Source organism: Odontesthes bonariensis, chromosome 21 (assembly GCF_027942865.1).
Source record: "Odontesthes bonariensis isolate fOdoBon6 chromosome 21, fOdoBon6.hap1, whole genome shotgun sequence".
Lineage (NCBI taxonomy): Eukaryota > Metazoa > Chordata > Actinopteri > Atheriniformes > Atherinopsidae > Odontesthes > Odontesthes bonariensis.
In genome coordinates this window covers 29,364,663-29,591,511 of record NC_134526.1, presented here as the reverse complement: position 1 = coordinate 29,591,511, position 226,849 = coordinate 29,364,663, and the positions used below count along the sequence as shown (strand labels likewise).

At 40.2% G+C, this 226,849-nt stretch overlaps 2 protein-coding genes across 4 annotated transcripts; both read left to right on the top strand.

Annotated features, from left to right (window-relative positions):
- The first annotated feature begins 22,034 nt into the window (after positions 1 to 22,034).
- LOC142371735 (cytosolic phospholipase A2 gamma-like) lies at positions 22,035 to 33,975 on the top strand. 2 transcript variants are annotated; one of them, XM_075454464.1, is made up of 14 exons: positions 22,035 to 22,146; positions 23,896 to 24,006; positions 24,869 to 25,011; positions 25,972 to 26,158; positions 27,454 to 27,559; positions 27,648 to 27,788; positions 29,161 to 29,226; positions 29,324 to 29,464; positions 29,666 to 29,812; positions 29,906 to 29,989; positions 30,471 to 30,625; positions 31,266 to 31,437; positions 32,179 to 32,347; positions 32,655 to 33,713. In XM_075454464.1, exons 1-14 carry the CDS (start codon positions 22,120 to 22,122, stop codon positions 32,734 to 32,736), a joined length of 1,731 nt encoding a protein of 576 aa, XP_075310579.1. In that variant the 5' UTR covers positions 22,035 to 22,119; the 3' UTR covers positions 32,737 to 33,713. The 2 variants fall into 2 exon arrangements, with proteins under 2 accessions (XP_075310579.1, XP_075310580.1); XM_075454465.1 differs by lacking the exon at positions 32,655 to 33,713 and adding an exon at positions 33,721 to 33,975 and having other exon boundaries at positions 22,039 to 22,146.
- An 8,310-nt stretch (positions 33,976 to 42,285) lies between these two features.
- On the top strand, positions 42,286 to 210,480 carry LOC142371101 (carbonic anhydrase-related protein 10-like). 2 transcript variants are annotated; one of them, XM_075453707.1, is made up of 9 exons: positions 42,286 to 42,697; positions 45,691 to 45,765; positions 134,533 to 134,675; positions 187,831 to 188,016; positions 190,561 to 190,656; positions 191,217 to 191,289; positions 194,773 to 194,927; positions 197,681 to 197,855; positions 207,372 to 210,480. In XM_075453707.1, exons 1-9 carry the CDS (start codon positions 42,637 to 42,639, stop codon positions 207,392 to 207,394), a joined length of 987 nt encoding a protein of 328 aa, XP_075309822.1. In that variant the 5' UTR covers positions 42,286 to 42,636; the 3' UTR covers positions 207,395 to 210,480. The 2 variants fall into 2 exon arrangements, with proteins under 2 accessions (XP_075309822.1, XP_075309821.1); XM_075453706.1 differs by having other exon boundaries at positions 45,688 to 45,765.
- Positions 210,481 to 226,849: the final 16,369 nt, after the last annotated feature.

The following is a 226,849-nucleotide window of genomic DNA, read 5'->3' as shown; positions in this document are numbered from 1 at the left end:
TGGTGTTGCTGGCATTTTCAATTCTGATTAGCAATAGAAAAACTATTAAATGGTAATAAATTCAAAGGTGAAACCTGCAGTAGTAAGATTCACCAAATTCAAGTATTGCATTAATCATTTCTGAATCTGTTCATCTGAATGTGATGATAATGCTGGCAAACAACACCAATTACCAAAATAATCCAAGTTAATAATGGCCTAACCTAACCTTGTAATTCTGATGCCTAAGCCTAATCGCCTACCCTGGCTGAAAGCACAAGCAAGTGCTCCCTGCACTTCGTGTAAACATTATGGATCATGTGAGTCAGTTAGACTTTTTGCCCTGCTGGATTATACAGATTATACTTTCTATAGATATAGTTTTGTAAATCCTATCCTTCATAATGAAGAAAAGTGTGTCAGTTGGTTAAAGTAGTTCCGTTGTCCTGCTGTTTGTGTGAACTTACTGAGCTTTTTTCTCTTCCTCTTCAGGTTTCTCCTACTTCTGTCTTATCATAGCACTCCACTGGAGGATGTATAGCACTTGAGGATGGGCTGTTATAGAATTTGCTGTTAATATCATTTTTCTGAGTCTTGGGGAACATTCAACGCTGTCGGTGAGTTTGTTATTCAGAGAAAACCATCGAGTGTTGAGTGTACCCTAAGACTTGGTGAAGATAGTGATGGTGTGGCACACTGCAATGTGATGACCTGCTGTGAATGTGCAGTAGTGTACATTTTAGTTATGCTATCTCAAATATAGTTTCTAATGAATTATCTTAAAATGATAAATTCCATCTCATGAAAAAAGCAAAGAATGAATAAAAAGATGAATACCACATATTGCACTTACAAAGCAAGTCCATACACAGTGATACTGCTGTCTTCACAGTACACCAGACTAGCTTCCTCCTCACATATGTTTCCTTGCTGGGAAAAAGCAATGAATGGATAGGTCCCCCAGTGCAGGATTCCGGCTCACATTCATCGCTGTCGGTGGGTTGGTGATCCCGTTAGCTCGCCGGTCGATGAATGTCAACCGTGTCCATGAATAGCTGCCTTTCCTGAACCTTGATCGTCTATATGAGCACTTTGCATGTGCACAGTTGATGTTTTGGTTACATCCTTTTATAAAAAAAGATACCCTGTCAGTTGCTGTAGGTCAAAAAAAAGATTTTGGAACCTAAGATTGAGTCATCCGCCTGATTTGGTGAGTCGAAACAAATGCACCAATTGGGTTCTTTAAAATAACCAATACAGGGACACAGTGGAGGAGGAAAAGGACAAAAATATGATAAAAGAACACAGGGATTGAAGATGAGATGAGACATCATGGATCCAAGCTGTGAACGTCTGTGAGAATCTGTGGAAATGAAGCCTGCAGGCTGTGCAACGAACTGGGTGAAGTTAAAGCTATAATGTGTAATATTTCACGGACAATGAATGTCTCCATGTCGCTCCGCCATTTTAAAACTACGGGATTTGTAGAAGGACATGTCATCAGCTTCGCATTTTCCGTTTCCAATGTGGAATTTCCGTTTCCAATGTGGAATTTCCGTTTCCAATGTGGAAACGGAAAATGCGAAGCTGATGACATGTCCTTCTACAAATCCCGTAGTTTTAAAATGGCGGAGCGACATGGAGACATTCATTGGAGTGTAACACTCTTATGTACATTCGTATGCTGAATATAAAGAATATAAGAACACTGCACTTTTGTGATGGAGGTAATTAATAACGATTGAGGTAATACTTGTGAATGATAAGACTCAAATTTGTTAATAGACAACGTGAAATATTACACATTATGGCTTTAATGCAGTCATACATGCTCCACAGAAAGCCAGACTTTACCAAGAATATAAAAAAATCCATCATTGTGGATCTGTGGGGATGGCCAAAAGACGGTCTGAGAAATAAATGAATTATTGTGTTAGTCCGTTCAACTTTTATAATACATGTGAACATGTTAGTCTGACCAAAACAATAAGAAATCAAACTTCTCAAAACCAGACTAACACACCCAGAAAATGCAGTTGGGGATCAAATCATCCTGCATGTATATCCTCAACTTGGTTCATATGGGCCCAAGCATCCCTCAAATGATCCAGAGTTTCATCCTATTACATGTTTTTGTAAAAACAGAAAGTTTTTATTGTGTATGTTGATAAGGCTGAAATCTCAATAAAGGTGCTCTCCCTCGCAATAATTTTTCTTTCTGTTTTTTTTTCAGACAGATAGGCATGTCAGAAATTGTGACTCAAAATCAGCCCATTAAGTCTAAGTGTCAATCCACGGCTACTGAAGCATTCCCAGACTGTTGCTTTGCTTGAATAAAATCCCAACTTTATAACATTTCTGCAACATTTGACAAAATCCCCATTCAAGTAACTTAAAGACAACTTCTGCATTTAGTTCAGCCATACTTACAAATAGGGTGATCCTCCACACTGAAAGTTAGAATAGGCAGAAGAACTTTCTCTTAAATAGTCCACAGCGTCGCTGAGTTGGACATCCTTCAGTCAATAACTCAGTTCTGTTTCCATACATGTAAACTGGGACTAGGACAGTGCTCTAACCAAATTTTCAAGTCGAGCTATAACTATAGCTCAATGCAGCTGAGCATGTAACCATGCTGACTAACTGGACCTTATGGTTTATCAAGGTAATGTAAAGGGAACATAACGTATGCATGTGAACCAACATGTTCAAGTCTGAGTGGGTTAAGTCACTGTTAATGTCATGCAGTTTATGTAAATCTTTCTGTCATGACATGTCGATCATTGATTGATCTTGTCTGAAGCCCTAGCACCTACATAGAATCCCCTCATTTGTTGGGAACTTGAACCCTGTCACCATCACAGTGTAAACTGGCAATTTGCAGTAATTTGCTTAATGGCTCAGAAGGGGAAACTCGACAAGGCTAGTGTCATTGTGGATCTTACAGATACACAGACAGACGGCGAGATACACAATACCATGTAATGGGCCTGGGTCAGGTTTAGGCTTGCGTTTCGTCCTGTTAGAGACAGATGGTGGGTACTTTTTCACTTTTGGCCCCCAAAACCTCTCCATGTGAAAAAAGGTCACTGGCATGTTGGTTATCTCCAGGAAATCTATAACTAATGACTTCACTTAGACAGGAAAGACACACAGAGATAAAGACAAAGAAAAGTTCTGTGAGGGAGAAAATGCTACGTGGAGAGGAGAGTTGGTGAAAAAGAGAAAAAAACATGTCAGGGACCGATCTCTGAGTACTGAATGGTGCTGCAGGTGAGAAAACATCTAACATCTAACATCTAATTCTGTTACCAGTGATTTGAAGGTACGATTAAACAAATCCACTGAAACACTTTTACCTGTCTGTGATGATTCTTCTGCTTTGCACTGGCTTTTAAAGATGGCTTCTTAATGTTAGTGATGAGGACAAAATCCACAGTGGTCACTCCTTCCACTTACTGTTGCCCAATATAAGGCAAGGCAAGGCAAGTTTGTTTGTAGAGCACAATTCGTACACAAGGCAATTCAAAGTGCAATATCAGGGTTCAGTCGTCTCACTTAGACTTATTGATTGCTATTGATTTTTCTTATGTCTGTCTTAAAAAAATGATATGAAAGGTCACGGAAAAGTTAAGTGTTCCTCTTTAAGCAAGGACTTAAATCATTTTCATAACTTTTATAGGGGAACCCTTCAGTGGTAGGTTCAAAACTGAGCTAGTTTTGGGCTATGTTCAAGAGTGCCATTGCTAAAGTTTGCACCCGATAATCTTATTGTTGTTGTTTCTTCTGTCTGTGTATATCCTTGTGTGAAGCAAGTTTCCTTCCTGTCACCTCATAATCTATGTGAAATAAAATGTCATTTATTCTCAAGATCAAATGATTATTTAAAATTTGGTTTGAAAATAAAACATGTAACAGTTTTATTCAATGAGTACAAACTCAGTTGTAACGTCACAACAGAAATAACAGACGGAAGACACAGTTCAAAATGTGTTAAGCACAGACGGGCCTCTAGTGTTTCATTTATGTTACTACAACCAAATGACAGGTCTGTAACTGAGCAAAACTTCAGTGTAACATTCTTATGTGTGATTAGAAATACAAAATCTATCATGTTTTGATGTCAAACTCAGTTGAAGACGAAAGAGATAGCAGGAAAAGAATAGCAGGAGGGAAATTAAGAGGAAGAAGACGAAAAAAGGGAGGGATATATAGGACAATTCAATTCAATTCAAATTCAAAAATACTTTATTTATCCCAGAGGGAAATTAAATGTTGATGTAGCTCAATTAAATCAAGGAGTTATTATAGATGCTGATGGCTGTGGGCAGGAAAGATTTCCTGTAGCGGTCCGTTTTGCATCCAAACTGAAGAAGCCTTTGACTGAAGAGATTCTGTTTTCCGATAACAGTCTCATGGAGAGGATGTTCAGGGTTGTCCATAATTCTCTTGATTTTATGCAAAATCCTTCTTTGCATTATTGTCTCCAGAGGTTCCACAGTCGTCCCCAGAACAGAACCAGCCTTCTTTATCAGGTTGTTGAGTCTTTTTAGGTCCCTGGTTCTGATGCTGCTGCCCCAACAGATGACGCAAGAGGAAATGAAGCTCTCAACAACAGACTTGTAGAAGATCTGCAACATCTTGTTGCAAACCTTGAAGGACCTTAGCTTCCTCAAGAAGTACAGTCTGCTCTGTCCTTTCTTGTAGATTGCTTCACTGTTGTGTCTCCAGTCCAGTCTGTTGTCCACATGAACACCAAGGTATTTATATTCCTCAACCACCTCCACTTCTTCTCCCATGATGGAAACAGGGAGAAGGAGAATAGGTAGGAAGAGAGAGGATAAGGAAAGAGAGGAACAGGAGATGATGAGTATATTGAAGGAGGGAGGCTGAAAGGAGAATGTAAAATGAAGTAAATTCAGAAATATGAAAGTGAGTGTAAGAGGGACGGAGGGAGAAATTCATTCATAAATTCCCCTTTTTTCATGAATAAAAAAATAATCTACGCACACACTCATCATTTCATCCAAATGTCCATCAGTGCACTCATATATTTGTGCTGACACCAGACTGAATGTTGTGGGGAGCAGCCTTTTTTAAAATTCAGTTTTTACTTGCTTTTCATGTTAGATGCATTACATTCCAACATAAACCCAAGCTTCCCAGGCTGCATGGAAGATGAAAAACTCCTCCTGACTAAAGGAATGTCTCATCATTGTAATAAATGGCGGTAAGGTTATTTTATTTGATGTCAGACAGTAATTTGTTGATTACTTTTTTAATTAATTGATTAAGAGTCTCTTGGCCCAGGAAGAGACCCCATCACAATGTTTCCTTTGTCCAAACCTCTGACTGAACAAAAGTGATGAAAGAATTGCAGTAAGTTCACACATTTTAAAATGTGCTTCTTTCAAATGTTGGTATTCTTTATATAAAAAATGCCTTAAAGGAATATCAATAACGTTTCTAAGATTTTCAGTTATTCTTTTATGTAATATTAAATATTTAACAATTTGTTCAATATTTCATGAGCTCCATTCAAATTTATGTATTGAAAAGTTTTGAAAAGTAACTGAACCTGTCAGATAAATGAAGAGAACTAAATAGTTCTATGCTTTTCTATGAAATATAGCTGAGTTGCAAGAATTATACTAGAGCACAGGCATTTCAGTTTTTATACTTTGGTGTTGAACTCTAGTGAAAGTATGTATTTATGTTCTTTTATGCTCTTTTTTGTCGATTTCTTGTACCTAATCTTTGACCCTTGATCTTGCTTATTTGAGTTTACAGTTTTAAGTTTATTACTTTGCTTCAACTACTGCACCAACTACCACAGATTAGTATGTGGATTTTAGGCATCAAACTCCCAAAAAGAGCTGGGTTTGTCAAAATACCTGTATTTATGACCTTAAGAACTATAGACAAGATGTCAAAGTTAAAAAAAAGGTGTTCAACACTTAAGTAATCATGCAGCCAGTTTCTTCTTTTGACGCGTTAACATGTTATACCTAAGTTAAAAGAAAAATACTAAATAAACCAAAGCAACTAACCTGCTGAAGTGAGAAATTGTATATACATCACACATGAACCCAGGTGGCTGCCACTCCTTAAATCCCAGTAGGCAAATAAACAGGAAACTGGCTGTAAAGCCAAGGGATTATCAAATGTAAATTTAAAAAAAGAGGTCAAAACGATCATGTTATCTGCAAAACTACACCTAAAAATTCTGCCCTTTGCCTGGAGGTCCTGACGCACCTCGCACAAGCTACCAGGAGGGGCACGGTGGACTGATGAAGGACACTGCCAAGCAATACTGGCTAATATCACTTTCAAAAGTAACTAATTAGGTTACAAGATTTCCAATATTATAAAATTGTCATGTTACTTTCTGTGAAAAGTAAGTCCTTAGATTACATTTGCGTTACCAAATATAAAACAAAAAACCTTACAATGCGTTGCTGACTTTGATTAGAAAGTAAGCCAACATTTACCTTGGAATGTATTTATCTCAATATTTACTGTAATCTGTTTTCAGGTGTATAATCTGAAGCTCCTCAGGCAAATAACAGGGACGACAGATGCAATATGTTCCTTACAGCACGTTATTAACAATTACAGATTTGAATTTCCTAATCACTGATCTCAGAGAAAGATGGCGAAAGTTGATGGAGAAAGTTGATGGAGAAAGATGATGGAGAAAGTTGATGGAGAAAGATGATGGAGAAAGTTGTTGGAGAAAGTTGTTGGTTGTTCTTGCTTCAGGGCGTAGTACCAGTCAAATTACCAGATGTGTGGAGATGTGCTTGGTCTGCACGTATTTCTTCAAATCTGAGGTAGAAGACACAACAGAACATTTATATTAGAAAAGAAACACTTGCTAAAAAAAACAGTATCCTATTGGGTGAAATATCTATTCATGGTCGGAATAATCAATAATTCGATAATTCAATAATCGGAAGAAGGCAGGCACTTGTTCAGTTGTATTAGGAAAAAAAACTTCTGTCAGGGTGCCCTGATCTGAAGAGTGCAGACCCTATTGCAGAGTGGCAAGTTTTCAGTCCCAGGTACAGCTAAACATGCTTCATGGGAATGGAGATTTCACCCACCCCCGGATAACGACATTTTCACTCAGTGTGACTAATAAGCGATTACTTTAATTTCAATACAAAAAGTCATCTGAGACACTAATGCATCACTTTGTAATGTATGTCATCCCACACTGCCCACTCTGAAGTACCCACCAGTATCCTTGTGAGGGTAAAGAATTGGTTCAGTTGTCCATGACCAGGATGAAAACCACATTGTCCCTCCAAAATCCAGGTTTTCTGAACTGTGGTTTGGAGAATGACTGCAAAGAAGAGTTAGAGCACCATCACTGACCAGAAGGAGCAGGGAACCATCCTCTGTAGATAGTATGATATTCTGAGACACAGGTCTTCGTGGTCTGATCCCTAGTTGCTAAAACTGCCTGTGGGAACATAAAGCGTCACCTCTTTTTGAATGTGGTGGGGTGGATGTATTAAGAGGTTAAAAGAAACAAAGCACAAATACTTTCTCAGTGTACTTAAGTAGAAGTTTAATTAATCTGTATTCTCTTTATTATCTATTTGTTTATACTGCATTTTTCACCTTTATCTGCCACATTTGATCACAAATATCAGTATTTCCTGTTTTCTACGTTTGCAAAAAGAGGGTCATAAAACATTTTTTTCCAGTTTACATGGAAGCAACAGTGATCTGAAGAAAGCAAATGCACAAAGCAAATGTAACAGCATGTAATGAGGTAAATAAGTAAGCTGGAGACAAGAATTCAGTTTGTGTAATGAGAAGAGCCAGTAACCGGCAACATGGACAACAAGATGGAGCAGATTGAGAGCAGCGAGTTCTGCCTCATCCATGTCCCTGTTTAAATGAGATGTTTGATGTTATTAGTGTGAGAACAGTTCATGGTGAATGTGTTGTTTTAGTGTGTATCATTTGACTATGATAATGTTAGTCATGTTTGAAGTGAGAAAGATTTGATATAATATCCTTAAAATTACAGAGGCATCCCGAGGATCACCTAGCTTTGTTGTGATGTTGTCACGAGTTTGCATTTTTTCCTCACAGTTTATTATTTTCATAGAAAAAGCAAACACACAAAGAAACAACAATAGTAATTATGATGTCAGGGAACAGGAAAAGGAATTTGTTTAGCAAATACGTGCTTTGTCTGGCAGTGAGACATGGAGGTATTTGAATGTCGGCATGTATCTGAACACAACATTCAAAACAGTTTTTTGGTCTGTAGTAGATTTACACAAGTAAGTTTAACAGCACCTAAACATCAGAGAAAAGTTATTTATGTAAAAGATAAAAATATACAACATTATTCAGCTGAGGCTAAACTAAAAGCATTCAGATAAACTATACTGATAAATAGAGGAGTTCTAGTCTGTTGGTGAAAATATTTATGGATGATTCTTGTCTAAAGGAAGAGGAAAGAAGACACTATGGACTTCAACCAGGACACTTTATTATGGGCAAGCAGCTTGGGTTGATACTTAGCAGATATATGATCTGTCATCAGTTCTTGTCCAACATTTCATGCCAAAAACGTACTAAACATCAGGTGCAGTAAGCTGTCACGATGATGACCTGAATGGTTATAGTCTGAATATAACTGCTTTTGCTGATCTCGGCACCTCACTGCTAACTTTGCTGCAGAAAGAGTTTCCCTTATATGTTCTGGCCCACTGCCTGATATAGTAACACCGGGATTCTCCAGCTGTCTCTCTGTACTGAAACATAGAACTTACACCTGGACAAGATGACTTTCTAATAACTGGCTAATAAAACCTAAGCCTAAACAGCACCAAACCTCAAATAAAAAGGCTATTTACATGATAGTGCCCAGTCACTGAAAACTTCCAAGGTTGGAGGTGTAATGTGTAGAATGCAAAAAAATCCGCAGGAGTTCCTCATATGGAAAGATAAAGCTAAACAGAAAAGAGGCAGTGGTGAGTCTGCAATAGTCCTGGTGCTGCGTGACCTGAGGTGGGCTGTTACCCTTGTAAACAGCTAATTGTTTACTACCAAGCTCATCATAGATTCCAAAAGGCGATTGTGTAATAATGTTGTGGTCACTGACTTTGTGCATGTAACAAATCAGTAGTACCTGCAGTAGTTATTTTCATGCAGATTTGAGGGTGTGTGAAGCATTCAGCTAAACTATAAACAGCTAAGGAGAATTCTGTGACATCAGTGTAGCTGTTGATGATCAGTAAATACCTCCGTTTATTCAATTCAATTCAATTCAATTCATTTTTATTTATATAGCGCCAAATACCTTATATGTTGTCTTATTTTTCTGCACGTGTCATGTAGAAACTAATCACCATGTGTCTGTGCAAGATCTGCATATATTTCAAAAGGGTCTTTGATTTGGTGACATAATAATACAGGAAATGCCATGACACAGTGTAAGGCCTTCAGTTGTTATCCGAGGACAAAAGACAAGATGCAAAGCAGAACTTAGAGGAGGCAGAAAGCAACAGAGACAGAGAGGCAGGTTGGTGACTTGCAACTTAGTGAATCATAAAGGCGGTTGTTCACTCTGCATATCCAGATATGTTTGGTGCAGTGCTGTGATTGGTCAGTGGAATCTTTTTATTGAGTGCACCAACAGGGAAGCATCATTACCTGAAGCAGAGCCTCAAAACTGTCTTCCATGCTGCTGTGGCCCGAGGTGAGTACTCATGTGTTCAGCTCTAGGAACACTGAAAAAAGTTTTAGGACAACAATTTCTAAAATATATTAACCTGCAAAACATATAATGTCTGAAATTAATATTCCTATCAAATTTTATCCAAAGCATGAAGCAAATGATCTGCAACTGAACTTGACTGGCCTGCATAGAGTCCTGACCTCTGATAGAACACCTTTGGGATGAATTAGACTGGAGATTGTGAGCCAGGCCTTCTCATCCAAAGATGAGAAAGATTCCATTAATCTTCTCTCTGATATAAACAATTTTACTGGTAAAGAAGCTGATGAAATCATCACTGCTGAGAGTTAAACATGTCTTAACAGAGCTTGGACTCTTTGTCAGCCTGGCTACAGTACTGAAAGAAACCTGGGATTGTTCTTATCCTCTTCTATCAATAATAAGTTCTAGCTTTACGAAGGGCTTTCTTATATCTTATTAGATTAGATCTTTCCAGACTAATTGAGACTATTCCAAAGAGTAAACTTATCTCCAATTCAAAAGGACCCATCTATATCTTGAAAGTAAAAAAAAAGAAAACAAACAAACAAATAAATGTTGTGGAGAGATGTGAGCATTAGCCTACTTTTTATTGTGAATAAGCTTGTGTCTTATTAATTTATCAAGTTATTGCCAGATAGTTTTTTGTTGAGCTTTCCCAGTGCAGGGCGGGTTACAGACTGAACAGACCTGATGGCAGGATTTTTAATCATGAGGCACTCAATTCTGACAGGAATATCATCATTCATATTTTTTTTATTCTATCAAATTTTGACCAACTTTTTGTTATTGAATACAGTCTTTCACATATTTTTCCCTTGATGTCTGTGCTGGAGCCTCTTGGTCTGCCTTTGTAACTTCTTCTAAATGATTTTTGCTAATATCAGCTTTGCTGTTTTGTTTTTTTTCTAGCTTCATGATCTGTTTGGTATCTGCTGTCATCAAGATCATGCAGCAATGACAGGCTGATAGCTAACCTTTCACTTATTTTGATAAATAATGACATGTTTATCAGGCAACGACACAGTGGAACGGTTTAAAACAGAATAAAAGAGAAATAGCTTTGTTATATTATTTTGCTAATTTAATCAGAAGACACCTTTTAAAGGAGCAGTGTGTATGAACATTTCTGTTTTCCTGTCCTGTTGCAGTGTGGAGAAATGTAAATCATTATAATGCACTTGTTGCTGTGTCACCCTGTTAATAACTACGACTACTAATAATAAAGCATTTTCGCAGCTGTGTGAAAAGCAAATAAGTTAAATCATCTGCAGGTAACATTTCCATCTGAAAATGTGTTAACTGTCTCTGAAAAAAATGTTGAATAAGAATATGGATGTGACTGCAGGTATATGGAAGAAAAACATGATGAGGAACATCTGCATCTTTGTCTTCCTGCTGCTCGTCCTTCCTACTGTCTGTGGGCAGCAACCAGGCCTCAAAAATGTAAAGTTTACCAGGATTGATCAAGAACTGACCTGGAAAGAATCGAAAGTTACGTATGTAACTACGGTTCTATGAATCCTGGATGACCGCCAGAGGCGGTGCTTTCAAGCACTGGATGATACATCTTGCGCATGCGCAGGTCGAGTGTTAATACCAACAACGTCACTCGTGACCCCCTGCTGACCCCGGAGAGCCTATATACTTCCGACAACATCAGCAGGTCAGTCCTTACAGAATCTTCTCGCTAGTATACGAGGATTCTGAGTGACAGAACGCTCTGGCGGTCATCCAGGATTCATAGAACCGTAGTTACATACGTAACTTTCGTTCTATTTCATCCTTACTGACCGCCAGAGGCGGTGCTTTCAAGCACTGGATGACTAATACCAGAAGAGTCACGAGGAATCCGGCACTTACTCACTTTATTGAGAGGAAGCAGCAGAGTCGGGCAGCAGGACCACAGCCAACGGGTTGGGAGTGGCAACATTCACCCGATAGAACCTGGAGAAGGTACTCGGTGACGCCCATGACGCTGCCTCACAGATGTCTTCCAGGGGAACGCCCCGTAGGGCTGCCCATGAGGTCGAGACAGCTCTGGTGGAGTGGCAGCTCACCCCAGCTGGCTGGGGGCGCCCACTTCCCTCATATGCCTGGGTGATGGCGTCCACCACCCAGTGAGACAGTCGCTGTTTAGAGAGCGCACAGCCTCTCCGAGGGCCACCGTAGCAGAGGAAGAGCTGGTCCGACTGCCTGATACCGGCAGTCGTGGCCACGTAGGCTCTCAGAGCCCGCACAGGGCACAGTAGGCGTAACCTGTCCTCCCCCTCCGGGGGAACAAACTGTGCCAGGTGGATAGGTCTGTTAGATGAAGACAGCACCTTCGGGAGAAAAGCGGGGTTCGGCCATAGGGAAACCCCTGAGCCATCCGAGTTCCACCTCATGCAGGAGTCGCTCACCGACAGAGCATGCAGCTCCCCGACGCGCTTCGCTGACGCGATAGCGAGTAGAAAGGCGGTCTTAGCGGAGACCCACCTCAGCCCTGCCTGAGCAAGGGGTTCAAAGGGAGACGCGCACAGGGCGCCGAGCACCAGGTGCAGATCCCATGGCGGGGTGCGCCGCACTCGTGGGGGGCGCAGCCGCCGCGCACCTTTCAGGAAAAGGGACACCAACCTGTGGCTTCCCACCGTGCCGTTATCCACTCGAGCATGCCGAGAGGAAATGGCCGCCACATACACCCTCAGGGTAGCGGGGGACCGGCCGTCATCCAGGAGTGACTGGAGGAACTCCAGAATCCTAGGGACAGGACAGTGCACAGGGTCCTCACCCCTGTCCAAGCACCATGTAGTGAACAGCCGCCACCTCTGTTCATAAAGCGCCCGGGTAGAAGGCGCCCTCGCGTTTAGGATGGTATGGCATACCTCGCCAGAGCACTCAGTCAGCATCGGGTCGGGCCCTGCAGTGGCCAGACCCACAGCTGCAGGCGGGACGGGTCGGGATGCCAGATCCGACCCTGCCACTGAGACAGGAGATCCCTCCTGTCGGGGAGGCGCCATGGGGAACCCCTGCAGAGCCTGTGCAGCAGTGGAAACCACGTCCTCCCTGGCCAAAGGGGGGCTACCAACAGCAGCCTGTGGCCCTGCTGGAGGACCCTCTGTAGCGTAGGGACTATCAGAGGGATCGGCGGGAAAGCATAGTCGTGGGCCAGAGCATCCTGTCCCAGGGGACTGCTCTCCTCTGTCAGGGAGAACCAGAGGGGGCAATGGGTCGACTCTTCTGAGGCAAAGAGGTCCACGTTTGCTCTGCCGAAGGTGGCCCAGATATTGAGCACCACCTCCGGATGGAGCTGCCAATCCCCCGGCGGAGGCTTGCCACGGGAGAGCAAGTCCGCCGTCTGGTTGCGCTCCCCGGGCAAATACATTGCCTTTAGGCTGGCTAAGCGTGGTGCTGCCCACAGCAGGAGGTCCCGGGATGCCTGCAGCAGCAGTGCAGACCTGGTGCCACCTTGGTGGTTTATGTGGGAGACGGCCGAAACATTGTCCGACCGCACGAGTACATGTCGGCCCCTCAAGAAAGGGAGGAAAGCCTGCAACGCTCTGTGTACAGCCCGCAGCTCTAGTGCGTTGATGTGCTGTGAGCGGTCCCGCGCCGGCCACAGCCCCTGAGCCGTCCGGTTCTGCCACACGGCGCCCCACCCCGAGAGGGAGGCGTCCGTCGTGACTGCCTCGCGACGGGATGCAATGGAGCCCATGGGCATGCCCTGGAGGAGAAACGAACGCTTCCTCCACGGGGCCAGAGCAAGAAGGCAACGGTGGGACACCGCAAGCCTCCTGTGCCGGTGTCTCCTGGCGTCCAGGTGAAAGCTGTGCAACCACCTCTGGAGGGGACGCAGCGACAGCAATCCTAAGGGGACCACAGCAGCCGCAGCTGTCAGTTTCCCCAGGACGCGTAAGAACTCCACGTAGTGGAACCGCCTGCCTTCCCGAAACGGGAGGAGGTGGCGGAGGATGTCGTTCACCCGCCGTGGCGACGGGCAGGCCATCATGGTGACCGCATCGAGGGTCACCCCAAGAAAAACTGTGCTCTGTGATGGGACCAGGCCACTCTTTGTAAAATTCACCCTGAGGCCCAAACGGGCCACATGGGAAAGAAGACACGTCGTGTCGAGGGCCACCTGAGACTGGGACGGCACACAGACGAGCCAGTCGTCCAGATACGGCAAGATCTTCATGCCCCGCGACTGTAGGTGCGAGAGGGCTGCCGTCACACACCTGGTGAACACCCGTGGGGAGAGGGAGAGACCAAACGGGAGCACCCTGAACTGGAAATGACGCCCCTGAAAGGCGAATCGCAGAAACTGCCGATGGTGTGGCGCCACAGGAACGTGAAAGTAGGCATCCTCCAGGTCTATGGAGGTAAACCACTCCCCTCTGGAGACCGTACGCAGAACCTCTGCAGTGGTCAACATATGGAACCTCAAGACCTTCAGGAACCTGCTGAGGATAGGTCGAAATCCGCCATCTTTCTTTGCTACCAGAAAGTAAGTCGAGTAGAACCCCCCGGGGTGCAACAGGGGGTCTACCGGTTCGATGGCACCCTTGCCCAGGAGGACGAACAGCCCCTGGGCGAGGGCTCGGGCTTTCGCCGGGTCGCGGATGACAGTCATCCTGACTCGGCCATGGGTCGGGGGCCGACGTCGGAACTGAAGTTTGTACCCGTGGGTCAAGGTGGAAAGAACCCACGGGTCCCTGGTGGAAGCAGCCCAGTAGCTGAGCTGCTGCTGGGAAAAAAGGCCGACAGTCGGCCCCGTGGCCTCAGCGTCGGGCCCCCCGACCTCTAGGGGCTCCAGGGGCACGACGGGCAGTACGTGAGACCTGAGGTTGCCCAGGGGGCAGTCGCTCAGGCGCCCGAAAGGACTGTGCCTGCCGCTGAGCAGGCTGTGGGCGTGAGTACTGGGGCCGAGGGAGGCCCCTGGCCCGTGAGTGGGTGCCGCGCTGCGAGGCAGCTGGACGGCCCCTAGGGTCGCCAGGCGGCGGAGCGCTTCTGTGAAGCTCAGACAGCTGCTGTCGGGTCTTCCCAGCTTGGACCGTGCGCTCGAGGGCTTCCAGAGCCGCGGAGCCAAACAGCTCCCCCGGTTCCACCGGAACACTGCGGAGGGTTCTTCTGCAGGCCTCAGAGTGAGGGGACTGCGCCAACCAAACCTGGCGGCGAGCCTGAACGAGAGTTGCCATTACCCGTCCCAACTCCCTGGACATCAGTGCAAAGGCCTGTAGAGAGGCGTCAGTAACACTGTGGACAGAAGAGTCCAGTTCGGTCTCCTGCAGGGATGATGACAGGGCGAGCAGCAGGTGGGACATGGAATTACCCATGCGAGCCATGCGTGCTGCCGCCTCATAGGCCTTCGACAGCAAATCATCCGTAACCCGGCACTGGGGGCGAGGACACCTCGCCTCCCGTCTCAGAGCCTCATCGGGTGACACGATCAGGGCGGCTATAGTGGGCTCAACCGCTGGCATGCGGTCCAGGCCGAACTTGGATGCGTCCTGCATGGCTGCCAGGGTCCGAGCATCAGCTGTCGGACGGGCAGGGGCCCTAGGGTCCCTCCAGAACGTCTGTAATTCCCTCAGATACTCTTCTGATGGAGGTACAGTTAGTTCAGCGGGGGTTGAGGAGCGCCTGAAAAAGGCACTGGCCGAAGCTGGCTGAGCCTGCGGCACGTCCAGCTGCAGCCTGGCTAGAGCCGTACGAATGGCGGCTCCCACAGAGCCTTCCTCACTGCCACCCGCAGAGCTACGGGCTGAAGAAAGGGAGCCCGCTGCAGAGGGACGGGAGGCTTCGTCTCCCAGGAGCACGTCCGAAGCGTAGTCCTGAAACGTAGTAGCTGAAGCTGCTATGGAAAACGCATCCTCCTCCGGACCGAAGGAGGCCGTTGGAGGAACAAGGGCACCTGGTTGGGTTGCTCCAGCCCCAGGCTGGAGAGCCAGGAGGAGGGACTTCATGCTGTCAAGCTCCGCTGTCAGCTGATCCACTCTAGAAGTAAGCCCGGACCCCTTGGCCCTCTTCCCGGAGGTGGGGCCTGCAGTCTCAGCAGGCCGACGCCGTGGTCGGCTAGACCGAGACGGGGCCAGCCGCTGGTCAGGGGTCAACTGGGGAGACAAGGGAGGGCCCAACAGGCGCTCTACCTCGGCCAGCCTTGCAGCCCTGACAGCATGAGGCAAGATGCCACAATTCATGCAGGACTCGTCTGAGAGACCCTGCCTCAGATGTCCGAGGCCAAGGCACGAAGGACACAGATCATGGCCATCCTCAAGCTGTAGAGGAGCCATACAGGCCGAGCAGGAGTGGTTGTGATCCATGTCGGGACCACCTCTAGCTCTAATATATAAATATATATATAAATATATATATATATACACACACACATATATTTGCCGATAGTACGTATGTACTAATTCTTATTTATATATTTCTTCTTTTTTTTTTTTTTTTTCAGAAGAAAATTCTTTACTTATAGATGAATGCTGGGAGCGGGAGCCGCAAACGGTGCCTTCACCGACAATCAACTATAGGCCACCTGTTCTGGGAGCGGGGGGCGCACACGCCGCCGTACACCAGGAGAGGGGCAATTGTATATTTAAACACTTATCTATAGGCGGATGCCGGGAGCGGGAGCCGCAAACGGTGCCTTCACCGACAACCACTATAGGCCGCCTGTGCTGGGAGCGGGGGGCGCACACGCCGCCTTACACCAGGAGAGGGGCTATTGCTGTATTTATACACCGTCTATAGGTGGATGCCGGGAGCGGGAGCCGCAAACGGTGCCTTCGCCGACAACCACTATAGGCCGCCTGTGCTGGGAGCGGGGGGCGCACACGCCGCCTTACACCAGGAGAGGGGCTAGTGCAAGTTCTATTAGCTATAGGTGGATGCCGGGAGCGGGAGCCGCAAACGGAGCCTTCACCGACAACCACTATAGGCCACCTGTGCTGGGAGCGGGGGGCGCAAACGCCGCCTTACACCAGGAGAGGGGCAGAACAATAGCAGCAACAAAATCAAAGAACCGGCACAACCGAGTTGGCCGCTTAACATAAGTAGGTTACAGATGCCGGGAGAGGGCTAGCAATGTAGCTTCACCGACAATGCAACTATAAACAGACTGTTACTCACGTGCAGCGCACAGCACCGGGAGAAGGAGCGAGCATGCTACCTAGACCGGCGCTTGTAACAGCTGGTCAGTAAACTTCATCAGCCGAGGGAAAAAAAGGTTACATACCTCTCGGCAGTTCGCCGCGGTCTCTGAAGGGCGAGCAGCTCGCAGCCTCGACGGGACTTCGCGAGACCACCAGCAGCGAACGATGAAGTAGAATTGGTTTTAGAATTCGTCTCATATGCAGACGCAGTACTTACCTTGCGCAGCGAGAAGATGAAAAAGGACTGACCTGCTGATGTTGCCGGAAGTATATAGGCTCTCCGGGGTCAGCAGGGGGTCACGAGTGACGTTGTTGGTATTAACACTCGACCTGCGCATGCGCAAGATGTATCATCCAGTGCTTGAAAGCACCGCCTCTGGCGGTCAGTAAGGATGAAATAGAACACAGTCTTTCTGCAGGGAGAACTACACTGACCTGGCCACTATCAGAAAGAGAACCAGGCTTTAGAAGGGGATAAGGGATGGATTGGATTGTACCAAGAGAATCAGGCTTTACAAAATGATTTTTGGGGATGGTTTGGATTGTACCAAGAGGATCAGTAAAGTCCATGGAAATGGTCCAGAGGAGACGAGATGGCAAACTACGCCAACTGGGGAGCTGATAGTAAGCAGTACTAACTGAGTTGATCATGCGAAAGATCTCAAACGTTTAGTTCATGAACTTCCAAATTGTCTTGTTGATTCCTTCTATTTCATTTTTATCTGTTTTAGTTAAGAAGGTGGGACTTCTTTTATATTGTTTTGATTTTAATGTTTGGAAACCGAAGACCCTTCGATAATTCCAGTTTAGTCCAGCCTGGTTTATTTGCTCTTAATTTGTCAAGTGGCTCTAAAGGTTATTTACCACCTCTATGGTAGTGTATGTGCTGAATATATAATTTGCCTATCCAGCAACAAAACATCTTGAAAAAAAAGAGATAGTTGAACCTTTGCCACTGTGCACATTTGAACAAATACCTGTGTGGTTATTTCACAATGTTAAATGAACCTTTCCTTCCATTTGGAGGAAGCAAGGAACAAAAGTGCAAAGGACAAAAAGAAGTATTTCAATAACATCAATATAGTATGACAAACCTTGTTATATGTGTGGTGGCAGTGATGGTACAGGTAAAATTATGAGTTCTAAGTTCTTGAGAATCTTATCTGAGCATCCATGTCTGTACTCTGCTCCTATTTCTTACAGAACCAAAGCACAGTGACAGTCAAAACTGTGCCCGGAAAGGCCCTTATGGTAAATGGCATGATTTTGATTGTCAGTCAAAACATAAATTCATCTGCTCTGATGAGATGCTGATTCTGATGAAGGAGAATAAGACATGGGAGGAGGCGTTAGAACAGTGCAGGTCTCTGGGGAGAGAGAACAGCTACGACCTGGCCACCCTGATCACTGCAGATGACCACGACTACGCACGAGAAAGAGCACAACAGGCTACCACTGATGAGGTGGGACACTTTTCTACACTGTGTTGGTGTTGTTGAGAAACTCATCCCATATGGTTTATATGGATCTCTTCTAAAATGTTGGTAGGTGTGGACGGGCCTGCGCTTCCTGGGTGATGAATGGTTCTGGGTGGGTGGAGAACAGGTGCAGTACCAGGCTATTCCAAGCTGCCCGGCCTTTAGGTGTGGCGTCCTGGAGAAGAACAGCAACACCTCCTTTGGGATCAGAGACTGCAGTGAGAGAAGGAACTTCTTCTGTTACAAGAGGCCTGAAAGCGTGTAACTAAGTACATTTAGTTGAATACTGAACTTAAGTTCAACTTTGTATCTGACTTCTATATTATTATCTACTTGTTAAAAAGATCTGACACTGTCTAGAATGTGAATAAAAACAGTGTGACGATTTGCAGATTATTCAAAATAATACCATATCAAATTTTGAAAGTGAGAATTGCACCACATCTTCTATCGAACACATCGAGAGTTCAGAGACTGAGAAGCAAAGAAAAACTTTGGATCCTTGCTAGATACAAGATTGGAGTTGTTAAATGGTTCAGAGCCTCCTTTATCATAAAGCATGTAAAATAGGCTACTTCTCTGAAACCCAATCAACTTTAATCAATTTATCATTTCCCCCTTTTTTTTGTAGCATTACACAACTTTTTGAAATGAAATTTGTGAAAACGTAGTAATTTCTTAGTTTCTACATTTGTGGTTTTTCAACTATCTTCAATCAAGCATAGTATTTATGTTTTCTATGTTTATTTACATTTCACACAGTCAGTGGGGTTACATGGCACTGAAAGGATCCCACCTGGAAAATACTGTCATTTTTTAATGCACCATTGAGTCACAGCCAACCTAAAAGTGTACGAATGGCATTGGATAAGTGATTAAACAGGATTAAAAATGTACTAAATAATGAATACATGGGTGGAGCTTGTTAGTCTTGTTTGAACAGTAAAGACTGTGACTCCAGTCAGTGTGCTCCAGCCGTCTATTACTCTATGATAGTTACTGTTAGACTGGTTCTTTTTTAATCAAGACAGGACATGCAGGCAATAATAAGTAGACTCTTAACAATTGGTGGATAAGGTTATTAGAAAAAATCAGTCATATTCATTATCAGTTTCAATTTTTTTCTTCTATTGTACCAAGACAAAGTGACGACATTACAGTTGTCAATTATCAAACCACAACACGCTACATTGAATTTTCCATTTTGAAGAACCAAATTATAAAAAGGTCCAGTTGGCTTCAAGTTAAGCACTTAGGATCACCATGACCTGGATGGCAAAGAATCCACAGAAAAACAAAGCCAAAGTAGGTGAACTGTGATGGTTGGAAAACTCTGATCACAGTCACACCCTGATGCTAAAAGTGTGAAATTATATAGGATATTATGAATTGAATATTAATTTTGTATTGGAATATATGTAATTAATTAATGTGAAAAAGACATGTAAGATCAGACATGTAAGACATACATTTATAGATTTGTAACTCTGTAGTGTGACCTAGTAATATGAATTTTGGTGTCATAATTTTAACACAGTGAATATAAACATGTTCAGGTGACATAATGTAGCTTCTAGAATAAAAAAAGCTTACTTTTATACTGTATTTAGTTCAAGTTTTGTCAGCTGTGCTGCAATCATCACTCTCTCTAAAGCATTCACATATTATTTCATATCATAACATCAGAACAGCTATTCACAACATGACAAAATGATTCTTCATAGATCATTTGGCTCCACAAAGTAAGTTACCATAATTGCAGATTTTATGTTATGGTGATAATCCAAAACATGGTTTCTTCCTTTCAGCGTTATTAACTAAATTGTCAGTAAACCTGCTTTCTAGAATACACTCTAGTTGATTAATTAACTGTGTTATTAATGTTTGTCACTGGAAGGAAACGAAGTAAATACTCTGATGACAAGATGTAACATAGATAAACTTGCACAATACAACAGGCTCTTGAATAAACTTGATAAAGACAAACATGTTGTTCTAATCTTATGACCTGATATGAGTCTTTGTAAATCACTGCAAAACAGCTGTCACGTCCTCTTTCATGTTCCAGGATAAGATTGGCATTGCTTAATACTTTCTTATTGACAATAAATCCTATAAAACGATCAACACCAACATGTTTGTCCTGCCTGAGGTTGAAAGTGTAACGAGCAGGCTTGGAGACTCAAGTGCAGAGATCAAACACAATTTAATAATGTCATACACAGGGAGGCAATCCGCAGGGCAAAATACAGGCAGGGGTAGGCAGAGGCAGAGTCAAAAACAGTCCAAGGCAAACCACTGGCAGAGGTAACAAACTGGGCAAGGCAAGAGCAGGGTCAAAAAACACTTGAAAAAAGTCAAATACGGGCATACATACACTTTGAGAACGCTAGAGCGCTTGAAACACAGGAACCTAGACAATCTGGCAAGGTAGGTCTGGAAAGCTAGGAGTATAAATGGTACTGAGACAATGATTACTGATGGCCACCAGGTGTGGCTGAGACTGGTGGGAAACTTAACAGGAAGTGAAATAAGGATGACACAGTGGTTAACAAAATAAAACAGGAAATGAATTGAGTCCAGAAAATGTCTATAATCTGTGAGAATTCATTCTGAGAATGTAAATCTTTAAAAGTGAGTCATAAACAACTTAACTTACATGAAAGGTTCAGAAATCTCTCTAATTTTTAGCAAACATCCTCCATACAGGTGAAAATTTGTTGAGTGACCTCTTTCACCCACAGAATCATTGATGGTCACATAAGATTAAGATTAAGATCTGATTTATTGGTCATGCATACACACAAAATTTGTCCTCTGCTTCTAACCCATCCAGGTTGGCATCTGTTGACACGCACATGGTCACACACTCAGAGACAGATGGAGCCCGGGGAGCATGGGGTACGGTGCCTTGCTCAAGGGCACCTTGGCTGTGACAAGGAGGTGGACTGACACCCCTCCAGCTATCAATGTTTTTTTTTTTTAAGTGGCGAGAGTGAGAATCGAACCACCAACCTTCCAGTTATTGGACGACTGACTCTAACCACTGAGCCACTGCCGCCCAATGACAAGATAGTTACCTGTAAATGTTTTATTATGAAAATACAATATAAAGAAAGAGAACAAAAACAGAAAGGATGAATAATATGTGATTGCGACTATATAATGTTGAAACATTCACAACTTTTTCAAACATGATTTGATAAAATGCTATGCCTATTCAATGGTGGCACACCTCATGGATTTCTTTTCTTGTTTTTCCGTGGGACAGCCTGCTACTTGACAGCCAAATGATTCAGATGCACACACAACACATGGGCACAAATGCCCCCGAGAAGCCAATCACCTTTTCTGCATTTTGTTCCTCTGTTTGCTGTCTCCTTTATTTCCTGTCCTTCTCTATCTCTTCAAAACAGCATAAAACGTTTTTTTTTTTTAAATTCTCAAACATATTTTTTGAAGAGTATTCATGTTCTTGGCCTGTTTTGAATTAGACATCTGATTCACATTGGAAAATTCTTCTCTCAGTAGCCAACATATGGTAGAAATCAGCAGGCATGTGTGTGTGTGTGTGTGTGTTTGTGTTTAGCTATATTTGACTTTTTGCGGGTCTTCTTAGCTGACCAATGTAACTACACAGAGGCAGGCAGAACTTTTGGAATTGCACTTGATGATGTTGATAGGCCCTAACATGCAGGCAAAAACAAGAAAAGCAGGTTTTGCATGTGCAGCAACTTGTCTTTGGCTTGCTACTTTTGGAGTTTTAGTCCAAGCAGAGGGCAACATGGAGGAGAATGCAACTGCTTCTGAGGTGAGACTTTTGGAAAAGACATAGAGTGCCTGTTTGGAGCATGCTGTTTACAGTGGTGGAGGTTGTTTTTCTTCTCTTAATTTTAGTCAACCTCTATTTTTCAGGAAATAAAAACTTTTCACATGTAAAAACTCTTTTCGATGAGTATCCTGGCCAAGACACTCGTTTGCAGGTTAGAGTTACTTGGAGTTCACATTCAAATTTCTAGTGCTGTTTTAGAAATTGTACTGCAGTATGTGTATTCGAGTAACAGTTGGGTCCCAGCCCAAGAACAAAAACTACTCTAAAGTCTGTTAAGCACCTCTGTATATTTCTGTAATGTCCCCAACTACAGCATAGTGAATGTGCTCAGACTAGGATAGTTTATCTTTTTGTATTGTTTTGGCTCTCAGTATTATCACTGATGCTTGATTGATGGATACTAATTATGTTCTTGGCATGTTTAATAGCTTGCTGCCAAGCATTACATTTTAATCCAAGTGTATATTTTCTAGTACAGTTCACAAGGGTTTGTACATGTATTTTTGATTTAGCATTGTAAAATATTTTTTCATATTTTGTCTATATTTCTATATTCTTTTTTCTTTTGATGTAAAAATCATACATTTTGGTTTCACAAAATGTGTCATATGAGTAAAATTACTTTTGTCAAATATGTCACTAAAAACATGTGCCAGTCAGCTAACTCTATTGGCATAAGATTTGCTTTGCTGCTGTACAGGATTCCTCCTAAATCATTTGTAGATGCTAGTAATAACAGGTCACGTGGTGGTGGGCCACAATAGACTTATAACAGAAAATTAATAATACGCAATACCAGAGAAGCACTACAATAAATGCAGTTCAAAGATCATTTACACTACAAGCTGCATTTAGCTATTCATGCACACTCATACAACACACCTAAAACTATAGAGTTTTGGAGGTTATACAGTGCATTTGCACACTCGAATGCCAATAAACTGTTCAGAGGAGTCAGAGTTTTGCCCAAGAACACACTAACATGTGGACGGGTGAAGCCGCTCCTCACCCTGGGGAGTTCAAAGTGACTGTAAAATGCGTTAAAGCCTAAGTTGTCTTTGGGGCTAAGCGCTCTCATACATGACACACACTACACTGCAACGCTTTCCATATTAATGCTGTTGCTGAGGTCTGCCTTTTTTTTTATCTCCTGGTGTCTCCACTTTGTGTTTTTCATGAGAAAATTCAGTCTTACTTCAGCAACATTGTATTCTACTTTGCCGCATGTCAAAGAGGCAGTTTTTTTTTCTCTGGATAAAGCTCTTTATATATGTCTTTTTATACCTATACCCAGCAGCATATAAAGTAATTTAACAAGTACCACCTTTAACAGATGCCCTCTTTAGTTGATCCACAAAGCAATGGCTCCATAAAAATAAACCAGCAGTGAATACATGATATTGTTCCAAAATGGGCGAACTGGGACTTTTATTTTAGGGAGTTCCATCTTTAATGAAATTATTTTCGTTGGGTTTCATCATTTGAAATGTAGCTTGTGATTTCAAAGGCACTTGTAAAACATCCTGTTTTACAATTTTATTCTGCTTACACTTTATGCTTTTAATTAATTGCTGTATGTGTGAAGAAACAAAGGCTTCTACAGTGTGTTACTATAATGTGGAGAAAGTAATGTACATCAAATGATTTTTACCTCATGATTTAATGACCCAGTCTGAACATTCACCTGTAGGATGAAATTAATGCTCTTCTTCTCTGGAATCTTTTCAGAAACCCATTCGTCAGTCTGCATCTCTGTGTGCTGGTGAACAAAAGTATGTTAACGAGAGAAAACAAGTTGTTCTCCAAGCACTCAACAGTCTGAAAATCAACTGTTCTGCGGTAAGAAAGAAATGCTTGCACTTATTACTCATTGTTTTTTCTTTCTCCAAAGGAAACACTAATGCTAGTGTTCTTCATGACTTAAAGGGATAGTTCGCCTCTTTTGACATGAAGCTGTATGACATCCCATATTAGCAATATCATTTATGAACATTTCTTACCCCCTGCTACGTCCTGTGAGCCGAGTTCCAGCCTCGTTTTGGCGTTGACGAAGGTAGTCCGGCTAGTTGGCTGGGGCTAAACAAATAAAGCGTCTTGCTTCTCAAAACAATATGCGTTCAAAAGAGTAATACATTTGCATCACAAAATCTTTAGCCAGAAAAAGTCAGACCTCACAATCGCTTGGCGCTATTTTTGCCTCCCTTCATATCAATGCGGTCAGCCACCTAGCGATAGCCAGGTGAGCGATTGAAATGTTTGTTGGTGTTTGTTGTCCCCTCTTTGTTGTCTTCTCAAACCCCAGCTGGTCGAGGCGGATGGCCACCCTTCCTGAGTCTGGTTCTGCCAGAGGTTTCTTCCTGTTAGAAAGGAGTCGTTCCTCTCCAGTCGCCTCAGGCACGCTCAGGACGGGAGATTGGACTGAAGACAAGTTTCAGTGCAATCTGTTGACTTCCTTAGCTAGGAAATTGTTTTTGAATTGGCTTTGCATGTATAAATTGGACTAATTTTTAATTTAATCAATTGGATTATGATTACAATGAATTGAACTCCAATTGGCTTGAATTGGACTGTTTTATTGAAGTGCCTTGAGATGACATTTGTTGTAATTTGGCGCTATATAAATAACACTGAAACTAAACTGAAACTTAGAAAACATAATCAGTTCAATTAAATTGGTCAATTCTGATATTTGTCCATCTAGGATTCAGTTCCCCACATCGCCATGTTGGCTTCTGGGGGAGGTCAGAGGGCAGCTGTGGGTCTGGTGGGTTCCCTTTATCAGATGGAAAAGGAAGGTCTGCTGGATACACTGCTCTATGTGGGAGGAGTCTCTGGGTCTACATGGTAACTGTAATTATACTGTCACCCAATATGAACAAATTTGTGCTTGAATGACCGCAAAACATATTAGGAAGCCAAAACATTGTAAAAGAAACAGCTCAAGTGGCCATTACCTTTTAAATCTTTTGATAAGTCAAAACCTTAATATTTCATTATCTTGAGTTAGATCAAATATTAAAACAAGGCAACAATAAGTCTAAAGTCATTCAATCAACTTTGCTTTCTTGAAGCCTGTAAATTCTTAGGTAGATTCATTTAAATTCCAATTCATTTCCAGCTGTTTTATTTTTTTTTTTACCCACTATTTTTTCATTTCATGGTTTGACAATTTTAGTTTCCCAGGCCATGACTCAGGAGTGGATTATCAATCATTCTGTGCATGCGGAGAAGTAGTTTTACCTGGTTTTCTAGCTTCCTAAACATTAGAAACTTTGCTTATACTGCTACTGTCTATAATACTATGATTTTAATAATGTTTAACATCTTGAAGGCAGATTTATATTAAAAAATATACACAAAAGTCATTAAAAAAAAAGCATTCAGTTCATAGATTAATTCATCTTTCTCTTTTTGTAATTTGGCTCTACTGAATGGGAGGGTCGCTTTTCAAAAAGTTTTTTTATTCTTATATCTCCTCTACTCTGCTAGATTTTTTTTTGTGGTTGTTTGCTTACCTTAGCATAGTGGTAGTGGTAGGGGCTTTGCAGTCATTTAAATGTACTCCTGTGGGCTCTAACACCTTTTTCTAGTTTTGACTTTTTTATTATTATTGTGTATTGAGTTTTCATCTTTTTGAACATCTGTTTCAACATTATAAATCAGAATTATGTAATTGATTAATAATTTGATAAATTTTTGGTTAGTGTCATTTTATACTGAACTTTTATTATAAACTCCACTTCAGTCCATGATAAAGTTTCCTGGCCTATGTGTACTTGTCTATCTTTCTCTCCTCTATAATAGGTCCATGGCCTCCTTGTACAGTGACCCTGAATGGAGGTCCAACATTGAAGGAGCCGTCTCCAGGCTATCAGGTCCTGGGGTTGAGCTGGAGCAGGCTCTGCAGTGGTTGGGTGAGAGGGCAAAAGAGGAGCACTTTTCTCTCACTGATGTGTGGGGGGTTTTGACCTCTGCTGGGATCATGAAACAGGTAGCAGCAACATGTACACACTTGAAGTCTATGTAAATTGAAGCAAGCAGAGCTAACATAATCTTTCTTTATAATTAGGGCTGGGCAACGATTAAAACTTTTAATCTAATTAATCACATGATTCCCTGATTAATCGCAATTAATCGCATTTGTACGCAAAATCCAAAAATGAATTCAAAAGTAGTGTATAGCTTTTAGCATTTATTTTTTATTTTAAATGAGCTGCCATATGAATGAAGGTGCCATAACATTTGTTGTGCAAACACACTTTTAACATCAGCATTTTTATGTAGTTTTTATGTAGAAGCCTCGCTCCACTGTCTGTTTCCTTGAATGACTTGCTGCTATCAGTTGTATGTTTGGCCTTTAAGTGATATTTTAGATTGGAACTACTACGGTGAGAAGACAATTCAACTTGGCAGTGTTTACAGATGACTTTGGTTCTGTTGACTCCGCCATCTGGAAGAACTTTAAAATGAAAATGGCCGAGTAAAAGTTCCGTACCCTTCTCCATGTTTGGTGGATCCGCCGATTACTTTCTTTTCCAGTTCCGCAGCAGACGGCAACAGACTTTTACAAAATAAAAGCCTGTGAGCAACAGACTTTTAAAATAATAAAAAAAAATGATAAAACAGGGGTGGTTGTTGTGGAGAAAAGGAGTCGAATCCGCGTTGGTCAGCCTCTCATGGGGAAGTTTATTTGAACAAACCGTCACAGAAACATGTGCGTACAGAATGTCCGGAAGTTCCCTCTGACCTCAATTTGTGACAAACTTTTATACCGCCCTGCCTCATACAATGCGTACGTGGCTCAAGCCCCAATCTTTCTCAGGCGCCTGGCTTTTGCCATTATCGTAAACAAGCTCATTCTAACCTTCAACAATATTCATATGAACCGAACAACAAAGCACACGATGTAATTAGGCCATGTCATGACATTTCTCTCCCATATGGTCTGTGGCATAGTGTGTACAGCAGGCGCCCCATGTACAAGAGGCTATAGTCCTCGCTGCAGCGGGCCCTGGTTTGAGTCCCATATCGGACAGCCCTGTGCTGCGTGTTGTTTCCCCTCTCTCTGCTTCCTGTCTCTCTGAACTTTCCCATCCATTAAAGGCACAAAAGCCCCCCAAATTTATTTATCTATTTATTTTTTTAAATAAAAAAAAATAATAAAAAAATAAAACCTGCGTTAATGCGCGATAAAATATTTATCGGCGTTAAATAATTAACGAGTTAACGCGATAATAACGAGTTAACTCGCCAAGCCCTATTTATAATCATCTTTTATTTCAACAGATGGACCTACGCCGTCTTTCAGATGAAGCCAGCAGGAATGCGACCAACCCTTACCCCATCTATTGTGCCATAGAGAAGCGCTGCTTCTCAGATGGGCCCGTAGAAGGTACACACTATCATATGCACATGTTAATATTTATACCCAAAGTGAGTTATTACTTGTTTTGGTGTATAAAATGTCTCTTATCTCTTAGGGAAATGGTTTGAGGTGAGCCCTCATGAAGCAGGATTCACAGAGTTGGGTCTCTTTGTTGAAACATCTCTTTTGGGCAGCGAATTCCAAAGTGGAGAGCTGCTGGAGGAGAAGCCAGAGATGGACATGGTCAAACTGCAGGGTGTGTGTATGCAAGCTTTGCAGTATATTTCTAGAAAAAGCAGAGTAGTGAGCTTTGATGTACAATAAGCAAGATGAGAGAGCCGTGGCTGGAATTAGTAGAGGATCTTATTCTAAAATAAGTTAAAGAAATATTCATGAGGTCTTTTCAATGAAAATAAATTACACGCTGAAAAAAACGCATAGGAAAAAACTACAGAACTGATGCAGTGGTAGGTAAGATACAAAGATACAAACAAATCTAATCATAAAGCGGCAACAATAAGTTCATTTTTTTGTTTACAGGTTAATAATTCTGAAGGAATGCATTTCAACTGCCTGGAAGTTTGCAGGCCACTGAACCTAATGGAAAAATCTGACACTTTTTAACTCCTTGTTTTGGCTTTTGGGCTTGTAAATGTATCTCTTGTCCACCGTGTTTCCAACTGCAGAAAACTGCTACATCTGAATAATGATACCTCAGTTTGGACATTAAATACCACCTGGCTAGTATCAAACAGCAGAAATATAAAGCTAGCGCGTAAGCTTGTGAACACAGGAGCTGTTTTTCCATCTAACTATCAAAAACATTTGAACTTTTAAAATACTGCTTCATAGAAAAAACATATTTAGGGTCACTTAATGGTATCTAAGAATCAAGAAAGAAGTAAAAAATTGGAAGGCATTAGCCTCTTATGCTTGAAGCGGTCAAATACTACACCCACTGCTCAATAGGCGTACATGCAAAAAGTCCTGCAAATGTCTGTCTCAAAAGAAAATTTGTGTTTCTAGCTAAAGAAAAAACGTATAGGGCAAAAATTATATTGTGTGAAAATTCTTTGAATTTATGATCATCAATTTGTGGAAGACTTGCATATGTCCACACGAGTGGACACATCAGTTACTTATGAAATAAATAAATATAATAAATGTCTAAAAGATAAAAGGTTATTAGAAATATAAAACATGAAAAGGAAACATACTGCGTACTACTATATTTTCTAATAATTAATCCACAAAAGTGTAAACAACCTTTTACACAAGGCTAAATCATCCTTGAGTAAGTGTAAGAACATTTTGTTTTTGCCATCAACCTTTTAAAAGGGCATAAAAATTGTTGGGAAAACAACAAGCGTGGCATATAGCAGCTCAAAAACCACAAACAAAAAAATACATATGTAAAATTCTACTTAAAATCTCTCAACTGGGTTTCAAACATGGATGCACCACCCTGCTACCTCATCCAAAATACATGTATGTTATGTCATTGTAGCTGGTGTGTTTCCAATGTAGGATGGAGCGTAGCGTATGACTGCATCTTAAAATAACACTGATAACGCGACTAGATAGTTGGTCATTGATGAATATCAACCCTGATTTTTTTCATCGTGCAGGTGTTTTAGGCTGTGCACTGGCTTATGAGGAGACGATCAGAGAGTTCATTCCTCCCTGGCTGAATGGTAATCACATTATTTAACATTAACTAGCAGTCATATCTACTAAATGTGTATGGGATTTGTTTTATCTCAAAGCACTTACTTTATACAAATGTTTCAGTGCCTGGATACATGGATGATTCTACTCAAGAATACCTGCGTGTATACAATGCCCTTGATAAATTAATAGCTCTGACCAGAAGCACTGTTAAGGATCCCATTTCTCTGTCTGACTTTGAGAAGCTGCAAAAAATGCTCAAAGGTAATGGAATGCATTTAAATTCTTTGTTTTTGGTGACTGAAAGGCTAAAACATAAGCTTGCTTCTGGTGATACTTAAAGAAGAATGTACCCAACGTTTTAGCTTTCAACCCATTTGAACATTTCTTTGGTTTGTAATGTAATGAAAATTCACCAAATTTCTGACTGACTCCATTGTGCCCATTTATTTTGATCTTTTCCAGACAGGGTAAATGACAACAAGTCTGCATTGCTAGAGTTTAAGACACCAGAAGAGAGAAAAAGTATATTCCAACAGTGGAGCAAAGAGCTGCTGGTGGCAGTTGACACTTGGAGTCAAAATCTGGAAAATGGAACTTTCAAAACGCATGGTCAGTGTTTTCTGAAGCTGTTTGACAGCCAAATTTGGCAGCATTGTTGAAGATGAGGCACAATTAATTTCCTTTCTCTGTGCTTTCCCCCAGTTTCTCTCCTTACAAAGCAAATCATTCCCCTTATAATAAAATGGGAGTGGGGAACAACCAACAACTTCCTCTACCAATATCAAGGTGCGAAAGCGGATCTCTACAGGAAAAAAATATATATATTTTTTCTTTTTTTTTCTTTCTTTCTTTAAAACAGTTGGTGTAATTTGGTGTTTTAAATGATGCATGTAAACTTAAATTTGTTGTTCGGATTGACAATTGTAAATATGAAGCTGGTGGTCGTTGCCCCTTAGCTTAGCAGAAAGACCCAGCTAAGCTCTGTCAAGTGGCAACAAAATAAAGGAGCCCCAATTCCATTTCTCCTCAGCTTACCTCACTGTTGTCTCTAGTCATAACAGGCAGCTGTGTTATGTGAAATCATGATGAAAACCCTCCATACATTACCTGCTTAGCAGCAAACTGTACACTTAGCAGTCAGCTGGTAGACATAGTACACACGAAGAGAAGAGACTTATGTAAGAAATAGCTGTAAATGTTGATCATACATGGTGATTACATCAAAGAGAAAAAAACACCTGATTTAAAACATTTCTTTTGCCCACAGATTCATCTGTTCCAACTTGCCTCCGCTCCGAACAAAGATTTCATCTGGTAGATGCCGGGCTGCTAATCAATGTAGCTTACCCTTCATTTCTGGGAAACAAAAGAGACATTGACCTCATCATTGCACCAGAGTACAGCGCTGGGGACATGTTTGAGGTACTGTAAGATGGTAGCTTCTACATATGAACCCTGGATAACTGGTCATTCTTTTCTAAAACAAAAAGCATAAGAGGTCCACAAGAGAATGTGCATGTAAGCATCAATAGAATATTAGAAAATTAAAAATCAATTGCCTGTCATTAAAAAGTCAACTGGAAAGAGAGTAACTATCAAGGTACGTTAAACATTATTAAGCTGTAGTTATAGCTAGATAAAATCTAAAAATGACAGTTCCCTCAGCTATAGCACAATAAGGTTTCCTATTTACTGGTTAGCAGTTCTGGTTCTGGTTCTAGTTCTGGTCAGCAGTAAAATATTCAAATAATATGCGCTTTCTTGTTTGAATTCAACTTGTTTGAACTGAATATTTTCCACACATCCTCACACTCACCATAAAAGATTCAAAAGTCTCTCTCTAGAGTCAGTTTTTGGTTTGTACCATTTGAGCTTCTGTAGTACCATGATAGTGGTATATGGTGGAGGGGTGGAGTAGGAGACCTGCAGTGTATTTGGATATAAGGTGCTCATTCTGAAATTATTAAAACACAGCAATCCTTTTTTATTTTTTATGAAAATGTACTGAATTCATGTACATTCAGCTTGTCCCTGCCTCTGTTCACCTCTGCTCAATAAATAGACTCTGACTCTTGCAAGAGACTACGCAGCTGATGTGAAGAAGCCTTTCCCAGAGATAGATGACAAAATCCTAGAGGAAAGAGACTGGCCGAAAGATTGCTACGTGTTTGAGGGAAAAGAGAAGGAGCCGACAATCATCTTCATGCCGCTCTTCAACAGACAGAACTGCAAAGGTCTGTTCTTATGTGCTCATTTACAATACAAATCAAAAGTTTTGACACTATTCCAGATGGATTGAGTAAAGCTGATAATTATCTTCTTAGGGTCTTGCTGGCAGCAAGTAAAAAGGCCATCACAAAATGTTGGCTCCAGAAAAATGCCACCACTACAGATACTTTTGTTGATATTGTAAAACAACTGCATGTCCTAGTGCAAATGACTTACTCAATCCGACTCCAAAAAGATCTAGGTGAAAAATGATGGCAGAAATGGCATGCTTATTTGGCCAATGAGTGAGACTGTTTTAATGTGTTGTGTACGATATTCTGTCTTTCGAAAATACTGACCACCCCCGGACCTTGAGTGTGTAATTGTTCATTGTTTTGTACTATAAATAAAGAGTTAAAAAAAAAAAAAAGGTTTTGACACAACAAGAAAAAAAGAACAATATCTAATCTAGTCAAGAGTACAAATGAGGTATTACAGATCCTGGATTTGCTAAAAACAATCCAATATGTTGAGCCACTGTGCCACCCAAAACCTGTTTGTGCCTGTTTTTCACATTTTACTCAGGTTTAGTCATGGTTCGTGGTGTAGTAAGTGCTCAACATGTTATCTGATAGCTATTTTGTTGCATAGATGGTCTGTGGCCTACAGAATATACAGTTGTCTTTATGAATATGCTGCAAAGTGATGCTTTGTTTGAAAAGTAGCGGGAATGGATAATTACTAAAGGATTGTCATTAAATGTATAGATGCAGAGGAGTTCAAAGCAAAGATGGAGGAGTTCTCGACCTTCCAACGTCCCTTCAGCCAGGAGAAGATTGACTTTGTGTTGGCGACGGCAAAAGCTAACATGAAGAACAACAGGGAGACTGTGATTAGAGAAATAAACAAGGCTGCTCTCCGCAGACAGAACAAGAGGTAGGGAAGGGTCTGAGTGGGATGGGTTGTACCGTGATGCACAGAAGACAGATAAACCAATGGGAGAACTTCTCACAGAGCTGTCAATGTAGGTTAAAACTGAATGTCACACTTTTACTACAGAGAGTTTACTACATCTGTAAATCAGATTGATAGATTTAAAACATGTTCAGAAGTAGGAGCTTATATAATGTCTGTGTGCTGGTGTCACACCGCGGTGAGGTTAAGTTGGGTTTTTGTCTCGTTTCATGTATTGTTTCGTCATTTCCTGTTTTATTTTGAAAGATTAACTTCCCTCTCGTTTCAGGTCACTTGCCCTTCCTTTCGTGCTCCAGTCTGATTGTCCTATGAATGAATCCACCTGTTTCCCATTACCCCGGTGTGCTTAAGAGTCTGCGTCTCCCCCTGTCTTGTGCCAGTGTGTTGTATCTGTCCGTATGAAGTGCATCATCCTCGCCTTTGGGCGGCAGTGGTTAGAGTCAGTCATCCAATAACCGGAAGGTTGGTGGTTCAATTCCCACTCTGGCCACTCAAAAACATTGGTGGAACTGATAGCTGGAGGGGTGTCAGTCCACCTCCTTGTCACGGCTGAGGTGCCCTTGAGCGAGGCACCGTACCCCATGCTCCCCGGGCGCTGAATGGCTGCCCACTGCTCCAGGTTGGCATCTGTCTCTGAGTGTGTGACCCTGTGCATGTGTGTGTCAACAGGTGCCAACCTGGATGGGTTAAAAGCGGAGGACAAATTTCGTGTGTATGCATGACAATAAATCTGATCTTAATCTTAATCTTTTTGCCAAGCCTAATATCCAAGCCCTGTTTCCAAGTTTACCAAGTGGTATTTATCCTCGAAAGAGTGTTTTTTGTTTCCCCTAGTGAATTTTGATAAATTAGAACCTGTAAGAGTTACAGTGTTAGTTTTGTTTATAGCCTTCTTGTTTTCCCTCCTAGTTGGAGTGGTTTTTGTTTGTAAATTTATCATAGTGTATTTCCTCCGATTTTTAGGAGAGGCTTTTTGTTTTTTCCTCCGCAGCAGGAGTGATCCTTAGTTAATCTTAAAGTTTCATGGTCCTTTGTTTTTTCCTCCGTTAGAGGAGTGATTTTGAGTTTGATAATTTATATAGATATACTTTTCCATTTTGGAAAAGTATATTATTAGAATAATATTTCATAGCCTGTTTAGCTTCTCTGAAGAGGAACTTGTTGATTCTGCTGCCCTAATAAAGCATTGGAATTACATCTCCTGCATCTGCGTCCTCCGTTCTCTAAGTGTGACAGCTGGTGTGTGAGGCTAAGAGGGTGATGTTGTAGGTAATGGATAAAAAAAACTGATATAAAAAATCTAACATGTCTTCTTCTCAATCTATACTTTTTAGGAGGTGTGATGTGCCAGGCGCCTTTGAATCTTGTCTTTTTGGATTGTTGTGAACTAAAATCTGTAGTGTCATATTGATTTCAAGGCAAACACTTATCTTGTCTTACATTATATTGCTTTTGGGGAAGACATGTAAAACCCAGCAAAGAATTACTTCTATTCAGCCATGCTTCATTATGCAGGCACAATCATATCTTTTAAAGTTAAGCTGAGCTTGTATTGGGACTTACATGATGAATAAATGTGTTATACCGCATGTCTTGATTTGGTTTTATTGTGCTCTGCTACTCAGCCACACATCTGAGGTGACCTTTATTTTCATGATTTGGGTAAACAATCTGAACCCATTTGAATGTAAATCTTATTAAAGCAACGCTGTAACATTTTATGGACATGAACATTGTAGTTCATGAGGTAAAGAGTAACTGCAAGATGAGGTAAAGATTACATCAATATAATATATTGTTTACTTTAATATGATGTATTATTTACTTTGTATTAGTCAAATTAAGTCAATAGAACATTTTAGTTTGACATGAAAATTATTAGACTAATGGTCAAAAAAAGAGCAGAGTTTTCTGTATTCAACATGGGCAAATCTGAGCAAATCTGAACGCCTGAGTGTTCTGGGTTTCTTCAAAAAACAAGCTGCAGTTCTACATGTTTTGAAGGCAGAGATTGTGTGAGAGCTGGTTTAAGCATATACTGCATGACATCGAGCACCGTACTCATTAGGATTATTGACAACCCTGCACTGTAAGCACAACCTTTTGAACCATCAATCCTTCCATCGTGATCTGTCAAAAGTCTGAGACAGCAGTTCATTGAAAACTTTGATCTGTCTCTCCAGTCAACTGAAATACTTTTTTCTTGCTGCTTTCAATGCAGTAAGTCAAAATTATTCTGGATACTTAGACATGTTTACGGAGTTCAGGTCACGAAATAGAGCTTTTATGGGGGACTTTGGAACCCTGAGGCCAACAATCTGACAGCCTGCTCATACCCAATAGTACTGTACAGGCATGTGTGGGCAGAGCCAGAAAGTATGTAAATAGTTGTCAGTAGGGCCTGGACAGTGTGAACATGGATTGTTTAGTGCAAACCCCATACAGGGATGTTTGGGAGTTGCTAAGGATATAATTCAAATAACCTTAAATTGGGTTTCCTGAGTTTAAGCTATTCTTTGCTAAGTCTAGCAGTTTGTCATCACTATCACGTCCATGGACTCATCTGTTAAGTGTCATGTTTTAGGTGTTCAGTTCTTGTTCATGTTTAGTTTTTCAGTCTTGCCATTGGTTTTCCCCTTCACTCTGTTAATTAGTTAATTCCCCTCACCTGTCTGTCATTATCTCCAGTCACACCCAGCCCTCTATTTAGTCTCTTGTCTCCCCTGTCTGTTGGTTTGGATCTTTGTGTGTGTTTGACCGGCCCTGCATGCCATGCCACAACCTGTTCAGTCCTGAGATAAGTATTTATTTGTTCCATTGTTATTTTTGCCTGAATTAAATCACCTTTTCTTCTGAAGTCCGCATTCGTGTCCTTCCCTGAACCGCACCCTGACAATCACCCAAGTTTTTTCCAGACTGTGTCATGGTACGAGAGTGGTATGTTATTAAATTAAAATGGTTATTGATTTATCTAAGGATAATAATACTTTATCTCCCCCTTGAGCTGTCACCTTACCGTGGTGGGGGGGTTTGCGTGCCCCAATGAGTCTGGGAGCTATGTTGTCTGGGGCTTTAAGCCCCTGGTAGGGTCACCCATGGCAAACAGATCCTAGATGAGGGACCAGACAAAGAACAGCTCACAAAACCCCTATGATGAGAAAGAAAATTGAACACCGTGTTCCTTCGCCCGGACGCGCGTCACCGGGGCCTCCCCCTGGAGCCAGGCCCAGGGGTGGGGCCCGCCGGCGAGCGCCTGGTGGCCGGGTCTGTGCCCGTGGGGCTCGGTCGGGCACAGCCCGAAGAAACGACACGGGTCCCCCTTCCGACAGGCTCACCACCCGTGGGAGGGGCCATGGGGGTCGGGTGCAGTGTGAGCTGGGCAGCAGCCGAAGGCGGGGACCTTGGCGGTCTGATCCTCGGCTACTGAAGCTGGCTCTTGGGACGTGGAACGTCACCTCTCTGCTGGGGAAGGAGCCTGAGCTGGTGCGCGAGGTTGAGCGATTCCGGCTAGATATAGTCGGACTCACCTCGACGCACGGCTTGGGCTCCGGAACCAGCCTCCTCGAGAGGGGTTGGACTCTCTTCCACTCTGGAGTTGCCCGCGGTGAGAGGCGTAAAGCAGGTGTAGGCATACTTATTGCCCCCCGGCTGTGCGCCTGTACATTGGGGTTCACACCGGTAGACGAGAGGGTAGCCTCCCTCCGCCTTAGGGTGGGGGGACGGGTCCTGACTGTTGTTTGTGCTTATGCACCGAACGGCAGTTCAGAGTACCCACCCTTTTTGGAGTCCCTGGAGGAGGCACTGGAGAGTGCTCCTCCGGGAGACTCCCTCGTCCTGCTGGGGGACTTCAATGCTCACGTGGGCAATGACAGTGAGACCTGGAGGGGCGTGATTGGGAGGAACGGCCCCCCCGATCTGAATCAGAGTGGTGCTTTGTTGTTGGACTTCTGTGCTCGTCACGGACTGTCCATAACGAACACCATGTTCAGGCATAAGGGTGTCCATATGTGCACTTGGCACCAGGACACCCTAGGCCGCAGCTCGATGATCGACTTTGGAGTCGTATCGTCGGACTTGCGGCCGTATGTCCTGGACACTCGGGTGAAGAGAGGGGCGGAGCTGTCAACTGATCACCACCTGGTGGTGAGTTGGCTCTGCTGGTGGGGGAGGAAGCCGGTCAGACCTGGCAGGCCCAAACGTATTGTGAGGGTCTGTTGGGAACGGCTGGCGGAATCCCCTGTAAGGAGGAGTTTCAACTCCCACCTCCGGCAGAGCTTCAACCATGTCCCGGGGGAGGTGGGGGACATTGAGCCCGAATGGGCCATGTTCCGTGCCTCCATTGTTGAGGCGGCCGACCGGAGCTGTGGCCGTAAGGTGGTCGGTGCCTGTCGTGGCGGCAATCCCCGAACCCGCTGGTGGACCCCAGTGGTGAGGGAAGCCGTCAAGCTGAAGAAGGAGTCCTATCGGGCCTTTTTGGCCAGTGGGACTCTGGAAGCAGGTGATGGGTACCGACAGGCTAAGCGGAACGCAGCCTCGGCGGTTGCTGAGGCAAAAACTCGGGCTTGGGAGGAGTTTGGGGAGGCCATGGAGAACGACTTCCGGACGGCCTCGAGGAGATTCTGGTCCACCATCCGGCGGCTCAGGGGGGGGAAGCGGTGCACCGTCAACACCGTGTATGGTGAGGGCGGGGCTCTGCTGACTTCAACTAGGGACGTCGTGAGTCGGTGGGGGGAATACTTCGAGGGCCTCCTCAATCCTACCGACACGCCTTCTGATGAGGAAGCAGAGTTGGGGGGCTCGGACTTGGGGCCTCCCATTTCTGGGGCTGAGGTTGCCGAGGTGGTCAAAAAACTCCTCGGTGGCAAGGCCCCAGGGGCGGATGAGGTCCGTCCTGAGTTCCTCAAGGCTCTGGATGTTGTGGGGCTGTCTTGGTTGACACGCCTCTGCAGCATCGCGTGGACATCGGGGGCAGTGCCTCTGGACTGGCAGATCGGGGTGGTGGTCCCCCTCTTTAAAAAGGGGGACCGGAGGGTGTGTTCCAACTATAGGGGGATCACACTCCTCAGCCTCCCTGGTAAGGTCTATTCGGGGGTACTGGAGAGGAGGATCCGCCGGATAGTCGAATCTCGGATTCAGGAGGTGCAGTGTGGTTTTCGTCCTGGCCGTGGAACAGTGGACCAGCTCTATACCCTCCGCAGGATCCTGGAGGGAGCATGGGAGTTCGCCCAACCGGTCTACATGTGTTTTGTGGACTTGGAGAAGGCGTTCGACCGTGTCCCTCGGGGACTCTTGTGGGGGGTGCTCCGGGAGTATGGAGTGCCGGACTCCTTGATATGGGCTGTTCGGTCTCTGTATGACCGGTGTCAGAGTTTGGTCCGCATTGCCGGCAGTAAGTCGGACATGTTTCCTGTGAGGGTTGGACTCCGTCAGGGCTGCCCTTTGTCACCGATTCTGTTCATAATTTTTATGGACAGAATTTCTAGGCGCAGCCAGGGCGTTGAGGGGGTCCGGTTTGGCGACCTCAGAATCGGGTCTCTGCTTTTTGCGGACGATTTGGTTCTGTTGGCGTCGTCAGACCGTGACCTTCAGCTCTCACTGGAGCGGTTCGCAGCCGAGTGTGAAGCGGCTGGGATGACCATCAGCACCTCCTAATATGAGACCATGGTCTTCGGCCGGAAAAGGGTGGAATGCTCTCTCCGGGTCGGGAACGAGATCCTTCCCCAAGTGGAGGAGTTCAAGTATCTCGGGGTCTTGTTCACGAGTGAGGGACGAATGGAACAGGAGATTGACAGGCGGATCGGTGCGGCGTCTGCAGTGATGCGGGCTCTGCACCGGCCCGTCGTGGTGAAGAAGGAGCTGAGCCAGAAGGCGAAGCTCTCGATTTACCGGTCAATCTATGTTCCTATCCTCACCTATGGTCACGAGCTGTGGGTAGTGACCGAAAAAACGAGATCGCGAATACAAGCGGCCGAAATGAGTTTCCTCCGCAGGGTGTCTGGGCTCTCCCTTAGAGATAGGGTGAGAAGCTCTGTCATCCGGGAGGGGCTCGGAGTAGAACCGCTGCTCCTCCGCATCGAAAGGAGTCAGATGAGGTGGCTCGGGCATCTGGTTAGGATGCCTCCTGGACGCCTCCCCGGTGAGGTGGTCCGGGCCCGTCCCACTGGGAGGAGGCCCCGGGGAAGACCCAGGACACGTTGGAGAGACTATGTCTCTCGGCTGGCCTGGGAACGCCTCGGGGTCCCCCCAGAAGAGCTGGAGGAAGTGGCCGGGGACAGGGACGTCTGGGTCTCTTTGCTCAAGCTGCTGCCCCCGCGACCCAATCCCCGGACCAGCGGAAGATAATGGATGGATGGATGGATGGATGGATGGATGGATGGATGGATAATAATACTTTATAATTTTGTCACAATAACTTATTTAACTTTACGTGGGTAAAAGAAATTGGCATTATTGGGCATTTGGTGATTTGACTCTCTTACGTAATCATGTTCAAAGCAAATTTACTGCTTACGAGTACATTCATTTTGTGTTGCTTCAGTCATAATTCCACACATTAAATTCATATTAAGCCTTCTGAGGTAGTTTGAAAATTAAAGATTGGATCTCACAGTTTTTTGGTTAAAAATATGTGTTTAACAGATTACACTTTTCTAGAGTATCATAAACAAAGAGTAAGTCACAATTTAGTGTTAAATTTAGCCAGCCAGTTTGATGTCTGTTAGTTCTTTCAAGTGTCTGTAGTTATATAAATAATCTGTAGTTTTTTCACAGCAGCCTGGTGTCATTTGAAAATGACATAATGAAGGTAAACATAGTGGACAGTCATGCATGGCCATGTGGTGCTGCTTCTCAAATCAGATGCATCAGAAATGTTTTCACGTGTTGCTTTCAGATGGCCAAAGGAAAACCTTTTCATACAGAATTAAGAATTAAGTTAAAAAAAATTGGTGCTGCTCTGTCTGGTCTCAAAATATATCAGTCTATGTTAATAATAAGTGGCTTCATGTTGCCTGATTGGGGAGAAAAAAAAAGTAAATTCTTGCAATTTTAACTTGGCTTTAAAAACAAAAAATCAACATGATGCAGAAACGGTACAGGTTCATCTGCCTTATTGGGCAGGTTGCAAATACAACCTCAATGTAAAAAAATATGAGCTTCTTTGGAATTTGATAGTAGCAACATGTCTCTGAAAAGTTGGGACAGAGACATATTTAACACTGTAACATTCCCTCTTCTTTTAACAACAGTCTGCAAATGTCTAGGAACTGAGGAGACCAATTGCTGGACCTTTGGGTGAGGAATGTTGTCCCATTCTTGTATGATATAGGATTCTAGTTGCTCAATAGTATTGAGTCTTTTTTTTTTTTGAGTGTTTATTTCATGATGCATCAAATATTTTCAGTTGCAGAGAAGTTTTGACTGCAGGCAGGTCAGTCCAGCAGTTGCACTCTATGAAGCCATGCTTTTTAGTATTAGATGCAGTATGTGGCTCAGCAGTATAGCATTTTCCTTATAAGCACGGGTGCAGGTAAACCGGGGTTCATGGGGTGGAAGGTCATGCGGTTTTTATCGCTCACTCAGCTGGCTTCCTTTATTTTTCCAGCGGCATCACAAAGTCACATTATTACTTATTTTTGCGTCAGTATTATCTGGTAACTTTTATTGTTTTGGATCATTAAATGGGAACATCACCCAAACGTGGCAAAAACGTATGGACACTGGTTTGTCAAAAACAGTCTCCAACACCCATGCACGGGTGACGACAGGAGGACAGAATAGTCGCTATAGGCGCTAATGCAGCTTAATACCATCAGAGATGCAGACTTTTAAACTGAGAACTAATTAAAAAGCTGGATGGTCCCTCTCCTCTTTAGTCCAGAAAGCGCTGTGTCCATGATTTCCAAAAAGAATTAAAATTTTTGTGTCATCTGACCACAGAACAGTTGTCCATTTAGCCTCAGTCGATTTTAAATGAGCTTTGGCTCAGAGGGATCATGGCGTTTCTGGATCCTGTTCACATGTTCATGGCTTCCTCTTTGCATAACAGAGCATTTGTTGATGGCACGATAAACTGTGTTAACAGACAGTTATTTCTGGGAATGTTCCTGAACCCAAGCTGGGATTGCAATGACAGGATCCTACCTTTTTTTTTTTAATGCACCGACTCCTGAGCATCCAGTGATCATCGAATATGGCTTTTCGGCTGTATCCTAAGCAGGCAGAAACGTCTTTTATACTATACTAGTTCCTCATGAACATGAAATGATTTAACTAAAGCTAAAATATTTTTCTTAATTTGTAAGTCCTAGAGGACAAAAGCATTACAAGTATTTGTAAATTTAGACACAGCACTTGCTTAGAATTATAGGGAAAAATGGTGGTCTGGTTTAAGAGGATAAAAATCCACAGTGAGTGGAGTATTGAAACACAACATGTTTGCATGTTCCGTAAATCCAGGTACTGTTGTTTCCTGAACCAAGCACGCAACCCAGAGTCATGTGCTGTTGTCCACAGAACTTTCAACCAGACAGGAAGACAAACCCCTGTTTTAGAAATTTTGCTTGAATTATTTTATTATTTGTATACAGAGCTGGCCCATAACTCAAGGAAGAAGCTTCTATGTCAGGCAGTTTAGCTTGCAGTTTGGAAAGAACAACCCCTGGAGGAGCTGTAGCCTATGGGATTACTGAGCAAATGAGCAATCACCAAACTCAATGTAACCAAGCCCACGTGATAAGCAACCCACACTAAAATAAGTGTCAGTTTAGTTTCACTGAAGTACATTTTTCATGAATTAACAAAGATTTTTTTTTTTTTTTTTTTTTTTAAATTTATGAACCAGCTAAATAAATAAATAAACAATTAGTACAAAAACAGAGAGTGAAATACTGTTAAGTTTGAAAAATAGTTTTGAACTTGCTGTTACCCAAAGAGAATATGTACAGACCCGGAAGAAAAAGGTGGCAGTTTTTATTTTCGTTAACTTCAGAACTCCAAATGTCTTACTTGTGATGTCTCCAGTATTTTTTCAGAGTCGAAAATAAAATGTGTGTGGACTAAGACTGGCTATACCGCTTAGCATTCGATTGACCAGTTAATGCTAAAGGCATTTAGCTTATCTAGACTGTTGCTTGTTTTTAAATTCATTTAAAATATTTTATTTGTTTCTCTTTATATTCTTTTATGTATTTTAATGCTTCTTCCAGTCCCTGCTGCAATGCTTTTATTTTATGTAAAGCACTTTGAATTGTTTGTACATGAAATGTGCTATATAAATAAATTTGATTTGATAATGATAACTCAATCAAAATTTTACTCTTTCTTGCCGTACCATGTTACACCATGTCATACGGTTTGAATGGAGTAACCCAAAGCAGACACAAGAGGTCGTGCCTCCTCCATATGAGAAATTTAGAAATAGTTTATTTAGGTCAGTGTAGCCAAACAATTGCCATGGCCGTCGTCATGCAACCCGCTGCATCCACAGTGGGTTGCTGTTAGATCATGTCATCCTCTTTCGGGGAAGAAAATGAGTAGGTGATTTCTCTGTTGTACCAGAGTAACGCAGACGAGCTGTTCTTTCATGTTGAATTTTGAGGTTTAAATAAACTGAGTAGTTTTAGTTAAGGTAAACATGTATGGTTAAGTTTTCCTTGTTCAGATTTTGACTTTATTTCACTCTTACGCACTTTGGTTTACCAAAAAAGTATCAACCTCATCTAGTTTTTCCCTTGCTAGACTTTTATGTATCTTGATCTTAAAAAACAAAACATTTTGTTGCATTCTCCTTTGGACTGCAAACAGAGCCCAGGCATCACATCTTCGCATCTTGAACATTATGTGTCTGTCAGTCTGTTCGCTCCCTGTGCGCTTTGCGTCGACAGTTCCCTCCACCGCAGTCGAGCGCAGCGCCACAGACACCCAACCACTCCTAAGAAAAGAACATGAATCATGAGCGGATAACACCCAGCTGACATTTTCTAAGCGTAGATGTAATAAGAGAAAGATTTATTACAAACATTTGTAAGAAACAAAATGTTGCCTGGGCAACAAACCGGCAAGTGAGGACGGTGCTGTGGACGGTGCTACGGATCTCTTCTGTGAGGGTTCCAACCATCTCGGCGTTCCACAGAAGGATAGACACGGTGATACCGAGAAGAAAAGGAGGGAAAATGCTCAAAGTTTGGTCGTGTAGTCTACAAGTGCGAGCCCACAACAGCTGCAGAAAATGAGCAGGACTTAAACGAAGAATGCATGTCTTTTGGGATTTATCAGTGATTTTGCAAACATATATTATCTGCACTTCGTCAGGTAAGGAGGCAAACTCCCATCCCTCACACATTACATAAAAAAAACCTGTAAAAATTGGATGCTTTTTCGGATAAAATCTATGGAAATGATCACTTAAGACGCTTAACAGATAGAGACACTAAGCTTTAAAAGAATGACTGATAGTGTAATATAAATCGGGTAAATCATCTCTCCTTCATTTCTATTTGATCAGGCTTTTTACAGACATACTGTGATGTCACATCAGTCAAACTGATAATACTTAACGCTGAAACAACTGACTACATGCAGAACTAACACATCACAACCCAGCACTTTGATAATCCTCATACACATAGGCTACATATGCGTAAGAGCATTTTACACTATATGTAGTGTGCCACCCGATGCTTATACACTAGTTAATAAATAACACTGTTGGTGTGTCAAAGCCCTCATACAGCACGGTCTTTTTAAAGAGGTAACCCACCATTAAGCCAAGATATCCACAACAGGATGAGTCAAGACTTCCTACTCATCACCACTCAAGCTTCCAACTGCAGTGTGGACTGCTGATTTTCACATTTTCACACCGATTTGCACATTAGAAAAGTAACTATGTCTTTGTCTGTTATGGTGAGTGTATTTGAGACAGCCTACTGTCACTCATGTGGTTGATTTTTATATATATATATATATAAAAAGATCTTAAACTCAGATACTTAGCTCTCCTTTCCTATAAGGCGGGAATTTAAAAAAAGGAAGGTTAAAAAACAGCATTAGGAGCCTGACTTTTTTTAAAGGAAGTTCCAAAGATTCGGCCTATAATGCAACTAAATACCATTTGTCATTTGACCTTTTCTCATCTGTACATAATCAGAATAAATGTACATAAACGGACATACAGCATTTTCTCAAAGCTGAGTGGTTCTCCTCTTGAGAGTTAAACATTCCTTATGTGGTTAAGTATTATTTATCAATTATTGTAACAAATGTTAGGGTAAAAAAAAAAGAATAAACATGTTTGGAATTTGTCATTTTACAACAGACTTCCAACAGTATGTCACTTACTGTGGCATGAGGTACATGTGTATTGTGGCATGTGTTGCTGCCTGTCACAGTTGGAACTATTCCCTGACAAAGAGAAAACAATTTTAGCCATTATACCTTTGCACAAATATTCAGCTAGTTGTCTGCGAGTCATATCACTGACTGGTTCAGGAGCTAATCAAGTTTCTGTCATTGTCAAATTCGATTTGTTCCCTGACGTGCACATGGATAATTGCACACAACTGTTCTTACAACACTAAGTTTATGTAGCTGTCAAAAATCGTAATCTATTGAATATTGTCCTCAAACCCAAATTTCTCTTTTCTTCATGGATGCAAACATTTTCATAGTATTTTACAAAACTTGGATTAATTTCACCTAATGACTAGGAATCTTAAATCCATGGAAATCATCGTAATTTTGTTTATGGGTGTAACTGATCTTTAATTTACTTTTCTATTTGTCTTAATTGTTTTCCTAGTTATATTTTTGTAGGTGTAAAGTAATTCTTGCTGGATCATGTATAGCAGTGAATGAATTTCCACATATTCTAACCACTTCACAAGCAATAGGAGGTTGTCTACAAAGTGTTCAAAATGATCAGCAGACACTTGAATTTGCAGTGAGACTCCATCCAGAACATATTAACATTTTTGCATCGCATTACAAGAAAGCATTGTTTGGTTGCATTTAAGCTGTTTCAGTTTTTATTTATATATCTTTAGCGTACATTTAATTTAGCTTGGAACAGACATGGCATGTAATATTGCTCCTGTTTGTCTCTGAAAGCAGTAATAAACACAATTTACAAGACCTTCTATTTCTTAGCATGTTACATTGCAATTAGGGCTGCATGATATAAGGAAAACTTGTGATGTACAATACTTTGAAAATTGAAACGATGATGAACATTTCAATATATACTTAAACATATGATGCTAATATTGGGGCTGCATTTCACTTCTTTATAAGTGCATGCTGGTTGTTTATAGAATATGGATGAAAGCAAAAACTTCCTGTTAGTGAAATTCAACACTTGTTTTTTCCTATTTTAAGTCAAAGTGGGATTCCAGACAGGGAGTCCCTTCTGCATGTATTATCATCCACTAGACTATAGTAGAACTCTGTACATGATCCAAAGTTTCATTTTTTCTTTTAAATATATATTTATTTTTGTAAAAACAGAAAAGCTGCAGTTTAGCCAAATTCCCAAGAAAGCTGCTCTCATTCCCATATTTTTCTGTTTTCTTTTGTGCAATAGCTAAATATCAGAAATACGTACGGCCAATTAAAGCTTTTCTAGAGTGTCTTTCTTCTCTAATAAAATCCTGATAAAATTCTCCGGTGTCTTCTAACAACTTAAAGACAACATCTGTGAAGTGAATTTGGCTACACTTACATGTACAATGATTCTCCATTGAAAAAAACTAGAAGCAGCATAATTTTTAGACACACTCCATGGTGTAGCATGCAGTGTAGCACATACACAACACTGTAACACATAATATTAATAACTCATTTCCACTCCTGATCATGTTTTCTGGGAAAGGACAGCGGTCCAATTAAAGAGCCAATTTCCGCTTTAATCATAGCCCAAGTGAACTGTGCATCCTGTAACCATACGAGAGGTTTCTTGTCTGATTCCTTTAAAAATCCAATTTAATGATGGATTTGACATAATAAAATGTTGACCAGTATTTCTTTTTGAATGCGCTTCAATTCAATATTTCTCTTATCACTTCTTTCAGATTTCTTATTTTTGTCAGTTTTTTTTTCCCTTTAGCACAAGTTTCTTGTGTTTACCTTGAAGGAGATTTCTTATTTTTGTCAGTGTATTTAAATAAGAGCTTGAATATCAAAGACAATTCTACACACTTTCAGGGAACATGTCAAAAATAAATAAAAGCCAGTGTTTCATTTACTAATCAACTGCTCTCTCTCTCGCGCTTCTGATCTTTTTCTCTTTTTTTTGTGTCTCTCAGCAGCTCAGCCTATTACATCAAAGCTTGATGAGGGTTGGTGGGCATACAAGGATGTTGTCCAGGGAAGCTTTGTTCCAGGTAACAGACCAGCACTTATCTCATACAAAACAGTCTGAATGCTGTTTGCAATGCATAGATTCATATAAAGTGGATTACTGTTGTCGAGTTTGTATTGTTTTGGGATTTCTTTTTGGCTCATTTTTATAGTTTTGTAAAAAGCGTAAAATTCCTTTGAGGTGTTTATGCCTTTTCTGAAAAAGAGTTAAGCCATAAAGCCAGATGGATACAGCTTTCACAAACGAGTTCTGCTGTAGCAAACATGTTATACTCACAGGAACGATCAGCCTTTCTTTTTCTAGAAGATAAACAAGTTAATGCTAGCTGATATAAAATAATTCAAATTTGCCTAGTTTAAACAAACGAAAGACCTGTCTTCATTTTCCTTACCTGTATGGCCTTGATTACTACTTCTGAATGTGCTGTCTTTCTTGAAGTTTTGTTTCTGGCCATCGACAACCAGAAACAACTTTTTTTTCACAGCCAAATGCAATGTAGGCCTCTGACACCTGCTCACAGTCTAGTGTACGTTTTCCATAAAGGTTCATTTCAAATATTTGCTTTAAATTAAGTTGACAGTAGGATTTTGTGCATATAAACTCAATGTGGTGCTGGCCTGCAAAAGAGCTTGCAATTAATAAGGTAATCAAAACCTGGGATGGCAGTGATGCTAACTAGGTAGCATTAGCTTGTGAACAGTAACAGCTTGTGAAAAGCTCTTAACCACAACATAGAGCTGTAATAACATTGAATATACAGTCTGTAATCAAGAAATAAGGAGTGCAGTGGTCATTATTCTCATTTTATTATTGTAAAACTATACATCAGGCTTGGGAAATATTTTTCCTAAGGCTAAAAAGCACTAGCCTAACTAGCATGCTATCATCAACAACCAGTGAACACTCGTCCTGGCACCTCATGCTCTCTGCTGCGTGTGTGTCCTTCTGAATGAACTGTTGAGTAGACATTGTGTGTAGCCATTGGAGGGAAATTACTTTATTAATGAGTTTGAAGGTGATGTAGATGAGGGACAGATCCGTTCAACATTACACTTTTACTGTGACATGATAGCCTATGAAATTAACTTCAGTCAAGGTAACAGATTTGTTTAAACACTGCAATGGAGCCTTGTGCCTGTGGCTTTTGAAAAAATGACTTTAAAATCAACTGGTTTTGATTTAAAGATGGACTTTCGTACAAGTTCAAGAGCCATTTTTTTAAATGAAAAGCTTCCCGTTGTAGAAATACATTTTTTTGACATTTCCAAATGAAGTTGTGCATGTGTTTGATCAGAAGGATGACAAACTACGAGATGCAAAAAGCAAGTCCACATAGTATTTCTTTTATGGTTAATTTTAGGTCAAATCTAGAGTTAGGCAAGTAGTTGTTAAAGTAAGTCCTCCAGAAATGAATATATGGCAGTTTAAAGTTTGTGTTCATATTAATTAGGTCCTGTGGGGATTTTATCCTGACTGCACACTAACCAGTGGGGACTGGTGTCATTGCGGGGACAAAAAATGAGATCTTCAGAGATACAGGCTACGTTAAGGTAAAGGCTAGAATTACTCTTAGTTGGTAATAGAGCAAGGCATTCAATATTTATTCTAAAGTTTAAGGATGGTTGCAAGGGAACAAATTAGATCAATGAGATTTGGGAATGAGGTAGCAACACAGGAGGCTGTGAGTGTGTATATGTTTTTGAGCACAAGGGCCTTCTGGGAAATTTGACTGTGAGTATGCTTGTCACATTAGTGAGAGGTGCTTGACTTTGACTGTAGTTTTTCATCCCCCCCATCTACTCTCACACTGCACCTTTCTCCAAAGTTTGTGCTTTGCCAGCATACGAGAAATGCCTGCTTCAAGCTGTTTTTTTCAGTGGGAATACAGTCAGCAAAAAAACAAAAAAAGAAAACATTGGGTGGCATTTAAAACTCAGGTCACTGTCATCTGGTGCTCATATTTGTTGTAATCCCCCTCTTGGTCACATGAGATGCAGGCTACTGGCTGCGATAAAAGTACAAAGCTGTGGGGGATTTCTTTTAGGAGCTAAATGGTGAGATCGGAGTCTGCCTCAGCAGAAACAGAAATTGCTATCTATCAGAGTGAGATTACTGTGAGATGGGCCTCTACAGTTTGTGATGATCACAAATGACTGCAACTTCCATTACACTTTGTTGTAACCACTAAGGTTCTTAGGATGATAGATGAGAACAGGCAGAAAGGAAGGAATCTGGTAGTGCCGTTTTGGTCCGCCCGAGAGTCTATGACAGTGTAAAAAATAAAACTAATTATAACACAACTACCCAATGTACAGTATGTACAACAGATGGCACATAACAATAGACTCTTTGGCAGGAAAAAATGGCAGCAGGCATTTCTAGGAGTCTGCACTTTTTTTCACAGATTGATTAGACCTGAAATGCATAACCTGCCAAAATTTAAACCATCTTTTTCTGCATTTTCTTGATACAGACTAGTTAAGAAATAATGTGGAAATTTGACAGAAATATATTGTTCCATTTGATGAATGTTTTTCTTTATCTCATTGCCATATAGCTATAGTTGCATCACTGGGCAAATTAGATTTTGTGGAATTTTAAAAAGTAATGATCCGATGTCTCAATTACTCAATGCTTCAACTGAAAATATTAATGTGAAAATGTTAAATTAAATTAAGGGTAAGGCTATTTGCACCCCTGGTACAATTAGCACTGTATGCTGATTGTACCCTGGTGCAAATAGAAGTGAATGCTATTCGTACCCCGGTGCACTCAGCAATGTGTTCTATTGATACCCCGTCTGGTGCAATTAGAAGTGTATGCTATTTGTACCCCGGTGCAATTAGAAGTGTATGCACCGGGGTAACTTCAAATAGTTTAGCCTCTCCAAAACCGGCGCCAAAATGCCTCTGACCAGGGCTCTACGCTAACTTTTTTTCCAGGAGCACTCGTGCACCTAAATTAAAAAAAAATGCCTCTCTTCCTCTACACTTATTTGATCTTGATCGCGAAAATGGAAACATTTCTCAAAACATGGACTTTCTATCCAAACGTGAGGTGATCAATAAAGGGATACCAATGCCGGAGGTCAAAGGTATATGCTTCAAGCAACAGGGCATAAGATATCTCGATCTACTACTCGCATTCAAATTGAACCCAAGGATGATTATGAAAAAATAAACTGAAATGGTAGCTAAAGTTTTGTTTCATGGTTGCTTTGGTTATATAGCTAATAATCATAACTTTAAGCTTCACGAAAAATGGGAGAGGTGATTTAGTATGAAATGATAGCTAGTTGAACCACTGTCTCCCGTATGGAGGATTACGTCGCTATCCATTAGGCCAGAGATGTCCTCAGCTAAGAGTTAAGATAGACATCTATATTTCAATTTAAAAAGATATTAGTGCTATCAGAATTCTTCGCTTTCTGATGAAGAAAAAACGAATGTCCGCAATGGCCTTTGTACTCACGAGCAAGGGGTTTTTGGTGGTAATTCACGGGGTGTGAAGAATCACAGATCTGTAAAGAACCTTCTTTATAGATCAGTGGTGTGAATAGTGTAAGGCTATTGTACCAGGGGTGCTAATAGACATTCAGAATAATATATGCTATTTATAGCAAAGTGTGCTATTTACACACTGGTGCACTAGCTAATTGTTGCAATCAAAACTTCTGTTTGAGAACTGAATTATTTTTCAAATTGCGCGCCTTCTCTGCAGAGACGTTGGTATGCGCACTATCACTTCCAAAATGCATCGGGCAAGAATCAAACCCAGGACTCCTGCATCTTTACCCAAATCGCTTACCACTACGCTAGTTGATCCTATAACATATCTGTGGTGTGCAGGTAAGTTTATAGTTAATATGGCTGAACGTCATGATCGCGAAATTTCTAAAAACTAACAAACTGACGGTTGTAATGTGTTCACTGAACATCGATTATGAAAATAAAACACAATGTTTCCATCTAGTTTTTAATTGGAACAGATATTAGTAACGAAACCTAGCAGTATTCTTCACTTTCTGATGACGAAAAAACGGATGTCCGCCATGTTTTTTTGTGCAAGCCAGCAGCTTTTATTTTGGTGTTACGTCACGGGGTGTGAATAGCTCAGCTGTGTGGCCAAGGCTATTTGTACCAGGGGTGCAAATAGACACTCCGTTAAAGGGTCCGTTAAATTAATTCTATATTGTCTAAATGTTTGATAAATTATTTTTTTTTATATGTTTTGTTTACCTGTCTTATTGTAGTAGGTTGGTTAACAACTTAGTTCGAAACACTTAGATAGACATGAATAAAAAAAAAAACTTGTTTTTAATTAGACACAGAGAACTTGCACATACAAATACTTGTATTTGCTTGTATGTGCTGCATTGCATTCAATCCAAAGTCAATATACTCATTTTTGTGGTTACTTTGAAAGAAATCTTCATCACACTTAGTCTTGTCAATTAGATTAAGGGGAAAAGTATTATATGAAACCCATCCATCCATCCATCCATTTTCTATACCCACTTAATCCAACTGTCGGGTTGCGAGGGGGCTGGAGCCTATGCCGGCGGTCATTGGGCGAGAGGCGGGGTACACCCTGGACAGGTCGCCAGTCCATCACAGGGCCACACAGAGGCAAACAACCACACACAGGCTCACACTCACTCCTAGGGACAATTTAGAGACACAAATTAGCCTAACGTGCCTGCTTTTGTTTATAAAACCCTAAAGGGAAATTATTATTTCTGATGAACTCATTCATCATGAACTCGGTGCAATCTACAATCTACTCTGTCCCTTCTTTTAGACAGCCTCAGTGTTGCATGTCTACTTCAGTCCATTGTCCAAGTGAACAGCTAGGTATCCGTCGTTCTCCACCATCTCCACCTGTTTACCCAGATTGAGAATGGTGTTTGAAATATTCTTGAGAATAAATAGCCACGTATCGATTTAACATGTGCTAAAGACATTCATCAAGTTTTGTTTTCCTCAAAAATAAAAAAAAGATGAGCTCCGGCCATTTATCTGCCTGCCCCTCTGTCTTTCTTTACAGCAGGCTGTAAGGGCCGTCAGGTTCATGTTTTAGTTGTACAGCTCTATGTATATTTGAGCTCATCTGTGTCTGTTTGTCTCCCTGTCTCTTTTCATCTTCTCCCTCCCCTTGCCTTTATTCTCTCTCATCTCCTCTGACCTTTTTTCTTTCTCCTCCATTCTAGTTTTCCCCCAATATTTGTGGCTTGTCTACTTTTTTTGCTCCTTCCATTTTCTCCCCATTTTCCCCTAGCCATCTTGTCATTTCATCCCCAGTCTCTCATCCACCTCCACTCTCTTTGTTATCCATCTTTTCCCCTTTCCATCTCTCAGTTCCTTCCAGCTTACTCTGTATTCCGGCCGGGTGATATTGCTATCATTCAGTTGAATTCGTTCTCCCTGTGAGGCTCTCTTGGAGCCTCAGAGGAAATCTGGTCTGTGCACTGTGGTCAGACATGCCCGATGCAGCCGCTTTCTCAATAAGCATTCAACTGAAAGACTGGCAGCCAAGTTAAATTTTGTAAATCATGCCAACCTAAAACGTTAGCAACAGAAAATCTTATCTCTAGGGTGCGGAGCTTGGAGAGTAAGGTTTTCTGAAATCTAAGGTTTATAGTTACAGATATAAGGAAGAAATGTAGAAAAGACTGAAGATTTGTGACATCGGCACTGATAAAATGTAAGAATAACAGAAATAATCTGTAGTGGGAAGAAAAATGTTCAACCTTTTTTTTTAATCATTTATTAGGCAACTGATAAAGCATGGAATTCATCAGCAATTATGCATAGACATATTTGTCAACATTTTTTCAACCACAACATTAATGTTTATCACTTTGAAAATTTTACTGCAAACAATTGTCTGTTTACACAGACAACAAAGACAGGGGGATCAGAGTTTTTATCCAATCTTCCAACTTTTAAGAGCTGCTAGGTGCTCTGGCTTCCAGCTATAACTATCATGTGTTCCTATTTATTTACTTGTTTATCTATCATTCAAACAGTATACCTCTGTGACTAGAGAGAATGTTGGGAGTGCTAAAGTGTACCACCCCCCCTAAAAAAAGAACTGAGATAAAAGAGGCCAATTAAAGCTGTCCAGGATTCACAAAATATTGATATGAGCATCTACATCTCTGTTTTTATTACATCTCTGTTAATTGTGAGAAATTCCCACAAATTAGCAAAACCTTAGCCACAACGTCACAGGCATTCAGCTTTTGTCACAAATCCCTTGGTGTGCTTCCTTTAGCAATTTTTCAGGTGCTACTAATAAAGTCACTGCAGAACTGGGAAACCTGTTTCTTCATAGTCACTTGACGCTCTCTCCATGATTTTGACCCCCATCTTAAAATACAAAAAAACATGGTAACAGCTTGGTGTGAAAGACTAATTCCATCTTGCCTAAATGTCATTATATCTCTATGTGCTGCTACACTTGATCTTTTTTTTCTATGTGATGTGGGTCCGGGCAGTCTGGAAAAACAGAATTTCATTTGGCGCATTTCCACTAGCTCGACACGGCTCGATACGGCTCGGCATGGTTGTGTTTCCATTACAACCGAGTATCACTTCGTGCCTCCTCGACGTGGGCGGGGTCGTCGTAACACGGCTGCGCAAAACCTCCGTGACGTAATTTACACGGCGCCGAGCAACGTACAAATCCGGAAGACCAGAACAACCAAGGAGTGGATTTCCTCTGCGAAGCCATCTCGTAGCAGTACAAACTGAAGCAGTAAAATTTGGAGTCTTGTCTTGAGTCTTGTATTTATTTACATTCTAGTCGGTCGTCGCGCGGTTATGGCGCTTCCAGTGACGACACTCATAGGCCAATCAGTGGAAGGCAGTCGGCTGACGTCACGTTTTAGTAGCGCTTCGGCTCGCTTGGAACCAGGGCTGAGGTGATACCAAAAGTGTACCCGGTTGCAGGTACTGCGTGCTAGTGGAAACACGCCATTAGTGTTACACTCTTGTTCAGACTGTCATTTATAAATATCTGCATGACAGATAACACTGTTTAACATAAAGGTTTCAGTGGATGATGTTATGATGTTCACTGCTAACTTTACAGAGCCTTTTTCCTCTTTGATGACATGATAGACATTTTGGTCCTTTAGGAAAAATTTTCACATCAGCTGGATGGATGTCATAAGGACATCTTTTGTCCTGTCTGTGTGTTTTTCTAACAGAATTTCAGTGCCATGTTGATTTTTCAATGCCTCTACTTCTGAAAGCGCCTCTGCGAAGGCACCTGAACTCATGTCTTTGTCACTCAAAAAAAGGGAAGAACAATCGCAATCTGCTTTTTCTTTTAAAAACTCAGTTTTGTTTCCTTGGCTTGCAGTCTTTGGAACAAACTGCCCTGTAACGATGCTTCAAATGTGATTGTTTTTTTGGCTGCAGACTGCTGAGATTGGAGTCTGTTTTCCTTTCAAAGTTTGAGTTTCTCTCCTTTCTTGGAGCGGTGCAGCAGACTGAATAAACTGTCCAACTGCCATAATCCAACACACCAGTTGGCTGCCCATCATTGTTGGAGATAGCATTGTGTGGGTTGCCTCTGTACCAACCTCTTAAGAGCAGTGTACCAAACGTTAGTCTATATTTGTCTCAGCCATGCTGCATGTGGGAGCAAAATTTTAAGTTATGAATAATAATGAATCTTTTCTTAAATAAATGTCAGATTAATTAATGAGAGTGCTGTGTTTCTACTGCCAACTCAGCAGTCCCTCTCTTCCTTTCTTCCTCTGTCTGGCTTAAATGTGTCTTCCAGAGCCAAATTATTGGCTTCTCATTTCTTTTTTTCTCATCAGAAGCTAAATAAAGCAAATAAAAGAGTTTTGTGAGATCTTGAGGAAGTTTGGATCATGTAAGGTTGTTAGTTTTGTGTGCACTGAGGAGCTGAAAGGAAGGAGAGCAGGAAAAAGTGTCAGGCTTGGGTTTTGTGAGAAAGAAAAGAAGTGAGAGCTCAAGGGAGCTGCCCTTTCCTCCTGATAGATCTTTACACTCACTCGAACTGTGTGGCTCTTTGTGTGTGTTCACGATTGGCTTTAAAGTGTGAAGGGGGGTATAGGGAAAAGGAGGAGACGGAGCGCTCAGGGGGTTGAGTCAGTCTGCCTCTCAGCTTTGGCCAGTAGCTACAGCCAGAAGGCGATTAGACTCAATAATGAGTACATGAGACAGGAAATATTGAATGCATCTTCTAATCATCTTGCAGTTTGGGTTACAGTCAGGTATTTTATGGTACTGAAATCTTAATATAATATATCAAGGCTGGGTGTTTAAACTTCTGGAATCTTAAGACTGGATTCGTTACAGCCCTTTTTAAGGGAAGGAAGCAGGACTTTTAAGGGCTGTCATTTGATGTCTGGATTGATGTAACAACAACATGGCCAATTTGTAAGACTGTGGGAGACTGTAGCAGTGCTTTATGCATTCAACTATTCAATGTAGTAGAACTTGATATGAGGCTTAACATGAATCCACCACCAACCAGTGCCTCACCAGCGCTGAGTGTGTAAATAACTTCTGTAGATTAAGTCTTCTGTTTGTTCAGCAGATATGAGTATAGGCATTGTTGGTCCTTGGCATCCAGGGCTGCTGCCCCAATTGTTTTCTGAAGAGCTCCAGATCTCAAGACAGAAAAAATATTTAAAAATAGTCTATCCTGTATTAGACTCTCATAAATAATGATATGAATATAATATGTTTGCTTAAAAAGTCAAGCAGAGTATGTTTTGGTTTCTTCAGCCTACTTCATAAAAGCAGCATCTGTTGCACATCATAGGCTGTCTATACATTGGGACAGAGGGACAGAGTGAGAGTGTGTTCACTGAGGTGGTAACTGTTGGCATCGGATGATAGCTTGGCTGTGTTGAGGACATTAAAAGAAGGTTTCTAAGGCAAGAAGATGCAGGTGAGGCTGGAGGAGTTAGAGGGGAAGTTGTTCCAGTTTCAGTTTCTGTATTAGCAGGTTGGTGCTGCTTCATCTGTAAGCTCAGGTTGGTGAAGAAGAGGAATCTCAATCTCGCTCAGCGGTTCGGAAACTTTAAAAAAAAAAAAGAAGGAAATGTAGATAAATAAATGAGGTGAAATGACTTACAATACATTAATAACCTACAATTGTTAAACAGCTGATTATGAGTAGTGTGTGATCTAAAAGCATAAGTGGAGCAACGAGAGCAGAAATCACCATCACTAAAACTTATTTTAAAATACACTTTCGATTTGTGTTTAGGTACTTAAAGTCTGAAAACTGATGGAATAAATTAATAGATAGCATGTTATTTTAGGATCCAGCCTAATGATCGGACCAGAAATCCGAAACTGGGTTAGATTTTGGTTGCTTTATCATTGCAGCCTTTTTTTGAGCAGGACCAGAGAGGAGGAGCAGAGGAGATGAAGAATGTAACAGACAGATGGATACCATGAGCTTGACAGGGGAAGAAGATGGATAAGACAACGCCAACAGTTTGTCATAATTCAAAAGCAACCCTTGATGCACAACAAAAGAAAGAACATCTGAGACATGAGTTGGTAAATTTAAGAAAACTAAAAATCATTAGCAGTTATATGTTAAGTTGCACTAAGCTGCACTTAACATATAACAAATTTCTTTTCAGAGTTTTACTCCTGCTGCTGACAATAAAAATGATAACAGTTGAGACAAAACTCACATTGTTCTCATGTTGTTTTGGTTTCATGTTGTGAAGGCCAGCTAATGCGAATGACTGCTACAATTCATGTACAGTTTACTCTACATATTGAAAATCATGCATTCTCAAGATTTCTGGGCAGGGCTGAGTGCCAAATGTTTCAAGATCTTAACAATATTGCAGTGCTGTGAACAAACAGAATCTTTTATGAAGCCCTTCAAAGAAAAAAAACATTTATGCTCGAAGTGGGTGAAATAACGTTTTAGACAGTCTTCATATCAAATAGTGGTGTTCAGGCTAAGCAGGCTGTTGCTATGATAAAACTTTGTTTGGAAACATTGATAAGTTCTTCCTCTTTTTCTCAGGACCAGACTCCAGACAGCAGATTCTGGCATTTTTAGCTGCAGACATCACTTGCCTGTTAGCACAGGTGATCATGACTAATGTAAATTCTATGTAAACAGCTCATAGAACAGGCTGCTGCATGACAGAGGGCAGTCTGGTTAAAACGATGCAATATCTTTTAGGGGGGGTCGGTGGTGTAGTGGGTTAAGCAGACGGCCCATGTACAGAAGCTACAGTCCTCACTGTAGCTGGCCGCGGTTCGAGTCCCGCATCGGACAGCCCTTTGCTGCATGTCTTTCCCCCTCTCTCTGCCCCCTGCTTCCTGTCTCTCTTCAACTGTCCTGTCAATTAAAGGCATAAAACTAAAAAAAAACCCCAATGCAATATTTTTGTTTGATAAATCAGTTACTTAGTTAGATTAGGCAAACTGAGCCATAGATTCTTGAAGTGACTTGCTGTGTCAAAGCACATAACAGATGACTCATTAGTCATCAAACAAGCATAGCTAGCAGTCAAACTTAAAATTGGTTGTCTTGTGTAATCTAATATTTAAGTATCTTTCAATTTCAGTAAATTTGCTCAATTACTTGTTTTGTACTGTGATCAAAAGCTACTTTACACGAGTATCACCAATTTGGCTAAAAGTAATAATTTCCTCATGAACATTTTTTTGGCAGTTTATAAGCAAACGATTAATTAATACATTTTTCATACCTGCTCCATCCAAATCAGGGTCGCAGGGGTGGGGGGGCCTGCAGTCTATCCCAGTTTCCTTTGGTACACCCTGGACAGGTGTACATCCATGCAGGCTCACACTCTATCCAATTAACCTACCATGCATATATTTGAACTGTAAAGGAAGCCAAAGTACCTGGAGAGAACCAATGCATTGATGTGGAGAACATACAAATTGCACAAAGAAAGGCCCCAGCTGAGTGTTTGCTGTGAAAAAGGTCAGAGGTCCGTTTCACGAAGCAGGTTTAGTGAAAACTGAGTTTATTAACTCTAAAATGAGGGAAACTCTGAGTTTTCCGTTTCACAAAGAGAGGTAACTCAAACCAGAGAAAGAGGGGTAACTCTAGCCTGTTTCACAAAGAGAGGTAAGTTAAGCTCTTGGTCAGTTACCGTAGTAACAGACTCTCTGAACCTAACCTGGTTGGGACCAGGTTTTACTCAATGAACCTCGAGGTGCAGCATTATTGCGCAGATGATTAAATATTCGTCTGGAGATGGTTATCAGATCATAGATGTTTTAGCATTTCCAGACAATTATCTTTTTGAGCGGCACCATCAGAATTTTGTTGGGACAAAAAGAAAAAAAGACATAAAAGACAAATAAATATTTGTATGAATAGGCTTAAAAAAGATATCTATAGGCCTATTATATTTTATAAAGGCACTTGTGCCTTGGGGGGTGGACTCAGAGGATGAACTCCCTCCAGGGATTCCCTCAGCCACTGGCCTTCCAATATCCTGGCTTAAGGCCAGCTCATCTGCCTCCGTTAGATGTGGCGGTGCTGGGCCACCACCCGTTTAACGGGCATCTGTCTTCTTTCTGTTGGCTGAGTAGAAGTCTGTGTTAGTTTAAATAGGCTTAATTATTGAACAGAACATGATATCGATGAGAAGACATTTATGTCTGTGAAAACAGCATTATGTTGGGGATAAAACAACTGCACAGTGAAATAGCCACTTAATATTTACTTTACAGTGTAAAACATGATCAAAATGAGGTACCTCCATGCCGAGGTCTCACCTGTTTGAACAATGTTTTTATATTTCATCTTATACTGGTGCCAAGTGCGCTTCTCCCCCACGGGATTTCACCTAAATGAAATAAATGAATGGGCTACCATTCAAGCAGTTTCCCTGTAATATTATTGTGATTCCAAAGGACTATATTTAAACTTACGCTTTTGTAGCTGCAGCAGTGTTCCACTTCTTTCTAAAAACATGTTGAAACTCGCCGTATGAGCGCATTAAGATTTCCAATTCGAGGTTGGTGAAAAATGTTGCCCTCCATTTCCCCGTTGCCATGGTGACTCGTCGAATCGGGGCTCCATTGATGCTGGCTTTTTAAAGTTGTGGTGCACGCGCTAAACTCAAGGTGAAACTACTCAGAGCTGACTAAACTCACTCAAATCAGTGTTTCTGGAAACAAATACTCAGAGTTTATCACATAGTAGATCAACTCAGAGTTCAGGAATAAACTCAGAGTTTGTTGAACCTGCTTTGTGAAACGGACCCCAGGCCTTTGGCTTCCTCAGTTTGTCATGTGATCTTCCTCTTGCAGGCCATAGATGCTCATCAAGACTCTCCCAGTTGTAGGAAGGTGATTATGCTACCTGGGAGGAGGTACTTCCTTACAGTACAGGAGCAAAAGTTTGTGTGCAGCAAAAACTAGATCGTATGAGAACCAGTAACGTGTCTGATGTGGTACTTTGCTTATTAGGGTGCTGTGCACTGCTATGTGTCCTATGATGGCATAAACAAAAACTGAATTTCAGTGTGTCTTCCAGCTGTCCTTGATGCTTGGTGATGTTGCAGAGCCCATTGGATATAAAGGAAAAGACAGAAGGTGCAAAGCTTAGAGAGACGGTATCATCTTCAGATTGTTTATGGAAGAGAAAATAACTTATTCATATGTCACACCTCCTGTGTGGGGGCGCAAGGCTGAATAGATCGTATGTAATCACATTGTTTATTGTGTGTGTGTGTGTGTGTGTGTGCAAGAAAGAGAGAAGGAGATAGAAAGGGGTTATTTCGGTTTCTGTGTGTTTTGGGTGTAATATCACAGCTCAGGGTTGTTATTTGGGATACTGTAAGTAGGACACCAAGTGAGCGAGCCTATGCCTTGCTCTCTTGCTCCATCTTTTCTTTCTCCTCCACACACACACACGCACACACACACACACACACACACACATACACTGCTCTTATCCATCTATTTTTCTCTTTGTCAATGTCATGCGTTTTCCCTATTTCTGCCTATACCCTTCTTATTCTGGCTTTATAAAAAGTCGGTGCCTCTCATGTTCTCTCTCTCCCTCTCTCTCTCTCTCTCTCTCTCTCTCACACACACACACACACACAAGCGCATGCACACATGATGCAGAGACTCTCAGGGCCACAAGAGAGGAAAAAAAGAGTAAGAAATGAGAAGTAGTGAGATCAAGAGGGAAGAGGAGGAGGAGGAAACTACATTCCTCCCACGCAGCAGAGGAGATATGAGCAATTTTAGAAGGGACTAAAGGACAGAGGAACATTAAGAATGGAGGAACAGAGCAAAAAAAAATTACAAGAATTATGATTAAATTATGATATTTAATTTCACAAATCTGGTATCATCAAATCTCCATGTTCTCTATGAATGCCTGATGGCTACCTGCTATATTTCTTGCAACTGCTCACTGTAGTAACGACTTCAGAACTAGCAGTGATTATGGCACTGTTTGTTCTTATTTAGCCGGGCCGCTGCAGGCTGCTTTGATGGATGAGCACAAGCTTTGGCAGACAATGTATTTGCCATAGTTCAATATAGTTTCGCGAATAGTCAAATAGTTTTGCGATACAGGCTTACCAGCTATGGCGTATTTGTGTATACATTTCCTTTATAATATGCAACTGTGAAGATCTCCACTGCCATTGGTAAATGCTTCCTATTTTTTCTTTCGGTCATAGAAGTCAATTTCACAGCACAAATTAACTGCACTTAACAGCTCTTTGGAGATCCACTTTTCAGAAGGTTGTTGACCAATTGTTTACTCCACTGTGATTGACAGCTTTCCTCCATCCCCCAAAAATTCAACCAGAGATGTGAAGTGTATATAAAGTAATATGGGTTATAGCTATATAACTGCAAATAAGTATGTGCATTTGTAGTTATTTCTTCAGAAAACGTAGATACACATTTGTGGATGGTAAAATATTTGTTGATCACGGTGCACTTTGGTGGGTTACAATTAAGAGTGCAATAAAAACTTCAAATAGAAAATCAGCCAATGTTTAAAATGATTTGAATGATAATTTTGCTTCATCAAAAATCTGCACAACAAGATACATCACTCTCTCTTTACATATGATTCTAAGCCTGTTGTTGGTTGTCTTTCTGTTAGATGTGCCTTCTTCCATAATGACTAAATGCTGTACAGGATGGAAATGTTATTTCTACAATAATTTGCCATCATAGCAACAATGAAATAGAATAAGTCTAAAGCAAAATGAAGGAGCTGATATGTTGCATCTAAAAGTGTAAAACAATGCAATCACTGAGCTGAGCAATCAGTTTATATAACAGTGATGTCATGTTCTTGGCTACCATGGCCATTTTTTTGGTCATTTCTTTTTCAATAGAAAATCACACTTAATGCCTCCACCATGTTTCAATAAATTTAGCTTGGAAATTATTATAAAAGTTGTTGACAAATACAAACAAACAAATTGCTGAACTTCCCCTGGCAGAAGAGCAAAATAAGCTCTGAAACTGCACAGACATCATTGTGAGGTTGTCGGAGTCCTTGAAGGCAGAAAAAAGCTGAAATTTTTCAGCATTAGACACTTGTGGGACTCATTTCAGTCAACGAGCACAAGTATCTAAAGGAGGACTAATGCAATAATGGTCTCATTACTCCTCTCTGAAATCGCCCTTTTGGTGCCAGCTCAAAGAAAATTTCCTGTCACCGATTTCAGATGCTGGAAGGGGAACCCTGGGCCAGCTGGTGGCTTGGGGCATCCACAAGAGAACAGAATTTGAATCATGCTCCAATGCTCACAAAGCAAGTCAAAGACCACTGTGGACATTTGTTTGCTGCTGCTTTATACTGCACAGTAGGTGTGAGGTGCTGTGACATCTGGCAGCCACAAAAGCTTCTATTGTTTACTTTGTATGTCCTTTATTTATTTTCAAAAAACACTCTGATCATTTACTATTACACTACCACAGAACTGGGAAAGTCACAAGAGAGAGCTTTAGAAAAGTCATGATTTAAGCAACACAGGCTGAGATGTTGACACCGAGATCCCGTGGCCAAGCTCCAAAAGGCCTGTATCCTTCATTGAGTTAATTACAGTGTTGTTGTTTAACTTGTTAAAGCTCCCTTATTTTGCCACATTTGTCACAGGCTGAGAAGTACTGCCTGAGGCTCCTCAAATTAAAGTTAATTAGTAAAATCAGTTGAGTGCCCCTTGAATATTTTGAGCTCACAACAGCTATTTTTCTGCTTTGTTATTGGCATTTTAACCTCCCAACAGATATTGATCACAGTCAAAATGCAAAAACCACTTTGATGGGAGACTGTATAATGGTAGCATCACAAACAGCAGTGATGTCACTTTGTTTTTCAGAGCAGAGAAGCAACCTGCACTCAGACAGTCAGCCTTATTCTGACACAAGGTGCTTGTGAATGTGTTTGATGTATTTTAACTGCTCGACGGCTCACTTCTTATCAGTACTTCCATATTGATAGCAGTGTACCTTGGAAATAGTTAGTTTTTTGTACAGTGTGTGTGCATGGATGGGTTGCCCTTAAAGGCACTCGTGTGATTACCAGGCACCTATTTGAATTTGTGTTTTTCATTGATATTGTGGTCAGTTCTGAAATTCTTTAACTTGAAGAAATATGCAGTTATCCTGTAAACTGTACATTTCAATTGCCAGTTATGTTTGATTCAGTTTAGCAGCTCCCCTGCACAGATGAAGTCATGATGCAGTCATGTCTGATACGTGTGAGGTCACCGGTAGAATAACACACTCATTATTCCAAGTTTGAGTTCTTGCTGCAGTTGTTTTCCACACTCTGCAGGCTGTTAGTATGACATGCGCTGCAGCTTCTCTTTCTCTCAGCACCAACACAGCAGGACAGGATACGCTCAACTTCACTCCCTCTTCTCTATGTTCTACTCTGAGATTGTTACTCATGTCAGTCCCATCATAAACATCGGCAGGTGGGACCAGAAATCTCTTAGACAAGGAGGTGTAAATATGCATTTTATATGCAAAACATACAATAAATGATTAAACTTAACTCTACAAAGCCTCCAAAAGTATCGCAAATCTTAACTCTTTAATGTTGCGCTCTTCTGTTTGGCAGAGCATATTTCAGAAACTTTATTGTATCTTATAGATACATTTTTGGAAGTAAACCTGCTACTGCTCGCTTTGGATATGAAATGATGAAAGTGAGTATATGTCATGCTATTACTTTTTCAAGTTTTGACAGTTTTACCACTAAGTTACATCTCAACCATTTGTTAAGAAACATTGATGCTCATATTGCTCCAAGGAAATGGGAAAAATGCAAAGAAAAATTTTTCCATTTTTTTTTCTCAGATAATAAGTAAAACAATGGTGTGGGAAGTTGCATCTGACAGAACCCCCCTAAAATTTACTTGAATCAAGGTTAAAGGAACCTTAAAAAAAAAAATCAGATTTGAATAGAGGTGAGAGATGGACAGATTTGTAATCTATGATTTGTAAAAATCGACCTTGTTACTTTACCTTCTTTAATCCCTAAAGCAATAAAAAAGATGGCAAAATCTATAGTATTAGCATTATTCTGAATTAATATCTGAGTCATGAGTATAATATCACACAATGCAAATATATTAAATTTAAGAGACAACAAACATGGAGTTTTGGGTTTGTATTAAGCCCAATTCGCACGGGATAAGTATTACCTATGGACCCCCCGTAATTTGGAATAATTGCGGAGAATGTCTGAGTTCTTAGTCCTGTGCGAATGCGCCATGTCCGTGATTTGTGGGGTAATAATTCCGCCGCGAATTACCTACTGTATTTCGGCGAAACACAGACGTCCTGTGGTAATTTAAGTCCCGTCTGAACGCACACCTGTGTGTTCAACCTATGTGTACAACCAGGTACAACGGGGCAAAACAGGAAGTTACGACAATTACGGAATATCCGCTCATGATGTCTGTGATTTCAGTAAATTACAGACTTTTGCTTGTCCCGTCCGAATGCGCCACAAAAAATTACAGAGGTGCGGGGGTAGTTGCGAATTACCAGTGATCCATAGGTAATACTTATCCCGTGCGAATTGGGCTTTAGAGATGCATAAATATATTGCCTAACATCGTATTGACTGATTGTTGCTAATATTTATCTGGTATGTCCTGGCTGTGTTACATTTACTTTGTTTTGAAACTGACAGAATGATTTTACTCAAAAACGCTGTTTGTGTTGAAGCGCCTCCTGGATTCAGTATGGACTTGTTTCAGGTGCTTTTGGGATGGCATATTCATAAACTTAATTATAAAAAACCCCACAAAATTTTCCATGGCAAAGTCGTATTTGACCAGTAAAAACTTTGTTGTGTCCTCATGAGGGACTCAAATGGAGTTAACGGAGTCCTTTCTAGTGGACTTCCAACAATTGGAATCCTCCTCCTGTAATGGAATTTTCCAACTATAGCAACCTTCATATTAATGTTAAATTTAAGTCAAATACATTTATTTTTAATTGTATTTAAAGAAAAAATAACTGGAAAATGTATCTTCAGGAAAATAAGTGACAAAAACAATCTGCATTGGACATTGAGCAAATTTTTGTTTTTTTAACATTGAACCAGAAATTCACAATTCGTGTATCCCTAGTTTGGATTAAGCATACATTCAAATTAAAAGTTAAACACAAGCATTTCATAAAACATGAAAGATTGTCACCAGCCTATGATAGAATTATGAATATAGAATTAAATTATTTGATTAAAAACTATACTTCATACTTAATACAGTGAGAAGTAGACGAAAAGGTCTGTGTATACAATAAGTAAGCTGCTCCCTGCAGTTTAAAGACCATTATTATTATATAGAATCTGAATATTTGACTTTGTATTTTATGTGTACTTCACAGTTATTTTCAATTGTGTCACATCAGTGCTCCCCTTAAAAAACACCCTTGTGTGTAATCACGTCCCCATAATACATTGTGTAAAAACAGCCATTAACTCAGGGATGAATCTCAGATGTATAGTAAAAAAAAAAAACATTTGTTACATTAACTACCATTTAGCATAGGGTCATAGTCTTGGTTTTGTTTAATAAAATATGTTGAGGCACATACTGAATAAAATCAGAGAAAGAGAAAGGGGAAATCATTCAGCTGTATATCAAGCAATTCATGCATTCAGTCGTGTTAATGCAAATTGGCCATTTAATACTGGCTGTTTATAAACCCAAGACTTAAAGGTGCTCTTTGTAAAAAAAAAAAAAAAAAGTTTAAAATGTCTAAAATTCAACTAAAGCTATCAATGTAATTGGAAAAAGCAATATTTATGATTTTGTTGATGAAAAAAAGAGAAAAAAAACATGTTCTATGCAGCTGATACATCTGATACATTCATTTTCAATACCCGCTTAATCCAATTTAGGGTAGAATGGGGGCTGCCATTGAATGAGAGGCAGGGTGCACCCTGATCAGGGTGCCAGTCCATCACAGAGCCAGCACAGAGACAAACAACCATGCATGCTTATACACTGTAAACCCGGAAATTGTTTTCAATTAAACGTTTTAGTGTTCATTACTTATTCTATTATGTTTTGTAAAAATCTATGTAATTACTAAATCAAATTAGTTCTTTGGATTAGAAATGTGAAAATATACACTGCAATGATCATGTTAAGCAGAGATTACATATAAAGTTACGTTCTGTGAGGGAGGGGCGGAGCCTATTTGAAGTTCAACTGAGAGTCAAGACCCGTCCTGTGTGAGAGCGTGACCAGCTCGATTTTTGGAGAAAACTGAATTGTGTATTTAAAAATAAACTGTGGATGTTTTAAAGTAGTTTTAACGACACTAAGTAGACGGAAGAGTGTATAAAGCAATTATTAAGATCGGTCTGGTTGTTAAACGTTTGCTAAAGGTTAGCTTAGGACTGCACCAGTCTTAATTCATTATTGCTGCAGTGAATTATTTGTGTTAATTTTTATTTGTTAATTTCAATGTTTTCTGAAATAAAATAACTTGAACAATTTAAAAGTATTTTTTAATTTCTTCCTTCCCATACAAATTTCTTTTTAAACAATATATTGTGGCGTGCTTTGGGTGTGTTGCCGCATTGCATTATGGGTGCTCTCTGTTCCCCGTTTATGTGCTGTATTTAGTGCTGTGGTAGAGTTTGTATGTGTTTTATGTTTATGTTCTGTACGCAGTGACGGTGTAGTACAAGGTTTTTGTTCGTGTTGCATTTTAACTAAATCTGCACCATAACTGAAAGTGGTGAGATAGAAAGTTACCACCACTTGTTCGAATACATGTGGGTTGGTTGAAATTCACTATTGTTCCTGTGAATTGTCTGTCAAGATAAAAGTGCTTACTGCAGGAGGATGTCTGGACTAAGCCTTTTCTTGCCTCCACCTCTACCATTACTACAATGGTATATACACACTCTAAATCAAAACAGTATAAGTCATTAATTAAAATTTGAAGACAATACATTACTTATATCAACAAATGATGTTAAGTAATGCTTTTACATATATTTATGTGCATTTGACCTAAAATGGTTGGCTAGACCTCAGAAAAGAGATAAGTTATGTGAACTAATGGTTTTGAGTAAAGGTTACTAATGTAAACTTGAATATGTCTAAGTTATCTATGCCAATACAACTTAAAAGGTTTAGTTTCATGTTTTGTAAAAACTTAAACGGGATAAGGCAACGGGTTTCCACGCGATTTTCTAGTAAACTCAACTAGTTCGGGTTAAGAGTGTATGCACAATTCAATATAACCAATCAAACTAGCGTGTTTTGGAGTGTGGGAGGAAGCCAGAGTACCCGGAAATTACCCACTCTAGCCAGAGAGAACTTGCAAACTCCACAGAGCAAGGCCCCAGCTGGGATTCAAACCAGAAACATGGTTGCTGTGTGGTAACAGCACTATCTATCACACCACCATGCAGCCCGCAGCTGAGACATTCAACTGAGAAAACCGAGGGGTGGACCAGACTTTCCTGTGTCTTGTTAGCCCTGGAGCCAACAGAAGAAGAAGAAAGGGCAGAAGCTGGCAGCAGAACACTAACAAACTGCCAACTATCAGAGAACAGAGATGACTAATAGTGATAGTGACAGTAATTACAACGATAGCAGAAGTTCTGGCAAGCTTTTGATTAGCTTCGTCATCGGTTTCTCTACAAAGAAACCAGAGGTCCGTTTCACGTAGCAGGTTTAGTGAAAACTCTGAGTAGTTTAACCCTGAAATGAGGGAAACCCTGAGTTTTCCGTTTCACAAAGGGAGGTAACTCAACCCTGAGAAAGAGGGGTAACTCTAGCCTGTTTCACAAAGAGAGGTAACTTAACCTCACGGTCAGTTACCGGAGTAACAGACTCTCTGAACCTAACCTGGTCGGGACCAGGTTTTATTCAAGAAACCTTGAGTTTCTTTCTGTCTCCGCCCTCTTTCAGCCACACACGCCATTTGATTTCCTCATTCATTCAGTCAGTAGAGCGAGTTCTTCTACTTCTATAAGTCCATTAGATACAGTAGGAGGCGACTTTTTCCACCAACATGTCCTTTAGACAACGATCCCGTGGATGAAGGTGCAGCATTACTGCGCAGAGAATTAAATATTCGTCAGAGATGGTTATCAGACTGCGCATAGATTTTTGCATTGACAGACAATTATCTTTTTGAGTGGCACCATCAGAATGTGTTGGGACAAAAGAAAAAAAAGACATAAAAGACAAATAAATATTTGTATGAATAGGCTTAAAAAAGACATATATAGGCCTATTATATTTTATAAAGGCACTCGTGTCTTGGGGGTGGATTCCCTCCGGGGATTCCCTCAGCCACTGCCCCCCCTTCTTTCTGTTGGCTCAGTAGAAGTCTGTGTTAGTTTAAATAGGCTTAATTATTTAACAGAACATGATATAGATGATGACTCTAAATTGTCCTTAGGAGTGAGTGTGAGTGTGTATGGTTGTTTGTCTCGTTTGTCTCTGTGTGGCCCTGTGATGGATTGGCGGCCTGTCCAGGGTGTACCCCGCCTCTTGCCCATTGACCGCTGGGATAGGCTCCAGCCCCCCCGCGACCCGACTGACGGATTCAGCGGTGTATAGATAATGGATGGATGGATGGTATAGATGAGAAGACATAGTTTATGTGTGTGAGAACAGCATTATGTTGGGAATAAAATAACTGCACAGTCAAATAGCCACTTAATATTTATTTTACAGTGTAAAACATGATCAAAATGAGCCTCCATGCCGAGGTCTCACCTGTTTGAACAATGTTTTTATATTTCATCTTAAACTGCTGTCAAGTGAGCTTCTCCCCCGCGGGATTGCACCTAAATGAAATAAATGAATGGGCTACCATTCAAGCAGTTTCCCTGTAATATTATTGTGATTGCAAAGGACTATATTTAAATGTACACTTTTACTGCTGCAGCGGTGTTGCACTTATTTCTAAAAACGTATTGAAACTCGCCGTATGAGCGCATTAAGATTTCCAATTCGAGGTTGGTGAAAAACGTAGCCCCTCCTCTTCCCCGTTGCCAAGGTGACTCGTCGAATCGGGGCTCCATTGATGCTGGCTTTTTAAAGTTGTGGTGCACGCGCTAAACTCAAGCAGAACTTACTCAGAGTTGATTAACCTCACTCAAATCAGCGTTTCTGGAACCGAAAACTCAGAGTTTTCTATCTCAGAGTAGATCAACTCAGAGATCAGGAATAGACTCAGAGTTGGTTGAACGTGCTACGTGAAACGGACCCCAGGTTCAGCAGCAAAGATACAAAACGACAGAAAAAGGGCCAAAACAAGAATTTAAATTGGTGTTGCTTTTCTACATTAGAGACACCTTTTGTGCCATAATGGACTGAAATCTGATGCAGGACTTTCAACTTTTCGTCTAGACTGGTTAATAAGAAGTTTGCATTGTTAACACTGTGAATGCAGTTTATGCTTTAGGTATTATCTTATTCCCCTGACTCCGCAATGTCCATTTGTTGCTGAGCTACCTCTGCTTGGTGTGTCAGTTACCCAAGAGGAACAGTAGTGGGTTAAAAAGACATTTTGTATTGTCTGATAAAACACAACCCTATATGGGTACAAGGACTTTAGTGTTGATATGTTTGATAATTGTTCTTTTGCTAAAAAACTGAGTGGACTGAGGGATTTGAGTGCCTTGGAGGAGAGGGTGGCTGGCCTGATCGGAGCTACGTCTTTTTTCCTTGAATAACAGAATGCTTACCAAAAGTCAGAATCGCTGAATAAGTTCCTCTCTCCTCCTGAGCGCTCTTGGCTGTGCAGGCTGGTGGTAGGGATCTCTGGGTACGGGGTCCTCTGGATGTACATCTGGAAATGGCACTCCATTTTTTTGGGTAATGTATGGAGAACCCCGCATGCAATGATAATATTGCATACCTTTTCGGACGTATATAGAAGGGTTCCCCCCGCAGCCGAGAGACAGATCCACCTGCCCTTTAGGAGCCCTAACCTCTCCACAGTGGCACGCGTGCGCGTATGCGCAGTGTTAAAGCGCCTCTCCTGTTCGGTGTGAGGGTGCGCGGTTGAATAATGAGCCATAACTCTTCCAATTACGGAGTTGTACTTGTTTAATTTATTTAATTTGCGTTTATGTTTATATTTATGTTGAAGTCAAATAAAACATGGGCCTTCTTTGAAGTGATAAGTCTGTAATTTTAACCTAGAGATTTGTTGCGACTCATGAGGCACGCACTAGTAACGCTGCTGTTTATGTATGCTATTGCAGTCACCGCAAGTCAAAATGGAAAAGTGCGTACACGACTTCAGACCTGTCGTGGCGATTTCATCTTTCCTGCGCTCACGATGGATTTGATAAATGCCAACCTTTGCGCAGAAAAGAACGTACACACGGCCTACGCATGTTTTTCGTCTTACACAAGTTTGATAAATGAGGGCCATTGTGTGTATTTAGCATTTTTTGAGATTTCAATTCGATCCAATTCAATTAAGTTTTAGCGCCAAATCAAAACAAAAGTCATCTCGGAGCACAAAAATACAATCCAATAGCCCCGGATAACAACAACACGGCAGCTATGAACTTACAGTGCAATAGTACGCGTTCATTCATTCATTGGTTTTAAAGTATTGGTGAAATAAAGACAGATAATGCCTTATTTAGATGCTGTATTGTCAATGACCTGTTCACTCCAGTTATATGGATATACGTGGATCTTGTGTGATCTAAATATCTTCTGAACGACGTTGACTTTCACCAAACTGTTATCGGTGAGTAGATGAACGTATTTTATGCCAGAAATAAGGTCCAGGTTTAAAAAAAACAAACTTTCCCTTTAAAGCGGCACAATGCAACTTTTTCATGGTCATAAAATTGCTTGGCAATCATCAGATTGCTTGGCTGACCCGTTCAGATGAAAACGGTGACATTTCCATCTCCATCTGGTGGCCCTAGACCGAAACAGCGCTTGCAACTTTGCCTGTGGCGCCGCGTGCTTTGTTTACCTCTGGAAGTCTCGCGACACACGAGAGCCGAGAACTACTGCTTCACGGCAGGTCGTAAAGGGCTCTGAGCCGAGCCAGGTAGCCTGATAAGACACACCCCCTCTCCATTAGCTGTCGACGGCTCTCCAACTCTCTGCCAGTGTCTTGAAAAATAAACCGTAAATTGCCTCTGGTGGGTTTACGACAGTCTGGCTAGACTGTCGCCTTATTTTCTACGGAGCTCCCCCTACAGCTTTGGGGTGTGTATTGCATGGTAAACAAACCCCGTATTACTGAAAGTTGCATAGCGCCGCTTTAATGTATGTTTAAAAAGCTGTCTCATTTGGAGCTATATCATAAAGTCTGTTTGGTATAAGATTTGATGGTTGATAAATCTTGGCAAACTATAAAACAGCAATATTTCCAGCACACATGACAGATCCTGCATGTGGGTCACACTTTCTCTGAATCTTCAAATATAACCTTAGTCTTAATGTCACGGCATGAGAAACAGAAAGACGGAGAAGGTGCAGGTGAGATAAACAAGTGACAAGAACACAAAGAAAGAGACGATAAAGGTGTAAGAGAGAAATGACCCCCTTTCACACACAGCCCCCTGCACGTAAAGATACAGAGAGAGACTAAGTCTTCTGCAGCAGATGGCTAAATCACATATCGTCATGATGGGAGGTTGAAAACCTGGAACATCATCATTTGTCTGAGCCCTAGCACCAGTACATCAGACAGGCTGTATCAAAAGCACTATGCCAGTTTATGACATGTTTTATTCTAAGCCAAGACACGCATTGATTGCATATGGCTTGCGTTTCATCCTCGTGTTTCATCCTTACAGCATCCTCGAGCTTGAGCCCACTGAATGCTGGGATCATTTTCAGCCTCTCTTCAAAACAGTGTAAATTGGTTTAGAAGACAGTTTTTCAGGTTTGATGTTGGGAGCATACATGTATAAAGTACTAGTGATTCAGACTTGAGTAGAAGTACAATTACTCTATCAAAAAAGTGACTTGAGTAGAAGTAGAAGTGCTCTTTAAGCACCGTACTTAAGTGGAAGTACTAAAGTATTAAACATGTTTTGTACTTTAGTATTGCAAGTAGTTTATTTTTAAAATTACTACTCAAGTACTGAAAGTAAAAGTATTGTGTAATGTAGTTATTAAAGAAATCAGTCGAAAGTTTGAAAATCAAATTGTTTATATTATTCAAAATGTTTGGCTGTAACAGCAGTACAGCGGAATGTACAAGAGCACCATATAACATTGAAGGCCAATATTTCTTAATCTCTCGGGAGGCATAGTAGGCACTTCATTTTGTATGAATTGTCTTTCACTCCGGCGAATGAAAACAGAGACTGTAAAGGCGGTAGCATGGTTGCCGCGTCTGTCACGGCGGTGTCGCACCGTGACGTCAAAATGACGTATCAGGCCTGGCGCTTCCCTTGAAAAGACGGCGCAGCGCGTTGTCGTGCACCAGTTGATTTTTGTTACTTGGCGGCGCCGAGCACAACGAACCGGATGGACTGTTGTGAGACCAGGCTCAGTGAGGAGGTGCGTTTGTACAGACAGCTGTACGAAACTGCAGTGAAACAGCACAGGGAGCACGTAAACTCCCAAAACTGGTGAACAGAGATGGGCAGAACTTTGGGGAAAGAGGGAGAGTTCTGTAAGAATGTGTGGAAGAAGCTACGGGACAGATACGTGAAGGCAAAGAAGAGGGCAGAGACTCTGTTGATGTCGGGGGCTTCAAACCTTCACCTCTTTTAACTGAATTAAAAAATTAAAATGATCCGAAAACTGCAGCAGTATCATTAATTACAGTATTCCTGCTCTTGACAGCGGCATTGTTTTCTTCTCCACTTTCATGGTTGTAGAGTAAAGGTAACCTTCACGTAGCAGCGCCACCTCTGTGACGGAGAAAATTGCAACTACTGGCGCGCAACAACTTGCGCCACTATATAGGGTCCTATGGCGGGCACGAACTCGTGACGTCATCAACACCGCTCGCGCGAGCGGTCGCGGCAACCATGCTAGAGCCTTAAGTAGGGCCAGGTGTTTCTGGTTCTTCCATCTTTGGTTCAAACAAAGCACTTTCTCTCGACGTAGGCAGGCAGCAGAGCGAAAGAAGCTGAGCAGAGAGCAGCACGAGCGGTCTTCTCACCCTTCAGTTTGCACACATTAGATGTACGTCATGTATAACTTCGCACCACAGTAAAATTGGATGCAACGGTTGTTATAGCAACCATAAACTCTGAACGGGACGTAAGACTTGAACTAGAGTGACTGTGGGGTTTGGAATGATTCCTAACATGTTTATAATAACGAGTAACGATGCAGGACATAAAAAATGTATCGGAGTTAAAGTACTAAACTCATTGAAAATATGTACTGAATATAAAAGTGGAAGTAGGAGAAAAAAATAATACTCCAGTAGAGTACAGATACAGCATTTTAGTACTTAAGTAGAGTAGTGAAGTAGTTCTACTTCGTTACTATACATCTCTGGTTGGGAGTCAGTGGGAAACAGCAATGTTTTGGTTTAGGTCAGGGGTACTCAAATAGAAATGATGAGGAGCCACAAATTTATTAGGACCGTGTATGATAATGTATCATAACAATATAACATAACGTATGTATAACATTTATAACATATTTTATAACATAACATTTCCTTTTTATTCAAAACAAAAATATTACCTAAAATAAAAATATAATTTGCATTTGGGCATAAATTAAAATTAATAACTAAATAATACCAAGCATAACCGTTCAAGATCCAAAACAAATAGTCTTCAGGCAGCCCATGTCTTGTGCTTTGTTTAACAAACAAATTGCAACGCTGTGTCAAGAACTATTTCACTTTTCTCAGCTTAATGTGAGAAATGGCCTCTTGTGTCATTGGCCAATGTTTGGAACCTTGGCTGAAATGGTGTGATGGCCAGGCAGACATCTACCAGAGCAGGCACAGCTTGTCACCTGTAATTTGATTAGTTATAAATTAAATATGTGTTACATTCGACAAGCCATTTTACATTCATACATTTCTTTCCTTTCTCGCCAACTGTTGAAGCTGTCAGCATTGTTGCATGTTTGCTGAGGGAGGGAGGAAATCACTTCCTCCTATTCTCCATCCTATTTAATAGATCCAACCATTCAGTTACAAACATATAAGCTTCTGAGGTGCTCAGAGGCTCCCTGACTCACGGTTAACTGCTGCATGCTTAGTCCGGAGCAGGCTCTTATATGTTAATGGCGAAACTGAGATTGACAAAACAGCTGGTATCCCTTGTAAATTCTCTCAACCACCTCAACCCATTTAAGACTAGCTGAGAGCAGATGTTCTCTGGTTTTGGTGATGGCATATTGCACATGGCATACTTCCACAAATCAGTGAATTGAACAGCAGCTGACGTTTCATTGGACATGCTCAATTCAAAAGGCTCTGGATCTATTCATTTCTTAGTGGTAAGATTGGCCCCAAGGTCAACAGAACTGATACTGCTGCAGCTTTTTCCCTTTAAAATCTGTCTGTATCACTCTCAATCTATGGTTGAAATAACCAGCAAGTTATTTCAAGTGCACTATTAACCTTTGTCGCAGAAATTGACAATTGTAGACAGTTGTTTTTCACCCTTGAATAATAACGAATTCAACTGACTTGTTTCTTAGCAGTGTCACCATGATTGGGAACCCTTTTAATTTTTAAATATTTCTTCATGAATATGACCTAAAGCTAAGCTCAGATCGACTATCAAAATTCACCCATTTTGATAGTCGGCGGTCCAAAACCTTGGTCAATGCCAAAGGTTTGACCAGATTTTCTAATGATGTCATGGGTTCACAGAGTCAGTCTCAAACTTCTCAAATTCTCAAAAGTAATAGGGTCTGTCTTGAATATATGCAAAGTCATGTCAAAGTTATGACTGTTATAATCACAGGAGTATATTTTTCACCTCTTAAGGCTAAAACCTATTAACCACATTGGATACATAACATTAATGGCTGTATCAGTGTGTTAAAGCAACTACATATAGTCATTCAGACATTGGTCACATTTATATTAATGTTCCTAAAGGCCTCATTCAGATATGCATTTAACAATGATGGAGAGAACCACTGTTTGTGTGGGATACTTGCTTTTCACATGAGAAAAAAAATGTACAGTACATCAAGGAAGTTAAAAGGTCAATATACTTACAGTTTTTCTAAAAACATGTAACATTGCCATAGCATTTCATATAGGCATCTAAAGTGCACTGTGACAAAACATACTGGCAGTGGATGGAATCCATTTTAAGCATAGCTTTTCAATATGTTCATGTTTTGAGCATACTGTAATAGAACATTTAAACATTAGCAGAGGGCTGCAGAACATTTATGGCTTATGATGGGATATAGTGTTAAAGTTGTTTTTCATATGACACTACTTCCTCATCCTTATTTAGCAAATGTGGACCTATGAATATGCTATTCTGGTCCTGACCAAATATCCGCCCACCAGCAGTTGACACCAATATTCTATATCTCTACTGAGCAATGACCAATCCTAATGTTGCAGTAATTCATCCATATAGTTGTCAGGTTTGGGTGGGGTGGTAGGACACTGATGCGGACTCAGAGATGTGAAAAGCAAACAGGGTTTTATTTCACAAAAACAAAGTTCAAACAAAAGGCGCGGCTGAGCCGGATGACAAAAAACCTAAACTGTGGAATAAATACTTAAGATAAAACAAAACAAAACAAAAGACTTGACGTAACATGAAAAAAACACTTAACTTTTGACGTGGGGTCGTGGCATGGCATGAGGGATATTGACGGGTAGGATCTGGCAAACACAATGAGGAAACCTGGAAACTAAATACTGACTGAGTGATAGATGAGTGAGTGCAGCTGAGGGGAAAAACAGGTGAAGTTAATGAAGGTGATGGCAAAGCAACAGAAAACATGGCTAAACTAAATACCGGACCTGGACTAGAATACTAAGGCATGAGGGAAAACTAAAACATGGCAAAACTAAATTTGAGCTTGAAAACTAAAGACATGACAGAAAACTAAAGCATGGTAAAACTAAGAACTAAACAGGAACTAAAAACCAAGACGTGATAAACTTAAAAAGCTGATAAAACTAAAAACTAAACAGGAACTAAAAACATGGCAAAAAACCCATGGACATGACAATAGTAATATATATGTATTATGACTTTATATGTATTATGACTGTATGTTCAGTAAAGCCCAGTTAAAAAAAATTAATTAATTACTAATCTCTTTAAACCATAAAATGAGTCTCAAAAAAGCAGAGGGAATAATATAAGCAATAATGTGGAAGCATCATAATGGTCATTTATTCACTTTCTCCACATTCAACAATCCAGGTGCTGCTTGCTCAAGGAGCTGGGCTAAAGGCTGATTTATGGTCGCCTACGGAGAGCCCTCTCCATCAACGGAGACACTCCCGGAGACGCTCTCTGTTGCTTGCGTGCGTCGGCCAAAATTTCTATCTATCCGTCGAGGCAACGGAGACCGCAAGGGTTGTGATTGGTTGGCTAACAACATCATTTCCGGAATCACTTTTCCGGTTTAGCGCCTTCCTCTCAGAGCAACAACACAGCCATTTCTGAAAGAGTTTACTGTGTGCCGGTCAACATTTGGTCAAAATTATTTGCATTTCAAAATCAATAAGCTCCAACTCCAACAACAGTCTTTCTCTCTCGGTCGCCATCGTTCACTGTGAGGAGTCAAACGGAGCCGGAAGGTAAACAATCAATCAACGACTTTCACGATAGACGTCGCAAGATTGGGTCGTTTAACGTAGCCTACTGATCAGGAAGTGAACTGCCTTTCGTATCCGACAGCCCGACGGGGAACTTCAAAAGGACGGAGAGCCTCTCCGTGACTATGGAGAAGCATACTGAGGCCTTAAGTCATAATTGCTAGTTAGCCTGGCACTTCCAAAGGTAGTCCAATTCAGGAATTAGCAGCACACAGCAAAAGCAAAGTCAATCAAGAAGCTGTGGCATTTGGTGAGCTGACTAGAAGCTCATGTGCAATGGAAGCTGCTAGCTCTGAGAGCGGTCAATGAGCTTCCTATTGAGGCTTCGCTCTGCTAGCTCCCGGGCTAGTCCAGCCATATTTAGCCCAGTGGACCCAGAGGTTGTAGCTTCTGTTACTAGCTTCTATACAACCAAGATCAAGCAAGGAAGCTTCCCACTTGCTTCAACAGTTTGCCAATGGAAGAGTGATTCATGGTCCTTGACACTTCATCTAGGAAAATGAAAATTTGGGAGGAGCTTAGGCACCAGGTGGCACCGGGCTCAGCCCAAAGAGGCCACATGATGCAACTTCCACTTGGGCTCTTCACCTCGGACGAGGAGGAAATTTGAGGTCTGTCCGTGTACATTTCTGGCTTTGCAAACTGGCTTTTTGGAAATGGAAGATCGCTGTTGGTTGGGAAAGAGCTTTAGCTGGTGTATTAGGAGGAGTGGAACCAATTAGATAAAGTTGGGCTCACCTCCACAAAAAGCAACTCTGGAACCAAACTCTTAGAGATGGGATGGATTAGCTCGTACTCCAGAGTTGCTCCGGAAGAGAATTGTTGGGGGGATGTGGGGAAATGGGAAGAGTGCTCTATTGTGATTAGGGATGGGTCTTTGGCTCAAGCAAAGTTTAAGTATCGTGGTATCTTATAAATTAGTGATGCTAGGATTGAGTGAGAGGTGGAGAGATGGATTAAGGGTTCATCAGCAGTAATTGCAGAAGTCTGTTTTTGTAAAGAGGGAGCTGAGGTGTATGGACCCACAGGCAAAATGGAGGAACAGGCCTTACTGAGTTCATTTGAGTACACAGCTATGTAAGTTCATCAAGTGCATAATTGTTGCGCGCGCCTCCGCGCGCCTTCGCGCGTCTCCGTGCAAGGCACTGAGATACACTGGAAAATAAACACTTAACATGACCAAATAAGGTAGATTTGATAGGAGACATCCTTAAAGTCAGACCATATCTCTTGGCTTTACGCCTGAACAAGTGGCCTTGAATAGTCTTTAAAACATAGGGACTTTCTCTCCAAGAGCAGAGGGTTTTTCCATTTTGACACAGACTCTCCCAGAATATGCATTTTCTGTAATTGAAATGGACCTGACGATAGAAATAAAGATTTCTTTTGTTCGACTAAGGCCGTGTCATCAGCCTTCTTCATCACTCATTTTCTACACCGGCTTGAGGCGACCTTCTCTCAAATATACTACAGAGCCAAAAGGTGTAGCTTTTGATTTACGGGTCAATCTTCATTCCAACCCTCCCTTATGGAAGAGAATTGGGTGAGGAGCTCGAGAACCTGGTGGGAACTTGGAGTTGAGATGCGGCTCTTCCTAATCGTAAGTCAGCTGTGGTGGTTCAGCCAACTGATAAGGATGCCTCCTTGTTGTCTCCTTTTGGAGTTTTTTTGGGCATGGCCAACTGGAAAGAAACCCAGAGGGAGACCCAGAGCGCACATGAGGGATTCTATATGCCCTCTGAAAATTTATGAAATAAATAATTCAAAGGACTATCTTTAATTTATTAAATGACCTTTAACCCTAGATGTCTGACGTATATTTTTGTAACACCATCGCTAACGTTGGGTGTATTTTACCCAATATGAGATATTTCACAAAAAAATACTTCTCATCAGAATATATTAAAACACAACAATACATGGCAAATTGAAGTACTCCTCTTATATTTACAGCTATACAACACTTCAAACAAAAAAGGTAAAATGGGGGACCCTATAAAAAGGCTCTTAAAGATTCACTGACAAGATTCATAAAAAAAGAACTTGTTTTTTGGTCCACCCATTCTTGGGTCATGTGCATTGCATGGGTGAAAATCACCCATCGTTAGTGTCCAAGGGTTAAAAGTGCATTGATAAATTGAAGTACCACATTCCCAACTTTATTCTATCTCAAAAAGAGCAGAGTTATAAACCTAGCTCATTTCCCAATTACAATTATGTCTCCTTTTTCGAGTGAATGGCAAGTGGCAAAGAATATTTGGCCCAAATATCTGCAGTTTTCTTATGGTCCACATGTGGCACTGAATGACAATGTTGAGTCGGGTCAACATTCAGGTCAACAGTCAGGTGGCAGCTTAAACTCTGCCACATATACACTAGACACGGTCCAAATTAGCATTTTCTTTGGGCATTTGAGTCACAATTAGCCCATGCAACACATGCTGTTGTTAGGTCCAGCTCATGACCTTTGGGCTTTGTTGGCTCACATAACACCTGCCAATGCCATAAAGGCCCAATTCTGCTGTCTGCTATCTGAGGAGCAGCACAGATAGTTTGCCACACAGAAGCTGACGTAAATGTGACTAAACTATGCATATGTAAATACAAAAGTTGCTATATTTCAAAAGACTTTACGAGAAAAAAATGTGATTTTCTGTTGATAAAAAAAAGCTTTATCTCTGTGTAATCATGTTAGATGAAAAAGCCTGAATCACAGCACTACTGTTACTTTAACTTGTGTTGTCATTTTGTTGTATAATTTTCTGAGAATAAAATCAGGATTTTCATACTTGTCCCTGTGCCTAATGAACACAGAGAGTGGGAGAGAAGCAAACAAATGTCATAAATGGCAAATAATGTCCTAAATATGTATGATCTCCTCTTGACATAGGGCTGGGCGATATGGGAAAAAGTCTTATCACGGTATATATATTTTTTTATATCAGTTGATATCGATATATATCACGATATAAAACAAATCACTATTTTGTGAATTTTAAATGTTCCCTGTTACTCTTAATTGAGATTTGAAGATATCAGAAGGTTCATTTTTAATTAAATATTTATTTTCTGTCAAAGTTGAACGTGACATGTGACACTATACAACTGTTTCAGATAAATACAGAACAGGTATTTTAAATTAAAATCCTATATCTGACCAGTCAACTGTTTGCTCTCTAACAGCGGTTGTCTCTTGCTGTTCGGGATCCTTCACACACGTAGTAAACTCACTAGGTTACTTGTATAAGAAACACACAGGAAACATGTTGTTCTGAAGTCACTGCACTCGCTCACTTGCCTCAGTGAGAAGGTGCCACTCTCTTTATTAAAAACTGACCGGGAACACAACTACGACGCATGCGTGTGAAGATTATCTATACTGACAGACACTGCACTCTAACACAGACATCCCAAGTTCCAAAAACTCATTTCAGGGAGATGCTTATCGAACCCCCCCCCCCTCCCGCGCCTATTTAATTTTGGGGGTCTCTAATTTTGCCTATTTATCAACATATTAAATTGGGGATTTTTTAAAAGGCTTAGACAGGCTGGATATAGATAGTTAGATACTGTAGCTGGCTAGTTAGATACAGGCCTACACAATTTAGTAACTAAATGTGTTTGATACTTTAAATAAGTCTTTGATACGTTTTGCTTTATTTTATAACATTTTATAACATATATAGCATTTAACCTACAGAAATAAAATGCAGATGATGGCGCGTTCACCTACCTCCACATGTTTTACAGTCATTAAGTCCGCCGTGGGCAATACTGAAGTCACTATTGCATACTGTGCACCTCGCCACGGTGTCATCATTCTTCACCTTCTCTACACATGGGTATACTTTAGTATATTCTGCTGTAAAATGAGTCTTATATTTTCGTTTTTTACTCGAGGATTCACCCTCTGCCATTTGGCAGGATGCACAGTTTTGAGTGGTAACTTAGGTGACTGTCAGAGAGTAAATCGAAGCCCTCCCACACTGAACATTATTGGCTTATTTTGCTGACTAAACCAATCAGCGCGCCCTCTGACAAGCAGTCGCCCTGAGCAGAGCATCGCTTTGGACAGATACGCACAGGTTTCACACCTGTCCCCACACCCCTCTCTCTCGTGCCTGCGCAGTCGAAACGCGCATGGTGCACGAGTTATTGTGTTTCCTGCACGCTCTCACTCGCATTGAAAAAAAAAAAAAAAAGAAAACTCCCTCGAATAGTCTAAAATCCGGGATATTTTATCCGACTCGCGGGCATCCGTGATTAACTATCAATATCAGGGAGACTCCCGGAGCTTCCGGGAGACTTGGGATGTCTGCTAACATCAACTAATCAAAAAAAGTTTGCATTCTCCGTGCTCAAACGGGTGGCACTGCTTCAGGTGATGAAAAAGATTAGTGGTATTCCCTGTCTTTGTCGGAACATATGTTCGACATAATTTGCCGCCTGCCCTTTGGCATTACTTAAAGCAATACAATGTAACTTCTCAAAAAGCCCACTATGGAGCTCCCCCTACAGGCTTGGAGGTAATGTACGGTTATACTGTCGTAAATACAACACCCTTTCGCTTTCACGTTTCACGTTTGTTGACGAACCGGCGAGGAGTCAGAAGGTGCAAGCTATGTCGATCGAGAAGGTAAGAGTAATCAAATGTACCTGGGAGCGTGAGAGGGGTCTATTTGTTTTTGCGGTAGGTGTGCCAGAAAGCAAGTCGAAGTACTTCCGCTCAGCTCCCGGGCCGCTCCCGGGCCGGTCCAGCAAAGTTACATAGCGCAGTTTTTCCAACTCAGACCCCCAAAGGGCATAGGAGACAGGCCAATCGTAATATTACAACTCATTCTAGCCGCACAATTTTTTTCAAGCTGTTATTTTAAGGTAGAAATGTTACATAGTATTGCTTTAACACTTTGAACAAGTGCACCACCATTTGTCGGTCACCCTGTGTCAGAGATGTATAGTAACGAAGTAGAACTACTTCACTACTCTACTTAAGTACTAAAATGCTGTATCTGTACTCTACTGGAGTATTATTTTTTTCTCCTACTTCCACTTTTACTTCAGTACATATTTTCAATGAGTTTAGTACTTTTACTCCGATACATTTTTTATGTGCTGCATCGTTACTCATTATTATAAACGCACACACACACATAAAAACGTACACTCATTCATGCACAAACACACCCACACGCATACAAACATACATATAAAAACACACACAGAGAGACACACAAGCATGCACACAGTTTAAGAAGGGGAAAACTTGTAGAGAAAAAAAAGCACAAGCAGGGAAGAGAGGGGAGGGATGCTTTAAATGGAGAGGGGACATGCTTGATCTGTTTGTTCACAAAAAGTTAAGCCCAGTGTTTTCAGGTGTTCTAATCACTTTTTGTTCTTACATGACATTTGTATTTGTATGTGGCCTACTGGCATTGAGATTTTTTTAACAAGTTGAAAGAAAATGACAAGGATGAAAAGAAAATGTGTAATGTGTGAAGTGATGGGAGATGCTTTAAAGGGGGAAGGGACATACTTGCCAATACATATTTTTTTGTTCAAAAGAGTTAAGCTCAATGTTTTAAGGTGCTCTTGTACATTCCGCTGTACTGCTGTAACAGCCAAACATTTTGAATAATATAAACAATTTGATTTTCAAACTTTCGACTGATTTCTTTAATAACTACATTACACAATACTTTTACTTTTACTTTCAGTACTTGAGTAGTAATTTTAAAAATAAACTACTTGCAATACTTAAGTACAAAACATGTTTAATACTTTAGTACTTCTACTTAAGTACGGTGCTTAAAGAGCACTTCTACTTCTACTCAAGTCACTTTTTTGATAGAGTACTTGTACTTCTACTCAAGTCTGAATCGCTAGTACTTTATACATGTATGATACTGGCTATAGAATACTAACCTGTTGGTGGTGAAAGAAGAAAAAAAGATTTTGTAGCCATCAATGCTTGTTCATCACTGAATGTGGCCCAAAATAACCAAGTGAGAGCTCATCCTTATTTCCATGCCTCATGCTTGAAACATGAGATATCACAGATCTGCAAAAATTTGCTTTTACACACACACAAACTAAATGTTATCTTGTGATCAGCTTATTGAATGTGTGCACTTTGCGATCAAATACACAATTTAAACCGTGTCTAATTGAGTTGAGAGTTTTGAGAAAAAACTCATACCACTTCCTCTAATGTTAATTTAGCAGCAGAGTCATGAGTTCAAGTCTAATTAGGTTAGACATTATCTCCTTTTTCTAACAATTTTATCTCCATCCATAAATCTGCAAACCTCCAAACATATAAAGCAATAGAAAAGATAATCAGATATCAAACTTTTAAGATAGAAGCAATATGAACTAATTATGCATCCAGATTAACTGTTTCAAGCCAAATAAAAGATCAGAGTGCTGGGGGATTGTTTATAAAACATTCCTCTTTGTCAATCATGGGCTTACATCAGCCTGGCTGATAGGAAAAAGTTTCATTTGGATTATATTCAATCAATCTTTATTTATATAGCGCATTTCATACCACAGGCAACTCAATGTGCAACTCCTGTATTTATCAAATACAGGAGCTTCTCTCTAGTTTAAATGTTTCAAACTTTCAAACATTTGGATTTTTTTCCCCCACAGATCTTGATGTCTACTATATGTATAATCCATGTAGTAAATGTTTTAAAATGTTACTACGAGCCAGTGAGCTCAAATCTGCCTTCACATGTGTCTGAAATGTATAGAAATGTGTCCATGTCCATGAAAACTTCAAATGTAATAAATAAGATATTTTAGAGCAATTTTCTAGGCCAGCAGCCAATTACAAATCAAAAAGAAACTTATTAATGACACAGGTACACTCCATTAAATAATTGTCATGGGCATACTATTATTTCTCATCAATTTTGTATTTGTTCTGGATAGCCTTAAGGCTTTTTCATGGGTTATAGTATAGTTGAATTAATAGATTATGACTTTTTCATTTAATTTTCAAAAATGTTATCATTGGTATCACTACACAGTTTATATGAAGCTGAGGCAAATTTCCAGTTATTTTAGGGGAAATGAACAATTAGCCTAGCCCTGCATAAAAGTATCACTATTTTTTTAGCAGCACTTCTAAGAGCGCTTTCACGCCTGAAAGTCTACAGCAAAGTCCTAAGCAAGGTTCAGTTGGGTCAGGAAACAACTGTACATGACATACCTGCATCCTGTTGCCAACAACTACCTGATATGAATCTCCTTAAACTTGACAATGATTTAGAGACAGGTGTATATGTATGTTGGCATAGCCTTTCACTGTCATTATGCCATTACTGTTAGCAGCACCAAGTTCAAAACTAATACGTAAGGCTAATTTGAATTGGCCAAATTGATTTATTTACTTTTTTTTTCCCATTGTCTGCATATGGTTGAGGCCAAAGTCTGGCAAGAAACAATTTTTCTTATATAGTCAATTTAATCTTGCATTTTTTCTTGTGCATAGGCGCAAGTGTTGGTGAGTGTGTCCTTCACCAGACCTCTTTGATCATCTAATCTAACAAGCTTTATTGATTCAAAGAAACCTTGATTTAGTGAGAGAGAACTAGATTCGCCAACAGTGGAACACAAAAGGACAGGACAAATAAAGACAATAGACAGAAAAACAGACAATGTCAGCTGTGTGTGCAAGGTGTACTGTGGTGCGCATAGATGATTGTGTTGAAGTTTATGTTGTGGTCTGTAAGTAACCCCCTTATCCACAGAAAAATAAAGCCTTCCAACAGCCAGATATAAAGCAGTGATGTTGATCTTCAACACTTACTCAGCATCAACCAGTGACCACAGCCAGTGACAGGCTGGATCACAGCTGGTGCTGGTGTGTTGGGCCAGTGCCATGCACCTCCACCAGTGCTCTGGATTGCCCCCCAGTCCCAGCAGGAACCATGCAGCCCAGCTAGACTTTGCCAGCAATAGAGCCAGTGAGGGCATGAGCCCCCCCAACCCCAGGGGCAACAGGAAAAAGGACCAGCCCAGAATCCAGGAAAGACGCCGACCAGGACACCCTGAGTAAACCAGCGCCCCAGCGAGTAGGTATGGAGGGTAGGGGGAGGGTAGCACCCCGATCCCCACACCTGCATCGTAACCCCGCCCAGGGCAGGTGCACGCCTCCTACATCCGGGACGCAGGGCAAAGGGGGCGCGCCCAACCCGCAGGGAGAGCCCAGGAGCAGCACGACACAGGCCCCCCAGTCAGGAGCGGGCCACCAACCACCGTGGGGATCCAGTTGATAAACATCCTGGCGGGGCTTGGTGGAAAAGACAGCACCGCACCGGTCCCATGGGACATCTCCCACCAAGGGGCCACAAAGCCCCCCACCCTCGAGAAAGCACCTCCTACCCTAACGTGCTATGGTGTTTGCCCTATGTGTAATATCTCTAAAGTTGGTGAGGTGCATTAAAAGAGGAGTGACGTGAATCCACATTGGAGAGACACAGAGACAGGTAGAGCCCCCCCAGCCTCGCCCCCTGGAACCAGGGAAGGCACCCCAAGCCCATCGAGAGGTAGCGACCCCGAGGGGAGGCAAGGTAGCACCCAGGCCCACCCAACGCCCACAGCCACAACGCCAGACAAGATACACAGTAGCAGTGTTGTATAAAGTACTGAAATCTCACACTCAAGTAAAAGTATAGGTACCCCTCCAAAATATGACTTTGGTAAAAGTCCAAGTCACTGACTGAAATGTTACTTGAGGTAAAGTCTTAAAGTTTCCGAATCGTCTTGTACTTAAGTATGAGAATTACTGTAAAAATAGATGTACTTAAGTAATGTAATGAAAAGTATAAGTAAAAAGTAAACAAGGCAAATGCAGTTTGAATGACATTTTTTATATTTTGGTAAACTTTGAAGGTCAAATACACTTAAAATCTACACACAACCAAGTGCAGGCAAAATTTAGACCAGGTTTAGACAGAAAATACAAACTTTGTGAACCTTTAAGTTTTTCTTCTTCAAGTAAGGTCAGTGCTGAAAATGAGGCGTATATTACACCATTAAGAAAAAAATGAAACAAATTGAATTGAATTGAATTGAATTGAATTGTTTATTGATCCACATCAGCTATCACATCCACAGACGAGCACTGTTCTACCTGTGGTCAAGTTTACAAATTGCATTGTCCTTTTTATAAACATGCATTAAGCAGCATACAACACTTTAAGTCATTTTTAGACATTAACATGCATTTATACAGCATACAACACAAAAAACAAAAACATAAAAATAAAATAAAATAAAATAAAAATAGAAGAGGAGATAAAGATCATAACTTGATATAAGTTGGTTATATTCAGTTCCGATCAACTTATAGCCACAGTACCCTTATGTACCTTGAGATCCACGTAGCCTCTTTTAAAAGAGGAATAAAAACAAAAGAACAATCATGTAACACCTTGTGTAAATAAGTACAATTTCAATTTGATTTTAAAGGCCATCTTACTTGTTTCATTTACCAAAAAATGTGGTAAAGAATTCCATGCTACCATTGCTCTGTAATGCAGTGTTCTCTGTCCAGCCCGTGTTCTATAAGCAGGCAACAAAAATCTCCTCTCTAATGACTGCCGTGTAGAGTATTCATGTCTATCACAGGAAAACATTAAACTATTAAATAAATTAACAGGATTCTTTGTTGTTATTATGTTTCTCACAATATTAACGAGAGAGTAGTGTAACCTACTTTTAACTGGTAACCAATTTAATTTATTCAGCATCTCACATACTCTAGTTCTGTATGAGCAGTTCAGCACTATACGAGCAGCTTTGTTTTGAGCTACCTGTAGCCTATTAAGATTGTTTTCAGATGTATTGGACCATGCGACTGTGCAGTAATCCAGCTGAGATAGGACTAAGGCTTGCATTAATTGTTTAACCAAGCCTCCTGGTAAATATGGCCTACAATATCTAATTGCAGCCATCCCTCTACCCATTTTCTTAACCATTTCATCTACCTGGCTTGTCCAGGACAATCGACTGTCAATCAGCACACCAAGTAGCTTTACTTCTGTGACCTGTGCTATTTCTTTGTCATCTAGTTTTAATTTCAATTTTGGCTCTACTCTCCCTCCCCGTTTAGAGCATAATACTATGCATTTTGTTTTTTCTATATTAAGAACCAATTTATTTAAATTAACCCATTTTTTAATCAGTATAAGCTCTTCATTTAGAATCTTTTCAAGATCTATTGATGTTAATGCTGCCGAATGAATGGTTGAGTCATCTGCATACATTGCAATGGAGGCATGGTTTAAAATTAAAGGTAAATCATTTGTAAATATTGAAAATAAAAGTGGCCCGAAGCAACTCCCTTGTGGGACTCCACAGTTCATAACCCTCATTTCTGAAAAACCGCCATTAAAGTATACACAGTATTTCCTATTTGTGAGGTAACTATTGATCCAGGCAACAGAACCCCTATCGAAACCATAACAGTGTAGTTTATTCACTAATAAACTGTGATCAAGAATATCAAAAGCAGCACTGAAATCTAATAAAACAGAACCAACTAACTTACCTGCATCTATTTCTTTTAACCATTCAGTTTGAAACCCCTTTTGTAAACCTTTCTAAAAAATAAATAAAATAACTCAGTACAGAAAATGCGGCCAACATCACCAAGAAAAAAAGCTGTTACGATTACTGTACTTCACAAGCTATAGGAGGTGCACACACAACCGCTCATTATACAAAAGAAAAAAAGAATTGGGAGGGAACTGCAGCTTATCTGGCATCTGAAGAGGAAGACCTTTTTTGTAAAACTACCTTAAAACCTAAAAAAGGGGAGTTTCTGTAAGGTAGAATTTCCACGTCTTTGGGCAGGCATAACATGCATGGGGTCAAAACACTGTTGCGTTTTTTTCTCTCTCTCTCTCTTTTTTTTGTAACGAGTAACTAAACCGAACAATGAAAATGTATTGGAGTAAAAGTATGCAATTCAGTTCGGAAATATAGTGAAGTAAAAGTGAAAGTTGTCAAAAAATTTTAAACTCGAGGAGAGTACAAAGTATTCCAAAATATACTTAAGTACAGTAGTGAAGTATTTTTACTTTGTTACTATACAACACTGCACAGTAGTGCAGCCAGAACCACTCCAGGACACCCAGGCCCCTCCAAGATCCATCGCCCCGAAAAACCAGGGCGGCACCGAACCCGACCAACCCATCACCATCCAAGGGCAGCCGACTACATAGCCCATGACAGGCCAGGAAGGCCACCCTTTGGTTAGAAGAAAGTGAGCAGCCAAACTAATTACATGCAGGCAGTGATGGAGATGGTAGGATCATACTGGAGGCCGGGATTCTTCCTGCTAACTCAGGGAGGAGAACAGTTAATAATGGGGAGAGTTGATTAATACAGGATAAACAACAAATCAAACAATATAAATAATATTAATCACAGAATTAGTATGCATATCAACTCCCAGCTGGGGCCTTTCTGTGAGTGTCAGGATTTCCTGTGTGTCCTGACTGGAGGTTGGTCTGGAGCTGGGCGGAGCTGGAACCACTTACCTGCACACCTGCAATCAATGGAGCCTCGTCTGCACCTACTCACCCCATCCACAAAGTCCTGGTTCAGTCCTCCATTCGTCACCAGATCGTCTGCTTACCTTCAGTGGTATAGCGCCTTGGCTCTGGTCTTTTCTTCAGTGTTTTCTTTGCATTTACTGATTGTTATTTCCCTGTCTTCACCTCCTGGTCCCAGCTACTCACCTGCTCCGCCGTGGTCTCCCTGGAATCCTCTTTTTGCTCCACCAAGCCGCCAGCCTCCCTCACAGCAGATCCGTCCCTGTTTTCCCTGGATTCCCCACCAACTGGTTACTGGTCCATCTCCATTGTCCTGCGCCTCTGTTCCCACCTGTTACCTGTGTCATGGCAATAAACCGGTTTATCACCACCACCTCTGAGCTCTTGGTTTGTGTCTGAACTTGTGTGTCCAATCATACAGACTGCCGTGACAGTGAGGAGTTTGCATGTTCTCCCCGTGTATGCATGGGTTCTCTCCGGGTACTCCAGCTTCCTCCTACTGTCCAAAATCATGCATGTTAGGTTAATTGGTGTCTTTAAAATTGTCCCTAGGAGTGAGCGTGTGTGTGGTTGTTCATCTCGTTTGTCTCTGTGTGGCCCTGTGATGGACTGGTGACCTGTCCAGGGTGTACCCCACCTCTCGCCCGATGACTGCTGGGATAGGCCCCCCGCGACCCGACCGACTGATTAGTGGGTATAGAAAATGGATGGATGGAGTATGCTTGTATCTATTTATTGATTTACTGTGAGAGTATAGGTGTGAACATTAGTGTTTAAGATTGGCTCGCAGAAAGAAAAAAAAATTAGTGGTGGGCATAGATTAATTTTTTTAATCTAGATTAATCTCTCTGAAATCTTGAAATTAATCTAGATTAAAATGGCTCATTCAGGGGTCCGACAATCCGCGGGGTTCGCGGAAACAGACATGTAAACTTTAGTTCCTATCCAAACAATAGTTGTTTAATCCTGAGACTGTTGCAATTGCCGTGTCGAGTGCTTCAATACAATAGTGTAGTAACCCCACATATACCTTTCTCACTGCAATTAAGTTTTATTTCGGATTTATTTCGGATTTTATTTCGAATTTAGTTTATTTTCACAGCTGCCTCTGCTATTCCTGCTCTTCTCAGGTGTACCTAATGTAGTTTTACATCATTTGTAACGTGATGTATATCTTGTATAACAAAATGTAAATAACAACACGTTTATTCGTGTCCCTGCCCTCACTTTCCTCATGTTTTTTTCTCGCGGGGGTGCTGTACAGCCACGGGGCCTTTAAGAATTGAACATTCTAAATGTGACGTCACGAGCTACCAAAGCTACCAAAGCAAATTCTCAAGCGAAGCTTCTCCAGCGAGGTCGCTCTTGGTGTACACGCAGCAGGCAGACCAGCTTATTCACATGCATGGCTCCAGCAGTTTCTCTAGCTTCGCCAACTTCTCATATTCAGCACTTGTTGGGAGGGCCAGATGGTGCTGCTGTTGAGATAGCGTTGTGTGCAGTGCGTCTCTGTTGCGCCACACGCGCAGTATCCTCCCTGCGGCCACCATATTAGGAGCGCTGTCTGTTCCTACAGAGCAGATTTTGTCAACTATCCCCACAGATTAGCGACCTCCATAAACTGCCTAGCACAGGCTTCTGCAAAGTGGCGTTCTTCTGTTTTAATCACACCTAACGGCAGACAAAGTACATCAGCCCACACCCGAGCTAAAATATCAAGGTAAAAGTCATCACAGTTTGCTTAGGCTACCTATTTTGACCCAGTTCCCAACCCAACTTTGAGAATAGATTAACGGCGATATTTTTTATATCGCCCGATAAGACTCTCAAATTATCGCAGCACGTTAACGCCGATAACGGCCCACCACTAAAAAAAATATATATAATAATAACTATTGGTAAAGAAGAGTAAGTCATAAATACTAACTTAGATGGTAGGGATTTTTTATTATTAATGTCAATATTAAGTTAGATGTTTTAGGTAAAAGAAAAACAATGAAAGCTGACCAGACAGATTGTGGTTCAGTGGAGTCTGTGGAAGGAAATGATAGATCAGCTCGAGAAACGTGGTCTGATAGCAGGTTTTTCCAAATTGATCAATTCACAGTGTTCCTTGATTTCCAGCTCTTGAAGAAGGTTTTCTTGGCGATAGGTAGGGCTGTAAGGAGAAGTTTATTCTTACTTGGATCACATCCAGCAGGCAGAATGATGGAGATAATGGGATGAGGCAGCCCAAGAAACCAGATAATGTTTGGCTGACTTTTTTTCTAAAAATGTTTAAAATGTTTAAAAATAAAGGTCCATATGGCGTGAATATATGTTTCAGGGGTGTTTTGTGATCAGTATGGGCAAATCTCTGACAAAAAAACCATTTTGGCCATTCTTTGTCGAGTGTAATGAATTCTATGGAGAGTTTTATATTGACTGGTTTGTAAATTTACATTTTTAGTCATGAAATGAATATTGGCCAAATTAACATCCTCATCAGAAAAATACAGTACCACTGCTGTCAGACAAAGCAGTGAAGATAGAATTTTGCCTCTTTTCTTTGTAATATTTAAAGACTGTAAGAGTTTCTAATCGATACCTAACTCTGAAATCAGGTTACAGTTGTAGCGTTACTTGATCAAATATAAGGATTCATCAGAAGTTCTCACTGTCTTAATGAACCTTAAACCTCAAATATAGGGGGCACCACCTTAAAGAAGGAAAAACACGGAATCTTATGATTCTGGTATGTTAAATTAATATTTCAATTAATAATCAGTCTCATATCTCGCTACTTTCGTGATTTCTCGTTTGGTTGGACAGACATTACGTAAAGAAAGCATATGACACAACCTGTGATTATACATATATATAGATATATGAACTATTTATTAAAACGATATGACCAAAGACATGAACCTTAAAACAAACAGGAGATGCGTTGAATATGGGTGATTATATACAACACTTAGTGACTTGAAAATAAAATATGGGGAATGGAGAGATACCGGATTTACTCAAATAGTTTAGGTTGGCTTACTATTTGAAGCTAAAGATTGACATCTTGGATTCATTTATCATTCTAATAGTGAAAATCTCGAGACACCCATTGTAACCGTTTGTAAGATGAAAAACGGGTCGACCTTACTTTACTGAAGTCCTGTTTAGTCAGCCACGCAGAGTCCGAGTGGATTTCTCTCGGTTCCGCTCTCAGGGCCTTCCTTGGTTGTGGATGACTTCAGCGGACTTTGCAGTTGCCTGGACGGTCGCTTCTTTCCACCGGGAAACAGGGACTGGCTGGTGTCGAGGACTTCACCGTACAGAATGACAAAATTGTCCGAGTGTCAGAGTTGGTCTGACTTACGTTGCGAGGTGAACTCACGTTCACAGAATGTTAACAAAAAGTTACTTGGCGCTGGCTTTCTTGGTAGGAAAACTATGTGATGGCGTGCAGCAGCGGAGGTTAAAAGCGTGCAACGTAAAAAGGACATGGATGACGATGGACGAACAAAAACACAGAAAGTGTGTATCTTTAGATTACTTCATTCTGTTCCTATCTTTGTTTGGATTTGCTTCTTCTTCCTCATCTTTCTATGAGTCTTTTTCATCTTCATCTGCATCGCTCATCCTCTCCGCATCATTCTATTGTCTTTCTGCTCTCTTCCTGTTTCAAAGGGGAGAATCGCATGAGATAAGACAAGAACTAGAACTCAACTCGAACTCAAACTTGAACTTGAACTGGTTTTGGAACGCGGGTTCCGTGGTTTGACTCACGGAGGCGGGGCATGACGTAGGCTTACGCTACACTTTCAGCCAATGATATGCCTGAAACTGTGGTGACGTCTGCCTGGGTGTATTTGTAAGGCGATCTGATTCTAACGTTTATAGAGATTTTGGATGAAACAAAGTAACTCTATTTGCCATTTCTTCCGTCTCATAAAACATTTGTCTCAATGATTCTGAAAATACCACAACTTGTTAAGATATGCAGATTAAAGATATAACATAGACTTATGATATAAAGACATCAAATAACACATAACATGACATAGACGATGATTGTGAGTCTCAAAATTCAGATGAATATCTGTAAAGTTGTGACATGAATAGCGAACCAAACAATGTTATTTTCCTGTGTTAACAATGGAGTACAAAAAGATACAGAAGGGACATCGTTTAACAGTTGCATTACTGCATATAACTTGTCCAGTTTACTGACTCCGTGTGGATTTAACTATTCAACACTTCAGACCACTAGGAGGCAATGTGGTTCCAAAGGCGGGTTTGCCACTTTTCAACAAGATCATTTCTTTGTTACACTTTGAGTCATAATCGTGCAAATCGTCTCTAAATGCATCTCGTGACTTCGCTGAGAACCTGAAAGAACTTGTACAAAGATATCAAACACATTTAATACAGTTTTAAGATTCGGCTGAAAGTGAATCTTGGTAAAAGTCATTTCAGTTCTATTTAGGCATCTGGTTCTCTTATCTGGGGGGATTGAGGGTGAAATGTCAACTTCGATTTATTGGTCCAGATAAGGTAGGGAATGGGTTAGTCTCCCATTTCTCCAAAAAGGGTTCTTTGTTGGTTCAGTTGAAGTTGTCAATGCATCCCTCAAGTTTATGGCAAATGTCTGTTGCTAAATCCACTCCCAAAATCTTTCATAGGCCGAAGGTTTTTGTAAATTAGGCGATTTCTGTCCCTCTCCTTTGTGTAGACTTTCCAGGTCTGGTCCTTACCCAGAAAAACATCCCCCACAGGTATGCTTGTATCTTCCAAAGGTTTAAGGCATATTAATTCCACACTGGAGCATGCTACACAGTACTGTATAAAGGTATTGAGTTTCCACTCATATCTAAGTCTATTTCCAGAAGAGCATGTTTCTTTGCTAAGTTGGCTGTGATGCTTAAACACAGCAATGAGTTGGGTGCCATTTTTATGCATGAATTATTCATATGGAAAAGGGTGGAATGCCCTCTCCGGGTCGGGAATGAGATCCTTCCCCAAGTGGAGGAGTTCAAGTATCTCGGGATCTTGTTCACGAGGGAGGGACGAATGGAGCAGGAGATTGACAGACGGATCGGTGCGGCGTCTGCAGTGATGCGGGCTCTGCACCGGCCCGTCGTGGTGAAGGAGCTGAGCCAGAAGACGAAGCTCTCGATTTACCGGTCAATCTATGTTCCTACCCTCACCTATGGTCACAAGCTGTGGGTAGTGACCGAAAGAACGAGATCGCGAATACAAGCGGCCGAAATGAGTTTCCTCCGCAGGGTGTCTGGGCTCTCCCTTAGAGATAGGGTGAGAAGCTCGGTCATCCGGGAGGGGCTCGGAGTATAACCGCTGCTCCTCCGCATCCAGAGGAGTCAGATGAGGTGGCTCGGGCATCTGGTTAGGATGCCTCCTAGACGCCTCCCCGGTGAGGTGTTCCAGGCCCGTCCCACTGGGAGGAGGCCCCGGGGAAGACCCAGGACACGTTGGAGAGACTATGTTTCTCGGCTGGCCTGGGAACGCCTCGGGGTCCCCCCAGAAGAGCTGGAGGAAGTGGCCGGGGACAGGGACGTCTGGGTCTCTCTGCTCAAGCTGCTGCCCCCGCGACCCATCCCCGGACAAGCGGAAGATGATGGATGGATGGATGATTCATATGTCAGTGTTAAGTGGCTTAATAAGAAAAAAAGTAAACAGAAGAAAAAAGCATTACAATCTAGTTAAGTGTAATACAATCATGATTTAATCGATTACAATTAATTAGATTCCAAATTAGTCCATTTTATACAAAGCCAATTGAAAAAAAGTTGCCTTGCTTAGGAAACAAATAGATTGCACCAAAACTTCTCTTTAATCCAGTCACCTAACCTGAGCATGAATAAGGGGATGGCGGAAAGAAAAAAAACTTCCTTTTAACAGGAAGAAACTTCTGCAGAACCAGACTCAGGAAGGAATCCAAAAGATCAATCCAACGGCTCCAAACATTCCTGCTCCACAGTTTTCCTTGCCATTATCTCCTTCCTTGCGACCTTTTTTCAGTTTTTTTCAATTTCCACCATATAGAGCTGGTACATCTTTCCTGAGTAAAGTTTTAATGCTCTTCGCTTTGTGGCAAGATACATTGTATGTTTCATTGGACCTGCACCAAACAAACTTCCAATCTTCAAATCAAGGAATTACTTTCTTACCAAATGCAGATTGGTGATTCTCCGTTGAATATCACTTTCATCCAATCACCCACAATCCCTGACTGCCTCTCTCTTTAGCCCACTGTAACCTTGTCTTGCTCCAGTTAGAAAATGATGATGGTTTATCTTTACCATTTCCTTCTGCCAGTTTCTTACAATTTTCTCACAAGCATTGAATCGTGTTTCTGGCCTTTTTATTTGATCTTTTTTGTAGTGCGTTTGTTGTGCATTTCCTATTTTTTTAAAGTGTATTGGTTTTAGTTTTCTTTTTGGATGCTTTGATGTCGTCCTTGTTTATAATGTATGTTGATAGGGAACAGCAGACATCTTTTCCACACTCCCTGCCAGCCGTGGCCGCTGTATTTGGGCAGGATGGGCAGAGCCCCGCCTTCCACACCCCAACCTTTCTTTTATAGATAAAATATGGATAATTATAAATTATAGATAAAATATTTATTTCAACTTCAATCACAGTGGGAATCGTATTACACCATATTTTGGCTTGTGACGGACTTTGCGAGTGGAATCTGTTTTTATTTTCGCTGAAATATAGCCTACCTCCAGTGTGGCTGCTTAACGTTAGATCTATGGCCACTGGCCAGGGCAGATGCTGGTCTGCTCTCAGCTAAGCCCGGCCCCGCCGAACTCTCGAGCACATTCTACCAATCAGAATCACTGTAGGCCCCTACGTAGCATAATATCATGTTACATTTAGCGCGCCTGTATAGATGCTATTGGGGCAGGTGTATGATCTGCCCTGGACATGGAAAGGACTCAAAGGGTTTAAGAAATATTACTCCGCCCATCTAGCCAGTGGGAACTTCAGTGCCGCCAAATTCCCCTACAAACTTGTTGGATAAAACGGATAACTATGTCGGATTTGATGAAGGATATTGGCTGTTTAATCCGGATTTACGTTTGTGGTAGGTAAAGATTTTACTTTATAGTTGCTATCTTACAAAGTTTAAGTGATTGTGAACGAAGTCTTTGCAAAATGGGAAACTGGGAGTGATTTAATGAAATATCTTAGCTTGATGAGCAAAGCAATGTTGAGACAGTAAACAATGTGTTGACAGCTTCGTACATGTACAGTAGGTTACTTGTCTGCTAGCTTAGGTTGGAGTGTACTGCACTTATATAGCGCTCTTCAAATTCAATTCAAATTCAAATTCAAATTCAAAAATACTTTATTTATCCCAGAGGGAAATTAAATGTTGATGTAGCTCAATTAAATCAAGGAGTTATTATAGATGCTGATGGCTGTGGGCAGGAAAGATTTCCTGTAGCGGTCCGTTTTGCATCCAAACTGAAGAAGCCTTTGACTGAAGAGACTCTGTTTTCCGATAACAGTCTCATGGAGAGGATGTTCAGGGTTGTCCATAATTCTCTTGATTTTATGCAAAATCCTTCTTTGCATTATTGTCTCCAGAGGTTCCACAGTCGTCCCCAGAACAGAACCAGCCTTCCTTATTAGGTTGTTGAGTCTTTTTAGGTCCCTGGTTCTGATGCTGCTGCCCCAACAGATGACGCAAGAGGAAATGACGCTCTCAACAACAGACTTGTAGAAGATCTGCAACATCTTGTTGCAAACCTTGAAGGACCTTAGCTTCCTCAAGAAGTACAGTCTGCTCTGTCCTTTCTTGTAGATTGCTTCACTGTTGTGTCTCCAGTCCAGTCTGTTGTCCACATGAACACCAAGGTATTTATATTCCTCAACCACCTCCACTTCTTCTCCCATGATGGAAACAGGGTTTGATCTGACCCTGTTTCTCCTGAAATCTACAATCATCTCCTTTGTTTTGTTAACATTCAATATGAGATGATTGTTCCCACACCATGCCACAAAGCGGTCCACCAGCTCTCTGTACTCAGCTTCTTGTCCATCTCTGATACACCCGACAACTGCAGAGTCATCTGAATATTTCTGTAGATGACAGGAGTCTGACTTGTACTGGAAGTCTGAAGTGTACAGAGTGAAAAGGAATGGTGAGAGTACAGTCCCCTGTGGTGCTCCTGTGCTGCTGATCACCTGGTTAGACACACAATTCTTCAGTCTGACAAACTGTGGTCTGTTTGTCAGGTAGTCATTAATCCAGGTGATTGTTGAGGCCTCCACCTGAGTCTTCTGGAGTTTCAGACGAAGCAGATCAGGCTGGATTGTGTTAAATGCACTGGAGAAATCAAAGAACATGATCCTCACAGTGCTGCCTGCTTTGTCCAGATGACAGTGGGTTTGTTGAAGCAGGTGTATGATAGCGTCTTCAACTCCAACTCCATGGCGATAAGCAAACTGCAGGGGGTCCTGATATGTGCTGGTTTGCTTACACAGGTGGGTCAACAGGAGTCTCTCCAGGACCTTCATGATGTGGGATGTCAGGGCAACAGGTCTGTAGTCATTGATGTCTGAAGGGTGAGTTTTCTTTGGTACCGGAACCAGACAGGATGTCTTCCACAACAGTGGTACCTTCTCTTGGGTCAAGCTAAGGTTGAAAAGGTGTTGCAGAATCCCACAGAGCTGCTCTGCACAGGCCTTCAGGACTCGGGGGCTGACACCATCTGGACCTGCAGCCTTGTTCCGGTTCAGTCTCTCCAACTGCCTCTTCACCTGACTTCTAGAAACAGAAAAGTGGGAGGGGGAGGCAAAGGGGACAGCAGCATCTCCTGATTGGGTTGAAGACAAACTAGTGGAAGCAGAAGAATCCATGTCTGAGGTGTAGGTGGAGATGTTACAGGAAAGCTGTGAGTCAGAGGAGGGTGGGATGTCTCTTTGGCTGGGAACAGGAGGGGAGGATGGTGAGCTTGTTCCTGAACTGAACCTGTTGAAGAATGTGTTCAGCTCATTTGCTCTGTCCAGACTTCCATCCATCCGATCCTCCCTCTGCTTGAGGCCTGTGATCTTCTTCATTCCTGACCACACATCTCTGATATTGTTCCTCTGCAGTTTACTCTCAAGCTTCTTTCTATACACCTTCTTGCTCTCTCTGATCTTGACTTTGAGCTGCTTCTGTAAACTCTTCAGTAACTCCCTGTCTCGCTCCCTAAAGGCTCTTTTTTTCTTGTTCAATAGTTCCTTTAGCTCACTGGTGATCCAGGGTTTGTTATTAGGGAAGCATCTCACTGTTCTGGTGGGGATGGTGTTGTCCACACAGAAGTTTATATAGTCAGTCACACACTCAGTCATGGCATTAATGTCCTCTCCATGTGGCTTACAAAGAGAAATCCAATCGGTTGCATCAAAACAACCCTGTAAGGCTTCTTCAGCTTCATGTGACCACTTTCTAACAGTCTTTTTTGTGACAGGTAGTCTCTGGACAAGGGGTTTATATGCTGAACAGAGAAAAACAAGGTTGTGATCTGATTTACCCAGGGGAGGTCTTCATTTCGAAATGTATGAATCCTTGACATTTGTGTAAAACAAATCCAATGTCTTGTTTTCTCTGGTAGAGCAGCTGACAAACTGTTGAAAAGTTGGCAGTGTAGCAGAGAGTGAGGCATGATTAAAATCACCAGATATTGCCACAAAAGAATTGGGGTGTTGTGTCTGTATCGTAGCAACAACGGAACTGATGACATCACATGCAGTGTCGGCAACAGCTGAGGGTGGAATGTAAACAGCCACCAAAACAACACTGGTGAACTCTCTTGGCAAATAATATGGACGAAAACTTACTGCCAATAGTTCAATGTCAGGACTGCAGAGACGACTCTTCACAGTAACATGTCCTGGGTGACATCATCTGTCGTTGACAAGCACTGCCAATCCACCCCCTTTCCTTTTCCTGCTACTCTTTAAATCTCGATCTGCTCGTACAGTCAGGAAGCCCGGCAGAGAGACGCTGGAGTCGGGGATATGATCCTGTAGCCATGTCTCAGTAAAACACATAATGCTACATTCCCGATATTCTTGCTGAGTCCTTGTCAAGGCTAGAAGTTCATCCAACTTGTTAGCTAATGATCTTACATTGCCCATGATGACGGATGGCAGAGATGGTTTGAACTTCTTCTTTCTTTCTCTCCTCTTTGCTCCTGCTCTGCATCCACGACGCCTCCTTTTCAATTCCAGTGGGATTTCTGGCTTCAGTTGTCGAATTATTTCTGCTTTTCCAATGTTAATCAGCTGCTCCCTGTTGTAAACCACCCTGTTGCTATGGTTATGCATCATGACAAAAGAGTAAAATATACAAAAGTATTGGGAAAAATTAATCCAGCTGCACAGCATCCAAGGCAGGAAGGAACAGTTGTCCAAAAAATGCAATTTCTTCCAAGAAATAAAAGGAATGAAATTTAGAAAAAAGAAAAATCTCAATGTGAGGTACAGAGCTACTCCAACGTGCTGCCACCCTCAGCAGCGCATTCTAGAACATTCTAGAACAAAGAACATTCCAGTCTGAGCACCCAAAGCACTATTACACTACATGCCACATTCACCGATGCACTCACACATTCATATATCACGTCTTAGTCTATATGGTTGTGCAGGCACAATGCTTTCCTCTACATATTCTTACACCAATGGATGCATCAGAAGGCAACATGGGGGTTAGTGTCTTGCCCAAAGATGCTTTGGGGAAACTGGAAGTTGAACCATCGACCTTCCAATTGGAAGATGACTGCTCTACAGCCACCCCTTACTGATAGCAGTCTGTAAAGACCCTCATGGAATAGTACGATTTAGTTTCCACAACAATCCTCACATGCACCCACACCACCCACGCTACACTCTCACCCCTTTATATGTTACTCTAAAGCAGGGGTCTTCAACGTTTTTCAGGCCAGGGACCCCCAAACTGATGGAGAGTTGGAGCAGGGACCCCCCTACTATTTATATGGCATACAATTGTGTTTTATATTTAACGAGGCCTAGTGCCGTGTATAAACATAGCTACTCTGTTATTGTACATTCAATACTAAGCAATTCAAATAATACACAGGTTAATATATTCATGTTTTTATTTTAAACATGTGCAAGGTACAGGGTGGCCGTGCCACTGCCATTTATAAACAAACATCTTGCATACAACACCGAGCTATTCAAATAATCCACAGATTTTAACTTTAAACATGCATGTAGATGGGACAATGAATCCTAAAACCATCTGTGGATGGCACACGTTTGCACACAATTTGTGAGAAAAAACTGTTTGAAAAAAAAAAAAAAAAGTTAAAAATCGTCTAATCAACCAAAGATTTCGCGACACCCCTGCAGTACCTCCGCGGACCCCCTGTTGAAGACCTCTGCTCTAAAGAGTATGTGTTAACTGCATGACTTGAAGCCCCCATGAACAGCTCGATTCTCCAGAGACAATGATATTTTTAAAAGTTTATCTGTGTATTTCATGTTAGATGTGAAATATATTGAGATGCTAAGGGAGAGACCTAGGATTTAAAGTAAACACAAGAAACTTTTGCTAAAGAAAAAATGGACCAGACTCTGTGAATAATTCCCTATACTCCCTATATAGATCAGTGAGCAGTGCTGACCAACATGGTCAGGGGTCATCAGGTGGGAACCTCCTTTCATCAGTGTTTCGTCTAGTTGGGCCCACAACACCTCCAGGAGGCTAGACAATGACCACTGGCGTCCCAGAGTCACCCCCCTAATGCCAGCCATCACTGCTCCTCACACCTGGGGTTGCCAACTCCCTGAAAAATAAATAAGGGACACCTCATTAGAAGGGCCGGCTGACCCGATTGCCTTCACCTTTCCTGGCCTGGTGAATTTTTTAGCCCCTTTTTTTGTGAGTGAAATGATTTTTTAACTATTTAACTCGAACCTGAATTGAATTAGATGCATATTTTTTGAGTGACATGAACACATGGAAAACAAATTATTATTCAGGAATTCACTTTAATACAAAATAACAAAATTAACTGAATAAAATAAGTATCTTTCTTAAAGGAGAAGTTAATTTTTTTTAAAAACCTGGACCTTATTTCTGGCATAAAATACGTTCATCTACTCACCGATAACAGTTTGGTGAAAGTCAGCATCCTTCGGAAGATATTTAGATCGCTGGAGATCGCGTATATATAACAGGAGAGAACAGGGCAGAGATAATATAGCCTCTAAATAAGACATTATCTGTCTTTATTTCACTGATACCTTAAGACCAATGAATGAACGCGTACTATTGCACTGTTAGCTCAGAGCTGCCCTGTTGTTGTTATTTTGTAGCAGAGTGGTGCAAAAAGTCTACATTAAGTGGTTTCAGAGAGTTACATGGTTCTGTAAAAGCATTCATAAAACAATACAGCAATGTACTGATATTAGAAAACGTACTTTGTACTTTTGAATACTTAAGTATTTTTAAAGACATACTATGCAACTTTTTCATGCTCATAAAATTGCTTGGCAATCATCAGTTTGCTTGGCTGACCCGTTCAGATGAAAACGGTGACATTTCCATCTCCATCTGGTGGCCCTAGCCCGAAACAGCGCTTGCAACTTTGCCTGTGGCGCCGCGTGCTTTGTTTAGCTCTGGAAGTCTTGCGACACACGAGAGCCAAGAACTACTGCTTCACGGCAGGTCGTAAAGGGCTCTGAGCCGAGCCAGGTAGCCTGAGAGACACACCCCCTCTCCATTAGCTGTCGACGGCTAAATTGAATGCGGTTAGCTTCTAGAGTTGTAATATAGTTTGTAATAGATATCGTGATGGCAGAAGCACCGCTACTTGCCCGTCTGAGCCAGCGATTCAGCGGTCAGACGGGCAAGTAGCGGATCCATGCCAACTCGGAGCTTTTTAAGTTTCGATTCTGTCTCGTGACTTGACGAGCGAGCGCCCAGTCGGCAGCTACAGTAGGCAGCTACAGGCAGCTACAGGCTCGGTTAGCGTGGCTTCATGCATCTTGTACAGTCGTTGAAAAATAATCATTTAGTGATATAGGGAGGGCAAGATCATTCCATGTTGTTTACTTGTAGGTCTAAACTCAGCATTGCCTCACCTAATGCTACCACATTTGTCGCTGTGTAAATGCACACACTAGCTGTTGTGTCTGGCTTTCAGATAAAATGGCATTGAATTATTACTTGACAAAAATAAATGAATGAACTTGTAGCCGTAGGCTGCTCTTTGATTTATCAAAATGAATTGATAAATGGGACAAAAAAACGGCGAGGCGCATAGCCACTAAACGGCAGAAAGGTTTTTTTTTTTGTTTTTTTTTAATAAGTGACTCAAGTGATTCAAGTGGTCCGTATAACTCAAATCCCCTCCTCGAAATGATCCAATCAGCCCGGATTGCCCAAAAGATTCGAGTTAAGCATCTCTACTTCTCCAACTCTCTGCCAGTGTCTTGAACAATAAACCGTAAATTGCCTGGTGGGTTTACGACAGTCTGGCTAGACTGCCGCCTATTTTCTACAGAGCTCCCCCTACAGCTTTGGGTTGTGTATTGCATGGTAAACAAACCCCATATTACTGAGCCCTGCTTTAAAAGTAAGTTCTTCAGTATTTTAACTTGAGTACAATTTTGAACTTGTAGTTGAGTAAGATTTGACCATGAGTATCAATACTTTAACTCAAGTACTGGAGTTGAGTACTTTGTCCACCACTGCTTAAAGCAGTGTCTGCTTACTGTCACCCATGTTGCTGCCTTGTTGTCTTCCGCTATCTTCTCCGCGAGCAACAGTACCTCCTCGACCAATGAGCTGACAGCGTATTCTCGGGTGTGAATATGTTGTCAGCTCATTGGTCACAGAGCAGGACAGGGTCTGGGAACAAGTTTACCGTACATTTTCATATAAAGCCCCGTTATTAATTTCCATTGGCATGATACTGACTATTTTTAGACTCTCACAGTAATACGGGACAAAGTGCGTCCCTTTTCAGCTCAATACGGGACAGGTGCTGTTGTTTCTAAATACGGGACGATTCCGTTTTTCAAGGGACGGTTGGCAACCCTACTCACACCACAACAACCATCTTTTTTTCTTTTTTTTTTCCTCCCCACAACCACAAGCTTCCCCGGCCTCTCACCAACTGCACACCAGTCACAGCGGGGTGGGGATACAACCCCTGGTTTGGATATGGGGTAGAAATAGAAGAGGTAAAGAAAAGTAGGAACTAGATCCAGCACAGAAATTGTCACAAACACGATAGAATTATTAAACAGTTCACAGTATGAACTTTAGAAATAACTTTCTCTTTTGTATAATGTTTCTCTTGTTTAACCTTATAATTTATAATTTGTTATTATCTTGATATTTGACAACATAAGCAGTGCATACTTATGGTTAGTCTATTCCAGCATAGAGTTACTTACTGTCCTCAGACCTCAGGGCAAAGCTTAAAACAAGAATAAAGCTACTTTACTCCTGCCGTGAATTTCTTTCTTTCTTTCTTTCTTTCTTTCTTTCTTTCTTTCTTTCTTTCTATCTGTAGAATGTATTTATGTGTCGATTATTTTCACTTTGCATATAGGTTAGTATTTTGTTAGAATTTTATAAACAACTTTCATACTTTTTGCAGATCAATTTGTCTCTGTGAGTTGTATTAATTAGCTATTTGTGTTGTCCCTGCCTGACAGGAACTACCTTCAGCAACATTTCCATTTTTTTTGGCATCCTTTTTTTGAAATACAATCTCTGCACCCTGAGGAAAAAAATAAATAGTTAAAAGAATAGAAGGTCATTGGTAAACAAATCTAATTGATTTTTTTCACAGAATAAACAAAGACACTCTTTGGTGTACTCCGTGGGCAACAGTGGTCGCTGTTTCTATGCCCCTATCTTTATTGATGATAGTCTATAGCATTTATGAACTTTCATTATTTTTACTGAGTGTATGTGGAGGACTAGCCTGGGCGAAAGCCGACTGTTGACTCCGTCAAACAGTCTGGAAAAACCCAAGAGGAATCCGTTTCCATGGAGGGTGGGACCTTACTCAGCAACTTAAATTCATTGGAGTTCCCTTAAAGGCGGGGTAGGGGATCTTTTTCTGGAACATTTTTTTACATATTGCTTGAAATACTCTTCACACCCCCATTGCAACCAATTAATTAAAAGTTTTGACACAAATATGAAAAGTTTTAGTGGCCTCTAGAACGTACAATCTAGGAAAAACAGTATCCAATCATTGTGAACGGACCGTTCACAATGATTGGATTCTGATGCCGTCTATCAAACTGCAATCTGCTCCTCCCTCCCCCTCCTTCCCCCTGTGCACGTACCCTGCTCCGTGAACGAATTACACGTCCAGAAGCTTGGCAGGAAGCTAAACTAGAGCCAGCTTGGCTAGCACCTAGCATTATTAAACGTATAGTTAGCATAAACTAAATACTAAATACTAAATACGGCAACGATCGATGCTTGCTGTCAGAACAGCGCTCGTGCACCTTCGTGCGCGTGCGCGTTCATGTACTCTAGAGGCGTGCCTTCGGGGGGAAAGTGAAGAAAAGGGTTGGGACTTTTTACCGGTGTATTTTCAAAATGCAGCTTCGCTGGACTCAAAATCCAGGATCTCCTACCCTACCTTTAACCAATCAGTAATGTTTAGAAAGGACGTAGGTTATGCGCCGAGGTTCATGCTTACTCTCGCTAGGCTCTAGCTCGCGAATCACGCTTCCCACATCCGCTTTCATTATACCGGTACCATTTGATAAATCAAACTTTTCCCAAAGCCAGTTGGAAGGAGAGCTACGACATCCTTGCCACTAACAAAATTGACGAGGCATTTCTCTTGCTCTTGTTTTAATTGTGTAATGCTCTCCAGAGTTGAGACAACTTCATGGATAGCTTCTAGCGTTCTTCCGTTGCCATGTTTATTTCCGCTGCGGTTGAACTACAATTATATGGACTACAATGGACTCCGCGCGTGAGTTCTGCGGCACCACTCGCAACTGTTTGCTGATTGGCAAAACACTGAGCGAACCGAGGTAGGGGGATTTGGCCAGACTATGTGCGGAGCCAAAATCTTTGGGCGGAAGTACGTTGGATGGCATCGCCAGGCTAGTGGAGGACATGAGCCAAGCTGTTTCTGTATCAAACCAGAAGTGAACACATTTTTTAATGCTGACCACTGGGAGCACTGCTAAGGTTAATTAATAGGTCTTCTCTTGTTTGTATCTTGCACATGTATGTAAAAAACTAAATTCCGTCAGGTAAATAAAAGACTCTAACAGATGATTTCATACTTTGATGTAAGAGTTGGTGGTGGGAATGTGCCAAGAAATATAACAGACCAGTTTACAAAAATAAGACATGAAAGAACATGACTGCAAGAGACTGTATTTATTACTTTTACAATACAGGTCAAATTCTATTAACTATTGCCTGCATTGTTCAAAAAGGTAATTTACATTTAAAAAATGTGTTTGAATCATCAAAGTTACCTGTTTGAATAATTTACTTTAAGATATGTCCCAGTCTCATAACAGAACATGTAATACCTACACTGGTCTAGTTTAGGGTTGCAAGGAGTGGAAAATTCCCTCTAAATTCCTTGTAAATTTACAGAGTTGGGGAATTTTGGATATATTCCAAATAGGATAATTTACACATAAACAAACACTTTCCATCAGTCTACACATCAGATGGCAAATGTGGCATTTTGTTTCTGTTGAATAAGATGACAATAAAATTTTTTTTAAATAAAAATAAATTATGCACTGCGAAGCCAAGAAAAATAGATTGTTAGCTGAAATTAAATGGTTTTCAGAATATTTTACAAATGATATTATATAAAATTTGTATGGTTACAGAAAATGTCTAGCAGGAGACAGATGAAACAGCATCACATTTGAGGTAGCATGCATCGTGATGAGATAGCCTCTTTAATGAAATGGTGCTAACTGGCTTACACTTAGCATATCTGGTTTACCAGTTAGCTGGCCACTGCATGAATACATTTAGATCTAATAGTTTCTAGTTAAACTTTAATATCATTGATCAAATCATTCATTCTTCTTCATTATATATATGTATATATATATATATATATATATATATATATATATATATGTATATCTTCAAAACATACCTGACTTTATGTAGTCCTTGAGATCAAACATGTGGCTTCAATAGTCTGTCTGTGCTGTGGGCTCAAAAGAGTTGCTTGAGGCATCAGAATTCTAGAAATCATCTGTGCATGTGATGGAGGTAGGGATGTCACGATACCAGACATTTAGTAGTTGATACCAATATCAGTCAAATTACACGATTCTCGACACCCAATTCGATACCACGTTAAAAAACAAAACAATAAATTCCATGTACTTGTACCATGCTAATTTATTAAAACATTTGAACATTACAAAAAACACTAGTGGCACTGGCAGTAGCCTTCAAGTAATAAATAAAAAGAATACATTATTAACATTACAAGAAAAGAAAAGTGCCATGTTGCGTTCAAGTAATAAATAAAAGTAAACCCCTATAAACATTTGATCCATTTGAATTGGGTTCAGGCAATATCTGATTGTGAGATATTCTATGACTTAGTAATTTGAAAAAATATCTGCTTAGTGCCTATCCCGCATGTGCACTGTAGCTTTAGCTTATCAGTGCACAGGTGATCTGCGCACGTCTTTTGAACACAACTTTAGTCTTTGCAATGTAAGCAGATACATTATTTGATCTATTTCAAAACTGGATAACTCGTTTTGTCACAGAGAAAGGAATACTTTTGGAAAGGGTACGTTCTGCTGTTTATTTTGATATACGGTGCATTGTGTAGTGACGGAGACTTCGCAACTTATTCAGCCGTACTTTGCAAAGTCATACTTTGTTGTCTTCACAACGTGATTATTTTGGTATGTACAGATACTCTTTGCAAAGCTCTGTTTCCTGCTGTTTCTTGAGATAGCCATTTCATATCTATGCGATGGGGAGTTCATTCTACTGAGAACAATGGGCCTCATGCAAGAACATTTTCGTATTTTTATTCTAAATTTCTCTCACTTTTTTCGTACGAAGGTCTCGTACAAACACGCCACGTCAGATTCAACAAACGCTCTTAACTTCGGAAAAAGTGTGTAAACAACCTGCGTAAATGATGAATACCACCCTTGCGTATTTAAGTGCACATGCACGAGGATCCACATTTGCATACTCCACGTTCAAAATAATACCATATAAGGCTACGCTTCCTCTCTCCTGTGCCAGGGAGTGATGAGTGTTGAGTCCTGAAAATGGCATCAAGGCGCAAAAAGAACCGCTAAACTGCTAAACCGAAGAAATGGGAATCAATTAGAATGCTGTTAATTCTGTGTCACCTGTAGTTCGTAATGTCACCGAAATAAAGAAGAAATGGTTTGATATGAAAATGGCTTAAAAATAACGTCTCGCCATGGCCAGGCGCTCGATGACTGCTACTAAAGCCGTGCAATCAGTTGTTGCCTCATCATGATGACACTTTGATGGGCCGCTCCATGAGGGGGGTCTTCTGGCACCAAACCTTCTGGTCTGCATATGTAACATAGGATATAATAATAAAAAATAAAGAATAAAAATATATGAATTTAAAATGTACAAGGTGTGTACAACAATACACAGTATCCAATATACAGAGCAACAACAGTGCAGCTTCATTAGTGCAATTTTAATGATGATAAAGTGACTGGGGCAGGTTATGAGGTGATTATGAAGTGTTCATAAGTCCAACTGCAAGGGGGAAAAAAATGTTTTTGTGACGGGAGGTTCTGGTCCAAATGGACCGAAGCTTCCTGCCCGAGGGGAGTGGTGCAAATAGAGAGCTGTGATCCGACCTGCTCGCCCCATACATTGCTTTCCGGGATCGTAGTCCGCTTTCACAGCCTTGGAAGGCACACCTGTTTCTGTTTCTTGCCGAAGGGGCGTGTCTGAAACGGGGTGGCTGTGGATTTGGGTTGGGGGGGGGGCGATTGCTGAAAAAGTGACGTCACTTTTTTACAAAAACGGATTGGCACTTTTTCTGGGGGATATTCAAAAAGGGGAGTACTTGAAACAGAGGTTCTGACACTTGCTGGCACTTCGTGTGTACTCCCCACAGCGGGGAGACTCAGAACTAACACCAAAAATGTGAAAAAGATGATTTTGATTTTGAACTACTGAAACTAAATTCTTGCCGTATTATGTTTTTTGATTAAACATTATGGAAAGCTTTTTCATCTTGTGCTTCTTGTGAGACAGAGCTGAATATGTCATTTTCACAAACAGAGATAGGTTTTTGGGGGTTTAATTCATTGTACCATGGAGGATTAATGTTCATTATAAACCTTAAAACGCTGCCACACCGATGCAAATTGTATGCTTTGGTTGAATGATCTGCTTTTCCCTCTCGTAGACTCAGTGTTGGCATAGTGTTCTCATTTATAAAACTATTCTTGGTCTGCTGTACACATCTGACTGTTGAGAGTAAAGTTTTAGTCTCTAACCCCCTTAGTTGGAAATTTTGTTTTTATTTTAGGGCGGCTTAAGTGATTCAATGTCTTTTTCATTCACATGGTTTGAATTAGATGATTAGGGTTAGGTATCAAAAAGTACTTGATTAAGGTGAGGTATTTAAAATTATATGGTTAAGGTTTGGAAAACAACACGGCTTACATTGAATTTAACACTGTAATAATGCATTGCATCAAAATATTCTTATCCTGGATTACTGGCTGCAGAGTCTGCCCCCTCAGATAAACACACAAAATGTGTTGGACACGCAGACCATACATCTGATTGAGATGCATTACTTTTTAAAAGGTGCTGAATAGCAGGGAAAAGAGAAAAAAAAAACTCTTTTTGTTTTAATTTTTCTATGAGACTGGGCTGAATCTAATATAGATTCTGCTTAACATAGTCAGAACTTATGGCTCCTTCTGGAGAATATAAGAACTGTCTTCCTACAGCTCGCAGTTTTTAACCTTGTTTTCTGCTCCTTCTCATTTCCCATTCCCTGCTGTCTCAGTCCTCCCACCATTTCCCAAGCAGGGCGGAATAGCTGCTCAGTTCGGCTCTCCCTCTGTGGGAACACAGTCCCTGGCAGTCCTCTGCTTTCCTTGTATGTTGCCACCACCGCTGTTTGATAAAGCCACATCCTTTCCCTTTTCTAGTGCACAAATTCATGCATCAAAACGTGGACATGGAAGTCCAACTACTGCCTTAACTTACTAAAATCTCTTTAATCTTTAACTCAAACTGTCTGGATGCAATCTGACATGGTATGATACATGGTATGATACCGATAATAAGATATAAGTACAAAGTTTTGAAATAAAAGTAAAAAAACCCAGTTCAACAGCAAATGATTTCTAAACTTTATTTACGGTTGATTTTGCTTTTCAGCCACTGCGGAGTTTGTTCAGGATGTCATGCTTTAAAGGTGTCGTAGGGGATCTTTTTCTGGAACATTCTTTTACATGTTGCTTGAAATACTCTTCACACCCCCATTGCAACCAATTAATTAAAAGTTTTGACACAAATATGAAACGTTTTAGTGGCCTCTAGAACGTACAATCTAGGAAAAACACTATCCAATCATACTGAACGGACCGTTAACAATGATTGGATTCTGATGCGTCTATCAAATTGCAATCTGCTCCTCCCTCCCCCTCCTTCCCCCTGTGCACGTACCCTGCTCCGTGAACGAATTACGCGTCCAGAAGCTTGGCAGGAAGCTAAACTAGAGCCAGCTTGGCTAGCACCTAGCATTATTAAACGTATAGTTATCATATACTAAATACTAAATACGGCAGCGATCGATGCTTGCTGTCAGAACAGCGCTCGTGCACCTTGTGCTCGTGCGCGTTCATGTACTCTAGAGGCGTGCCTTCGGGGGGAAAGTGAAGAAAAGGGTTGGGACTTTTTACCTGTGTATTTTCAAAATGCAGCTTCGCTGGACTCAAAATCCAGGATCTCCTACCCTACCTTTAAACCAATACAATGTAACTTCTCAAAAAGCCCACTATGGAGCTCCCCCTACAGGCTTGGAGGTTATGTACGGTTACACTGTCGTAAATACAACACCCTTTCGCTTTCACGTTTCATGTTTGTTGACGAACCGGCGAGGAGTCAGAAGGTGCAAGCTATGTCGACCGAGAAAGGTAAGAGTAATCAAATGTACCTGGGAGCGTGAGAGGGGTCTATTTGTTTTTGCGGTAGGTGTGCCAGAAAGCAAGTCGAAGTACTTCCGCTCAGCTCCCGGGCCGGTCCAGCAAAGTTACATAGCGCAGTTTTTCCAACAGACCCCCGAAGGGCATAGGGACAGGCCAATCGTAATATTAAAACTCATTCTAGCCGCACAATTTTTTCAAGCTGTTATTTTAAGGTAGAAATATTACATAGTATTGCTTTAATCAAGAAATTACTGAAAAACCACATTCAACTGCTGTGCATGCTTTGGAGGCCCCCCCAAAAAGAAAAAACAATCAGATACGTTTGCATCAGATATAGATTCTTATTATAGCAGTTATGTTATCAACAATGAAAATTTAATTTAATGAGATCAGACAGTGTAAGAAATCTGATTGTGATTTTTACGATAGAGACAACGTGTAATTTATTAAAGTGTGATTAGCATATCATTTCAAAGAGAGACAATGGTTGCATCGGTCTGTTAGTCTCAATCTAATTGTACAGCTATTGTCACCTACTGTAAGTGTAGTGACAACACAGATTTTCCCATCAAAGTCATTTCTAAAGTTGCATAACCCATTCCATGGAATTTAATTTAGACGTCAGTGTTTGATATTGTGTGTGTGTGTGTGTGTGTGTGTGTGTGGGTAAGTCCTGAACTCATTAGGCAACATCTGAGCAAATTTATGGGCCTCGTTCTCACTGAACGTGCATACCTGAGTTAGAGATGCAACAACTGCACCTGCTTTTCCTTTACTATCCCTCTCTCATACACACACACACACACACACACACACACACACACACACACACACACACACACACACACACACACTCTCACACAGAAGCACACAAACACACACGCCTCCACTCCAGGAGAAATTGTTGTATATACACTTATTTATCAGGCTTCTTAAACCGGGACCTGAGTCCTAATTTCGAATCGTAAACATGTACATGTGAGCTGGTATGACAATAAACCTTCCTTGAATCCTTGAATTCTTGAATCAAAGAGTGAGACACAGCAGATGCAGGGTGTACCTGGAGTACTGTGACTGATGTGATAGTGCTTTTTGTTATCTACCTCTCAGCATTTCTTCACAACAACCTGCTTTGGAATGTTTTAAAAAATCATGAATCGATTAATTGTATTAAAGGGATAGTTCGCCTCTTTTGACATGAAGCTGTATGACATCCCATATCAGCAACATCATTTATGAACATTAACTTACCCCCCGCTGCGTCCTGTGAGCCGAGTTCCAGCCGAGTTTTGGCGTTGACGAAGGTAGTCCGGCTAGTTTGCTAGGGTCCCGAAAATAAAGTGTTTTGCTTCGCAAAACAATAAGCGTTCAAAAGAGTAATACATTTGCATCACAAAATCGTCCCTCCAGAAAAAGTCAGACCTCACAATCGCTTGGTGCTATTTTTGCCTCCCTTCATATCAATGCGTACAGCCACCTACCGATAGCTGCACCTGTTACGTGTTTGCTGCTCGGAAGCAGGGGAGTGCTTCGGTCTGCACAGTTTACACAGCCAGTAGTGATACGAACCCAGGGAAAGAAATGGAAATGGATGAGTAAAGTAAATTACTAAATCTAAACAAAGGACAACACAAGTTCATTATACTAAGCAGGCGAGAGACGTGTTTCCAAAAAAATATACAAAAGTTTATTGAATTATTATTAAAAACAGTTCAAATCTACTAGCTAAAAAGGTTACCTTACTTGCACAGAATACCATGTCTTTCAGGGCTGGGGCCTTCGTGCTCAAAGTAAGTGAGGGGAGGAGTGAAGGTATCAACTTAAAATAAGAGAAGGCAATCATCCTGCTACATTTATATAATTATATGTGATATTTTGTTTTAATCCAAACATTTTAGTGATTTTTTGTGATCTGCTTTTTATTTACATTTCGTTTTATTTTAATTTTTTGACAATGTGCACTGCTACCAGTAGAGCAGTGTACAAAAGAGAAGAACTGTTGGCACTGTCGAGGATAGGACGCGGTTAATTCCAACCGAGCTAAGAAAGCTGTACCGTGGATGCAGAGTTGGAGCAAAACTAAAGGCAAAGAGGAACAACAGGAGGTGGAGGTACAAGCCTTTTGTGCCCTCGGTGATTATGGGAAACGCTAACTTGCTACCAAACAAGTGTGATGAGCTAGAGGCGCTTGTGCGGAACCAACGGCTGTATAAGGAGAGCAGTTTGATCTGTCTGTCTGAGTCCTGGCTGAACGACAACACACCAGACTCATGTGTGGACATACCCGGCTTCACAGCCGTACGAGCGGATCGTGACCTGAGTACAAGGCGGGGGTATTATCCTGTTTTTTAATCAGAGATGGGTAAACCCCCGTAATGTGACCGTTAAGCAGAGGGTATGCTGTCCAGCCATTGAACTGCTGTCAGTCGGTTTCCGTGCATTCTATGCCCCCAGAGAGTTCCCATACACAGTCGTCATCATTGTTTACATTCCACCGAGGGCGGCACCTACAATGGCGTGTGACGTCATCCATGATGCCGTTGCTAGGATACAGACCCAGCATCCTGAGGCATTCATTGCCATCACAGGGGATTTCAACCAGGTCTCTCTATCCTCCTGCCTGACTGGCTTTGTACAGTATGTGGACTGTCCAACATGTGGAGAAAGGACATTAGATCTGTTCTATGCTAACGTGAAGGAGGCTTACAGGACAGTGTCTCTTCCACCACTGGGTAGATCTGATCACAGCATGGTCTATCTACAACCCACATACAAACCGTGTGTACAAAGACTTCCTGTTACTACCAGATCTTTCAGGAAGTGGTCACAAGAGGCGAGTGATGCATTGAGAGACTGCTTTGATGTTACAGACTGGGCTGTACTGCTGGAGGAAGAAGAAATGGACATTGACATGGACAGGAGGGTCAGCACCATCACAGACTACATTAACTTCTGTAGGGACACTGTGATTCCAGTCAGGACTGTAAGGTGCTATCCAAATAACAAACCATGGATCACCAGTGACATCAAAGACCTCCTGAAACAGAAAAAGAGTGTAATCCAGAATGGGGATGGAGAAAGGCGGAGGAGTGTACAATAGGAGCTTAAAAACACTACGTCAAGCTAAGGTGGAGTACAAGAAAAAGGTAGAGAGACAGCTGGAGAACAATAACACCAAGGAGGTGTGGAGGGGCATGAGGACCATCACTGCATACAGACTGAATAACTCTGTCTGTGGAAGGTGATGTGGACAGAGCCAATACTTTCAACCAATATTACAACAGGTTTGATAGTGTGGCTTTTTCCACCTCTGCTGCTGCTCCCTCCACCCCCATCACTGCAGCTGCTTCCTCTATACTGCTTCCACTGCCCTGCTAAACTTCCACCTCAATGGCAACTCACATCACCAAGCCTCCTCCTCCGCCTGACTGCACCTCTATGGAAGTTTTTCTGTGCCATCAGAGTTTGAATACAAATTTCTAATGTCGAATTTTTACAGCATCAAAATCAGACTTTGAATTTGAAAAACCAACAGTGGAAAAAAAAAAAATCAGTGGAAAAAGAACCAGACTTAACAGCCGGGTAAACAGGGAGAAGCAATCGATCCCTGTCTCAATTCATCCAACGGCAGCCAATCAAGTTACGCTCCATTGGACAGATCAGCCATGTCCACCAACGCGGGTGATGGTGCTTCGGTGAGTGAGTTTACTTTATTTGCCATTTGTGTTAATAAAATTGAGTAATATTTATTACTCAATATCTATTGAGCTGATCTGATGAATTGAGAACAGGGATCGATTGCTTCTCCCTGTTTACCCGGATGTTGAGTCTGGTTCTTTTTCCACTGAATTTTTTTAAGTTGAATTTTTTTCCACTGAATTTTTTTTTACACTGTTGGTTTTTCAAATTCAAAGTCTGATTTTGATGCTGTAAAAATTCAATATTAGAAATTCGTATTCAAACTCTAATGGCACAGAAAAACTTCCATACACCTCCACCTCTGCAGCAACTGTCACCAACAGGCTTCTTCTGACCAGCTGTACCTCCACCTCTACGGCAGCTTCCACCGCCAGGCCTGAGAGGTTCAGGAGGTCCTTTGTCCCCACAGCCATAAGGATTTTTAACAGTGATTGCTGACTTTAATGTTTTTCTCAAATTTATTTATTTCTGTATTCATTTAAAATCATTATTGTTGTTGTTATTGTTCTAATATATACAATCCTTGTAAATTTTCTTTTTTTTTTTTAAAAAAAAGGGAAATATTTTGAGCTACTTGACTAATTTCGAATTTCCCCCACCGGGGAATGAATAAAGTATTTTTCTATTCTATTTTCTATTCTATTCTATTACTTTAACTTACAGAACACAGAATATACCAAGGATCAGTATTACTTAGTACCACAACATACTTTTTGGTTTTAGGTTTATTGTAATATTTTTCTTTAATGGTATATGGACTGTACCTGAATAGCTCTTTAGTCTAGCTGACCACTCGAAGTGCCTTTATTTGATTGGTTGTTTATTTATTTATTTCATTTGTTTTATTTCTTTTTTAGATTACCGTGCCATTGTAGTATGGAATAGAACAAAGCATGTGAGGACCTCTGAGTGAATTGGCATGGAGTGGCCCTTTTCTTTTGTTTAATGTAACATGAAAGAAAGCCAAAGTAGAAGATACAGGTACACTTTTTATTTGCAATTTACTTGCTTAAAATTGTTTTTGCCTTTTCTTTTTATCTTAATGAACATGCCCTAGTGTTATTTCTAGGTAACAGGATTGTCATAGTTATTGTTATGACAGCATTAATCATTTTTGAGTGAATTATAAAGTGTTTTGATGGCTGTTGTGCCTTTGGCATACAAGGATAATTGATGTGCTCTGGTGTATTTTTGAAAGCACATTGTGCTAAAGATTTTACAACAGTGCACATACTATGAAACCATTTGTAAAAAATATATTTATTACATGGTGTGCAGGTCCTGTGGCTGCAAAGCAAGGCCAAATCATCGCCCCTCCACCATTGTACTTAAGAGTTGGTATGAAATGTTTGTTCTGACATATTGTTTTCAGTTATTGTCAAACATGGTACTGTGCTTAATAGCTAAACATCTCCACTTTGATCCCATTTGTTAAAAAGACAGTGTTTCAGTGTTCTTGTGGTTGGTCCAGATATAAAATTGAGAACCCAAATGGTTTGGGTGCCAGAGGCTTTGTCCGTTTTAGAGATGAGACGCCTTTTCTTTGTATTTTTTTATTAGCAATTTCTCTGAGCACTGTATAGTCTGACCCAGGGGTAACTTGCTGGGACATCCACTGCTGGGATGATGAATGTTCTCCACTTGTGAAAAATATTTTTCGCCAAAGAAAGATGAAATCCAAATTGTTTGGAAATAGCATGATATTTCTTCCTAATGCCCTGCAACTGTTGCTTCTCTAAGTCCCTTCAACTCTGTAAGAATGTTCAAAATTGATTAAAGTACACAGGAAACCTAACGTTTAAATACCCTGCCCACACTCAGCACTGCTTGGCAATGTTGTGCTCTGTGTGCTCAGTGTCAAAGCAGATTTATGTCCATTAGCATGATTACAGTGTTCTTTTCTTTTCTTTTTACCATAAGACCAGGTTGAGAAGACAGGACCAAATCTGTGGGATGACCAAACATTCTGATTGTTGTTATTTTTTACTTTGCAAGTATTTGATCACTTCTTTCTCATTGTTTACAAGTGAAATGAATGGTGGGACTGCAACAACCCTGTTTCAAGTTTTCTTTTTTCTTATGCCAAAATGTCCCTGAATATTTTCTAATTGCTCTGTTTTTGATAAAATCGGTTAATCTCAGTGTCTTTAATTGTTCCACAGTGTGCTAAAGGCAATATATTAGGATTAAGATACAGATGTTAACGTAGCATTTCACTTTTTGGGAAAGAGCACACTGTAGTTACTGGACTGATGCATTATACATAATACAGCATACAGTATTTGTTCAATATCATGAAATTATGTTTTCTTATATTAATGATCACAACGGTAACTGGTTCTAATATCCTTCACTATCTTTTATGATGTTACGTCACTGATCATTAAATGTTCATTTAGGTTAAGGCACATAAAGAATTTTTTGTGAATTATTGGTGTCGGTTGAAATAATTTCTTAAGACTGGACTGTCACAGCTGCTAAAACAAAAAGGTATGATGTATAAGAATAGAAACATGTCTCCATGAGTGTGTGACTCTGTGTGTGTGTGTGTGTGTGTGTGTGTGTGTGTGTGTGTGTTCAACAGGTGCCAACCTGGATGGGTTAAATGTGGAGGAGAAATTTTGTGTGACATGACAATAAATCTAATCTAATCTTCATCTTAATTGGTGGAGGCAGTTTGTTTGTGTGGTTTTGGTCCACTTTATCCACTTAGAAGCAAGTTTCACTGTGAATTAATTCAAAGTGGTTCAGTTATCAGTTTTATAAAAAGTATTTCTATCTTTATAGCATCTTCGTCTCTTGCAAAACAGTAACATCCATAGGATGTGAATGGTCATTGAATAATTTGAAAGTATGAAAATAATGTCAATCATATGGTGTGGCCTATGTAGTGACCACAACTCAGGTCAGGATTTTGGACCCATGTGTTGACCAACAGTTCTCCACCATCATCAAAATAGGAAATGAGGGAAAATAATTTGGAACAAAATGTTCCTTTAGGGTTCCAGAGACACACACACATATGTAAATACCTTCATGTCCTTCTCTTTCCTTATGTTGAACTTTGTATCTCTTATGCTGTCTAACCGTCTTTCACCCACCTCAGAGGTAACTGGTGAGCAGGATGCAGAAGAGGAGAGAAGAGTAGGTGATGGTATAGGGCTAGGAACAGCAGGATTACAGTTGAGTTGCGTCATTTTTTATTTAATTTGGCTCATATTATTCCGCAATTTTTCTTATTGACAACTGCTGTCAGTGTTTTAGAAGTTAAATGAGTAAATCCTGCATGGTTTGTTCTGCAGTGCAAATGCCTCCACAGTGAAAATTCTCTCCAACAAACATATTCACAGCAAACATAAAATATTCCAGTGGTCAGACAGTCATTTGGTTCAAGCATCTTCTGAAACTTCAGTGGCCAGCAATGACAAAATTTAGCAGGTTAGCAAAAAAAAAAAAAAGGTTTCTCCTTTCTTTGGAGAACATTTATAAATGATATATAATGCATATATGTATACAGTATAAATAAATAAATAAAAGGTACAGATGTCAGCATTTACTTTCTTTGCTTTAACTTGAATGTTAAGTGTTATCTTAGAGGGTGTTGTTTAGTTGATCAATTTATAATGTAAGGTACCCTTAAACAACCTGTGGAAAAGTGGCATTAAGTAAATCACACTGAACTGAGGTGAAAATTAAAATAACCATAATTGTTTAACTTTTAAAGGACAGTTCTGTCACAGTTTCATCCCTCTGCCTCAGTAATTTTCCACTCTGCCAGCCACTCCTCCCTAATCAGCCCAACTACACTCACCTGCAAGCTCAGCTGCAGCTCATTCCCAATCAGCCCTGTATATAAGCCTCTCCAGCACTCTCACCAGGGGCGAGGCTTAGGGTACTTTTTAGTGGTGCCAAGGCACCACCGTGAGATAGCGCGGCACCCTCCTGGCGCAGCACATTTTCAAAATATTATATTATGCGAAAACACTTTTTTTTTGCTCAAGGATGCATTATTTTAAGTGACCGTTTTATTTATTTTCTAGCATTTGTTTTTGTTTGAACTCTTTACTCCCAAAATAAATGTTGAGTTATCTTCAATATTTGTCTCAGGCTCTCTGTTATCCCTGTCAAGCCACAGTCTTTTGAAATGAAGAGGTCAAAATTGAATGTTATAGGGGAAAACACTACTCAAAGCAAAACTAATACAGCTCCAAAATTTATAAATGTACTAGTACGCCTCAATTAGTGAGAAATAATGTGCCTCTGTGAGCACTGGGGGCTGGGCACCCCTAAAGACCAGATCCTAAAATCGCCCCTGACTCTCACCCTCCCCAGATTGTTCTACTGTATCCATGAGAGACTTTCCAGCGTTCATCAGTGACCACATGGTCTTTTGTTGCCGACCCTGCCAGCCACCGACCTGACCTCCTTGTTCCACGAAGTTTGAATTTTGCAGCGCGTTTCTCTCTTGCATGTGTTTTGGGTGTTGCGTGTGCTCCGGTTATTTTTGTGATTACCGCATTTTTCTCTTGCAGCGTTTTACTGTTGGATTTGTTTTGCTGTTTGCAATGCGTTTTCACGTGTCGGCCACCGTACATGTCTGTGTGAAAAGCTCTTCTCCACTATGAACTAATAAGTCAAAGTACAGGTCCAAACTTACTGATGAGCATCTTCAAGGCATACTGAGGGTCTCAATTGCTTCCTCCCTCAAGCCAAATGTGCCTGAGCTGTGGGAGAGGAAGCGGTGCCAGGTCTCTTGCAGCAAGGAGTAGATTAGAGAAGCCTATGCTCTGAAGAACTGTTCATGTTCTGAATGTTATTAATACAGATTACGAAGATTAGATCAGTTGTACTTTTGTTTTGGAATACTATATGCGGCCCAGACTCTACCTCCAGCGGCCCCGGTAAATTGAGTTTGAGACCCCTGCTCTAGCCTGAGACCAGTGCCGTAACCAGCATTGAGGACACACAGGTCATGACCTCGGTATTTTCCCCGGTGTTTTTTCATTTTTTTTTTTATTCAGAGAAATGTCAAATTAATATATGATGAAAATCGTTCTGACTTTGATTGGTGGAAAGATCAGCATGCATTCTCATTTGTTTTTCTGAAAATAAAGTCCACAGAATCCCTTTATTATCACGTTATATTTTAAAACTGAGCGGAAATACGCCACCCAACATTGGAAACATGTTTATCATATTAGGCAGCTTCGACGCGAAAGTCAGCTAGGAAATGGAAGCAAGATGAAGAAATCTACTAAACAAACTAAACTCAGCTTTGGAAAGCCAACTGGCCAGGGGAAAAGAAAGAGAGGAGGTGAGTTCATTTCGCCAATCGCCAGTGAGAATGAGTGACAGTTCATAATGTTCATATGCGTTCAAAGCGCGGCTAGGAATAGGAGGATGCTAGATCATTGTCCTCAGCATTTCAAGCAACAGTCACAAAGCCCCTTGGTTAGGATTTTGTTTTCCAGTCGGCACAAACACACTGCACACAAATCTCTCTCTCAATTCGATTTTCCAAAAAAAAAAGTCGCGACCTGTAATGAAATTATTGGGAATCGTGACACGGCTTGGGCTGTTAAGCTAACTTTTTTTTTAATCAGGGCTTGACAGTTTTGTGCCAACTGGCTAGTGGTCATTCAGCCTCACTAGCTACAGTTTTGTTCAGTGCTATATGGCTTCCTACATGTAAATAAAGCAGACTAATAGAAACTGGGTCAGAAACTTATATTTTTCTTTTACTAAAAACAATTGATGATGCACAGGGGGCAAAATAACAGAATGAAATACCCCGTGTACTCTCTCATATGACACAATCTTGAGGTTAGTTGTGCTGCTCATGGTGCATTATGAAGCCAAGTTTTACCAGCATTTAGCTAGTTGTCAGGCCCAGCATGATACCTCTGTCTTTTCTGTGTTGAGTGAATGGATTGAATTGAGACTATACATCTAAAATACAGCCAACATCTTGTGGTCTGTTTGGCACATTCTACGATGTTAATTTAGGTAAAATGATTGCATTTTTCCTAATGAACCATTTGGATTTTATTGCAAATGGTGTCTAAAATTTTGCACATCGGTTAGACCAATAACCCAACTCATTCATTTGACCTTTTAGTGGGTCATGCATATGCATGGTGATGGTGGTGACAATAGTAATAGTAGTAATAATAATAATGTAATATTAATAACAATAATACTACTAATAATAACAATAATATTAATGGTGATGCTGCTGCTGCTGATGATATTTTAAAACAGATGACACAGGAGAGGATGAGAATCAGGGAGTTGAAGAGAGAGAGTCAGTAGAGGAAGAAAGGGGAAGAACTGAGTCAGGAGAGGAAGAAATAACAGAGTCAGGAGATAAAGAAAGGGAAATGACAGGTGAAGATGAAGAACGTCCAAGTACAAGTTTTTCCATCCATGATCCGGCAAGCTATAAATACAAAAATTCCTACACAGATGAGGAGAAAAGGAACATTCTACAGGGTAGATGGAATCACTGACTCACATTCATTCTCACTTACTCACTCACTCACTCACTCACTCACTCACTCACTCACTCACTCACTCACTCACTCACTCACTTACTCACTCACTTACTCACTCACTCACTCACTCACTCACTTACTCACTCACTCACTCACTCACTCACTCACTCACTCACTTACTCACTCACTTACTCACTCACTCGCAATATTTGACCTCGGTATTTAAAAAATCCTGGTTACGGCCCTGCCTGAGACCCAGAGACTGTGTGTGGGCTATTAGCCTGAAGATTTAAACTGTTTGCCGAGTTTCCTCATCTGCTCAAGTTCCTGTTTCGCTGTTGAAAAATAAAGGTCATTATCAGCTGTTCCTCATTTCCAGCGTGCTGCTTTTGGGTCCTAAATACACCCGTTATTAGATCAACATTTCAGTTTCTTTGCCAACATCCTTGTATGATATCAGACAAGTCACACATGAACAATAAATATGTAGTTCTTTGTAAGACCTGGGGTCCGTTTCACGTAGCAGGTTCAACCAACTCTGAGTCTATTCCTGACCTCTGAGTTGATCTACTCTGAGATAGAAAACCCTGAGTTTTCGGTTCCACAAACGCTGATTTGAGTGAGGTTAATCAACTCAGTAAGTTCACCTTGAGTTTAGCGTGTGCACCACAACTTTAAAAAGCCAGCATCAATGGAGCCCCGATTCGACGAGTCACCTTGGCAACGGGGAAGAGGAGGGGCTACGTTTTTCACCAACCTCGAATTGGAAATCTTAATGCGCTCATACGGCGAGTTTCAGTACGTTTTTAGAAATAAGTGCAACACCGTTGCAGCAGCAAAAGTGTAAGTTTAAATGTAGTCCTTTGCAATCACAATAATATTACAGGGAAACTGCATTTATTTCATTTAGGTGCAATCCCGCAGGGGAGAAGCGCACTTGGCAGCAGTTTAAGATGAAATATAAAAACATTGTTCAAACAGGTGAGACCTCGGCATGGAGGCTCATTTTGATCATGTTTTACACTGTAAAATAAATATTAAGTGGCTATTTGACTGTGCAGTTATTTTATTCCCAACATAATGCTGTTTTCACACACATAAACTATGTCTTCTCATCTATACCATCCATCCATCCATTATCTATACACCGCTGAATCCGTCAGTCGGGTCGCGGGGGGGCTGGAGCCTATCCCAGCAGTCAATGGGCAAGAGGCGGGGTACACCCTGCGCCGCCAGTCCATCACAGGGCCACACAGAGACAAACGAGACAAACAACCATACACACTCACAGTCACTCCGAAGGACAATTTAGAGTCATCATCTATATCATGTTCTGTTAAATAATTAAACCTATTTAAACTAACACAGACTTCTACTGAGCCAACAGAAAGAAGGCAGATGCCCGTAAAACGGGTGCTGCCCAGCACCGCCACCTCTAACGGGAGGGAAGTGGCTGAGGGAGTCCACCCCCAAGACACGAGTGCCTTTATAAAATATAACAGGCCTACATATGTCTTTTTTAAGCCTATTCATACAAATATTTATTTGTCTTTTATGTCTTTTTTTTCTTTTGTCCCAACACATTCTGATGGTGCCGCTCAAAAAGATAATTGTCTGTAAATGCAAAAATCTGTGCGCGGTCTGATAACCATCTCCGACGAATATTTATTTCTCTGCGCAATAATGCTGCACCTTCATCCACGGGATCGTTGTCAAAAGGACATGTTCGTGAAAAAAGTTGCCTCCTACTGTGCCTAATGGACTTATAGAAGTAGAAGAACTCGCTCTGCTGACTGAATGAATGAGGAAATCAAATGGCGTGTGTGGCTGAAAGAGGGCGGAGACAGAAAGAAACTCAAGGTTTCTTGAATAAAACCTTGTCCCGACCAGGTTAGGTTCAGAGAGTCTGTTACTCCGGTAACTGACCGTGAGGTTAAGTTACCTCTCTTTGTGAAACAGGCTAGAGTTACCCCTCTTTCTCGGGGTTGAGTTACCTCCCTTTGTGAAACGGAAAACTCAGGGTTTCCCTCATTTCAGGGTTAACCAACTCAGAGTTTTCACTAAACCTGCTACGTGAAACGGACCTCTGAAGGAGCAGCCATTGTTGCAAGGTTGATTTTAGTTTTCTTTGGCAAAAAAAAAAGTTCAAATCTTGTTGAGATCAGCCAATTAATAAGTCAATATAAGCCAAAATATGAACCCATATAAAATGGGAATCACAGCAATTTTTTTCTGAAGTTTTGATCGACATCAAAATCTAATCAGGACTAAGAGACCATAGTGTCAAAGAGAATTTGGAATTTTTAAAAATGTTTTCTGCTCATTGGCTCCCCCTACAGTTGTGGGATGTAACACCATTGCCATAAAACATCTCTATGCTGCAATACAACCATACAGATCAATCAAATTTACATTAAAGATCCCACAAAGATGCCATCAAAAGCCCACAAAAATGTCAAGCGGCTATAAAACATAACAATATGGGATTGATATAGCAATTAGCTAAGCACCTGGGTACTCAAGGGCAGTTTCAAGAGCCCAAATTTGCATAATGAAAGTCGTGTACTTCAGAATGAGTCAGAACCACATTGTTTTAAGGTTCACAAACTTGCTGTAAGTAAAAACCTGACATGTTAACAACATCATGAGACTTTGTACTGCTCTTAAGGACATCACAGTACATCACACTCTACCCTCTTGAATATAGTGTATTTACATGCATTCAGTATGTAGTACTGTACTTACATGTAGGCCTATATTTAAAAAAAATTTGTAATTATTGTTTTTAATTAAGTCCACCTGGCAAAATATAGAAACAAGATGGCTGAATGACACATAGTTTGTAAAGTTCACATTTCATGTACTGCCCTTTTAAACAGTATTTTTTTTTCTTTTTAAATTAATATTTCTATTAATGTTGACTTAATTTCAAGAAATGTTGTAGCTGGGAGACAGACTCAAGTAATCTAAAGTAATGAGTCATAGTCCTCAGTCTTCAAGGTTTGTTGTATTTTCACTTATCTTTACCAATTATAACTTAGTATGACTAAACCAATATCCAGCTGACATTTTGCTTTAGAACTCAAGGGCATAATCCCCTTGAGGAGACTCGGAGAGAAATAACAAATACACCTGTGATAGAATGAGTTGTGTTGTTTCTTTGCATGATTAGAAATATGGCTTTGTTGACTTATCATTGTTTTTTATTTAAATATTGCATGGTTCAGAAGAAAAAACTTAATCTTAAAGTTTTTTCTGAAACCTTAACAAACTTAAAATTTCTCTTTCATGTAATGTCAGAATTATGCATCAACGACCGCTGCAACATGGAGTAAGCAGCATAAGCAACATCTCTTTGGCAAAGCATTCAATTGTCAAGGACTAATAAGTTCTAGTTTGTAATAGTTATGAGCTGATTTGTTTGGTAAAGATTTGAAAACTTTATTTTCTACCAACTAACTTTATAGTTTGAATTACCAAATCTATATGATCACTCTTTCTGCTTCAGTTAGAACTGAATAAGAGAACTTTTTGCATTTCTGTTTTTGGCTTTGCTTTTCTTGTTGTTTTACAGGAGGTGAGTCAGTGGGTTAAAATGTGACATTACGTACTTTCATGCAACTGTAACAAAAACAGCAAGGTTTTGATCTAGAACCTAGAACATTTCTACTAAAGCTGTGAGATTTTATTTGCTCGATTTACATCAAATCGATAAGAATATTTCATTCAGAGATTCACCTGTTAGCCTAACTATATTATATGCTGCTAAAACACATGAAGGAGATTTTAAATGTATTGTTTGAGATATACAGTATGTTGCTGGTTTGCTACTTTCTTGAATAAATATGGAGCTGTTGCCCCAGCAGCTAGCTACTTTAGCAGTCACTTTTATAACTTGTGTACACTTTATAAAGATACTTTCTTGAATGAATGAATGATGAATTTATTGTCATTACACCTTACAGCATAACGAAATTACAGTTCCAGTACACCCATCCGGACAGACAAACATGGAAAACAGACAGGGGAGATAGGTGACCATGGCCATGCGCTCCTTGGGGTGCGCAATGTACAAAGTTTTAAACAGTTTAGTCCTGATGAAATAGGCGAGACATTACATTGCAACATATACGCAGCCAGCTAATTTCAATATTGACTGTCAAAATCTGCCAACAACACAGGGAATTAGCATGTTTAGCACAAGAATATTTCAAAATTTACAAAGAGAAAAGGCACCACAACTCTTTATCACACGCTGTCGCTACTGTAAGGCTCTCATTCTCATTTTATGTTGTATGGTTTTAATTTTTTCTGTACAGCACTTTCTGATAGTATTAATGTAAATGCAAAATATAGTAAATTAGTCATTCACATTGTTCTTCTAGTTGAACGTATAACCTAGTCTCACGACAAAATGCAAAATATCTAAATTAATCTACTGTCGTAATTTGTTTCCATAGGTTTTGTTTTGTTCATGTTACAGCTCACAACAGTAACTCCATAAAATAACAGTATCACAGCATTTTTTCTAATAGTTACTCATCAACATTTCACTTTTAAGAGGCAAAAAAGTTGGGACAGTCAAGCTTGAGTCCTATTCTGATCGCATCTTGCATTTTTGCATTCACTTGCATTTTAAAATTATAGTTATAGTTATATGAGTATAAACAGATGCTGTTATAATGTATCACATAAAGTCCCAGCTCCATGTCTCACTGCAACCGCAGTTTAACCGTCCAACTCCACTCACATCTAATAGAGTCAACCATGTTGTAATGTCACATGGTGATGAATAACAAACTCCACCCGTATCCAAGTCAGCCATCTTGTAGCAGAAAAATTACCTTTTCAACCATTTAGCTCATCCAAGAAATACCACAAAACATTTTGAAAAAAACCTCATGTGTCATTCATGCTTGCTTTGTTTAGAGTAACAATGTTAAGGTTTTACATATTTTTTTCTGTCATTACAATTATACAATGTTGGCCTGCTAAATATGATGTTTATTTATTCAATTATTTTCATTTGAAGACTTTCATTTGTTTCTTATTATTTCAGCTGGGCTACTAAAGCATCACGCTTCCTGGGAATTTATCTCATAGTGAAAGATTAATTTCAAAGCTAAAGCTGAGCTTAGCATTTGCTTGCATTGGGCTCAACATATGAACCTCTAGGTTCCCACCCTGGAGCCCACCACAATATTACATCAGAAAAATCCTATTATTACTACTACCATGTCCAATGCCACAAGGTTCAATTTTAGGCCCCCTCTTATTCACTATGTACATAAATGATGTGGGACGAAATGTGTCTGATGCTAATATGCATTTTTATGCTGATGACACAATCATTTACTACTCATCCCCTGCCAATGCTGTTGAATCACTTCAGAAGGCCTTCGATGTGATCCAGCACACATTTCTACAGCTAAAATTACTACTTAATGCTGATAAGACTAAGCAAATGTTGTTTTCAAAGCCAAGGAAAAGACTGTTAAACATCCCCACAATATTCACCCTTGAGGGAAATGAAATTGAGGTGGTACATTTGTATAAATATCTTGGTATCTTGCTTGATGACACGCTGACATTCAAAGCCCACATTGAAAACCTTGTAAAGAAACTTAAACTAAAACTAGGTTTTTTATTTAGAAATAAATTCTGCTTTTCCTTTGATGTTAAGAAGCGCCTTGTCTCTGCAACTTTTGTATCCATTTTAGACTATGCAGACCTCCTGTATATGAACGCTTCAGTTCAATGCCTGAGTAAGATTGACTCTGTCTATCATGCTGCCCTGAGGTTCATCACTAACTGTAGGGCTCTAACCCATCACTGTGAACTACATGCCAGAACAATGGCCTGCACTGGCTACCAGGAGACTCACTCACTGGTACACTTTTATATACAAGGCAATACTCGGACTACTGCAACCCTACATATGCAGCCTAATCACAGTAAGGAACATTGGCTCTTATGGTCTGCGTTCCAATGACCATTTGCTACTCTCTGTTCCCCGTTTTCGTACAGAACGGGGAAAAAGGGCCTTTGCTTTTTCTGCTCCTACCTCATGGAACAATTTACAAAAGGATTTGAAATTAACGGAACTGATTCCTTTGAGCGATTTTAATTCCAGGATGAGAACACTTGAGACTGAGTCCTTTGTCTGTAATTGTTTTAATTGATTTGTTATTGTTTTACCTGATTTGTTATTTTAATGCAACGGAAATTTTAATTTTGTAACTTGTGCTGCCACTTGGCCAGGACGCCCTTGTAAAAGAGATTTTTAATCTCAACGGGTCTATTTTCCCGGTAAAATAAAGGTTAAATAAATTTAAAAAAAACTACTTTCATACAAAAATGAACAACTAGAAAAGTTTGATAATGGGCACATTCATTTGAAACCTTATTTTGTCTTGTTATCAGTGTTTTTGGTAGATCTAAGTGAATACAGATAATTGTAAGGTGACATGTTTGTTATAAACTTATAGTTAAAAACTGTCAAACCGTGCTAAATACAGTATGGACAGACCCATAAAGGCGTTGCTACCTAACATGTGTTTGTCTTGTTAGAAACCCATATGATGATTAAACATTGTTTGAAATTACAAAGCATCTTTGATGATGCATGATATTCTTGAAGTTTTACGAATAGCAGGTACAGCAAAAGGCTACTCGCCCCCTCGACTAAACTCACAAAACATGCTGCACTCACAAATCAGATGTCTTACTGAAATTCTTTTAAAGTTGTGCTGGATGGCACAAAAAATATATATAGATTTCATCTTCATCAGAAGGAATACAAAGTATTCTTCTTAGTGGCTGAAATGTTTAATTTAAGGCTTTCTTTTAATGATTTAATGAATGACAATTAAATGATTTCTCAGTCATAAAAAATATAAGACTGTGTCAAAAAAATACCGTAACCACATGTGTGTGACGCTTATTTATCACACACCAAGATGAGCAGCTGCATTAAATATTTTGACACGGATGTAGTATCTGTCAACAATAGAGTAATTAAGGGATTCAAGAAATGTTTACCTTTTTTGTCTTCTTCTAACGTGTTTCATTTTATTACATCGATAACTGCTGTGTCAGGTTTTCACAGATTAACAATTTGTAGAAATGTACTAGTATGTATTTATACACTGTATAGGAAGACGGAAAAAAAGAGGGAGAAGCTCTATATAGTCAGAATTTGAACTTTTATCATGATTTTAAAGGAGGCTAATATTTGATCTGATCAGTTCATACTTTAATTTGATGTATATGATCTGATGACTACTCTATCTGCCACTCCAAAAAAGCCATTTATGGGGCTCCAGGTAAAAGAAACTTTGATTTGTCAAAATCAAGTCCGGGGTGTGTGTGTGTGTGTGTGTGTGTGTGTGTGTGTGTGTGTGTGTTTACCAAGCTCCTTTGAAAGCAACTTTGTTGTGATGAGGTTTACAGACAAACCAAGGACATAAATGTAAATGTAAGACTAAGAGGAATGAACACGTACAACATTTTAAAAGACAAGGCCAGTTCGTCTGTCTGCAGGAGTGTCTGTATGGAAACAGAAATTGTGTGCTGCACTGGATGACTAGCACAGAATGGATGTCTGATAAGAGACTTCATTTAAGGCTTCCACTGTAGCAGAAGCTGATAATGAAATCATTTCAGAGAAGAAATTGCTTTTTATAAGGAACAAGAAAGGTTAATGTAAGAATTTACAGGCTTTGTAGCTTGGTTGTGCGTTGCCTGCTGTTGCACATCAATTCTGAGAATGGCAAAACTCTTATTTTTTAAAGTAACCAATCTACTTAATGGCTATTGTTTTCTGAACGAGACATGCCGTTTTTAAATTGATTTGACTCTATGAGATGACATGCTCTGTCAAACACTCATTTTGTGAGTGCATTATCCCCAAAACAGTCAAGACTCACACCTTGTCCCAGTCCCAGCATGTGATTTCCAGCACCAAATGCCCTGAGCTGCTCTCCTCATTATCCACTCACCAGGCCTCCACTATTGGCTCTGATACTCAAAATAGCGGATACCGTCCAGCTCTCGAAATGCTCCTTCCGATCTTTCCCTTACTCGTTGCCATCATCTGTCCCGTTTCTAACTATTGTACTGTATTTCACTGTCTGGGGCTTTTATGGCTGTCATAATTGTTATGGGTATACTGTTTGCACTCCAATAACGATGAGCTGCATCTTTTCACAAATGCTAACCCAGAGGGTATGAAAATCGTAGGGAGATTAAAGATTGTATCTAGATTCATTATGAGTGTATGGAAAACAATATGATACCTTTTCATACATAACAATTTGGTGTAATTCAATTCTGTGAGATTCGGCAAAGTACTATACTGATATTTTTGTTGAAAGACCTGGAAATCACAACACCTTACCTTGATATACACATCTGGCACACTTTTGTCAGTGATATAATCTAGTTTTTACCTCGGCTCTAATGAATGGATCATGTCATGAAAATTGTCATTTTAAGCCATACCTTAAGTTGCAAAATCTTTAGAAATAGAAGTTACCTTCTACCTCACGCAAGTTGTGGCTAGAAAAAGAATCTACAACACCAATGTCTTGTTGTACTCTTTTTTTCTCCTGCTAACTGTGATAGCATCCATGGATTCACCACAATCTCTCATTATAGCTTTTTGCACACATGAACACTGCACAATTACAGGATGATGACAGTTTGGTTTATGCTTTTTCTGCAGTTGCAGTTTACAAACATGCACTTCCCTGCAAGAGATTTTCTGCTTACAATGTGCTCTCACGGCTTGAAATGCAAGAGAGAGGGCATGAATGAGATAAGACATAGAAAATATGCTGTGTTACACAACCTACAACACATTGAGAATAGCGAATGATGGTCTTGAACAAGTGTTGTTGTGTTGATGTCATGTAGCATTGAGCTAGTGGAAAATTTTACCAGCACACAATTTACAGTACATGCACCAGGGGCCTCTTGTGTAAAGGGTTACGTACATCAGAATGTCGAAAAATTAACATAGAATGAAAGTGTGTGCGCAGAGCTGCAAAGTCTCGAGCAGTTGTCAAAATGTGCAGACCATCTCACAAACTGACTGGCTCCTGTCAGCTGCCTGCACCAATTTATGAAGTACTGTCTCCTCTCAGAAGTCGTCAAATTAATGTTTCCACTGCAGTTACTATCCTATGGCTATGAAAAGTATGTAAGCAGATACATTAGACCGCTTAAACCTGCATGGCATCATGTTTTCCAAATTACTGTCACCCCAGTACTGTAGGCACATATTTCATCCACATTATCCAAAGCTTGTCATATCGGGCGTGTTGAAAACCTGCAGAATATAGTTTCCCACAGCTGACAGGTCTTCTCACATTTCCACAACCATGATTGCCAGTGAACTGGACAGCTTCTTCTGTTCATGTGACTTGGACATATTATGTCAAGGGTTAAATGACATGAGGCTCAGGTGAGTGTTCGTATCTGTCATGCTACCACAAGACTCAACTGATGTTCTACAAACCTCATTGTGTGTAAACATGTTGGTTTATTTTGTACCATTTGTTACATTTGTGGTGATTTCATAGTGACCTCTTGTGTTAGAATTTACCCCTGTTTTTATTTGGGGCGGATGTAGTAACTTGCCAGATCTTCCTTTTTATGGATGTCGTTGTTTTGACTGGTGAAGCTGAGCTGGTGAGTTAAGATATATGAATACAAAGTGATTAAAACTTGCGTTAAATACCACAAATATGTTCATGTATGCGGATTATACAATGGATATTATGTCTGTGTAATTAAAGTTGTGGTTTTGTTTTATAATTGTGTCATTTTTCAGTTGATTACCTGGCGAAAGGCACGATTACTGTATAGGTGCTAGTCAGCATAGCATGTAAAGTATGAATGCTTATGCAAAAATAAACCACGTAAAATACAGTGATCGGAGGTCTGAGCTTGAGTGTGACACCGTTTCATCAGTTCAGAACACCCTTTACGGTGGGAGTTACAGTATTAGATTAAAGTAGTTAGTTTAATAAAACCATACACTCATAGAAGGCCAGACTTTTTTGCAATTTTGAATCCAAATGATTTCCAGATTCTGCATTTGATGGTGTATGTTGCATAGTACATGTCAGCGTTGTTGTTGCAAGTAACTATAGTGGGTTTGTTCACTATTCAAATAATTCCAAATCTCTCATTTGGTGCATTACTGAAATGTTAATGGAGGGTCCATTCTTGCATTGATGCGGAAATCTTGTGTTGACTCTATGCATCAATGCAAGAATGGGTAGATACCCCTGTCAGTATATAGAGGGTAGAGGTATAGAGGCTATAGAGGTATAGAGGGTAGAGGCCCTTTGAATTGCCTTGTGTACGAATTGTGCTCTACAAATAAAATTGCCTTGCCTTGCCTATATCAGCGAATGAAGAACTATTGGCTTCTATTTAGAAGATCAGCAGAAACTAAAGAGAGATACTGTTACAGCTGAGAAATAGTCCAATACACCTATGTGTTTATTAGAATAAGCAAATTGGATCAAATGTGTTACTCTTTGCACTTTGCTGAATGGTTGTTGTTATTTTGGACATAGGTTAGCCTTTCATCCATTGATTGATAAATGAAAGTCTGTAGATTATTGAATCAAATTTCCGGTAGACCTTGCAAATGATGATTACATATTTTTTTTAACTTCCCTGCACAGTCAGTAAAAAAAAGTGTGTTGTTTTAATCAGAGGAGAGGGTTTTTAATTCCCTAAAACAACTGGGAAATGTAGTTTTTAGCAAATGTTATTTAAACAGGTAGAAATAGGACATTTTTGGGACCTATTTTCAGTTACAGATTAATCCACATTTAATCCTCTTGTGGGTATTTGTGGAAGCAAGATTAAAAATGTTAATATCAGGAAATAAACACATTACCCAACAGGTTAGTTTTTCCATTTTAGTAGTATCTGTAAAACAATGGGGCTTTATTACATAGAGATATATACAGTATTTTAACCAAGCTCTGGATGCACACTCAATTCTTCTCAGTGGGGTACGTCCTGTACTGAACATTTAGTTGAAATATTGACAACAACACGATAAACAAATATCTTTCAACTTCTTTCTCTCACCATACAGTAATTAGGATTTGTCAGTTTATTCTACAACAGAATGAATTACTTAATCCTTATCAGTTAGTTCAAAAGTCTCCAGAAACCTGCCCTCCTTTTATGATGCACCATACAGTTGGTCCTCAGGTTGTCTTTCCTCTCTTTTTCTCCCTTCTTTACCAGTCTTTGTCTCTCTTTCCTCTCTCCTCCATTTGAACCATGTCGAATTTATTAATATTAAAAGACTGGTAGGTCCTTAGGGGATTCCTCTCTCCACCTTCCTCTTTTACCATGTCTGTGTGTGTCCCTCATACTTTATTCTCTATGACTGTATGTGTAGGAGCACTTCTGTCTGTAGACTGTATATGAAGATGAACATGGTAAGAAACAAAGGTCTTCCTTTTGCTGGCTGCCAGGTTTTCCATCTAGAATCCCTCAAAGCAAGGTTTCACACTCTGGAAGCATGTCCGTCTTCTTTTGTTTGAAAGAAAATTATATTTTCCTAGAAATACTGACAGTCCAAGGTTAAGTAGATGTACCAACATTATAGAATATGACAAACAAGTAGCATAAGCTCACAAAAATATCCGGTTTCAGTATCAAGTGAGTGTTTTATTAGTGTTACTCTTAGCCAGAAACAGAGTAAAACTGATTGTCAACAGAAACTCTTAAAGTTGGAGAGCAGGTGAGTTCAGGAGTTATGATGAGCCAGTCGTCAAACACAATGAGCATGTGACATCAAAGGGTTCCATAAGCGTTCAAAGAATATGTGATCCTTTGTGGTCGCAAGAGCAACTATAAGAAAAGAGTAAAAAAAAAAGAGGCATCAGTGAAGAGAGAATGTTTAAGTCCCTGAGATGTTTATTTTAACCCAAAGTTCTTTTGATTTCTAACCCTCACCAAGTGATGTTATTGTCTAAGCCCAACCAGAAAGTTTCCTTGTAGTTTTAAATTACCTGTAACCAAGGCAATGGGCAAAATGGTATCCATGGAAGTCAAAATTGTATTGTTAAAATAAGGTTTTGTTTTTTTTAGGGCTTTTTTAATCTAATTAATCGCATGATTTCCCTTATTAATCGCAATTAATCGCATTTGTACGCAAAATCCAAAAATGAATTCAAAAGTAGTGTATAGCTTTTAGCATTTAGTTTTATTTTAAATGTGCTGCCATATGAATGAAAGTGCCATAACATTTGTTGTGCAAACACACTTTTAACATCAACATCTTTCTGTAGTTTTTATGTAGAAGCCTCGCTCCACTGTCTGTTTCGTTGAATGACTTGCTGCTATCAGTTGTGTGTTTTGCCTTTAAGTGATATTTTAGACTGGAACTACTACGCTGAGAAGACAATTCAACTTGGCAGTGTTTACAGATGACTTTGGTTCTGTCGACTCCGCCACCTGGAAGAACTTTAAAATGAAAATGGCTGAGTAAAAGTACAGTACCCTTCTCCGTGTTTGGTGGATCCGCCGATTACTTTCTTTTCTGGTTCCGCAGCAGACAGCAACAGACTTTTACAATAATAAAATAAATTAAAAAAAAAAAAATTAAAAAAAAAATTAAAAACTGCGTTAATGCGCGATAAAATATTTATCGGCGTTAAATAATTAGCGAATTAACGAGTTAACTTGCCCAGCCCTAGTTTTTTTTATGCAGCACAATAAGGTGCGTTGCGACATCACTGGCACAAGCCAATGTGAGGCCTCCAAGCCACTCTGCTCCAAGCCATCACTCAGAATACCTGCACTCTCCTTGTCACATGATAAGCCTACGGATGAGAGATGAACTCTAAGGTATGTCACATAACACAACGCACTCGTTGCTGGACTGATTGACAGTCAAGATGTGAAAAATTTGCATTCAGAGCGGGACACTGCTGCGGGTAAAGGGATAGAGATTACAAGAAAAATTTTAATCAAGGAAAAAGAAAACAAAAAGGAGAAGCTGCTCGAGCTTCACCCTTGAGAGTGAGTATGTAGTCAAAATAAAAATGTAAATAATGTGATCATATGAAACAGCTCAGCTGCTGTTCAGTCTCCACATGTAAGATACTCAAGGCGCTTTCCAACTGCCGACATTAGTGGTGACAACTGTGTCACGGTAAAAAGACAACTCAGAGAAAATGAAACAGAAATGTCAGTATTTGATTCACTGTTGACAGAGGGAACTAATTCTGAGTACAGATTTGAAAATTATTTGTCTGTGTGATTCTCAACGAGGATGTGAGAAAAAGTGTTTTAGTAAACTGTTGTTGTGTTATTAACTGAATGCAACTCACAAATACGAAAAAAGCTGTCATGATGGTCAATGATATAGATGCAAGGTTCAAAGCACCCTTCTCCTTTTAAAGAGGAGCTTTTATTTTGTATTTACAAACTGGCAGCATCTGGTCCTGGTTTTGTGCTTCAATTTCTGTCCCCTTCATTGGGAAGCTAGTGTTGGTTGTTCAGAAATCTCTTGCTTTTTCAGGAGCTGGTCTTTAACATATCTAATCTCTGGAGATCAGTGCCAGCCATCCTTTATTTCCCAATAATCTGCTTAATCTTTACAGTATAGTAATTCCCTCTCATTCTGATCCATTTGGGCAGTGAGACATAACCCCTGACAGGGTCTAAAACTTTGGATCCTTTGGAACTGTGGGATATAGAGTTGGGCCTCAATGGATTGGGCTCATTCTAGCACATCGTGTGGATTCACTGTAGGTTGAGATCTTGGAAGTTTAGAAGCCAGGTTAAAGATTTTCACACTTTTAGAGGCAAGTGCTTGCAGCGTGTGATATTGCCAGAAAGGTGTATATGTGTTGTGCAACAATGTTTAGATAGCTATTGTGTGTCAAAGGGAATGTTCGAACGCACACTCCAACCCACCATATTGTTTATGTTTAGTCTTACATCCATCTATGTTGTTATTCAACAATTCAGGAGACCTTAATTATGCAAGCTGTCATGCCTCAAACTGATATGTTGGTTCTCATCGATTCAATAAGCATTACTGCCAACACTACCATTTTCCAAATGAAGACAGAATGTTTTTCTGCATTTGCAACCTCTAAAAGTTGTTTTATGTGCATCCTCACAAGCAGGGTATATCTTTGTCACACACAGATCCATTTTCACACATACACACGTACAGCTGGGAAATGTAACAGTGTGTTAACATGCGACTGTATGCTAAGCAGGGGTCAGGGGCTGCCACATCTGTCACTCCGCTCCTCTACACAATATGGCCAGAGAGGGATGGAGGAGTGGATGGATCTACAGAGAGTGATAGAGGAAAAGCTAGAGGGAAGGAGGGGAGTGAAGGGTATTTTTCTTCTTTAACTTCTTAAGTTCTTGTGTTTCAAATACATGGGCCAGACGTGGTCATCAAACAGGCCAGGCACCAGGTAGTTCCTCGAGCAGGAATCGGTGTGTAGTGTATGAATATAAAACTTGCATACAAATAAAAGAAAAAAAGGATTCAAATCAAAGTTTTATGAACCACGAGTTGACATCAGTGAAGGATTGAAAAATTGTTCCCATTAACTGTGTCTTAGCTGAGCATGCTGTTGATGAGTTTTTTTTATTATAATGGCAGCTGTTTCACACTCTGAGCTGTCATTAAGCCAGCTTTTGACAAGCATTATGACTGTTTAGGAAGTGATAAGCTCTTGTGACTGTGTGTGTGTGTGTGTGTGTGCGTGCGAGAGAGAGAGAATGTTGTTTTATGTGTCAAAGTGTCAGTAGCTTTAGGGAGGACGTCTAAAGCTGTGTACATGTGATCATGGTCCAACATTACTGCAACATCCAGTTCCAGGTCCCGTACTGTGGGATAGAAGAAAGGATCAGCTGGTGTTGGAGAAAGCAAAGCAGCAGGCTTCATCACAAATTCTTCAGATCATCATCATAAGAGAATTAAACTACATAGCCAAGATAGGGTTTTATATTAGCTGATGGGAGGGTTTATTGATTTTTCTGATTGATTTTAGAATTATGGAATTGTAGAATCACGAGGAGGATGGAACATCTGACTGGATGAACATTTGGTTCTGTAATTTGAGCCTTTATGTTCCAATTTCCCGCTGTTCATGATATAAAGAGTATTATGAAATAAGATTTTCAGACTTGTCTGACAATGAAGCATTATATTCATCATAAAGTTGCTGCTGTGCAGTTGGCAGGTACAGAAGTAATTACAGGGCCTACCTGTGTGCTTTATGGATGGAATCTTTCTGTTTTAAAGAACAATTGGTAAAAGTCAAGCTGTTTTTCTCTGTGTTGAGGATTTTACCATGGAAATTTACTCGAGCTGTCTGAACAAAGTTACTTAAATAAAGGCATTAAACAGAAATGTCTAAATGTAATTTTAACTATTTTGCTGTTTTTTTTTAAATTTACAATAACAATATCTTCTTAGGAGAATTATTAGGATGAATACAAAAGTTACTACACAAAGTCTAATGCCGGGGGGGGGGGGGGGGGGCTACCCCAGCTGTCATTGGGTGAGAGGCAGGGTACACTTTGGATGGGTCGCCAGTCCATCACACATATATTGATCATTTGTAACATACTATAATATAATATAGCTACTGTGTCAAAAGTGAATGTGTAATAGAACAAAATTGATAAATGTCAGCATGTCAAAGGCAGTATAAATGGAGTTTATTATGCTGAATACATCTGTGTGATACTGTACAACAAATTTGACAAATCAGACTGTATGGGATTTAGTGAATCATTTGCAGATTTTCCATCCATGTCAAATTCTTACTAGACTGTTCTCCCTATTAACTGACTCAAAACGGTTCTAAATCAGTTTCAGACTCCTCTCTTATCCCCTCCTTTCACTTCATACCCTCCTCACTGTCTCACTCGTGATTTTCTACCTCTGTTGCATCTTCACACACTTCGTGTAAAAAGGGCTTTATCTTCCACTCTCTTCGATATATTTCTGTATTAATGCAAACCTACATCATTGTCAGCTCAGGCTTGGCACCTTATCCATTACTTTATTTCAAACTGGATGTGCTGGAGCATGTGACTGTCCAAATACTTAAGCAGTGGACTGTGTACCAGTGTGATACTGTGTATCAGTATTGCTCTTGTCAAAAGTGGCCTGTTTATTACTTTATTTAATTTATAAAAGTGCTTCTTATTATAATTAACTGGGGTCAAATGTAACCTCTCAAGGAATGGTTAACATAGTTGCATCCACTTACAGCAAAGTGAGCACTGTGGACTGTGAGCAATTAAAACGTTAATACTTTCATAAAGCAGGCCTTATCCACCTTAATTGCTGATAATAAGTGGGATGTTTTCATGAAAGTACTATTTTAGTCACATTGTAATAAAGCTATGTGTGAATTCAAATCTCCCAGAACTCCCACGTTTCTCCTGTCCCATTGTAATGAAGCCTGCTTCTCACTTTCCCTCTGCCTTTAGGGTTTGATTATGTGGAGCGCACAAACACACTCATGTTAACTTCTGCCTTTGTCCCCTTCTCCTCTTCCACCAACAGTCCCATCCTTCTGGGGTCTGGTGAACTCAGCCTGGAACCTGTGTGCCATTGGGAAGAGGCAGTCCCCCATTGACATCGAAACCAGTCACATGATCTTTGACCCCTACCTGACCCCTCTCAGGCTAAACACAGGAGGTCGCAAGGTAAGAGCTGGCATAGATGAAAACTCTGGACTACAAACTTAAGGATCATTGCCATACAAACAGGACTTTCATTCTCTGACAGCTGCTGGGCATTAACTCATGAAAACAGCTCAAAACAGTCTCTAAATGAGAATACCGAGACAATTCTGTCTGAAAAACACTGAGCTTTTCATCTACATCTGAGGCTTTAAAATTCCCAACTGCACTTCACTGCACTAGGCTAAGGAGGCATTACAGTTTTAGCCCTTTACCCATCAATCAAAGTAAATCTTTTGAGACAAAAATATTCTCTAAATCATCATCGGTCATAGTTATAACAGCTTTTGGGGTTGTTGTACGTTGCATTGTGAATTCATTTAGGCAATTAGTGGTGATTGTAGTTACTGGCCATACTGTGTTTAGGGGCTGATTTAAAAAACAGTTAGTTGTGATCTTGAAATCATAAAATTAAATAAATCTCTTTTCTAAATATGTCATATGATATAATCAAAACTAATGTTTTCTACATCACATGGATGACAGACTTAATTAACTACAATATGGAGAAATGATTTAGGACTTGAGTTACAAGGCTCTGGTTAAAGAGATAACTCAAATTAAATTTGAATAGCAGGAAAAACTCACGTATTAAGTTGAAAAATCCTGGAAACTTTTTTCTACCTTAAACAAAAGGAAAGAAAAAAAAACTTCTGCAATTTTTGTCAGCAGTAGCTGAACAACTGTAGAGCTTGAATTAACAACTGTGGGCTTAATGGATGATAGTTTCACAAGAGATGTCAAACAATAATTAGAGTGTAAGTAACAGCTTTGTAAAAATGAGGCATTGACGGATGTTGCTTGTTCGAAAAATTCTCTTGCAGCTTTACAAAATGCAATGCAACAGAAATAATACAAAGAAATGTTACATACATTTTAGTTTTCAATGCTTAGCTGAATGTGCGACACTGTGGCCACATTCAGCAGTCGCTCATATTATTGTAACAGATGCAGCTATGTTCTTGTACAGGAAACCTCCTTAATTATGGTTGGACGTTTTCAGTTCATTGGAAAAGACAAGCGCAACATTTTGGCCTGTTGGGTCACAACAATTTTTCACAATAAAATTCAAATATCCACTTCAAACTGACACTATCAAGCAAAATCACTGTTCAAATTATTTAAAGACAACATCTGTGCAATGAATTTGGAGTTACTTCTATGTATAAAGATGTCCCACAAGGAAAGTTAGAAGCTTCAGACATTCTTTAGTCAGTAGCTCGATTCTGCTCCTGTGCCTGTTTACTGGGTCAATGACAGTGGTCCAATTAAACAACTCCATTGAGCTGTAACTGTAGCTTGGCTCACCTGTGCATGTAACCGTGCTGTGCTGCAATGACAACACATTTGGAAAATTTAAAAGTCTGGAAATTCTGTTCTATTTTCTACATCAAATCTCTTAATCATAACACAGCATTCAAATCTTGCCAGTTGTTTACATGGATGAAAATATCTATAAGGATATGTATATGAATAGGATGAGAAAAACATAATACAAATAGATGTAATGATAGAGGTGAGTTAATTGGCAGAGAATGCTGAATAAATAGAGATTAATCTTCACATTAGGCTCAGGTAAATTTATTGATTTACTGTGATCAGTGAAGTATCGAAAGTCTTTGCAAAATAGTGGTAAAAAAACCCATTCTAATAATGGTTAGATGCATACTAAGCAGGGCACTCCTAAATAGACGAAACAAGTTGGTCATGGTCATTTTGCTTTCCTTTTAATAGCACAAAATAACAACTTTAGTTATGATAAACACTTACTCCAACAATTGACAGTGAGCTGTAGCTCAGGAGAAAGTGCAGTCATCTGCCAATCAGAAGGTCAGTGGTTAGATGCCTGGCTTCCCAGGGACACATGTTGAAGTGTACTTTGGCAAGATACTGAACGTCACATTGCCTCAGATGCCTCCATCGATGTGCGATAGAAAGAAAGAATTGCACAGCCTCTAACACTGTTTAGACTAAAACAACAGACTAAAAAGAGCTTTTGAGTATGGGTGACTGTAGCTGGAAATGTAAAAGGGCTTTAAGTGGTCAGATAGACTACAAGTGTCCTATATTAAATCATTCCAAGGTTTAACTGCTCATTCATATGTACCAAGCTTTTCACATCTGTGCCCATGCCTGTCCCTCCTATCAAAAATGTTCTACATCTGCCTCTGATTATGGGTAATGCAACCAGTAGAAAAGAAAAACAACTTTTTTATTTTTCTTCATATTCTATGTCCAGCAACAGTGATTGTGAAATGCTTTAAGTGCTTGCAAAATGCTGAAGACTGAATGTTTTTTTTGTGATGAAACGTTTTGAATACAAGACCCTTTGCTGCTCTGTTAGTATCCTGTTTGTGTCAAAGCTAGTGTCAGATCACAAAAATCATCTGCACTAACAAGCCACACACCTGAATTTACTTGTGAGCTTGACTTTGCTGCAACATCTTTAACAGTCACAGTAACTTAGAGTTAATAATGGTATGATTAATCTTTATAATGAACAGTAAGATTAGCTGTGTATTTAACATAGCATGAAAAGCTTTGAGGCATAAACATGAAATAATATATATAACTCCAAATAACAGTATTATCATTACTTCCCTCTCAAATTCTAATGAAATCAGTTTAATGGCAATAAACTACATTATTCACAATCTTGCAATGCTTTTTCTCATCCTGTAGCAGTTAAAGGGGAACTCCGGGGCATTTGAAGCGCAATCCCATTGCTAGAGGTTGTCAAATACTGATAGTAGGACACAGACAGGTGCAAATCTGCGCTCCCTGTGTGGAGATTGCGCTGTTCGCGCAGCCTGTCATGCGAGGCTAATACGTGGTGGCTAGGGGCAAGAGCTAAACCTTCCACGTAAAACAACAACTTGCACACAGCAGAAACGTCACACCACTTTATAAACCATCCGACAATAAAGTCACAAGCCTTACCATCAAAACCATATGCATGGTTCTCACATTACTGGCATGGGGACGTTACAAAACAACTTTATAAACAGCACGTAACTCACCGGTTAGTTGTACGCTCGCGCATGTGAAAGCCCAAAAGAGTCGATGGACGATAATCCCATATACAAAGCAATTATCTTCTCTAGAAAAACTGCGTTCAAGTATTTAAAACATTACAACAATATTACTGGGCATGTATTGTTGTGACAGGCTGCGCGAACAGCGCAATCTCCACACAGGGAGCGCAGATTTGCACCTGTCTGTGTCCTACTATCAGTATTTGACAACCTCTAGCAATGGGATTGCGCTTCAAATGCCCCGGAATTCCCCTTTAAGGATCAGTTATCTTTGACATCTACATCCTTAGTTTTTCCTTGGAAGCAGTTCACTGCACATACTCATTAATTTACCTTCTGCTACCGGCAAAAATTGCTACAGTCCATTATTTCTAATAAACCACCTGGAAAATCATCCCTGACTTTAAATCAAAGATAGAATTTACCACGATAACATCTCTTCCTTTGATTTACAATAAAATCTGTTTTGAGTCATGAATAATTTTTTTCTCAACATCAATGCTTCATGAAATTCTGAAAAAAGCATGCTGCTTTGATCTTGCAAAGAACAGTGCAGCACTTTGCTGTTGCATTTTCATGACCCCTTAAGAGATTTCTCAAATCCAGATGCATTGTTCATTCAAAATGGGTTTAATGCTGCCTTAAGTCTTCTGTGATTACCGCTGTAGGTTATTCCTAATCATTCATCTTCAACCTTTTAAGAAGCTTGTTTATACAATATGTTTGATTCATTTTAATTTGATTCAGTTTATTTATATAGCAGATATTCACAACACATTTTATCTCAAGGCACTTAAAAAGAGAATAAATAGATTTGGTATAAGTCAAATTACATTCCATTGTAATCCCATCCAAATTGGCCCATTTAAGGAATTCTGAATATCTTTAGAACTTTAAACGTGGCACATGCAGTGAAAGGCTATCAAATCAAATTGGATATATTCATTTTAAACAAATAGGATGAAAAATGATAAGTTAAATAATTATATATTCGTTTTACAAATAGACCGTAATAAAAAAATATATGGCTTTACATTATTTTAGTAATATTAAACCCATAGTACACTACCTTTAATATCCCATACCTTTTTACTTTGCAAGTAAACGTCCATATGTCATGAATTGCTTTACCATCTTTTTCTAACTCCCAGCAGATTGAATGTACCGTGTCCCCAGCACTGGCTGCAAGGAACGAGAAAAACACGACGTTAAATTGGGAACATAAATAACTTAGGGATACAAACTAATTATCAATTCAAGGGCACAATTATTAAATCATGTGCACAAATACATTATTTACTTTTACATGGCTCTGTAAAACTCCTAGCAGCCTTTATCCCAAATCAGTTGAATAAACAAAAAACTAGGCCAAATTCATCATGAAATTTTTAATGTTATTTCAATGAATTATCCTCTAGATTTTCAGGATATTAGATATTTACATTAATGTTTAGTTAACTTTCCCTCGTTAAATTCACACTGCTGACAGTTCTATTATGTTTGTTTAATTGTGTTTAACCTTCCTGACAATTATCTAATAGAACAACACAAAATGGATATTACATTCTTCCCGTTAAGACACAATACATAATATGAATAGGACATGGGACATAACAGGCTAGAACATGAAAAAAATAAGGATTGCAGGAAGTATATAAACCCTTCCCTTTGCAATTTGCTTATTTTTTTCAGTTTCCTCCTCTAAATGTATGTAAATTCAGCTCAAGCACAAATTTTAAACCTTTCCTTTTGTTACAGCATTTATACTTTTTCATATTTTTCTCTTAGCTAAATCTGTCCCACAGGCCACAGAGACGTCTAAAGGGAACATTAGTCCAGTACACGACCTCCTCTGAGGGCATAATCTGTAATTCCCTGTGAGACTCTCTCGTTGCGATGAAAACTAAGAAGTGCCACATGGGTGAACTCCACGTTATTCCCAGAGAGAGCAGTGTCACCCACTAATCACAGCTTCTATGAAACGCTGTATTTCAGACAAGGATGTCATGAGATCAGATGAGCACGGCAGAAGCTTGGGGTCTGTTAATCCAAACCAGCAGGGAATGTAGGTCGCTCGGGCTAATGAAATATCTGGATTACTGAAACGCTGTGTTGAAGCTCATTTGAAATACATTTGCATTGAGTTTTTGTTAATATGGGTACAAATGCAATCTGCATTTCCCTTTTAATCTAATTTATACCAGAAATATAGCAATTTTAATGTGTTTGTAATGTAATCTTTGTGTTTGACTGATTAAGAATCCCCCATAACATGTGATGAAATTTAAAAGAAAGAGGAAAATTCATAGGTCAAGGATGATACGAAAGCCAAGATGAATGAATAAACCAATATTAGAACTGTTCACTGAAATGTCCAATGTTTGAAATGAAAACATGTTGAAGTCTGACTTGTGTTGGGACGAAGGAGCTGCAGAGGCACTCTATTACATTCTGAAGATGGCAGTGAGCTGTTCTAGCAACAGCTTAGGGCCCTCTTAGTGGCATGCATGGAAAGAGAAGCTTTGTCTCTGACTGACAGGAGTTTTACAAACATTCTCCTACCTTCTAATCTGGAGGATAGTCCAGGACATAACATTCTTATCCTGTCCTGTCCCCCTCTATGCCTCCAAAAGATGACCTCTTGCTGATGACACTATAGTGTCAGAATATTCTTTACAGTGTCCCTCAAAGAACCTTAGTTTTCTCAACATATTGAGACTACAATGACGCACTTTCACTCCGTCTAGTGATTGTTGAAGGTATTGTAGTGTATAAAACGTGACCTTCATTGCTGACAGGATTGCCAAGATGTACGATGGATGGAGAAGGGCCGATGTATCGTACATTACACATTGTCAATGTTACATTCAGAGCGGATTGATTACTCCAGGCAACAGGGAAGAAACGCGGTGTAGGAAACTGTATCTTTGTAAACAAATCATGGTGCACGGACTCTGTCGTCATGGAAACCCACTGCTCTGCTGATCTGGAATTCCTCGCTATGAAGTGCCGACCTTTCTACTTGCCGCTTGAGTTCACCTGCTGTTGTCGTTTAAGTACCTCCGGATGCTAATGCTTAGAGGTCTATGAAAGACCTGTGTGTTGCTATTAGCAAACTTCAAACTCTGCACCCGATGCCTTCATTGTAGCGGGGGACTTTAATCACAGCGATCTGAGATCTGGACATCCAAAGTTTCACCATAATGTCTCCTCCACCACGAGGGGTCATAAAACTTTGGATAATGTTTACACCAGCATGGCTGACGCATACAAAGCCACACTACTCCCCCACCTGGATCAGTCTGACCATCTCTCTCTGTTCCTGCTGCCCAAATACATTCCAGTCATTCAGCGTGTTAAACAAACAATCAGGTCTGTAAAGATTTGGATAGACGGGGCTGACTCCTCTCTTCAGCACCAGTTCCAGCACACTGACTGGAGTGAGTATGCTCGCCGGGCCAACACAGACTCACACACCAAAATCGACATCTACACCAACTCTGTCCTGGAATACATCAACAGCAGTGTGGACAGAGTGACAACACACAAACAAATAATAACTTTCCTTAACCAGAAGCCCTGGATGAACAGAGAGGTTCGCCTCCTGCTCAAAGCCGGAGATGCTGCCTTCAGGTTGGGAGACAGGGATGCTTACAGCTCTGCCAGAACCAACCTGAGGAAAGGGATCTCTATGGCCAAGCACTGCTACAAACAGCGGATTGAGGAACATTTCAGCTCCTCTGACCCCTGGCGTATGTGGCAAGACATTCAAACTCTCACCAACTTTAAACCACCAAGCACTGTTCTGTCCACTAGCAGTGCTTCACTCACTGAAGAGCTAAACCACGTTTATGCTCGCTTTGATCAGGGAAACAAGGTGGCCCCTTCAAAAACAGATCCTCTAGCCCATGACCATTCACTCACACTCTCCACCACAGACGTCTGTCGTACACTGATCGGGGTGAATGCAGCTGAAATTCATCAGCTGGCCCTGATGGAGTACCTGGCCGGGTGCTAAGAGCTTGCGCTAAGCAGCTCTGTGGTGTGTTTACACACATTTTCAATCTGTCGCTGGCCCAGGTGGCTGTCCCTACCATCTTCAAGACTGCCACCATTGTGCCAGTGCCAAAGCATTTGACTGCATCAGCTTTGAATGACTTTCGCCCCGTCGCACTCACCCCAATCATCTCCAAGTGCTTTGAAAGACTCGTGCTCTCTCACTTGAAATCTTGCCTACCTGCTACACTGGACCCGCATCAGTTCGCCTACCGCAGCAACAGATCAACTGAGGATGCCATTTCCACAACGCTCCACACCGCATTGACCCAACTGGACTGTCACAATTCCTATGTTAGAATGCAGTTCATTGACTTCAGTTCAGCATTCAACACAGTGATCCCCTCAAAACTGATCTCCAAGCTCAGCCAGCTTGGTATCAACACATCTCTCAGCAACTGGATTTTTGGCTTCCTAACTGACAGACCCCAGTCTCTTAAGTTAGACAACCTCTCCTCCTCCTTCATCAGTTGGAACACCGGCGTTCCACTAGGTTGTGTTTTGAGCCTAATCCTGTACTCCCTGTTCACCCATGACTGTGTTCCTGTATATGGTTCTAACACCATAATCAAGTTTGCGGATGACACCATGGTGATAGGCCTGATCACTGACAATGACGAGTCGGCCTATAGGGATGAGGTGCAGCATCTGGCTGCATGGTGCAATGACAACAACCTGGAGCTTAAAACCCAGAAAACCAAGGAGATTATCATGGACTTCAGGAGGACTAGAAGCCAGGCTCACTTCTCTATCTACATCAAGGGAGCTACAGTAGAGCAGGTGTCTAGCTTCAAGTTCCTCGGCATCCATATCTCCAATGATCTCGCCTAGTCTGTGAACTCCTCCACCCTGGTCAAAAAGGCGCAACAGCGTCTTTACTTCCTTCGAAACCTCAGGAAAGCTCACCTCTGTCCCAGGATCCTAGTGAACTTCTACCGCTGTACCATTGAGAGCTTACTTCGCAACTGCATCTCTGTGTGGTACGGCAATTGCTCTGCAATTGCTCCGCAAAGCACTCCAGCTGGTGGTAAAGACTGCCCAACGCATCACAGGCGCCCAGTTACCCACTATCCAGGATATTTACCACAAACTCTGCCTGGGCAGGGTGAGAAACATCATCAAGGACGTTTCTCATCCAAGCCATGGTCTTTTCACCCTTCTCCCATCTGGCAGACGTTACAGGAGCCTCCGCTCCCGCACTAGCAGACTCAGGAAGAGCTTTTCTCCTGAGGCTGTGACCCTGCTGAATTCTGCACTGTCATTTTAACTTATTTATACCATCGTACTGTCACTTTAATGCATCCTTGCACCTTCTGCACTGCTTATGTGTCTTACTCAGGCCCTACGCCTGTGTAAATATTATTCATACTACAATACTGTCTACATGCAGTTCTTAGTACATTTAATCTGCATTCTCCACTCACTTTATGTGCATACCTCATATATATGCACTCTCTGAACAATGTACATATATTTACAATGGATTTATTTCCTATTTGATTTGCACTGCACTTTATGTAAATAATTCTGTATATAGCACTTCTGGTTCGATGCTAACTGCATTTCATTGGCTCTGTACCTATACTCTGCACAAGGACAATAAAGTTTAATCTAATTCAATCATCAATCCATCCATTTTCTATACCCGCTGAATCTGTCGGTCAGGTTACGGGGGGGCTGAAGCCTATCCCAGCGGTCAATGGGCAAGAGGCAGGGTACACCCTGGACAGGCCGCCAGTCCATCACAGGGCCACACCAGACAAATGACCATACACGCTCACACCTACGCACAATTTTAGAGACACCAATTAACCTAACATACATGTTTTTGGACAGTGGGAGGAAGCCAGAGTACCCAGAGAGAACCCACGCATACACAGGGAGAACATGCAAACTCCACACAGAAAGGTCCCAGCTGGGAGTTGAACCTGAAACCTTCTTGCTGTGAGGTGACAGTGCTAACCACCACACCACCATGCAGCCCTAATTCAATTAAATTCAGTTTATTTAAATAGCGCTACATTACAACAAATGCCATCTCAAGGCACTTCAATAATAAAGTCCAATTCAATTCATTGTAATCATAATTAATTTCAAAATAATCAAATTCATTCATATAGATATATCATCATACTTGATGAAACATCACGGATAATAGTGGGAAGGACTCCATCAATCTTTCCTCTGATTCAAACAATTTTATTTATAAAGAAGCTCATGAAATCATCACTGCTGAGAGTTAAAGGAATACCTGGCTCAACAGAGCTCGGACTCTTTGTCAGCCTGGCTACAGTGCTGAAAAGAAACCTGGGAGTATTCTTATTCTCTTCTATCAATGATGAATAATAAGCAGATCTAGCTTTACGAAGGGGTTTCTTATACTTTATTAAACTATCTTTCCAGACTAATTGAGACTCTTCTAAATTAGAGGAACGCCACTGTCTCTCCAGCTTTCTTGCAGTCTGCTTTAAAGCAATACAATGTAACTTCTCAAAAAGCCCACTCTGGAGCTCCCCCTACAGGCTTGGAGGTAATGTACGGTTACACTGTCGTAAATACAACACCCTTTCGCTTTCACATTTCACGTTTGTTGACGAACCGGCGAGGAGTCAGAAGGTGCAAGCTATGTCGACCGAGAAGGTAAGAGTAATCAAATGTACCTGGGAGCGTGAGAGGGGTCTATTTGTTTTTGCGGTAGGTGTGCCAGAAAGCAAGTCGAAGTACTTCTGCTCAGCTCCCGGGCCGCTACCGGGCCGGTCCAGCAAAGTTACATAGCGCAGTTTTTCCAACTCAGACCCCCGAAGGGCATAGGAGACAGGCCAATCGTAATATTAAAACTCATTCTAGCCGCACAATTTTTTTCGAGCTGTTATTTTAAGGTAGATATGTTACATAGTATTGCTTTAAAGCACGCAGCTGTGAGTTATACCAAGGAGCCAACCTCTTCTGACTGATTACCTTCCTTTTCAGAGGGGCAACATTGTCCAGTGTTGTACGCATTGAAACTATAGTGCTGTCAAAAAGAGAGTCAAGTATTGCTGGAGTAAAATTTAGGTAGCCGTCGTCTGTCATATTTGCACATGGCAGTGAAGAAAAGGATGATGGAATTAATTCTTTAAATCTGGTTACAGCATCCTCTGATAGACACCTTCTATATGTAAATTTCTTCTCAGAAGCTGTATAGTCAAGTAATGTAAACTCAAAGGTTATCAAAAAATGGTCAGATAAGACAGGGTTATGAGGGAAGACTCTTAAAGGGGAACTCCGGGGCATTTGAAGCGCAATCCCATCGCTAGAGGTTGTCAAATACTGACAGTAGGACACAGACTGGTGCAAATCGGCGCTCCCTGTGCGGCGATTGCGCTGTTTGCAGGGAGTCGATTCATTAATGCTAATAACATCATCCTTGCTATAGCCAGATTTCTGTAAGACAAAATATATCAATAGGATGATCACCAATCAAGTCATTCACTAACAGAGACTTCGAAAGGAGAGATCTAATATTCAGCAAACCACATTTAATAGTTTGTTTTTGTCCAGTTAAAGTTTTTGTTTAAATTTTTTTTTGAGAGGATTTTCTCCTTTTGTGTTTATATATTGGGGGGATAGCAGCAGGTGGGAAGCTGCAGAGAAGTGTATAAGACTACAACTCTGCATCCTGGTCTCAACCCTGGGTTGTCATGTTTTTGGATGACTAATAAATTCGTCGATATTCCTAGAAATGAGAGCCGCTCCTTCCAAAGTGGGATGGATGCCATCTCTCCTCATCAGACCAGGTTTTCTTCAGAAAGATTGCCAATTTTCTATGTAGCCCACGTTGTTTGCTGGACACCATCTATTCTAGACAACCAGGGAAGGAGGACATGCGGCTATACATTTCATCACTGGTCAGATTTGGCAGGGGTCCAGAGAAAACTAGAGTTGTTTTGGCAAAATTACACGCTGGTCCAACATTAATTTTAGTGACCTCTGATTCTCGTAACCGGGTGTCATTACCACCGACGTAAATACCTATTTTACCGTATTTACGCTTATCCTTAGCCAGCAGTTTTAAATAGGATTCTACGTCGCCTGCTCTGGCCCCTGGAATACATTTGACTATGGTCGCTAGTGTCTCTAATTCCACATTTTTGACTATAATCTGACTATATTTCTGCCAATTACCAGGGTTTTCTCCTCAGCGGGTGTGTTGCTGAGTGGGGAAAATCTATTTGAAACGTGGACAGGTTAATGGTGAACCATGGGCTTGACCAGGGACATTGCTGGGCATACAGCTGTACAGGGGCACAGGCCCCCCAGAACACCACCACCAACACTGCCTTACTGTATACAGAAAATGAGCCTGTACTGGATGTATAAGAACATTTATTCAAATGTGCACAAACCTCAACAGGTTTAATAGAGCTACAGGCTATCTAAGCAAATAAAAACACTTTTGAGTTCAGCCATTTAGCTTAATTCCTCCTTCTGTAGCACATCAAACATAATCAAGTCAGCCTTTTACAAGAAGCAATATTACTAAAGAACACAGTATGCACAGTGTTACAATTTAAAGCAATACTATGGAACTTCTCAAAAAGCCCATTATGGAGCTCCCCCTACAGGCTTGGAGGTAATGTACGGTTAAGACACTATCGTAAATCTCTTTCTCTTCCTTGCTTCATCAGTCAACGTCTTCTTCTGTTTCTTGGGTGCCTCTGCCATGATGATCGTACTGACAATGTTGCGCTAGCTTAGCCTTATACATGGGAGCCTTAGAGGGGTCTATTTGTTTTTGCGGTAGGTGTGCCAGAAAGCAAGTCGAAGTACTTCCGCTCAGCTCCCGGGCCGGTCCAGCAAAGTTACATAGCGCAGTTATTCCAACTCAGACCCCCGAAGGGCATAGGAGACAGGCCAATCGTAATATTAAAACTCATTCTAGCCGCACAATTTTTTTCAAGCTGTTATTTTAAGGTAGAAATGTTACATAGTATTGCTTTAACAGATACAAAATAATGAACAATATTTCAGTCCAGGTACTGAACATTTTTTAATCTTACTGTAGCACAGTCAATAAATACTTCAGCAAGAGGGAATATTGCAAAATAAAAAGTCAGAATCTTAATTTAAGAGTACCTGATATGGTCTGATAAGTTATTCCCCTGATTGAGTAGCCTTTTAAACTAGCCTACCCACATTTTACCCATTTATAATGCCTAAGGTAGTTTAGTAAAAAGGCTATAATAGGCAGAATAGGATATTGTATTGCGTTTTTCATGTGCCATGGAACCAGACACTGTTTATTTCATGTAAGAAATTACAGCCTATAGGTAGGCGTTGGCGACACAACAGAGAAAACAAATCTCTCACCTCCCTCCACTTCATTCTCAGTTCTCCTTGTTGCTTCTCTGTCCCTGACTCTCCTCTGTAAGAATTTCCTTATGTCCATGACCACGATGACGGCATTCCATCAATGTGTAGTGGTTCATATAGCCTACTACGCTTCGATTGGCAAAATTTGTGGACTACTATCCGCTGATAAATATGACGTGCGGGCCGCAGGATCTTACCTTCCAAATCGCGCGCTACGTGTCACACACAGTCCATTCACTGAACATGCAAAGACGCACCCAATGCCTGCGAATACAGCCTCTTCACTTCACTCTTTGGTAGACCTATGCAGCATTGGCTAAAGTAGGTTACGTGGTTGAAAGAGGGAAAATCGTGCCTATGTTATCCTTCCCAGTAGTCTTAAGGATGTATATGTTTTTTTACCGGAGCACAACGCATGTTTACAGGGGCAGGTGCCCCGGTAAAAAGTGTCTGGTGACGTGCCTGGGCTTGACTTTAGGGCTATGCCTCCTCTTCCCGACAGTCACCCAGCCAACCTGGGGTCCCGGCTGCTCAGGTTCTGCTTGGGGGCGGCTAATGGAGCTAGCTACGGTAGGTGGCTCCGCACAGGCTAAAGGGACATGGCTCGCTATCGGGTGATTTTCAACGGTGCAGAGCCGATCTTCTAATTCAGATAACCTCGCCTCCAAAACTACAAAAAGACTACATTTGTTACATGTACCATTATCGCTAAAGGAGGCAGAGGAGTAACTAAACATCTGAAAAACAGAGCAGGTGAAAGCAGGAGATGGAGGGAGAGAACTAGTAGCCATGCTAAGCTAGAAAACCAGACACTGCTAAAAAGGGAAAATAGAGACTATGGCTGTGTTCGAAACCGCCTACTACATACTACATACTTGCAAACGGCATACTCATTCGATCAGACAGTATGCAGAGCGTTTACACACAGAACACTTCGCTCCTGCCCGAGCCGAAATCAGACGGCCTGAAGCAGATTTCGCTTAAGCTATAAACTCTGTAAATATATAACTTTAGCAACATTTGAAACATTTTCAGGCGAGAAAGTAGTCGTTTAGATCCCCCACGTGTGGAAAATCTGACAAAATACAGACTATTTACAATTTTGTTCCAACGAATTCGGCGCTACTAAAGCTAGCCGCAGTGAGTAACGCACTTCCGGTTATTTTCACAAAATTAACCTACCCTCGTTGTAGCTAGCTTGAAACTGCCGTTTTGACAGGAAATGACGATCGGCGACGTCACGTTACGTTGCATCTTGGGTAGTTTAAGTATGACAAGTAACCACATGATGCATACTCAACATTTCGGCAAATCTAGTATGCATCCGGGAACTTAAAAAAAGTTAAAGTTAGTAGGAGTAGTGGGAGTAGTAGGAGAAGTAGGCGGTTTCGAACACAGCCTATATATCTGTAGGAGTGAGTGTTAGGACAGAACGGTATGCTATAGAGTTAACTGTGCAAAATTGTGTAAGTTATAGGTAAAAATAAAGTGATTATCAGTAGTCCAAGTGGAGCAAGAAATTCCACGGTACACAAACAAGACAATAGGAAGTGATGCAATACGTCAGCGTTCACCCTCTGAGGTCTGACAGTCTGGCTTTAGGAGCGGTCAACCCATTCAGAATCTAATTTAATCAAATATAAATGAATGATGCATAAAAAAGGTCCAGTGCGATACATTATTATTCACATATTGTGATAAAGTGTGTTACATGATTTGATGCAAAACTATTTGCATTACAGAGCACTGCGTTAATAGTCTGTTTCACACAATTGTACTGTTATATCAAAACAAACAAGACATTCGTGTTAACTCACTCTTGTTTGACTTGGCTTGTACTGACTTATAGACCAAATAGAGGCAGCATGGCGCTGTATCAGTGTCTGATTTCAAAAAGCATGCTGGCATCACGGAATCAACTGAATAATAAATGCTGGCTAGAGCAGTACGTTCCACTGTGCCAGCAGCCACTGCTGCTATCTCAGAGACACATCTACTTCAGCTCCCCCGTTCCATCTCTGAACCTCAGAAATAAACAGTAATGAAGAATGATGGTACACCCGTCCCATTTTTATGCTACAGCAGTGTAAACAAGATCTGAGAAAGAGACAAGAATTTACTAGCTCATATCAACGGACTGGAGTTACAGGACGTCTTTTTTCCAAACTAATATACACATTCAGGGAATCACCAAAGTCATTAGGATAAGGACTACCTTAAATATAAAGTCAGTTCATCAAAAAGTTGAGATATCCCAATCTAAACTAATTGGTGAATTAACATCCTAACCAACAGGCAATGACCATAGATAGATAGATAGATAGATAGATAGATACTTTATTGATCTATTGAAGGAAATTCAAGGTTCATTACAAGATGGATCATTTAATTCATATTGATCTTATTGTTCTTGTAGTTTTTCATGGGTTAAGTATGCTGTAACACTGTCTAGAACAGTGCTGCACAAATAAAATTTTAGTTTTAAGTAGACAGAATAATGAGAGCAATTGCCAAAAGTGTGACAAATAATAGTGACATGTTTTGAGAAGTGTACTGATAATGCCCTCTCCTTGGTACTTACAAGACACAACTTCTTCCAACATGATCGCACCTTTTCAAATAAGAATTAACAGTGTTTCTGGTATCATCTGAATTTTTAACATTGTTTACCATAGCATTCATTTCTACTGGCATGTAAATAGATTTGTGTTTCAGTCTTGCAAACGATCTTTTAATGTGATGTGATATGTTCATCTCTTTGCTTGAGTCAGGATTTGAGACATTAACAGCCTTATTATTATCCAGTAAAAAAATGTGCACCTTTTGTCCCTCGGGGGTTGCTGTCCTGAATTTTCTTAGTGGTCGTAGAGTATGCCTGCTCAGTCAGACTCTGGGGGACCTTAATCCTGCCATGCATCAAATCCCCAGTCCATGTTTTATACCATAGTAGGCTTAAGTAGAACTGTCCTGTGGGATAGCTGCAACACACAGATGTTTGATAGCATGTTGTGTGCTTCCTTATTCAACACTAGAAAAGGTATTTAACAATAGGTCCAAATCAAAGAAATATATAATTGATGAAGTTCTCTGTGGCAGAAACTACTTTTTTGTGGGTTTTAATTAGTATTGTCAACTTATCTTCATTGTGTTAGCAATTTTGAAAATAGAATTTGAACCGAACTGAATAACTCCTTATTGATCCCAAAATGGGAAATAGTTTAATTAATTTAACTAGCCAGGTTTATAATGATAAATTGTTGTATAATAAACATTCTAGAACACTATTGTGTTGTTTTCCGTTTAAGCAGGCCTTTGTTGCTAAGCTTCTCAATATTAAGTATTAAACCATATTATACGTACTAAATCTATACACTATATCTATAATACTATATCATGTAGCGAACAGGAAGATACTATATGTTTATGCATTTAGCAGATGCTTTTATCCAAAGCGACTTACAAATGAGGATATAACGTTACAGCTTACATCAAAGCTAACAATAAGCTACATAGAAGGAAACCACTAGTCAGACTGTGTCAGAGGTGACAGGGGTGACAGTGTAGAGATAGAGTGCAGGCATAGAGGGAAGTACAAAAAGATAAAGTGCAGTAGAGGGAGTAGGGAAGTACAGGGTAAGTGCTAGGTTGGAGATACTCTCCAAAGAGCTGGGTCTTCAAGAGTTTCTTGAAGATAGACAGATAGACGCCCCTGTTCTGGTAGTGCTGGATCATGTTTGGAATGAATTTAGCTTCGACAGGTATCATGGCATATAAACTGTGATTTTTAAAAGAATATACTTTTTTTTTTTAAGTAATCTTACCTTCCCAGTTCAGTTGATAAAAACACTTAGTCTTGGACTTTTGTAATTTGACCAATTTGACATTTTAATTAGGGTCAATAAAAAAACTTTTTTTTTAAAAGTATTTTTTAATTTTATTGTAAGACCAACATAAGCCTGATTTAAGCAGTGAAAGATGAGTTTGGGGCTGCATGATGGTGTGTTAGTTAGCACTACTGCCTCACAGCATAAGGGGACAGTTGGTCCAAGTCCCAGCTGCAGTCTTTATGTGTGGAGTTTGCATGTTCTCCCCGTGCATGTGTGGGTTCTCTCCAGGGAGGTACTTCCTCCCACAGTACAAAATGCATCCATCCATCCATTTTCTATATCTGCTTGATTAAATTTAGGGTCACAGAAAAACATGCTTGTTCGGTCAGTTGGTCATTCTGTGTTGGCTCTGTGAGGCACAGCTAACCTGTCCAGGATGTACCAGCCTTTTGTTCTATGGTTTCTGGCATTGACTCCAGCCCCGTTGCAGCCTTGAATTTGGATTCAGTGAGTTTAGAAAATTGATGGGCGGATGCATTAAAGATGAGTTATTTGACTTCAAACACATTCACCAAATATCAGTCTTAACTATCTGCCTGCTTCTTACCACACTGATGTCACAGGATTGAAACCACTGTTCCACTGACCAGGTCACACTTACATCCATATCATCTGGAACCTGTGTTCTAGAGAGTATCGACTCACTGGACAAGCAAGAACCAAGGATCATGTTTGGGAGGAGGGAAGAGATAACAGCTTATACCTGCAGCTGTTATACTTAAGAGTTGATGTGCTTTGGGACATTAGTGATTAAATGTAAGATTAATTGAATATTACCTCAGAAAATACTTTTGTCAACTAAGAAGTAACGAAATTTCCAATCTTGAAAATACTAAAGCCACCAACAAAAAAAAGACAATAATAAAAATGAATTTTAAATAAATTTAAAAAATAAAGCTTTATGGCATAGTTCAATTCAATTCATTTTTATTTATATAGCGCCAAATACAACAAATGTCATCTCAAGGCACTTAGATAATAAAGTCCAATTCAAGCCAATTGGAATTCAATTAATTGTAATCATAATTATTTATTAGTTGTCTGCATATCTGCATCATGATTTCTAATGTAAGTAAGAAAAAAAAACTGATGATTACAAGAGCAGCTGAAAAGACAAATAATAGAATGACAATGCAATCTAAGCAACATTGGTCTCCTCAATGCTAAGGATCGAGTCTGTCTTAAAAAATATATTATCCATTATATCATTATCCAGTATTTATGTGTGTGTACTGTAGTGTTTGGTTTGTAATATGGAGCCTATATATTTTTAAATAGCTTTTCATTGTATACAAGAGCAAATACTCTGTTGTTTAAATTAGAAATAATGGGATTATTGAGAGGTGATACAGCTTTGAATCACTTGACATTTAAGCCTTTTGCACAGGGTAGGTAATTAGGTCACCAGAGTTTTCCCTTTTTCTTGAATAATAAAATTACAGTCCTTGTTCCTAACACAAATAATATTAAACCACTATACACCCCAGCATTATTATTATTATTTTTTTGTGACTTTAGGTTTAAAATAGTAATGTTCAGTCCAAATAGCCTTGTACAGCGAGCAGGCAGATTCTTGGTAAGAGCTCTGCAAATTCCACCTCTGAATGAGGCTAATTTGGTCGTTGTGGAATTCTTGCAGGGATTCTTTTTAGTGCTGGATACAAATGTTGTTCTTCTGGCTGCTGATAAGGTGCTGTGAGCACTGCCAAGAGTAACCAACACCTCAGCAGTATGTCACAGGTGGTAGCTCTTTGCTGCCAGTTGAGTGTTTGTGGTGGTGATGGGTTGTTCTCCAATAGAATAAATGTAGAGTATACAAGTTCTTGTTACTACATAGTTTGACCACTTACATATCCCGTCACTCAGTGCTTTAAAACGTGAACACAAAGGTTATCTGCAGGACCTCAATCCCCCCCTCTAACACAGCTGATTCAAATGATCAGCTGGGTATTAAGTCTGATAAAAGAAAAAAAATGATTTGAACTTAGTGTGAGAAAACTGAGAAGAACCTAAAACAAGCTGTCACAAGGGCAAGAATGTAGAACCACTGCTTTAGCATTATTGTCTTCATAAAAGTGGTCAAACTACAGAATGTTGTCCTGAGGTAACAAACGAAAAAACAAGGTTTTAGTAAGTAAATTAAATCTAAATATGTCTATAAATAACCAAAAATATTTAGAAATGTACATATTTTGTTTCTATTTATTCCTATTAAACAAAAAATTGATCTTGAGCTGCGACTCATGAAGCTTTGATTCCTGATAGGATTGCTCCAATGCCAGTTTAAAGGACAAACCCTCTTCTACTCCTCATTTTGTTGGACAGTGATATGTCTTGTGTCATCACATTTCATTTTTCTTTTTCTAATTAGCAATTTGAACAGATGATATAAAAACAAAATTACGGTTTGTTGCCTGAGGCCAAATGCACGCAATAGAAGGCTGGAAAAGATACATGATTGGAAAAAGTGATGTAAAAAAGCAATTTAAAAGAAACTTCCTGCATTTCTTGCATCATCTAACCACTTGGAATAAGTCAAGAAACAGACACTTGCACTACATTAGTTGGGGGTGCCATGAAAACCAAGAAAGCATACTAGTACATGAACACTAAATGATGAATCAAGCGTCATTTAGACCTGTACATAACCTGTACAACCTGTACATAATCAAAACATCAAACAACAGAATATAAAACTATACAAATTGGTATAACTTTAAGGTTGGCCCCTTCCAGATGGAGCGCTGCTTGCTCGGGTAACACTTGTCTGAAGAAAACATAGCACATGGATGTTGGCAGAATAAGTCGAAAGAGGTTTATGCACAGCTCAAAAATATGTTGAATACAATACAGTGTTAGGCAAGGCAAGGCATCTTTATTTATATAGCGCATTTCATACCACAGGCAACTCAATGTGCCAAACAATCATCAAGAAAGAAAACACACAGTTAAAATGTGCAGGAAAGATCTTAAAAACCCTATGGGCTTATAAGTGACACTCCCTTCTTAAACCTATGAATAACTTTACTTAACACTTTTACACCCCCCCCCCCTCCCCACCCAATACCCACCCTCCTCATACATATATGCATAAACACACATGTGCATATCTTAATTCACATACACAGATATATATGATACAGCAATAAACAATAGTTTTATGTTTGTTTAGTAGAACAAAAAAATGCAATCTTTTGTACCCAAACCAAAGTATTGGACAGAGGACTTGTCAACAGGAAGAGTTTAATTGGAACAGCCGCCAATGTTATTTAATTTGATTTGTTCCAAATTTCATGGCAATAATATCCAATTGTTGTTGGCATATTTAAAATGTTTTTTAAATGTCAAAAAGCTAATAGCTTGAGAGGAAAAGTCGGAGCATAATAAAGATCTAAAGGATATATCCTCTTGATGCTATGTACAGGGTATTTATGCCAAATATTACAGCAATACGATGTTAGCAGGGTTTAAATGATGTGTTTACATTTTTTTTAAAAAGGAGAAGGACAGCTTATTTGTGACGATGAGAGAAAATAAATCAGAGCTTTTTACAGGAAGCTGAACAACCAGAGCAAGGGTTAAATCCTCTATTTGAATATTTTATCTCATGATTAATGCTCCTGTGCATCTGCTGAGTGAGAGCACATAGCATGGCCATCTGTCCTGGTGACTGTGTGTATGTATGTGTGTGCATGCTTGGGAGCCTGCTGAGAAGTGAGAGATGGAGACAGAAATGTGTATGATGGGTGTTTTTATGAGTGAAGAAATTGTATTATAGACCAAGGGCAAACACGGGCACGTGTTTGTGTAACTGACTGCAGATTGCGTATGAGGGCCTGTGCCTTTTAAGGAGATAAGAAGAAAATTGTGCACTGTTGATTTTGTGTGTGTAGTATTGTGTCTGTATGTTACACAGTTATCTGGGCGGGTCTTTCTCTCAGCATATTAGCTTCTTGTAAGAGAGTTTCCTCAGATGCTGTTGAACAACAGATTGGTTGTTTTGGCTCCTGCTGTCAGGAACAAATTTCTTTGTTGCTTAGAAATTCATAGACTGAATTTATGTAATGTACATCTTTACAGTAATCCATACTGCTCTCACACATTCATATACATGCAAATACATAACATGCTCACATCATTTAAATACTGCAGAAACTCTGAAGAAGCTGAAGAATAGGCACATTTGGCATTCAGCAAGTACAAATCCTCAAGGATCAAGAATGAAGACTGGATGTCTTCATCATCCCAAGGGGCAAAGTGTTACACAGCCAGCAGCTCTAACAAATCAAAAGACAAACAATCCTGAAAAACATGCACTGTAAATACTAGCTTTATTCACAAAATTGAAAATAGCACTGAGCTCGTTAGGAATGGAGGGTTGCAGCACTTTGAGTCATTGGTGCATTCATGATGGGCCAATATATGACAACTGTTGCAATAAGACTACTCTCATGAATGCCTTTTTGCTAGTCATGTCCAAAGTTTCTGGTTGGATTTATGCAATAATTTCACTTGGTTAGGGTTGAAAATCAAAACTATGTGATAACAGGTAGAAAATGATAATGGCAAGGGCTAAAATATATATTTTTTTACAAGTGACTATTACCCTTGTAGATGTCATCTTTACTTTTAATATGCAGTCACTCTCACAACCGCTAAAGGTTGTGTATTCTTAAAATGTAATTACAGGTTGTAACTCCTGCATCTGAATACAACCTGTGGGGTCATATTTGGAAGAAGGGCCATCTCAGAATATCTGAAAAGTAAATTCATTGTAACTGACTGCTAATGATGAAGAAGCACCATATCTATGCATTTGACTTAGAAGTTTGTTCATACTCTGTGCATTCTAGAAATACCCAACCCTTCTGAAGTATAGGCTAAATGCCAGGAATGTGATCTTATTGCAGACATTTTGATGTTGAAGTGGCAGTTGCTCAGATAATAATATCCATTCACATGAACAGATGAAGTGCAAAATGTTGAGAGCAACACAGTCAATGTAGATGTGAGATCAGTACATTAAAGAACTAAATATACAATGTGATCTAACAGAGGTATCTGAGGTTATCAGTGAAGTCTGAAAGTATATAGACAGTATGGTATGTGTAGCGTTACCGGGTATTTATATACCTATTAAATATAAGGATTTATGAGATGTTCTTACAGTCTCAAATAAACCTTACCTCGAATTCAGGGCACCACCTACCTAGGTTTTTAACTTAATTTAAGTCACAGTCAGGTAGGAAAACTGTTTGAAATCTTACGATCCTGGTGTTAAATTAATATTCAATTAATATTCAGTCTCATATCTCGCTACTTTCGTGAAGTTCTCGTTTGGTTGGACAGACATTACGTAAAGAAAGCATACGACACAATCTGTGATTATAACATATATATAGATATATGAGCTGTTTATTACAATGATATGATCTTAGACATGAACCTTTAAACAAACAGGAGATGCATTGAATATGGGTGATTATATAAAACACTTAGTGAATGGAAAATAAAATATGGGGAATGGGGAGATACTGGATGTATTCAAATAGTTTGGGTTGGCTGACTATTTGAAGCTAAATACTGACATTTCGGATTAATTTATCATTCTGTGAAAGCCTCGAGACATCCATCAAACCCACTTTAAGGTGAAAACGGGTCGGTCTTACTGTGCTTAGCCGGTTCGGAACACGGCAGCGGCCACGCGGGTCCGAGGGGATTTCTCTTCCGCTCTCTGGGCCTTCCTGGCTGTGGTGGCTGACTTTAGCGGACTTCTCAGTTGCTTCTTTCACCGGGAAACCGAAACGATGGTGCCGAGGACTGGGGTTAGATGGTCGAATCTTCTTAGTGTCAGTGGGTCCGTTGCTTCTCTGATGAAGTGAACTTAAGTTCACAGAAGATTAATAAAAGGTTGCTTGGAGTTGGCTTCTTGGTAGGAAAAGGTGATGATGGCGTGAAACAGCGGAGATTAGGACGTGCGACGTAGAAGGACGTGGATGGCGAGGGACGAGCAAAAACACGTAAAACGTGCATCTTCAGAGTATTTCAATCTGTTTCTTTGTTCGGGTCTTTCTTTCTCGTCTCCGGGGTCTCACTGGGTTCTGGAGGGTCTCCTCCGGTCGTCCGCTGCATCGTTATCCACACGTCCTTCCATCAAAATAACACACATGATAAAGACAATTATGACTTTCAAAATTCAGATGAATATCCATGAAATCGTGACATATGAATAGTGAGCCACACAATGTTCATCTTCTGTGTTAACAATGGGGACACTAAACAAATACCAAATAGATACCGAAGGGACATCGTTAGAAGTTACTAGTTGCATATATTGTCCATTTTACTGAGTCCTCTGGGATTTAAATGTTCAACTAATCAACACTGCAGACCACTAGGGGGCAATGTGGTTCCATCAGGCAGGTTGGGCATTTTCCACCAAGATCAGTTCTTTGTCAATATTTAAGCCAGAATCGTACAAATTGTCTCTATATGCGTCTTGTGATCAAGCTGGAAACCTGAAAGAAATTGTACACGGTTATCAAACACATTTAATATAGTTTTAAGATTCGACTAAAAGTGAGCCTTAGTGAAGTCTTCTCAGTTTGTATGTAGCCATCTGGTCGGTTTGCTGGTGAAAAGGGGTGTTAAAGTGTCAACTTTCGAGTTATGGTCTAGATAAGATAGTAAGTGTCCCACTTTTCCAAGAGTGAGTTCTTTGTTCGTTAGAGTCTTCCAATTTTTATGGCACGTGTCTGTTGCTTAATTTTTTTTTTTTCACTCCCAAAAAGCTTTTAAGAAGGTAGGAGGTGAACGTAAATTAGGCAGTTTCTGTCTCTTTTTCCTTTGTGGAAAGAAAATGAAGATCTGGTTTATATCCACATACGTAAACATCCCCCACAGGAATGTTGGTTTTGTCAAAGTTTGAAAAACTCTTAATCCACACGGCACTGTGACTGCTACATATGTGACACTATTGCAGCTCACTAAGGGTGCTTTCACACTAGGATAGTCAGAGGGACTCTTCGATTGGGCTTTGATTGGGCAGGGAATGCCAAAAAATTTCACACCTTTATTTGATTTGGTTTACTTTCACACTGCACTTTTGAAAACGGACCAAACCGCCTGGAGTACGTCACAAAGTTAAAACGCTGTTGCCCAAAATGAGCACTGACCAGTAAGAAAAAAAGCATGAGGAAAAAGAAAAAAACAACTCATTGACTGGCTAGGATTGAAAACAGAAATCCATCCCCTGCTTGTTCACAACAAGCAATAACCGAAGGCACAACCAATATAGTGCTTGACCATATATCGATAAGTGCCTGCGCCTCCTCACTACTCTACGTCTGCCCACAAGACATTTTTACAACTTTTTCTTTGTTTACCTCTGCTTCTTCGGTTTTGCGCTTTTGGCTTTGTTTTTTTTCTATCCCAAATGGACTGCGCTCTAAATCATTTCCTCTCTTTCATTAGCTGGCTAGTCTGTGGGGTTCATATGCAAATGAACCGAGGCCCACGTTTTCAGGTGGGCCAGGTTTGCTTGTTTGGTCTGCATTAGAGTATAGATGAGCTCTCACATCTGCCCAAAGATGGACTTTCTAAAGGAAACAAACTCTGGTCTGGACCTCGTTAGTGTGAAAGCACCTTAAGTATCTTTCCTATTGATATTTAGACAGCTAAAGAAGAAATGACAGAAAAAATGTTAGAAATATTAATCTGACAACAATATATAAATCATAGCTGAAGTACATACACCAACCAGCCAAAATATTCAATCAGGGCATGGACAAAGAACATCTCAAGGTGTCCTGGAGTGTTTGGTTCTGAGACATTAGTATTAGATCCTTTGAGACCTTTGGGTTTTCAAATGGGGTCTTTGAAGATTGGGCTTGCTTCCCACAGAGGCCATCATATTTTTTGAGGGGGGCCGTTCAGTTACGTTGGGTGAACACTTCAGACTCTTTTGTGGTCTTTGAACCCTTCCTAAGCTGTTTTTGTAGAGTCCACTTATGTCGTGCAATGAGAGGCTTTAGCTGTAGGGAAGTTCTGTCAGCATATGGGACGTGATTGGTCTGCATATTGGTCCAATACCCATCCCTACTTTTTCAAGGTCCTGATGGAATTTACAATCTGTAAAAACAGATTAAGTTCCATCAAAAATGTGCTCTTACATCTCTTTCCAGTAACTATATTCAGGACAAGTGGCTGATGCAGCTCACTGTGAGAAATGTGCAAAATTATTCAATAAAACAAGAAGAAGACATTTTCACATATGCATTATCAAAATTACATTTCTGAAGCTTACAGTAACAGTACTTTCACATGAATTTTAACCACACACAGTTTCCACAGGTATGAAGGTCATCATTGTTTTTTTTTTGTCCAATTGTACTGCTGTTCTAACTCAACAGCCTGAACAATAATCACTACAAGAGAGATGACTATTGGATTCTTCCTTAAATCATTAATATCTAAGGCCTTGCCTTGCAAGGATGCCTTGCACCAATCTGTGAATTATTCAACCACAGGGCCCTGATGGTCATCATCACTTCTGAGTAGAAACAAATTATTAAATCATACCTGCACTTATTGATGTAATACCTCTCAGCTGGCTTTGGCACATGTTAGTGTACAAGACAGAAGGGCTGATAGGACATATCTATCCTTTGGGAGATCTGGTGGGGTAAAAAATAATATCTGAAAAACACCACTGTTTCTCACAGATTTAGAGCTTCTCTTTAAAAACGTCCATCAACCAACAAATAAGGCCAAAATCAAGGATGTTGTAATTCCTTAACCAGCCTGCTAAAATGTGGTATATAAAAAAAAAACATCAACAAAAGTCAGTTCTATTAAAGTCTCTGCACCATAGATGTACCAGAGTCATGTGTTATATACTTTGTTGCATCTTCAGCACCTTTGCCTGACATGTAGGCCAACTGGACCAGTATACAAGAGCAATTCCTTAACAGTAACTTTTTTTTAAGTAACTTCAAGCACTTCCACAGGCCAAGAGCAGTTACAGGAAGTGATTTTGGAGCTGAACTTTTTGGAATAGGTGTTTTAAATGAATCCTTCAAAACACAAGGAACCCTGTATGGCTATTGTATGCTTCTGAAAATCCATCCATTAATCCGTCCATCTATTAACTACACTGGCCAAGTTAGGTTGCAAACCCATCATCCAGCTTAGACAGAGAGACAGATAACCACACAATCACCAGTTATCATCGCATGTATGTATGTCTGTGAACCATTGGAGGAAACTGGAAGACCCTGAAGAAAACCGACTCAGGAGTAGGCAGATGAAGCAAACTTACAGAGAAGGGCCTCAACTAAGTATAAAACCTAGATTCTTCTTGCTATAAGGTCCACCTGAAGAACACAACTATTGCCTCCAAATTTGATAAATACAGAAGTCTAGCGCCTCCGTTCACCTTTTTTTTTGTTCATATCATAGGTTTAGTTTGGGAGGGGGTGTAAGTCAATCATCTCAGAATAAATTACATTCACTGGGTGCTATCCTCCTCATCTTCAATATCACAGAATCATATTTGTGCCTCAGTTCTGAGTTCATTCACATTCTGCAGCATGAAAACAGAAATGAAACTATCAGAGTTTTTGTTGCTGTGAGCCATCCACTTCAAGCCTACACATGCTTAGAAACACTCCTCTGCATCGCACTGCTATATTGACTTTTTGAGTCACTTTAACCTTCCCTTCAACTTGAACTAGTCTGACCATTGTTTCCCGTCCTCTCTACTTTACAACATGTTTTCAAACTCACAACTGTTGCCCACCTGTGGTATTGACTGGTAAAACATGTTGTCTGATGTTAGGGTTGATCGACAACTGAAGATGGCTGATTGAACACTTGCATTTCTGATCGTGTCTGGATGTGAACCTAATTAAGTTAAGAAAAAATGATGATACAAAATATCTTGTCATCGTTCTCCAGAATCTGGTGTTCTCTCTCTTGTGTTCACCTTCCCTTTTCCCCATGTGTGTGTATTGTATTGTCTGAATGTGTGAGTGTGGATGTTCTTCTTCTTCTCCTTCTCCAGCAGGCTTTCTCTACACAGCTGAAGATCATCTACTTCATCAACCCTGCTGTTTATATTCCCTGGATTTACATCCAACACCAGATCGTCATAACTCCTAAATGATATCCCTTTCTGGAAAGCCCTGCCGAGACTCCTGGAGATCCCGAACCTTTCAATTGCCAAGACGCCGCCTGTCCACCTCACCACCGCCAACTCGGAACATCGACCCTGAGGATTTCTGCCAGAAACCTGGATACCCCTGCTTGGACACACACAATTTGTGGAGAGACCAGCCTGGAACTCTCTGGGTTGCGCTCACCTGTCTGTCCACTGGCTGCCACCAGCTCTCACTCTCTGGACCCCCTCCTACAAGAAATCAAGTATCATTCTGTGCTTCAGCTCACCTCATTCAGCAACTACAATAGACCTGTTTAAACTTCCTAGTATCGATCAGTTCCTTGGGTCCAAACCCTCCATCGTGTAACAGGACAATCTGGCCACAAAATGGACCCAGCAGATCAACCATCATAGGAGAGTCTGAACCCAGAAACCCGAACCGATCCGTTATATGTAGTAAACTCCCATGGAAATCTTCTTGGAAAACATTCTAATGTAATACGTATTTTTGGTCGAAATCAGCAGAATCCGTTCTCAAATTAAAGAAATTGCTAGTAGAATGTCCATTTTAGCAAACCTGTTTTCACAGGGTCCGTCCCCTCTCCGCCCATCTCCAGCCATAAAGTCCATGCACCAGACCCAAAACGTTGAGTTGTTTACAATGTTCTTTGGCATTTGATCAGAAACCATTAAGATCTTCCTCCGACAGATCCAAAATATCTTACCTTGTTAGTTTACTCGACCAGAGCTTTACCCTGGGCAGAGACAATATTTGATACTCGCTCTTTGACTCAAACGAAATGAGAAAAGTATTTGATAACCCGGTTAGGGGTAGGGAGGCAGCCAAGACTTTTATGTCTACGTCAGGTAACTTTAAGTGTTGCTGAATTCTCTGTTGAGTTCAGAACACTAGCCATAGATTCTAGATGGAACTGTGAGGCTTTACTTGACCTATACCTGGATTGTTTATCTGACACTATTAAAGATAAACTAGCAACCCAAGACTTTCCTGAGACATTGATTAATTTCTTTGACCATAAAGATTGATAACCGCCTAAGAGAGAGGCAAAGAGAAAAGAAAGGGTCCAGTTCATCCCCTGTTCTGAAATATTCTCATTCATGGAACTCAACTTCGCCACTTCTACTCCACAATTACTACCACCTCTGATCATATCTGATCATAGCTCATATCATCCGTGCTGAACGCCTGAAGAGATTACAATCTGTTGAGTGTCTCTATTGTTGTCAACCTGGTCATATCTGAATTTCTTGTCCAGTTCGCCCAAAAGAGCTGGCTCGTCAGTGAGAATGGGGGAATTGAGGAATCTTTCTCAACCAGAAAAATTAGCAATGGAGAAATACATAAACGAGTCATGGATGGGATGAGAATCAGCACCTCCAAATCTGAGACCATGGTCTTCGGCCGGAAAAGGGTGGAATGCTCTTTCCGGGTTGGGAATGAGATCCTTCCCCAAGTGGAGGAGTTCAAGTATCTCGGGGTCTTGTTCATGAGTGAGTGACGAATGGAGCAGGAGATTGACAGACGGATCGGTGCGGCGTCTGCAGTGATGCGGGCTCTGCACCGGCCCGTCGTGGTGAAGGAGCTGAGCCAGAAGGCGAAGCTCTCGATTTACCGGTCAATCTATGTTCCTATCCTCACCTATGGTCACGAGCTGTGGGTAGTGACCGAAAGAACGAGATCGGGAATACAAGCGGCCGAAATGAGTTTCCTCCGCAGGGTGTCTGGGCTCTCCCTTAGAGATAGGGTGAGAAGCTCGGTCATCCGGGAGGGGCTCGGAGTAGAACCGCTGCTCCTCCGCATCGAGAGGAGTCAGATGAGGTGGCTCGGGCATCTGGTTAGGATGCCTCCTGGACGCCTCCCCGATGAGGTGTTCCGGGCCCGTCCCACTGGGAAGAGGCCCCGGGGAAGACCCAGGACACTGCTGCCCCCGCGACCCGATCCCCGGAGCAGCGGAAGATAATGGATGGATGGATAAACGAGTCACTCAATTCTGGCATCATATAACCCTTGTCTTCTCCATTAGGGACCCTTCATCCCTGTATCGATTTTTGAGGTTGGAACAAGATAGTGGTTCGGAATAAGTGTCCTCTGCCCCTCATCGACTCAGCCATCTTTACTAAGTTGGACCTCTGGAACGCCAATCTTCTGGTCTGCATGAAGGATGAAGATGAGTGAAAGACAGCATTCAATACTCCCATGGGACATTTTGAGTATTTGGTCTTGAGGCCTTTTGGGCTCACCTATGCTCCCACTGTCTTCCAGGCCCTGGTGGATGATGTTCTCTGTGACTTTCTCAATAGGTTAATTTTCGTGTACCTTGACGATACTCTCCTCTTTTCTAAGAACCTGTCTGAACACGTAACTCACGTCCGGCTTGTTCTCCAAAGGGTATAGGAGAGTTTTGGAGACTATTGGTTCTCCAAAGACTTTTGGAGAGCAAGTTATGTGTCAAAGCTGAGAAGTCCAGGTTCCATTCTGATTCAGTCATCTTTCTGGGTTACATCTTTGCGAGTGGGCCGACGAAGACGGATCCAGAGAAGGTCAAAGCTGTCCTGGACTGGCCCAGACCCACCACAGTAAAACAGTTACAATGCTTCATTGGGTTTGCCACCTTCTATAGGCGTTTCATTATGAACTTTAGTCAGATAGTGACTCCACTCACACAATTCACCTTTTCCTTAGGCTACCTGCTTCAATGAAAGTCCATCCCACATCTCACATCTCAAACCAATTTCTGTTAGTCCTCTGGTTCCTCCTGGTGCCCCCTCTACCCACCCAGGTCATTGTTGGTCACCCTGCCTATACTGTCTGTTGCCTGTTAGACGTCAACCTTTGGGGTTGGGGCCTGCAGTATGTGGTGGACTGGGAGGGTTACAGTCCCGAGGAGAGGTTCTGAGTGCCCCAGTCCTTTATCTTGGATCCAGATCTTATTCAGGACTTTCACTAGACCTGGCCATGTGTGTGTATTGTCCCCCTACTGATAATTGATGGTGAGTACCTGCATGTGTGAGTGTGGGCGTGAGTGTGGCTGACCTACTTTTCCAGAAGATCTCTCTGTACTGCTGAAGATCATCTGCTTAATCAACCCTGCTGTTTGTATTCCCTGGGCTCACATCCACTCAACACCAGATCGTTGTAACCTCTAAGTGAGATCTCTATCTCATCCCAAACTTGTCATTTGACCCTGAGGATTCCTGCCAGAAACCTGTGAACCCTCTGGACCTGGATGCCCTGTGGAAACCTCCTTGATTCCTCCTGCATGGACACACCTTGTGGAGAGACCAGACTGGAACCCTCCAGACCCCACAAACCGAGACTCTCACTCAATCAAGTATTGTTCTGTGTTTCAGCTAACCTCATTCCATAACTACAATAACCCCGTTTGATCTTACTTCCCAGTGTCAATCTGCTCCTTGGGTCCAAACCTTCCATTGTGTATAGCTGGATTTACAGTTGATGCGTAGCTCAAGGCGCAGCCGACCCGTGACGTCAAAATGACGTTTCAGGCTTGGCGCTTGTCTTGAAAAGACAGCGCAGCGCGTTGTCGTGCACCAGTCGATTTTTGTAATTTGGCTGCGCTGAGAACGACAAACCGGATGGACCAATTTGAGACCAGGCTCAGTCAGGAGGTGCGTTTGTACAGGCACAGGCCACGTAAACTCCCAAAACTCGTGGACAGAGATTGGCAGAACTTTGGGGAAAGAGGGAGAGTTCTGTAAGAATGTGTGGAAGAAGCTATGGGACAGATACGTGAAGGCAAAGAAGAGGACAGCGACTCCAAGTGGTGATGCCGGGGGCTTCAGACCTTCACCTCTATTGACTGAATTGTCTTGGCTCACAAACTTCGTGAAACACAGAAACACACTAAGCATTTCATCTTCCAGATACTGCAGCAGCAGTATCATTGATGACAGTGTTCCTGCTCTTGACAGTGGCATTGTTTTCTTCTCGACTTTCGTGGTTGTAGAGTAGCGGTAACCTTCACGTAGTAGCGACACCTCTGTGACTGAGAAAATTGCAACTACTGGCGCATGGACTTGCGCCACCGTATATAGCTGGCACGAAATCGTGACGTCATCAACACCGCTCGCGCTGGCAGACGCAGCGACTTAACATACCTGATTAATAAATCCAACCTCCTCTCCCAGAAATAACATACAGCTATACTTCAGATGATTTTGCACTAAAACGTTCTAAAATTAAATTAAATTCTGAAAATTCAGGTGCATTGAATATTATTTGTTATTGGTGTAATGTCAGTGTACAAAATATTACTATTACTCATTTTAGGCCGACAGCATAAAGGGTTTGGAACCTTTTTGGTCTTGATTTGGTTCTTTGGTCGCTTTTCAGGGAACCTGTTTGATCTTGATTTGGTTCTTTCATGGAGTTTTGAACTATTGTTCTTTACTCAGGACTTATTGATTTTCACCTGTGACTTAACACTTACTTGTGACTTTGCAAAATTGATTTTGCCCACTTTATCACACTCACCTTCCTGTTATCTTTTCACAAGTGTCACGTGAAGTCTGTTAGGAAGTTGCTATGTCTCATTCTGTACGGGAAAATAATAGTTTCAGTGGCAGATGTTCATTAAGAGCCAATCCAACTTGTCACCGTGTTACTTTGGAAAAGCCATAAACTTAATTTACTTCTGACACAGTGATGGAGCAACCTTCACATTTGCATCAAAGAGATGCCACAGAAAGGTGTGATTAGAGCTCAGAAAATGACAAATGACTGTCCTCACAAAAGCTCTGAATGCACTGCAGCACACTGACATTTTACTAATAGATTGGATGGCACACGTACATGTGTTTGTGCGTGCAAATGAGTAGTTGTGAAAGTGACACTTCATTAGTCATATCCTATCTCACGGACTGACTCCAGTGCACAGGCACACACATTCACACAGAGATATGTGCACAAGCCAACGAAGTCACGCAGTACCGGTAATTGATCAGTGATAACCATCTCTTATCAAACAACCCCAAGAGAATTTGAAGTTCTTCATTAGATTTAATTTTAATTTTGATGTGACATTCAATTATAATATGAATAGAATCCTGTTAAATTATCAGCTAGTTACAAATTTTGCTTTTCCGTTGTTGTAATCAGTGACTGAGTAACATTTACATCATCCACTTGATCAGATATAGTCTGCCTGGAAGAGTTTGGGTGTAATGGTGTACTGATGTGCAATAAGAACAAGGAACATTTGGTAAACCTGTATAAAGCACACCTTCTTATTCTGCTCCTGTAATCTTTTATGAAGCTTGTGTTCCTTTAGACTAAAGTCAAGAAATCATGTGCTCAACATAGCACATCAGGTTATCATGTTTGTATTTTTTCCTCCATTTCCAACACATTTCCTCCATATTTGTCAAACAAATGTGACTATTAGAATTAAATAACACGATTATGTTGTAGAGCATTGTAGTAATGTTGAAAATCTTTTTCTATTCTGTGGGCTCTGTTTTAGATTCTGTTATATTTATCTGGATTTTTATGGTTCTTTGCTTTTGCCTTTATGTCCTTGTTCCAGATCCTTTACATCACTGTTCTGTTGTAAGGTACACCTTGTTCCATGTTTAGTTTGTTCCGCTCAGGTCTGCTTTGTGCTTTCAGATTTTTCTTTTTTACTTGGATATGAGTTCTTAAGGGACTGTCCCTCTCCCCAAAACAAGCCCATCAGTTGTCTGTTCATGCAGGCAGAAACTACTTATAATCACTTTTGAAAAATGATATGACCACTTTTGGTCATTGAGATAACTGCATGTGAATTTTAGAATTGACATTTAGCTTTGCAGCATTCACTTATTCATTCATTAATTCATCCATCAATTCATTCATTCATAATTTTCCATACCTGCTTCATCCTATTCAGAGGGGGCTGGAGCATATCTCAGCTGCTATCAGGAAGGGCAGACCCTGGACAGGTTGCCAGTCCATCGCAGAGTCAACACAGACAAGCAAACACACTCACACTCTCACTCACTCCTATTGACTAAACATGCATGTTTTTGGACTGTTGGAGGAATCCAGAGTACCTAGAGAGAACCCGCACATGCACAGGCTTTGAATCATGGGGAACATTATCTAGAAAGCTACCTTCTTCATCTACGGTGGTGACACATGCTTGCTAATCTATTATGAAGATAACCAAAACTCAACAAAAAATTTCTATAGCTGAAACAGAGCCTTAACAATGACAAATCTTCAGTTTTCTCTCCTATGGCAATCTTGTTGCCTTGACAGAATTGGCAAAAATATTTTAAGAACTTCGGTGTAGTTTATAATAAGCTCATGTGCTGATATTTTCATATAGCTGACACAAAAAAAAACAATCAGGACAGGTTCCATTAATCAGTTCTGGTATTGTTGGATCTCAGTGCTGCATTTGACACTGTGGATCACAGTATACTGCTGAACAGGTTGGAAACCTGGGCAGGACTCAGCGGGACAGTCCTAGAATGGTTCAGGTCCTACTTGGAGGAGCGGAGTTATTTTGTGAGTATTGGAAGTAATCAATCAATCTGATCGAGTGGGTATGACATGTGGAGTTCCTCAGAGGTCAGTTCTTGGACCCCTTCTGTTCACTCTATACATGCTGCCTCTGGGTCAAATTCTGAAGAACTCTAAAGTCAACTACCACAGCTAAGCAGATGACACAAAGATATATCTCGCACTGTCTCCAGATGACTGCAGTCCTATAGAGTCATTGTGCGACTGCTTAGAGCAAGTCAAAAAGTGGATGAACCAAAATTTCCTTCAGTTAAATCAAGAAAAAACTGAGGTCATTGTGTTTGGCAACAAAGAGAAGAGGTTTGCTGTCAGTAAACATCTTGAGTCACTGTCTCTAGAAACTAAAGACCAAGTCCGGAACCTCGGCGTGCTGATAGACTCAGACCTGACCTTCAACAATCATATCAAATCAGTCACCAAATCAGCCTTTTATCAACTTAAGAACATATCCAGAATTAAGGGTTTCATGTCCCAAACAGATCAGGAGAAGCTGATTCATGCTTTCATCTCCAGCAGACTTGACTACTGTAACGGTCTTCTGACTGGACTCCCCCAAAAGAGTCTCAAACAGCTGCAGCTCATTCAGAACGCTGCAGCCCGAGTTTTAACCAGAACAAAGAGATCAGATCACATCACCCCAGTTCTCAAGTCTTTACATTGGCTCCCGGTCAGATACAGAATAGATTTTAAAGTTCTGCTACTCGTCTACAAAACACAGAATGGTTTAGGTCCAGAATACATGAATGACATGCTAGCAGAGTATAAACCCAGTAGAGCTCTGAGATCTGCTGACTCAGGTCAGATAGTGGAGCCCAGAGTTCAAACTAGACACGGTGAAGCAGCTTTTAGCTCTTATGCTGCACACAACTGGAACAAACTACCAGCAGAACTGAATTCAGCCAACTGTAAGCACTTTTAAATCCAGGTTAAAAACATTTCTCTTTCGGTGTGCGTATGGTTGAGTTTATATCTTTCTTTTTCCCCTCTTCTTTGATTGCTTTTAAACTGTGTTTTTAATTTTTATTCTATTTTTTTTTCTTTAAATTGCTGCTTTATGCTGTTCTTTTAAATGCCTTGTCTTTATGTAAAGCACATTGAGTTGCCTGTGGTATGAAATGCGCTATATAAATAAAGATGCCTTGCCTTGCCTTGCCTTGCCTTGCCTTGCCTAATCAACAGAAGCACAGAAAGTCTGGAACCAACATTTTTTTACAGACGGATTAATCAAATCTCAATGTTAAAGCTTCCCTTACACATTTGGACACAACTTTATATTTTGAGTTAGACTCTGTCTTTTTGATCTTTTATTTTTGACATAATTTTTTTGTTTTATAGAAAAAAATTATATAAATATTAGTCAATCACTAAAATAATTGTTATCTGTTGAATTTTTATTTTTAAGAATTAACAGAATAGATGTCAACCAAAAAAGTTGCCAGCTTTAAAGGGATAGTTCGCCTCTTTTGACATGAAGCTGTATGACATCCCATACTAGCAATATCGTGCATGAACATTGACTTACCCCCTACTACGTAATGTGAGCCGAGTTCCGGCCTCGTTTTGGTGTTCACGAAAGTAGTCCGGCTAGTTGGTAGGAGGCACAAAAATAAAGCATTTTGTTTCTCAAAACAATATGTGTTCAAAAGAGTAATACATTTACATCACAAAATCGTTGTCCAGGAAAAAATCAGACCTCACAATCTCTTGGCGCTATTTTCTCTCCCTTCGTATCACTGTGTGTTGTTCATGCACAATATTGCTAGTATGGGATGTCATACAGCTTCATGTCAAAAGAGGCGAACTATCCCTTTAATGATTAATCATTTCGGCATGAAAACGCTAGCTTTGGAGAAATAAAGAAGGGAAATGTGAGAGTCAGTAGAAAGCAAAATTTTTGTCATTGGGTATTAAAGATCTTTTAACATCTGCAAGAAGCTCTTGGGGATTTTTTACCAGTCTATGGTCGCCAGCGTCCTGTCCTACAATGTGGTGTGCTGGGGAGGGAGCACCTCAAAGGGAGACTTCTCCAGGCTGGAGAAGCTGATCAGGCGGGCCGGCTCCGTGGTTGGCACAAAACTGGCGACAGTGGCACAGAGGGAAACAATGCACACAAACTCCTGGCTATATCATTACTGGCTTATCATTATTATTATTATTACTATTTTCATTACTATTACTAGTATACTACTATTATGTTATATCATTATCATTATCATTATCATTATCATTATTATTACTATTATTACTATACGGGTGCTGGTGTTGGGTGTTTCCCACTTTTGTCTCTTTTGTACATTTCTGTAATAACAGTGCTGAGCGTGAGTGAGATGAAGATTTCAATTTCCCTGAGGGAACCTCCCAAAGGGATTAATAAAGTCGTCATCTATCTATCTATCTATCTAGCTATCAATTACAGGTTTTTGGAAGATATGATTTCTTTATATAAAAGATAAGCACTCAGAAAATCTTCAGGAGGATTTTAGTTTCTTAATTGTACACTAGATTCAGAAGAGGAGAGAGAATACAGTCAGGGAAACTAAACGATCTGACTTGAATGACAAGAAAAAATTTTTTTTAAAAAGCACCAAGTGAATTGCAAAAAAGAAAAGAAAACAGATTGAAAGGAGTCAGTGATGAAGCAGTGAAGTGGGAAACGGGATTAGAGGAAAGAAGTCAGGAGGAAGAGATGAGGGAAAAGAAGCGGGAGGTAAAATGCATAAAAGGGGATGAGGGAGAGTAGATGGAGGTAGACAGAGGTGAGTGTGAGGTTATTTAAACAGGGAATTAATCATTCTGACAGGCCATCTGTCTACCTCTTTCTTCCATTCACTCACACATAAATCACATGTTCTCATCCAACCACTTAAGCAAAGATAGTTAAGCAAATATAGTTTCATATAAATTAGATCTTAACACAGTTTAAACATACGGAGCTGTTGCTAAACACAAGGCCACCTGTCGAGTTGGTCCACTGATAGTTCATATGAAATTTATTCAAACGGGATGGCTTTATCTAGCCTGACTACGTCATACTCACGATTCTAGTCAGAATGTGAGTCTGATACCGCTCGATAGAGATTTGAGTATGGGGCGTGTTTCAACCGAACCAGGAGAAAAAATGCCTCTTCGCTCAATTGGATAGACCTACAACCAATCAGAGCAACGTAGTATGTGACGTAGATTAAGCGACACACACTTGTTGTAGGAAGGACGGCAAAAGCATCTTTTCTATCGATAAAAGCCTTTATCGCGTTCCTCTGTTCGTCTTTCAAAATGAATGCAATGTGGAGATCCTGTAGAACAGACTCGATGGCAGAATCTACACACCCTAGCTCTCCAGCGGCAGCCATGTTTGTTTCAAACGAATTCAAACCAAGCGCTCTTTAGTGACGTAGTCGATAATGTCCCTGTTGATCATCTGTCCATCATCGTATAAAGCCGCCCTGGCAATCTGATTGGGTCGACTGTTTTGATGTCGAGCATAGAGATTTCCCAACTGAGCAGAGCCAGACCGAACTTCCCGACCAATTTTATGGGCGGGGCTAAGTTCGGCTGGCACCCAGGCTAGGCTTTATTCTCAGTGTTGACAGAAATCAAGGAAGTCTGTTACTTTGCATAATTCTAAAGCTAAAGTATTATTTCTTGCATAAATGGTTAATTTGTATTAAATATACTATTGACTTTTCTCATAGATGGTGAGCAACATATGAGTGCCTAACTGTACAGTATTACAACACCAGACAGTAAGTTTGGATATATTCAGTTTAAATGAGTAGGCCTGTAGGTTGTGGCAAAAGATAGGAAGAAGCAGAGACAAAAAATAAGGAGAAAATGCACTGTGGCGGTGAAATCATGGATTCTCCAGCTAAGCTGAACATCCAGTCAGAATGACCTATCTCCCTGTCAGACCTGACACCAATTGAACATGCTGAATCTGCTGAAAATTACGTTAATGGGGTCCAGCACTGGAGACGGTGTGTTACACACTGAAGAGACAATTGAGACGTTTTCACTGATGTTTCAGTCGTTCCTTATGGCCAGTTGTCTGCTTGGTGTATAGGAGTATAAGAGGAGTCTTGTACTTTAGTCTGAAAGCAAAAAGGATGAACCACAGGACTTTCAGCTCAATTCAGTTTATTGACATAGCACCAAAAGTCATCTCAAAGTATTCAAAGAGAAAGTAAATGGGCTGAATACAAGTCCAATTAGACCCATTCCAATTCATTATTTCTGCATTCTTATAATGCCAATTCTTGATCATTTTCGTGGCTAAGAAAACAGATCACATCCAGTTTTTGCCTTTATTCAGTCCGCTGTCCAGAGCACTCTGGGCAGTGGGCAACGGTGGAGAGGAGAACTCCCTTATAACAAGAACTTTGTGTTAGTTAATACTGTAATACTGTTATTTTACCATGAATTCATGTTACGAAGTGAAATTAAATCTGTCTGATTATTGTAAAAAAAAAAAAGTAACATATTGTCTGAATGCAACACCAATAACTTTCTTTCTATCCCTGATGTAACGTACACAATCTGTGTTCTGCCTATCATTTCAATAAGGACAGCTCAAATTAAAGATTAACAAATTTATTCAGTATACAATGATGAAAAATTGAAGAACAAATTTTTTAAATGAAGTTTGAATTAAGTTTTGGCGGTTAGACTCTAGCTCAAAAACAAAGAGGACATGATGTGAAGTATGATAGGAAAGCCCAGAGTCTAGACATTGGTGGTGGTCATCTAATGGGCCTCTTTCTTGCGCTGAAGGAGAGGGTGGACTTGGGGAGGAGATGGGATGCACGACACACTATCTACAAGGAAAATGACAGCAGAGGTGAGATTTAAAAAGGAAAGGAAAATAGACTGATTGGCTTGGAGAGAAAGAAAACTAGAATATTATTGACTAAAGCGGTGACATCATAATTAATGTGGAAAAAATTTTTTAGCATGGGGGAAAGGGGAGTGGTAAAGGAGTAGAGGAAACCCAGGAGATAAGAAAGAGTGAATGACACATATCAGATCTTGTTTTTTTCAAGTTTTGCTGAAGCTTGATTTTTATGATGCACAATTTTCTATCAGAATTTAGACTCAAAGTCTGTCTTAAGGCAATATGTGCAACCATACTAACTTTAGATTAATTAAATTTCCTTTCTACAGCAGTTAGAGGCAAACACAATGAAAGATAACACTGTCTGCTCATAACACAAGCCACTTCAAAAATACTGTATTATCCCTTTGAACCTGTGACACCTCAGGCCTGCTTATTGTCTCTGCTGTTAAAATGCATGGTTTCATTCTGCGCTGAAGAGCTCTTAAAGTCCCTCAGAAAAAGAAAAAAAAGCTTTGGATGGTTATGAAAGAGGCTTGGGATTTAGAAACATAATTTCACTCTAAGAAAAATATTGTGCTTTTGTGTTGCTTCACTGCCTCAGGGACAGCTTGAAGTTATTCCTTCAGCATCAAAGACTGATTGATAATGTTGTGATACCATCAGTCCAAAAGCTGATGTTGATCCTAAAATTGGACCTTTCGACAGGTTAACAATTCTAACCACACCAGCAAATCCATGAAAAATTACTCAAAAAGAAGTAAATTGGAGGTTGTAATGCAAGCAAATAAAAGACTCAATCTCTTTGAAATGTTGTGTGTGGACATGCAGGACATGCCAAAAAGTGCATGAAAAAGTGGCCTTAGATTTCATAGAGCCGATATCAGTGATATGCAAAAATGCCTAAGAAGTTACTTTTTGCGACAGAAAGCAACTAACTTCAGTAACTTCTGTTGAAGAGTATGACATCTCTTGATTCGTTTGCTGAATGACCTCATTTTACTTTTTGTTGTTTAGTGTTCCAGTTAAGATTTAAAAAGGGTCAAGTTTTTGTTTAAAGATTGTGGAAAAGCCAACAATTTACACACCGTAAACTAACTTTTTCACAAGACTATTTTTACATTAGACATTAAAACATGACTACAAATTTGCTTCCATTGCAAGAGATCAGGCACAGAATCCGAACAGTTTGGTCTGTATTCAAAGGAACACGAGAAGAGATTTTTTTTAAGTTAAAGTTTGTAGACTCAACAATGACTCTCATTAACTTCATGTAAACTTTTGACTGCATTTGTGAACAGAAAACGAACTGCAGATCTTATTCCCCATTACTTACACTGGATGGTATGATTACTGCAGGTTCCTCATCTAGCTTTACAAGAACTTGAATATTCTTACATACACTGATTAAACTGTGTAAAAACTGGAAATGAAATTAAGGATGGGATCAGTAGTCCTGACATCAACATCGTACCTTGAATATCAAAGGCTGAGAGTCAGAGGACTGAATGCTAGATAGGTCAGTTTAGTAGATGTTTAATACATGTAGTGAGATGTATGAAAACGGGGATGTGACAACATCCATTAAACTTGGCATGTAGTTTATATGATCTCAAACATCACCATGGCATTAAAAAGACTGCTGCCATTAAAAATAAATGAACTAGTTTTAAATGAGTCGGTTGAACACAGGCAGGCATACCACTGAGACTGTGTGACCCAAAGACCAAGAGATTCTACTGACCTACAAAACTTCAACTGAAAGCATTTAAGGCAGTTTTACAGTTGAAAAAAAAAGCGTTTGAAGCTGTTCAAGGCCCTAAATCACATGCTGTGAATTGAGAATGCAGTGCAGAACAAATTAAAGGAAAAGGGCAGATATAAAAGTGAGACCAGTATTTGATCATGTAAACTTTACTGATTATAAAGAAGAATCTTGTCATGTTTGCAGTAGTACAACCATCCAATACATTGAATATAAATGCTCAGATATAAATATCTGAGCATATAAATATAAATACAGATGGAGGTCTCAGTTTGGATGAAGATGAAGACCTTATTTTGGAAAGAATGAAAGGTGGAAAATGAACGGGTCTCGTGGACAAAGCACAGAAATTGATAATTCCCACATTTTGCATTTCCTGTAGAAGCTAGAATTCCCATAGGTGAAAAAAAGTTGTTTTATTATATTCTTTAAAACCAGACATCCAGAACTGTGTCTCCCACCTCCAGAACCACAGAGTTCCCACCTTCATTCTACCTTGTGCAGAAATAAGCTTGATTTCAATTATTCATGTTGCTCTTAAAAGAGACACGTTAAATATAGAAATTCTATGTTGAATTTGGATGTGTTGCTTTTTTAAGTCAGCAAACTTGATGCAAGGTCATAGAGGTTTAACACCCAAACATTTTACTTCCTATATCAATATCTCGTACAGTCCAAACCTCTTGTCCAGAATCTATACGTGAAAGAGTTTCTTTTTTCATTTTAATCATTACATTTTAATACAATTTATAATATACCATATTCTGATACCATGTTTAGAAACTGGCAAGTGAAAGCTGAAACTTTAACTTTACTTCAAGGCTTAAAGTATGATTTACAAAGCCAAAAAGTTGAATCCTTGAGGGGATAGGATTCAGATTTCAACTTTACAACTTTAAAACATTCCATTCTGGCATTGATGATGTTTTCAACTTTAGAGTTGAAAATCCAAACATTGGTTTGGAAAGTACAGATTATTTGACAGTGAGCTTGTTCATTGCTGGAAGAAGAATTCATGTTGATGTTGTAGTTGAATTTATTCACATTTGGGGGGTTCACACCACAATATAAGACAGAGGGCTGCTGAAGATGAACCAGTCAACATTTATTTCAGGTTTGAATCAGCCTGGGGAAAATGTTCAAACCTGTAGTATAGTCTACCATGTGCATGCAGCAGAGATCCTAAGGGGGAAGAGTTGTTAAATTACTGCCAGCCAGCAGCGTTGATAAAGACCAAGCAAAGTAGAGCTTTCTACCCACCATCATGTAGTGAGATAATTAAGAACATAGAGTCAACAAAGGGAGAGCCAGGGAGCATGTCCCTAATAGATACTGACAGAGGACTTAAATTAAATCCTCAGCCCTTACTGTGCGCTCATTGGGTTACCTGAATTATGCAGTGGCCTATTACAGCCTGAGCTCAGGTGGGACCGATCACCTTTCCTTTTAAATATTAGCATTTCATTTCCCTTTGTGTTGCTCTGAGAAGCTGAAGCTCTTCTTAACCGATTTCTCTATCTCCCTACAAGTGCCTTTCCTAGTAGGCAAATTTTTTGGCTAATTTGTGCACAATTCAATCTATTCCATTTTCCATCAAATGTCATCCTTTTTTACCATTGTTATCCTGCATTTCTGCATTAATCTTCCTTTGTCTACTTCCCACTGGATATGTAATTGTCCGACTTGTTCATGATATTCAGATTTAATAAGTTTCACTATCTCTTTCAATTATTTTCTAGTTTTCAGCATTATTGTATTTCTTGCTAATGATATGCTGTTTGGTCTTTCTCATTAGAGCAAAATGATAAATCCATTACATTCCTAGAAGTATAAACTGTCTCTTTAGCTCTTCTTCATATGTAGAATCAACAAATTTACAAATTCACAACTTTTTCCCCTAAAAATAATACATTCATGCTTTAAAATAGCTTTGATTTCCATTCACACCTTTGCCTCATCTAATAAGCATTGATCTATGAAGCATTAATCAATTATTGTGCAAATTAGTCCTAAATTAGTCACCAATCTCTCATCCGCACCTGCAGCTTGAGCATATCTGCTTACATTCAATTCTGTTCAAACACTGTAAAAATAGCTTTTGTAACACAATAGCAAGTTGTAATATTTTTGCACTTTGACCACACATGCTTGAACTGAAACTGATTCTATAGTATGAACAAGTGCAATATCCTGTGGACGTGTAACCCAGGCAACCTACATTAACCAAACACGGGGTGTCAGTGTGATTCCCAGGCCTTCCGTAGCCCACTTCAACTTACAGGTGCTGGTCAACGAATTAGAATAATTTGAAATAGTGCAATCAATAAATTCTTTGAATGCATTTTTCGTGCAGAAAGCAAATCAGGTGTTCACCGCACCTGTCCTACTCGTTAGACTAATCACAGAACTCGTTACCTGTAAAAAATTTGCTCAGCTGATCTTTCCAAAAGGCCCATTTAGGCCATTTAACTGTGACACTGTTGTTTTATTGAATTAGAATAATGGAGAAACCGTTTCATTGAATTAGAATAATTTTTATTATAATTAGAATCATCACTTTCTCAGTATTTTGTGGCTGCCCCCTTGGCTTGTATGACTGCCTGAAGTCTCCGCGGCATCGATTTGACCAGCTTGTCGCAAGTTTCCGCACTCACAGCTTCCCAGGCAGTGGCGATGTTCTGCTTCAGTTGGTCCAGCGTAGTAGGCTTTCTGTCGCGAATTTTCCGCTTGACGATGGCCCAAAGGTTTTCAATGACATTGAGGTCAGGCGAGTTGGCCGGCCATGCCAAAACTTCAAGCTGTTTTTTAGTGAACCAATCTTTGGTCGACTTTGCCGCATGAGCCGGTGCAAGATCCTGTTGAAATATGAAGTCTTCTTCGCCGAACTGTTCCTCAACAGTCGGAATCAGGAACGTTTCCAGAACATCTTGATATACAGTACAACCACGAGTGCGTGAAAAGATCCGTCAAGTTTCCCCAGAGCGTTATGGTCTGGGGATGCATGTCCGCTCGAGGTGTAGGGAAACTCTGCTTCCTCAAGAAGACTGTCAATGCTGCCGTATATCAAGATGTTCTGGAAACGTTCCTGATTCCGACTGTTGAGGAACAGTTCGGCGAAGAAGACTTCATATTTCAACAGGATCTTGCACCGGCTCATGCGGCAAAGTCGACCAAAGATTGGTTCACTAAAAAACAGCTTGAAGTTTTGGCATGGCCGGCCAACTCGCCTGACCTCAATGTCATTGAAAACCTTTGGGCCATCGTCAAGCGGAAAATTCGCGACAGAAAGCCTACTACGCTGGACCAACTGAAGCAGAACATCGCCACTGCCTGGGAAGCTGTGAGTGCGGAAACTTGCGACAAGCTGGTCAAATCGATGCCGCGGAGACTTCAGGCAGTCATACAAGCCAAGGGGGCAGCCACAAAATACTGAGAAAGTGATGATTCTAATTATAATAAAAATTATTCTAATTCAATGAAACGGTTTCTCCATTATTCTAATTCAATAAAACAACAGTGTCACAGTTAAATGGCCTAAATGGGCCTTTTGGAAAGATCAGCTGAGCAAATTTTTTACAGGTAACGAGTTCTGTGATTAGTCTAACGAGTAGGACAGGTGCGGTGAACACCTGATTTGCTTTCTGCACGAAAAATGCATTCAAAGAATTTATTGATTGCACTATTTCAAATTATTCTAATTCGTTGACCAGCACCTGTAGTATTAACATGCATACTGGGGGATTCGATCCAAACATGTCTGTTTGGATTCAAATGTGTCCACCCATAGATCTCAACTGAACCGAGTGATGAGATCTCAGTTACCTGCTCTGTATTTAAGTAAACTCCTGCTTATCTATCTGTTAAATAAAAATACAATATTGCTTCTTAAACAGCAGGAGGCTGTAACTTTTGGCTCTGTCAGAACTAAGTAGCAAAACACTGAACATGTCTTGTCTATTAAAGAAGAGGGAATCAAAATGAGCTGGACTAGGTCTCTGGGGGAGCTTTATCGGCTGTGAAAATGCAACCCATGTGATGTCAGTGGGATGTCCTCATGGCTATGTAGAATTTGCCATACTACTAAAATTTTATTAACAACAATTCCTTGTAAGAGGCAAGGAGAGCCAAATGAAAATTCCTGAAAGCCTGCATTATGGGAAATATAGAGATTTACTGTTGAGGTTATATGGGTTGACTTTCTGAGCTTCTTCTTCTTTGGTTTTGGTAATTTGGTGTCAGATCTATCTTTTGCAATTCCTCTAACTTTGTCAAAAGACAATGCTACCCCTTTAAAACACCCATGTTTCTGAGGTTCCATTTCAGTATAATTTGATTTAGAATGTTTACAACTAATGAAATATAAACATGGGCTGCAAAATGATGTGGTGGTGGTTGTCACCTTAACAAAGCATGAAGTTTCCTGGTTCAAATCTTGGCTTTGCCCTTTCTGTGTGTGAGTTTGCATGTTTCCCCTGTGCATGCCAGGCTTAGGGTATTCTAGCATCCACAAAGCAAAATTATACCTTGTAGGTTAATTGTTATTTCTAAATTGAGTGTATGGGTGAGTCTGTGCATGGTTGTTTGTGTTGTTGGCCCTGTGATGGACTGGTGACTTTTCTAGGTGTACCATGTCTGTGTACCACCCAGTCAATTAAAGACAAACATTTATTTTTCTGTTTCAACCATGATTCAAAAACCTCATTAGAGCTCATTTAGATTTCCCCAAGTTCATTTCATCGAGCTTCTTCATTCCTTGTATCTTATCTTTTAATTGTTTTCTTTTCAAACCAGTTGACTTTTCAACATTTTTTTCATGATTTCACACTTCTTTTTTTTCCTATCTCATCTCTTTCTATCAACCTCTCTGCCTCATCTCACTGTGTTCACTTGATCCCTTCATATGCTTTAAGAAAACTAAAAGAAAGCTTTGAAGACTTGCCTCATGCTGGTTTGGTTTTCTTAATCTTCTCATCCAACATACTCTATTTCAATTCAATTCAATTCAATTCAGTTTATTTATATAGCGCCAAATACAACAAATGTCATCTCAAGGCACTTAAATAGTATAGTCCAATTCAAGCCAATTGTAATTCAATTCATTGTAATAATAATTATTTTCAAAATAATCCAATTCATTCATATAGAGCCAATTCAAAAACAATTTCCTAGCTAAAGAAACCAACAGATTGGACCGAAACTTCTCTATTGTCCAATCTCCCGTCCTGAGCGTGCCTGAGGCGACTGTGGAAAGGAACGACTCCCTTTTAACAGGAAGAAACCTCTGGCAGAACCAGACTGAGGAAGGGTGGCCATCTGCCTCCACCAGCTGGGGTTTGAGAAGACAGAAAAGAGGGACAACAAACACTGTAACACCATTCAAAGGATATCTGTTGGAACAGGGAAACACGAGTTAATAACCACAATAATGTCACATATACATAATATCATTTGGGAAATTAAACGGGGGAAAATGAGAGTAAAGTGAGGAAAGGTGTGACAGGTGAGGCCCCCCAGCAGTCTAGGCCTATAGCTTAACTATGGGATGTTTCAGGATCACCTGAGCCATCCCTAACTATAAGCTTTATCAAAAAGGAAAGTTTTAAAAGTGGAAAGGGTGTCTGCTTCCCGGACATTTACTGGCAGCTTATTCCACAAAAGAGGGGCCTGATAACTGAAGGCTCTGCCTCCCATTCTACTTTTAGAAACTCTGGGAACCTCAAGTAAACCTGCAGTTTGGGAGCGATTTGTAATCAATTACTTGGAGTAAGTTTGATTTTTTTTCATCAGTGCAGTGCAGGGGACTCTTACATGCAACTGCCAAATACCAACAGCTATGCAACATACCCAACTTCGAATGCAATTTTGTTAAAAGATGTGGAAATCCCTAATCAGTAGCTTCAGTTTTGATGATCTGTTAAAGCAGCTGCTCCTCCACTCACAAAAGATAAAGCTGTTTTTATCTTCTAAAATCTAAAAAAGCTGTAAGCTGTTTTTATTCAGCTGCCACAATAATTCATGAATATAGCTTTTCAGAAACTTTTTTTTTTTTTCTAGTTCTACATTTCATCAGAGTTCTGAAATGTCAATTTGCTTCAACGAACACTTCATATATGATAGATTTAAAAAATCAGCCTCACATTTGAGCACATCGCTTCAGTGACAGTAGATCTGGCCATATATGGGCTTATGCAGAAAAACAGTATCTCTATCAAGTATCAGAAGGAACAAAGGTTTCTATAAAAAGTTAAAAGTCCTGCAATATAGCATCAACTAGCTTCCGTATGTCATTGCTTTTAGATCAAGTATTGATTGATACAACTTAAATCGTTTTGTTGTAGCTCAATTTACCCCAGGTTGTGTGTTGACTGACCCAAGTAACTAAAAGACGGTTTACTTATTTTAAAAACTAATTAATTAATCAATCAATAAATCAATTTTAATAAATATTCCTTTTTTAAATATTAATATTTCTAAGCTAAACAACATACAACTACTAAGTGAAGTTTAAACTTAAATATCTATCTTTTTTTTTTGAGCACCAACAATGTAACCTTCCCTTCCTACTCATTTTTTTGTGTGTTTTTAGGCAAGAGGTGATACGGTTCACCTGAGTCGGTGTTGTTGACCACTACTACTGACAAAGATAATAATAATAATAATGATAATAATAATAATAATAGGAATGAGATCCTTCCCCAAGTGGAGGAGTTCAAGTATCTCGGGGTCTTGTTCACGAGGGAGGGACGAATGGAGCAGGAGATTGACAGACGGATCGGTGCGGTGTCTGCAGTGATGCGGGCTCTGCCGAAATGAGTGTCCTCCGCAGGGTGTCTGGGCTCTCCCTTAGAGATAGGGTGAGAAGCTCGGTCATCCGGGAGGGGCTCGGAGTAGAACCGCTGCTCCTCCGCATCGAGAGGAGTCAGATGAGGTGTCTCGGGCATCTGGTTAGGATGCCTCCTGGACGCCTCCCTGGTGAGGTGTTCCGGGCCCGTCCCACTGGGAGGAGGCCCCGGGGAAGACCCAGGACACGTTGGAGAGACTATGTTTCTCGGCTGGCCTGGGAACGCCTCGGGGTCCCCCCAGAAGAGCTGGAGGAAGTGGCCGGGGACAGGGACGTCTGGGTCTCTCTGCTCAAGCTGCTGCCCCCGCGACCCGATCCCCGGAGCAGCGGAAGATAATGGATGGATGGATGGATGGATAATAATAATAATAATAATAATAATAATAATAATAATAATAATAATAATAATAATGATAATGATAATAACAATAATTATAATAACCATCATCATCGAATGTGCATCAAATATATTAGCCACATAATGATACACCAGTATGTTAAACCACTGTGTTTATTGCAATATTTAACGTATTACTTAGATTCACTGAGTGGAGTGAAATCAGTGAACCCAATCATGCTGTTGTGTCTGAAGATTGTCCATTTGTGGTCGCCAGTATTAACCTGTTCTGCTTCCCCCTCCTGGCCCTGGTTGGGAGACACAGGGGAGAGTATTCCTCCAAGGTCAAAGCAACGGCTAGCCTCGGGGGTTAACCCCCTTCCCTTCATACAGCAGTAGCATTTATTGCCGCACTTTTAGTTTATACCATACATTTGCTGCAAGACAGTTTCTCACAGCTGCATGGACCGTTGGCTCTGCTCTCACTGGGCCTTACACGCACACTTCTCCTGCTGCTCCCTTTTGTACGCACACTCACTCTGCCAACCCTCAGCGTAAGCATTCGCCATTCTTAAAGGGATCGTGCCATTCTTATAACATACTTGTACCTTTATACAACTTTGTAATACTATACTTTTCTTTTTAATTGCTCTCTGATCTGGTCAGAGATCTGGTCATACCTCAACAATGTTGTGCAAACTCTAATGCAAGATCTAAAGACAATGAAAAGAGTAAAAGATTTGGTAGGAGTTTTTGTTTTGCAGAATCGGGAAATTGTCTATTGTATCTCGAGGACAGAGCCACTGAAAAAAAAGGAGAGGTGTTTGGTCTGGGAATGAATATCCAAAAGTTTGTCTAGAATTATTTGACTGTAACGTGCATCTGTCCTTACTGGTCTTGGGTGTATGGGAGGGAGTCATTGGTTCTCCTTGAGTGGTGCAACTGCTGTAGGAAGGTGGGTAGGCAGGCAGGCAGTTTAAGGTTAGTTTAAGTTTGAGGTGAGTAATCCACACGAGAAGCTTGGCTGGAGATGGTACATATGGAGGTCAAAAACACTGGCCAACAGGAGTCAATTGGGAAACACAGACAAAGACAAACACAAACATAGTTCGGACAGAGTCCCGGAGAGAGGCCTGATTACCACGCTTAGATAGCAGACAATCTGCCGGAGAATGGGTGCCCATGCTGATCCTTAGATGAGCTCTGGTAATGAGGCCAATGAGCAGCAGGTGCAGTAGCAGGAGAGCTGAAGCTCAAGCTCCACCCAGAAGGAAGGATTATGCCAACCTATCCCACAGCTGAAAGTAAAACAACACCCAGACACCACAGAACCATGGCAAGAATACACAGGGATGGCCAGTGTCATCTGTGGGCGGTCTAAGATATGGATGGAGCAAGATTAGCACTTTTATCCCCCAGATCCACTTTTACTAATTGTGGAAAAAGTGCTTGCGTTCATATTCTTAAACGATTTTATGGCCATGTTTGTTCATGACAAAACAAATTGTTTTTGGGGAGTTTAATATCTGCTGGGGTTTGATTTTGAAATGGCTTAGAACTGTACACTTTTGCCTCAGACAGTTTTAGTTTGCATTATGTCATTGGTGAATTTGCACAGTTCCAGAGTGAAAAAGGCTTGATGCTGACTGCTTGTTTCGCTCTTTATATTTGTTAGAAAAAGAAGTAGGAGCACTTAGTAGCATAAAAATCTTGAAGTCACCAGAGGAAGTTAATAAGTCTGCTGTCATTCACTGTGAGATCTCAGCAATCTCATGCCCCTAATCTGGCTCCTGGACTCTCCCTCGTGTTTAAGAGTGATATTTGACCAGGTCAAGTGTTTTCTGGAAATTATGATTGTTAAATTTGTTTTTGATTCCTTAAAATTGGAACTGTTCTAAATTGTAGGTGACTCATTTTTGTCTACAAATCAAAATATTTCTACATATTATTAGAACAGGTGATATGGTAGGGTGTTTAGATATGACGATAATCAAAACGCATAAGCGCACAGTAAATGGAGCATTTTTCAAAAAGAGAAAAGCAATAAACAAAAGAAATTTGTAAAGTTTTAATCATTCTTTGAACACGAAGAACAAAAGTAAAAACTGTGCAAATGTTCTTGCAAGGAGCTTAAATATTTACATATGGCACAGTATACTTGGTCTCTACGAATCATTCCTGTTACTGAGCCTGTTGAGTGATGTACAAGAGGGAAAATTGTGCAGTCATTTTTAGGTTCTAAATCCTTAGTCTCTTTTAATATAATATTGTGCTCCTCTTTGAGGATTATACTGTGAATAGATCCCAGTTTGGTGTGGTTTGTTTAATTTCATGTTGCCACAGCAGTGGCGTGTCACAATTAAATTGAGGCAGAGTGCTCTCTACTTGTTTATTTTATACAAACAACAATAACGAATGTCTAAATGCTGCAATAACATGTATGATGAATATGGGTGGAATGTGGATAAAGAACATCAATGGTTTATGTATTGCCAGGGGCAAGGCAGTGACAACATACAGCTCAAGGGCCAAAGCCCACTTATTTTGTTATTTGTTCTTTGCCATGAGACAATTCAAGGCACACCAAACCCGTCCAGGCTACAGTTCACTCGTCTTTCAATTCAGCACAGAACGACGAAGTCTGGTACTGCCTCTTTAGTCAAACCCACAGCTTTTTTAAAGAAACCTTTTGAGGTCTGTAGAGGATTTTAAGCCTGAAGTCATGTCCAGGGCCCAGTTTTTCAAAAGTAATCCAATGGGATTTCAGATAACGGATTGGATCAAATCTTGAAAATGGGTTGCTCAAAACAAAAACATGGATTCCGATAGAAGATCAGATCATGTAATCCGATCTTACATTTGATCTGGATAAAACCTTCGTTTTGTGTTGTTCAAAACTTTGAACTTGGTTTGGGATATATTTGATCCAAAAAAACAAGGTAATCCTGATCCCACCAGAAGGGTGGATTCAGTTGTGATTTTCCAAATATTTCAAGTTTTTTTTAAAACAAAATGAGTTCTGACAAAATCAATGTTTTCATATGATATACATTTATTCATATTTTGGATGAATACAAATAAAAAAAATGATAATTAAAAATGATAATGATGAGTAAAAAGAAAACAAAAAAAAGCTATGAAGCATTTCATATCTAATGAGATATGTCGAAAGAAAAATCTCAGAGCTACCAGCCATCCATATGAATTAAACACAGCAAAAAATGTTACTCAGTTATTCAGTAGCTAAGTTAAAAGTAGTTTTCGTTTGATGGTCGGGGTTATCTTTTTGAACCAGAATATACAGATGAAGAGTTGTTGGCACAAGATGCAGCGAGGATGGCTCAAAACGATGATCCAGAAACGGGAGCTGCTGCTAGGTCACGCATTGGGGAGACATTGTGGTGCAGATGTGGACATTGTATTGCACTGACCACAGAGGAAGACAGTACTTTGGAATTCTATAGTGTATGACTTCGGCATCGATTAATTTGTGCGCACGCCTGTGGAACACGGAAGCTGAGAAAGGTAAGTATGCTGTTTTTGAAATCTCAAAATGTATAATGTTCGTGCTAGCTTAATGGTATGGTTAGCCCCTGGGTCGAATTGTATTGCTACTGACACCACGGCCAATTCGGTAAAAAGTATTTTGATACACGTTAAGAGCCTCAGGAAAGGTTAAACGCTTGCCCGATAGAGCCCGCTTTCATGGAAATCAGCGCAATCGGACAACTTTGCGCAGCGGGCATGAAAATTTCTCGCGTTTTTCCCTTTGGCAAACTTTCCTTGGTCTCCAACAGATGGGATATGTTTGTAAAAATGCCGGAATTCTCCTTTAAGAGAAATGTGTGCAAAACATGATGTGTTTAAGTGGTCGATCCAGTTAACCACCAACGAGCTGATTGCTGCATGCCTAATTGATCACAGACCAAAGCAATAATGGTCAAGGCTTATAAGATCAGTGTTGGCTACACCAAGGAGAAATCATGGAGTCAAAAGGGCCTAATTTCACTGTGGCAGAAACGTATGCACTGCTGGAGGGTGTTCGGGCCAATTTTGCCACTATTGTAGGTGGTTTCAGCTCAGCAAAGGGTGGGGAAGTCACCAAGAAAGGTAAAGAGAGCATTTGGGAGGACATCACCAACCGGATTAATGCCATGGGGTCTGGCCAAAAGAGGACCACAAAACAAGTTACACTGCGCTGGAAAAACCTGCGGGCCAATGCAACAAAGGACCTCAGTGAGGCAAAAAACCCTAGCACAGGTAACAAGCCATATAAAAGGGGTGATTACACCGACATGGTCCTCGATATCATTGGAGGTGAAAATTCAGAGGCTCTTCATGGAATTGAAGGTGTAGAAGGGAATGGAGAGGCCACAATTTCAGAGGCTAGAGAATGTGAGCTGAATCTTCCTGCAGAGGAATTTGCCCTGGACCTGACTCCAGTGATTCAGGAGGAGGAGATGGATGGATCCCAAGTGAGCATGGAGCCAGTTGTATCTAGAGTTGGTAAGAGAAAACGTAAACGTTCCTCGGGCCAAGATGGTGACACCTATGAGCTGCTTCTGCAACGGGAAACGGAAAGAGCGGAAATGCAGATTCAACTGGCAAAAGAGAAACTCTTGCTAACCCAACTGCAGCAGACAAAAGTTAAAATGGAGATACAACTCCTAAAGGCAGAGATGGAAAGAGCTGGTCTCTGTCCTGTAAACAATCCTAATATTTTTTGAATATTGGACAGTGCTGTTTTTTTGTTTACTTATCATAAGAAAATAAGCAATGTAAATGTTTCAGTTTATTATAATTGTTCTGTTTCTTCACATTAAAACAAACAATGGCTGTTTGTGGCCACCTGTATTTTAGGTGTACCTGTTGTTCTTTGCTAAGCCAGTAGGCTACACTATTGAGTCTATTTTAAACTTCTGCTAACCAAGATTTGGTAATTCTGAAATTCAGTATTTGGATCGGATCAGTGATCCAAAGTTTCTTTAAAAAACTGGCATAAAAGTAATCTGGATCAGGTGATCCTGGATAGCAAAACATGGGATTTCCAAATCCGGATCATTTTGATCCAGATTAAATTTTTTGAACAACTGGGCCCAGAAGATGAGGATGAAATAACTGAGGTTTAGTTTGCATAATACAGCATCTTTAAATCTTCTGATACCATCAGAAATTCTTAAAGGCCACTTAACCTAAGTAATGAAAGAATTACATTTGTGTGATTAATTCAGACCTTACAGTCCAACAACATACATGTTAGGTTTTTTTAGTTTGAACAGAAGCATTGTGCTGGCTGGTTCTTATTATTCATTTTGTGGTTCACAAATGCTTGATTTAAAAAATGTCGAACAGATGTGCCACTAATTATGACAACAACAAGAAATTATTTACATTTTTGACAAGGTGCAAAAGGAGGGAATCAAAGGGGAGGGGGTGCAGCACTGAGGCAAGACTGAATATTTACCCACAGTGCTGGGACTAAGCAGCAAACGGTCTATATGGAGATGGAGGGGCAAGGAAACAAGAAATGCCTCATCTGAATGGCTTGGATGAGACTTTCAGTCAAGTGAAATGCAGTGTCATAGCTTCACACTGAGATTCTGAATAAATCAATACATTTTACTGTCATTTTCTTTGTTTGTCTGATTGTTTGTTTGATTAATTGGATAGCTAGCTGTGTGTAAAAGGTTAGTGTAAGCCCTTCAAGACGTAAACAGAAAAATCTGCATACAGTTAGACTGAGCCCCTTGGCATATAAATTAAACTAGACATATTATTATGGACTTATTTAGTTCCACTGCCTCATACGCACCAGGTGTAAACATGGCCTGTGTAAACAAAACAAGTTTAAATGTCACCAGTATTACAAGCATCTCGAGAAGATGAGCTGATACAAATTCAGAGAACCACTAAAGTTATTTGAATACATCACTGGGGAGCCACGTCATATAGCAGTGGAGAGCTATAACACCATATATCCACTCAAAGCAATCACTCTCGTATCACACTGACTTTATCCACACATTCATCACACAGTCTGAGAAGCTCTTGCAATAGCCACTGAACAGCCATCAGTAGCACCTATTCAGTGGTGTTACCGATGATGAGATGACCAGTTATTCTGCCGAGCTACTTTAAGCAGATGCTGGCTGTACCATATCGTTAAAATGCACACCCCTGTTTAACTACTTTTTACCTATTGTCTCTTGTTTGATCTCACCAGTCTCAGTCATTTTGTTATGTTTTGTTAGTTTAGGTTTAAGAATTTGAATTAAAGCCTATGGTCAACCCTCGCTGTGTGTTTCTCTCCAGATGGGTGGCACCATGTACAACACAGGGAAGCACGTGTCCCTGCGGCCCGACAAAGCCCACCTGGTGAACATCTCCGGGGGCCCGCTGGGTTACAGCTATCGGCTGGAGGAGGTCCGCCTTCATTTTGGGAGTGAAGATTCTCAGGGTTCTGAGCATCTCCTTAATGGACAGGGCTTTCCTGGAGAGGTGAGACACAAGGCACAAGCAATAGATACTGACAGGTAAAGAAACACGCAAGTGGGATACGCTCTTTAACACTACAACACTAACGTCGGGTGATTTTCACCCATGCAATGCACATGTCACAGGAATGGGTGGACTAGGGAACAAGTTCCCAGCTGCATTATCATTAGTTTTTTTAATGAATCTCTTATGAATCTTAACGATTCCCTAACTTTTCACTAATTTTAGAACCTAAAGCAGGGATGTCCACATCCGGTCCTCAAGGGCCGCTGTCCTGCACACCTGATTCAGATCAATGCATCATTGGCAGGCTTGTGCAGAACTTAACAATCTTTTGAAGAGATCCATTTAATCTGAATCAGGTGTCTTGAAGCAGGGAAACATCTAAAACCTGCAGGACAGCAGCCCTCGAGGACCGACTTTGGACATCCCTGCCCTAAAGGATCACCCCATGGTGTCTTTTTATTTATTTATGAGGCCTTTTATAGCTGGAAATAAAAGAAGAGTACTTCAATGAACCATGTATTGTTGTATTTTAATGTATATGATGAGAAGTATCTTTTTGGGGGGGATATTATATCGGATAAAATACACTCAACATTAGCGATGGTGTTACAAAAATGTACGTTACTGTTCTATGGTTAAACAGTCAAACATGTACATCCACTACCTTTACAAAGTAAGCTTTTATCTAACACTTCTCTCTTTTCGCGAAAAACTTTTCCATGTGTTGGAAGTTTACTTTTTTTTAAATTGATTGCAGGCTCACCATTGAGCCTGCAATCCATTTAGCAGGGAATTCAAACCTATTTGCCAAAACTGGGGAAGCCAATGTTCTCTGGCTCTCTGGAGACTACCTGAGCCTCTCTGTGGTAAACCAGACAATCATCCAACGCTGTGTTGTTTTGTAAATCCAGTCTATGCAGTGAGACACAGAGATTTTAAAAGGAGGCAGTAAATTGTTCAGATGATTTTCAGTTTTCTTATGCTAATAGGATGTTTGATTGCACTTCTGTCAGAGCTGTTCTGGAGGGAGAAGTAATCACATTGACCGTATCAAAACACACTTGGTGGACTAAGAGAACCACTAATTTTCCATTTAAAGAAGTTGGCAACAGGAGTAGGAGCTCATGAGGCCTATTAGAAAACTAGGCTAAATACTTTGGAATAATTTTATATGGCTTGCATTCCATTAATCACAAAGTTGGTGGTTTGATTGATTCCTTCTTCTGTCCACATGTTGTCTAAATGAACAGTCCAGAGCTTTGAAGGGCAGCTTCACCGCTTCTGGTTTGATTGTGTGAGTGAATGGGTTTAAAGTATAAAGCACACCTAAGTACAGTCCACTTAACATTCTTCTAAAGAAAAATGTCTCGAGGCCACGATGCTCTGTTCCAGAAAGTGGCAGAATGGGGACATGTGTTTTTCACATCTGGCAGCTACCTGTACATAATGCAGATACCGGTTCTCTTATGATAGAGAGAGAGAGAGCTCATCATGAGGGGGCTGGTCATGAGTCACCATACACACATTCACACAGATTGTTAAACGATGGCTGAAGAAAACAAGATTTAATTTATATATCTCCTTAATCCCACCTGCCCACTCCTGTCTTGAGGCTACTAAGGGGTAAATCGATGTTAACACTAATAACATTGCTCTTAATGATCCCCCCTAGGTTCATTCTTCACTTAATTAGAGGGGGCATAGAGGGGATTCATTGAACGGGTCTTCTGTTCTTAAAACCTGGCCCAACCTGCTGCCTAAAATGACAATATTTTGTAGAGAAAATGTCATCTTCTAATTTGTATAACTTCTAAATATTTGGGATCATTTCAGGGTCAACTTTGACTCATGACTTTGTGCTCACAAAATGTAAAAAAGCATCCTGTCCACGTTGTTGGTGTCATTATTCACCATGTTTAGTTTCTCAGAAGTGGAAGAACATTTCCGATTGTTACAATATTACAAGGTTGCCCGTCAGTCACTCTCCCACACTCCATCTGATCCAAACGGTAAAAAGCAAGACAACAGCTGGGCTACTTGCCAGACTTCAGAAAAGACACAGCTAAAAGCAGATGTTTTTGTAAACAGTGGAGTGTGTTACACTATCAGATAGCTAGAACACTGCTATTAACTCAAGGTTAAAAGTTTGATTTTCAGTTTATTAATCTATTATTTCTGTTAATTATTCTATTCTGATAATTAGCATTGTTTTCAATAGTGAGGCAGTTGTTTAATGTTGAAAAGGTGTTATTATGTTTTAAATATCAGTGTGGCTAAGGACAGTGTTACATTTTTATGAAGGGACTACCACAACAAAAGTTTCTGTTAGTTCTTGCTAGTATTCAGGGATGAGCAGGGGAATGGGAAAGTTAGTAAAGTAAAGTTTAAAGCATCCTTTTCCATAAATGTTTTTTTAACAGCTATGTGAAGGAATTTGCATTAAGGGATTTTTTATGTGTCAACTTGACAGAAAAAGGGGTATTTCTGCTGGAAATCCTTTGGCTTGATTTGTAATACTGTGTCATTGTGTCTCCATTTTAGGTCCAGCTGATCCATTATAATCAGGATCTATACACCAACTACAGTGAGGCAGCTAAGAACCCTCATGGCATCGCCGTTGTCTCCATCTTCATAAAGGTTTGAGTGTCCCTCTGAAAATATAGACATCAATACTGGGCTCAGACTATTAAATATTTTCAATGAAATGGCCCCACGAGGTCTGCCATGACCAATTATGAGCATCCAGCATGGCAGTGGATACAATGGTATCCCATATAGCATATGACAACAACTGATGTGACAAAAAGAACAAAACCAGAATGTTTCTTTCCAGTTTTTGTTGTTCACTGTCTTCCAGCCACTCCTTATTGACATCACACAGATCCTACTGCACAAATCACCTGAACTGATACAATTTACCTCATAACAGACAAAAGTACTGTTAAGTCTAAGCCCAAGCAGATTTTTAAAAGAGCTTATCTGCTTTTAGTTACAGTAACTCTTGCTGAATAATATACGGTTGATATAAAACAACTCAGGGGAATAAAAGTTTTTCAATTATCTAAATTCAATGGTGAAATTACAGAGAAAAAATTGCTACGTGTTCTACTATTTACACTATATCATGTGAGTCTGAGTGTGTGTTGTACTTGTTGGTTTGTGATTAATACTTGATCCTTCCCCCTGTTATCTTTCAGCTCTCTGAAAACTCCAATCCTTTCCTCAACCGCATGCTCAATAGAGACACCATCACCAGAATTAACTACAAACGTAAGAAACCCACTATTTCTCTGACACACACGCACACAAACAAAAACTCTCCATATATTTTGTATGTAGACACACTAATTTGGCTTAGAGCTTCCACTGGGTCATATCTGAATCACAAGCTGAATAAAACCCTTAAATCTGATACATATATAACCTACCTTACTGCCAGCTTCCTGGGTTTTGGTCTGGATTGCATCTTAAATTAGTCATGTTAAACAGGCTCCCCTTGTACTATCACCGCTTTGTATAAAGCAGTAGATTTGACATTTATTTATTTAAATCTATGATGGTTTTGTAACCTGGCATTCAAATTCTCCCAAAGGCTCTTTTGGGCTTTATGATGAATCATACTTTTTTTTGGTAATACTTTACTTTTTTACTTACATCAGTGCTTCAAACCATAATGTGCACAGTCCCTCAAAATGTTTAACAACATTTTCCTTGTCTGAGTGACTTAAGAGTCTAGCTCTAGCTCCTTAATCCCTCCATGAAATAGTTCATTTGTAATGAAGAGAGATGTAGTCTACATTGTTGCCAACCCAATAACATGACAGCACTTACACACAGGCAGTTTTTGGTGCCTTCCTTCAGGAACAAAGCATTCTTAATTGCATACAAACATTGCCATAATCTGTTTTCCAGCCTCTGTGGTAAAGACTTACTGCCCTCTGGGGAGTCCCCTTCCTGTTAATTGGTGCTAAACATAGAACAGTTACACAACCACACATGCAGAGTAGAACTTGTTTGTCTGTAGGGAAGACATTACTAAGACCTGTATTAAATCTCTAAAGAAATACAGGTACATTAACCTAATCCAAGATGCAGGCTTAAAGTTAGAGTATATAAGTAATAGATATACATTAAGACTTTTTCAAATCGATGTAAATTATTAAAACAGTGGCTAAAGTATGTAAAAGGTTAGGTTACACAATCCTAAGAAAATGAGCAGTGTTCTCTGGTCGTGCATCCACTGAAGATGCTGACTGATAAATTTTAGTCCAGATAAAACAAACTACAATAATAGGCTAAAGAGAGCTGATCTTGTGAACTGAACTGCATAGATATGAAATTACAAATGCAGACTGGAAATATCAAACATCTTTGAAAATTTGGGTTTTTACAAATCAATACAGTGTGTAACTCATTAAGAATGTGCACATACGTTCCAAACAGACAATTATTAACTTAGCCCTTCAGTTCACCAAGCATGAATCTGAATATCTGAGTAGGTTTGTAGACTCTCCAACATCTGAGGCACTGTCTTTCAACTCTGCTCCTCACAAAATTTGCCCAATATCTTCTCTCAATGTTTCTTGTCAGTTTAAGTAGGTAACCCAAGTTCAGCTAAATTTAGGCATGCAGGAAAGATAGGTTTGCATGATGAAGTTGGAACACTTAGCTAGCTAAATGCAATATGGCATGGTTGGTTTGACAGAGGCAAACCGTGCCAGTTGGAGGAAAAGAGGCCATTTTTTTCTAGCTTTTCTTGATTATTCAAAAAAAATGCCCTGATTTTATTTTTTTAAGTCACAGGGTGAAGTAATATCTCAATAAAAAGCATCCAGCCCTTGTTTCATAAGAGCAGACAGCAAATAAATGAATCCCTAAATCTTAATCCCTTCCCTTAGAATTAAATAACAATATTATTTCTGTTTTGTAGGTCTCTTTATTTCTTATTTTAAGGTCTGAGTGATCTGATTTTTTGAGAACATGATGTAGTTTTTTCCTCTGTCATAAAATGGCTGAGATAAAAAAAAAAAGTTTCTAGTGATCATACACCACAGCTTCTGCGCACCAAATATTCACAGGTTGCCCTCATGTACCTTGTGAGGATACAAGGAGCCAAAGACATGTCAGCAAGGGTGGGTGTGAGGAGAAAGGATGTGGATGCAGATCCTTGGAAATCAAAACTCAATTTATTTTCACAAAAGGTTTTAACAGAAAGCAGGGCTGAGCCGGATATCAAAAAACTAAACGAGACTGTGAAAACAAAACAAAGGACTTGACTTGGCATGAAAATACTTAGCTGGCTGTGACATGGACCACAGATGACGGAGAAGAATCTGACAATGAACATGAAAAGACCTGGGGACTAAATACTGTGGAGGCTGATTAATGATAGAGTGCAGCTGATGGGGAAAACACAGGTGAGGGACGTGAGGCTGATGGCAGGGCAGGAGAAGGTGGCATGACATGGAAAAAAACTAAAGACAAGACCTGAACCTAAAACATGAGAAAACTAAGAACTTAAGCAGAAACTAAAACATGGCAAAACCCCACAGACATGACAAGACAGGCCAAATGGAAGGACAGCAAACTGTTTGGCTTTAAAAGGCTAGAAGATATTTCTTACGTTCTAGATATATAGGAACATGAATAAAGGCCACCTTGAGGGGTTTGGCATTGTGTCAGCCATGTTTCCTGGAAGTTGGGGGATCCCATGCTCCCACTTTGATTACCTCAAGCTTGTGAAGCTTGGCTTGACTGCTAAGGCCCTTTTGGCCTCTGGTGCAAACAGCTGGCCAGGCAGCACCAGTAGCTTTTTCAGTCTGCCTACAATCACCAGATCTGGACATCTGTGCAAGCAACAGCTTACGTTGTGGAACAGCAAGGTTGGACATCAGATGGTTAAGTTTTCTGAACATCAGACCAAATGCATGAAGGGCTCATATGTGTCCTACTTTTTCTTAATTTACCATCTGGAAAAGGAGAATCATGGAAGCCTATCCTCAGGGGGCTTTTGGTGCGCTTACTTACATTTTGCAGCACTGTCTCAAAAAATGGTCTTAAACGTCTTGGAACCCTGGTTCAGTCTCACCCCTTTCTCTCAGCAGTCAAAGCGGTGCCTAAATTAGGAATTAGTCTCTCTAATTTTACTCAGGAACAGTCAATATTCCTACTGAATGCATGAGAGCACAATCCCTTTCATCTTCAGCACATTTATTATTGTTTCTCAAGCTAATCATTCCTTTTAACAGATCAAACATAGATGTAGATTCAAACCCTGATGCACAAACACTTGTGTCTTTCTGTTTTTGTCAGGACACTCTCTGATTGACCTAATGCTTTCAGAGTATTCTCACAATACAGAATTGTCCGTACTATGTTTACAAAGAGAAAATGCTGTTTAAACATGCACACACAGTTTGCATAACATCACAGGACATGACACTGATTTTCATTTATATCATAGAGACTTATCCTTATGACTAGTTACTTTACTAATCCTCTACTTAATCCAAGACTTCGTGGAAAAATTAAGTGATATACTTCCTTAGGATTTTATTTTTAGCATTTGCCAAGCTGTGACTGTCTTAATGGCTATGTCCCCACTACAATAATCAACAGGTAAATACACAGAGACTTAAAGTATTCATCTTTCTTATTCTCTTCTTAATCTGTGGATTTTTGTTAACAGTTTTTAACACAACAAAGTTGTACTTTACCCAAAGCATACTTGCTTTCCTAATATTATTTCTTTAGATGATGCCTTCTTATTAATGGGCCTGAACATTGCCGACCTGTACCCTGACACCACACGGTACATCACGTACGAGGGCTCCGTCACCATCCCTCCCTGCTACGAGACCTCCACTTGGATACTCATCAACAAGCCAGTTTATGTGACACAGATGCAGGTATGGAAAATCAGGATAAGAATGTTATGTTTGACGACGTGCCTTCTGTTTAGAGAGATAGAAACTTAATTTCTAATTTCCTTCCAGGCATGGCGCACAAACATGTCTGAAAAGCAAATTACTACTTTATAACCTGCACCAGCGAGCATAGTATTTTTCCTGATTGATTTGGCTAAAAGGGGCTATGTTGTACCAATAATGGGATGGAATGGACAACAGAGTCCCCCAAACCCTTTCAGCTGTTAAAAGAAACAGCCTTCTTGCCTCTAAATTGTCTCGAGGTCTAAAAAGCTTTCTCCCTCGTCTATATCTTTTTAGGCAATATAAACCGAGTTGATTTATGAGATTAAAAAAATATCATCGACATGCAGTTGAGTTGATAGTGAAACATCTAATTTACTCGCCATGTTGTAATGAAGCTGGGTCAGAACTTGAAAGCTTTTTTATGTTACTGGAGAGCAGCTCTGTGTGTCAGGCAACCTTCACTTCTCAGACAAGGAAGCTCAGCATCAAAGTGCAGCACATTACAATCCAGAACAGCACTTACCTGCATGCATCAGTGCAATCAACTCCCACACAACATCTGCCATGTACTTGCACTGCATTCACGCCTGCTTTCACTTGCTCCTCTTTTCTTCTCATATGCTTGTCATCCAGTTTTTAATCTCTCTCTCATCATTATCACCTTTCCTTTTTAGCACTTTTTTAAAATATGAGTGTTCATTGGAGTAAATTTAAAAATATTTATTGTATATGCTTTGATTAAAATATTCAGCAACAACTGTTTGATTGCAAATTATCCTCAGGATATCTTGGATGTTCTGTACAATTTTAACCCAATCCATCTGAAAATGAGCAGTTGGCAAGACTCACTGAAATACAACTTAAGGGGCGCAAACTTCAAATATTCGTAACTTAAAAAGCATTTAAAGTACCATACAGTTGTAGAATCTTTCACAATATTTTTTAAAGAACATTCACTCAAACTTGGTATGGTCAATTGGAAATGTTTCCCCTTGTTCATCTCTCTTATCTCTTTCTTCGCTCTTTTGCACATATTTTTTCATATATGAACATTTTGACCATTACAACCTACACTCTTTATTTCAACACATTTTAAAGCAGACATATTATGCCCTTTTTTTCACAAGTTGACACAATGTCCACAAGGTCCTATTTACAGTAAATATCTGTAACACGCGTTGGGATAAATGTCACAAAAATATTGTGCCACAGCTTTTTTTATAACAAAGGATTTACACCTCCTTTCATTACAACTGTTTTAGAGAGTGGAGTGAGCCCCTGCACCCCTCTGGCTGTGCTGCTTTTGAGATCATTATACATCTTTGTGTGGCCATGCAAACAGAATAATACAGTAGAAACAATTTAAATTCAAAAACCAACTGAAGCACATTCAAACCATATTACAGATCATATACTAAAGAACCTGAGAGCTCTCAGTAGCACACGGAGAAAACGAAACTCACACTAGCACACAACAGACTGAAAAAACAAATGAATGACTGGCCATTTTATTTGCAAATACTAACATTTGCTTTGTCTGCACCTTGGCTAAAAACAGCTTGTGCTGATTCCTAATTTAGGCACAGTCTTGTTGTGAGTTGTGTTGAACTGGCCCAGGTTGGTGAAATATTTATATTTTTTTAAACACTAGCACTGTTTCTTATAAGGGCAATGCTTCACTGATATTTACAAGGTGTTTTTTTTGTAATTACTACTGAAGCTGCATCCAAAAATAAAAAGATAACTGGAATTTCCAAATTCAGACTGTCGAAAGCAATCTATAAAGATGCACACAGGCTTTCAGATACCCTGGTGGGAATATAAAACATGCACAACAACTGTCACACCAACCCCTTTCATAGTACCCTCAGCCCAACAAAAAAATGTTATCTCATCTGACCAAAACCTAAAATGATGTAGACTTAGCTAAAATATGAGAGAAGATGCATTTTCTGAAGCTTTTTCTGTAGGATTAGGTCTCCACCACTGAGTCGGTTTCTAAATCAGAGTAAAAGTAGCCTAAAGGTTAGTGATCATGAAACTATAGAACTCTGTACAAAAAGTATGCATTACCCTGTGTGGGTAACAAGTTTCTGCAATGAGCGAAAGACTTGTTCTTGAGGTGATTACTGCAAGAATGAAGCTCAGGAGAATAAGTTTTCTTCACAGGAAACTGTCACCCTTAGAGACAGGCTGTAAAGCTGAGACATCCCTGGGGTGTTTAAACTGCTGCTTCTTGGCATTGAAAGGAACCTGTTTTGAGAATCTGATTAGGATGCCGTTTTGACATTTTCCAGGGGGGATATTCCTGGCAGGACTAAATAGAAGGAGGCTATGAGGTAGACCCAGAACATTCTGGCGGGTTTACAGATCCCATGTGGGCATGAAACTCCTCCAGACTCCCTTTGAGGAGCTCTGGAAAGTAAGCTACAAATAGCTATTGTCAGGTTTGATTCACACTCCAACTAGTACCTTGATAAACAGACTTATTTTTCAAGCATAGAACATGTCTTAAACTTAAAAGATCAAATTCTGATAATCCATCAACAGTAATTCTGGCATTAAGTCAAAGATTTACAGCCTTGCTTTTTATAATGACTGTGCATCCATAACTGATCCACTGTTTTATTTGTGTACAGGGAAAACACCTTTTTGTTGCAGTGGGTCACATTATTGTGCACGATTGTTGCCAGTTCTGAACTAAACTGAACAGTTTCATGTTCCCACAGATGCACTCCCTGCGCCTCCTCAGCCAGAATGAGCCATACAAGATCTTCCTGAGTATGAGCGACAACACCCGGCCCACCCAGCCTCTGCTACAGCGCTGTATCCGAACCAACATCAACTTCAGCAAGCAAGGCCGCGATTGCCCCAACAACCGCACCCTCCGCCCACAGTATAGAGGTATTGTGATTGGTGTGGGACTATTTCTGTATGAATCAGTCATAACATTCTGTCAGATTTTATTGCCAAGTGTGGTTTCGTTTTCCATTATACACTTTCCATCTTTTATAGCTAATTAGGCCAGCTTTTACGGGCACATGCCAAGACCGGAGATATTTTACAGCCTTTTTTACCTTCAAATGTTAAACTCGTTGGCTCCTTTCACTCACTTGAAAATAAACAGAAACTTTCAGTCAAAACTAGGGAATCATTATGTAAGGTTTGGACAGTGGGATGTCTCTTACTTTACTAAGGATGACACCAGTTACTGTATGACAAGCAGAAAGAAGCACAGCATCCAAATTCTGGCTAAACTGATATGTTATACAGATAAAGTGATAGCAATAAAGAGACTGGCTGCAGTATATGCATTGTGAACAAAAGCTCATCTTTATTTTTACACACCTCTACCAAAAGACCATGTCCACTTTTTGATCATGAAAAATACAACCCCTCCTCCTTTATCTTATCTCTCACTTCAATGGAGTAGTAAAATTAACAGCATTATACCTATATGAATACAACAATAATCTCATTCAGTTATATTTATAGGATTTATAGATGAACATCTGGGGACACAGTACCAGTCTTTCCTACAGGCATAGATGTTGGCCTAGGGTGGCCATGTACTGGTTATGGCACACATAGCAAGTCAAGTTTATGTCTGCAGGTGTTGGAGTGCTAAGCTCATGTAATGTCATTAGCTTCACAATGAAAAGGTTGAGTCATTAGGCGCCCAGTTTTTAAAACAAACAACAGAAGAACAAAGAGAGGTGAAATAAAGACAGTTTTTGTTATCTGCTGCATGTTTTTGCCCACTTTTATTACCGTCTCACTGTCAATTATATGGATTATACGGATATGGTTTAAATATGCTATTTAAAGGGGTCTGTTGGCTTAGAATGTTGGTGACCGTTTTATCAATTCCAGGATTGTGTTTAAAGTTTGTATTATCCTACAGAAAATAGTTCACAACCTAGAGGAAAAGAATAGTTTTTTTTCTTAATATTTGTTAAACAGACTGTTCATTAATGTTCTCCACAATGATTTTAATTATTGTCCTCTAGTTCATCTCAGCTGATTCTCTGCTGCAGTGAAAAGGAGACGTTAATATTAAAACCAAATATCTGCAGGGGCATTTAACAGTTCTTACTTCTATTTTAGTTTCTTTTTTAAAACAAAAGGTTGATGAAGAGGCATGTGAACAACTCTTTGATTTAAAACTTGACTTCAAACCATTTATTGCCATTTAAGTTTGTGTCTTCACTGAAATGTACAAGCCAAATACATGAATTTATATCCATTTTTTGATGATACAACAAAGATCAGTAGGTTCCATACACATCACATGGAAAATAAAATAAAGTAAATTTTGAATACATGTGAATTTCTCGAATCAAACCCTCAAAAGTGACATTTTTATAGAAGCTGTTGTGTATTGTTATTATTGTTTATTAGTTTAAATGTTCTCTTTTTTTGTATGCTCGTATTCTTACATCTTATCAAATACCACTAATAATATCTAATTATTGGTTGCATCAACAAAAGTAGTTTCAACCTATATTGTATTATTTGTTACTATTTGTTCATTTAGTTTTCGAGTGGCAGTAATGAGGTTTGATAATGGCTCTTCGTGAACTGTAACTATCTGTAAGTGTCTGTGTGTGTTGTATTCTTTATCTATTATTGCCAACCAATAATGCAATGAAGGCTTCATAAATGTGAACTTGGTTGTCCATTTTTATAAATAACATTGTTAAATCACACGCTAGTAATGCAATGGGATCTAATAAGATTTTTAAAACTCATCATGTTCAGTTTCTTAAGAACACGTCAACGCTGTGATTTAATGTGCTTTTTTTGTCCAAGATCTTACCAGCCCGATTTTATATCATCCTAAATGCCTTGATTGCAGTGGATGCTGCTTGTGACCAAGGAGCTTCACAAGAATTTACATGAGAAAAAAATCACATATTGTACTGTATGAAACTAAGAAATGGCAAACAGTCTCTAATGAGTCTGAATATATTTAAGTTTGCTTTAGCAATTCTTCTCACCAAATTAACGTGCCTCAAATTTTTGGTGAGAACTCAACATGATTCTTCATAGATATTGATAGAATAATGCACAATTATTTTTAATTAAATTATTTCAGTGTTTTAGTGCTTTTGAACTGCTCATCAACCTGACAGCTGGACTAATGTACTTTGGGTCACTTTATTCTGAGTAGATGATAAACCTTTCAAGCCTCATCCTTTTGAAAATGACAGATTCATTCAAGATCAGATACGTTCAAATCCATGGGTAATAAGCTGATATCTAACTGGGATTTCTTCTTTTGTTCTGATCAGCTCTATGGATTTGCTGATGAAAAAAATGTGGCACCTTACACCTTTAGGTTCAGAATGAGAGGTGAAAAAGAAATTTGGTGTATGCTAAAGAAATTTTGATAGCATTTGAGGTTCTCATTGCCAGTTGCCGTGGTAACTGACTGAGAGTTTAAGTAACTTCTCTTTCTTGAACGGAAATCCCAGAGTTTAACACATCTCAGACTCAGGGTTTGCACAAACCACTTTTTTGTAATAGAACCTTGTCAGCAAGTCTCATGGGCGCATCCCTAAAACTGCTTTTCCCAGGAAATTACCTGTGAGAGAAAGGGATAAAAAAATAATGTAGAAAGCATCCCAAACAAAAACAGAACTCATCATTACTAGATTGATATAATTAAAGGAACCATAAAAAATCTGAACTTTACAGTTAGTGACTTGGTTCAGCATACTTTTTGGAATGTTTGAGTTGAAATGATGCACCTGTTTTTGTAAGAAATTCACTCATAAACTGTCAGTGACATACAGTTTCGCAGCGATTCACAAAAGATATTAGGCTTTAAAATGTAAGTTTTAGATGAAGTTCTGTCAGACATCTCACCTGAGACAAACTTCAGACTTCAAATTACAGTGATAAAAAAGTAAAGAGAAATATAATATGCAGGCAGGCAGCTATATCGGTTGGGTTGGTATGCTGTTTCAAATGTGACATGTAGATCATAAAAACAATAGCTGGTTCCCAACAGTTCACATTACAGCAGTTCACAAATGACAGTTGTTTGCAAACTGCAGACAAAATTGTGGGTGCCAACTGACATAATGCTTGGTGTCGTTTGTTTTGATCAAGAAAAAAATTCTTTGTTTTTTCATGGTTCATCACTGTAAATTCTTTAAAAACAACTACAAGGCTCAATACCAATGAAGTTGGGGTGCTATGTAAAATATAAACAAAAAACAAAATGCAATCAGTAGAAAATTTCAAACACCAATGTCATATTTACATTTGAACACAGGAGACATCCCAAGTGCATTTATTACAAAAGCATGGCTTCAAAGTAGAGTCTGGGTGCTGGATCAGCCCACCTGCAGTCCAGACTGTTTACCAACTGAAAACATTAGGTGTATTATGAAACAGAAAACACAACAAAGAAAACTCAGCTAGAATTCTGCAATAGACATGAGTGGGACAACATTTCTCTCCTACAGGTCATGCAACAGGTCTCTTTTTGAGGCATGTTGCTTCCATCAAAACCCAAGTATTTTTAACGAAATAATACAATATCTCATACTTTACATTTAATATGTTTTCTATATTCTGTTGTGAATTAAATATTAGTTTAAGAGATAATGTCTATTCACATTTTTTTTTAATGGAATTGAATTGACTTAAAAACTGCAGCAATATTAATAATGATAAACAGGAAATTGAATATTTATCTTAACTTCTTTTTGTCTATTTGAAAAATAGTGTATTATAACATGGACTGCATATACGTACTGTATTTATGTGTGAAATAGTGTGTGGGAGTTTAATGTCTGCACAAATGTAAAAGTAGAAGTGCGTAGGCTAGGTGGTTGATGTAAAAAAAAAAAAAAGACGTGAAAAAAAATTGCTGGTGCGCAAACACACACAGAGAATACACAACAAGACATCAAGATCCTCTACGAATAGATGCACTCAACAGCCTCTCTTGTGTGCTCTAAATATATCCGTTATTGATCCGATCGTGCCAACATGTGTTCCACAGCATCAAATACATTTCACAGTCTCTGCTTCCTTTTGATATTCGCCTTTGCAATAAAGAGCCCAACACTCAGGGTGAAAGAACCAAAGCGTCAGGCACATAGGAGACAGAGAGCATCAACCAAAATCAAAAGCTAGAACAAACCAGTGTTTCCTGGGGGTACTCAGTGGGTCTAATTAAAGGTTTGTTTGATCACAGGTTTGACTTTAGCAATGTACCTAATACAATCAACATCTATAATGACTGTTTATGCCCATCTCCTTGCCAGAATTTGGAATTGTTCACTAATCTACAAAGGTCAAGGTCAAATTGATTTAAAGCATCACTAGAGCATTCGGTAATTTATATTTAGTTTTTTGGGTCCATCTAAAGTTGGTGCATATAACAACCCTGTTGTAAAAACATCATGTGAGCCCTGCATATACACAGCCATGCACATGAATTTGTTGTCATGCTGAAGAGACTGACACCTTCAGAGGCCAACAAAAAGTTAAAGTGACAATTTGGTGTATTGTTACAGGGACTAAAAAGAAAATTAATGCATATTTTTAAATAGTATGACATGTTATGAAAAAAAAAATTCTAGTTTATCTGTAGTACAGCTGGATTAGTATAAAGTCTATATCGGTCTAAAATGAAGAGGTAAACTGTTCCACGGATTGCTCAGTCAGATGTCTGTTTTAATCTTGTTCTCTGAACATTTGAGAACAACTGGTTTATTGAACTCAGTGCTCTTATGAAACTGTGAATCTTAAGATGATTTGTTAAATATATAAGTAATATAATCTTGAAATGATTTTGAAAATGCACAGGTAGCTAGAGAGGGTGTGTCAAGACTGCAGTACAGTGTCCATGCTTTTTCAGGCCAGTTAAAAGGTTAGCTTCTGCGTTCTGAAATATTTGTAAGTTACTGTAGTGTAGTCAAGATTTGACAAAAGCATCATTGTCTTTTGTCTTTTAGGGTGAGATTAAGGATTCCCATTAGCTATTGTTGAGTACACAGTCAGTTGGTGCCTTGCAAATATGTTATAGTGTTTTGCTGCCAGAAGTCAAACTGGACAAACGTCTGCTTTGTGATAGAGTGAAAGTAATTGTTAAGATAGCATTGTCCAGTGCGGCTGTTATCTGTGTTTTTCACTGGGGCTTCTTTGCTATTTATCGTTTTTGGCACTTCATCCTCTTTGTTGTGAAATGTGTCGTTTCGGCTCGAACTAACTTTCAACCAATGAACATTCACTCAACATGTTGTGTCCTCCCCAGAGCCTCAGTATTTTTGGAGGACTGCACATCAGTTTGTCTGTATTGAAAAAGTGTCTGTCTACGGAGGCTGAGAGGAATGCAGATGGATACCACTATGATCTATAAAATGCTTCTTAATCGTAAAAGCGTAAGAGCACTGACCTGCTTTTTCAACTTAAAGTAGGAACAAATCGTAGCCATATTTTTCTTATTCACTCCCAAAGTCATCACTCTCAAACTGATATTGACAAAAAGATTGACCAGTTTCTGACTGTTGAATCAGACACTCCTAGTGATAAAGTGCATTTTATTGCATGTTTTCAGTTTTCACCACAGTGTTTGTCACATCTCTAAGCTGAACAGCTCTGACTTCTTTTAAGGCTTCTGTCACAGAATTGCTCCTAAAATTGCTGCACATTATGTAATGGGATACATTTCATGTTTTGTTTTTTTAACCAATTTGGGCTGGATCCACTGTAACTCTAAACAATTTCTCTGATTAGATTTGTGTCAGACAGGCATGGTTACAGGATTTCCTGTACAATAGAACATTTTTAAAGCATGAGGTTGGACGGATGCCTCATTGATCTCAAAGATCTAACAAGGTGGAAGGTGATTTAAAATCTGCTGCACAACAGTGGGGTGGTTAGCATTGGCCTTGTATAAAAGATTTCTAGGTTGAAATGTATGGAGTTAGCAGGTTAAATGCTACATGGACTGTACTCAAATCACTTTAACACTTCCTGCCAAATCCATCCATTCACTCATGCACTCAAGCAGCACAGGCTACACTATCATACACATTCACTCTGGTGGATGCATTGGTTGTCAATGTGGGTTTCAGTGTCTTGCCCAAGAAAGATTCGACATGTGGCCCGGGGAAGCCATGAGTCAACCCACCAACTTTCCGATTGGCAGGCAACTGCTCTTCCTCCGGAGCTATAGCTGCACCGCATGTTTTCCCTGTGCGCGCATGGATTATCTCCGGTAGATTAATAGGTCAGTTGGTAATTCTAAATTGATTGTCAGGGTCCTTTTAGAGAGGCTGTAGCCACAACGATGAATGAGGTAAAGCAGGTGTGAATGAATGTGAATGGAATGCCTTATTGGGAAGGCAAGGGTTAGAAAAGTAAGTCTTTGGGACTTCACAAACCCACATTTTGCAACAAATGCAGAGGACTTAAATAGTAGTGGTCACTTTGTAGGGATGAAGTAGCCAACCTTCCAAAATTTCTAAAGGTCAGTTTTCAGGATTCCACTATCAGTTTGGGCACTCAGTTCCATTTAATGGAGAAGCAAACAAAACATGCTTAATAGTTTGAAAAGAATAAAATCACACTTTTGGAACTGCCTTGTTACTCCTGTATTCCACCGGACCCTTTTATGTTTAATTCTCTCTTCAGTGCCTTGGATAGAATTGGTTGTAACCATTCTATGCATGGCTTTTAATTCCACCAGATGTGCTGTTCATTTTAAAGTGGCTCAACACTGCACTAAAAATACGTCCCTGGTCTATTTTTCATGAAAGACATTTCAAGATGCATAGAACAGATGAGCAGGCAGGAGGTTGGAAAAGGATAGAAGAGTCCAGTCATTTCTCATTATAGACCCTTTACAGGTCCCCAATGTGTATTAGTTGACTACATCAATATAACCGGTGGCAGTTGGCCAGAAACCAACAGGTTGCAGAATTTAAGCATGAATAATGATAGGTTTTAAAAAAAAAACACTATTTTCTTTATGTTATAAAGGACAGCACTAGGAAAGACAATGGGTAAAGAATTGTCTGTAGGATTTTTGAGATTTGACAGGACTGAAGAAAAAAACGGGTACAGTTATGCAGTATACATATTTTTCTTCTGAAACACTACCTGTGTCATGTGAAGCCATGCAAGAACAGACATAAAACCATGTCACAGATGGAATGCAACGCAGCTGCATTAGGTGTAATCTAAGGATTAAAGTCTATATCCCACTCTGAGATGCTGTTGTGGGACCTTAAAAAGAAAAGAAAAAAAAGCTGTCCATACAACAGAATGCCTGCGCTAAAGCATTTCCGGAAAAAATTGTGTCACTGGATCAACGTCAGAGACTGATCTTCCCTTCCCAGAGGTGGCTTGAAATAGCTTTTTTTTTAGTGTCTATGATCACTGAAGTACAGTTTTTCTTTTTTGTTTGTTTGTTTACTGAGGTCGTCTTTGTTCTGTGGTAAAGTTGTTTGAAGATCTGAGGCAATTTAGCATGAGATATCCACATCAAGAGAAGAAATCAGGAGAGGGTTGAATTTCTATTCATGGCATTCTACAGAGGACAGAGGACCTGGGTAAGACTTGACAGGATTGCGTGTAGAATTGTACAGTTTCAGTCTTGAGCTGATTTACTGTTACTTTTGTAACGCTCCTGGGAGCTGATATACCACCCTTCAGAATTTTGGACTCCAGCCCTGCACCACATTGTTTTGCTTCACAGTCGCTTCACAATTTTGCAGGCTTTTGATTTTTGTCTGTGAGGCCTCTTCAACATGACATAGAATTAATGTACATGGTTGTCCGTGTGCAGGGCCACAAGGGGATTTGTTTTTTATGACAGTGGTGTCATATCTCAAACCGTAGAGGGGAGCCAACGAGCAACACATTTGTGTAGTTCACTAATGTTATTTCAAGACTGTCAAGCTATTTGCATAAGTAAATTATAAATCGCCGGTGCACACTTTTCTCAGTACTCTCAAAACATTACTTCTGAACAAAAGGAACAAGCCCAGATAATAACTTTACTCACTTCACACAATGAACGCAAAAATAAAGTGTAACTTGTGTGCTTTTTTAATTCCAAGGAGTCCTGATGGAGCAGGGGCATTTTATGTTTCTAGTCACCAAAACTGCTCGCTCAAATTTGCTAAATGATCATAATCTGGGATGACAATGTTTCCAATTATACAAATCTCTTCCATCTGGAACAAACCTTGAATCTAAAAATAGAAAGAGTCCAGAGTGCTCTAATGGTCAAGCAAGAGCAATGAAGGGGTTCTTTGGTTATGGACACAAGTATTGAAAAGCAAAAATTAATTAAAGGCACTCTTCTTAAAAAAACGAAACTGCCTTTATTAGCAAGGCTCCCTCCTGATAAAAATGTTTTATATTTTATTCAAGCTCATGTGTGTTGCTGACTCTATCACCTCTCTTTGATGACAAATATTTTGACATGTTATCTGTTTAAGTGTTTGATAGAAAAGGTAAATTGGTTTACCTGGCAGATTCCTCATTGCTGCTTAAGTTAGGAAATGTTTTTAGTTTATGGAATTATTTATTCATTGAATCTTTTAAGTCCTTTATGGGGAAACTAAGGGAAATCAAAGTGCAATTGAACACAATTTAAAGTATACTTTGCAAGAAACTGTGCCGTGCATGAGATTTAGACACCTAAGATATTCTTGTAGGTCGTATCTATCACAGAGTAAAATCAGGAAGGCATCTGATTCTGCAGCTTGACAACAACCACAGATGGTCTTGCCCCTACAGAACCCTTGTTTAAACATCATAGAGTCAGTCAGGGATTATATGAAGACAGAAAACACTAAGCCAGGCAGGTCTGGAAAGCAAGTGTGGACGTTTCTGTAGCAACCTTGCTGCCATCCTGCGGAAAACTATGTGGGACTGGACAAATGGTGGTCCCAGCTGCACTCTGTATGAAGTTAACACTCCTAAAGCTTTTGCACAACTTTGCAGAGATATTATGATGCAAAGATATCAACCTGCTTCTGACAAGTTACAACAAGAACGCAGAAAATTCTTCTTAGCACAAACAAGTTTGGATTTCATGGTTGTCCATTCCTTTTGGTACTTTATGCTGCTATTTTTAATTGTGCGAGCCTTGCATAGATAGTACACTTTCTTTGTCCATTACATTGGGGAACGTTACTTTCTAACATCTCTAATATCATCCTTAAAACGTGTTCATTTTCAGAGTTTTTGAATGTGAATGTGCGCCATAATCATTAATACTTATAACTAGTGAAATTAATTTGTAAAAAAGCTGGGACAAACTGATACTTCACCTTTCTCATGTACACATTTTTTTTTTAACCTCACAGCTTCTCCCTGTTTTTCTGTTTTATTCCAAACTGCTCATACTTTCTGTATTAATCTAATTTCTCTTCTCTTCCTCAGTGAATCAGTGGCTCCTGAAATAGAAGATCAAAAAAAGAAGTGCAGCTGAAGCACCAGGAGAGGAGGAACTGAGCTTAACTGAACAAACAGGAGAAAAACTGAATGGAAAACACAATTGCTGCACTTCACTAAAGACAGCTCAACTAAACTGACATCAGATAAACTCAGTTTATGAAACTCCAAACCAACCGCTGCGCTGGCCTCCTACACACTTATAGTCTAACACAACTCACCGGGGCCGGCACAGTGAGGGTGCAGATCACTTCAGACTGTGAAATAGTCCATAAGGATTCTAATGTCTACACTGTACTGTGTTTTCATTTGTTTGTTTTGTGTCACAAATACTGCAGTTATAAAGACTCGACAATTTGAGGCTGGTTTTCAGAGGGATGATTATTAACTAAAGAGAACATTGGATCTGAGCTTCAGAGGGCATCTATTAAAACTCTCATCTACGCACTTGAAAAATTTACATGTACTGGTGGTCTGTGGTATGATAATGAAAGACAAAGGGGTAACTAAAGAAGGTAATTTCAAAGAGAATATGACGTGTGAATTTCAGATTACATAGCTAAAGGGGGAAAAACATGGGCTGATTATCATGTTGTGTTTTGAAACTCAAAAAAGAAAGAAGAAGAAAAAGGCTTTGAATGGTTGAAATTGTGTGTCTTAAAGTTTGATGTGTAATTTTAAAAATAAGTTTTACTTGATGGAATCTAAGTTTTAAGGGATTGTGTATTTATTTTCTTTAATGCCAAAATAATATCAATATAATATTCAAATTTCTGCAAGCATTACAGATTACAGTTTACCCGAGTTTTCCCTTTCACAACTGCAGGACTCCTTGCTCTTTGTTTGTTCAACACATCTTCTGAGTTTCAAATGTACTAATCTTTACAGATCTTTGCAGATGTAGATTTGTGCTGGTGTTGCAGGTTTGCAGGTTTTTCAGAGGTGAGTTCCCACCACCCACATATTAGAGATCTGATCACATAGTTTCAAATTTGGATGTCTTGCATAACTCAAAATGCATCGGCAGTGTTCTACAAGATTTCAAAGTCTCAAAATATAACATAACAGTCTTTCTTGACTGCTGAAACCTTTTCTTAAAATATCGTCTAAATTTCCAAAAACTCTACACACAAATCCACAACTGCTCACTCAAAAAGTTTCAACTTCCAGGTCAAAGCCAAACTCTATGTTCAAGACAATACAGTTTTTCTAGACAATTTTTTTTTAATTGCTATAAGATATAAGACAAAAGCTCTCAAAAACACATACACGTTTCCATTTTTTTCTGCTATTCGACTTCAAACTAAAATAGTTTACATAACAAATGAAGTGAAAAAAATAATTAATACAGCAGACAGCAGATAAAAATGTTGCCACACTACTGCTTAGCCTTAGTCTTTTTCCTCTTACTCATGTTCTTTCTTTTCTTCCTCCTCCTCTCCATTTTCCTCATATTTATTTTTTGGATGCATTATTCTAAACCCAGGTGAACTGACCCAAGGCCCTAGATTCTGACTTGTGTGTGAGCAGTTATATTTCAACCAGAATTGTGTATTTGTTGGATTCAGGCTTTGGTGACTTGAGTGAGCAAAGACTGCAAAAGCTTTCTAAATGAGCAACTGCTGTAGGTAGTAGAAGATGTTATATGAAGTGATTTGTGTGTACAGTTTTTCACAAAGCATTTAGGGTGAGCTTTTTGGGGGGGTTTACCTCATAAGTCTGGTAATTGTTAGTCAGTAATCAAGAAAAAGTCTCATTTGCAACGCTGGCATTTTATAGACCTGCACAGATGGAGCCACTGGAGAAAGGGACTAATCCCAAACTTTGCATGATTTTAAAGTGGTTCACTGGTTTTCATGTTAGCTCATTAAAATGTGTTCACACAACTCACATCGCATCAGGTCCTTACTTTTTACAGCAGCAGATCTTTTGCTTTTCCATTTTTCATAAAATTTCTAACAAAACATTTCACAATTAATGCCCAACCATGAGCTAAATGACCATTTACGAAATACCTATCTTGAAAAATTGATAGTCCAGTCACAGCAAAGCAGCTTTTTACAGTAACACTTCACAATAAGGGACAAGTGAACTGATAAATAAGTGGAACATGACCTGCTCGTACATCCCTATTAACCGCTCATCTCGAACTATATTGCCCATAAGGATTATGATTATGCAGCACAGATAGGTGGTTAACAAACTTCGGACTTTACCAGAGAATTTTACATTCTTTAAACCTAATCGTTGGTTGTCACCATTTATCATTGTAAACATTGCAGGGTAGGTCCTCTAATCCTAATCATTTCATACTCATTTTATACTGGAAATACATTAAGAATACTGTTGTTCAAACTATATTTACTATATTTATATGAAAATATCCAAGACCCAATTATCACTGTTAATATTTAGGCTGTTTACATGATACAAAAAAAAATAACAACATCTACATGTAAACATGTTAGTCCAAACAAAAACATACAAAATCAAGCTTCTCTAAACCAGATTACGGTAAAAGAAAATATAGTTTGGGTTCGAATCACTCCTGCATGTATACGCTCAACTACACTCAAATGGGTCGATGCGCTCTGCACATGCTCTATATTTCCATGTTTTTTCACAATTTTTTTCTAAACACACTACAGTTGAATATCATATTCATAAAGACAAATCCCCAAAATTTTGAAAGGTCTATATGGTGAGCCATGAACATCACTTTTAAAGATGAAGGCTGCAAGCACTATAAAATCTGACCAAGGGCAGAAATCAGTTCTCCATGCCAGACTGTGGATGTATTTGTTCTACATGAATCATTAGCTGGTTAAGATGTAACTGAATTATGTCTCTTTCACATTATTTGGGGGAAGGATCGAACGGCTCATGCTTGTTGTTGCCAGTCCTCTTTTACTGCTGCTTCTCACTCATTTTTATTCAATATATTTTATACAACAGACTTTGGTTGACATAAGACATTTATATTGCTAAATTAATAATTTTCCTTTCAAAAGTAAACCTTATCCGCCATTACTACAACTCTGAAGCCAACATGAATGCTATTTACAAATGGAAATGAGGTCAAGAGCATAAGTTAGTAGTATGTGAACATGTAAATAGCTTCAGTCTCTCGGCACAATTTGTGCCATAAAACAGGTAAGCTGTATATATGGAGCATCGCGGTAGTTCTGTCAGAACCACTCTCGTCAAAACGAGACGAGAACAGAGATGAATTTCAGAAGCTTATTCTGAATGCATACAATTTATGTTTGGCGGTATGGCTCTGTTCGGAGGAAGTTCCCGACTTTTCCATGAGCTCCATGGAAGCCAAGACAGGGAACAGCAGCATCCTCAGGTGGAGTGCCTTCCATTTGCTGTAAAGGCAACAAACACCCTAGAACAGAGCAAGCAACAATGACAACAGTATGACATTGTTTGGCAATGAGAAGTCGGTGGAGCAGGGGAGGTGGTGGGTGCAAGCAGAGAGCAAAAAAAGCAGTGACAGCAAACCAAGTTTAAATGAAGTGCCCCAAATGCCAGCATCCAATTGCGAGCGTCAGCTGATTACCCATTGAGCGCAGCTGGCCATAAGGGTTGGGTCGGCGTCAGCCAATAGGCAAAGGGCGCGTTGACTACGTGGTCTGCCAGAACTAACGCGGTGCTCCATTTCTGGCAGACCACGTAGTCAACGCGCCCTTGCCTATTGGCTGACGCCGACCCAATCCCTATGGCTCCACAACCAGCTACGCTCAATGGGTAATCAGCTCCTGCTCGCAATTGGATGCTGGCATTTGGGGCGCTTCATTTAAACTTGGTTTGCTGTCACTGCTTTTTTTTTTGCTTTCTGCTTGCAGCCTTCCACAGCAGCTCCCCGCGTAGGGGCAAAAAGTTTTGCTTCTGCTTACAAGACGTAGCTCCGATTAGCATACGCGCCGATGCTAGTATTATTATTGTGCTGCTTACCTTGTCGTCCGGCATGGATCCCCGCTGCCGGCGGAGTCAGAGATTCGGCTGAGATGGACGCGTGGAGGACATCCAGCCGAGCCAAGACGCGACACCGGGCGAGCTGTCACAGCGGGCTCCTGTACGTGGCAGGGCTTGCCGCGGTTAGACACGCGGCTTATTTTACACCGATTCACATGATTTTGCGTGACTATTGGTCCGTGGATCCTCGCGGTGTTGCTTCTAAGGTGGAGCGCGCGCCTCAGGCGCTACACGCTGTGATTGGTATGTCTGCATTACAGTCTGATGGGTGCGGCGCCACCTGTCGTGTCGGGGTGTGAGTGCTTGTGCCTGTGGATACAGTGGGAGGTGATGTGAGTCAGAGGGGTCAATGTTGGAAACATTGTTTGGACTAGTTCCTCCTCTCAGTGCTAGCTACAGCATTGCTCGTTTATCCACCAGCAAACAAGTCTATTTTATTTTTATTTGTTCCCACCGTATTGAATGCAAAGCTGCCAGGTATAGTGATATGAGAGCTTTTTATAATAAAATCAGAGATTCATTGACAAGTTTTCAGGGTTTCACTGTGAACTCAGTGGAGGGAGAATCAATTCTGTGCATGGAGAATGCAAAGTCAGAGCTGTTCTGCTGCTAAAATGACCACGGTGTCATGAACTGACTCCCATGCTCAATGGATGAATACAAAGCATTTTGTGAATGAAGCCCAGCTGTGGCTGTGGTCGAATTGATCTCATCATGTAGATCCACTGAGATTATTATTGCTCATGTATGTTCTGCTGTATTAATTCGGCTCATCGTTGATAGGCCCTGAACGGTTTGATCCTGAAGAGAGAACGTCAGGATGCTACCCTGTTTGATATAGAAATGCACTTCGTCGTATAACAACCTCCAGAGACCTACAGTGAACTTCACTACTTAGCTGCATTTTTGCTTAACAAAAGCAACAGTAAGAGGCTGATTAGCTAGGCTATCGTTAAACAATGGAGCCTAAGTGTACTTGGCTGACTGAACTACCTTTGAATATTTATTCAACTGATAAATAAGCTCTGGGAATTATAAATTTTAAACAGTGGAGGTCTCTACAGAAGCTCATATAGAGCGATTTAAAGAGACTTGTCCAGTAATACACAGCTATTGCCTCTAACGGGAATCCTTTATTTAACGCTCTATAACTGACAATAAGAGAGCTAGTCTTGTGCTCTATTAAGCCAGTCCTCTAAGCTACAAATAACACCATATCATAAGGATACATACTGCTCTCCTGAGCACTGCTGTGTGAGCTGCGATGCTCGTATTCTAAGAGAATCATACGTACTGGCCAACTGGCTTTGTGCTTCCCGTCCAAACAATCCCTGCCATCCTCACTCGTTTCTTTGGGGCCATTTAAGGGACAATTTCAAGCACAATGCGTCCAACAGTTTTTGTGTTTAAAGGCTTGAGCATAAACACAAGATGGCACTTGAGATCAGTGATGCACTCGATGATTTAAAGGATCTGACATCTGTAGCAGTTCTACAGCATATGTTGTGATGCTTTGTGGACAAGCGTCCGGCCACTTCGTGTAACACCAGCCTGTTTGTGATTGGCTCTTGCACAGCAAATGGCATGCTAATTTGCATGACATCAAAACATTTCAACCATCGTCCCCACGGTTGAGGTCACAACTAATCCCTTCAGGAGGAGCGTTGTCCTTTTTCCTTCTGTTGAGAAGCAGCCTGTAAAAGCTCATTTCAGCTGTGAACTGATAAAAGAGCAAACTGTCCAGTTAAGTACTGGTGCAGGATGAACCTCTGAGAAAACATATGTTGCAGGAAACACTGGAGGCTTTTCTTTCTTCCCTTTAGTTTCTTGCTTGCAAATACTGAGTGTTGCTTTCTGGCTATTTGTATACGACTTATGCATGTGATGTGCTCATGTTAGGAAGCACTTGCCTCTTCTCATTTTGTGTCATTTTGGAGGCTGCTGGTCTTCTTGGAAGTTTGAAAATAAATGGCATCCTGTTTCTCTGCTTACTCAAGCCATTGTGATGCCCTGTTGATGCCAAGTTGCCATGCTACGTGTCATCTTGCACAGCTAGATTTTCAGTATTATTTTTACTTAAACCTGCTATAAGCTGATGTTTCAGCTAGCTGGAGTTTGTGCTGTTGGGAAGGTAGTTTTCAATGGGTCATTGAAAGATTTTTCCACTTAGAATAGCTGCCTACTGGAGTTAAAAAAAAAAAAAAACAATTGTTTTATTGTGCAGCTGTGCCTCTGTTTAAATAAAACAAGAGCCACTGGTAGGGCTTAACTTTGCATGTAAGATGCTGATTAAGATCGGAAATAAATTTGGGATGAAGTCAAATTATTAAAACCGCTCCCGGAATTGATGGCACGAACAGCAATGACAGAGGTCATTTGTGTTATGCTTTATGGCTTTTAATTGTGTGGATAGCAAATATGCAAGCTCACGGTGACTTTAACTTCCTAGGTGGTCAGGTGAAGTGTGTTAAGGCTCTGCTTGCTTGGATGTTGCTTTGCTTTGCTTGGATGTTGCTCTGCTCGGCTTGGATGTTGCTCTGCTCTGCTTGGATCTCGTTTTGCTGTTCTTGGATCGGATCTTGCTCTGCTTTGCTTGGATGGTGCTCTGCTTTGCTTGGATCTTGTTTGGCTTTGCTTGGCTCTTGTTTTGCTGTCTTGGATCGGATCTTGCTCTGCTTGGATGTTGCTCTGCTTTGCTTGGATGTTGCTCTGCTCTGCTTGGATGTGCTCTGCTCTGCTTGGATGTTGCTCTGCTTGCTTGGATCTTGCTCTGCTCTGCTTGGATCTTGCTGCTTTGCTTGGATCTTGCTCTGCTTTGCCCTGCCGCAAAGCGCTGTCGCTGCTGTGGAGACCGAATATATTTTTATGGTGTACCTAAGTGGTTGAGTTCAATGCCTGCCCCAAATAATTACTCGCATCACATTTCAGTCTGTGTTAATGTGGGCCTACGGCAGTTCCACCTTTTAACGTCAAGCTTAGTCGCGGTTTAATAATTATTTTTGTAATACTACTACTAATCATAATGGTGACACATGTTGGTAGCTAATAAATCGTTGGGGGGGTAGGATACCCTGGTTCCAACTTATCAATTGGCTGGCTGCGTTCCGGTATGGTCTGTTGGGGGGTTTGTTGCCTTTACAGCAAATGGAAGGCACTCCACCTGAGGATGCTGCTGTTCCCTGTCTGGCTTCCATGGAGCTCATGGAAAAGTCGGGAACTTCCTCCGAACAGAGCCATACCGCCAAACACAAATTGTATGCATTCAGAATAAGCTTCTGAAATTCATCTCTGTTTCTCGTCTCGTTTTGACGAGAGTGGTTCTGACAGAAATGGAGCATCGCGGTAGTTCTGGCAGACCACGTAGTCAACGCGCCCTTGCCTATTGGCTGACGCCGACCCAACCCCTATGGCTCCACAACCAGCTGCGCTCAATGGGTAATCAGCTCCTGCTCGCAAGTGGATGCTGGCATTTGGGGCACTTCATTTAAACTTGGTTTGCTGTCACTGCTTTTTTTTTGCTTTCTGCTTGCACCCACCACCTCCCCTGCTCCACCGATTTTTCATTGCCAACAATGTCATACTGTTGTCATTGTTGCTTGCTCTGTTCTAGGGTGTTTGTTGCCTTTACAGCAAATGGAAGGCACTCCACCTGAGGATGCTACTGTTCCCTGTCTTGGCTTCCATGGAGCTCATGGAAAAGTCGGGAACTTCCTCCGAACAGAGCCATACCGCCAAACACAAATTGTATGCATTCAGAATAAGCTTCTGAAATTCATCTCTGTTTCTCGTCTCGTTTTGACGAGAGTGGTTCTGACAGAAATAAGTTTAATATAAGTTTTCAACCACTGTAATAAGTTTTATAATGAGTCCATTAGGATGCAAAATACATCTTAATGCAATAGACAAGTGAATCTGTGCCCATTTTTAATGGAAGTTTATGGTCTAAATGGGTTAACAGTAGCATTTGCCAGTTTTCTATATAATGATATAGAAACAATGTTACTATTGTCATTGAAATGTACTGCATTTATAGCACTTTCATGGTCTTGTTGGCCTTACAGTACACGTTTATTAACCTATTTGTGCTCTTATCCAGCACTTTTATATTCTATAGGTGAAACCATGTTGTTACCTTCCAACAAATAAATCTACAACTGTGTAGTAGAAAGGAGAAGTTGTTTTTGTTTACCTCAGAAATAAAAACATTTTTATTCTTTTTTAGATTTAGGGTAGTTCATCATATACAATTGTTATCATAAACTGCATATTTATCGTGAGAGAAGTAAATAGCCTGGTCTCAAACAAATGCATGAAATGATCCCTGGCCAGCAGTATACAGCTTGACTAAAGTCCTTCTTTAGAAACATGGTGGAGAGCCACACACACAAGCATTTCAACCACGAGTTTTGAGAGACTTGATTTTTGTGACATGTAGTGTTTTTTGGGTGATTGTTGTTTTTATATTTTAGGAATAGGGGGTTAGGGGGTTATTGTTTTTGTTTTCATGCTGTGAGGATGTCACTTGCACTGAAGCTTTCTTTTATGTGCAGTAGTGATACAGGCGAACATTGAGAATCATGTTTTTACGTGGACATTGTTGAACTAACCTCTCAAATCATGAGCCAGTTCATTTCTACTCCATATGAACAAATGTTAAACTTATTTTCACAATTCAAGAAAAGAGAAAAAAAACTTTTAAAACAAGTTCTGAGATTATAGCACATCTTTATTTCCATCTCCAACATGCATCATGACATGACACACACTGTCACATTCTATACTTTATGAATAGTGTGCAATAAAAATCTTTGAAATTGGCACAGAGTTGGTAACCAAAACAATGGAAGACAAGCTTGTTGCTTTTCTTTTGCCTGCTTGTAACTTTAACAGATCATATGCCTTCTACAGGTGTACAGATAAACCAGTATGAATCACATCGTGACAATAAGATTAAAAATATAATTACATCAGCTTGTGAACCCCTGATCCAATAAAATGTGTCATAAATCAGTTGATAACCCAATTCTTTAGTTAAAATTTGGCTGAATAAGGTTTTGCGCCAAATAGTAAAAACATCACAGTGGGTATGCCCCATTACTGTGATGATGCAGTACAGTGGTATAATGAGAATCTGGAGAATCATGTTGAGATTTGAACTTAGAACGCTCTTGCTGCAGCACATTCATCCTGGATGCTAGCAAAGCTCACACAAGCAACGGCAACAACAACAAACAAGATAAAACGTTCAAGATGTTAGAAGAATTTTTCAAACCACAACTGAGCCACAACTTGGCGAGGTCAGAGGTAATTCAGCTTCTATTTCCTGACTTATTTATAAAGATTTGGTTAAAGCTGCGGTCGGCAACTTTTTTTTTAGTCATATTAGCTTGAACTGTCATGGGATTCTGGAAGTAGAATATTAAATAGGCTGTTTAGGATAAATAACGAAACCTGTAGCTCCCTCTGAACCCTGTAATCATGCTTGAAAAAACCGAGCGCTCCCGGCTGTTTTTAACCAATCAAGTTAGGGTGGAGGAATCCTACCTGTCAATCACAGCTTGTGCACACGCTGCTGAGCGTGAGTCTGCCCCAGCTTGTGTGCGCTCACACTGGTGTGAACTCACGTGCACAACCTCGTCCACAGAGGGGGAGGGGTTTGGGGGGCGATTCGGAGCTTGTTAGAGGTTGGGGGAGGGACCTGAAAGTTGTATCAGTTCGAATTTTCCGACTTTAGACTCGCAATTGTGAAAACCTGCCGACTGCAGCTTTAAGCTGGCGATACATGTACAGAGGCTGTGGCTCCTTGACGCAGTTGGCCCAGGTTACAGTCCTGGCCTGAGGCCCTTTGCTGCATGTCCTCCACCACTCTCTCCCAGCCCCATTTCCTGTGTACTTACTTTCATATAAAGGCCGCTGCAAAAGTATCCACAGGAGGCAGTGGCTAAAATCAGATTAAAACAGGATATTACAGAAAAAAACATGGCAATGGTACACTGATGATCAAGACACTCAGCAGCAGCAACGTACTGCAGTGTAATTCAAAAGTCTCATTTCAAGACAGAATTTCTTCCACTTGAAATACATGTTTCAGGTGAGACTTTCAGCAGCAAAGTCTCACCTTTCTATGCTCCCAAACTGTTTTCGAAAATCACACTCAGGTTTATTTAATAAAATTTCCAGCAGAAAGAGCAAATCAATCATGCATTTTCAAGATACAGATATTAGTCTTTGAAATAGTAGGAATACTCTTTTGGATTTCCTTGTAAACATAAAAAAAAAGCTAGGTTTACCTCTGATTTCTCACCAAACCTGCAACTTTATGTCAACTAAAGTGGTAAGCACATTTCCATTTTCATAAAACATCATTTTAGAACCTTAAAGTGATACTCCGGAGTAGATTCAACCTGGGGTCATTTGAACCGTGATATCCAGCCAAGTAGCCCACCCGCAGTTTTTTCGATATTGGCTGAACATCAGCTGAGTTACAGAGTTATCCCGAATAGCTTCGTACAAGGGTTAATGGATCCTGGTCCGTATCTCCAAAATTACCACACTAAAATCACATGCCATGACACCAAACTTCTACAGTAGTACAAATATGGTCTGTACTCACCAAACGATGCATTTGGAAGTTTGAAAATAGTCCAGGAGTTAATTATTATCAACACAAGCCTGATAGCTTCTCTGCAGCTAAAGCTGCGTCGACGTCACTTCAGAGAGCTGGGAGCTTCAAAATAAGATGAAGGTTGATCTACTACTGTAGACAACAAAGCAAGGCTGCTCAGTTTCTCCATTGATAAAATAACTTCACAACTCTACAACATAAAAATTCATAAAAAAACATGTAGAATATAGCATATACTTTGTTGTCTACAGTAGTAGATCAACCCTCATCTTACTTTGAAGCTCCCAGCTCTCTGAAGTGACGTCGACGCAGCTTTAGCTGCAGAGAAGCTATCAGGCTTGTGTTGATAATAATAAACTCCTGGACTATTTTCAAACTTCCAAATGCATCGTTTGGTGAGTACAGACCATATTTGTACTACTGTAGAAGTTTGGTGTCATGGCATGTGATTTTAGTGTGGTAATTTTGGAGATACGGACCAGGATCCATTAACCCTTGTACGAAGCTATTCGGGATAACTCAGTAACTCAGCTGATGTTCAGCCAAGATCGAAAAAACTGCGGGTGGGCTACTTGGCTGGATATCACGGTTCAAATGACCCCAGGTTGAATCTACTCCGGAGTATCACTTTAAGTCTCCTTTCACTGACATTCTTACCTTCTACATCACCATCTGCAACCAGAATGCACTCATGGAGAAATTGCTCTGTAACACAAAAACGTCAGGGTGTAACAAAATGTTGTTCATGTTTGTGGGTTACTCCAATTATCTAATCACAACTGATTAAGTCTGCTGGGATAACGTGGGCTTGATTTCTGAGTATTTGAACCTGGGTCAACTTAAATTCTTCAGTCAGGCTGCTGTTTCCTGAAACTTAGTGGACCCATGATGACATTGACTCAGCACACATTAAATCTAAAGTTGGTTTTAACTCTAATTTGATTCAGTGATGTGATACCACTTGTGTTTCAAGTGGGAAACAAACCCTAAATGTGGAAATAAGCATAATCACATGAAACTGAGCTGAGAAAACTATCATTTTCTAGGAATAACCTGAAATAAATCTTATGGCATACATTAAGTTGTCCTGTCAATTTTAGCTGGATTACAGTTGAATTTCATAACTTTTTTGACAAAAATAAATGTTGTTATATCATTGAGAAGTTGTAAAACTTGCATTTTCAGCAAAACATTGGTTAAGACATTGTGTGGAGGAGTGGATGTAGTACTTTCCTTTGATCTCTTGCTATACTGTTGCATGAATGCCCAGAGAACAAAACTCACACAACTCAAAACAGAAGGAAATAAAATAAATAAATTTAAAAAAGCAATAAAAAATGTATAGCTTCAAGACTGCTGTTCTTTGCATAAGGCTATATATATATATATATATATATATCTCAAAGCAGCAGTAAGGCTTGTTGAAGTTACATAAGCCTGTCCTTGTACACCAGGTGAGGACTGCTGCTCTGGAAAGCTACCTATCAACCCAAAAGAAAAACGATATTATGTAACTGATCGCTCCAGTACTCAGATGGTCCTGGCTTAGTCACGCTCAGAGCTGTTACAAAACAGAATCTTTTCACAGTTATTTAGTTCTTGACAGAAATGTGCATAGAAATGCTATAGAGCAGTATCATTAATTTTCCCTGGAAATGTTTCCTGTATTCCTATATTTGTTTTTCTTGAACAATTTGATTGATTAACTATCATGTTAAATTAAAAAAATGCACAAGCGTAGGTTTTGTGAAGCACACAAGTTTCTAACAGTAGATGATCATTTCACTTTACTGTCAGATTAGACATTATAAGTCAAGGACAGCCTAAAACATTTAGGCTTTCAGCATTATCACTGTAAAACATTAATGTTGGAGACATTTTCTTCAGAACCAAATATGAACTTATATGACAAAGGGTTGATTTAGATGACAGTTCACAGGGTAACCAAAGTCAATGGGATATTCTGAATCTTTGTATGAAATATGATGGTTAAATAATTGCTAAAACATTCAAGCCTGGGCCAAAGTGGGTCGATAATTAGAGCCCCCTACTAGCTGGGCTAATAGCAAGTGGAGTAACTACTCCAGTATAATATTAATGGAACATGTGTAGGATAAGGAAAAACCTCGGGGAAGGGGGGGGGCAATCCACCATCCAGCTCTTTTTTGTTGTAATTAGATTTTGCACCCCACCAATTCTGTAGTGAACGCTCATTTCACTTAGCAAATGTGCTGCTCAGTTTTGGAAAACAGTTGTAGAATGTGTCATGTGGCTTGAGAAGAATTCTGTCACATTTGAGAAAATAAGAACAGAAACCCTGCAATGCTAGCACAAGGATTCAGTTGTAACACATCGGTCTAACCTCATTTATGCATATATATATATGCATAATTAAATTAAATAATTAAATAAAATTATATTTCAAATAAGTTAAAAGCAATTCAGAGAGCCATGCATGCGACTGACAAAAGCACAAGATAATAATTACGTATGAAGTGGGAGGCCAAAGGAAACAAAGATACAAGTAAGATAAGTCAAGGTGACTTGGAAATGAAGAAATGTAAGCAGATAGATAAATACATAAATTGAAGTTGAGCGAAAGAAAATGGAGAAGAATCTAAAAACATCTACCCTCATTTGAGAAAAAAATGAAAAATTTGTTAGAGTATGGCTGAAATACTCTAACAAATCAAAACGTTTTAAGAATAAAAAGGTCCAAAAGTGAAACATCACATAGAATTGATTACAATACTACAACAACAGATAAGAACCAAAAGAATTGTTAAAATATCATATTTAATATGATTCATTTATATAGCACTAATCTAAAACAAAAGTTACCTCACAGCACTCTTAAAGAGAAAGCAAACAACTTCAATCAAAGTCCAAATCGATACACTCAAATACATTTGTAATCCAACTCAGTCTAGTTCTTTAAAGAAATTTGAATTATTTTTTAGGAAAGACTCATGAGATACTATATAAAGTAAAGCTACTTACAAGGTAGGGAAGGCAATATTAAAGTATGTAGCCAAACATGTGTACTGGTGCCATGCTACCTTGTGAACAGATTGAGGCTTCTCGAATGTAACCATCTCTGCTGACCTACATAGAGTTGCTATATGAGAGGCTCACAGAATTGCGTGTACACCCGAAAAATCTCAGTGACAGGCTCGTTTAATATGAACTGCTGCTTCCCTGTAAAGCAAATGAGAATGAGCAACAGCAGAAGGCAAAGACAAAAAGTCTGTGCAAAGTCAGTGAGTTTCCAGCAGTGTTCAGTCAGTACAGGAAGTCACAGAAACACTCACACTGCTACATTTGATCCTGTTTGGATGGAATGTTACAGACCATTATATCAGTTAATAGACAGTCTTCAATCATTTTAATTATGACAGGCTTTCCTATTATAATACTCTCAAAGCAATCTGTGATCTTAATCTTCATTTACATGAATTCTACTGTCAATAAGAATACCAATTTAATGCCTGAATATAAATCAGCTGAGCAGACATGACCATAATCAAGCACATACACACAAGGCTGTCAAGGCCTCATATCAGATAGAAGTTACTTTGTCATTTAAAAAAATCTTCATTCCAATAATAATATGAACTCAAAAGGTCAGAGGTCCGTTTCATGAAGCAGGTTTAGTGAAAACTCTGAGTTTATTAACCCTGAAATGAGGGAAACTCTGAGTTTTCCGTTTCACAAAGGGAGGTAACTCAACCCCGAGAAAGAGGGGTAACTCTAGCCTGTTTCACAAAGAGAGGTAACTTAACATCTCGGTCAGTTACCGTAGTAACAGACTCTCTGAACCTAACCTGGTCGGGACCAGGTTTTATTCAAGAACAAGTAACTTCCACACCACTCCCCTTCCCCGTTCTCTAAACTGGCTCCCCGTAGCTGCTCGCATCCAGTTTAAGACTCTGGTGCTAGCCTACAGGGCAGTGGAAGGAACAGCTCCTTCATACCTCCAGGCTATCGTCAAGCCCTACACCCACGCCCGACCACTTCGCTCTGCGGCCTCCAGGCGGCTGGCTGCCCCGTGCGCACGATCAACATGGTCACAGCTTTTCTTTGTTCTGGCACCCCGATGGTGGAACGATCACAACTGATGTCAGGACAGCTGAGTCGCTGCCCATCTTTCGCCGCAGACTGAAAACCCATCTCTTCAGGAAACACTACCCTGATCCGCCCTCTTAGGACATCACCTGTTTCGTCCTAGCTCCTTACGCACTTATTTGTTTCCTAAATTGTCTTTGTTTTCTAAATTGTCTTCCCATTTTACCCAGGGGGCAAAGCGAAAAAACAGACACGGAGCGTTGTAAAAGGTTTGACACCAGAAATTATATCTAGGACCTTCAAGGATCACAACCTGGGTGGATAACCCGGTCAACTAGCTGCTGGAAAGCTACAGGGGGCCAAAGACCCTCTTTTTGGGACATGTTCCAGGCGGAATTATGTAAATGCATATGTAACGCCCTTAAAGAACTGAGCCAGTTTGATGGGCCACTATACATCTACTAGGTTCTGCCCAAGAGTTGTAATATATCACACCACTGATTATGGAACAGATTATTTTATTGCTTTCGAACAGAGTACTTTTACTTAGTTTGTAACAGACATTTAAAGAAAAAAAAAAATACCATAACCAACATAATAAATAGAGCTCTTTCCCCCTTTTTACTAAATAAAATGAAATGAAGTCCAGTTCTCAACAACGTTGCTACCCGGGTAGTGTTATTTATGAAATCTTATCTGAGGCCCAAATTGGATTTCAGGTCCTGACGAAGGTTCTTCTGCGAATGGATGGCCACAACACTTATCCTCGTCCGCAGTCCACATGAGCTTGGCTCGCCATCACAGTCAAAGAATCCAACCTCTTCTATAAAACCAATCGGGATTTCCACAAGTTATAACCCAGCATGCGGTCACCACAGTCGTCCACTGGAACTCCACAGTTTGTGTGTAGTCACCTCTGTAGCTTATAACCAGTCAGAAGGTTTTTTGGTTCAGATGGTCAGAAGGTTTTTTGGTTCAGATGGTCAGAGCACATATCAAAATACGTCTTAGAATGTGTCTCAAGATGTAAAAACCAAGAAAAATACACACTGTCAACTCCAGCGAATCGAACCAGAGCGCCCCTAGCGGACCCTCCAAGTATTACACCTAAATCACAAAGATGGGTTTTGTAGCCCAAAATTCTGTGTGGGTTACACATATGTATATAGGCACTACAATGGCATAAATAGTCACACACCTATAAAATTAGGCAGAGAGTATCCTGACACATAGGGGGAAGCAGGAAAAAAAGATTCTGGGGCTTGCTGCCACTCCATTTTAAGATATCACCCTCAACATCCCAAAAAAAGACAAAAAAAAGTACTGTTCGTCTGACAAATTCTCATGAAAGTTAATATTTTTTAGCGCTTTATGGTGAATATCTATGGCTAATATGTATATAGAAAACTTCCCTAATTCATAAGCTTCTATTTGAGTCCAAGATAGCCTTTCTATCTCAAAGATTGCACTTGCTGTTGCCAAAAGTCTTCTCTATATCCCAAATCGAGAATTGTACTGAAACTGAATTTCCAGTCAGTGTTTTACCAAATGGGGTTCAGTGCTATTTCTTAATTTCTTCTTCTATCATTTGTGCAAATCAATGCCTCAGTGTTTATGAAAAAAATCCTATTTTGGTAATGAAATAAAAGAAATTCTTGGCAGCAAAACATTTATTTTCATTTAAATTTTCATAAATTGAACATAAAATAACCATCTTCTTGGCCAGAACTAGAAAATAGGATTGTGATTAAAATAAATAAATAAATAAAAAGTAACCTGACACATACATGTCCAAATTACAGCAGGTAGAACAGGTTTTAGTATTAGTATCTAGCTCTCTGATTCACTGCTGCTGTCACTGAACTCATATGCGGCAGTGTTTAATCTGTTGCATCTGGTTGCCAGTCCCTGGCAACGGCACCCTATGTAGCATGGAACTCCCTTCTTGGCCCAGGAACAGTTCTTCTGGCAGCCTTTGACACATCCACATGAGATTGTCTTGTTCATTGACATAGGCCAGGCTATATTAGCCTGGGTGCCAGCCGAACTTAGCCCCGCCCATAAAAGTTTTGGTCGGGAAGTTCGGTCTGGCTCTGCTCAGTTGGGAAATCATTATGCCCGACCAAGAATCGGTCGACCCAATCAGATTGCCAGGGCGGGCTTTATACGATGATGGACAGATGATCAACAGGGACATTATTGACTACGTCACTAAAGAATTTGACTTCGTTTGAAACAAACATGGCTGCCGCTGGAGAGCTAGGGTGTGTAGATTCTGCCATCGAGTCTGTTCTACAGGATCTCCACATTGCATTCATTTTGAAAGACGAACAGAGGAACGCGATAAAGGCTTTTATCGATAGAAAAGATGTTTTTGCCGTCCTTCCTACAACAAGTGTGTGTCACTTAATCTACGTCACATACTACGTTGCTCTGATTGGTTGTAGGTCTATCCAATTGAGCGAAGAGGCATTTTTTTCTCCTGGTTCAGTTGAAACACGCCCCATACTCAAATCTCTATTGAGCGGTGTCAGACTCACATTCTGACTAGAATCGTGAGTATGACGTAGTCAGGCTAAGGCTATATCCCAAATTCTCGATTTGGGATATAGAGAAGACTTTTGGCAACAGCAAGTGCAATCTTTGAGATAGAAAGGCTATCTTGGACTCAAATAGAAGCTTATGAATTAGGGAAGTTTTCTATATACATATTAGGCATAGATATTCACCATAAAGCGCTGAAAAATATTAACTTTCATGAGAATTTGTCAGACGAACAGTACTTTTTTTGTCTTTTTTGGGATGTTGAGGGTGATATCTTAAAATGGAGTGGCAGCAAGCCCCAGAATCTTTTTTTCCTGCTTCCCCCTATGTGTCAGGATACTCTCTGCCAAATTTTATAGGTGTGTGACTATTTATGCCATTGTAGTGCCTATGTATGTATGCATTTACATAATTCCGCCAGGAACATGTCCCAAAAAGAGGGTCTTTGGCCCCCTGTAGCTTTCCAGCAGTTGATCGGGTTGTCCACCCAGGTTGTGATCCTTGAAGGTCCTAGATATAATTTCTGGTGTCAAACCTTTTACAATGCTCCGTGTCTGTTTTCCCAAAAACTGGGGTTTTGCCCCCTGGGTATTTGTCTAGGTACCTAACTTACCGCACTTACTTTAGCACTAGTTATGCTCTTAACTGTTTGGTTTTGGAAGGAAAGGCACTTATGATTTCTTGTGACCTGAAGTTCTTTTGCCTACCGATATGGACCACACTTATTGTAAGTCGCTTTGGATAAAAGCGTCTGCAAAATGACCGTAATGTAATGTAAGAGTTTCTCTCTGTCTCCGCCCTCTTTCAGCCACACACGCCATTTGATTTCCTCATTCATTCAGTCAGCAGAGCGACTTCTTCTACTTCTAGAAGTCCATTAGGCACAGTAGGAGGCGACTTTTTTCACGAACATGGCATGTCCTTTTGACAACGATCCCGTGGATGAAGGTGCAGCATTATTGCGCAGAGAATTAAATATTCGTCGGGAGATGGTTATTAGACCGCGCATAGATGTTTTAGCATTTACAGACAATTATCTTCTTGAGCGGCACCATCAGAATTTTTTTGGGACAAAAGAAAAAAAAGACATAAGACAAATAAATATTTGTATGAATAGGCTTAAAAAAGATATATATATAGGCCTATTATATTTTATAAAGACACTTGTGTCTTGGGGGTGGACTCCCTCCAGGGATTCCTTCAGCCACTGCCCTCCCGTTAGAGGTGGCGGTACTGGGCCACCACCCATTTTACGGGCATCTGCCTTCTTTCTGTTGGCTCAGTAGAAGTCTGTGTTGGTTTAAATAGGCTTAATTATTGAACAGAACATGATATAGATGAGAAGACATTTATGTGTGTGAAAACAGCATTCTGTTGGGGATAAAACAACTGCACAGTGAAATAGCCATTAATATATACTTAACAGTGTAAAACATGATCAAAATGAGGTACCTCCATGCTGAGGTCTCACCTGTTTGAACAATGGGCCTCATGCAAGAACTGTTCGTACCCACAGAGTAGATCAACTCAGAGATCAGGAATAGACTCAGAGTTGGTTGAACCTGTTTTGTGAAACGGACCCCAGCTCTCGACCACCATGTTTGTTGTTATGAGGAGTTTGTGTTGGTGCTGTTTTGGTGTTTGCTAAGTGTGGTGTTGTGCATTATGGCCAGACATCTCCATGTTCTGATCTCACTCCTATGGTCTTATCTGTCCAAAGGTAAAAATTTTTTTGCCAAATTAAGCTGTTGCTTAATTTTCCTTTCAGAAACAAAGGCTTTCTTCTGGCAATCCTTCCAAAGAAGCCATACTTGTTCAGTCTTTTTCTAATTGTACTGTCATGAACTTTAACATTCAACATGCTGACTGAGGCCTGTAGAGTTTAAAGAGTTTTGCAGCTCTTTGATGTTCTGCAGTTTCTGTGAGCATTGCATGGTCTAAACTTTGGGGGGAACTTGCTGAGAACTTGCCGACCGTATGATTCACAGACTACTGGGGTCCGTTTCACAAAGCAGGTTCAACCAACTCTGAGTCTATTCCTGATCTCTGAGTTGATCTACTCTGAGATAGAAAACCCTGAGTTTTCGGTTCCAGAAATGCTGATTTGAGTGAGTTTAATCAACTCTGAGTAGGTTCACCTTGAGTTTAGCGCGTGCACCACAACTTTAAAAAGCCAGCATCAATGGAGCCCCGATTCGACGAGTCACCTTGGCAACGGGGAAGAGGAGGGGCTACGTTTTTCACCAACCTC

What these genes read in the sequence shown, in the direction of transcription:
- LOC142371735 (XM_075454464.1), top strand. Translation starts at nt 22,120, where the DNA reads ATGGAGGAGAATGCAACTGCTTCTGAG. An exon ending in TGGAACTTTCAAAACGCATG is followed by an intron (nt 29,813 to 29,905) that starts GTCAGTGTTTTC and finishes GCTTTCCCCCAG; the next exon opens with TTTCTCTCCTTACAAAGCAA. An exon ending in GCGCTGGGGACATGTTTGAG is followed by an intron (nt 30,626 to 31,265) that starts GTACTGTAAGAT and finishes CTCAATAAATAG; the next exon opens with ACTCTGACTCTTGCAAGAGA.
- LOC142371101 (XM_075453706.1), top strand. Translation starts at nt 42,637, where the DNA reads ATGCATGTCTTTTGGGATTTATCAGTGATTTTGCAAACATATATTATC. An exon ending in TTTATGTGACACAGATGCAG is followed by an intron (nt 194,928 to 197,680) that starts GTATGGAAAATC and finishes ATGTTCCCACAG; the next exon opens with ATGCACTCCCTGCGCCTCCT. An exon ending in CCTCCGCCCACAGTATAGAG is followed by an intron (nt 197,856 to 207,371) that starts GTATTGTGATTG and finishes TCTCTTCCTCAG; the next exon opens with TGAATCAGTGGCTCCTGAAA.